The sequence below is a fragment of the Pseudonaja textilis genome, chromosome 9 (genome assembly GCF_049901715.1).
Source record: "Pseudonaja textilis isolate UNSWEBS1 chromosome 9, rPseTex1.2, whole genome shotgun sequence".
Taxonomy (NCBI): Eukaryota; Metazoa; Chordata; class Lepidosauria; order Squamata; family Elapidae; genus Pseudonaja; species Pseudonaja textilis.
Genome location: NC_141998.1, coordinates 24,444,541 through 24,732,898, shown reverse-complemented (window position 1 = coordinate 24,732,898; position 288,358 = coordinate 24,444,541). Strand labels below are relative to the sequence as shown.

General features: G+C 44.4%; 1 protein-coding gene across 2 annotated transcripts; it reads right to left on the bottom strand.

Moving 5' to 3' along the window:
• Positions 1–49,036: 49,036 nt before the first annotated feature.
• NECTIN1 (nectin cell adhesion molecule 1) lies at positions 49,037–228,467 on the bottom strand. Of its 2 annotated transcripts, XM_087939170.1 has the most exons (10): positions 227,172–228,217; positions 120,395–120,742; positions 116,910–117,212; positions 115,695–115,812; positions 107,947–108,098; positions 69,326–69,473; positions 67,446–67,536; positions 66,078–66,191; positions 61,552–61,743; positions 49,037–50,482 (listed from the first exon to the last, which is right to left on the bottom strand). In XM_087939170.1, the coding sequence occupies exons 1-9, from the start codon at positions 227,251–227,253 to the stop codon at positions 61,597–61,599; spliced, it is 1,503 nt and encodes a 500-aa protein (XP_087795296.1). In that variant the 5' UTR covers positions 227,254–228,217; the 3' UTR covers positions 49,037–50,482; positions 61,552–61,596. The 2 variants fall into 2 exon arrangements, with proteins under 2 accessions (XP_087795296.1, XP_026564981.1); XM_026709196.2 differs by lacking the exons at positions 49,037–50,482; positions 61,552–61,743; positions 66,078–66,191; positions 67,446–67,536; positions 69,326–69,473 and adding an exon at positions 96,560–98,637 and having other exon boundaries at positions 227,172–228,467.
• Between the last annotated feature and the right edge of the window lie 59,891 nt (positions 228,468–288,358).

The following is a 288,358-nucleotide window of genomic DNA, read 5'->3' as shown; positions in this document are numbered from 1 at the left end:
CGTTGCTCTCTGAGCTTAGTTGTTTTCTTGCAAATGTTTCATTACCCAACTAGCTAGCCACATCAGTGTTAGTAGGGAGCGGTGTTTGTTTATACGCAAGTGGCTTGCCCTGCCAGGTTGATGGGAATGTTCTTGGTGGTCCCTTGATTAGGCTGTTGTTCACTGTTTGTTTGACTGTTTGTCTGAATTGATAGTCCTTGATTAAGATATTCAGACAAACAATGCTTAGGAATTCTGGGAAATGAAGTCCATGCTGGCTCGGGAATTCTGGGAGATGAAGTCCATGCTGGGTTGGGAATTCTGGGAGGTGAACTCCATGCTGGCTCGGGAATTCTGGGAGATGAAGTCCATGCTGGCTCAGGAATTCTGGGAGCTGGAGTCCATGTTGGCTCAGGAATTCTGGGAGATGAAGTCCACAGGTTACACAGGGGGCATAAGTGCCCAGCCCTGCTCTAGAATAAGAATCTGAGCCAAGGAGGCTGGGCAAAGGGGCATGTAGACTTTTTCTGGGTTGCAAATCCTGCCTGCTCTAAGAAAGAGAAGAGAGGATAAAGAGGAGAAGGAGCTAAAGAGAATCCTTGGTTCCTTTTACAGCTGTCTCGGAAGGAGTTAAGACTGAAGACCTCCAAGTACAAGCCCAGTTAATAAACAAGAAATGAGGCCCTCTTCTAATCCTGCAAATCCCTGGCTTTTTTTTTTCTTCTTCTTCTTCAAAAACCATGTTGTTTTTGTTTTAAACCATGTTGTTTTAGTTCAGGTTTTTCCACTAAGAAGACCATTGAATGGGTCCCTGTTGGCAACGTTTCTCCATTCAAAAGCAAAAAAAAAAAAAAACCTCCATAAAAAAGGAAGGAACACATACATATGCATGCATATACATGCTCAAAATCTTTTCCGTCAAGCTGGTCTTTTCATAGTTTGGAAAATCTTCTGCAAGAAAGCCGGGTGAAGCCAGGGAATTGATAGGTGAAGGGCTTACAGCAAATGCCATGAAACAGATTTCCTGGGAGGCAGGGAATTTAACTCTGGAAGGGATGTATTGTTTGCAAAGGATGTTGGATCGGTTGTTTTGCAAGCTCGGCAGCCTTAAGAGGAGCGGACTTCAACTCCCAGAATTCCCCAGGCAGTCATGGGAAAATCAATTGTTTTCCTGATGCAGAAGCAGCTCATAGAACAAAAGAATAATAGAGTTGGAAGGGATCTAAAAGGTCTTGTAGTCCAACCCTCTGCTGGAGCAGAGGACCCTATACCAGGGGTGTCAAACTCAAGGTCTGTAGGCTGAATCTGGCCCACGGGGTGCTTAGAACTGGCCCACGGTGCCATCCTAGAAACAGCAACGCACCGGCCATGGTTCTTCTTCCAGTGAAAACAAGCTCAGGAGCCTTTCATTGGCAGAGCACTTGGGCCATCACAGGTGCCCCTGACATGAGTGATGTCGAGCTGGCCACACCCACCCTGGCCAGGTCCCCCACACCCCTGAGGAAAAACCCAACCATAATGAGGCCCTCAATGAAATTGAGTTTGACACCCTGCTCTACACCATTTCAGATAAATGGCAGTCCAGTCTCTTCTTGGAAGTCTCAAGTGATGGCGCTCCTACAACTTCTGAAGGCAACTTCTGTTCCATGGGTTGATTGTTCTCACGGTTAGGAAATTTATCCTTATTTCCAGGTTGAATCTCTCCTTGTTCAGTTTCCACCCATTATTCCTTGTCTGGCCTTTGGGTGGTTTGGAAAATAAGTTTGACCCCTTGTCTTTGTAGGAGCCCCTCAAATATTGGCACAGTGCCATTGTGCAGTGGTGGGATTCAAAATTTTTTTACTACCAGTTCCGTGGGCATGTCTTGGTGGGTGTGGCAGTGGAAGTTTACTGTAAAATCTCCATTCCCTCCCCACTCCTGGGGGAAGGATACTGCAAAATCCTCCTTCCCTCCTCACCCCACTGACCTGCTTTCCAGCTCCGTTCTCCTGTGCAGGGCAACCAAAGGAGATTCAGCTGGTCAGCTGGGACTTGGGAGGCAGAGAATAGAAGGGGGAGGGACCAGTCAGAGGTGGGAATTGCCGGTTCTCTGAATGACTCAACATGTCCACTACCGGTTCTCCAGAACTGGTCCGAACTGGCTGAATACCACCATTTTTATTGTATCTCTGCTAGTCCTTCTTTTCATTAGAGCTGACAGGTGATGTTCTTGATGTTTAGCCAGGTGGGGTGACTGAAACATCCATGTAATGAAGAGGAGAGGAGTAAACACAGCACATTCCCTTCATCGAAGCCAGCCAGGAAGTGAGATGGTTTATCACCAAGCTTCGGACTTTGGCAATTATCCCAAACTGTATCTGAAAGGCGATTGTAAGAATGTACTTTCGATTATCACCTCAGCTCCTGCAATCAAAGCTTCAGACAGAGGAAATTTGGAAAGCTGCTTGAGGTGGCTAAGAATAAGGCAGGTCAAACAGAAGGAGTAAATGAGAAAAAGAGCCGAGGAACCGGAAAGGATCGTGCCTGATACTTGGCAAATGGTGAAGTCTTAACGGGAGCAGCATCATGTTCCTCCCCCACACGAGCATTTCTGTAGAGCTGAGGAATTGGGCCTAGATGGTATTAAAAGTAATAAAATCTCCAAGAACATTTTGCTCTTGCAATGTTCAGCCTTTATTAACCCGGTGGTGGGAGATCCTGGATATAATTCATCCTTGGCTCCACCAGCCCACTCCCAACCCAGAATTTCTGAAGAAAGCAGCTGTTTAAAGATGGTATTTAGAGAGAAGGAATATTTCAAATTCCACCAAAGATCTCGGCTTGGTCTCCTCAGCTTGGCAAGTCCAAAGTTATGGACTCCTCTATGTATTTATTTAAATAACAAGCAGGGTCCCCATCTTACATATGGATTTTGAGTGTCCAAACCATGAAAAAGGAAAAAATAAAAGTTTGAGACTCAAACGAAAAACACAGAATTGTCATTGTGTAAATCGTTCGGGCACCATAAAACTCACACACCAGACTTTTGCTGGGCTCATCCAAAATGTTGGCCCAGAACTTGGGTTCAACCGATGGATTCCTGGCCATCATCTTCCACAAAAGGGATGTTTGGATCCTCTGCAAAATTAGACTCAATAACAGATGGGAGATGGGAGAAAGTCCAAACCTCAGTTTGGAGATGCTTCTTCATCTCAGATGAAGAAGCTCTTCTTTCTTGACCTCCAGTAGAGGTTTACCTTGACTTATCTTGATGAATGAAAGTGGAACACAACTTAGATGAGGGGTGGCTGAACTCAGAGTGGTGTTGACGGTGATGGTATGCAGTTTAGCCAGATGGCACATCCAGTAGGGGGTATTCTACCGGTTCGGCCTGGTTCTCCCGAACTGGTAGCGACGATGAGCAGTGGAGACCAAACCGGCTCTCTCTTCCACTCTGCTGTTGGGCCCACTCATCTGCCCGGGCTCCCATAATCACCTTTATCCTCTGAATTTGAAGCTCAGCTGCTTTGTGCAGCACAGTGACCAGGATCTTGCAGATTGGCAGGAGGTGAATTAGAATGCCTCTATACCTGCGCAAACGCCACTGTGCCTGTGGAAAATGCATTTTGGGTGCGCGCACACACACAAAGTGTGTGCACGCATGCAAACCACACCCACCAAGCCACGCCCACTGAACCGGTGATAAAAAGTATTTGAATCCCACCACTGGGCACGTCGGATGACGAGATCTTGATCTGAACCTTCTCCTTTCTTCCATGTCTTCTATTGTCATCCCAAAGGTCCATGGTCTAATCAGCAGGAAAGAGACTTAGAAGAACAGAGTTGGAAGGGACCATGGAGGTCTTCTAGTCCAATCCTTGCTCAAGCCAGAGACCCTATGTGGTATTCCAGACAAGTAGATTTCCAGTCTCTTCCTAAAAACCTGCAGTGATGGAGCACCTAAAATTTCTAGTCAATAATCGTTCTCACTGTCAGAAAATTCCTCCTTAGTTCTAGATCGCTTCTCTCCTTGATTAGTTTCCATCCATTGTTTCTTGTCCTCCTCTCAGGTGCTCTGGAGAATAGGTTTGTTCTCCTCTTCGTTGTGGCAGCTCCTCAGATATTGGAACACTGCTACGATGTCACCCCTTAGTCCTTCTTTTCATGAAACTAGACATATCCAATTCCTGCAACCATTCTTCGTATGTTTTAGCCCCCAGCCCCATAATCATCTTTGTTGCTCTTTTCTGCAGTCTTTCGAGAATCTCAGCATCTTTTTTGTAGAACTTGCTATTGTCCACGGCTCTTTGAAAATCATGACTCCCACCTCTCTCTCTCCTCGGGTGGTGTGTCTATGAGGAGATTGAAGTTGAGGAAATATTTTTGGTGGTAGGAAAAAGTTCGCTTCTCTGCAGGTGAGTCACCCCTTGCTTTCTGCTCTGCCCGTCCCACGGTGTGGATTTCAACCAGATACATTTTGAACAGAGCTGCGTTTGGGCTCTACCTGTCCTCGAAATAAAGAGAACATCTTTATTGTAGGGATTATAATGGTAAGTAGTTTAAACCAATTCAAACAATGCAGCTACCCATGAGCCATGATGGCCTCGCCCCCCCCACACCCCAAATTACCCAATACTTCTTTGGCTTAAGTCTCCTCTCTGTTAATAGGAAATCCATGGCTCTGAGGTTATTGTTTCCCCATTGGCTTATTCAACAAAAGTTCCCTTCTCCTCTTTTATTTATACAACTATAAATAACTGTTAATTGTTCAGGAACATCTCTTTCTGTATTTGTTGCTCTCTAGCACGGCAGGAATGTTGGATTCCTTAAACCCCTCTGGCTTCTGCAATGAGTCAATCCTTTGGGTACTTGTTTTTTTATTTTATTTTAAAGGAGTGGGTGCCACAAATAGTTCTGTGCCCTGATGATGCTAGCCTGCTGTTTGAGAAAAATGGAAATTGTTTCTATTGTTTGATCAATGTTAATCATAATCCCAAAGCCAGTTGGTTGGGTTTGAACATTGTTAAGTGTGCTTATAGTTCTTTTTGCAATGGTTTACTGAGTTGACTTGTTTCTTTGAGGCAAAGTTAAATGTTTTTTTAAACAGTGTTAAAAAAAAATTTCTTTCCCTTCCCTTTCTTGGTAATTTTTTTCCAGAAGTTGCTTGCCGTTGCCTCCTTCCTATTGCTGAGAGAAAGGGACTGGCTCAAGGTTGCTTCTCTGGCTCTATGTCTAAGGTGGGATTAGAATTCAAGGTCCCTGGTTTCTACTTAGTACTTCAGCCACCGCACCAAACTAGGTTTCACAGAGTCAACTATAATAAATTTATAGACAGCATTATGGCAAGTCATGGTTTAAAACCAACACGACTGGGATCCCATCTACGTTAGGCCAAAACAGTTAGAACAATTAATCAGTGGAACAACTTGCCTCCAGAAGTTGTAAATGCTCTATCACTGGAGGTTTTTAAGAAGAGACTGGACAGCCATTTGTCTGAAATGGTATAGGCTTTCCTGCCTAAGCAGGGGGTTGGACTAGAAGACCTCCAAGGTCCCTTCCAAATCTGTTATTCTAGGTGTACTTGAGTTCTAAAAGCAAACTAACCAAGCACAGTTTTGATTTAGTGTGATGTTGTGAATGTGGCAATTGTATATAGCCAGAAAACTTATTAATTGCATTGTCAACTTGTGATAGAAATCTTCATTGATGAATGCCAGCATTTTAGACGCCCTATAAATTTAAATAGGCATCAGGCTGCAGATTGCCAGGTTATGGCTGGAAAAGTGCTTTGCAGATGCTTTTATCAATTAAAGCAATAGGTTTGAAATAAAAAATGTAATAGTAATTCGCCTTGCATTCATGTTGCAATAGGCAATATATCAATTTGAAGCCCATATAAAAGACATCCCCTAAACCCTGCTGAAGATGTTACCTACCTTGGTAATTGGACATTAGGAAACCAATCCACAAACTTGGAGAATAAAGCTTCACCTTCCTCCTACACCCAAGCTAAAGATATTCACAGCTATTGCAAATATATTAGAAGATGTGCATGAAAAGGGGGAACACTTCTTTTGAGCTGGCATGTGCCATTTGCAGTTTGAATGTACCATTCCTGACAGATGGCAGTCCAATCTCTTCTTTTTTTTTTAAACAAGTTTTATTGATTTTACAAACAAACAAACAAAACAAAACATCATTAAACATTAAAAACATAAAACCTCTTTCCATTGTAGATCTTTACAAGGCAGGTAACATATTGTTTTATATCACGTACTTATAATTTATCCCATTTCCATATAAACACGTAAATTCCCTTTACCAAATTCCACATTGTTTCTCTTTAATCATTATTCAATCATATTTCCTTTCTATTTTATCTGCTATTCAATCATCACATTTATATTTTCCTCTGGCTTGTTTATAATTATTCTCATCTAGTCTTCCTCCAAGATTTTATTATTTAATTCTTAATTAAACACACACATATAAGACATAAACATAAAAACATAAAACTTTCTTCTAGAAAGTAACTTGGCCCCAGATTACCTCTTTTTGTATGGACTTCAATTGAATTCATGCTCTTCTTATATACCATTACCTGTCTTATTTACCATTCTATAGCTATTATATAACTCCTCTCCACTTTTGCCTCATCTTAATTCTGTTTTATATATTTAATCTTGCTTTAAAGAAAAATATTTTTATATCTTTTGTCCAATCTCTTCTTGAAAGCTTCCAGTGATGAAGCTCCCAGAACTTCCGAAGGCAACTTTTGTTCCATGGGTTGATTGTTCTCACGGTCAGGAAATTCCTCCTTATTTCCAGGTTGAATCTCTCCTTGTTCCGTTTCCATCCATCATTCCTTGTCTGGCCTTGGAAAAATAGCTTGACCCCCTCGTCTTTGTAGGAGCCCCTCAAACATTGGAACACAGCTCTCATGTATCCCCTGGTCCTTCTCTTCACTAGCAAGGCCCAGTTCCTGCAACCGTTCTTCGTAATGTTTTAGCCTCCAGTCCCCTAATCATCTTGGTTGCTCTTCTCTGCACTCTTTATAATGCAGTATAATATAAGGCAGGGTATAATGCAGTCGTAATCAATCCAAGGTGCCTTTACAGTCAGTTGAAAAAGAAAAACAGATTCATTTGGTCAATTAATATGCAGCAAAGGAAATAACTATTTTCTCCCCATGTGCTGAATTACCAACTAGCCTCTTTTAGCTTAGTCTGCACGTTGTCCGGCTCATCAACCATTTCGCTTGCTCTCCTAGCTTTGATTTATCCGATTTCATGGATCAAAGATGGATAGCCATTGGATCAGCACATGGGGCTAAAGCATGATTTGTTGACTGCCACGCTAAACCATAAGCCATGCTTTAGTAAGCACACTTTTCGAGTTCCCTCTAAGATGTTAAGGCCGAGCCTGGTGATTGGATAGGAGAAGAATAGCAATAGCATTTAGACTTATACACTGCTTCACAGTGCTTTACAGCCCTCTCTAAGTGATTTACAGAGTCAGCCTCTTGCCCCCAACAATCTGGGTCCTCATTTTATGACCTCGGAAGGATGGAAGGCTGAGTCAACCTTGAGCCGGTGAGGATCGAACTGCTGGCAGAATTAGCTTGCAATACTGCATTCTAGCCACTGCACCAACACAGAAGGGAGGGAGGGAGGAAGAAAGGAAGGAAGGACGGACTAGCAATAGCCCTTAAAATTATTACTGCTTCACAGTGCTTTGCAGCCCTCTCTAAGTGGTTTACAGTGTCAGTGCCCCCACCCCTCTCCCAATCTGGGTCCTTATTTTTCCCACCTTGGAAGGATGGAAGGCTGAGCCAACCTTGAGCCAGTCGGGATTGAACTGCTGTCAGGCAGCAGTGTCAATCTACAATACTACGTTCTAACCATTGTGCCACCATGGTCCTTCCTTCCTTCCTTCCTTCCTTCCTTCCTTCCTTCCTTCCTTCCTTCCTTCCTTCCTTCTCCCTCCCTCCCTCCCTCCCTCCCTTCTCTTTCCTTCCTATCTCTCCTTCCTTCCTTCATCTATGGAGATTCTCAGTAATCCAGCTCATGGTTGAAAAAACACCTTTGGGACTTCCTTCCTTCCTTCCTTCCTTCCTTCCTTCCTTCCTCCCTCCCTCCCTCCCTCCCTTCCTTCCTTCTTCCTTCCCACTTAGCAATAGCACTTAGTCTTAGATACCACTTCATAGTATTTTTACAGACCTCTCTAAGTGGTTTACAGAGTCAGCCTCTTGCCCCCAACAATCTGGGTCCTTGTTTTACCCACCTCAGAAGGATGGAAGGCTGAGTCAACCTTGAGCCTGGTGAGATTCGAACTGCCAAATTGCAGGCAGCTGGCAGTCAACGGAAGTAGCCTGCACTCCTGCACTCTAACCACTGTGCCACCATGGAATAAACCCCAAGTCTATTTCCCTTGAGGAAGCTATAGTAGGATGATGTTCTCGACCAACAATGTTGGTTGCTAAGGTTGCTTCGGCGGGGAGGGGGGTTGGACTAGATAACCTACAAGGTCCCTTCCAACTCTGATTATCTGTTATCTGTTAAATCTTGATCCGTGGTTTGGTCGAAGCAGCCTGGGGCAACAGCCTAATCTCTTTTGGCAAGCAGTTGAAGATGACCATTTGGGAAAAAACTGTTCTTTTGTCTAGCTGTTCTGATGTGAAGTGCTCATTTTGAGGGTAGGAGCTGGAACAGTTTATGTCTGGGGTGTGAAGGGTCTGTAAATATTTTCACAGACCTCTTTTTGACTCGTGCAGGATACAGGTCCTCCATGGAAGGCAGGTTGGTAGTAATTGTTTTTTTTTCTGCAGTCCTAATTCTCCTCTGAAGTCCGTGTCTGTCCTGTTGGGTTGCAGAACCGAACCAGACAATTATAGAGGTGCCGATGACAGACTCAATCATTCCCCTGTAGAACTATATCTGGATACCGACAGAAGGAAGAGGAGAAGATTTCTAACTCTCTCAATCGAAACTTTCCTAGATTTCTCTGCTGAGTGGTGAAAAAGGAGAACATCCCTCACCCTTCTTCTTAAACAGAAATCTGAGAGTGAGCGGACTCTTTTAAAATACCCCTGAAGGGGGACCAAAAACGGAGCTGATGAAATGAGGGATTTACTAAAGTTTTTACAGAAAGAATCCACAAATTGCAGGTGTGTTTACTGGCTGCTGCCTTGGCCTGTTATTGGGGGGGGTCTGGAAATATATTCCTTGCAAATTCCCTTCTATGCCTCCTACATTGTCCATCACAGACTCTCTCCTAATCCTGTCTTCCCATACAGCTGGAATAAAATCTGTCTTTAGCATCTTTGCTTGATATTCTGCTACAAAGCTGAACCTGTCCTTTGACCGATATCAGCTTTCTATCTGGAGGCAACAGCTCAGCTGTTTTATGGACTGGGGCTATTTAATGCATTATTAAGCCCTGCGAGTCCTTTCCATGTTCTCTAAGCTGCATCTGTTTGGCTCTCTGGTTCTAGTCCTGCAAGGTAATCCAGGCTTCTCTGCTTCCTTAAGCTTCCGAATTAAATGATTCAATGGGAGATAATTTTTTTTAATTCTTTCTGCAAGAGATGTTGCTCCTTAAAAGCATGTGTCCAACCTTCAGTCATGTTCTATTACCATGATGGTGGCGTGCAGAGCCATTTGTGCGGGCAGCGAAGCCAGAGCCAAACTTACCTGCACTGCGCATGCACATGCCTCCCAGCTGATTTTCGACCCGTTTGAGGCCATTTTCGCCCTCCTGGAGGCTTGAGGGCAGCCTCTCAGCCTCAGGAGGCTGAAAAACAGGCCTTCTGGAAATACCAGAAGTGCCGAAACCGGCCCATTTTCAGCATCCAGAAGCTTTCCTCAAGCCTCCAGGAGGGATAAACAGCCTCCCTGAGCTCCAGAGGCCCTCTGGAGGATGAAAAGAGGCACTTCCGGTATTTCCTGTATTTTACATCACCGCTAGTCTTTCTTTTCAATAAATTGTTCTGAGTTGTCATTGTTTGCAGCGGATAGAACATTGAATCTATCTTTGTGTTCTGAACAAACCTTCTCAAGGGAGATTGTTTTGTTTTATGTCAAACATGTTGACCAGTGCAGGGGTCCCCAACTCCCCCCTGTCCGTGGAATGGCGCCGGATCGTGGCCTGCCAGAAACCAGTCCTTGCAAAGAAGCAGAATGCAGGCAGCATGCAAAATCGTGGCCTCTCCAGTCCATGGAAAAACCTATCTTCGTCGATCCCTGGTGGTGCCCAAAAGGTTGGGGAGGCTCACAGGGCTAGCTGATATAGACCATTAAAACGGGCAACAAAATGTCTACAATCTTGGGGAACAACTTTCTCTTTTCTGGTCCGGGAGTTGGCATACTCAAGCGACAGTATGTCACGACAATTAAAGATGTCAATATTGTCGTCTCTTAGGGGTTAGATCCAAGCTATTGTCTAGACATGGTAAATGCAATTTAAAGAACATTATAAAGCCCTACAGCGTATTCTTATCAGTGGCTATTAGCTGTTTGCTAAGGAGTTACGTTGGAAGAGGCCTCTTACTTTGTGGGTTCTGAGAACAGACTTTTTAAAGCAGAACCTCTGATCAGATCCCAGGAACTACCATGTTTCCCCCAAAATAAGACCCTGTCTTATATATTTCTTTTTCCATCAAAGGCACCAGGCCTTATTTGGGGTCACTTGATGTCATCCACTGACTAACTTCACTTGCGTGCATCACCCCTGGCCTCCTTTTCACTGTCAGAGGCCTCCAGGAACTTCTGCGACAGTCAAGGCTTTCCTGAAGGCCTCTGCAGCTGATAACAGAGCTCCGGATCAATCAAGAAATGGGCTGGCAAGGCAGGTGTTGGGGTGTGCGAGGCCTGACTATAACTGTCCAAAGGTCCAATAGGGCAGATTCACCCTCTCCATCCCCACCCTAGCTTAATTTTTACTCGTCCACTCTGGAGTGGGCGGGATCTTAATTAGGGCTTATTTGGGGGTAGGGCTTATATCGAGTACATGTATAAAAATCAAGCTAGGACTTACTTTTGAGGTAGGTTGTATTTTCAGGGAAGCTCAGGCACCTTTACATTCCTGCAAAGCACATAAGCAGGCTACCTACTTTTATGTTATGGTATTTTTTTTTTAAATTCTCTGCACTGCCTTCGGTCTGTATCTGTGAACCTCTGGCAAATTCATGATCCATCTTCAGAAATTCTGGATTTGTGGCCCCATTTTTTAGCTGTCGTATGGCACTAGTTTTTCAGATTAGGAGCAAAATAAAATAAATTATAAACAGGACCCTGGCTTTTGTGATTTCTCTCTGAAGAATGTGTGTTTATAAGGGTAATATTTTCTCCCATTCAGACAATTTCTGAAAAGGGACACAAAGTTTAATTCAGGAGAGGAGGAAGCTAAAGAAATGACCAGAGATTATTATTTCTGTAGTTTTCATGACAAACTGTTGAGAGCACACAAAAATGTTTCAGACAATTTAACAGGTAGGGACCTCAGGAATATATATATATATATGAAAACACAGACACACACACACACACACACGTATGCATGTATGTATGTATGTATGTATGTATGTATGTATGTATGTATGGTATTCAGCTTTGTTCAGATATTTTCCCACGTCATTATCGTTGTGCTTTTAAAGTTGTAGCAACGTTTCGGCAGAATCTCATCTGCCATCATCAGGCTTCTGTATTGTGTTTGTCTGTGAGTCAGACTTTCACAGCCGTTTCAGTTTTAAATTTGGGGCTAGCCTTCTGCTGTGCCAGAATGGCTTTTTCTTCATCCTGATTGGTTGGGAGTCTTGGTCTGTGTTTATTGGTCTTGGAGTTTGCTGTGTTCTGCTTGATTGGTGCTTCTAATATCTTCTGTCTGTTTTGTAGCTTTTTTTGTCTTGATTAGCTGGCAACATTGTGTTTCCTGTATTGGAGGCTTTTAGTGCGGCTTGGCTCTGAGTAAATGGACGGCTATCATTTATTAGGAAGCTAGGTTTCATCTGGGTGTCTGGTTGGGGTGTGTTTGAGCTGGAGGTATCAGGGGGGATCTGTTTGTGCCCAGGTGTTTGCCTGGCTTGTGGTGTGGAGAATTTTTGTTTGAGAGTGCAGGCTTCCAGATAATTGACAGTCTGGTGGAGTCATCTCTTCTATTCATGCTTTCAGGTCTTTTTTCAATCTCTATGGCTCCTCTGATAATTCTGTAGCTCGGGTTTTCTGTAGTGGCTAGGGTTTTGGTGCCATTGAAGTCGATGCTATGACCTGTGGCTTTCATGTGTTGGACTAGTGAGGAAGTGTGTTCCAGCTTTTTTTACTGCATTTTTGTGTTCATCTAGGTGGGTACTTATTCTTCTATTGGTCTGTCCAATGTATGTGGCAGGGCATGATGCACGACTTCAGGGCAGGGCATGATGTGGCAGGGCATGATGCATGACTTCATATATGCCTTGGTTTTCCAGGTCAGTTTTATCTTTGGGGTTTCTTAGGATGGCTGCTATTTTTCTGTCTGTTTTGAAGGCAGTCTTGATGTGATGCCTGTGTAGTATCTTACTGATTTTGTCTGTAGTACCTCTTAAGTAGGGCAGGACAGCTGTTCCATAGGTATGTTCATCTTCTAGGTCTCCATTATGTCTCAATGTGTTTTTGTGGCTCAAGCCAGTAATTTTGCTTTTGTGGAAGCCGTTGGCTGTCAGTCCTTTAGTCAGGGTGCATAGTTCAGTCTTTATGTGTGTCCTGTCTGCCAGGTGTTTGGTTCTGGCAATTAGCGTTTTGGCCACGGAGTTTATCTGTGCTGGGTGGTGGTGGGATTGGGCATTGAGGTAGCAGTTGGTGTGTGTTTTCTTCTGGTATCAGGTGTGTCCTAGTGTGCCATCTGTTTTTTTGTATATTAGTACATCTAGGAATGATAGTTGTTTGTTTCCGTTTCCATGGTGAATTTGATTTTGGGGTGTGTGCTGTTTAGGTGTGTTAGGAAATTGTTTAGGTTTTCTTTTCCGTGGGGCCAAATAACAAATGTGTCATTGATGTATCTTAACCATAGTTTGGGTTTGTGGGTAGCATTGGCTAGGGCTCTGGATTTGAATTCTTCCATGAACAGGTTTGCAATGACGGGTGACAGTGGTGATCCCATAGGGGCTCCTTTAATTTGCTTGTATCTTTGTCCTTTGTATATGAAATATGTGTTGGTTAAGCAGTGTTCTGTTAGTTCCATGAGGTGTTTGGGTAGTTGGTATTTATTTTTGATGATTTGTAGGGTTTCTTTTATCGGGACTTGAGTGAATAGTGAAACTTACAAGCAGATCCTCTTGTAGGATCCTCCTCCACGTGTAGATCTTTGATCATTTCCGAGAGGTGGTATGAGTTTTGTACATGTGAAGCTGCTGCTTCAGCATGGGGCTGTAGCTGCTTTGCTAGGTGTTTGGCTAGGTTTTGTAGCGGTGCTCCTCTGGAGCTGACTATGGGTCTGAGAGGTATGCCTTCTTTGTGTATTTTTGGGAGGCCATATAGTTTGGGGCATCTGGAAGATTTTTCTCCTGGAATGACCATCTGTTGGATCTCTTTGCTCATGTGGCTGGTTATAATTTTCTTCTTGGTTATTTTTTCCAGATATGTGGTTGGGTATGTGGGTATATGTGGTATGCATATATACTGATTTACACCCATTGCTGCAGAGATAATTACATTTCACCCTGATAAATTTAAATGAGCCAGGAAAGACCTTGAAAAATTAGTGTTTTTTCCTGGGACACTCATGAAATTCCTAGTAGCTAGCTTATTGATTATTCTGCTAAAATCAAAGAGACGCTGAGAATGAGAGAGCTTTGTGAAGGACCATCGCAGATAGCTCAATAGGGATAAAAAGTTCAAAAGAGGACAACCAAAGACTCACAACTTAGCTGGGAAGACTCTTTGAAAGTTTAGCATGCTAAATGGTTGCAGAAGTTGATGGAGCTGGCTGAAATGGCAAAATCGACTATTTTGAATAAAGAAAAGAATATAAGTTTTGTTTCCACATGAAGAACACTCCTGAAGTTGGTGCTTGAAGGGGAAAACAATGAAAATTTTGAGTTTTACTGAGTAGATTGATAGATCTTTATAGAAATGACTTGTTCACGTTATCGTGAAAAAGCAAAAAGTTGTGATTTGATGCCAATGCCTTATTTTACTGCAACAGAGAGAGTTGGAAGACAATTTCCCTTTTTCCTTTTCCCCTTTATCCTCCCTCACTTCTCTTCCCAGTCATCCTCCCCACTGTTTTCCTATGGTGCCATTGATGGATTTCTCTTTCTACAGTCTCGACCTGATACCAGCATCATTTTGGCACAAAGCAAAAAACCTTTCTATCAGCCCAGACTTTTAAATTGAGTTTTAAATCTATTTCAATGGTGTTTAACTCCTACAGTTTTGAGTTTTTTGAACGACAGCCTGAAGCGGCCTCGTTTCTTGCGTGGTTTTATTTTGCATTTTTATGGTGACGTTTCCATTCAAGTGGTATTTTTAGCATGCTTGATTGTAAACGGTCTGGAGAGCTTTGGCTATGGGGCAGTTTTAATTTTGTTAAAAATGAAATAAAAAGAAATCAATATATCCACTGCTGAATCCGTTTGCGCTTGGAAAGAACTGAAAATATTTAATTGGAGAAGAAATTCAGGGAGCCCTCAACTTACAAACACAATTGGGACTCTGATTTTCGCTCCCAAGGAGGCAGTTAAGGGAATTGTGGCCAATTTCACAACCTTGTCCCTCACAGTTGTTAAGTGAAATACTGCAGTTGTTGAATTGTGCAGTCGTTAAGCAAATCTGGCTTTCCCCTTGACGGGAGCCAGCTGGGAAGTTGCAAATGGCGATCTCATAATTGGGGCGTGCATAAGTGCACAATCGTGCCTACCATCCCTGTCCTATTGTCCCCAATTATTAGTTCTTATTTCTTATATTTAAACTTATGTTTATTCTTATTTCTATTGTATTGTAAGCTTTTGACAAAATAAATAAATAAATAAAAATAAACAAACAAATAAATAAATAAAATAATTGCGGGATACTGCAACCGTTGTAATCATAGGTCAGCTGCCAAGCACCCGAATTTTGATTATCTGATATTCCACATGACAATTAAAAAAAACAGAAGAGAGGCCCAAGCTATTCTCCAAAGCACCTGAAAGCAGGACAAGAAGCAATGGATGGAAACTAATCAAGGAGAGAAGCAACCTAGAACTAAGGAGGAATTTCCTGACAGTGAGAACAATTACTCAGTGGAACAACTTGCCTCCAGAAGTTGTAGATGCTCCCACACTGGAGGCTTTCAAGAAGAGGCTGGACAACCATTCGTCTAGAATGGTATATAGAGTCTCCTGCTTGAGCTGGAGGTTGGACTAGAAGACCTCCAAGGTCCCTTCCACCTCGATTCTGATTTTGAAGGCAGGAGAAGAAGCAACGGATAGAAACTAATCCAGGAGAGAACCAATCTAGAACCAAGGAGGACTTTTCTGTAAGTCAGAACAATTAATCAATGGAACGACTCGTCTCAAGAAGTTGTAGGTGCTCCAACAATGGAGGTTTTTAAGAAGAGATTGGACAAATATTTATCTGGAAGGGTGTAGGGTTTCCTGCTTGGCACAGGGGTTTGGACTAGAAGTTTTTCAAGGACTCTTTTAGCTCTGTTATTCTGCTATTCTGCTGTTCTGCTATTAATTAGTGTGTTTGGGAAGCCTGTGGGAAGTAGGTTTCCACCCAAAACTTTGGGAAAAAGACTGCTACATGCAACCCTTTCTTTGTCCAGGAGTTTCCTGCCTTCATCTCAAAAGAAAGGAGGTGACAAGGGGGAGGAGGGGGAGGTCAGAAGCGACCTCAACCAATTGTCCCATTATTATTTATTAAAATAAAGGTGGCCATCTGCCTGTCTTCCATCAAAAATAGAAAGTGCCTGATATTGCTTCTGGAATTGGCAGCTGCCCAGCCACCGCAAGGGAAGGAAGCGAATTGCTAATCCATCAAAGTCACTTGGCAAAGAAGACCAGGTGAGTCAGAAATCCCAGGTTTCCAGAAGAAATGAGAGATGGATGATTTCATAAAACTCTCTATCCATCAGGAAATAGAGTTACGTGAACCTCAAAACAAGAAAAGAAAAGAAAGGAAGCTTGGTGGAATCAGACCAACAGCCCATCTCAGCTGCATTCATTAATTTTGACCCTAGTTTGTTGAACAAGCCACATGGGACTGATTAACCCACCACACTGAACACTTACCGTGAATTCCACTCTGATAGCTAAATGCCTTCGCTGGGTTAAAATGCAAACATCAAATAAACCACCTCACGTCCCCGTAGAAGTATGAACTCATTCTTTGCTCTGAAAAAGTTCAAAGGGCCAGAATCTTTTGGATTTGGTAATTTTATTTCTACATGGGCAGGTCACCCAAGTTTTACTCTCTACTTACCATGATCTTGGGTGTACAAACCCATCCATGGCTCAGTTGCCAAGGGACTGAATTTTGAACCCGTGTCCATGGGGATGATAAAATGGTTATATGAAACATGGTCATAAGTCACTTCTTTGAGTGCCATCCTAACTTTGAATGGTCACTAAACGAACTCTTGTAAGTTGAGGACTGTCTGTATCTTCTTCCAACTTCCAGCACTGCTTGCTTTTATTGGACCTGGACTTTTCCACATAGAGGACCAACCTTGGCTGGAGATTTGACCTCCAAACTGAGAGATCTTCAAATAACCACGAGAAAGGGTTAAACCTCATCCTGCAATCGGCAACTTGCTGTCAAGACTTCACAAATCCAATATGATAGGAGGACACATTTGTCACTTAAAAGTTAATAAAATAATCATGATAAAAAGACAACTCAGCTACCCAAGACAAAATGTGGTGGAGCCTTGTCCATGAAATCATCTATTCATCACAGTTAAGGCTTCTTCGGCCCCAAACCAATTCCAGAATGTAATGAAGAGAAAACTTGGCTCTACCTTGAAACCGGATCTCCTTGTCATTTCAAGTTCATGCTCCTTCTTCTAAATGGGTGGCCAAGATATTGCCTAAGGTGCAGGATTTAGTAGGAACCTACTGTATATTTGCAATAGTGGTGAATATCTGTAGCTCAAGGGTAGGTTGAGGGTGAAGGTTCATCCTCTGAGCTTGTGGGTTGATTTCTGAGTACTTCATTATCAGGCTAGGTAACATCTTTATCTGATGTTATCTGATAGCCTACTAACTTCACCTGATAGCTTACTAATAAAACTTTCAGAAAACAAACCTACAAGCTTGGAGAACGACCCTTCGTCCTCAACCTACTGTATATCTCTCAATCAGCAGCCAATTTTATTTTGAGGACCACTTTGTCCAAGGTAAAAGGCGAGAGTTCATCTTTTGCTTTTTAAAAGGGTGGGTTGATAGCCAATCTTCTTTTCCAAGAGTAGCGAATTCAGCTCAGTGTTGAAGTCAGAGAGGTCCTTGATGCTCCCTGAGGCTGGTTGTTTCCTTGGAGATGTTTCATTACCCAAGAAGCCGTGGTGGGATTCAAAAATTTTCAATACCGGTTCTGTGGGCATGGCTTGGTGGGCGTGGCTTGGTGAGCGTGGCAGGGGAAGGATATACTGCAAAATCCCCATTCCCTCCCCAACCCACTAACCTGCTTTCCAGCTCCGTTCTCCTGGGCAGGGCAACCAAAGGAGACCCAGGCAATCAGCTGGGACTCAATGGGAGGCAGAGAAGAGATGGTGTTGGCAGGGCCAGTCAGAGGTGGGATTGGCCGGTTCTCCGAACTATTCAAAACTTCCGCTACCAGTGGTTCTCCAGAACTGGTCAGAACCTGCTGAATGCCACCTCTGGGTTGGGCCCATCCACTTGCTGGGCAAAGTTTTCATTTCAAGAAGACTTGGTAGAAGGAGAAATAAGAATGAAAATATCCAAGCTAATTTTTATCCAAGCTAATTTTTTTTGATCACTGGGATTCAGGAGGCAGAGAATAGATGGGGTTGGCAGGGCCAGTCAGAGGTGGGATTGGCCGGTTCTCCGAACTACTCAAAATTTCCGCTACCAGTAGTTCTCCAGAACTGGTCAGAACTGGCTGAATGCCCCCCTCTGGTTTCAACTCTTCTCTTGAGTGACAGTAAAAGCGGGACTGACTTCATTTCACTCAAGGCATTCATTTAAAGAATCCTTTTCAACATGTAAAATCCATTGCTGGCTCCTCATTAATCCTACCAAACGCATAATACTTGCTCAAGGTCTAATCCTGTCCTATTGTATCTCCATTGCTAATTCTCTTCATCTGCTTAATAATTTGTTCCTTTTTAAATAGATTTTCTGAAGTTGAGCATGTCCCTACAGTCTTCTCTGGTGGCTTTATTGCTTTCATTTTTCCCCCACTCCCACCCGGATTCAATGGAAATGTTTAAAGAAAGTAAAAAAGACACATTATTTCTCATTCCTTCCCCCCCCACCCCAATTATTAAGGGGGGGGGTGGGAGAATTAGACACCTTTGTGCACCTTTATGGGATTCAAAAATTTTTACTACCTGTTCTGTGAGCGTGGCTTGGTGGGCGTGGTATGGCTTGGTGGGCGTGGCAGGGGAAGGATACTGCAAAATCTCCATTCCCTCCCCACCCCACTAACCTGCTTTCCAGCTCCGTTCTCCTGTGCAGGGCAACCAAAGAAGACCCAACCGATCAGCTGGGACTCAATGGGAGGCAGAGAAGAAGAGATGGGGTTGGCAGGGCCAGTCAGAGGTGGGATTGGCCGGTTCTCTGAACTACTCAAAATTTCCGCTACCGGTTCTCCAGAACTGATCAGAACCTGCTGAAGACCTATTTCCGCCAAGGAGGTTACCTCATCAGCGCCATTCGTGATGTAAAAGAACAAAAAGAATTGCTTTGTGGCAATTTCACCCTCCTTGCTAAATTATGCTTCATTTAGTTGCTACACTGAGGCATAAACTAGGCAAGGACGCCCCCCCCGCCCCCCCCCCCAATGGGTTAATTCAAATTTGTTAAGCCAAAAGCAAGCAGAACTTTATTAGTAAGTTCATCCTTACTCTTCTTTTCAGCCAATTTAGGGAGGTTTCTCCCGCTTCTGATATACGACTGGCAATCGATTCAATTCAGGAAAACCCAAATCAATTTTCAGAGACGGTTCCAATCAGAAAATCAGTTGGGTTCTATGTTGCAAAGCGAATCAATCATTTAAAGCTTATTTTGGCAAATGGGGTGAGATCAGCGGGGAACATTTATCTGCATGTACCACTGCTCTCTCAAGTGAATTGACCCTGAAGTGTGCATGAAAAGAACTGTTGGGACAAACAAAATATGCAACTAATAAAGGAGAATATTTGTAGCTCAGACTGAACAGCGGAGTCCTTGGCTGCTCTCTGAATTTGGTAGGGTTTTGGGGTTTTTTTGTGCAGACGTTTCACTATCCAACAAGGTAACATCATCAGTGTTAGAGGGGAGTGAGGTTTATTCTTATTCAGAGCAAGGCTCTGCCAAGCTCAGACAGGAGCAAAGACCCCACAGAATGTGGAACTTCTGATCTCTGAAGATGCTTTCTCTCATCCCCTGAAGAAGTTTTGTTTCAGAATTCTTCTAGGCTCCGAAAATTTTGGCAACCAGTTCTCTGGCCGGTTTCTGGGTGGGTGTGGCTATGGAGGGGAAGGTCTATTTGGCTTCGTGTACCACAGCAGGGGGACCATTTTCGCCCTCCCCGAGCCTCTGCACAGACCCTGCACTTACCTGGGATCCAAATTGGGAGCGGAGGTAATGAGTAGGGTCAGCCAAGGGTGGGATTTACTGGTTCACCAAACTGGCTGTAAAATTAGCAATCAGTTCACCTGAATCGGCGAGAACCGATAGCAGCCCACTCCTGCTTCCACATGACCTCTATTTAACCTTCTATTTTGACTGACCATAGATACCTCGCTGATGAATCTTGCATCCTTCTTGGTTTCCAAACACAGCCTTTCTTGATCTGGTTGGTCAAGCAAGGACTTTGCGGGTAGCCAACATGGAGAAGTTCCTTCAGAAGTAGGAAATGTGGGTGGAAGAATAAGCAAACTTTATCTCCCATTGAAATCGCTGATGTCACGCTAGCCCATGATGTGTTCACTAGGCGCAGGGAAGGTCTCATGAATATTGACCATACAAATTGTTCCCCAGGTTCTTGGTGACATTAAAGGATGGCTTCCGAGAGAATTCATGTCAGGCAAGACAAAATGCAATCACCTCACTGAACAAATTAAAATTGATCTCAACTTGCTTGCTTTATCTGCCGCGAACTATGTCTCAGATGTGGAATCAGGGTGACCATAAGGACACGGAATCTAATTAAGAAGCTTAGCAAAGGGATTTGTTTTGTGGCCTCAGCCTGTTCTCCTGAAGAGGTCCCATCTATCATCTTAGATCAGATAGAACCCAGCAAGTTGGAGGGAACTCGAGAGCTTGCTTGCTTCTCTTTCCAACATCTTGACTCTCTTTTCAGTATAATTAGAATAATGACTTCACTCTGGAGCGGTGGATAAAAGTTGTTCAAGGACTTTGGGGAAAGTTGTCTTTTTGGAAGCACCTATATAGTATTAAAGCTCTTGTGTAGGATTGTTTGTAATCCTCAGCTGCCTCTGAAACATGACTATCAATCAATTCAATTCAAAAACCAAAAGCAATGCGTCACAGGGCAATGATGTTTGAATCAAGGTATGGCCAACTTACACAATGCATTCAAAATTTGGGAAAATTAGGAAAGATGTGGCTGTTTTAGTGCTGCAATATTGCTGTACTGCCACAGCAAGCTGCAATCATGTGATCATTATTTCCAAGGCTCCCTGCCAGTTTCCTACAAGGAAAGTCAATGGGGAAGCCATCCGGAAATCAGAAATCACTCTTGATTCCATTGCTTGTTAGCCTTCTGTTTAGGTAAGAACGATCTCTGAAACAATGACCCAATGAGTTATGCTTTGCCTAGTTATTACTATTTCTCTCTTATTTTTCTAAATTGCAGTTAGATAACTTTCTGATGGCTGGTGGTTATGAGGCTTTGTTGAGTGGAATGAGGGTGCATAATCAGTATACCTCTATCACATTCATGAACAGAACTTAGGTTTCCTTCCTTCCTTCCTTCCTTCCTTCCTTCCTTCCTTCCTTCCTTCCTTCCTTCCTTCCTTCCTTCCTTCCTTCCTTCCTTCCTTCCTTCCTTCGTAGTGCAGTGCTTAGAGTGCAGTACTGCAGGCTACTTCTGCTGACTCTTGGCTGCCTGCAATTTGGCAGTTCAATCCTGACTGGTTCAAGGTTGACTCAGCCTTCCATCCTTCCAAGGTGGGTAAAATGAGGACCCAGATTGTTGGGGGCAATAAGCTGACTCTGTAAACCACTTAGAAAGGGCTGTAAAGCACTGTGAAGTGGTATATAAGCCTAAGTGCTATTGCTATTTTCCTCCCTCCCTCCCTCCCTTCCTTCCTTCCTTCCTTCCTTCCTTCCTTCCTTCCTTCCTTCCTTCCTTCCTTCCTTCCTTCCTTCCTTCCTTCCTTCCTCTTCAGCAGCTGCATCATGTCCACAACAGCTCCTCGACACCAAGTCCTCGTCCAGTTTCCAATTCGGTACTGGCTAACTTTGCAATTCCCATGATCTTCAACATGTATGACCACAAGGAAGAGACTTTTTCTCACCATGGATGCTTAACTGGTTACCTGTAGATTTCCCCTTCAGCTTTTTCATTCTCACTTTCGCTTGTCAATCTCCAACATCCCTGACCATTGGGGAGGAAAAAGAAAAGACGTTTTTTTCAGTAACTAGACATTGGCAGGTCATTTTATTAACTCTGAATAAATAACCAGCCATTACAGGAAAATGTGTTTTATCAGCCTTCTCTTCTGTGTTTGATGTCTCGTCCTCTTCCCGCCCCTGCCTGATCTTGACAGGCACTTTTCATTCTGAAAGTAAACTTTCTGTCAGAAAGGTTTCATTTGCTCCTTACATTTGCTTTGATCTCCTTGCTTAATGTTTAATTCCTTCTTGTCACATTGTAGGTTTTCTAATCCTGTTTTACATCCAGCTATCTAGCTCCAAATTTTTGTATAAATTTGCCGTGTGACATGATATTTACACAGCATTAAGTCCACGCTCGAATATATTTACCAGAGATAGAGGGAGGGAGGAGAAAAATCGAACCCACAGATTTTTTAAAAATTGAAATAAATTACTGTTTTGAGGGATGAAGGCTGGTAACGTTTTACAGGAACATCCGTGGGGCGTGGGGGAGAGCAGACCAACAATATGGTGGCTTTGACCTCCTGACTTCATTTTTTTTTTTTACACTTAAGTCTTAAAATACCCTTTACTACAAGCACATCAACGAAAAGGAGTATTTTATTATCTCCTTCGTGAGCAATCAGGAGAAGGTCTAAAAGACTGCAGGTATATTTGTATGACAGCATTGTAAAAAGACTAAGAGGACATTATTATCAAGCAGCTTGTGTGGACAAGAAATTTGAGTGTGCTACTTCAAATAAAAGTGACCCACAATTCGGTGGTCTGCACACTGAACATTATAGATTATATCGTGGAATGTTGTTAGGAATAACAAGGTTACCTAACGTAGTTTGGGTAAAATAATATATATAAACTATGATAGTAAGTTTAAGCGTGTGTCACTTTAAACTGCAAAGCATGTAATTTTGGGTGCGGTGTTGAACCGCCATAAGAGGGAGCAAGAGAACCTGTTGGATTGCTGACGATTCCTGACGATTCCTGGTTTGATGGATTGATGGTTTGCTAACTGCGTGTTTTCCCTACTGCTGAGTTGCTGAATGTTGAAGGAAGAAAGGAGGTGTGACTTCTTCATATCTCTACTGCGAGGAGATATATTACTGGACTGATATTTGTAAGTTTATTGACCTCTCTTTTTCGACACTGGAATTTGCAACTGAATAATCCCTGGACGGACTGAACTAGTGAATGATATACGGACTGTTTGACTATGCTAAAACTCTTGCTGGAATAAACTATTTAACTAGCACGGTGTATCTGTTTTACTGAGTGTAAGCTACAAAAATGTTTATCTCACATATTTTGCCTGCCTGACTGACTGCTGTGCAGATTCTGCTAGGGTGTATCCCTAACAAATGTTCGTGAAGGGATTTATGGGAGCAGATAGTTGCAGAGCTCAGAGATCTGCCAATTATTGATAGATATCATTAATAGATAATCTCTATGGGCCTACTACCCTTCCAGTCTCTGGGTGGATTGAACCCTAGAATTAGCATGCTAATGAGATGATGATGATGATGAAGAAACCCAGTTAGACACAAATAGAAGAATCATCAAACTCTCTTCTTAAAAGGGGAGAAAATGAGAGATTACATGAGCTCCCGATGCAATTTAATTCGTATTTGTGGTTTTGATTTAGGTCAAACAAACTTGCCACCTACATATTGTGTCACATTTAGCCCCAATGTTGCAAATCTCGGTCTGCTGAACAAGCAATAATCACTGAATTCAAAACACGCTAGAGGTTAATGAAGCCAGCCAACATGAGCCTCAAATATTAATCTAACAGCTCTCTGTCCTACAATAGAAGGCTAAAGTATTTATAGCTGTGTCCTGTAGAGCACTTAGAAACAATGTGGGACTTCTTGGTTGGCTTCCTTAATTCTAATGTCTATGAAACAATAAATTGAATGTTGCCTCCAGATGAATTTTAGGAAGACTTTGTCCTTCTACAAGTATCAGGAAGAATTGACACCAATTGTCCTTGGTGCTCCCTGAGATTGGTGGTCTTCTTGCAGATGTTTCATGACCTAGCTAGGTAACATCATTAGTGCTAGAAGGAAATGGGGTTTGATCTGGTGATATTACCTAATTGGGTCATGAAATGCCTACAAGAAAACCACCAGTCTCAGGGAGCACCAAGGACTCTGCACTCCTGTACAATTGGTGTCCGTTCTTCTTGATACTTCTAGACTAGAGGCATCTGCAAGAAAACAACCAAGTTTGGAGAGCACAAAGGACCCCACAGTCATCCTCTTCCTCCCCTCTCCTAAATAATAAACCCCTTTCTCTTCTAGCACTGATGGTGTTACCTAGTTGGGTAATGAAATGTCTGCAAGAAAACCACCGAGCTCAGAGACCACCAAGGACCCCACAGTCCTTTTCCTCCTCCTCTTCCTCCTCTTCCCTTAAAAAACTTCTTTCCCATCTAGCACTGATGGTGTCACCAAGTTGTGTAATGAAATATCTGCAGGAAAACCAACCAGTTCAAAGAGCACTAAGGACCCCGTAGTTCAACTCTGAGCTATATATTTTTCTCCTCTATTGGGAGTGCAGGAAAGTTTCTGAGATAAGGTAACTCCTTCACAGGAGGACAGGGGGAGGTTTGTAAGATCTAGCTATGAAGCCTTTCTTGGATCTGCTCATCATGTGGAAATGGCCACAATGGAAAGCTTTAGGGCTTGAACCTGACATGATTCTACTCAGAACCTAGTCTACTAAGCCACCTTGATTTTAAGAGCTGTCTTCAGGATTTTAAGAGCTCTCTTTCCAGGGTTACAGGAGAAGATGTCAACAGTTTTTGAAGGCAGAAGGGGGCTTTATGTCCCAATGGCAGATAAAATGGTAGAATCATCTTCCAGGAGAAGGGAAACTCTCTGATTTCAAACCTCCATTGCCCTGTAGCTATATCTATTCTTGGAAAAGGCTTCAGGAGTCAACCTCAAGGCAAAATCCGGAGCTGGAGTCCCGGAAGCAGTTCGTGACTGTGTACAATCACGTCCTAGTAACTCCTGCGACACAGCTGGAACTAATCATATCGGCTCTGCCGTTCCATTAGACTATTTCACTGATGTTGTGATGATCCAGGGTGGGATACAAAATAAACACAGTCACAAAAAAACAGGTGAAGCCCCTTCACTTTGCTTCCAAGCTCCAAATATCCTTGACTGGAGACAAAAAACTCCCACACAAACAGTTACAAGAAGGAGGAAATGCTGTTTAAAATATAAAGAGTAAAAAACAACACAAACCAGGCAAGGTAAGGGCTGGAGGACGTCCACAGATAACACACACTGGGAAGGACGCCAAACTCAGAGAGGAACCATCAACTAGAGATATTTCCATGCTTTGTTTCCAGCACTGGCCCGTACACATGTCTATCCTCTTATCCAATTGTCACAGCTGCAGCCCATGAAGAGAATCAAGGCCCTTTCCTCTCTAGTAGCCCATGTCTCTCCCTTATCATCTCCTCCCTGTGTGCCCTAGGATGGAGAGGGGATGGGCCTGGGTCCTCCTCTGACTGCCCGACTGGCCTCTGCCCTTCCCCAGCCTCCTCCACAACCTCCGGAGCCACATTTCCACTCCCTGTTGGCTGTTCCTCCTCCTCTCCCTCGGAGTCAGACTCCACCAGGGGCATGACAGATGTGGAGTGGGAGGATCTGCTGCTTGGGTAACAGTTTATCCTCCATATAAAATTACCCAGGCCTCATACTCTGAAGAAGGCACTCCAGCATTAAAACAACACGGGAAGTGGCAGTTACCAGTTTCATAGCATGATACCATCATCTCTTGAGACTGAAGGATGCCAATTCAATTCAATTCTTCAGGAAGAGGAATGCATGATGGGACAATATCAGTTCTGAAGACCCCATGGCAGGCTAGGGTGGTGCAGGATCAATCTAATTATCTTCACCATCAGTAAGTTATTCTTAGGCTCCTTCTGGGTATACATTATCCACGTTAGCTGTCCATTGGACTTAAAGAGACAAGATGAATCACGAATGAAGGCTAATCTACGTGTCCCAGGATAACGGTGCAGGAACCAATCTGGGTTGGTCAACCTGGGTGTCTGTTTTGGTCTATTGTAGCGTGTGGTATTTATATAGCACCTGTTGTATGTGGCTTTTACATTTCCAATTAGGTGTCAGGCTAAGACCAAGAACCACATAGACAAATTCATTCAGACTTCAGTTCTTTATTTGCTTACACTCAGAAGACCTTTGTATGAAGTAGCATAATACTGATGAAACATTTTTCATGTATTTTCCTTATCTGTTATTACAATATTTCCTTCTTGTAACTTTAATATCACTTTCTTTTTTTCCGTTTTCACAGCTTGTATGCCAACCGCTTCCCTGGTTTATTTGCAAATTCGTAATTTCTTTGTTTGGCACATAGTTCATCTTTATTTCCATCTCTCTCGTAGTTCAGAAAAATATTTTCCTCTCTAAAAGCTTCATTTGGTGGACAATAGTTATCATCCCTAGACATTTTTTAAAAAAAATTCTTCCATTTTGTTTATCTCATCCCAAATCATTTATCTTGCCTTTTTCTTTTTAAATTCACTATTATGTTGTAGAAATATCCTTTCCCAAAAGCTTCACTTGTATGCTAAATCATCCTTACTTCTGTGCCTTTATTAAGATTATTCTTTTCTTTAAAAAAATCCTTTAACTTATTTTTACAATTCTTCACTATGGTTTCTTTTCAAAACAGCACCTTACTCAATCTTTGTCTAAAAGGTCCATGTTTTTCCTCTTAAAAGTTAAAACCACTGGATTGTAATCTGAAAAAGTTATTGGTACTATCTCCATTTTATAAACTGATAGAAAAAGCTTTAGATGTCCAAATCATATCTGTTCTTGAAAAAGATCTGTATTCTTCAGAAAAATAAACATATTCTTTTGAATCACCATTTTTATATCTCCCTGTATCAACATACTCCAAATTATCCATTAAAATTTTTAAAAATGGTGTTTAATCTGTGTGTTTTTAATATTTTTCTCAGATATTTTGTCTTTTTGGGGAGGAAATTACTCCATTCCAAATCCCTGGGAAACACCAATTTTCATATGAAAAATTCAATAATTAACTCCTGAATCCTTTATAAAATGCTATGTTATCTTCATTTGGGAGATACATTTGCAATATCAAAGCCTTCTATAGAGTAACTTCTACCCAAACATAGTTCCATGATCATTGGTCAATATAAGTTTTGGATGCTGAACATTCATATTTTTTTTAAAAAAAAAAAACCCTCATTTTTTCATGCTTACTGAAATAAATTCTTCGCCCAGATTTTTGCGACTCAAATATTTTATATATTTTTCCTTAATATGTGTTGCTTGTAAGCAAATCACATGTCATTTTAATTTTTTTTTCAAATTATGGTTTTAACTCCTCTTTGCTCTACTTGTAATCCACCTTAAACATTTGTAATCCATAGTTAAGCCAAGATTTTTTTTGAAAAGTCAATAACTAGTAAACTTTCTCCTGGGATAAGTCAGTTTGAATTAACTCCAGTCAACAGTCCCTGTAATATGGCTGAGTGGGTGAGTTTAGGCTGGAATGGACTGCATTTGATTAAGCTAAATCTAACCTCCTTAAGGTTGATTTCATTAATTAACCTTTAGTTGGAATTCCCACCGTCTACTAATCTACTGAAAGTCATGTGTTCAGAGGACTGGTGGTTTATTTTGTCACTGTACTTGGAAGAAAATGTTCTTCCAATGTTCAAAGTTTATGGCATTACTGGTTTCTTTTACAGGCTTGCCCAATGACAACATAAAACAAATTGCTCTCAACTTTAGCTTTTCCAGGCCCGGCTAAGCAGGTAAATGCATTCAGATGGCAGCATAATAGCGAGAAAACACGACCCTTAATGAATGGATGGTGAAAGTTCATAGAGATGAGTTATCCCATCTTCCCCCTTGAAACCTCTTTTAAGCTTTAAAACTCTCTCTTCCTCTAAGAAAAAGGAGTGAGGGAGGAGAGAAGGAGTTATATATAGATTTCATGGGGCAGACTATGATATGTGCCCACTACGACTGTCAAGCTGAAATTACTTCATATATCACCAGCCAACACCGAGCAGATAATGCGAAGTAAGGTTTGATCGAGGAACGATTATGGTTGGTGAACTGGAATTGTGACAGGGAGAGAAGATTCTCTGCAGTTTGTTCTCTTCCAACTGGGTTGACTTCACACAGGAGAGGCTAATGACATGTTGGTATTGACCGGCTCGAATGAGGTGTCATCTGGATGGAGGAAAGTCGATCCCTTTCCTTTCTCAGTCCCTTTCAGAATAGGTGGTTTCCCCGTCTCCTTTTTACTTTGGGCGGAAAGGATGTGCAGACATGGACAGTAAGAATAAATTAATACATGAAATCTTTGCCTTTGCTGTCAGGAAGAACACGAATGGCTTAGAAAAGAACTACTCCCTGTATAAGGGAATCTGTCATCGGATGAGCTCCCATTGCAAGTTGTTAGTAAAAAGAAAAAGAAAAAGGCAGACCGAGAGAGAGAGTTAGAAGAAATGACAATTGGGTCTTGTTTAATGTTTGATGTGAGCTTCAACTAAAGGGGCGGTTTTTCTCTGTAGAGATGACTTTAAAAAAAAAAATCTTTAAATTGACACACCTGTTTCATATTGCACGAGAAAAATAAAAAATAAAATTCGCCGCACACCTTTCAAAAACAACCCAGTATGAACAGCTTGAGTTGGGAAGAAAGTCATCAGGCTTAGCCTCTGAAGATTGAGGAAGCCTGGCTGGTGGCTATGACAACACCAAATGTTCCTTCATGGGATATGTATAATATTTCATCTCTGAGGCAGGATGCTTTAGGCTGAATGGAAAGCAAAATAGGACATCGGGAGGAGGAGGGGACGAGGAGGAAGAGGGGAAAGAGGAGGAGGGGAGGAGAAGGAGGAGCAGAGGAAGAGCAGGAGGAGGAGGAAGAGGGGGAGAGGAGGAGGGGAGGGGAAAAGGAGGGGAAGGGAGGAGGAGGGCATAAGGAGGAGGAGGAGGGGAGAGGAGAAGGAAGAGGAAGAGGAGGGGAGGAGGAGCAGGAGGAGGGGGAAGAGGAGGAGGGGTGAAAAAGGGAGAGGGAAGGAGGAGGAGGAGGAGAAGGGGAGAAGGAGGTGAGGAAGGAGGGAAGGAGGAGGAGGAGGAGCAGAGGAGGAGCAGGAGGAAGAACAAAGAGGGAGAGGAGGACAGGAGGATGAGGAGGAAGGGAGGATGAGGAGGGTAGAGGAAGAGAAGGAGGAGCATGAGGAATGGAGGGGAAGGTGAGGGAAGGGAGGAGGAGAGAAAGAGGAAAGGTTTGGGGGTAAGATCAAATAAGAATAAGAAAATCAATGTTGACCCCCAAAGTTGCCTATATGATTAAAATCCTCTCTGTAGAAATAAGGGATAATAACCAGTTTTGCCATTTTTTTTAAAAAAAATCAGCTTTTCAGGAGCGTGACATATTCAGGCTTTGTGCACATGAAGTTCAGTGCCCAGTGCTCTCAGCTCTGGTGGCTTTTGGAAGGTGAACATGATGGAATGAGTCTGTCATCTGCACCTCTGTAACTGTCTGGTTCGGTTCTGCAACCCAACAAGACAAGCACAGACTCCAGAGGATAATTAGGACTGCAGAAAAAACAATGACTACCAACCTGCCTTCCGATGAGGACTGAATACTGAATCAAAAAGAGGGCTGTGAAAATATCTATAGACCCCTCACATCCCAGACATAAACTGGTTCAACTCCTATCCTCAAAACAACGCTATAGAGCACTGCACACCAGAACAACTAGACACAAGGACAGTTTTTTCCCAAATGCCATCACTCTGCTAAACAAATAATTCCCTCAACACTGTCCAACTATTTACAAAGTCTGCACTACTATTACTATTAACCTTCTCATCACTCCTTATTACCCACCCACTCCCACTTGTATGACTCTATGACTGTAACTTTGTCACTTGTATCCTTACGATCTATATTGACTGTTTCCTAGTATGATTGATTGCTTATTGTACCCTATGTCTATCATTAAGTGTCGTATCTTATGATTCTCGACTCTCGAATCTTTTCTTTTATGTATACTGAGAGTATTTACACCAAGACAAATTCCCTGGGTGTCCAATCACACTTGGCCAATAAAGTATAAAGTAAAGTAAAAGTAAATATGGTTATACAATATACCTGGATACACAGGAAGGTAGGATCTCCAATTGCTCTACAAAGATGGTCTTTGGGATTTTGGAAATTTCCACTTGTTAAACCTTGTTGAATGTTACAGTCTTTCGCAGTGTTTTGAGAACTCTATTCCAAAGTACTATCAGAAGACTTTCTGATTTTCTTGGCAGGAGTTTGCGGTCTTTCATCCATCCTTATTTGTATAGGTGAGAATCTTTCAAAAATGTATTTAGGTCAGCCTTTTATCACTGAATATGGATTTGTGGTTGCTAATTTAGACGCATGTTTCCATCCGGTCTAGTTTGTCTCGATTTTATTACTGCTGCTATCTTTTTGAAGGTCATGAGAAAGGATGGGACAAACATCTAAAGAAGAAACATCTAAGGTGGACAAAGCAAAAAAGATATGACTTCTTAAAGGTCTGCGGGAGAACTTAGAGAACCCAAAATTATCTGTATAATCCCTCTTCTCTTTATAGTTTCTCTCGATTTCAACATGAATTGCAAGGATAAAAGCCCCAGGACCAACTGTTGGTGTTGATGGATGATTTCCTTCCCAATTTATTGTGAAGTCAAGAAGCTACAATACTGATAGGTTCATCACCCATTGCTGCCAAAGTGGAAATAGATGGAAAAATATAAATTGATAAATCTCTTTCTCTGATAAAGTGTTAGAATCTATATGAAACTTGGATCTGGAGATTTGATTTGAAGGCCCTTGATCTAATCTCTGAACTGAGAGCTGACTTCCCAAATCAAATCTGACCATCCGATTGAATGGGGGCCATCTCCGAATCAGTGCAACCATTCAAAAGGCCATGGCATAAAATCCCTCTCCCCCCCATTTTTTCCCCTAAATTGATTTAAATAATAATAATCAAATCCACTCATCTTGATTCACTGAACTGAGATAGAGAAATGGAGGGAATCAGCTAGACAGACCAAGGGAAAATAGCAAAGAGAAATATATATTTTTTCATCTCGTAGAAAAGGCAGAAAGAGGTAGCTTAGTTTGGAAATTGTAGGCCTGCTGGCAGAATTAGAATTCAGGACATAAGAGTACAGAGCATTAAGAAGATCTTTGAGTAAACAGAAGGAAGATAAGAAGACCACAGGGTGCCTTATCAGAGTATTATTTGCCTGGGAACCAAACAGGGGCGGCATCTGAAATTTTGCTTTCATCAAGTCTCTTGTTCTTTTCTACTATCATTGCTTTAGAAATAATTCTCCTCCCACCATTTTCTTTTCTTTTTTTTGAAAATTTTATTTGGGTTTTCACAAAAACAAAATACAAATAAAACATCTTTTTTGAAAATCGCATGGTCCCAGGCTATCGCTTCTTCATACAGACACAAAACTCAATTTCATGCTCATTTTTATATTCTGTTCCATATCTTATTACCATTTTATATTTTCTACATAATTTTTCCCCTCTTTTAATTTTCTCAACTTTGTTTTAATTATCTCAATTCAAATCGTTATATTTATACTTTTGTCTGTCCTGTTACAATTTCACATTATCTTTTCTTATTAAGCAGATTTTTCCCTGTAGTTACCAATTAGAGTATGACACCTTTATATCCTTTAATTTTATCCATTCAAGCTCTTATTTAAGCTTCAATGTATAGCTTTAAGATTATAGCATTCAGTATAATACATAACTTCCAATCAAATTCTGCTTGGTACATTCTTAAAATAGACACTATATTCTTAAAAAGAAATATATATATATATATCTATATATATATGTGTGTGTGTGTGTGTGTGTAAATAAAACACATTCCATTCCAATTCAATTCTATCATTAATATGCGTTAAAATCTTAACATCTTTAACATTTCTTTTCAATTGAATATCATACTTCCTTGGGAACACTTATAAACTTTCCATAGTTAATTCTTTTTTTCCCATATTTCTCACTTATATTTTTATAAATCATTACTAATAATTAAAAATGTTCCCTTTTAATTCTCTCAATCATTTTAATTCATTTATTTATTAACAAACATCCCACTGCATTACAATAAATATTTTATCCATCATCATATTTTCTAAACTTATTTCTATTTGTAATATTACAAAGCTATCTTATGTACCTTTGCAGAATCCCTTTTACAATTAAATTTTCACCCATTATCTCTAAGAGGGGTAATGGCCAGCTGGGGAGGAGAGATGTGGCTATCCTCAACCCTGAAGGCAGTCTCCCCCCTCTTCACCACCTCTACGGGGTGGCTTAGCCCCAAAACCAGCCGGCTCGGGGCGCTCCAGCGGCGAGCACGGATCGAAGCCTCGGAAAAACGAGGTTTCGGTCTATCACTGAAGAAGCTCAAACCGGAAGTCCCATTTTCTTTTTCTTTAAAGAGCTGTGGTGGCGCAGGGGTTATAGTGCAGTACTGCAGGCTACTTCTGCTGACTGAATCAGCAGTTCAGCAGTTCAAGTCCCACCGGTTCAAGGTTGACTCAGCCTTTCATCCTTCCCAGGTGGGTAAAATGAGGACCCAGATTGTTGGGGGCAAGAGGCTGACTTTGTAAACATGCTTAGAGAGGGCTGTAAAAGCACTGTGAAGCAATATATAAGTCTATTGCTGTTGCTAAATTGACTCAGAAATGACTGCCAGCAGTTAAAGCTTACAAAATTCTCAAGGCTAAGAAGACCTTGGTGTTCTCTGAGTTTGGTGGTTTTTCTTGCAGGTGTTTCAGCACTCAACTAGGAAGCATAATCAGTGTTAGAAGGGGATTTGGTTTGTGGAGAGAAGGGGGAGGGAAGAGGAGGAGGGGCTGTGGGATCCTCGGTGCTCTCTGATCTAGGTTGCTTTCTTGTAGGTGTTTCATGAACCAACTAGGTAGCATCATCAGTACTAGTAGGGAATGGGGTTTAGGAGGAGGAGGAGGAGGAGGAGGAGGAGGAGGAGGAGGAGGAGGAGGAGGAAGATGACGATGGCTGTGGGGTCCTTGGTGCTATCTCAACTTGGTTGTTTTCTTACAGATGTTTCATTACCCACTAGGTAGCATCATCAGGTTTTACAGGGAAGAGGAGGAATAGGAAGAGGAGGAGGAGGAGGAGGAGGAGGAGGACAATGTCTGTAGGGTCCTTGGTACTCTCTGAGTTTGGTTGTTTTCTTGAAGACATTTCATTGCCAAACTAGGTAACATCATCAGTGCTAGAAGGGAGTGGGGTATTTCACCATGGCTTTCATTATGTTCAGCCTTTGCATGTTCAATCAAGCACTGACCACGTCCTCATGGCTACTAATCTGGCCTTTAATAACCAACAGTCAACACCTAGTAGTACATTCTGGAATATGAGCCAAGAGGGAGTGTGGGAAATGGGCTTGAAGCACCCTCGGTTGTTGGAGAACACAATAACACACAAGTGAAAATGCTGCCTTTGGAACACCTTGACTCTAAATCTAGTCAAGTAACACACCCAGAGAAACACTTCCAGCTGTTATTCCCCTTGGTTTGGCACTCTTGATCCATCTCAGACACTCACAACCTGCGGACTGACCATTTTGCATTAAGCCAGTGAAGTGAAGGAACCCTAACCCTAATTCTCTGCGGAAAGATAGAAACTTTCCTCCTTTTGTGGAGCAGTGAGGAAAACAGATCGTAAACCGGGGGTGCTGCTGGGGGCTCGCAGGAGTTCAGGAGAGCCCCTAGCTAAGATTCTGTGCAGTTCAGAGAACCCCAAAATCTCCCTCCTGGCTGGCCACACCCACCCCAACCTGCCGCTCCCAGGAGTCCCCATGTGGTCCATTTTGGATGCAGGTAAGTGCAGGAGTGTGCGGAGGCTCAGGAAGAGTGAAAAACGAGTGAACTTCCTCCTGGAAGTTCAGGAAGCCAAGAAATGGGCCCATTTCCAGATTCCAGAGAGCCTCCGGAGCCCAGGAGGCTGTTTTCACCCTCCCAGAGGCTCAAGGAAAGCCTCCGGAGTCCGGGAGACCAAAGCCGCCCCCTCACTGTGATGCAGGAGACTGACTAGGCCACACCCACCACAGCCACAACCAACAACCGGGCAGAGAACCCGTTGCTAAAAATTTTGAAGCCCACCCCTGTCGTAAACCAGTGAGCAACCTTGTGGTAGCAACCACAACCAACCAGGGAACAGCTCCTTCTGCCAACAGACGCTTTGCAGCAAAGGCAAACAAGTCAAATGTTATCCTTCTTTGTCGCTCCACGGACAAATTAAAACTAATTGAATGATCCCCAGCATTGATGAAAGGTCTGCATTTGTTCTTGCAAATGCCGGCTCCCACAAAGGCACTTTTGTGTCATTAATACAAAAACCGCACTGCATTATGTTTTCCCATGTAAAGATAAAGAGGGACTGTGAAAAAGAGAGAGAGAGAGAGAGAGAGAGACAGAGGAAGAGAGAAGATCCAATTTGTTGTCAGCTTTGCAAGATACAATTGCAGCCATGATTATAATATCATCAACTGCGTTTCAGCTGTCCCAGCTTATTCAGACAGGCAGACAGAAATATGAAGTGACAAGGGAGCCCGTTGTTGTTTGCACACAACTCCGCCATAACTAGCAATTTGGTGGAAAATAGAAGGGGAAATAAATGGGAAACGAGGGAAGAAGCGACGTTCGGATCGAGAGGAAGCTGAACAATAGCCCCGTGGCTCTGCAAGCAGGGGAAAATAAAATAAAATAAAATAAACCACAGCAAATTTTAGGATTTGCAGGCCAAAAGGGGTCCAGGCTGACTCTTTCTCTATTTTTTTTGCTGTTTTATAGCAGATTCGGAGGGCATTTGTATTCATCGAACCTCTCCCGCTTAATACAGCCGCAACATTGCATTAATTCATCTAATGCATGCAAGGCCATACCTGGCTCTGCCCTCACCCCCCTCACTCTTTTTTAATTACCGGGATCAAAAAAAATGGCTTCCAAGGGAAAGCAGCTGCATTTATTTCCGATGGATGTCATAATTGCCACTGTAAATTGGAAAATGGAACATTTGTTGGTGCTGATGTAAGTAATGGCCTCAGCGTTGTTATGGATGGGGAGGAAGGAGGGGGTGAAAAATTAAATCGGGGCAGGTTTTATAACACTAACCCAATGCAAGTTAAAAGGATAATGACTGGAGCAAAACAGGAGCGAGGCCAATGTGGGGCAAGGACACATTTTAATGCCCAGACAAAATGTTTATCCATTGTTTTCGCGCCGATAAGAGGGTGAGGCGGGGAATGGAGGACGTGTATGTCCAGACAAAATATAAATGGAGAATTAATGGGAGAACCTGGTTTATCGGTGGTGCCTGCTGAATTTTCATAACAACTCCCCTCCCTTCCTCTTTCCACATCAGGAATACAGGTTTTTGTAAAGAAAGAATACTGGCTAACTGCTTACAGTGTGGAGTCCTTGATGATATTATCTAGTTGGGTAATGAAACACCTGCAAGAAAACAACCAAGTTCAGAGCACCAAGGACCCCACAGATGTTCCCTTCCTCCTTCCCCTTCCAAGAATCCCCACTCCCTTCTAACACTGATGATGTTGCCTAGTTGGGTAATGAAACATCTGCAAGAAAACGATCAAGCTGAGAGAGCAGCGAGGACCCCACAGATGTTGTCGTTCCTCCTCTTCCTCTTCCTCCTTCCACCTTCTCCTCCACTCTGCAAACTCCATTCCCTTCTAGCACTGATGATGTTGCTCAGTTGGGTAATGAAACATCTGCAAGAACATATCCAAGCCATCAAGGGCTCCACAGTTCAACCCTGAGCTATAATTTCTTCTTCTTCCTTTGGTGCTTACCTTGTCCCTGAAGATCCTGAATGTCACTAGTCAACCATCAAAGGTGACAATGGATGTACCGATAAGGAAAGGAGAAATAGCAGGTAGAAGTCTGAACTCAAGAGTTGGCATGGAATTCCTACATCACTCCCAAGGAGTAAATGAGCGTGATTTAGAAGCTTAGATAAATACCAGATGGTGTCACCTGACCTACCATGGTTCATAACTAACCAGAGATGGATTTCTCGGCTGGACTGGATTCCTACAGGTCTTTCCTTTGGAACCTGGAAAGTTGATGCAATAATGGAATTACTTACTTTGTAGAAACTTCCCATTTGTATAGTCTGATTTAACCCGGTACAAATCTTGTAAAACTGTCCTTTAAGCACCTTTCATATATCATCCTCTTTTGCACGAGTTTTCTAGTTCTCTTCACATCCATAAGGATTAGATATTTGTGTTTGATTTTTTTTAAAGGCAGCCAGAATATAAGGCAAGTACCATTCTATCTATCTATCTATCTATCTATCTATCTATCTATCTATCTATCTATCTATCTAATCTATCTATAGTGTGTCTTTGCAATGCTATTTCTCACCCCAACTTAATCTTGTTCTTGATGATTAAGCTTTTCCAAACACGATTCTAGAAAGAACAAAATAAAATAACATGATTTGGGTTGAGCGGGTGGGATTTACTTGAAGTGGAGTCAAAGGTACTCTGCACGTGGTCATAACACCTTATCTTTTCCACTGTCTGCCAAATGAGTATCTTAACTGTAGAAAATGAAGCCAGGTCCTCTGGCAAGCAAACATGCCCCCTTCTTAACCATTTGTAATATTTTTGCAGTATCAAAAAGTTGAGTGAAGGGGACTGAAAATTCAGGCAGGGACGATGGATAGCAAAGCTCGGAAATGACATCACAGCTTCTCTCTCCCTCTCTCCCTTCCTCTCCCCTTCCTTCCTTCCTCTCTCTCCCTCCCTCTCTCCCCCCTCTTGCCTCTCCTTCCTTCCTCTCTCCCTCTCCGTGTGTGTGTGCGTGTGCATGTTTTCCTTGGTTCAATTCCCAGAACTGGAAAATAGCCAGAGTAGCAACATGGGATATCAGTGGGCTTAGAAAGATAATGCAAATTAGAGAGCAATCAGTTTGGAATCCATGTTGACAGGATGGCATGGCAAGCAGGAATTAATTGAGAGGTGGAAAAAAAAAAGAGAGAAGCAAATACCTTGGACTTAACCAGGATGGGGAATTTCAGAGGTCCAGACGTGAAATCCAAAAAAGGACGTTTGTGGATGGGAAGGGAAAGAAAACGATAGAGACACCTCCTAGTCCTTCAGCAGAAAAGCCTCTCCAAATATCTGTTGGCTCATTTTGATAGCTGGGACTCCCTGCTAGGCCCACCAGCGTGGCCTTTTTTCCCCATCTCCTCTCTTAATGTTGCCTCAAGGCTGCCAAGGCTGATTTTCAAAGCATGATACGTTCAGGATGGAAGTTTCGGGAGATGTGGATAAGGATACAAGACAGCATGAAAAGATGGCATCGTGGCTCCCTGCCTTGCATACCATGTTTGGAGTGGTGTGTGCGAGTCACCTTGGGAGACAGGACGAAGAGCTGTAGCCAAGACAACAGTCTGATAAGAGACATCTGAGTCTGAAAGAGGGTGGAGGGTGGAAATGGAGAAAGCATGTCAGGAGGGACTCTCCCTTTTGGGGAGGGTAAAAGTAAGGGAGGAAAGAGGTGCTTTCATGCAAGATTGACATCAGCTCTTTGAGGTAGTGCGGACAAGAACCATCAACCATGAGTACTAACACTAGTTTTATTCCAAGGTTTAAAAGAGTAAACGTTTCCCCTGGCATAAATAAGCTTTTTAAAATAGCCCTTGAACTTTGATCTTTTTTTTTTCCCACTTCTGTTTTCTATTCCTATTCTATCAGCATTTATCGTTTCTTTGATTTTTCTGTTTTCTTGTTCCTGGCTGGACGTCTTGATTCTTGTCTCTTCCAAATCTTTGCTTTGGAAGATTTGGAAGATTTTGCAGGAATTCGGTATTGTCTAGGCTAGTGAAAAGAAGAACTAGGGGAGACATGATAGCGGTGTTTCAATATTTGATGGGTTGCCACAAAGAAGAGGGAGTCAAGCTATTTTTCAAAGCATCAGAAGGGAAGATGAGAAGCAATGGGTGGAAACTAAACAAGAAGAGAAGCAACCTGAAACCAAGGAGAAATTTCCTAACGGTGAGAACAATGAACCAAGGAATGGCTTGCCTTTAGAAGTTTTGGGTGCTCCATCACTGGAAACTTTTAAAAAGAGACAGGACAGCCATTTGTCTGGAATGGTATCGGATCTCCTATACCATTAGAACTAGAAGAAGATTGAACTAGGAGATTTAACAGTATCCTTCCCCTGCCACCCCCACAGAACCAGTAGTAAAAAAATTTGAATCCTACAACCGAATGAGGTGCTAATACCACTCTATAAAACCTTAAGACCGTCCCTAGAGTACTGCATCCAGTTTGGGTCAACAGGCTATAAAAAAAGATGCTGAGACTCTAGAAAGAGTGCAGAGAAGAGCAACCAAGATGATTAGGGGACTGGAGACTAAAACATACAATGAACGGTTGCAGGAACTGGGCTTGGCTAGTCTAGGGAAGAGAAGGACCAGGGGAGACAGGATAGCAGTCTTCCAATATTTGAGGGGCTGCTACAGAGAACGGCGGAGTCAACTTATTTTCTAAAGCACCTTAAGGACGAACAAGGAATAATGGATGGAAACTGAACAAGGAGAGATTCAAATAAGGAGAAATTTTCTGATAGTGAAAACAATCAACAAATGGAACAGAAGTTGCCTTCATAAGTTGTAGGAGCTACATCACTGGAAGCTTTCAAAAAGAAACTGGATTGCCATCTGTCAGAAATGGTGCAGGGTCTCCTACTTGGGGGGGAAGTTGGGTTAGATGACATACAAGGTCCCTTCCAACTCTGTTAATCTGTTAACCTGGGCGAGGACAGGAGCTCACCCTGTCACATGGCGCTGGATCTCGAACCCAGGCTGAGGGCTTCCCAGTTGACAAGCCCAGCATCTTAACCATTGAGCCACCTGCTCAACCCTGTGGCCTAGAAACATCAAATGTACCTTATGATTCTTGACTCTTGATGAATGTACCTTTCTTTTATGTACACTAAGAGCATAGGTACCAAGACAAATTCCTTGTGTGTCCAATCACACTTGGTCAATAAAGAATTCTACTCTATTCTGCTCTGCTCTGCTTTATTCCATTCCATTCCATTCCATTCCATTCCATTCCATTCCATTCCATTTCATTCCATTCCATTCCATTCCATTCCATTCCATTCCATTCCATTCTATTCTATTCTATTCTATTCTATTCTATCTCAATCAATAACATAAATAATAAATAAAATTCAGCATCCCCTTGGCACCTCTCCAGTCTGTAGAATCAGCTAGTAAGGCTCTCTTTGCAGAGTAATAATTATTCTGGCTCAGAAAAACTTTGTTGTGACCATTCCTTGAAGTTTCAATGTTTCAGTGTATCAGGTTGAATGGGCACAAATTCCAATTCCTGGTGGGAGACCTTTTGATTCAAATTAAAATTGATTTTTTTGGTGGGGGGGGGGGAGGATGAAATTAACCCAATAGAATTGATGATTGAAATCAAATTCATTTGGAACATTGAAGTCAGTTCCATCAGAGGGGTCCGATAGGTGCAATTTATCAAGCTTGACTTGATGGATCAGGTCAGGCTTAATAATGAAGTCTTGGAGGCTACTCCGCACCGAAGCTCATTCTGAATATCTCCAACCTACGCAGAGATGAATTGGGCCTCTCCTTCTTGTTAGATGTGAACTTTAAACAAATAGTTATCTTATGTGGCATTTACATTTTGATCATGTCCTTCATGGTTCACAATGATGGTCTATGATGAGAGAGATGTTTTCCATCATATGTTTTTAATGATTTCTTTTACATCTGCTTAGATTGTTATTCTCTAGACCATGTATGAAAGCTTCAAAGAACCTTCTCCTCTCCTAAGTTTATTTTTATTTTATTTGTTTGTTTATCAAATATGTACAAGATAACAAGTAGCAGTATGAACACAAACAAGAACAAAGGAAGTAAACATAGATAAATGGGGACAGTAAGACAGGGACAGTAAGCACACTGGTGCACTTATGCATGCCCGCTTTAAGGACCTCTTAGGAATGGGGTGAGGTCCATGGTAGATAGTTTGAGGTTAAAGCTGTGAGGGGCTGAGGCTGTAACAATAGAGTCAGGTAGGGCATTCCAGGCGTTGACCACTCTATTGTTGAAGTCATATTTTTTGCAATTGAGTTTGGAGCGGATTACCTTGAGTTTGTATCAGTTGTTTGCCCGTGTATATTATTGTGGTTGAAGCTGAAGAAGTCGTTGACAGGCAAGTTGTTATAGCAGACAATTTTGAAAACTATGCTTAAATTGGACCACAGACGGCGCAAGTTGCTGAAACAAACAAACAAAAATAGTGAAGTGACCATAACAAAGATATGATGTTATTCATCTACTGTGTATATTGCATGAGGTCATCTTGAAATAGAACCAACACATAAATGACACTGTTAGATAGACCAGCTGAAAATTGCAAGATATCCACAGATAACAGAACTTCAGAAAGGAAGTTCTCCCTTGACTTTTGGTCTTCATCTCCCTTGTAGCAAATCTTGAAAGCAAGGAAGGCTATTAATTAGACTTTAGCCCTCCTCTTCTCTTTCTTCTGGTTTTTGTTCCAATCTGGTTTGGAAAGACAATCAGCCTCCCTGAGATAAAGAGGTCAAGGGGTCTTTAGAAACGGGCTGGGAGCTTGTCCATTTTCAGACTAGCCAACATCTCAGACGTATCTGTGTGACAAGGTCCAGGCACCCATGCCCCACGAGGTGATTGCATGCCAGACTGAAGAGCCTTTGGAAATGGAGGTCTCTGCTGTTTTGAGTCGGAGATGGTGGATCTGCCAATGTTGGCATCTGTTTAGCTTTAGATGGTGTTTGAGTGGCTTTCACACACACATACAAACCACTTCCCGTCATTCAGCTTGATTCCTTAATTACTGTAATTAGGAACACTGTCAAAATCTGGGTGGTACCAAGATGACGTTGCGAGTGGCAAATGGATGCAACCCACTCATCTAACACATTAGGAGGTCACTGTCATTGTCACCAAGGCATCTGATACGCGCAAAGTGGGTCTCTTGTTTAATTTGGTTTGAAGCTGGGAACCGGGAGACCTCAACAAGCAAAAGAGGCTTGTCTGGAAAGTTCAGATGGGAATTCAGACTTGAGTTTTATTCCTGTTAAGATGGAAATTTAGCCTTACTGTCTTCACTTGGTCCCAAACAGGGGTGGGATTCTACCAGTTCGCACCTATTCGCTAGAACTGATTGTTAACATTCTAAGCAGTTTAGAGAGCCGGTTGTTAGAAAAAATTATTGGCCTAATCCTGTAAGGAAGGCAGGAAGGAAACATTCTGGGGTTGCTTACAGAAACTGCCTCTCTGTTGACTCTTATTACATTCTTCGCAAGACTAGACTTCCTGTCTCAGGAACTTCTCTGGAGTTGTTTTTTTTTTTCCCCTCCTTTGCTGGTACTTTGCTTGTGTGGAGTGACCATTCAAAGTTACAATGGCACTGAAAAAAGTGACATGACCTTTTTTCACACTTATGACTGTTGCAGAATCCCCACAGTCATGAGAGGCCAGGAGAGGAGATGAGTGCCTTGATGTGAATGATATTAAGTTGGCCACACCCAGCCAATAACATGACCACCAAGCCATATCCTCCAACTAAGCCATGCCCACAGAACTGGTTGTTAAAAAATTTGAATCCCATCCCTGGTCCCAATGTTTAGGAACATTCAGATTTCTGCATCCTTAATCACAATAGTGAAGTTAATTTGCTCTTCTGCTGCTCTACCAAAAGACCAAGGAGTATCTAACCAAACATATGGGTGGAATAAGCTTCTTAATTAACAAGGATCTGTAAACAATGTTGTCTAAATTCAGAATGAAATGGAAAGGTATATTTGAAATATTTTAAGGTTTTGACCTGTTGGCTGGAAATTCTTGAATGGATACCTTTTGGAGGGTATCAAGTCAAGATGTTTCTTTCCAGATTGGACAGATGGTAAGAAAACAAATAGAAGAAAAAGACTGGGTCAAAAAATGATTTAGACCTGGAGATTTTAAGAACAGATTTCCACGTTCCTTTCACAAACTGCTCTAAAGTATTTATTAGCATTTTCTCCTAGAGATCCTTCTTTCTTCCACCATGGATATCTTTGCATCATCCCTATGCGATAAGTTTTGCTGAGAGCTGGAAACAAAACCAAAGTTTTCTAAAAAGTGTTCAGAATTTTGACTCAGGTCACCATTGCACCACGTTGCTCTTCTTGTTACTTGGAATATTTTCACGCAAAGCTCTAACTATACTTTCAAAGTTTTGGGATATTGGCTGTTAAATCCATTGAGGTCTGATGCACACAAACATATGCCTATGCACCCATGCACAAAACATGGAGATTTTTCCTTCCCTGGGTTAACAGCATGAGCTCAAATGGTCCTATCGATTGAGAAAGTTCCATGGCACATCTGTGATCTGAAAATGGCCGTTTTCTTCCTCCTCCGGATACACAAAGTCACCAAGGAAGGACTCATCTATCCCCAAATGTGGACTCTTCATTTTCCATAATGTTTCTGTGAATCATCATCCTCTTTTAACGAGCCCATAATCCCTTACAGGGTGGAGTCAAGGCAACTGAATGGAGCTGGGTGTTTGCTAGCCGGATGCCCTTCCTGTCACCAATGCATAATATTTCTGCTTTTTTTTTTTCAAAGTAAATTTTTATTAGTCCTATTTCCACCACATTTCCACTCATTACAGTGTTCCGGTATCGCTATTAGTTCATATTAACATAGTTTCTAATTATAAAGGTTATTATTCTATATATTATATAATTATTTGTACATTTAACTTGTAACAGTATTTATATATATATGTATATATATATTTTCTTAAGTTTTCGCGAGTACTTACGTGTATGGCATTCAGCTTCATTCGGGTATTTTCCCACATCATTGTAGTTGTGCTTTTAAAGTTGTAGCGACGTTTCAGCAGAATCTCATCTGCCATCTACAGAATGATGGCAAATGAGATTCTGCCGAAACGTCGCTACAACTTTAAAAGCACAACTACAATGATGTGGGAAAATACCCGAACGAAGCTGAATATATATATGCTATATATAGCTCCTACATACTCTTCATGTAACAACTTTATGCTTGTTTTCTAACTAATTATACCATATATTCCAGATCTTATAGTATTCTGTTTCTTCTCTGTCTTTTAATTCCATAGTCAACCTGTCCATTTCTGCACACTCAAGATTCATAGGGACTTCTAGGAAGCCTGGACAGCTGATATGCCAAAAGGGAGCATTTATGAATGTAAAAATAATACGTTCCTTCATTTCCTTCCCTTCTTCTTCCTTGTGTCTGAAGAATTGAAATCTTTAGCTGAACTGACCCCACCATTTCCCTGAGGAGATTTCTGGGAGAACTTTCTCCCCCATCTTAGAGAAGGGAGGTTGGGAAAGAGGTTGGGAATCAGTTGATACCCGAGGGCAGTTTATTTGCTTTTGGCTCACATGTTCAGCGAACCCAATCAATTGTCGTTTACTCGATACGCAAAGGTTCAACAAATAATTCCTTAGTGCAAACAAAATCAATAGCATACTCGAATCTTTGAACGTGGTCCAATTTTCAGCTGGCTACCCGATTTGTCCTCCTAATTTTTTCCGTGCTGCTCAGTTCTTTGTTATAGTTTCTTTTTTTCCCGTCATTCTTTCTCTTTCTCTTATGTGGAAAAGTGAAAAAAACCAAATCCATATTTGGAGAAAGGGACACAGATCCTACGTTTTACATCAAAATATAAAGCTGGAAGTAGAACCTCCTATAATGGGGAGATCAGTGGTGGGATTCAAATAATTTCACAGTCGGTTCTCTGCCCTAATGATTTCTTCCAACAACCAGTTCACCAAATTGCTCAGAAAGTTAACAACCGGTTTCTCCCAAACTGGTGCGAACTGGCTGAATCCCACCACTGGGGGAGACCCAACCCCAACAGAAGGCAAATATCTCCCATTTCTCCTTCTCTTTTGTCTCCTGGCCTCCAATCCCATCATCCCCCATCATCATAGCAGTTGGTTTGAGGAAACCACCTAATCCCATAAGTGATTTGCATTGTGCACTATCTGGGGTGTGTGTGAACTTGTGAGGATCCGTACACTTTTAGTACAATGGCACAGAGCCTGTCTGCTTTGCTTCCTTGAATGCCGTAAGACTCAGAATGGCTGAGAGGAATTTTGAGCAGAATGACAGAAAGGGGAAATCATTGTGTTCAAGGACTAATCATATGGAGTGGTCTTTAAGTGGTTTAATTGCTATTCTCCTGATCTCATCACTTCTCTATCTTAGGCTCATCTACATGGAGGAGTGGAGATCGAAGCTCTAGGTGATGGCATTTGGGTAACTCTTTAGAAATGTTCCTAGTGTTTAGAGTGAAGTTGTTGAGATAGAGACTGGGGCTTCTCCAGTTAGAGAGAGACGTTATGTCAACAGAGCTGAGCTGCGGCTGCCTGTGTGATCTTGAAGAGCATCCATTGACTCAGAAGGGTGGGAGGGAAAAGACTGGAGATTTAAATCCCGGACTGCATGCACACGCATAGAGAGACACATAGACACATAAACACACACACTTTGATGGCAATGAATAGCAACAGGCTTTGGGATTGCATATGGCCTCATTCTAGTATGCAACAAAGCATCTATTCCATCTGTATGATTTATGTCATTGTATATAAACAGAGAGCAAACCTCACTCTCTTCTAGCACTGAGGAGGTTACCTGGTTGAGGAACGAAACACCAAACAACCAAGTTCAGAGAGCACCAGGGACCCCAAGTCCTCCTCCTCCATCTCTCCTCTTCCTCCTCTTCCTCTTTGCATACCCCATTCCCTTCTAGCACTGATAAGGTTATCTAGTTGGATAATGAAACAAACAACAGATTCATGTCTGTGAGTCTTCTGTCTTCTCCATGGCATTCAGAATCTGGAAGAACTCAGCTGTCCTTGTTTCCTTCATCTACTTCCCATTTTCTTTCCTCCTCAACAACCCAAACATTGCTATGCTATCCTCTTGCCTCTCCATAGGAGATGCCACGGGCATCGTGAATCCTTCTGACGCCGTTCTTCAAACCTTGACCCACCAAGAAACGCTCTGCATAAGCTAACTTTGGCCACAGATCAGAGCCATGCCAGGAGATGTTTGATCATTGCCGGTGCCACCGGTGAGAAATTAGTGCTGGGCCACAGTGATTCATGGGTATTAGCGGAGCATGTAATTAAATGGGAGCTGTCTCCTTTCCCAGCCCTGTTGATGGAGGATGCTGCAGCGTTCACAGCTCAACCTTATCCTTCCTTGATGTTTTCCATGTGGCATGTCAGCACCAGACAAGGCCTGTCAAACATCACCTTGAAGCTAAGACATGTGCTACGTGCTCATCAATCCAAGTATCTAACATGTCAGGAAACTGTCTCTCTCCGCCTCTCTGTGGTTGTCATTCATGTTGGTACATTAACTCTTTGCAGGATTCTACAGATGCCAGCTAGGAAGAACCTGCATGCTGAATTTGCTCCTCATCCCTGGAAATCATTTGATGGTATGATTATATACCTGGGTCTGATTTATACTTTGCTTGATGCCTTACGTGGTGTAAATGGCTCATGGGAGAAATAACAGCCCAGGAGGAAAGAAATAATGTCAGCCCTCTCCCCTGATGCCATGTATTAAGAGAAACAACTTTAGGGCCCCTTATTTTGTGTATGAACATGGGAAAGCTATCAAAGCTACCCAGGTGAATTGTTCCTTGTCAACTGTCACTTGTCACTTGTCTTTGGGGTTCCTCAATGAAACATCACAGCTGAAGATAATCAAGGTAATAAATAAGGTATCTGATCGATACGTCCTGTCTCTAAATTATGCCTTGTTCATAAAGACATATTGGTGCACACGTGTGAACACCTGTTGTCATGGATTAGTAAAGACCCAAGTGAAGTGGATCTGAGTTAAATTACTATCTGATATTCTGGCTGTGCTTTGATCTTGTTGCACTAATCATGGATCAGTATAGCTGATTTAAATCTGATACACGCTCTGAGCATCTTTGGAATGCTTCCAATCTGAATGTGCCTTGAACTCAGGAGTAAGGGCAACTTTCAATGTGTGCTACCAAATTTGGATTTGATGTTTCCCTTGAAGTGAACCACACTTGTGTCTTGAAGGTTTGTAGTGGCTTCCCCCAGGGTTGAACTTTTAGAATCCCAAGAATCCCAACAATAGTTTATCTGGATCATAATCAAGATCTTAGAGGGAAACCCTGACTAGTTTAGAAGTTTTAACGTATAGAAGAAGTTCTTTATGATGTTCTGAAGAAGTTTTTACTCGTCTTTGATTCCAAACTCAGTGTTTTCTGAATGTATTGAACTCATCTCTCCTGGATATCCTTCCCACCATATTACTATTCTGGCCAAGATTTCTGAGAATTATGTACACACTTTAGAGGGATACCAACTTGAAAATGATGACTTGAGTTGTGGATTGCTCAGTGTGGACCTAATTCAACCTTTCAGAGTGTGAAGGACTCCTGGTCGCAGGTAGAAGAACAAGCAATGAAATGTGGCATTGCAACTTATTATTGAACAGACAAAGAGCTGCAATCATAGAATCCTAGGGCTGGAAAGGATCTTGGAGATGTTTTAGTCTGACCCTCAGTCCAGGCAGGAGTCTTATACCATCCTAGACAAATGGTTGTCCAATCTTCTCTTGAAAAACCTCCAGCGATGGAGTACTCTCAAATCTAGGAGGAAAGTGTTCCATTGATTAATTGTTCTCACTGTCAGGAAATTCCTCCTTATTTCAGGTTGGCTCTCCTTTTGATGAGTTTCCACTCATTCCTTGTTGTCCTACTCTTGTGTGCTTTGGAAAGTCAATCAACCCCTCTTCCCCATGATAGACCTTCTGGAGAACTGGTAGAGGAAATTTTGAGTAGTTGGGAGGACCAGCAAATACCACCTCTGACTGGCCCCGCCCCATCTATTCTCTGCCTCCCATCGAGTCCCAGCTGATTGGCTGGGTCTTCTTTGGTTGCCCTGCACAGGAGAATGGAGCTGGAAAGCAGGTTAGTGGGGTGGGGAGGGAATGGAGATTTTACAGCATTCTTCTCCTGCCACTCCCACCAAGCCATGCCACTCCCACCAAGCCACTCCCACAGAAGTGGTCATAATTTTTTTTGAATCCCACCACTGTCTCCCCCTAAATTTTCTATCAGAGGACAAAAAAGAGAGAGACCAAGGCAAACAGAGACCAAACAACACATCTGGAATGACTTACTTCAACTGGGTTTAATTTTGGACCATATATTTAAAGTGCTAACATGTTATCATAACCCTCTTCCCCCTCCCCATATAACATTCCATGCCCTGGCCAACATAGATCTCAGTATCAATAATAAGTGTGTTAACCAGGCTTAGACATTGTTCCCTTTGCTTTGGAGAAAACAGCTGGACCTGTTGAAGTGGGAACGGAGAAACCAACAGCACCATTTATTGTGATATCAGCATTTTCTTCTGGCAGCTCTTTCAGGCAAGAGGTGACATCATGTTTGAGGCAACCATGTTCTAAATTTGACGTTGGCAAGAGTGGTAGTAGCTATGGGTTGTGAGGGAGGGCTGCCATCTTGCTTTCGGGGGTACTTTGTCATCAGGGCTCTGCAGACGGTTGTTTTGTTCAGCTTCTAGGAAATGGCTTGAGGTAGTGTGAAGACAGCTTAGTATTTGTGAGCAAATGCTGAAATGGTAACGTTAAGCTTTAAGAGGGCATGGGGGGAGGGGTTGGGAGAGGGGAAACCCATGTTGAGTTGACATCCAAAGTGCATGGAAATCCACTGGGATCCAGAGTGCATCAAACAATATTTAGCCTTCTCCAACACAAGGTACAAAAATAAATATTAAACTTAGCTTCCACCGTAGGGTTCCTCCAGTGGATCTTCTCCGTATTGTTAGTAACTCAATCGCTAGATTCCTGAATCATGGCTCGTAATGGCAGGTTAAAGGACTGTGTTTTCTCCCAGGGTCTCCGTGGGTCATTGGCAGAAGGCTGTAGACTAGTGCTTCTCAACCTTGACAACTTGAAGAGGGGTGGACTTCAACTTTCAACCAGAATTCCCCCAGCCAACGAAGAAGCGGACACTTCTTCTAGTCGCCAAGGTTGGGAAACACTGATCGATAGACAGCTCCCCTTATCAACAGCAAGGATAGCTTTATCTTTAGCATATAACATCTGCTTACATAGCCCTACCAATTCCTTGTTCCTTCTGTATTGCCTCATATTAATCATATTTTGTGTTTTTCAGGAATTCTATCTCCTTTCCCATTTTATCTACAATCCAGTTTTTCCCCTTCCTTTTCAATCATGTCTGATTCTCAGAGACTATCTGGAAAAAATATCTGACCTTTCCTAGACAAGATTTTTCAGGAATGGTTCGCCATTGTCTCTTTCCTAGGGCTGAGAGAAAGGGACTGGCTCAAGGGCTTCACGACTAGAATTCATGGTCTCCCAGTTTCTAGGCTGGTGCCTTCACCACTATACCAAATGGTTGCTGTTATACATAGGTAAAACGGGGAGGGAAGATAGAAACTCCCATAACGACAACTTTTTGAGGTTATGCATGATCATAATCCATTCACATGGCAACTCTCTTAAATGTGCAAAACACTATGGACATTCTTTAAAGAAGCAATCAAAACAATTGTTTTCAAAGGCCTGATCTAGGTTGGCTTTCATCCTTTGTTAAGAGCAAGGGGCATCTGAAAGTACTCTTCAATGCAGGACATGCATAGCAAAATTTAGTTGATCAACTTTTTTTTTAGCCTGAACAATAAAATCCCCCCTTTTTCTTTTTCTTTCCTTCCTTCCTTCCTTCCTTCCTTCCTTCCTTCCTTCCTTCCTTCCTTCCTTCCTTCCTTCCTTCCTTCCTTCCTTCCTTCCTGCCTCCTCCTCTTTTTCTTCTTGTCTTCTTATATCCTCCCTCCCTCCTCCTCCTCTTTTTCTTCTTCTTTTCTTTCCTTCCTTCCTTCCTTCCTTCCTTCCTTCCTTCCTTCCTTCCTTCCTTCCTTCCTTCCTTCCTTCCTGCCTCCTCTTTTTCTTCTTGTCTTCTTCTATCCTCCCTCTCTCCTCCTCCTCTTTTTCTTCTTTTTCTTCTTCTTTTCTTTCTTTCTTTCTTTCCTTCCTTCTTTCCTTCCTTCCTTCCTTTCTTCCTTCCTGCCTCCTCCTCTTTTTCTTCTTGTCTTCTTCTATCCTCCCTCCCTCCTCCTCCTCTTTTTCTTCTTTCTTTCTTTCTTTCTTTCTTTCTTTCTTTCTTTCTTTCTTTCTTTCTTTCTTTCCTTCCTTCCTTCCTTCCTTCCTTCCTTCCTTCCTTCCTTCCTTCCTTCCTTCCTTCCTTCCTGGTTGTCTGAATGCACCCACACTTCTATTCCATGTTCCCATTGCACAATCTCTGGCTTGAATGACTTGTAAGCAGAAAGAGCAATGATCAGGGGATATAGACAAGGGAAACGGAGCACGTTTTTGAGCCTGGGTATTCACCGGAGTTTTCTTTGAAAACATCCTTGTCTCCATCCCCATCCCAGAGAAAGTGCCTTGTTCTTCCAAATGGAACAAACAACAAGGAAAATGGAACAAGGATCTGATTTCCAGAGATGATGAATGAGACGGTTGAAACCTCCAGTCCAGGCCCCTGTGCTCAAAAAATAAACAAATAAAAACAAAAACAAAACCATCTTCACAGATCGGTCAAGGTTGCATTTGGAAGGAACGACAAGATTCAGAGTCTCATGTGGGGTGGGAGCAAACGCTGTGCTAAACTTGAAATTTCACCATAGTGCAAATCGCGTAAGCAGAGCATGAACACGTGGGGCCGGGGGTAAGAAAAAAGAAACCTGGCATTTTCCACTAGGGAAGTGCGGTGGCACAGATACCGAGATGCACAACATCAGTTGGGAAGCAACGACTTACTGTGTGGGGGTGGGGTCAACTATTAGAAAGGACAGGAATTAAAAAGGGGGTGAAAATTAAGGACGGCTTCGTTAAAAAAAAGATTACAAAAAAGGGAAAGAAGGCAGTGACATGCTGAGTGGCCCCAGATCCTTTGCTTGCAAATATTCCCATTGGGTTCCATGGGATGCGTGGCCTAGCAGATAGGTTCAGGATCGCAGCCTTAATCTAACGATGCAAAAATACTGACGCACCAATACTTTTCAACAACAACAAAAGTGGGGAAGGGGAAAAAAAAAAGAGACAGAAAGGAAGTTGGCAGTCACGATGGTTCACTCATACTCAACAGACACACAGACACACCCGGATCAAGTCCCTACTGGCTGTGGAGGGTTAGGGAAGGGACCCAGGTTTTGATGGACGCATGAATGTTGAAGACACGTCAAGGTTTCCCTCCCCTTCTTCTCTTCCGCTTGGTTGTGTCTGTTCGCACGTAGGGTTCTTGGGGGCACCCGGAACCTGGCATTGGATGGCAGAAGGACGTGGGACAAGTAGAGATCTTCTGGGAAGTAAGACAAGGGACTAAAGACGGAAGATACTTTTTGGCAGGCGCTGGTTGTGGTGAGAAGAATGAGGGGTTAGATCACCACCTGCATCTGGTATCTCTAAGTGACACTTGTTGAAGTTCTGCAGGGAAGAAGAAGAAGCAGAGGATTTAATTGGATTTAAAGATTTAACAGGATCGCTGCAAACTTGCTTCAGACAATGGAAGAGGCCACCATACGAGAGTAGACTTACTATTATGTGAAATCTATGTGACAGAAGTCCCTTCTCCAAAAACTGTACAGCAGGAGTATCCAACCTTGGAAACTTGGAGACTTCTGGACTTTGAATCCCAGAATTCCCAAGCTAGTATGCTTGAAGCTGAAGTCTACTCATCTTAAAATTATTAAGGTTGGGAAATACTGATTTAAACAGACTAAGTAGACCTGGGGAGAACAACATGAATGTCCATGCTTCACTGGGGAATTCTGGGAGTTGAAGTCCACTCATCTTCAATTTGCCAGGGTTGGGAAACTCCAGTTTAAGCAAGACCCTCCACAATTCTGCCAAATGAAAGGAGAACAAATGAGGACTGGAGAACAAGAAGCACAGTGAAAGGAAGAGAAAAATATTTTCTACAAATGCTTTGTTGCAAATCAAGCGGAAGTCGAAAGATTCTCTTTATCCCCGAAGAAGTCAAAATATGTCTATCAAGCCTTACATTTTCAGGTTTCTAGCCTCCTTCTAAAATTTACTTGGAGTTTGTTGAATATAATCCATTCAACAAATGCTACAATCTCTACATTGATTCCCATTAGTGTCTAGCTAGCAGAATGATGTTTATCCTGTTCACACAATATGCTCATTGACATAAACCCTCAATTAGGCTGTTATGGAAATACAAACAGGGGTTATAGAGCTATTCTACTAATTTCCACCCGCGGGGGGTGGGTGGGTGGGTAGCTTTTAGCCAAGAACAGATATTAAACCAGTCATAGTGTGGGGAATCGAGTCTATCCATTGTTCAATTGTGCAACAGGCAAATTTGTTGAGATTAAAAAGTGGCACCATTCATAGAGGAATGGTACTAGAAAGTTCCTGGAAAAACAGAGGGGGACTTGGTGTTCCAAAATGGGGACTTTTTGACCTAGTTTATGGGACTGATTGATGTTGGAACCATATCAGGGTTAATGTCTTTGGGGTGAGTTAAACAGGTTGTGAGAATACTGCCGTATACTGAATTGTAATTCAACAAAGAGGACTGGATTCACACACCACACTAAACAACAAAGAAACCCAATCAAATGATGACATTCAACAATTTTAGCATATTGGCTGCTTAACCCAAACTGGTTAACCTTGTTGACTGAATATTACACCTATTCTGAACACTTTAGAAGTTTCTCCCAAGGCTTTGCCTGCCATTAAAATCTTCAATTCCCTTTTCTTTTGTGGGGAAAACCCAGAGGAGCAGCGAAAAGAATGGAAAATCCTTGGAGAACTGCCTACATGTATAGCCCAGTTCCAAACTAAATGTTCTGTGATGATTTTCTTTGAGGAGGGTGATTAAAAAAAAAAAGCAAAGTCCACCTTCTGAGCAACAAAATGTCATTCTTGATTTATTGATGGTCATGCTAAGTCAAGCGAATGCAGGAACTCGTTGGGGCTTTTGAGAGAGTGTGAGAGAGGGGGGAGGGAGGGAGGGAGGGAGGGGGAGAGGAAGAGGGAGAGGGAGGGAGGGAAGGAGGGAGGGAGGAAGGAAGGAAGGGTGAGAGAGGAAGGAAGAGGGAAAGCAAGAGAGAGAGGGAGGGAGGAGGAGAGAGAGAGGGAAGGAGGGAGAGAAAGAGAGAGAAGGAGGGAGAGAAAGAGAGAGAGAGAGAGGCCTATTTTGGGATAAAATATGGTAAAAATAATACAGGTTGGGGGGGTCAAGTTGGGGGAGGGGTGCAAGTTGGATCCTTAAATAGCTTATCAGGAGATCAATTTTGGAAGAAATCAAAAGTGGGGAGGTTGCTCTGTATAATGAGTGTGAATTGATATTCCTTTCCCTGCACCGGCAGTAGATACAGGAAAAATTAAATAAACTTGTATGCATTCCAGATTACAGATAATCCTCAATTAGCAACTGTAATTCAACCCAGAATTACAGCCGTAAGTCATTGCAGTTATAAGTCGAGGCACCACGTGACCAGATTCAAAGTTTTGATCATTTTTTAAACATAGCTAAAAGATAAAGGTTTCCCTCACACATACACCCTAGTCATTTCTGGCTCTAGGGGGCGCTGCTCATCTCTGTTACAAAGCTGAAGAGCCAGCGCTGTCCGAAGACGTCTCCATGGTCATGTGGCCGGCATGATTAAATGCCAAAGGCGCATGGAATGCTGTTCCCTTCCCACCAAAATGGTCCCTATTTTCCTACTTGCATTTTTACATGCTTTCGAACTGCTAGGTTGGCAGAAGCTGGGACAAGTAACAGGAGCTCACTCCGTTATGCAACGCTAGGGATTTGAACTGCTGAACTGCCGACCTTTCTGATCGACAAGCTCAGCGTCTTAGCTGCTGAGCCACCGTGTCCTTTTTAAAAAAAAAACCATAGCCATTGCAAATAGCACATAGACTTATATACCACTTATATGCTGCACACCAGTCCACTGTCTTCTCGGTCCATGGATCAGCACCAGTCCACATCATGCCAGAAACCGGGCTGTGCAAGCAAGTGAAGCCCCATCCGTGTACATGCAGGATGCAGGTGGCGTGTGAAACCACACTCCTATTGGTCCACAGAAAGGCCTCTCTCCATGGAATCAGTCCCTGGCCCCCAAAATGTCTTTACAGCACTCTTTACAGCACTCTCTAAGCAGTTTCTAGAGTCAGCCTATTGCCCCCAACAATTTTACCAACCAGGGAAGGAGGGAAGGCTGAGTCAGCCTCGAGCCCCATCAAGATCGAAGTCCAGACTGTGGGCAGAATTAGCCTGCAATACTGGCATTCTAACCACGGTGCCTCCAGGGCTCTAACATGGTTGTTAAGTGAATATGGCAGTCATTAAGTTAATCCATTTTTCCCAGTGAGCATGGTTGTTATTGTTTTGGCCAGAAACCAGCAATTAAATGACAGAAAGTGGCAAACCTCATCGCCAGTCGCAGTCATGCGAAATATTGGTTGGTAAGTTGTTTTGTCACACAGAGGATTAATTTTTCATGCTGAGTTTGTTATCTGCAGATGTCTTCCACCGGGTTTTGGTGCATTTGAGAACCCAACTGCTGTCATACATACAGACAGGATTTGCTATTCAATGTCCTTAGAAGAATGAAGTCGATAGACCATGTTGAACATCAATCATGGAGGTTCCAGGTGATTAGAAATCAGGATGATTCTCTCCTTCAGCATGGTCTTAAAACTTGCATTTAAAACTTGCAAGCTTGGAGGCTGAAAATTCAACCTATGAATGCTGTGAAGCCACCTTCTCCTAGGTAGCAAAATAGCACTTAAGAGTCTTAGCTGTAAGTCTTACATTTGGAAGGGGGCAAATTAATTGGGTCTGAACACCTCCTAACATTAACCAAGAAATGTTATTTTAGAAAGAAAGAAAGAAAAATAACCTAGCAAGAACTGTCTGAGTAGCAGAATGCCCAACATTATGCCATGTTTTGTATTGATTTTACCCCAAAAGGTAATCATGGCTACAAATAACCTGACACCATTTTATCTCTTCTACAATCTGCTGCATTGGTTATTTATGCTGAAATAAGACAGGAGTGCATCTAATGGGGTGTGCAAAGCCGTTTCTATTCAGCACTCATGTTTTAAAAACTTTAAATCAGATTTTGGGAGCTTCTGAAAGAAGTCTACAGAAATAACAGAGGGGGAGAGTTGTCTTGACTGTCCAAAGTCCAAACAAGTCCAAACCCATCACATGCTCATAAATATCTCCTCCAACAGAAACTATGTTGGCTTCCAGGTCACTATTTCAAAGATTCCTCCAAGCAGGTGATATTCAGAAGAGCTGAGCATCAACCAACCTATTATTTTGTGGACCCACCAATTGAAGTGAAAAAAAAAAACCTCCTCTAGAGGAATTCAAGAGACATTCCAATTTAGAATCCTTTCTGGAGAGTGTGAACCCGAGGCCAAACCCTTAAGCCTATATCTGCCATTTGCTAAGGGAACAGTCTGGCAAGATTCTTGTAATACAGGTGATTGACAATAAAATACAATCATACCTCACTACTCGACTGCTTTAAAACTTGTGGAATTTGGTTCTTGACCCAATCTGATGCAAACATTTTGTCCTGGTACTCATCGTTTGTTTGATACTCAACACATAAGCTAGAATCTGTCAGTGTTGGCTACCCCGTGACTGGCTACCCTTTCCAGCTGGGTCATGTTACAGGTCATATGGTTTGTTTGGTACTCATCATCCCTCCCAGAACCAATTAACAACAAGTACGGAGGCACCACTGTATCTACCTGGGCTTATTCCCAAGTGGTTCTGGTTGCTTGTGCATGATGCGGCTTCAACTGATAATCTACACTGGCTGGAGTTGAAATACAGGAGTTGGAATCAAATACTGCACTCCTGCAGAGTCTCAAGGGACGTGGTGGCTCAGTGGCTAAGATACTGAGCTTGTCGATCAGAAAGGTTGGCAGTTTGGTGGTTCGAATCCCCTAGCGCCACCTAACGGAGTGAGCTCCCATTCCTTGTCCCAGCTTCTGCCAACCTAGCAGTTCGAAAGCAGGTAAAAATGCAAGTAGAAAAATAGGGACCCCTTTGGTGGGAAGGGAACAACATTCTGTGCACCTTCGGTGTTTAGTCATGCCGGCCACGTGACCATGGAAACGTCTTCGGACAGCGCTGGCTCTTCGGCTTGGTACCAGAGATAAACACCGCCCTCTAGAGCCAGAAATGACTAGCACAGATGTGCTAGGGGAACCTTTACCTTACAGAGTCTCAAGTTGAGGAAATAAGCACCAAGGAGGTAAAACAGAGGAAGAAGGGGAGGAGATATTTCTTTGGAAGTGCAAGAGACCTGACCTTCTCTTTAACTGTGTTGACCATAACTAATTGGCCATCAAAGACAAGTGCAAAAACGAGTGTCTCTGATCATTTAAGTTCTCTGCTCCAAGCTGTAACCACTGGACTGGGAGTGCTTAGAATTAGTCTCAGTCTCTTGCCATCTGGTTTTTTTTTTTTCCATTTTCCCAATCCAGCCTGCTTGCTGAAGGGGACGCCAGTTCATGTCCAAGAAGTAGAGACAAGAAAGAAAAAAAGAGATGATTCTACATTTATTAATAATAACTGCCAACTGAAGTTCCAGTGGTCTCATTCACCAGCCAACAAAATTTGAACTTAACTTACAGGTAATGGGATAATTAAATTTAATGGGCACCAATCTCTCTTTTTCCCCTCATTTTCTTCCCTTATGATCTTTATTTCATATAAAGACCCAATTATCTCTTCTATTACTGTTTCAAATGGGATGTCAAAAGTTGTAGGTGTGTTCTTAGTGGATTGGTGGCTTTCATTTTAAAAGACCTTCTTATGTTAGGTCAGGGGTGTCAAACTCAAAGCCTGCAGGCTGTATCCAGCCCGTGGGGTGCTGAGATCTGGTCTGTGTGGCCGCCCTGGTAACAGCGAAGGACTGACCGGAGGTGCCAGCAAAAATGGAGCTCATATATTATAACCTCCTGCAGCCCTCTGCCAGCAAAAACGGAGCTCGGGCCACCATAGGCACCCCCAACACAAGTGACGCTGAGCTGGCCATGCCCACCCAGCCCCCCAAGATCAAACACAACCCTGATGTGGCCCTCAATGAAATCGAGTTTGACACCCCTGTGTCAATGAAATTGAGTTTGATGCATACCCTTTGCTCTCAAATAAGTACAAGAGAACCCCAAAATTCTTTGCAGAATTCTCTTCCCCCTTTCAAGGATAGAATTAGGACAGGGGTGGGCAATTATGGCCCCTTTGTGACCTGTGAACTTCAACTCCCAGAATTCCTGAGCTAACCATGCCGGCTGAGGAATTTGGGGAGTTGAAGTCCACAGTTGTCAAGGGGCTGCAGTTGCCCCTCCTTAACTTAAAAGCAAAATAAAAACTCTCAGAAAGAGAGTTAACAACCAGAGGATTGCAAATCCTTCCATTCTCCACCACTCAGCCAGGACAGAAGAAGCTTCTCGGATGAGAAGCAAAAGATCTTCTAGCAAGACAAGAAAGTCCAGTTGCCTTTTGAAAGAAAGCACCTTTGGGATAGAAGCAGCAAGAAAGAGAAAGAACACTTGTCAAATTTATTTGACTAAGAAATTTCAACATCAACAAAAACGCCAAGCATTAAAGCTAATTAAGGCTTAATAATACTTAATACTATTAACACTGTGAAACTAGTCTCTCCTTTTCACTGCCAGCAACAGCTGATAAGTCTGGATCAATTTGGAGCTTTGTTATCAGCTACAGAGGCCTTCCGGAAAGCCTTGCCAGCTGCAGAAGAAATGGGCTGCTAAGGCAGGTGTCGGGGCGTGTGAGGCCTGGCTACAACTGTCCAAAGGTAAGAAGTAGGGCAGGTCCACCCCTCCTCCATCCCCACAGTAGCTTAATTTTTACCGATGCACTCTGGAGTGAGTAGGGTCTTAATTGGGGCTTATATTGAGGGTAGAGCTTATATTGGGAGCATGTGTAAAACTCAAGCTAGGACTTGCTTTCAGGGTAGGTCATATTTTTGGGGAAACAGGATAAGAAACTAGTAATGCTGATGGCAAACCACAACAGGCAACTGGCATACACTTATGATGGTTGCAGTATCCCGGCATCTTGTGATCGCCATTTTGGAACCTTCCCAGCCAACATCCAACAAACACAATCAATGGGGGAAGCCTGATTCACCTAACAACCACAGGATTCATGTAGCAATTCCAATGATTCACTTAACAAACATGGCCCCCCAAAAAACACCTCATAAAATTGAGTTCAGCTCCCTGAACAGCCGGTTTGCTTACCAATGTCTGAATTGTGATTGTAAGTCAAGGATTACCTGTATAGCAAGGAGCTGTATGTGATTGGTTACCAGAGCAGGTCACCTGGTTTCTAGCCCAAGAGAATTTTGGGTTGTGGAGTTTTCTTTCTGGATCGATTTATCCAATGTCATCCATCGCTGAAGAGCAGGCTAGCATTGGATCCTACCCTTCCATAATCCCTTAACAAAAGCTTATTTTAACTAAAGTCACACTAAGGAAGTGATCAGCAAAGTACAGGTAATCCTCAACTTGCAGCAGTTCATTTAGCGGCTGTTCAAATTGACAATGGCACTGAGAAATGTGTCTTATGGGCATTTTTCACAGTTACGACCTTTGCAGAGTCCTCATGTTCACATGATCCAAAATTCAGACACTGGGCCACTGGTTCATATTTATGACTATTGCTGTGTCCCAAGTGTCAGCTTTGGAAGCCATATTTTACTTAGAAGCTTCGAGGCTGCCACATTTTAGTGCCTGGGAATTTGGGACCACATAGAGGTGGAAGTTTAGACTCAACAACATTCTTTCTTAGAAGTCAAGGACATGTTGCCCTGCACCTGGAGAGAAGTGTCTAGAGCAGGGGTCAGCAACCTTAAACACTCAAAGAGCCATTTGGACCTGTTTCCCACAGAAAAGAAAACACCAGGAGCCACAAAAACCCTTCCCGTGCCTGACTATTTCTTAAGCGGTCACAAAACTCGCATGTGTAGCTGAATTAAAGATTCTGTTTCCTTCTGAAACTTTTCTTTTCTTGGATTTATCCATGGTTAGCCTACTGGGGGTCAAAAAGCTCAATAAATCCCATGCTGGCAGGTGTCACACATTGGCAGTTGTGATGCATATTTTGAGAGACAGGCAGCCACAGCAGAGGGATGAAAGAGGCACATGTGGCTCCAGAGCCATGGGTTGCTGACTCCTGGTGTAGAGGAATGTCTCCAGTTGGGATGAATTTTGATTGGACCATGTGATGGACTGGTGGGTGCAGGGGAGCGATCTTTGAATTTCTATTGGGAAGAGAAAATCCAGAACTCTCAGATTCGGGTTTTTCCAAATGTGCCAATATGACAGCTCTAATAAAATGGAACGCTGAAAAAATGCTTGCCTCGGAGTTTATTGGGTTGGAGTTTGTTAGTTGGAACACTGACACCGAGGTCACAATGTGAAGTTAGAGGGGAATCCAGATTCATTTAATGACTGGGTTATTAACTGATCGACTGTGGTGGTTCACTTCACAGCCGAGGCAAGAAAAGTTGTACAACTTAACAAATGTCTCCCTGAACCACAGAATTTGGGGGCTCGATTGGGTTGTAAGTCGGGGACTTCCTGTATGCCTTCTCCAGCCATTCTCATCTTCTCCGAACATCTATCATGCTCTCCGCCACTCCTTCGGGTGTCTAAAATCTCTACAATTCACAAGGCTGAAAAACCCTCCAGGGAAAGGCAGGCAGGAGGAATAAATAAAAAGAAGAAGTAAAATCAAGTTTCTGCAAAATCGTGCCTCCGTTCAGAAATCTTGCTGCAACTAGATTACATTTTCAAAGTGTCATCTGACAGGCTTTATTTTCAGAGAAGCTGGGAGATTTTCTGGAATGAGGATTTGGCAGGATTAGCATCCTTTCGTGGATAATCATCATAATAAATCATCCCTCTCTGATGATGAAGAAGATGATAAACAACCGCAATCATTTTAAAAAAATAAAATAAGACCTCCCAAGATAGATTAAGAAGATCTTATCAACTTCATGAAGGACAAATTCCCAACGGAAGGGAAAAAAAATGCAGTGAGGATGGAGAAAGGATTAGGGCAGAGGTGGTATTCAGCAGGTTCTGACTGGTTTTGGAGAACCAGTAGCGGAAATTTTGAGTAGTTTAGAGAACCGGCCAATACAACCTTTGACTGGCCCCGCCAACCCCATCTCTTCCCTGCCTCCCATTGAGTCCCAGTTGATTGGCTGGGTCTTCTTTGGTTGTCCTGAACAGGTGAACAGAGCTGGAAAGCAGGTTAGTGGGGTGGGGAGGGAAGGGGGCTTTTGCAGTATCCTTCCCCTGCCACGCCCACCAAGCCATGCTCATAGAACCGGTAGTAAAAATTTTTGAATCCCACCACTGGATTGGAGGGGTACCAGGAAAGGAAGGCTCCCCTCCCCATTTGTAGAGAGTGTTCACTTCACTTAGGGAGGTGGGGACAATGCTAGTTGACAGAAGAAAGAAAGGCTGCATTGGGGCGTGGAGAATCCCAAAAGGGTATCTTCCGATGGGTGAACTCACCTCCAATGTTGGCCTTCTCAAAGTCCCCAGGGCCATTTGCTGGCTGGGGATTTCTGGGAGTTGGAGTCCATCTGTCTGAAAGCAGCCAATGCTGGGTTAGCCAAAGCCCTTTGTGGGAAGCACAAGAGAATTTGGGGTTCACCTAAGATCCACCAACCAGCTTGGCTTGGCACCTTCCAGATGTTTTAATTTATGTATTCATTCGTTAGGGTCGAGCATTTATCTCTTTGTCTTACTTAGTTTGCATTGTGGGTAGATTCTGTTAAAAACCTGTCTTTTTAATATTGTAAATCATTCAGGGTGATCTTGCAATAAGATGGGAGGTCAGTAAATTTAATAATACATCTTTAAAAAGTTGGGACAGCACATTTATTTGCTGCTACCTCTGGGAATTGTGCCCCCATTTCTCTTCCAAACCAGAATGTTTCTTTGAAGATAGTGCCCTATTAACCACCACACATTCTTCTCTGTGTGTGAAAATGTGTGTACGTGTGCCTGATTAATCTGCTTGATTAATCACGAGCACCTTTTCAATCACTCAAAAGGTCTTTTATAATTACCCGAGAAAATCAACCAAATTCTCCAGCTCGATTTGCAATGAACACAATACATTCCTTTGTCTTCCTTCGGACATTCTCCCGTTTCCCTGCTGTGGACTGACGGAGTGCCATCCATCTTGCTCATCTGAGTGAAAGGACATACATTCAAGATCTGGCTAAGTACCCCAGGTTTAAAGTGAGCTATGCAACCTCACTGCTCAGGAGAACATCAAAGCCCCTATAAGTTCCTGAGATGTCCTCATTCAGAGCTTGATGTCCTGCTAAGTGCAAGAAAAACCAAATATCTAGGTCTCCAAGTCATGTCGAAGCAGAATCTTGTGATGAGCTGGCACAAAGGCAACCCAGCCAGATAATAAGTATGGGTCCCTTTATTAGCTCCAACTTTGCCCTCAATGAGCTGATTACCTTCCGGTCTGGAGAAAAACTTTCCCAGAAACCTGCAACAGCCTTTGTCTGCAGATATCCCAATCCAAAATGGTGTAAACAAAAACCTTAAACTATAAATCCAACAAAGCAAGATAAGGTAATAAATTCCTCTGAATCCCTTCTCCCTTGTTCTACCTCTTCCCTGCTCTGCCTAGCCTGACTCTGCCCTTCCCCAGTTTCCTTTGCAGCCAACGGAGCCACTGTTCCCTTCCCACCAAAGTGGTCTCTATTTTTCTACTTGCATTTTTTACATGCTTTCGAACTGCCAGCTTGGCAGAAGCTGGGACAAGTCAAGGGAACTCACTCCATTACGTGGTGCTAGGGATTTGAACCGCCGAACTGCCAACCTTTCAGATCGACAAGTTCAACATCTTAGCCACTGAGCCACTTGCTGTTCTCCTTGTTTTTCCTCTTCTCCATTGTACAAATGAAGGCAAATTAGGTAAAGGTAATGGTTCCCCTCACACACACTTGCTAGTCATTTCTGGCTCCTCAGGCGCACGGAACGCTGTTACCTTCCCACCAAAGGGGTCCCTATTTTTCTACTTGCATTTTTTACATGCTTTTGAACTGCTAGGTTGGCAGAAGCTGGGACAAGTAACGGGAGCTCACTCCGTGTCATGGCGCTAGGGATTCGAACCGCCGAACTGCTGACCTTTCTGATCGACAAGCTTAGTGTCTTAGCCACTGAGCCACTTGCTGTCCTCTTCTTCTCCATTGTACAAATGAAAGCAAGTTACTACCTGCGTAAAGCAGAAAATAAATCTATGGTCTGCTCTTGCTTGCTTTGTGCTGACAATTCAAAGGTAATTTGAAACTATCAAATTACTAGGATCCTCCACATCCCTGGCAGGAAAAAGAAGGGATGGAGGAAGGGGACACCTCAAGAGACAAGAAGAACATCACCCAACATTGTGCTGTAGGGAAGGGAGGAGTTGTTGTACATACCTTGAGGACCGCATCCAAAGGGAGAAAGGCTGACAGTGTGATGTGCTAGCATACATTAGCCTGGATGGTTGCGTATTCAACCAGATCTCCACCAGCAGGAACGGAGGTTGTGTGACTCGCTGATGATGTTGTCAGAACGGAAGTGTCCAGCTCTGCGTATTGGATGTTGGAATCCTTGTTGTTGCCTGTGGTCTGAAGAACATGATGGATGGACAGGATGGAAGGAAGGAAGGAAGGAAGGAAGGAAGGAAGGAAGGAAGGAAGGAAGGAAGGAAGGAAGGAAGGAAGGAAGTGGAGAGAAGTGTGGTGTGAAGAGATGTGGAGGTGGAAGGACGTAGCCACACAAGACACCAGGGGATCATGCCAAGAGAAGGAGGAAAGGAAGACAGGAAAAGAAGACAGTCAATTGGGAGAATTAAGACAGAAAGGGAAGTGAAGAACGACAGTGAGAAAAAGATCAAAACAAAAGAAACATTGCTCCAAAGATTTGAACCTCCGAGAAGCACAATTAATGAGTCAGAATCTTTCTCATGTACAAGTGGCTTTGCAATCTTTTGGAAGTTGTTTTTGTCTGCTTTTCTGACTACCTGGAAACATTCATATGGGTGTTTGGCAGTCAAATCTTTTCTCAGCTGGCTTGCTTATTCCCAAGTCATCCAAGAGGGAAACACTAAAGCTCGATCGATCCATACCTGTGACAAAATCAAGGAGGAAACCGTAGCAAGAGAGCATGAAAGAAAGAACTCGGGAGATTTCAAACCCAGGCTATCCAGAAAACACCCATTTAGGAAAGAGAAAGGTAAAGGTGTCCCTGTCCAGTCATGTCTGACTTTAGGCCATGGGGCTCATCTCCGTTTCTAGATCAAAGGGAGTCAGCGTTGCCTGAGGACACTTCCGTGGTCATGTGGCCAGCATGGTTATATGCCAAAGGCACAGAGACTGATACCAAAGTGGTACCTATTTAACTACTCACATCTGCATGCTTTCGAACTGCTAGCTGGAGCTAGGAACGGGAGCTTATCCCATCATGTGGTGCTCAGTCTCAAACCTGGGCTGCCAGCTTAACATTGGACAAGCTCAGTGTCTTTAACTGCTGAGCCATCATGGCCCCCAAATTAGGGAAGAGCATAATGCTGAAAATACAGCATTTTCTGAGATCACTATGAAGAAAATAAGAAACTTTCCATGGCTGTCTTTCGCCAAACCAGATATTTCATACGGACCAGGAAAAGGAACTTTAGTCTGCATGCACCAACCACCACCCTCCAAAAAAAAAAACCCTTCATTTTTCTCCAACTTTCCCATGAAAAAACAGGTCTGGGTGATGTCAGCGTAGCTGCACGCTCTAAAAAAAAAAAAAACCTACCTTCTTATTTTGATTAAACCTTCTGCCTGCATCCTTTTTAACCCCTGGGTCCTTCCAAATCTTTCGGCTAGCAGAGATTATTTTGAAGGCACTTCGGCACAGAAGCCTCCCTCCCTTTCCAATGATTTGCAGCAACTGCCCAGCTGTGGGGAAGCCATTCAAAGAGATTTTGTGGCTTCACTTTGAAGCCTGTTGTGAGGTGGACTGATTTGGCCAGTAATTGCCTGCCTCCAAGTCCCCTATCCGAGCCCTGATTCCTTGTTACATGCCAAGGCTGAATGCTTTTCCTCCATGGCTTGATGAGCAAAGGAATGGTGTGAGATTTAGCTGAACGGTGTCACCATATATAAAAATTTTTGTCCTAATTCGTGACTGGCAGAAAAGTAATGAGGATTTCTTTTCCCCCTCCCACCTTGAGTTCCAGCACTGCTTCCAAATGATACAGGTGGCCCCAGTTTGGCCATATGCTTTGCTAGATCAAAGGCAAGGTAGAAATTCATCAGGTCGAGGTCTCGGTAACTGAGAAGAGCAGAGAAGTCAAGCTGTCTGGAGCAACAAGTAAAGGAAACAGAGGCTGAAGCCACAGAATCATAGAATCATAGAGCTGGAAGGGACCTTGGAGGTCTTCTAGTCCAGCCCCCTGCCCAGCGCATGAGTCCTTATTCCATCTTGGACAATTGGTTGGCCAATCTTTTCTTGAAAGCCACCAGTGATGGAGCATCTCTACAATTCTGGTAGAATAAATTAAACTAATTAAACAATGGAATAACTTGCCTTCAGAAGTTGTGGATGCTCCATCACTGAAGACTTCCAAAGAGAGACTGGAGAACTATTTGTCTGAAATGATATAGGGCCTCCTTCTTGAGCATGGGGTTGGACTAGAAGACCTTGAAGGTCCCTTCCAACTCTAGTATTATATGTTTTAAATCAACCCCCTCTTCCTTGTGATGGCCCTTCAAGTATTGGAAGATGCCACCAGGTCACCCTTTGTAAGGCTAAAGGCCATAATAAATAAATATCCTTCATATTTCCCATTAGTGATTTATTATCTCTGAATATACAGACTTTGCTTCAATATCGTGGCTAATGGTTATTAATAAACTCATTTGTCTCCAAAGCAAGCTTTAAGCCATCCAACTACTGGACATCACAACCCATACTCAGTTGAGGAGGGGAAGAATAAATGCATGAAGAAAGAGACAAAAAAAAAAACATAGAAAAGTCCACGCTGAATGTCCACCCTGAATTCCCTCTATTTTTTTTTTCAATCCAAGGGAGGAAAATGAGTTATGATTTTGCCAAGAAAGTCATTTAGAACATTTTCTTCCCCCTTTCTCTTTTATTGCAAGAATGTGCATCTTTCTGGAGCTTGTCTGCAATTCTTTTTTTTTAATTCTTTTTTTTTTTTGAAACCCTACATTGCTATCCTATCTTGCAGTGCAGTTGATTTAAATCATATACCTCCCGAGTTATCTGCATTACACTTTCAAGACTGAAAATGCTAGCAGATAAATGGAAATGTCCCCACTGGGGGGAATGAGGACTGAGTTGGTGGGCGGGTGGCTGTTTGAATTACACTGGAAGAGAGGGGAGGGGGTGTGGGAAAGGAAAGAGCCACAGGCAGGGATGGGCTGCTGTGGGTTCACAGGGGTTCAGGAGAGCCCCTAGCTAAGACTCTATGCAGTTCTGAGTACCCCCAAATCTTGGCTGGCCACGCCCACCCCTCCCCTCTCCTGTCCCCATGTGGCCCATTTTGGATCCCAGGTATGCACACGGTGTGCATGGAGGCTCAGGGAGGGCAAAAATGGGGTCTAGAAGACACCTTGTTGTTGGGGAAAGACTAATTAAGAATTGTGGCTACCTCTTCTTTTCCAGAATGACCTGGGAAATATGACCAAGGCAATATCTGGTTTGGAATGGACAAAGTTGATGTCGTAGTGTATCCCACCACGCTAGTCTTGGGGTAAGAATCCCTCTTTTCTCCACCTGCTGTTCTGACCCACACTTCCTGAGACCGTAATTAAGCACATGTTTAGTTAAAACAACTCTTATTTTATTTCAATGTTGGGAATTATGTTCATTCCTAGCCTGTAATGAGACCCAAACAGTCCCTCGAGATAAGCACCCACCTTTCTCTCCTTTGAATTGCTGCCAACAACTAAAGTGCTAAATGAACTATAAAAAAAACCCCAACGGAAGTACAAAATCTACACGGAGCTTCAAGGATTAATCCGAGCAGAGCAAACGACTTTGCTTCCTGCAAAGGTTTCATAATCTTGGACTGACTTTTATACCTTATGTGAGGGGCAGTCATCTCCCAGCCTTACTCCCGAGTTACCCCTTTTGTCTCAGTTGCTCTCACCTTCTAGCAGCTCTGTGCATATGTGCAATGGGAACAGGCTCCCCTGAGTCCTCTGCCTCGCTGATGCCAGACTCCAAAGGCTCCAAAGGCAGCACCCCACTCCCAGACGGTCCTGACCCCATCTCTGCATCAGACACAGGACCTTCATCCAAGTGCTCTCCAGACTCCCAGACTTGTCCCCTTTCTTCCCCACTGTCTGATTCCTCTGCCGTCTGCACAGGCTGCCGGTGAACCACAACACCTGCATCTTCTACATTCATCCTTATCTTCAGGAAAGATCTCACATCTCGGCCCCTAGACTCAACACAGCTTCTGCTGACTTACATGCTGAGCCTCCTCCTGCTTTTCCTGCCTCAATGTCACCATCTTGCCTGGGGCACAGATGCGTGCCAATCAAAACCTTCGGTCTCAACCCAACTGAGAGCCCAGGATCACTTTGGAAGATCATCAAAAGAGCTCAGCCGAAGTTCCTAAAGTTCTTTGATTATCTGCAAAGCCCTTATGCATGTGGCATTTTCCCTCAAATCCACAAAGGGTTGATCAGACATTCAGATGCACTGAGGGATTCTGGATGGAATATAAAGTATTTTAGAGGAACAGACCCATCTCATTTTAGAGGCTCAGAGCCGAACCACACCCATCTCGGTTCTGATTTGTTCTTACTTGAAGTTACCAACATTTTATTCACCTTGCCTTGTGGTGGTTGCTTACCTGGATCTGGATTCCTGCCTAGTTTTAAGCGAATGGCCTAGAAGGAAGACTGACATGGAGGGACATCAAGACTAAACTTGTCCTTACCAACTTGTCAGTGTTGGGAATGGACTCAGTAGCTGCCATGTCATAATAGGGTGGCTGGGATGATGTCTTCTGGACCTCTTCCTCTTGTTCCTTCATGTTATCCAGGTGCACAACCTGCAGTTGAGGCAGTAGGGAAGGTTCAAGAAGATCAGTCCTAGCCCAAGTGAAAAACCATTCTCCAAGATGGATTTGATGGAGAGACCATCACACTATATTTCTCAAAGGGAATTAAGTTGTTGCATTAACTGGTCGATGAGAATATTTAGAGCTTAGGGTTGAACTTGGTGCTGTCCTTGGTGCTGTCCGAGCCTGGATGTTTTCTTGCAGATGTTACATTCCCAAACTAGGTAACATCATCAATGCTAGAAGGGAGTAGGGTTTGCAGAGAGGAGGATGAGGATGGAGGGGGAGGGCAATGACTATGGGGTCCTGGTGCTTTCTGAGCTTTGTTGTTTTCTTACAGACATTTAATTACCAAACTAGGTAACGCCATCAGTCATTCCCTTTAGGAATCTCAATAGACATTTTGCTACCACCTTAGCGACCACCTATTCTTAACAGGAAAGTCTAAGAACTTTAGGGACCCTAGATGAACAGTGCGAGATAAGAAAGCTAAGTCTGAACTCATCTTTATGGAAGATGAGAAAATTGTTCCAGGTATTAGGATCAGATAAAATTCCATGCTTGAACCCATGCCTTTGCCTGCGGGAGTCCCCAGTTCAATTCTTCACAATTAAAAAGAGGAGAACTGTGGCTAACCAGGGAAGTTATTATTGATTTAAAGAGACAAATAGCCCAACTTGGTATCAGGAAACCTTCCCATAAATCTATTAAGTCACAGAAATAATAGTGAGGCTGAGGAGTAAATAATGGGGAAAATGGAGACTTGTTCATAATGAGAAAAGCATTTCACTCTTGTAATTCCTTTATTCGGAGTGGCCTCTGAAACTAGATTGATATCCAGATTTTTGCATTTGTGTCAGAAGCACCGAAGCACCGAAATGCTTCTGGGTTGAAAGGATTAGCTGGTGACATTGCCGTTGCCCTAGGGGTGCCCAGTTGGGGGCTACTTTCACGTCCCCAGCAGGAGTTGAGTCAGGGACAGGAGCTCAACCCATCCCCAGGCCAACAGTTGGGTTTCGAACGCAGGCTTGCTAACCTCCAAACCAGCGTCTTAACCATGTGATCAACCACATGGTTGATATCCAGATGTGGAGACTCATTGCTAGAAATGGCTACGGTACTGAGTTCAAGAGGCAATGCTGGGAAATAAATGCTGGGTTACCCAATCCAAATATTCCTTATATACCGTGGGTGGGATAGAACCAATAAATTGGTGGGAAGTCCTACGCATGGCTGAAGATATACCTGAATATTCTCTGCAGTCAGTTGGCTTTTCATGTCTTGATTCTGGTTGAGGGGCAGAGAAGCAGGTTTCTGGGAAGAGGGGAGGTCTATTCTGTAGGAAGGAAAATGACCAGTTGGAGGAGACAGTACTTTATTTTTATTTATTCTCTTATTTATTAAATTTACATGCAGCTCCTCTCACTGTGAAGAGGCCCTGAGTGACTGGTAACAACATAAAAACATTGTAAAAATGATAAGAACATCAAAACATTCAGTTTTAAGAATTATAACAATATTAAGCAAAAACTAGATAAGGGATCAACGCATACAATATACGGGTGAGATCTTTTCCTAATCTACTTCCTACTTCCAAAATGGGATGCCCCCATAGGAATCCTAGGCCATTTGGCATAGCCAGATTTTGAAGGCCTCCCAGAAGGCCAAGAGGGTGAGGGGAAGATCTCACTTTGGGGGGGGGGGGGCATAGCAGAAGAGGCTCTTCCCCTGGACTGCAGGAGAAGTTCTGAAGTTCTTTGGCCAACAGGGTTCTCAGCATACCCTTTCTGCTGGAGCAAGTGGGGCAGACCAGTCCCATTGGGGTTCCTCAGATAGCCTGGACCCATGCCACAAAAGGCTTTAGAAGTCATAATCAACATCTTGAATTTGCCAGTTGATAGGGACTCGAACCATTCCAATCAGCTAACTTTGATGTCCAAGAGAGGCTCTGGCCAACTCCACATTCAATACAGTTTCAATCTTATCTTACAAGACTATAAAATCTGGTGACATTTAAATTTGAAATTACTTCAAGTTGTCCATATATTGCCAAAATCTCACGGGTTCTTGCATAAGAAGGTTGAGGTCCCACTTCACCCCCTCCATTCCTTGAACTGCGACAGCGGGTGGAATTCTGGCTTCAAGCCAAAATATCTTTTGCCCAAGTTAATTTTGAACAAAAGCGTACTCACCCAGCGCACAAATCACTGTTTGAACCATTACGTATGGCCAACAGGAAATGAACCACTGCCAGGAAATGGAATTTCAGTTTGATTGCTTGACTTTTCATTCCTAACCTAGTAATTTTTTTTTTTTCAAAATGGGGGAAAAAAATCTCCCGTTTTTTTTTCTTTTTATGAATGGTTATTTCTGAAGACATTATAGTGAAAATGGCTCAGAAGGAGCTATGCAATTGTGGTCGAAATGGACATAAACTGGCAGAGTAATGCACAAAACAAGAGATGGAGCGACAGAGAGAGACACAGAGAGAGACATACAGAGACAGAAATACATTTCAGGAACAAGGATGTTCAGCTCTTCAGTTTGCTAACAAGTCTCTGAAGAGCCAAGACAAGTAGACATGTAAGCTGAAATGCATCTCCCTAGCAAGACATATTATTATCAGTTTCCATCCTCGTGTATGAAGAAGCACTGTGGACCTTGGGCAGCAAGTTGGATCTTCAGCACCTTGGACAACTCCCTCCCATTCAGCATAACTGCGACCTTCTGGATTCATTCCCTCCAAAGTGGGTCAGAGCCTACAGGATTTTGAATATAGTCCCTGTATGCAACTTTTTAAAATAGCCGCATCTTTTTCCCAGGAACACATTGACATTTCAGAGGACAGCTGCATGCAATCTGGAAAATAAAACCTCGAAGCAGCTGCTTTAAAGAGTACTCAGAGGTGATGCTGGCACTCGTTTATGTTCCGGGGTATCTCATTCAAATCATTCCTGAATTGCTGCAGTTCCTGAATTGTTCCTGTTCAGTACATCTTGAATGCCAAACTAAGTCCTCAATCCCATCAATTCCCATACAAAAGTATGTAGAATTACTGTTACTTATCATATAATCTTAAAGAATGATCACTAAAATAGATATCACATGGAGGTGGTGGTACTCACAGGTCATTTTCAGTGTCTGACCGATTCTTCTTCTGTCTTTTGTAGATGATGCAGACGGTAACAGCCCCACCAATAATGAAAAGAGCAGCAATCACCACACCCAGGATTCCCAAAATGCCCCCGAGACCCCCCTGGGGCAATGGCTTATCTATAACAACAATGAGGAAGAGGAAGAGGAAGATGAGGAGGAGGAGGAGGAGAAGGAGGAGGAAGAAGAAGAAGAAGAAGAAGAAGAAGAAGAAGAAGAAGAAGAAGAAGAAGAAGAAGAAGAAGAAGAAGAAGAAGAAGAAGAAGAAGAAATAATGAATTATTACGGTGAGTAAAAATAATTATGCTTCTTTTAATCACACATTTGTAATTTCATTGTTTATCTTCTCCTTTTAAATATTCTACAGATGATAAGAAGAGTAGAACAATCAAGCTTTAATTTTCACTTATGTAAGTGTTGCAGTCTACTAAGGGAAGGAAGGAAGGAAGGAAGGGAGGGAGGGAGGGAGGGAGGGAGGAAGGAAGGAAGGAAGGAAGGAAGGAAGGAAGGAAGGAAGGAAGGAAGGAAGGAAGGAAGGAAGAGGGTCTTCTTATTTTTCTTGCCTGGTGATGTCCAAGTATTGTCCAAGGACCATCAGTTGGGTCAGAAACCCTCCTTCTTTGATTGTCCCTTTTCCAAAAAGCTTGTTGTTGTTTTCCCTTGAAAAAGTTTCACTTCTCATCCAAGAAGCTTCTTTAGTTCTGAGGAACAGAAGGAGCTTCTTGGATGAGAAGTAAAACATCTTCATGCAAAAAGAAGAAGAAGAAAGTCCAGATGCTTTTGAAAAACACCTTTGGGACAACCATGACTTGGACAACTGAGAATCTCCATAGATAATCCTTCTTTGGTTGTTTGTGTGGCTGTTCAAGCTGTTGACATTTCCCTCCGGGATCTCAAGATTTTTGCACACCAGTCACACACTTCTACTCAATCCTTTCCTCTCTAATCCTGCCACCTGTACATCTTCATCTCGCCAGACTGTCATCCTTGCTGTATTTGCAGACTTGTTTTATATTTCTGGCCCTGCAAGACTCTTTTGTCTTTCCAACAAAATAGAGCTGCCTGCCCAGTGATGGATGGGGCCATCCAGGTCTCCATCATGGAATGACACAGCTTTCTTGGCTGCAGTAGATGGGAGGGGGGGTGAGGTTGGAGGAGAAAAGGGGGCTGAGAGTTGCATCAATCGTTCTCCTACCAGCCAGAGGGAGGTCTGGTGTGGTGCTGGTGGACCCCAAAAACCAGGTTCAGGGAAGACTTGTAATATTCAAAATTCAGTGGGATCCTGCAAGATTCCTAGGGACCTGATTGATCAGCTGTTGGAGTGATAGGCAACCCATTTCGCTTTTACTGAATAGAATTGGCTCACAATGTCCTCCTTAGATTATCTCACCATTTTGCTACCAAAATAAACATGGAACATCCCTTCCTTTCAAGATACCAAGAAAGGCACACATAAAAGAATAACAGAGTTGGAAGGGAACTTAAGAGGTCTTCTAGTCCAACTCCCCTGCTCAAGGAGGATATCCTAGACCATTTCAGACAAATGGTTGCCCAATCTCTTCTCAAAAACTTGCAGTGTTGGAGCATTCACAACTTCTGGAGGCAAGTTGTTCCACTGATTAGTTGTTCTCAATGTCAGGAAATTCCTCCTTAGTTCTAAGTTGCTTCTCTCCTTGATTAGTTTCCATCCGTTGCTTCTTGTCCTGCCTTCAGGTGCTTTGGAGAATAGCTTGACTCCCTCTTCTTTGGGGCAGCCCCTCAAATATTGGAAGACACGCTTCTCCCATTTCATGTGTAATTATCCCCCAAAACTCCCCGAGGAAGGCAAGCTTGGGAAAAATCTCAATCACCCAAGAAGTCTGATGCCTCAATCAAATTTTAAACCCAAGTTCCAAAGCAAATAATTTGACGCCGTAATCATGGCACCACCACCATCATCATCACCATCAAACCAGAGTTTCATTTTGCAGAGATGATGGTTTGTTTTCTGCTGCCTCTGCTTTCCTTACATTCGGCGGCTGTGTTATTGTATCTTTTTTTTATTTTATCGGATGCAATTGTTTTAATCATTTCATATTCCAGGGAGCCCTCTTGAGAAGCCGGGACAGAAAGACAGGCTATTATATTTCTTCCTAAGTGGAGCTGATCAATAAATATAGCTCCAGAATCAAAACCTTAAGCTTTGGAGCTGAAATTTAGCCCTTGCTTTATTCTGGGAACTTCTTTCTTTAGGGGGAAGAAACCTTATTCTGCTTTCGGTTGCTGTTGAGATTTAAATAAGTAAAGGGGGATGCAGCCAGAAAGCGTTGCAGAGAGTAGCTTTCTGCCTCTCTCTTAACCTTCTCAGACCTTAAGGTTTTATATAGTATTAGCACTCGAAAAAGCTAATCGGTTCCCTCTCGGTAATAGAAGCAGCGCAAATATCGAAAAGGAAGGAGGGGTGTGTAGAATCTCAGGGCTCTTTGCTCTTTGCTATCCGTGGGGCTGATTACGGGCAGCTTCCCAGCTTGGTCATGGAAAATGGGTACCATTGGCTCAAGGTTGCCAAACTTCTCCTCCCCCCCATTTCCACCCTCCCCTGGAAAGTCAGGTGATGCTGGGGGCCAAGACGGAGTTTGCTGGAAAAGGATTTGAAACACATGATAAAAGGATTTAATTTGCGCTACCTTCCAAGCTAATTAAAGTTGAAAACCAGCTAATTGGTACTTTGTACTTCTAGCTCCAGTGGTGATGAAAGAGAAAGATAATTAGGAGGGGAAGGGGGGGAGGGGAAGGGAGGGGCCAGTGGAAAGGCAGAAGACAGGGGCGGGAGAAAGAAAGAAGGGGAAACGATCGGAACACCTGCAAATGGAGCGGAATGGGCTCGGTGGGAAGGAGAAGGGGAGAAGGGGAAGGAGGGAAGCGACCCAACGGATATGCAGGATGGTCTGAAGAGGAGGGTGGAGGAAGGATGAAGAAGAAAGACGTTGGTCTTTATCTAACGTTGGATAATATTAAAAAAAAAAAAGCAAAAAGGCAGAAAATGGCTTCCTTGAGTGAAACCCAAATTCTCGCAGCTTGCTGACATGGAAGAACAACCTTAAACAAGCACGGACAGTTCTCGACTTACAATAGTTGGTTAGTGACTGTTCAAAGATACAATGGCACTGAAAAAAGTGACTTATGGCTGCTTTTCGCAGTTATGACCTTTGCCGCGTCGCCATGGTCTTGTGATCAAAATTCGGACACTTGGCAACTGGTTCTTATTTTGATGGTCACAGTGTCCTGGGGATCAAAGTCAACGGGGAAGCCAGAATTGCTTAATGACTGTGTGACTCATTTAACAACTTCAGCAATGTGCTTAACAAATGTGGCAAGGAGATGATACTAAGCTGGCAGGAATAGCTGACACCCAAGAAGATAGGCTCAAGATCCAGATGGACAGACTAGAACACTGGGCCCTGTCTAACAAAATGAAATTCAATGTAGTGGAAAAAGTAAAGTTTTGCATTTAGGCAAGAAAAACCAAAGCTACACATATAGACTGGGTGAAACCAGGCTCAATAGCAGTAACTGTGAGAGGGATCTTGGAGTCTTAGTGGACAACCAGCTAAATATGAGCCAGTAGTGTGCAGCCGCCACCAAAAAGGCTAATGCAATCTTAAATTGTATTAACAGAGGGATACAATCAAGATCAAATGAGGTACTAATACCACTCTATAAAGGCTTAGTAAGATGACACCTAGAGTACTGCGTCCAGTTTTGGTCAACACACTCTAAAAATGATGTTGAGACACTGGAAAGAATGCAGAGAAGAGCAACAAGGATGATGAGGGGACTGGAGGCTAAAACATATGAGGAATGGTTGCAAGAACTGGGCCTGGCTAGTCTAGTAAAGAGACGGACCAGGGAAGACATGATAGCAGTCTTCCAATATTTGAGGGGCTGCCACAGAGAGGAGGAAGGGGTCAAGCTATTTTCTAAAGTGCCTGTAGGCCAGACAAGGAATAATGGATGGAAACTGAACAAGGAGAGATTTAACCTGGAAATAAGGAGAAACTTTCTGACAGGGAGAACAATCGATCAATGGAACAGCTTGTGCTCAGAAGTTATGGGAGCGTCATCACTTGAGACTTTCAAGAAGAGATTGGACTCCCATTTGTCAGAAATGGTGTAGGGTCTCCTGCTTGGGTGGGGGGTTGGATTAGATGACCGACAATGTCCCTTCCAACTCCGATTATCTGTTATCTGTAATCTGCTGGATTCTGGTTCCAATCCCGACATTTTACGCTGCCTTTCAATGAGAGCCAGGGTGACATTTCCTGCAGGGTTGAAAGAACGAGTTTTCCGCAACCTTCAAATGTTCATGCTTGAAGATATACGGCACCTGATGATTCTGGCCCCAGATTAGGGAGAGCTAATGCCTTCCAGATGTTTGGGGCGATAGCTCCCCTAGTCCTCTGTAGCTGGTCATGCTAATCAGCATTCAAGGTCTGATGCCTTGAACTGAAGGAGGCAATTTTGGCAACCCTGTCAGTTTTTTTTCCTGGACTGTAAATACCACTCTATTTATAATTAGCCCATAACACTGGGATTTGTCCAGCTTTCCCAGTAATCTGATTTAGCAGCTTGGTTTTGATGGATGCTTAGGACCCGAAACACCACCCTGTCTGATCCGTCTGTACTCTGGCTGTGAGGAGGGACCAAAATGGCCTTCCCTGGCAGCTTTGCTTGGGGTTCAAGGTGCAGTGCCTCTCTGCGTGAAGGCTCCTTCCTGTTAGCATGGCTAATAGGTGCAAGATAGCCTACCTTCCCTTCTTCGAACACTTAATGTATCCAAAACCCAAGAGAGACCCACTGAGTTTCATCTAAGCACTTTCCTTTTTTGTTTCTTGCCTAGAGACAGAATCTTGCCAAACTAAAGCAAACACCTTGCACGATTAGGAGCCCTGATGGCGCCGTGGTTAGAATGCAGTTACTGCAGGCAAACCCTTCCCACAACCCGGAGTTCGATCCTGACCGGCTTAAGGTTAGCTCAGCCTTCCAATCCTTCTGAGGTCGGTAAAATAAGGACCCAGATTGTTGGGGGCAATATGTCGACTCTGTAAACTGCTGTAAAGTCGTATATAAGCCTAAGACCTAGTGCTACTGCTATCATTAAGAACACACTCTGAAGATTGTTAGGGAAGGGCTGTCTTCACTCTCTCCCTCCAACCAACCAACCAAACAAACTAAACTTCACTGTCTCTTGATCCTCCAGAAGGCAGACCATCCCTTCTGGGAATCCAGACTACGTTCTACCACAAAACGCAGGACATAACAACGTTTTTCCACGATCAGACATTTTTTGGCTCCCACCCCCGAGGGTCCGTTCCATCTTTTGCTTCTTTCTCACAAAGTCATTCTGAACTACCCTCCCCCCATCCCCCCCGCAAGCCTGTGTCCTGCACCCATCACTGCAAGCCCTCCCTTAACCCGGCAGGAGCGCGTGTCATCAAGATGAATGGAAGAAGCCCACAGATATCAGCACGCTAGACTGATCTTCAGCTCTTTCTTGCCTGCTTCCCCCTTCCCGGTCTGGGCCCACTCTTTCTCTCCCTAAGTGACATTATCCTGCAAATAAAATATTTCTGTTCTGCGACAGCTCGCTTAACAGTCAGGCCTAAGCGAATAGCTGGGGTGATTTGATCAGATCTTTTTGACTGCATTAAAAATTGTGGTGGGAGATTACTCTGGCTGTGAAGCAGAGGGGTCTTCTCCGGGATGGATTGGCCTTTACTGGGCATCTTGGGAGCAAAGGAGGGGCAGGATGGCACCCCCCTCCCCTTTGCAGGAAAGTGCATAAATCTAAGAAGTCAAGGAAAGCAGAGTAGCCCCAAGTGGAAATCAAGCTGAACATCTGCTGTAAATTGGGGGTGAAGGCGCCAAAGCAAAAGACTAGCCAGGAGTTGTATGGTTGCTCCATCACTGGAGGTTTTTAAGAAGAGGCTGGACAGCCATTCATTTGAAATGGTATGGGGTCTCCTGCTTGAGCAGGGGCTGGACTAGAAGACCTCCAAGGACCCTGCCAACGCTGCTATTCTGAGTTCATCAGTGGTTTTTTTTGCAGAAACTGTTTCCTGATCTGGCCTACACAGAAGGGCTGACAGATATCTCCAGGGAATTTCTTAGCGGAGAGATGAGAGAGAATGAGGGTCCATCCCTTGTCTTTATAATTCAGGGCACCTTAAAAGGCCTACCTGCAAACCCTGCCAAACAAGTCTTTCTGATCTTAGCTACTGTTCTTGAAAGACTTCTCAAGGCTTGGGACCAGGGGCGGGATTCAAATTTTTTAACTACTGGTTCTGTGGGCGTGGCTTGGTGGGTGTGGCAGGGGAAGGTTACTGCAAAATCCCCATTCCCTCCCCACCCCACTAACCTGCTTTCCAGCTCCGTTCTCCTGTGCAGGGCAACCAAAGGAGACCCAGCCGATCAGCTGGGACTCAATGGGAGTCAGAGAAGAGATGGGGTTGGCGGGGCCAGTCAGAGGTGGGATTGGCCGCTTCTCCAAACTACTCACAATTTCCACTACCGGTTCTCCAGAACTGGTCAGAACCTGCTGAGTAGCACCTTTGCTTGGGACCAACAGCAGCTGCAAAACCAGGCTGCAGTTTCAGGAAAGGAACAAACTACTGGGACTGCGTGAAAACCACCAGAGAGACAATTCCATTTTCTCTTCCATAATTCTAATTGTTCCAATTAATTTGAGCAGGAAGGATGCTTCCCTGGAGCCCTATCGGCTGAGATGGACTCAGGTGTCTTTTCCACCCCCAGAAGCCTGCTTCTCTCTGCCAAATTTTTCACACGTAAACTCAGATGTGTATTTACTCCTTTCAGCCCTCCTCAGTCTGTGGACATCTCTTCCTTCTCCAATAGGAGCCCAGGGATCAAGTCCATGTGTCTTAATCACTAAAATTGGAAGATTGCACTTCCGCAACACAACTACAACAGAATGTTGGCCAGCTAGCGTGATGCAAGAGGTGTTACTTATACCTGTTACTCTTCCGATAGTAGCTATTTAGGGGATAAAGTGACATTGGATCTATAGCATAATGTGCTTTACTGCCACTTCTCTTCCAACTTCTGGGTCAATCCTCCACACACCCCTCATGATCTTCTGCTTACATAGCATTTTGTGGTTACTGCAAACATTTAATCTTCAGTGAATTGTTTGGGAGCTCTAGTCTAACAAATTGTGTGAAAAGGGTGTTTTCTTTGCTCTGTTCTGAATCTCCTACAAGTCTAACCATTGGTGTTAGAAAGGAGGGTTCGATGCACCAGGCAAAGTTCAACTTGTCCGTTAGTTGCCAGCCTTTTGCTCCAATGAGAAAACGTCACCACACCACCACCTTGAATTGGTCCTTTTGCAAGTTCCTGTGCAGCCACGATGTCCAAGCCTTATGGCTCTCCTTTTGGCAATTCCTGAGTTGCACATCCTTTCTGCAACCCAACTGCTTGCTGGATCTTTGACCCACCCTGCAGCCATTTCACAGAAAACATCCACATGGATAGATTGTCCCAGCTGGATGGAACGTTTCCTTCTGACACTGCAGCCTGCCAATGCTGATATTCTTTCTTCTGGAAAGCAGCTGCAGGGTTGACGTTCCCATTTCCAGAGACACAAATCTGGATCAGATTTACCGTGCCCGTCCAATCAAGCACAGTGGAAGTCCCATTGTGGTGCTCAGGATACCCACCGAGCCATTCAAGTCAGGAAAATCATTGGGGAACTAGAAGAGCTCTTCAGGTCTAAAACGAAAGCTGATGGCAAGATTTGAAGATGGCCCACAAAGAAAGAAGGTGCCCCATTGAACCTGTGTGTGTGTGTTGTGCTTTTTTTCCCAAAGTTGTAATGGCTTCAACAAGCATAGCAGATGCTGTTGGATGGTTCCTTTCTATGGAGAATGGCAGTGTGTTTGAAATTACCTGAAATTTCACGCACATTCCTGCAGTGGAATGAATACTTTTCTTTTTTTTTTTTCAGAGGGAGGATGGAAAACTAGCATAAGGTCACCTACAGATGAACCTTGAGGTCCACAAATCAGAGGTGGGTATTCAGCAGGTTCTGACCAGTTCTGGAAAACCGTTAGCGGAAATTTTGAGTAGTTCAGAGAACCGGCCAATCCCACCTCTGAGTGGCCCTGCCAATCCCATCTCTTCTCTGCCTCCTGAGTCCCAGCTGATCGGCTGGGTCTTCTTTAGTTGCCCTGCACAGGAGAACGGAGCTGGAAAGCAGGTTAGTGGGGTGGGGAGGGAATGGGGAGTTTGCAGTATCCTTCTCTTGACATGCCCACAAAGCCAGCCCACCAAGCCACACCCACAGAACCGGTAATAAAAAAAATTTGAATCCCACCATTGCCACAAATGCTGGATGTGATCTGGTTCAAGGCAAGTGGATGCCTTACAGATGTTTGGGGTTGTGTTCTCCCACAATTCCTTCTCAATGCCCAAAGAAACACATCTGGGACCAATGCCTAGTCTTGGTTAGATTTGCAGGAGACTCCAAGGCCTTTTGGAGTCTCTGCATCTATGGTTGGCTAAATGATGGTTAAATCACTGAAACGCAACGGGAAGGAATCATACATGACCCCAGGGTGCCTGGAGGGTGTGGTCAAAAAGTCAAGGTAATGGCCGTGATGGATTGATTGAAACTTTGCCTAGTTTCTATGTGATTGTTTGACCACCCCAGAACTTTGCTGGAAGGAGCCATATCAAACGCCAAATATTCAACACAATAAGAGGATCATGGAAAGAAGGATTAAAAAAATGAGTCATGCAAACCGAGAGCATTTACACATGACTTGATTTTGGCAGACCTTTTAAAGGGGATTGGATTTTTGATGAGCAAATTAAAAGAATTTTAATTCTTAATCCTAGCCAGTTTCAAGATCAATAAACAGAGGAAAGACAGGTTAACAAAAATAAAATAAGAAAATAAAATAAGAAAAGATCAAATAGAACGGAGGAATCAAGCAGGTTTTAAGATTGAGAAGAAGGTAAAATATTTGGGCATAAACTATGACAATTAAGAATTGTAGGTTATTTCAAAATAGTAACTGTGTTAAGATGTGGAATGAAAGACATGTCAAAATGGGATAAATTACAGTTGTCATTCTTTGGTAGAACTTCTGTAATTAGGTTGAATGGTTTACTCAGAATGTTTGTTTGTTTTTGTACTTTCAGACAATACCTGTTTTGACAACTGACTTAAACAATGGGAGAAGGATATAGCTAGCTACATTTCTATAGCAAGAGAGAGAGAGAGAAAAAAATCATGCGTTAAATATAAATATTACAATAAGCCAAAGTAAGCGAAGGATTGAGCTGATCAGATTTGAAACACTATTTTGCTGCCAGCTGTTTGATTTGGGTGTTGTTAAGAAATAGAAGGTTATTAGATCCGGAAGGTCACCATTTGAGATTAAAAAAGCATGGATTTATGGTACGATAAACCTTGGCTAAGTGTAGATTTTAAAAATCATTATGTCAATTGGGCTATTCTTAGAATACGGAATAAATATAAATTGAGATTCTGCTTGCAAACACCTTTGAGACTTTCAGCCCAATAAGATGAGAAATGTTACGTCGACATTAATGGTTAACTTATAGTGATGTATTCAAATCCTCTCAAGGAGATTGTAAAATGAAGTCAAGGGAAGAGCTGACAACACAAGGATACACTTGGCAATGGTTTTCTTATGCAAAATGTATAGAAAAGTTTAAACTGGATAAAAAATACGATTTTGAGCAAAGTTAAGTGAGTTTGAAAGGAATGATGCACTAACAATGAATGTGTTATTGGAAAACAGTAAAAACATTTGCTGAGATATGAACAGAAGGACAAATGAAAAATGTACAATCAAATGGGCTAAAAAAAATCAGCTATAATATACAGATGGACTGAGGGGAAAATATGCGGATTGAAAGGATTGAAATTCAACTTATTTTTCCAGCCTTAAAGGGAATTTCTCTAAAATGTTGTATCATTAGTAATTATCAGCAGAGAAATTGTCTAGAATGTATCAAAGCTTTCTGAATCTTTGCTGGAAATGCCAACAATACAAAGAGTCATTTTTATCATGCCTGGTGGACACGTAAAATAAAATAAAAAATTTGAATACAAAAACATACATTAATTCAGAAGATTTGGAAGGTTAAAATACAATTGAAAAGAGAGATTTTTCTTTTGGGATTAATGAACAAGCAACTAGAAAACCATCACGGGAAATTGTTTTTAGATATGGCAACTGTTATTATATGTTCAAAAGTGGAAAGTTTTGACAATATCCACAAAGGAACAATGCCAGTGAAAATGATGGAACTTCAACGTGATGGATAAATTAAGTTCTTTGATTAGAGGGGAAAAAACAACAGCCACATTTATCGCTGATTGAAAGCCTCTTACCGTATAGACTTTTTGCAGAAAATGGACAAAATGCACTTGTCACTTGTGGGTTTGATTAGAAAAAAAATGGATAATAGAAAATAATGTGCTTTCTGCTGTAATCATTGAGTAAGAGAAAACTTGCTGCACAGGAAATTGGCAACGTTTTTATTTCTTTTATTCTTTTTTTCTGTACATCTTTCTGTTCTTCTCTCTCTCTCTCTCTCTCTCTCTCTCTCTCTCTCTCTCTCTCTCTCTCTCTCTCTCTTTCTTTCCTTTTCTGCTTTTACTTTATTAATTTGTATTAGCTTTGTAAAACTTTCAATAAAAAATATATATGTGAAAAAAAAACCAGACGTATGGACTTCAACACCCAGAATTCCCCAGTCGGCGTGCTAGTTAGGGAATTCTGGGAATTGAAGTTCACATGTCTTAAAATCATGAAGTTTGAGAAACACTGTTTCTTCTCTTTCTCCTGCATGGTGCCCAAATTATGGGATGCTTTCCCCAGGGAGATCCATTTCGTCCTGATATTTATTTTTTTAAAAAAATAGCAACATTGCTTCCCTTTGGTTAAATTTATTTAATTGCCTTTCATTGCTTCATTTTAAAGATCATGTTTTATATTTCTGCTTCAAGCAACCTTGCATGCTTCTCTGGAAAAAAAAATCCACAAACAACATCAATACCCATCGATACCCATTTATTATATAAATCTTAATTGGCTGGGGGCTCAGTCAACTCCAGTCACAGCTCAACTGTATTCAGGCTTTGTGTGTATTGTGTGAACACAAACCAGAACTGGATAATCCAGCTTCTTTAATGCTCTATTCTGCTGGGGAATCATCAAACTCTGACCTGAATTCCTTATCCAGATTTCTGCAGCTGATCCAAGAAGAGATTTGGAGAAGAGATTTGGAGCGGGACATGGTTGGCTCTCTTTCGATCCCGTCTTTCTGGAGGCGAGGTAGCAATTCTAGTAGCAGTTCAGCGGGCAGTGAATATTGGGAGGGGGAATTATTTTTGATGGAATGGAGTTTGACCCTCTTTGCCCCTTTCAAAGCTATTTTCTTCCTGACAGAGGCAGCATCAGGAGGCAGAGGGAAAAAAAATAACAATTTTGTAATAGTGTTATCGCCGGACCAAAGTCCTGGCTTTGCTTAAACAGGTTTCAGATTGCAAGTGGCCTTAAGGGCCTTAAGGAGAAATTCTTCCTGATTTATAGGTCTCTTTATCAGGCCTTGTCTGAGGGCTGGGAATTGAACTGATGGCAAATCATGGACCAGTTCTGTCTGCCATATTTAATTTGGGGCTCTGCACCTCGGTTATTCACTTTGGGGGAGGCTCTGCACCGCATCCAAAGAAGACGAGCCAAAGAGGTGCAGTGGATTTATCTTATGGTAGTTCCTGGTTTGCAATCAAGAGACAGTTTGGTGTAGTGGGGAAGGCATCAGCTTAGAAACTGGGAGATGGTGAGTTCTAGTCCCGTTTTAAGCATGAAAGCCAGATGGCTGACTGTGACCTAATCACCAGCAAATGGTGAGTTCTAGTCTCACCTTAGGCATGAAAGCTGGGTGGGTGACATTGGGCTAATCACTGGGAGATGTTGAGTTCCAGTGCCACCTTAAAGCATGAAAACTGGTTGGGTGACTGTGGACTAATCACCAGGAGATGGTGAGTTCTAGTCTCGCCTTAGGTTTGAAAGCTAGCTGGGTGCCAATCATCAGGTGACAAGGAGTTCTAGTCCCACCTTGGACCCAAAGCCAGCTGGGTGACCTTGGGCCAGTCCTTTCCTCCGAGCCCTAAGAAAGAGGCCATGGCAAACCACTTCCAAAACCATGTTATGAGAACTCCAGGGTCTTCTCCAGGCAAAAGTCAACCCCGACTTGAAAGCACCGAAAGAAAAAAAAAAAAGTGCAATTATGATGGACATTTTTAACACTCAATTCCAGCAACAGCTGAATTGAACAGCCCAGAACACCCACAGGTTCCCAAGGTATTCGCTCCCACATCGCCGGGTGAATCTAAAATGCCTTTGAATTTCTCTGGTCCCCTTGGGAAAATGCCAAGGAAACCAGGCCAAAAAATCTCCAGAAATGGAAGTTTACATTCCGGGGATTCAATGCCAGAGACTTGGAGATGAAAGATTATTCAAACTAAAACAGTGGGGCAGAGAAACGAGAGGCAGGCCTGTTTTCTCATTCAGGTCATGTTTCCGCGGAGTTCCTTGGCAAACATTTTAGGTCAGAAATAATTGGCAGCCTGTCACCGAATTCTAGAAAACTTTCATTACTGGGTAAGAAGAAACTATCCAGTTAAATGACTTTTTAAAAATAAAAAAATAAAAAGAACACTTCCAGGTTGCCACGTATTAATAACACTATTAAACAGGCATTGCATAGCACACTTCCTTTTTTTTAATAAAAACACGTACTTAATTGGATGACAATGTAACCCTAGGAAATGGCTGTTTAGCAAACTAATGCCTATTTAATTAGCGTCCCACTTCTCAATAATAATTTTTAAATATGCCAATCTTTTTTTTTTCCTCCCCCGCTTCGCTCTTTGTTCACCGAACTGAGTTACAATAGGAGATTGCAAAAACTCCCAGGCTTGGCATCTATTTAAGCTTCTGGACAGCTGAGGAGCAAAACTTAAATTGCCTGGATAATGGCTGGCACGCCTCTGCTTTCTGGCTGAAATTCAGCCAAGATGTCTTCTTCCCGTCATGGAAGCTTTCTCTGGCTTTTCTATCTGGGTGTGCTCCAGCAGGAGACGCAAGGAGGTGGGTCAAAAAATTTAAAATGGTGCCCGCAAGCTGCCTGTTCTGACCTACAGTAAGCTTCCCAAGATCATGAAGCTGACTCCTCGTACAGATAAAACCCCTTTTGTTTAGGTTAAAGGGAATTCCTCTTCAGCAAAGTCCTGGCAAACAGTCTTTCCAGAGATCTCACAACTACAGGCCTTTATCAGGCTTGGAGAGCTGCCAGGCTGATAGTGTCCAAACGCCACGCTGTAACAGCAATTACTTGGCCAGGAGTCAGGAACAGATCTTCGCCCTAATGAATTGAACTAATTGTCTCCTGCAAACCCCACTCCCCTTTCGCTCCTGTTTATTCCCTATGGGAGGGGCCATTCACTGTCCACCTGTGCCTTTACTCCTGAGTCGACCCTTGTTCCTTAACTGTTCCCTTCTCCTGGCAGCTCTGTGCATGCACACACTGGGAACAGGCTCCAGCTGTTCTTCTTCCCCACTGATCTCCAACTCCGAAGGCAGCTGATAACTGTCGGACGGCCCTGGTCCCCTCTCTGCCTCAGATGCAGAGCCCTCATCCGAGCCTTCCCCAGACTCCAGGACTGGCCCATGTTCCTCCCCAACCTCCTCACTGTCCGAGTCTACGTTAGCTCCACTGGCCATTGGTGGGCCACAACACTGCCATCAACAGCTCTGAAAAAAATGACTGATGACCATTTTTCACACTTACAACTGTTGTGGCATCCCCAGGGTTGTGTGTTCAAAATGTAGACGCTTGGCAACGGGTTCCTACTTATGACGGTTGACGATCTTCTGGCCAGAAAAGTCCAGGGGAAACCATGTTACTAACTTCACACAGTTCAGGGATTCACATAACAATGGTGGCTAGAAAGGTCGTTAAATGAGGCAAAACTCGGTTAACCGTTGTCTCACTTGTCCCAAAGATATATATGCAATTTTTCCATTGCTGCATATTCTCTACTTTTGCTCTCCTGATTTTATATCATCGGAAATGATGTTCTTTTCCAATATTGTGCCAAATTAATTCCTACTGCCATCATCAAACATCTCAAGAAAATTGTGATTCTCTTCATTTATACTCTCTGGAGTAATCCCTTAAAAAAGACTGTTGCTCTTTATATCTCTTCTGCTACTAGAGGACTGACGTCTAATCTGGTGTAGGGTTTGAACTTCTCTAATTGTAGGATGCTGGCTTTCCATTGCAACAGATACCAATAGAATGCAAGGAGAAGTCCACTGGAACAAGCCAAGCTTGTTTTAAGCCAGGATTTGGTTTCTCACAGGGGTCAAACTGATGCTACTAGGAGGCTGATAGTCACAGGCACAGAGCATGCTCATCTCTGGCTCCAGTTTCTCTGCAGTTGGTAAAGGTAAATGTTCCCTTCGCACATATGCGCTAGTTGTTTCTGGCTCTAGGGGGCAGTGCTCATCTCCATTACAAAGCCGAAGAACCAGCACTGTCCGAAGACGTCTCCATGGTCATGTGGCTGGCATGATTAAATGCCAAAGGCGCACGGAACGCTGTTACCTTCCCACCAAGGGGGTCCCTATTTTTCTACTTGCACTTTTTACATGCTTTCAAACTGCTAGGTTGGCAGAAGCTGGGACAAGTAATGGGAGCTCACTCCGTTATGTGACGCTAGGGATTCGAACGGACGAATTGCAACCTTTCTGATTGACAAGCTCCGCATCTTAGCCACTGAGCCACCGCATCCCTGAACTGCAGTTGGTACATGGCACCATGTTTTTCCTAACTTTAATGTCATGTGAGGTCTTCAAGACTAGGAATGTATCTAATCCACTTCGAAAGTCACCTTTGTTGATAGCCATCACCTATAATTCCCCAACTAAATTACATGTTGGGTGAAAAATGTATTTTCTTTTGAGTATTCTCAGTGGCCTTCAAGTTTTGTTAGATGATTCCTGGCCTGAAAATTAAGACAAGGAAGGGAGGGAGGGAGGAGGGAAGGAAGCAGAAGGAGGAGAAGGAGGTGGAATGGAGGGAAAGAAGGAGAAGAAGAGGAGGAATAGAGGGAAGGAAGGAAAGAAGGAGATGAGGAAGAGGAATAGAGGGAAGGAAATAAGGGAGGAAGGAAGGAAGGATGGAAGGAAGGAAGGAAGGAAAGAAGGAAGGAAGGAAGGAAGGAAGGAAGGAAGGAAGGAAGGAAGGAAGGAAGGAAGGAAGGAAGGAAGGAAGGAAGGAAGGAAAAACTCTTCTCTATTTTCTCCAAACAAAGCATGATTTTATCTCTCTGGATCCTTCTTGGGCATTTTTTTGTTTTTCTAAGGTAAGGAGTGCCAGACATTCTTGCCTTTTTTCAAAATAAAGAAAGCGTTTGGACTCCCTGATAATTTTGGTTGCTGTCTTCGGCACTGTTTCCGACCCTACTATTAAGCTACGTGTGCAGACGTATAATCACAGTAGAGATCTCTAGGTCTATTCTACTCCATGTGTAGGCTCAGGTTTCTGTCCTTCATCAACATTCCTCTTCTGTACACCAACAGGAACACACGCAACATTAAACGCTAAAATTAGGGTTAGGTTCATAATCTTTTACTTCCTAAATTCCTGGAAGAATAAGGCAGGCTGGGGTATTATTAACAAAAGTTGATGAACACAAAACCAAGCACCCTCACACACACACACCAACACACGCTGTATACATGATTATATTCATTATTGAAACCGTTTGAAACGTGTCATTTGCTGTGGGTTGGAATCTATTGACATATGTGCCCTGCCTAGTTTGAAATGCTGAAATAGCAGCTCAGGTGCCTTCACGTTATGTTCTGTCAGGACCATCGGACTACCTGCACCAACTTTTCCTCCCAGCTGGCTGAGGAATTCTGGGAGTTGAAGTCCACAAGTCTAAAAAGTTGCCATGTTTGGAGATACCCCCTCCTCACTCTAGGAGGTGGGACTGAAAACCCGAACGTTCAGATTCGAGAACCTCTCTAGGTGGTCATTTCTGACTGATAGGTGCCAAGTCAGCAAGCTAATGTGGAAAAATAGTCGAAAGAGGCTGGTGAAAGAGAGAAGATAAGTAGGTGGATGGAATTAGAAAAAAGAAAGATAGCTGGAGACAATCATTCAGCCATATCAACCACAAGATGGGGGCATGGAACTTATTTGGACTACTAGAGGAGAAGGAAGGGATGCCACTTAGGGATATCTCACCTAGGGCATAAAGTGGTACAGTCCATGCAATCTTGGCTGGGCTCTGCCTCCTCTCCTCCTCCTCCTCCTCCTCCTCCTGAGTTGGTCAAAGGCTGCCTTTCTCTTCCACACCTTCAGATTGCCAAGAAAGACAAGTGATGGGTATTCCCAGAACTCCATGAACATAAATAGAAGTTCAAAGGCGACATCTCAGCCGTGGCCCAGATCTATAACTTTGGACCTGTGATCAAACCCAGAAGCTTGAACCCACAGCCAAAGGTATCCCCCACTTTCCAGGCCTTAGGGATCTCCAGAACAGATCCTTTTCCCTGGTAACATTTAAAGAGACAGGAGGGGGAAATGTCGAAAGATGGGACTTCTCGGGGCTAGATCAAACTCTCCTGAAGTTTAACCAACTGCAAGTGAAACGAATTTTAGTTTTTAGCCTAGCTCTGGCCCCTTTGGGAGAAGAATGTGCCCGCCCCCCACAACTTGTCTTCTTCCTTTGCCCTGGGGAAATCTGTGGGGGGGTGGGGATACGTAAAAGCCTCCTCCTAAAGTGCCAGCATCACCTGAGAAGGCTTTCAACAACTGGTTCTCCTCTGGCGTTGATAGATTTGCACCTGTTCCTTGTTAGTTCTGGGGTGGGGTGAAAAATTTGGAGCCGCAGCTTCCTGCATTTCCCCCCCCCCCCCAAAAAAAATAGAATAGAAATGAAAAACCCGTCAGCTCTGATCTCTTCTTTTGGCTTTAGCCATCCTGGAGAGCGCGAAAGAGAACCCTGGGAACACAAAGACACACATTCCCCTGGGCTGTGACAGCCATGCCAGGCCCTCTGCAGCTGTGGCTTCCTTCCCTCCCTCTCCTCCTCCCCAGCTCTGTGCGTCTTTGTTCTCTGAGCTGAGTTGAACTCGCCAGACTGAGCCAGCTGCGAAGAATTTAGATTTACACGATCCGGGGATTTGAGGCTCCTTTTTTTCCGCCTTTCCCTGCTGCCCTCGTTTCTGACCATTCCGCATTTTCCTGCCTCGTGTGTTTTCCTATTGTCCATCGCCTTGCGTGGCAGCCTTTGCAATGGGAGGGAATTTGATGCGCGGGGAACGATCTGTTTATTGGCTGAGCCACCTTGGCGGCAACTCTGGGGCTGAAAGAGGGGAGCAGGGGAAGGGGATCGAAACAGGGAAGACAGAAATAGACGGGCAGCAGCCCAGGTGAAGCCAAGATGGCTGGTCTGAGAGGACGTTTCAGCTTTCTGGAGCTCATCTTAGAACAATAGTGGTTTATGGGAAAGGCCTTGGGAGTCAGGGGGAAGAGAGGGTGCCTAGGAAAGGGTGAGATAAAAGACCACCTAGCCCTCAGCTGCACAGTGGGTTCTAGGATCAATAGATGGGTTCCTAGAACTATAATGGTTTATGAGAAAAGTCTTAGGAGAAGAGGGAAGAGATGAGAGCTAGGGAGTGGTCAGATAAGAGACTGAATAGCCTTCAGCTGTATAATGGGTTCTAGGATCCATAGATTGGATCCTAGAACTATAATGACATGTGGGAAAGGCCTTGGAAGACAGAGGGAAGAGATGGTGGCTATGGTATACTCAGATAAAGACTGTATAGCCCAAAGTTGCACAATGGGTAAGGTAGAAGACTCAAAAGGAACCCTCTCTAGTTGTTCAGTCCATAAAGGTGATGGGAGAATTGTACTTTCAGGCTTGCAAGACTTGTAGTTTCACAATAAAACAGAATTCACTTATGCGGTCATGGTAAGACTGATATTAACATACCTTGGATATTAAAGCTATCTGGTTGAATAGTTCTCCTTCCTCTAAATGCAATTCTAGAAAGAGCCCGAATGCTCCAGTAGGCATCTGGAAGGCTTGCCTTCTGCTGTTCAGAGAAGTGTCCTCGTGAGAACTTTTTTCTCCATTGATCATTCCTGAATCAGCTTGGATTAAGGTAAAGGTAAAGGTCCCCCTTGCACATACGTGCTGGTCATTTCTGGCTCTTGGGGGCGGTGCTCATCTCCATTACAAAGCCAAAGAACCAGCGCTGTCCGAAGACGTCTCTGTGGTCACGTGGCCGGTATGACTAAATGCCGAAGGCGCACGGAACACTGTGACCTTCCCACCAACACGGTCCCTATTTTTCTACTTGCATTTTTTTTTTTTACATGCTTTCAAACTGCTAGGTTGGCAGAAGCTGGGACAAGGAACCGGAGCTCACTCCGTTACGCGACGCTAGGGATTCGAACCATCGAATTGCCGACGTTTCTGATCGACAAGCTCAGCGTCTTAGCCACTGAGCCACCGTGTCTCTTTAGATTGGCTGGATTAGTTCGCCACATATTCCACTGTGTTGACTTTAGACCATGTTGGCTCTTAGGCCTTCCTTTAAAAAAAAAACCCCAAACCATAAGAAAACCCCTAATTTGACCAATTTGTGGAATTTCACTTAGGTCACCACCATCCTAAGAGGATCCACTGAAAAAAATTTCTGGTAGATCTCAGAAGCCGTAGGAGGATCCATTTAAGTTACAGGGGTTTCCTAATTTGCAATGGCTTTTCAGGAGAGAATGGGTTGAAATAGCGGGGAAATGTGTTTTTTAATGCTTTTCCCTAATACACGGACTCAGGCCGCTGGTGAATACAGACATTTCTCACAGAAGTGAATGGCATTTTAATAAGATGAACGGTCTCTCAGTGATTGTTTGCATTGGGGCCGAGCCAAAAAAATCCTGTATTTTCTCTCCTCTCCACCTGCGTTTGTTCAATCTGATGAAAGAAAATTTGCTTGGGAAAGTTCTTTCGATTGAAAGGTAATTATTTCAGGTGAAGGTGGGCAGGAGTCCTTGCACTCACTGAATGCTGGACTTGGCCAAGGGGCACGCACACACACACAAAGTCAATTCTGCATCATTTTTCACCTTGAATCTACATACATTCCTTCAGATCCCAGCTGAGAGAGGGTTTCAGCCTTTGAATTCTAATTCATTGAATCCAATGAATTAGATATTGCAGAGCCTGCCTCTTTATAACCTAGAATCCAGAATTTTTTTCCCCACCTCATAATGTGTTTCCCCTTGTATTACAACTGGCTTGGGGGGTGGGGGAAGTTGTCTGAGGTCTCAACCTTGACCCGACAGCTGGTTTTAACAAACTACTGTGGAAGACTGGGTGTATTTTCCCTAGTACTTGAGGGAGGCTGAGTTGGACTGTTACTGGATTAATCACTTTCGCTAGGGGGAAAAGCCCTAAAAACGGTGGTCCTAATTTTGTACTAGGGAACTTTAACCTAAGGAATTGAGTTGACAAGTTAACTCCGTCTCCCACCCAGAAGCGGGGCTGAAGGGACCTATCTTTATTAGACTTTATTGGTTAGTTGGAACGTTGCCAGTTGGGAAATTTAAATCGTAATGATAGCAATCCAGAAGGAATGCCTCTTATCTGGGAGGCAAAGTCCATCTTCTGCCACTTCCAACCATGAAGCTTGGAAACCCCCAAACCTTTCGAAGAAGTTCTCAACCCCACAGAGTATTTCCAAAACCTAGACTGAATTTAAACTGGCAAACAAACAAACAAACCTGAAGAATTGCAGATGTGGTCCCCTTCTTAAACATATCTTGAGAAACAACAGACCAGGGAAGGGTTCTGGAGAGTAAGCCACGGGAGGTATTCAGCCGGTTCAAACCGGTTCAGGTGAACCAGTAGGGGATTTTTTTTAAGTGTTTTGTAGAACTGGCAAATACCACCTCTGGCTGGCCCCGTAATGCTACTCAAGAAAATGATGGCTGGGCCATGAGCCATTGAGAACCGGGCTGTGGAAGTGATGGGCAAGCTCGTGTATGCGTGAGCAATGGGCGAGTATGTGGAGCCGCATTTGTACGCTTGTGAGCTGCTCACGTGGAACCATACCCTGCGCCCCCCACCCCAAGTCCACAAAGCCAGAAATGTTGGGAAACTTTGCTTTATAGCAAGAGTCTCTAACCTTGGCAACTTTAAGACTTGTGGACTTCAATTCCCAAAATTCCTCAGCCAGGCTGAAGAATTCTGGGAGTTGAAGTCCACAAGTCTTAAAATTGCCATGGTCAACTTGCCAAAGTCTTAAAAGTTGCCAGGGTTGGAGACCTCTGCTGCATAGGATGCTTCGCCTTTGTACAAGGACTGATTATAAGTCAACTTTTTTAAGCGCCATGGTAACTTCACACGGTTGCTCACTGAATGGTTATACATCAAGGATTACCTACACAGGCTTGGTTTGGTTTACTACAATCTAACTCAGTGGTTGCCAACCAGTGGGCCAGGGACCACTGGTGGTCCACGAGAAAATTTTGGTGGTCTGCAGAGAAATGTCACCCCCAAAGCACTCCCCCCAAAGCACTTAATCCAGGCTGTGCAGGAACACAAGGCTGCGCCGCCCACATGGCCCGTGGGAACACAAGGCTTGCATCACATTGCAAACAACACGAGGTAGTGAGGGGAGGGGGGAAAGGACAGAGGGGGGAACTTTCCCCACTCGACCCACGTGCCTGGCCTGGCCACCAGGCTGCTTCTTTCTGCTTCTTTCTTCTTCTGCTTTTGGCTGCACACAAGGAAAAGCAACAAAAGTCTTTCTTTCTCTCCCCCAAACTCCGCCAGAAATGACTCTTTGGGACCCTGCAAGGCTTCCTGCTCCAAGAGGCTGCGCCGGCATGACAAGTCTCACAAGGACTCATTACTGGCAGAGTTTGTGGGAGAAAAAGAAAGACTTCTGCTGCTTCTGCTGTTTTCCTTGCATGAAGCCAAAAGTCTCTCTCTCTTTCTCTCCCCTAAGAACGGAGCTGGAGATGGTATCCTGCGATCCCAAATAAAGAACGATCGATCGGTAGGAAAACGGGGTGGGGAATTTTCCTGCAGACTTTTTGGGGGATTTTCCCAGGGTTTCTGGTCCGTGGGTTTTAAAATTATGAGTTTGGTGGTCCCGGAGATCCAAAAGGTTGGCGACCCCTGATCTAACTGACAAGAGAAATGATTGCAATGCGATTTCTTTCTTGGTTCGTATTCTTTGGTTCGTATACCACCCAGAACGTACTTTCTCCAACGTACAAAATCTGGCAACGAGCAACTTCTAAATTCGCTTCGAAATTAAAACAAAAAACAAAAAGAGAAGGCCGCTATACAGCTTCCTTGTTTTAAAATTCTTTATTTATAAAAAAGTACACTTCTTTCAATGGTCGAACCACAGTTCTTCTCTTTCTTTTTTTAAAATTTTTCATTTTGTACAAGTAAAAGACGATGAATGCTGCTCCCCACGAATATTCCCTCCGTTTCCCCCCGAAACAAATCGACAAAATGAAACCAAACCAAATTTAAAAAAAAAAAAAATTAAACAAAGGAACCAAAGATATTATTACAAAGAATGGGGGGAAAAATTAAAAATAAAACCGAGAATGAAAGCAAAGTTCAGTTTATTACACTATCTATAATATTTGTCTTCTTCTCCACATATTTTTTTTATTTTTTTATTTTACAAAAAAAGCACTTACAACACAGGAAAACACATCCCTCCCAAACGGACATTTTTATTTCTCTTATGCCACAAGGTTGATTATAGCAGGAATGTGATGAATGGGAACAAGGAGGTTAAAATGATAGAGACTTGTTTCGCAACCTGGGCAATTCGAAGATACGTGGACTTCAATTCCCAGAATTCTCCAGCCATCCTGGAGAATCCTGGGAGTTGAAGTCCACACGTCTTGAGGTGATCCAGGTTGAGAAAAAATGCTATAGAGCGACGCTTTTGAATGAAGGGAATGCATTGGAATGTAGAAAAGAAATCAAAATAAAAATGCCATTTATTTCTGTGGGCATTTATTGGTACTGCCTGAATATCTCATCGTAGAAAAGCGCTATATACACATTTCCTTGCAAGAGAAGGCCATCCAGCTAGTCCTCAACTTATGACCATCCAGCTAGGCCTCAACTTACCATCCATTGCTAAGCAAGGCACTTGTTAAATGAGTCACTGCGATGGTTAAGTGACTAACATGGTTATTAAGCGAATCCCCCATTGACTTTGCTTGCCAGAAGGTCGCAAATGGGGACCATGTGAGTCTCTGGGACGTTGCAACCATTGTAAATACGAGTCGGTTGCCAAGAGTCCGAATTCTGATCCCGGGCCATGGGGATGCTCACACAGTCGAAAATGTGGGGGAAAAAGGTCATAAGTCACTTTTTAGAGTCTCATCGTAACTTTGAATGATCGCTAAACGAACAGCTGTTAAAGAGTTGAGGATTACCTGTATGGAGGCTTTGCTTGCATTTGTGACCTTGAATTTTTGGTTCGATAATCCAGAATGAGGATCAAACCTTAGTCTATTTTTCCAGACAAATTACAGTCTTTTTCTTCCTGGGCGTGGACCCCAAAATATATTGTTTTTCAGTGGCCTTATCCTTCTGTCTCTGTTGATTCGGACCAATTAGCAGCCCATATCTCTTCAGTCCTGAGAATGAATACAAAACCCATATCTAAGTGTCCCTTCCAACAAGGCTCTTGACCGAAAGCCAACCTCAACTTTTATGGTGGGTTTCATTTTCTCCTAAGGAGAACTCTAGCTAACTTCTCATGTTAAGTTTTTTTTAAAACAAACAAACAAACAAACTGTTGGAATAAAACAAAGAAACAATTCCCCCCTCCCAAAAAAAGTATCAGGACAGGCATCACGAAATACAGTAACGGAAATCAAATGGTAAAGCCCAGATGTACATTCTTCCTCCAAACATCTGCCAGATGTGGCCTGCAATATAGACCCTGAGAACCATTGGAAACATCAGCACTGTTGGGTCCGGATTAAAATCCAGAAATAAACCAGAGGTTGCATTTTAATCCATTCCAAGGTCGGGATTGCACTGTCCACCTTCCTCAATGAGACCGGGATCTCTCCGTGTTCAATAAATGTAGATTATAATCTTTATCCTTAAATAGAACCTCCATATCAAGATGCCATATACCCTGAATCTTCTTCCACTGAGGACCATCCAGAGGGAAGATAGTGACCTTCAGTGAACCAATGTATACTTTGGGGGCAGTGCCCATCAATGGAAACAACGTGCAACATCGGATAGCACTACGAACCAAACAAGTTGGCATTTTCTTACATTCTCACCCAGCAGCAATTTTTTTCATGAAAACAGTACTACATTTCTTACAGCTACAGACCAAGGATGGCCTAAAACCAAAATAGTAAGGGTGATATTTGGCCTCTTCTTGATACACATATTTCTTGTCTCATTTGGCAGCTGTTTTTCCAAAGCCTGCACTGGTTCCACCCATCAAAGAGTCTGGGTCATGTACAAGGATTAAGGCTGAAATGGTCACGCATCATGATCACAGCAAAAATATGGTCACTTTGATATCTAAAAATATTTGCATGGAGGGTCTCCAAGGATTAGATGTGGTTCCCCAAGGCGGACAAGAAAGTCCAAGGTCAAGAAAAACCTAAAAATTCAAGAGCTTGGTAAGTAGCTAGAGAGAGCGACCAGCAAGGATGTTTGAACCATCTTGTTAGCAGGAAAGGATGGAAGCCCATCAAAACGAGGATAATTCCTATTTATTTATTTATTCAGCATTTTTCTATCCTGGCCATCTCACCTAAGTTACCCTTCTGAGAGGCTAAGTTATTCTTCTCGCTGAGGGAAAGAGAAATGACTCCTAGTCCAGAGAGAATGGAATTCATCTAGGTCATTCCTCAGAAGGTCCAAACATACTTGTGGTGGTATCTCCAGCTAGACTGGAAGGAGGCCTTAAGAGGCGGCTGAGCTTGGAGTCTTTGCAGTGGAGAAAGTGGCCAAGGATTGACCTCTTCCAGAATCCCCGAAGCCCTATCTGACCATTTCCTATCTGAGGGACTGCCCCAAAGAAGAGGAGGTCAAATTATTCTCCAAAGCACCTGAAGGCAGGACAAGAAGCAACAGAGAGAAGCTAATCAAGGAGACAAGCAACTTGGAACTAAGAAAGTTCTTGATCGCTAGAACAATGAATCAGTGGAACTGTTTGCCTTCAATGGTTGTGGAAGCTCCATAACTGGAGGCTTTCAAAAAGAGATTGGAAATCCATTTGTCCAGAATGGGATAGGATTGAGCAGGGGGTTGGACTAGATTAGAAGACATCTAAAGTCCTTTCCAGCGGTAGGATCCTATGATTCTATTCTCCCAAACGCTTGAGGGCAGGACAAGAAGTGGTGGAAGAGCATTAATGAGAGAAGCAATCTAAGGAGAAATTCCTGACAGTTAGAACAATTAATCAGTGGAACGATTTGCCTCCAGAAGTCGTGAATGCTCCAACACTGGAGGGTTTTCAGAAGAGATTGGACAACCATTTTGTCTGGAATGTTACAGTGTTTCCTGCTTGAGCAGGGGTTTGGGTTAGAAGACCTCTAAGGCCCCTTCCAACTCTTGTTATTCCTGTCATATAAGTGACTAACAATAAAGCTACTGTTTGGGACTATTCGTGTGTAGCTCTGACTGCTTACGCTCTATAGTTTTTCAGGGAGGAAAGTCAGCATTGTGAGCTGAAAGAGAATGGCTACCTCAATGGGGCTATCTCAGGACCCATCCACCTTTGCTGCCTTTCAAAATCTTGGACTATATAATTCCTGGCTGCCAAAAATAGCTACCGCCATCTGAGGCTACAGCAACTGTTAACTATCCTCCAGCAGTTGGTTTTCCAATCAACTCATCCTTCAAGCTTTGAAAACAGGGGTCCTATCACACCGATCAGAAGTCTCCAAAAAATATACCTTAAATACGTTACCGTACCAAATCTTCAAGGGGGATAGGATTAGCTACGCTCAGGGGAAGCTACATGAATCTCTTCTCCGACAGAATCGGAGGAAATGAGAAGGACCAGATGCTGGCAACCTGTGGAGATTTAAGAGGTCTAGACATCTAGGCAGAAGCTCTTCCAGAGCAAGTAGGAACGATGTGTTTTTACTCAATGAGCAGAGACTTCTGCCAGGCTACAACCTAGAGCTTTGGTATACTATAAGAGTCTTGACTTGCAAGGGGATCCAACCGGTCAGTCCTAGAGGAGATGACTGGTCTTTAGAAGGCCAGATCCTGAAGATGAAACTCCAAGACTTTGGCCACCTCATGAGAAGGAAGGACTCCCTGGAGAAGAGCCTAATGCTGGGAACGATGGAGGGCCAAAGAAGAAGGAGGGGGCTGGATGGAGTCACTGAAGCGGTCGGTGTGAGCTTAAATGGACTCTGGAGAATGGTAGAGGAAAGCCTGGAGGAACGTTGTCCATGGGGTTGCAATGGGTCAGACATGACTTCGCAACTAACAACAAGGGGTCTTGGAAATGCAGATTGAACCTAGAGTAGCCACGTGTTTCGATCCCATTTGATCCTGAGCAGATCAAAACTTTGATCCAGATTCTTTCATTGTTATTATTATTTCTTAATGGCAGGCATTTTATTTCAGGCTAGTGATGCAAACAGTCTTGCTCGAGGAGCCAGGCATGAAGATTTCAGAGTGGACGATTGACAAGGGACTACGGAAGGGTTGAAAAGAAAGAAAGGATTAAAGAGAGAAGGCGCTTGCTTAACGCTGCAGAAATGCCAGCCCAGACCTGGCTAAGGTCACCATGCATTTAGTTTTAAGTAAGCCTTGCAGTGGGAAAGTTGGCACCATACAGATGGGAGAATGGGGAGACTGCTCTGAAGGCCATGCTGTGCTTTATTTTGCAGGCAGGTAGTAGAAGTCCCTGTGTACCTGTGTGCAGGTACACTGGCTTGCTTGACACCAAGGGATGCTGAGTCTACAAATTTAAAAACTAGAATAAAAAAGAACATTTGCAGCTCAGAGTTGATCAGCGTGGTCCTTAATGTTGTCTGTGCTTGTTTTCTTGCAGATGTTTCATTACCCAACTAGGTAACATCATCAGTACTATAAAGGGGAGAGGTTGCTCTCCCCCCCCTCCCTTCTAGCACTGATGATAATACTTAGTTGGGTAATGAAACGTCTGCAAGGAAACAACCAAGTTTAAAGAGCACAAAAGGACCCCATAAATATGACTGTACCGGTGTTTAAGGTTGGCTTGGTGGAATGTCTGGATTTTGGTGCATTGGTGCGCTCCGTCATGCTTTCTTGCGCTATTCATGCAATTGTGAAGCCCAACGGGTCTCCCTGCATTTGTCTTTTACAATGGCAGCTACTCCTACACACAAGCAGAAACATCAGGACAGGTGACGTTTTGTTAAAGAGTTGCATTGCACATAGCTGGCAGATTGAAAGGAACCAAAACAAAACAGTGCCAACATAAAATTAGACACCGTAATTATTTCTTTAAAAAACAACAACAAAAAACCTCCATCAGCATTAAATGTTTTTAATGTTTCAAAATATTAAGAACGCCTCGTACTGAGGATGTACTGATTGAGAGGAATCTGAAAGAACAGGGTTGCTCCGTTTCTCCTGCAATCTGTTGGCTGAGCAATGCAAAAGTTTTATTTAAAGGAAGTCATCCTATGTTTTCTTTCTTTCTTTCTTTCTTTCTTTCTTTCTTTCTTTCTTTCTTTCTTTCTTTCTTTCTTTCTTTCTTTCTTTCTTTCTTTCTTTCTTTCTTCCTTCCTTCCTTCCTTCCTTTCTTCCTTCCTCCATTCTTTGATAACAGATGCTAATCCAAACAGTTGTTTCATTTGGTCAAAGTAAAGCTTTCTTTCCGTTTATTTCCCCCCTATGGAACTTGAACGCTTTTCAAAGAAGCTTTAAAAATCATGCCCCTAGCCAATTTCCCTACAACTGGGGGAGCAGATAGCACTCTGCATTTGGGCCTCTCTCGCTCACTTATTTTTGTGGTCCTGGAATGAAAAACAAAATAGGAGGAGCAGCGGTGGCTTGCTTCTGACGGTCAACTCTATAAAATAGCTCACGTTTTGCTCCAACAGAACATTCTTTTTTTCCCCCAAAAAAAGTTTAGTTGTGATGGAACATTCAAGCCAATTTCAAGTTTGCTTCCAAAACAAGCACAACCCCCAAACAAAACATACAGGCCAACTCAAAGTGTCCCAACAGAGCGGTTAAGATTTCAGCCCCAAACAAAAACAATTTTTTTCTAAATTCACCCATCTCTCTATTTGCTTGCCACTTGAGGCTATTTAATGGGAAGGGTCAGTGACAGGAATTGGAGCCTCTGGGATGCACACAAAGCTGTTAAGTTTCACCAGGTTTCCAACATTAAGCACTGAGACTTGACGAAGAGCCAAGCGACTACTTTGGTTGTCTGTCCACTCACTGACAGTTCCAAAAAGTGAGAAACTGACAGGAATGGACTCAAGCAAGTGAATCTAAGAAGAAGCTCATGGACAAAAGATGTTGGGTCCAGGAGCAAACGAGGGTGGGAAAAAAAAAAAGAAAGAGAGATAATGTGGCATGCAAATCTTGACAGACTCCGAACCTCTCTCTTAAAATCATAACTGAGAACGAAATAACAACCACAACAAGAGAAATAAGAGACCCACACTTATTACACTTCTCCTCCCTGGATATCATGCACTCTCATTTGTTCCTTGCTTTCCCCAAAGGTTCTTCTGAAGGTGAAGTTGAGTCTGGGGTTTTTTGTTTTTGGCGGCCATGGATAAAGGCGGGTGCTTATTCTCTTCCCACCACAGGTGCATTGTGGGAAATGGCCACAGTGGAGATGCTGAAAAGGAAGATCCAGATGTGCAGGAGCAAAGTCTCGGGCCCCGATTCTGTGCTTTTGTGCTTTCGGTGTCTGCAGCCCGCAAGCCCCCACTTTGCCTTCCAGAGTCCATGGAAGGGAGTGGCGGTCCTGGCCCCCCTCCCCACCCCAAAGTTAAGACAATAAACAAATTCCAATGTTTTTGAAGGGAGGTGGGAGGGTGAAAGAGGAGCCCCCCCCCCCCAGGCTGACCAAGAGACACTTTTAAGATGCAACCAGGAGGTGCAGATGGCGGGTGGGATCGGTATACTATACAAAGACAGGCAATAATAATTAAAAGTATTTTAACATCAAAGCCACCACTGATCAGTACAAACGACACGGTAAGGGACCAATCTCTGTCGGAGAAAATTAAGCAGGGGGAAAAGAAAGATTGCTCTCCTCTCCCCGAGAAGGAAATAAATTCATTAAGCCAAGCAACGTCCCTCCCGTTCCCCACCCCCTCTCGACTCCCCTGCTTTGCCTCCTCTGGGTTGCCCACAAAGTGGTGGAAGTTCTCGTTGGCTTCCCAAGTGTCCCTGTACTGCGTCCCACTCCCCAGCGGATGGAGGTCTCTGGGGATGCGTGTGTTGGGTGGGCGGGGAGGCCTCTGGATGTCTGACAAGGCCCACGGTCTCTGTGGAGCAGCCACCAGTCCCAGGGAGGCAGGACGTGGCCTGTGAAGAGAGGGCAAGAGAGGGGAGGAGGTGGACCAAGCTACACATACCACTCTTTTTTGGAAATAAAAGACCCGTCATTCTGAGAGACCATGTTATCGGCTATGTCCAGTTGCTCGGGGTCATACTGGAATCCAAGTGTCCGTTCGTTGTAGGATTCAGAGTGGGCTTCGCCCTCGTCCACCGTGAAGTAAGGCCGCTTGGAGTCCTCCTCGTACTTGGTGGGACAGGACCGGTGTTTCCTTTCGGCCCCAGCGCCATCGTCGTCTTCGTCCTCGTAGTTGTTGCTACCCAGCGGGCCAGGCTTTTTCTCGTCGTCCGAATCGTCAGGATACTGAAGGTTCTGGGCCATGGGCGGGTGATGCTGAGGGATGCCCGCCTTGCTGTACCCGTTGCCGTAGACGTGCTTCTTGGTGCTGTAGTCGCCCTTGAAAGTGTGGCGCCGGTGACGGAGCACCATAAGGACGACCACGGCCACCACTACGACCAACGAGGCTCCGCCCACCACGCCCCCAATCACGGCTGTGGGGATGGTCGGATGTGCCACGGATGTGACCGGTGGAGACGGGGTGTAGGGGAATTCTGGGTAGGAAAAGACAGATGGAAGGGGGAACAAGCATCAGTCTGTGAGGAATGGCAAACACATGCTTTCAGACTTAAAAAAAATAATAAGAATAATTTCAAAAAATCAGGGGAGATGAGGAGAAGGAAAAGGGGAGGGAAAGTCGGGGAAGGGGACAGGAAGTGCCTACCTACCTAGACAGAGAGACACAGAGATCAGTCCCAAGCCTTTTCCTCTGCCTTTTCCCGTTAGCAGAGCCCTGGTCTTTCTTTTCCCAGCCCTAAGGGTCAGATTGACAATAACAATCCTGCCTGGCTGGGGAAATTATGCATTCCTGCTTTGTCTACTGGAACTTTTTCCACCATGATGTGGAGAAGAAAAAGGTTTTCGGCCTATCTCTCTGCCTTTGACCTGAGCCTGTCTTACGAAAAGTGAGGCTGAGTTGCTGGGAAGCCAAGACTGGTCACCGTGTCTGACGTGACACCATGTCCATCCTCTCCCAAACCACTAAATCTTTGCAACATTTATCACACAAATCGCATGCAGAGAAAGCACTGACTTGTCTTCCGATAATAATAATAATAATAATAATAATAATAATAATAATAATAATAATAATAATAATAATAATAATAATAATAATAAACAACCAGTGACCCACTTCGTGCAAAGAGAATGGGCGCTCTGAGAGCTGCCACAAAGTGTTCACCCTTTCTGCGAATTATTCCAAGCAAAATATAGAAGTGAGAAAAGATGGCGTAGAACGTGTGCATGCAAAGGCACCAGCTCTGTTCCGACTCACATGCATTAAATCAACCCCTTTGCACAAGGAAAGGAATAAACGGCAGCCGTTGTGTTGGGGAAAGGGTACAGCCAACGCATCGAGGTCAGACACGACTAAGTTGGATCCCATTTGATTTACAATTTAAATCAAATCAAAAGTAAATAGTTTTAGACATGCTCTGTTTAACAGATGCTGATTTAGCGGACTTTGGAGTTAGTGGACATTTTTTTTTTTTGCTTCTGATTCTGTACACTACATTATGGATCTGTCCTTTAAATCAAGGTTTTATTATGGATTTAACAGACACACTTTTTCCCATAAAGGTTTATTACATGAAAGTTTCACTGTACAGTCAATATGATTGTCCTCCAGTTCCAGATCTGGTGATTTTCCTCCTACTATAATTTTATGCTCGTAATTACTTGCCCTTTTTGACATTCTGGATAACACCAAATGTTGAGCAAAGCCACTGACAATCATTTCTATCTGATACACACCGTGTTCTCCAATTCCCCCACATGTGGATCTGAAAACGGCAAGGTTGAGGGTTCGGTTCCTGTATGGGCCACCACGCTGCTCCCCTTTTCATGATTCTCTTCCCGGGGTAGAGTCGGGGCTGATGGAGCTGAGCGTTTACTGGCCAGATGCCCTTCCCGATACCACATGGCTTTCGCAGGAGACATTTTTTTTATTTGCGCCCAAGGAAGAGAGAAACATCTGCCGCTACCTAGGATTGAACTCTCAACTTTCCCCATGCAAGGTGATTAGCTTCACCGCTAGGCCACCATACCGCTAGAAGTTTTTCCAGCCCCTGGTAGTGGCTAGGATTCGGCGCTCTCACCGCCGCGGCCCAGGTTCAATTCCCGGTCAGGAGAAGCCAAAGGCCCTCTTCCTTCCCATCCTTTGAGGTTTCACTCTGACACACAGGACAAGACAATGGCTCTGCATGAACAGGGAGTGGCTGGATTTTTTCCATAAAGGTACATGCTACACAAAAAAAGGGAAAGTGATTTCCCCCTGCGACCCAGTTTGTGCTCCCAGTTAAGGGTGATACGTAGGAGGCAAAGCTCTGATAAGGCAAGGAAATTTCAGCCCAACTTCCTGAGCAAAGACATGTGTGAAGTGTGCTAGACTCAGGTTTTTTCAGGTCAGGATGTTCTTGGGGGGAGGAGGAAATCCCATGGTCCTAATTCTCTTCCTCTTTCACCCTTCCCCTGATTCTCAATTCCGTAGCAATAAGGATTCTTTTCACACAACCCTGGTGAGACTTGGTTGCCATGACATTTGAAGACAGCCTTCTACCCCCTGGGGCTGCCAGAGAGAATTCAAACCTTCGCATTGATTGTCTCTCTTAGTTAGAAAGGCTATACTTTCCACCAGCCCATCCTTTCCATGCTTTGACCAGCCTTGGGGCTTCCAAAGCCCACTTAGAACCCAATTCTGGACACTGCCAAGAATGCTACTCTCAACACAGATGACGGAGAATACGGGCAACTGATTTCACAGATGCCAGGAAAATCCAGGTGCTAATACATGCTAAGAATATCTTCTGGTTCATCTAGAAAAAGAGAAAAAGGAGGGGAAGAAAGGAGAGAGGGCTTTCTAGGGAAAGTAACCCAGAAGCAAAGCAGATGAGTGGAACCATCAAAAGGACCTTCTCAACACAGCCACTTGGGGGTGGTAGAGACCGAGGATTTCAGTTGTGTGGTTACCCTTCACAATACAATGGGAGTGAAGGATCCTTGGTGTTCTCTGAGCTTGGTGGTTTTCTTGGAGATGTTTCTTGCAGACAATGCTACACACGGATGATATGATCTTGTATGGCTAATGAAACATCTGCAAGAAAACCACCAAGCTCAGAGAACACCAAGGACCCCTCATTTCAACCCTGAGCTACAAATATTCTCCAGTACAATGGAAGTTTTAGCCTAAGGTTGCTTCTCCTGACCAGGATCCTCTTAAAAATTAGCAGATAATACAGGTAGTCTTTGACTTGGGGCAAATTCACTTAACTGTCTCACTGAACAACAGAAATTCAGGGTTCAATTGTGATTGTAAGCCGAGGACAACCTGTACTGAAATGCAAAAGGGATTCCTGCCTTCCTTCTTGTAGATTTGGCCTGTCCTCCAAAAGATGTTTTGGCTTAGTTTTGCTTTCTCCTTCAAACCCAAAGTAATCCTCCCCATCTTGGTGTCCTGGTGTCCCCCTGATGTTCTGAACCCCAACTCCTCAATTTTTCCCAGCTAGGACAAGCCATCTTTTAGTCATACACTAGGCTCAGCAAGCATGGTTGGTTGGCTCTCGGCTCTTACTTTTGCTAGGTGAGTTTTCACACCGGTAAGATGGCTACTGATGGTTGACCAAACCTTTTGCAGGTGTGAGTTGCCCTCTTCTGCCCTAGAAGAGGCTACCCACTTCTCCTCCCTTGCATGGAAAGACAGCCGGCCAGAGAGATTACAACTATTTGAATTATGTATATCCAGATTCTTATTTGAAAGTATAAATTCCTTATCCGAATTCTGTCTTGTTTTTTTTTTTTTTAAGAATAGAATAGAATACTTTATTGGCCAAGTGTGATTGGACACACAAGGAATTTGTTTTGACCTTCTTGCCTAATATATATTTAATCTGAGAAAAGAGAGACTTCTTCCTCTGGTTGTTTGTTTCCAGAACAGAAGAGGCACCTGGTAGATATGGAAGGGTGCCTTCTTGACACAATGGAGGACACCAAATGTGGAATTCTTTCAGTGGTTCTCTCCAACGTGGGTACGTTCAATGGTGATGGACGCAGTGGTCTTCAAAAAATCTCTCTTCAAGGACGGTGGTGGGTCAGAGATGTCCATTCAGCACCCTCTCCTTCCCCCAAGTCAGGTTTTCTCATGTGGTCCTTTTTTTCAAGGATGAATCTTCTAAGAGAACCATTAGTTTGATCCTGGACATCCTACTATCCAAGCTTGCCTGAAATGCTAGAGTTCCTGGCGTCTGGATGAAATTGGAAGGGGAAAGAAGACCAAATGGAAGCAGAGCAGAGGGAAGGAGAGAGGTGGGATTGACTTAAGAGAGAACCATGGTCCTTCTTCCCATCTAGACAGCTCTTCAATCCTACTGCCGTTAAAAAGAGCTACTATGGGTCTTTCCATCCTCTTCTTTGCCCCCAACAGCTGCTGCAAGTCAAACATCCTGTTCCCATGCCAACAGTTCAGTCTCCTGGGGCAGCAGCTGGACCAGAAGAAAATCGGATGGTTCTGGGTTTTTGTCTGGTGAAGAGTCAAGTGTGCAGCGTTCCTTTTATTCCACCAGAGAAGGACAATGGTAGATTTATTTAATAAGGAGTCCATGAGCTTTGGGCCAGCGGGAAACCTAAAAATCTCCTCTCCTAGACAAGGAAGTCTTCTGAGATCCATTTGGAGTTGAATTCAATAGGTTCCACCTGTTGTTGATGGACAACTGGAGAAAGTCCACTGGCCAAGTCTGGGTATGTCTTCTCGCACAGCTAGACATGAAAAGGGCCATGTTCAGTTCTCTGCTGACTCCGTGGTCTCTGACTTACAACTCGAGGAAAGGTTCCATCAAGTTTCTAGGCCTCAGGGAAGTCGAATCCCTCTCTGCAATCTGGCACTGCTTCTCGTATGAGAATTCCATGCAGAAGTTCCACATTGGTGGAAATGCTTCCATGGGTCTCTCTAGTGCAGTGTTTCTCAACTTTGGCCACTTGAAGGTGTGTGGACTTCAACTCCCAGAATTCCCCAGCCAGCAGAATTCTGGGAGTTGAAGTCCACATCCCTTCGAGTGCCCAAGGTTGAGAAACATGGCCCTAGCACGTCAAATCCATGTTGGTCAAGGAGAAACAGCATACTTCATGGACCTTCCATACACGCAAACATGTTTTCTGATCAAGGAGAAGGAAAAAAACATACTAGTTTTCCGAAATGTGTGGATTTCCATGAAAACAACTAATCTTAGCGGAAAGAGATGCTTTCTTCCTTAATATAAGCAATTTTCTAGTCATCAGTTTTTTCTGGTAAACAAGTAAACTAGCGTCTCTTAAAATGTGTTTTTTTTTTTTACAAAAAACAGGGAGGGAGATGGAAAGGACCTGCTTTAAATCTGAACCCCTACGGAGAACACTTAAGGTTGCATTTTTATGATTTAATTCAGCTTATGATCCCTAATTCTGAACTCCTAGTGCATTCATTTCCTAAAAAAACCCCCCACCCGGTTGCATTTATACCACCGTGATCTCTGCAATTTGGATTTATACATTACCTATACTTGAACAACCTCCTTCCATTTTTAAATCAATAATACAATAATACACGAAGCCAATGGGACGAAATATTGTAAATTCTAGCCTAACGAATGCGCTCTACTTTAATTCTAAAGCTTGTACATTCCCAATTCGTTTACTGTTTCTGTTCATTTCTCCCCTTTTCTTTTTTTTGTCTTCCTGTTTTTCCTTCCTTACAAACCTTTTCGAAAACACAGTAGAAGCAACCCCCAAAAGATCTCTCTTACGTTTTGCAGGTTGCCAAGCCTAAACATTGTCAAGACACTTTGCACATGCTCAGGCCAACTCATGAACAGCTTGCTAAGGCTACCGCTTAGTGTTTTGAAACAGATTCTCTGGGTTTGCCTACAAGATAAGATTATTCTTTTAAGGTGGTGCTATAGATTCAAGGGAAGCCACCCCCTTTTCGAGGACATGCTAAATCTCCTCTGGCTTCAAAACTGACAAAGAATCCTAGTTTCTGGCGCAAATGAACCTCGGCAAATTGAGAAGCGTCTCCTCCCCCTCCCCACCTCCCCCAAAAAAACCTGGCCTGGATTTGGGGCTGGAAAGAAGCTTGCAACCACCCCCATCCTTAGAAAGGCAGCCTGTCTAATGGGGAGAGCGGGGGGGGGGGTTTAACAGGGTGGGCTTAAGTCAGGCTGCAGGGTGGACTCCTTGAAAGTCTATCCAGCAGTTTTGCAGCTGCTGCTGCTGTTTCAAGGCCTGACAATTTTTGGAGACGGGAGCCAGCTGGCTCCTAATCTCACCTACTGCCTGCCAATCAAGATCTTTTTGGCGGGGTAGAGGCCCCAGTCCCGTCTCCAGTTCTGCAAACTGGGGAGAATGGTCGGCGAGGTTCCCGAAGGTTGTCCCCAAACCAGCGTCCATTCTGGCCACTGGCTCTTAAACGACATCTGCATGGGTGCCTAAGCCCTAGATGAAGGATGTTGGGCTTAAATGTCCTGCTTTCCTTCCGATGGACCCCACCCCAACAGATTCTGGAAAAGAACCTCTCTTGTGGGGTGCCCCAGCCTCGCTCCCTCCCTCTATCCCCAGCTGTTGCTGCTGGATCAAGGTACTGACAGCGCTGGGACTAAAAGAATCTTGCTTTTTTTTTGTCTGGTTTAATTAGTCACCGAGAAGTTTGCCTTCTGCTTATGACTGCCAAGTGATAGAAGACACCTTTGGCTGGGGGATCGCTTGCTTTTTTGAACCAAGAATCCATACCATCCATTCCTTCTCTTGAGGAGAGAGGAGGAGGAGGAGGGTGTGTGGGTGAGGAAGGAGATTATCCCTGAAACTTCAGACTGAGAGACAATGAAGAAAAGTTACGCGTTGACTTGGCCGAATCTGGCTGATGTCTTAAGGACATCTGTTACTGTCTGATTTGCTCCTTCCCCCTTCGTCTGGATCTCCTTCATTGGGAGTGTCTCCATCCAAGCTCAAGTGGTCAGGCCAAAGCTGGATGTGTCATTTAACACGGTTAAAAATTGGCATCCCTTTGTTGGAAAAGTGAACACAAGTTAGGATTAGGTTAAGTTGTGACAAAGGTCACAACGAAGGGCCATCACAGGGCCAACCTTGATTTTATAACTTTGCTTGTAAAGAGAACCGTTGGGTCCCAATTATGCAGGGTGTACGTGTCAACCCTCGGAGAAAACCCTCGGAGTTCATTTGGGCATTCTCCTAACAACCCATTGTTCTAACCCAGCTCCTAAATACGACAAACCCTCTGTAGTTAAATAAATGGTCCCTTTATTAGGAGCGCCGGCAGCCCCGGCCAAAAGTCTCACTCTCTCTCTCACCACAGGCTAACAAGTCTGTCTGACAGGGAGGTAAATAGTTGTCTGACACACCTATTCATCTCCCCACTCCCTGCCTTTTAACTCCAGAGCTAGGATGGGGTTTCGCTAGCAGCAGTGGCTCTTCCGTCCCAAGGACCAGCCCATAGATTTCCACTGCTCTCCTCTCCTCTGCCTTCTGCGCATCCGTGCATCAGGCACTGGACCCAGCTGTTCCTCCTCTTCCTCATCAGCCACCTCCAGACCTGGGGGCTCTTGACTCTCCATCTGAGGGCTGACGGATGGCCTAGCCTCCATCTCTCTCTCCCTCCCTCCCTCCCCCCTCCCCCCCCCCCCCCCTCTCTGCCAGATCCATTCTCTTTTCCCCCTCAGAGCTCCCGACTCCCACGCTTCCACCTCCTCCTCTGATTCAGCTGCTGGAGGGGCTGGTGGCCGACAGGCGGCAACATCCATCCACAAAGTTTGCAGAGAGGACCACAAGCAGCAGGGGGGTGGGTGCCAATCATGTCTTTAAAAAGCCAGGATTGGCTGGCAAAGAACCCTTAAGCCCAGATCTGTCTACTTTTTGAACGAGGAGCTCTGGCTGGCTCCAAACGGGAGCAACCATGTATGAAACTCTCCTCTCTATGCATGCCCAGATGTGCATGGTTGGCAAAGCGTGTTCCCTTCAATCCCAAACTTCCTCTCTCCCCTCTCCTGATTAACTTCACGCAAGCCAACTGTGGTAAACTTCCCCATCTCGCTGGCTGGATGTTCATTCAGCTAACAAATGTCCTGCAACACCCAGCTCTTCCGCGAACAGATTGCGAGAAGAAAACATTAAATTTCCACGGAGCTTTTGCTTTATCGGGCTGTAACTGCCAACCTTCGGCTTGCAGCAAGCGGTGGCCATCGCGGTCAGCTCAGCCTGTTCCTCCCTGGGGGCTGAGGGATGACTCTGGGCGTGCAAGAACCCAGTTATCAGGAGGCCCCTTGGGTGGGCGTGCTGAATTCGGGCCCTTTTGCCTTTTCCACCTCTCTGGGATGCAGAGCAGGCCTTAAAAAGAACATCACGAGCTGTAGTGGCACAGTGAGGCAATACTGCTGAGCACTGGCTGCCAGCAGATTGGCAGTTCGAATCCCACCAAGCTCAAAGTTGACTCAGCCTCTTATCCTTCCGAGGTGGGTAAAATGAGGACCCAGATTGTTGGGGGCGAGAGGCTGACTCTGTAAACCACTTAGAGAGGTTTGGAAAGCACTGTGAAGTGGTATATAAGTGCTATTGCTATTCCTTCCTTCCTTCTGCCCTCCTTCTTCACAATTCCTTCCTCCCTCCCATTTAGAATGCAATAGTGCAGGAAAACTCTGCCGCCTACCATTCCCATTTAAAACAGGCTGTTTAAAAAGCTTTTTTGAGGTGGTGGTGGTGAGGTGGGGTGTCCCTGCACAGGGAAAGCAACAGCGGAAGATGCTGACAGTAATACGAAGAGTTGATCCCCTTTTCCCCAATTACACCAGGCGGCCTTCTTAGTTTACAGCAAGGGTTCTCTCTCTTGCTACTTTAAGATGTGTTGACTTCAACTCTCAGAATTCCCCAGCCGGCATAGCACGGCAAGCACTTCCTCCCCTTGAACCTTCCAACTTGGTTGGCTTGGCATCAAGAGGATGGGAGCTATGGAGTTACACTTGGGAGAATCCCAGTTGAAGGACTTCAACTGTCATCTCTTGCTATCTTCTGAGGATAGGACCGTCCTCCTTCTGCCCACCAATTCTGCTAACATCACATCTCATCTCTTACTCAACCCTTTCTTCTGGGGCTTAGACTACCCATAAGCCTTTAAACAACCCTGGAGGGAAACTGTACACACACACACACATACACACCCACACAATCTCTACATGCTTGGAGTTAAGAATGACATCTGAAAAACCAACAGGAACTCAACTACAGCCATTCTGACCAAGTGACTTTATTCCTAAAGCCTTTGAAAAAAAAACCAAACAAACATCCCTTTTGGAAACAAACAAAGGAACAAAACACCAGCCCCTGTTTCATCCTCTTTCAGATATGTCCTCGTAGCATGTCTTTTAACATCCCACCCTCTCATTTCCCCCTCCCCACCCTTTTCTTCTGATTCTCACGGCCTTTCATCCTTCTGGCTTTGAACCAGATGTGGAATGGGCACCAAAGGAAAAGCGAGAGAAATGGAGATATTGCCAGCCAAAGGAGAGGAAAAAAAAGCAGGAAGAACAACGGGAATTCCAGAAAAACCAGCACTCCGAATGAAAAAAAACAAACAAACACCCTTTTAAATAAACGGAAAGGCCAGAAAATCCCACCGGATTCCATAGTTTCCCCCGCCCCCAGAGGAGCAGAGAAGATGTGAGAAGTCAAAGCAAGCTTGTAAAAATACAGAGATGGCTTAAACTAGGTTTATCTTTGGCAACCTGCACCCTCCCAGCAGATAGTCCACCATGGTTTTCAGCGCCTACCTGTGACATTCACTTCCACCTGCCCAGATCGGGTGCCGATGGTGTTGGTGGCTTCACAGATATATGTTGCCGATAGGCTGTACGTGACTGGTCCTTTGAAGAACAGAGTGCTGTTTTGAATTTCGGCACTGTCGGGCAACGAACCATTCAGCCTGTCGAAAAAAAGGAAGACAAAACCCCTGGGCCATTAGTAGAAAGCTTTCATCCGGCTACTGAATCTACAAACGGTGGCTGGTGAGTCCAACTTCGTCATTGGGCACCTTGCAACTTCTGTATGTGTTCAATTATTAAACCTGCCTGTAGGGCGATTCCTGATCGGTGGTGTAGTTAGGATCTTGGGCTTAACTACCTTCTCCTCCATGGAACTGGGCAAAAAGACAGAAGATCTGTGGGGTCCTAGGTGCTTGTGTGAGCTGGGTTGTTTTCTTGCAGATGTTTTATGACTCAACTAGACCACATCTCCAGCTCACAAGTCAGACACATTCCTTGTGTGATGACCCAAAGGGGCGTGGCACAAAGGCAACACAGTCAGATAAGCAATAAGAGTCCCTTTATTATCTCCAGCTTTGCCCCCAATGTCCAGGTTACTTTCTGGCTGGAGACAAACTCTCTCGGGAACAGCCTTTGGCTGCAGAGAATCAAGTCCAAAACATGGTCAACACAAACTGCAACTTAAAGTCCAAACATGCAATTAGTTTGGCAGGGCAGCAGCAAGAATTTCAGACTTGAAGGCATGGCAAAATTCACATGGTTGGGAAGACGCCAGGAACACAGATAAGCCACAGGATAAAGTCATGTTTGCTCCCAGAAGCCTGCTGCACTCAGCCTGCCTTTCTTATCAACTGTCTTCCCAGCGGTGGCTAATGAAGGGAATCAGGGCCATTTCCTCCCTGTAAGCCATGCAACCAACGTTGCTCCCTTTTTCATTCCTCCCTGCGTGCCCTAGGATGAAGAGAGCGTGGGCCTGGGTCTTCCTCTGAACTCCCTCTCCCTTGTTCTATCTCTCCCCAGCTGGACTTTGCCATTCTCCTCCATAGCCAACAGAGTAACCCTCCCATTCCACGTCAGCTATCTGGCTTCCTCCACTTTGTTAACTAAAAGAAGAGCATATTTGTAGTTCAGGGGTGAATGATGGAGTCTTTGGCGCTCTCTAAGCTGGGTTGTTTTCTTGCAGATGTGTTGATTCAGATAGACAACATCTCCAGCTCACAACCCAGACACATCCCTTGGAAGCTATCGAAGTCTCTCCTTTGAAGTCCTACTCCTTTTTGTTAACCAACCAGAAAAGCGTATTTGTAGCTCAGGGATGAACTGTTGAGTCCTTTTGTGCTCTCTGAGCTTGGTTGTTTTCTTGCAGACATTTCATGACCCAGCTAGGTAACATCATCAGTGCTAGAAGGAAGTAGGGTTTGCTCTCTGTTTATATGTCGTGGCTTTCCCTATTAGTGTTGGTGGGAGTATTGGTTTCTTGTGGGATCCTTGAAGCTCTCTCAGCTTGGCTGTTTCCCTGCAAGCTGCAAATGTTCCATTGGTATGACACAGAGGTTATTTTGCACCAACAGTGAGCAAAACACACCTGGTTGCAAAGGAAATGCCTTCAGTTTTGCACAGGAATGATCATTTCTTATGACCTCTTGAAAACACCAATTGTTGATTGAGATGGCTATCATCCTATTTCAGTGTTCGAAAAGATTTTAAATTATTAATTTAAGTTTTAAGAGAGAGGACTTTTAGGATCTACAGCTGCCACGTTGCTAACTTCTGATATACAACTGCTTGATTTCTTTAAAAAAAGGGATAAGATGAAAAGGCAAAAAAAAAAAAAAATGAAATTAGCTCTCTGGCTCTAAAGAAGGGATAACTTCAACCTAGGGTATTTTATTCACCTATCTTCTCAAAAATAGATTTGCTAATTATCTCATCCTGGGCACCCCTTTTTTTTGAACTATTACCATCTGGCAGACAGTACAGGATAATAAAAACAAGGATGAATAGGCTGAAAAACAGCTTCTATCCCAGAGCAGTAACTAACTATATTGAATTCTACTGTATAGTGCAACGCTAATGCAATATCAGAGGTTTTCAATTCAATTGTATAGAATGCGAAGGAAGTGTGCTTGTGTTTTATTTTTATAGTCATAATGTACACTGAAAATGGCATTTAATTTCGTTGTATGAGGTGCAATGACAACAAAATAAACTAAGTAACTAACGCTATCTGTTCTATGGGAATGGTTCTTTCCAGAGGCGGTTCTGACCGGTTCTGGAGAACCGGTAGAGGAAATTTTGAATAGTTTGGAGAACCGGCAAATCCCACCTCTGACTGGCACCTCCCCCATCTATTCTCTGCCTCCCATGATGTCCCAGGTGATCGGCTGGGTCTTCTTTGGTTTCCCTGCACAGGAGAACTGTTCTGACCCAAACCTGGTTCCAAGAGAGCAAACACAAGACAAAGGTAACACAACCTTTTGCTGTGTCATTTAAGAATCCTGTTTCTTCACAGATAAAAGGCTACTTCCAACTAATTAGCTCCGATAAGAAAGAGCCTTGCCAAGTTTTTGCAAGGCTGACAAGAGCAACAGATAAAGTTCCTCAACAATAAATCAAAGAGCCTCCAAACACCAACTCAGATATTCCTAGCGCCCATCAGGCTTGAGTATCGAACTTCTTTGCCTTCTGCAAAGAACTGCAGTTTCTCAGCTGGCTTTTGTCTTCTTAGGGAGGGGCTGTTACCTTGCAGCCTTCCTCCTGAGTCGCCTGTGCTGCTGCAGTTGCTCTTTCCTTCGAGCAGCCCTGCACATACGCTCACTGGGCACAGGCTCCCTGGGATCCTCTTCCTCACTGCTGCCAGCCTCCACAATCTCCAAAGGCAGCATTCCACTCCCCGATGGTCCTGGCCCCATCACTGCATCGCACACACAGGCCCCTCATTGCTCTCCGAGAGCTCAGCAGCACCTGCTGCTGGCGAACCACAACAAGAACAGAGCTGGAAAGCAGGTTACTGGGGTGGGGAGGGCCCACCAAGCCACACCCACAGAATCAGTAGTAAAAAAAAAAAAATCTGAATCCCACCACTGGTTCTTTCCCCCAAAAATACTACAGGAACGGCAGCCTCGTCTTGTTAGCCCTGATAGAAACCGAGAGAAGCTCAACAAACAAATAAATACATTTAAAAATCAATCAATTCCTAAGTGTTTTGCAAAAAAATATCACAGAACAAACATAAACAACGCTGCGCACAGAGGAAAATTATGCAGTTTGCTCATTTTTAATCAATCTGAGGGAAAGCAATTAAGTTCAGCAAAAGCAATCGACAGGCACCCAACCCAGGGGTGACAGGCCCAATTTGCATTCAGACGATGCTCCAATTAGAAGCAGTGGGTGGTGGGGAAAGCCCCTCCCTCCCCTTGGGAGCAATTAATGAATAGAAAAAAATCAGCCCCCACGCACACATGCCAATCACCAGGGTCCTCTAAAACAGCTTCACCTTCTATTTCCTTAAAATACACCATCGCCACCATCATTAACCATCAGCTATTTGGCCCAAAGAGATAGAAACAATCAGAAGAGCTTTGATTTTTCTCCATGTTAACATGCCCCAAACAAGTAGCTACGCTGGCAAGGACTTTGAAGAGAAGCAATCAATATTTTATAATTTAAGGCAAGCTATAGTGTTCCCAGCCAGAAAACGAATGCGTTGTTTTGAAAAAGGAAGAGAGTATGAGATGTGAAGGTCTTAGAATCATAGAAACCTGGACTAGAAAACCTCCAAGCAAAAGATTTTGGAGATCTCGTAGTCCAGTCCTCAAGACAAGAGTCCATAGACCATCCTGGACAAATTATGGTCCTATTTTTCTTTTTTGAAAACCTCTAGTGATGGAGTCTCCATAACTTCTGAAGGCAAGCTATTCCATTGATTAATGATAGGGTTCTTGAGGCTCTTCAAGCTTGGTTGTTTTCTGGCAGATGTGTCATGATCAAACTGAGGGACATCATCAATTGCTAGGACTATGGGATGTGTCTGGGTTGTTAGCTGCAGATGTTGGTCAGAAAAGTCTACAAGAAAACCACCAAGCTCAAGAGAGTACCAAAGACCCCATAGTTCAACCCAGAAATACCGTCTTCTATTTATTAATTGTTCTTTTTATCAGGAAGCGTCTTCTTAGCTCCAGGCTGGATCACCTTCTCATTAGGTTCCACCTATTGCTTCTTGGCCTGCCCTCAGATGCTATGGAGAACAAATTGACCTCCTCTTTCCTATAGAAGCCCTTCAAATATTGGAAGGTGCTATCGTGTTCCCCTTAGTCCTTCTCTTCATTAGGATACGCATAATATTTTAGTTCTCTTAGCTGTTCATCATATGGTTTAGCTTCCAGCCCCATAGTCATCTTTGGTGCACTTCTCTGCACTCTTTCTGATGCCTCAGGATCTTTTTTTCATCATATACAAATGCTTTCACTGCCTTATTCCTTCCTATTCCTGCCTTATTCCTTCCAGAGGATATCCAAGCTGGATATGCGACACAGAATGGGATCATTCTCTTCAAGACTGTAGGGGTTGAGAGCCCTCCGACTGTTATTCAGGGCCTTATGTCTATGCTGAATTTCTACATGAGTAGGTTCCTGGCTGTAATGGCATACGAGAATGGCCTTGGGATACCAGTCAAAGAGATGCTGCTTAGGGAATTATAGGATAAGAGGGCGCGTAGCCCACAGCTGCGTAACGGATGGAGTAAGAAGTTCAGAAAAAGGACCCTTCTTAATTATTGGGATGTAAAAGAGACAATGGGAAAATTGTATTTTCAGACTTTCAAGATGGATGTCAGCCTTCCCAGGTAGAGTGGATAAGAACATGGCCGGATGAGTTAATTCTACTTTATTGTAGAATTTAATTGCATTTGGGGGCTTGAAGACAAGGGAGTGCTCAGATCCAAAAGCAATACATTAACAGAGAAACTCACAGTGCAAAGAGAAACCCATGGTGATGATTAGATTGGCTCTCTGTTTAGATAAGTCAGCTTCTTCCTCCTTGGTCATCTGGAAAATGTTATTCTGCTGGCCTTCTTCCAACCACAGAAGACATATTTGAGCGTTGTGAGGATCGTACCACATCCAGGTTAAATGCCAGGGCGCCGGGACTGATGGTTTCTCCATACCAATCCATTAAATCTCTGCCCACAGAAGAGAAAGGGAAGGAAAGCTTCCCTCCTGACATGCTTGCTTTCTAGAGGCGATGCATTTGTGAGATTGCCCAGCAGAAAGCAGCCAATGTCAATCCTAGCTGGGCATCTTCCCACCTCTTCCTGGGCTGTTTGTGAGAAAGGGACTGTCCGCTCACTCGCCTGAGCGATTCTATCCAGGTCACTGCAGGTAATGTAGCCAGTGACTCACCAGCTGCTGATCTAAATGTGTCTGCTTGGAAATAACAACACACACACACACACACACACACACACACACACACACACACACAAACACACATGCTCCTTCCTAAGCTGATAGCCAGAGATGCACACGTGGGTGGAAATTGATAACCTCAATAACATCTTGGTTGCCAAGAAGGAGAAAGGAACATTTTTGAAAGAAAGAAAGAAAGAAAGAAGAAAGAAAGAAAGAAAGAAAGAAAGAAAGAAAGAAAGAAGAAGGAAGGAAGGAAGGAAGGAAGGAAGGAAGGAAGGAAGGAAGGAAGGAAGGAAGGAAGGAAGGAAGGAAGGAAGGAAGGAAGGAAGGAAGGAAGGAAGGAAGGAAGGAAGGAAGGAAGGAAGGAAGAAAGAAAGAAAGAAAGAAAGAAGAAAGAAAGGAAGGAAGGAAGGAAGGAAGGAAGGAAGGAAGGAAGGAAGGAAGAAAGAAAGAAAGAAAGAAAGAAAGAAAGAAAGAAAGAAAGAAAGAAAGAAAGAAAGAAAGAAAGAAAGAAAGAAAGAAAGAAAGAAAGAAAGAAAGAAAAGGTAGAGAAATATCTGAGGACAACCAGGCCAGGTGTGCGTTCTATTTGGAATCTTTTCCAAGGAAACCAACCGGAATCCAGCGCCAGAGACCTACTTCTGAGCTCTAAAGAAGTCCTGAGAACCACGAAAGGTGAGAATGAATTGACACCTGGGAGATGCAACAGGTTGGATCTTCTCGCCTGCTAATAATAGAGGCTCTTGATTGCTGTGTGTGGGAGGATGGTGGAGTTTCCTTTTTTTGTTTTTTGTTTTGGTGAAACACCTGCAAAGCCACACGTTGCATCCCAATAGGTTTGAAATTGATCACGGTTTGCAGATAGTTTGACGTGAACCCTGATCAATTTCCCTTGGAGGAGAGATCCGGGGTTTGTTATGGAAGCAGGCGTCCTCCACTTACAACCTGTTGCTTAATGATTTTTTCAAAGTTACGACAGGGCCTCCCCACAAAGGTACTTACAACTCAGTTCTGGAGTTCTGAAGGTTTCCCCCCTTCACCCCACCCCCAAATTCATATTACTGCTTTTTATTCTTTTGGCAAACGACTTCTATCGGCAGCCATTTGCAGCATCTATCCATCACATATGGTGCTTTATGATATTTTTGTCAGAAACAGACATTTACTTCTTGTTTCTAGCAAAAAAAAGAACCCCAACCCAGTCATAATCAAAAATGGCTTCACTTAACGATAGTCTTCCCTTAATGATCACTGAACAAAGATCGTTAAAAACAGGTACGGTTGTGATAACCGGCTTAACAACCAGCATGACTTAATGACCGTAATTGGAGACTCGAATACAGTCATTAGTTAAGGACTACTAAAAAGCAGAGACATCACCCTGCCAACAAAAGTGTGTAGAGTCAAGGCTGTGGTTTTCCCAGTTGCAATGTGTGGCTGAGAAAGTTGGACCATAAGGAAGGCTGAGCGCCAAAGAATGGAGGCCTTTGAACTCTGGCGCTGGAGAAGAAGATTCCTGCGAGTCCCTTGGACTGCAAGGCCATCCAACCGGTCAGTCCCAGAGGAGATCCACCCTGACTGCTCTTTAGAAGGCCAGATCCTGAAACTCCAAGACTTTGGCCACCTCATGAGAAGGAAGAAGGACTCCCTGGAGAAGAGCCTAATGCTGGGGAAGATTGAGGGCCAAAGAAGAAGGAGGGGATGTCAGAGAAGGAGGGGGATGGATGGAGTCACTGAAGCAGTTGGCGTGAGCTTAAATGGACTCCAGAAGATGGTAGAGGACAGGAAGGCCTGGAGGAACGTTGTCCATGGGGTTGTAAGGTGTCAGACACGACTTTGCAACTAACAACAACTTGTATTTGTTAGCATTTGGAGGAGGGACATGGAACAGATTGTAGTTCATCGTTTAAGTCCTAAAACATCTCTTCTTCTTCTCTACAGTGGCTGCCTCTACCAGATAGAAGGGAACTCAAGAGATAGCACTGGTTTCTATCATCAGCACTGCTCGTTGTGATCATTTTCCTAATGCAAAACCCACCATGTAACAAATATTGCAGAAATGATTAGAATTAGAATAAATAAAAGGGTTATATAAACGACTTGCACAGAGAACAGGAGCTCAAATGGGACAGCTAAGCTGGGGCCTTGCTTAAGGGGCTACAGCTTACGTAAAATAATGGAGGAAAAGAGGTATCAATCATTCTTCCTTCACCTGCACAATCTGACCAAGTAATTCTTGAAGGAACTTTACGGCCCCGGGCACAAAAGTGTTCCCATTGGGCTCCTTACTCATTCAGTGCTGCAAAGAACTCATAACAGTTCATCCATGTGCCGTGGGTCAATACTTACAGCTTCCATTGGTACTCCGTAGCAGGAGGATTGGCATCAGATGTACAAGTCAACTTCACATCCTTCCGGTTGAGGTACCAGTTGCTGTCAAAACCATCGATTCTAACCTCGGGTTCATCTGTGGAGCAGGGAAGACAGAATGGAGGAACATGGTGGAGGAGAGAGATGAAGGAAGAAAGGAGGAGGATAAGAGAAGAGAGATACAGAGATGGAGAGAAGAAAGAGTCAAGAGAGCCAAGAAAGATAGACATGGGGTTGAGAAGATTAGGAATGAGGTCAACATTGAGGAAGAGAAGGATGGGAAGAACAGGGTTGGAGAACAGAAGGATGGAGAGAAACAAGGGTGAAAGGATGAGCCAAGGAGAAGAAAGGAAAAATTGGGCAGATAAGGGCAAAAGCGGAATTGGAAAGGCAAGGAGAAAAAGAGGAAGGATGGAGGGAAACCAGAGAAGTCAGGAGGAGACAGGAGAGTAGGAAAAACAGCAAAAGGAGGTAGGGCGAGAGAAGAGGCAGACATTAATGGATGTCCTGGAGACCACTTTAATTTCCTAACAATGGCTCCTGCAGCAAACCACAATGATGTCAAAATGACACAGGCATGGCAACCGTCATGCCAACGATGATGGTTGCAGATGTCCATGTGCCCAGACCTCATCACTCATGTTTTGCTACTTGCCCCTCCTCACTCAGGGAAACCCATGCCTAGTGCAACTCCCCAACAAGACAAATAATCGAATCTTCACTGAGGTGGTTGTGATAAGCCATGGTAAGATCTGCCTGTCAACCCTGAAGCTGGCCTGGCTGAAGCCATTTTGGAGCTTCAGTGTTGCCACTCTGGAGCTGAGGGATGGATAGGGAGGAGGGGATTAGGGATAGCTGGAGTTTTGTAGTCAAAATAAAAAATACTTTCCCCTGGGAACCAAGGATGTTCTCACAGGTGGCCTGAGGAGTAATGTCACCAGACCACCGGACAGTGCCTCGATTGGACCATGTGGCTGATAGTTTGGGATTGGGGGGAAAAATTTCATTTTTAATTAGGCGAAAACTGTGGGAATCTTCAGAGTTGGTTTTCACTAGACTTGTGCTGTTCTTTGAGGAATTTATCAGCCTTTTGCTCAGTAGGGGTCTATTTCTTGGAACCCTGACACTCCCATTTTTAAGTCCTGTCTCTTTGAAGTCCTAACTCTAAGCATCACTCCCGCTTCTCCAACTTACACAGCACGTTGAGGGTCATGCTCTCCGTAAAACGCTCCAACTGGTAGTTGACCACACACTTCAGCTGCTGCTGATGGGCCTCCCGGCTTGGTAGAAGACGGTAGCGGCTGATCACAGTGATGGTGCCATTCTCATTGCGGATCTCCTGGAATTCCGCCTCGCCTTTCAGCTTAGTGTCCCAGGTCACAGTGCTGGGAGGCTTCCCATTGGAGGATATGCAGGTGGCCACCAGGATTTTTTCTGTCATGCCGGCCCGGGCAATCAGTGGCCTGGTGGTACCTTCCATCCGGTTTACTGGTTTGGCTGAAGAAAAGGCAAGGGATCAGCAAGTGGAAGCAAAGGAGTCATGATCAAATAAACAACAAGGACCACGAGTTGTCGTTTGAGCCACAGTGGCGCAGTGGTTAGAGTGCAGTACTGCAGGCTGCTCCTGCTGACTACCGGTTGCCTGCAATTTGGCAGTTCAAATGTCACCAGGCTCAAAGTTGATGCAGCCTTCTGTCCTTCCCAGGTGGGTAAAATGAGAACGCAAAATTGTTGGGGGCAAGAGACTGATTTTGTAAACTGCTTAGGGAGGGACTGTAAAGCACTGTGAAGTGGTATGTAAGTCTAAGTGCTATTGCTATCTTCCTTCCTTCCTTCCTTCCTTCCTTCCTTCCTTCCTTCCTTCCTTCCTTCCTTCCTTCCTTCCTTCCTTCCTTCCTTCCTTCCTTCCTTCTAGGTTAGAATGCAGTATTGCAGGCTAATTCTGCCAATTGCCATCAGTTCAATCCTGACCAACTCGAGGTTGACTCAGCCCTCCATCCTTCCAAGGTTGGTAAAATGATGACCCAGATTGTTGGGGCATTAGACCGACTCTGTAAACCGCTTGAAGAGGGCTGGAAAGTGCTGCGAGGTGGTATATAAGTCTAAGTGTTATTGCTGTTGATGAATATTAACACGATGTCCTCCTCATTAGTTTGCCCAAGACCTGAACATCAGTGAAGATCTCGGTAGACTTGTTGACATGGGCTTCTCTCTGCATCCCAATGTCAGATGAAACCAGCCTACAGCTTGTTTTCCTTCTTTGTCTTTCTATTATTGTTGTGAGCCATCCAAAGTTGTGTTTTACAAGACAGGAGGAAATAGGAATCTTATAAATACATACCTACGTGGAGTAACACATGCAATTTGGCAAATGAGTTCCCATTGCTGAAACTGATTCATTGGAATGTCACATTTCCATGAAAAATGGGGCAGGTTTCGCATCGTTCTTCACCTGGACGTGATCGCAAATATGCTACGAAAATCTGGTATGCTAGAAAAGGAGAAGCTGAGGGCTCTTTTGTAGCCTCTGATGACCATCTCACCTTCCTTTCACACTTCTAGTTCTCCAAAAAAAAGGAGAACTGAAAGGGAGAAAGAGCAGGTGCTCTCATATATCTGAGTTTCTAGGCTAGCATGTTGATTTCTACCTATATTCCAAGCATCCAAAGGCCAGACAAGGAATAATGGATAGAAACCGAACAAGGAGAGATTCCACCTGGAAATAAGGAATTTTCTTGTCCTTCGTGAAGACAATCAACCGATGGAACAGAAGTTGCCTTCAGAAGTTGTGGGAGCTACATCCCTGGAGGCTTTCAAGAAGAGACTGGACTGCCATCGGTCAGAAACGGTGCAGGGTCTCCTGCTTGGGCAGGGGGGTTGGACTAGATGACCTACAAGGTCCCTTCCAACTCTGTTATTCTGTTATTTGCAAACAGTTCTCTGCTCTGTGTGAACCAAGTCACTCTGGTTATTCTACAGACTAGTGTTAAAATAGGCCATGGTTTAGTGAAATGTGTGGATAGTAAGGCCTGGATTCAGAAATAAGTCTTCCCTAATGTAAAAGCAAAGAGCCAGTTTGATGTTAGTATTTACAGAATGAGACCATAAACCAGGAGAGTCTGAGTTCTACTTTGGTTTTGAGCTTTTACGGATGACCTTCCCCAGCCATAAACTCCCACTAATGTTGATGTTTTTCACGGATCATTTTTTTAAGGAGTTTTGTTTTTATATTATTGCTGTAAACTTGCCAGAGGGTTTACATTAAATGGCCTGCATCAATATTTTCAAAACAAAGAGCCCGGAATGAGAGGTTGGGCAATAATTTGGATAACAAGCTTCACCCTGTTACACAGACATTTGCATTTGTCCAGAGTCCATTCCTTTTCCTTCATCTCAACAACAATGCTCTCAAAGTAAGATTGCGACAGAGTCACCAACTCTTAACGTGGTGAATGGAGCCAGCCTGAGGCCACTGCAGACAATCTATCTAAGACCATCTGATGACACCGGTCATCACCTGAGGACAAGTCAAAACCTGTGCAGAATGAAGGCAAATATTTCCTGCTCTCATTCTAACTCGCAGCTGAATTTTCTCATGAAAAAGAGATGTGTGTGTGTATTTCTATATAAGGGAAAAATATGTCTATCAAATCCAGGTACCATGTTCCCCTGAAAATAAGACCTTGTCTTAAATTTTTTTGTTACCAAAAAAGGCACCAGGTCTTATTTTCAGGGGATGTCATCCACGGACTAATCTCACTTGCGCAAGTCACGCCTGGCCTCCTTTTCGCTGTCAGAGGCCTTCAGGAACTTCTTCTGTGGCCAACAAGGTTTTCCTTAAGCCCTCTGCAGCTGATAACAGAGCTCTGGATCGATCCAAAGCTTTGTTATAGCTCCAGAGGCCTTCAGGTAAGCTTGCCCAGCCTTGCTGGCTGCAGAAGAAATGGGCCGGCGAGGCAGGTGTTGGGTGTGCGAGGCCTGGCTACAACTGTCCAAAGGTAAGTAGTAGGGAAGCTCCACCCCCACATCCCCATCCTAGTTTAATTTTTACCTGTGCAATAACATTATTGTTGAGATGAAGGAAACATGAAGCTAGGACTTACTTTCAGGGTAGGTTGTATTTTCAGGGAAACAGGGTAAGAAACTAGTAAAGCCACATGACCATCAAACAGCCATCAAATAGGGGAAGACTGATGGATCACTCACATGCACACTTTGTCTTTGCTGTAGCCCCAATGGGTAGGCATGCTGCACTCATTCTGACAGAAGGGGCATGCTCTGGACCCCATTGGTCAAGGAATTGCCTCTGGCAGCGTCCAGGAAAAGGGTCTTTTCTCTGGGTCTCCCACCCTCTGGAACATTGTGCCCCTCAAGATCTGCCTCTCCACTCTCTTGGCCTTCCAAAATGACCCCAAAACCTGGCTCTGCCAACCCGCACGGGACCCCAATGGGGCGTTCCAGGTCGGTGCTAGTTAGTGATCTAGGAAAAAGATCCCATCTCCACCTCTCGTTGAATTCTGGTTCCTAATTTATCAAATTTCTTTCAATGGTAACGTTTAACATTTTGCATTTTTTGCTTTTACCGTGTTGTAAGCCACCCAGCACCTCTTGAACAATGAGAGGGCAGCATATCATTTTAATACTTGTAAATAAGGAATAAAATGATATCGGCAACTTACCCAATACGGTGAGATTGAGTTGGTTTTCCCGGTTGCCGGTAGGGAAGGTGGCAAACTCACAGATGTAGATCCCTTCGTCGTCCAACTGCAGGTTGGACAGCTTGATGGTCCCGTCGGTGATGGATGGGCTCTGGAAGACCACTCTCTCCTCGTAGGGGGGAAGGATGGAGAGACCCATGACAGGGTTGTAGATGGCCACATTTTGCTTGGAGCCATTACTGGCCTTCTGCCAGGTGACTTGAGTGATCCTTGTGTGGTTGATCTTGACCAAGTTGCAATGAAGGACTACATCAGTCCCGATGAAGCCGGAGACCGTCTCATTGACAAGCACCTTCTGAGCCCAGAGGCCTACAAGAGAAGAGAGACGGAAGGATTAGGATGTGTTGTGTTCTTAAGGAGTTCTTCCAAGCTAAGATTTGAGGGTTACAATTGTTTTACTTTCAAGCAAGGTAACCTAATCAATGAAGATTAGGATGTGACACTGGAAATGATCCTTGTTGCTGGGCTTCCAAGGTTGTCTTTGTGAATCTGCAAGGGTTGTCATTTCGGAACCACAAATTCCCCTGTGAGCTCTTTCAAAGCTCAGAAGATTAAGGGGAGACAATCTGGCAACAGGCTTCATCTTGTTGCACAGTTCTTCCATTTCCTGGCTTTGCACAACACAATGAATCATTAAGTCAGCCAGTGGCCTGGGTTCACACAACATACTTAAGGCGTCCGCGCGCACACACAAAAACACGCACCAAGGAAATAATCAAGGTTAAAGTGAACTCAACTTAGTACTGTGTGCAAAAATAGCCCAAATGACCATTGTAGAAGCTGTCTCTTTTCCTGAAAGAGGCTTAATCATGTACTTCAACTTTGGTTCCTGCACAGATAATGAAACAACCTGCAAAACTCTATTGCAAATCAACATGCCGAAATACATGTTTGGGGCAGGGAAGAGAGGAGAGGAGAGGAGAAGGGAAGGGAAGCAAAGGGGGAGAGGAGGGGAGGGGAAAGCAAAGGAGAAGGGAGGGGAGGAGGGGAGAGAAGAGAGGAGAGGAGGGGAGAGGAGAATAGAAGCAAAGGGAGAAGAGGAGAAGGAGAGGGAGAAGAGGAGAGGAAAGAAGAAGGGAGGGGAGGAGAAGGGAAGCAAAGGGGGAGAGAGGAGGGGAGGGGGGAAGGGAAAGGAGAAGGGAGGGGAGGGAAGGAGGGGAGAGAAGGGAGGAGGGGAGAAGAGAATAGAAGCAAAGGGAGAAGAAGAGAGAAGAGGGGAGGAGAGGAGAGGAGAGGAGAAAGGAGGGAAGGAGAGGAAAGAAGAAGGGAGGAGAGGAGAGGAGGAGAGAGGAAAATAGAAGCAAAGGGAGAAGAGAGGAGAGGAGGGGAGGGGAGGAGGAGGGGAGAGGAGAGAAAAGGAGAAAGGAGGAGAGGAGAAGGGACGCAAAGGGAGAAGAGGAGAGGAGGAGAGGAGAAGGGGGGAGAGGAGAGGAGAAGAGAGGCAAAGGGAAGCAAAGGAAGGAGAGGAGGGGAGGAGGGGAGGGGAAGGGAGGAGGGAAGAGAAGTTTGCACAAAATCCCCACGGGCTGCCATATGTTGAGCCAGTTGAAGCATACAGGGTGCCTAGAAGGAGAGACGGGCAGAATTGAACCAAACTCCCCTGGTAAAAGGCTGGCCAGCTTTCGGAAGTGAGAGGATTGCAACAGAGCGAACTCAAATTAGGAAGATCTGGACCCTTTGTGGGTGGGTGGGTGAGTGTGAGTTGGAAATTTATTTATTTTTGTTCATTTATTTATTGATTTTTGTCAACTGCTTACAAGATAACAGGTATAAGTAAAAACATAGTTATGAATACATGGAGACGTATAAGAAAAAGAAAAGAAAAGAAATCTATTTATCCATGCTCCCATGCATGGTAGAATGGGTGCACGCTACATTTCCATCTATTTCCTCCCTCCCACACACACAGGGAGACAAAAGCAGGCAGCCAACAGAAAGAAAATAAACATTAGAATGCAACTCAAGGAGCGCTGACTCAGGAGGAAGTGCCATTGCTTTTCATGGGGCTCCTCGCTTTGATGCAAGGGAGCCTCTGTCTTTGGCCCCGGGGACTTTCAAAGGTGCTGAGCTGGCAGCTCCCATCGGCCTCGGCCGGCTTGGCTGCAGGCGACGGTGTTTGGAGAGGCCCAGCCTGGGAGAGGCCCCGATGCTGCTGCTTTGGGACTGCGCCATGCATGAGCCAGCGAGGTGACATTATCAGTGTTAGGAGGCAGCGGGGTTTGCTCTCTGAGAACGGATGAGGTTACCTAGTTGGGGCGTGAAAGGTCTGCAAGAAGACAGTCAAGCTCAGACAGCATCAAAGCCCCCAAAGGCGTCTTTCCTCCTCCTCCTGCCTCCTCCTCCTCCTGCCTCCTCCTCCCTCTGCAAACCCCACTCCCTTCTACACTGATGAGGTTACCTAGTTGGGGCATGAAAGGTCTGCAAGAAAACCACCAAGCTCAGACAGCATCAAAGACCTCAAAACCCACCTCCTCCTCCTCCTCTCCCTTCTTGCAAACCCCCGCTCCCTTCTACACTGATGAGGTTACCTAGTTGGGGCATGAAAGGTCTGCAAGAAAACCACCAAGCTCAGACAGCATCAAAGACCTCAAAACCCACCTCCTCCTCCTCCTCTCCCTTCTTGCAAACCCCCACTCCCTTCTACACTGATGAGGTTACCTAGTTGGGTCCTGAAATGTTTGCAAGGAAAAAAAAAAAAACATCACAGAGACCATCAACTCAGTTCAACCCTGAGCTACGAATAGCCTTTTTCTATCTGTATCAATAACCTTCCAGGAAAACAACGAAAACAACCAAAAAAACGCGAAGGATTTTGTGACCGAGCATTGAAAATGAACCTTCTCTCTTCTCGCATTGCAAAATGTGCCCTGGGCTCTTTCAGCAAAAGGGAGCTAAGTCTCCTCCCCCCGACAACTCTGCCCTTTTCAACCATCTCTCCTCCCTCTCCCCCCACCCTTTTTGCAAATTTCTGCTGCGGCTGCATATTCCCAATCTGTGTATTTAGAGATAACACGCCAGTAATTATACGGCTGGCATTTTTATTTTGTACGGAGAAAGGAGAGTGAAAAGAAAGAAAAGAAAAGGGAAGGTTAACAACGCGCAGCCGAGAACTGGAAAAGCGAGATCGTCCCAACCCCATCTGCCCATCCCAAAGAAACAGAAACCCCGGGGAAAGGCAAATGAGCGGGGAAAGAGAGAAAGAGACAGAGAGAGGGAGGGAGGGAGGGAGGGAGGGAGAGAGAGAGAGAGAAAGAGAGAGAGAGAGAGAGAGAGAGAGGGAGAGAGAATAAATAACTTTAAAAAGGAAGAGAGAACGAAGCACCTTGGGGAAAAAGCACTTTGAGAGGTTTGGACATCTCCTTTTTTCCACATCAGTGGACCAGCTGAGAAACTTCTGCACTCTGCATGTTATAAAACAGCGGTTTCCAACCTTGGCACCTTGAAGACTTGTGGACTTCAGGTCCCAGAATAATGCGCTTTAAGTTTGGTTCTTCCTCATTTGGGGTGGCAGGCAATCGAAGACATCTTCTCTCCTCAAATATCTGGGACGGGCTCCTTGCTGGAGAACTTGCTGAGCTCTCTGTTCACAACAGTCCAGCAAGCTTTGAAGCAGCCTTTAATATTCATCTTGCACCGGATTTTATTCCAGTTGTAAATCTGGCAACGGAGCCTGGCTTGATCTCCGTGGTCAACACTCACCCAGATGAAGGAGCATCAACCACAGCCGTGGAAGAGGACCAGGGATTCTCTTGAAGGACCTCAAGGCAGTCATTCCGATAGCAGCAAAAGAAACATCTGGGGTGACTTCCCCTTTTGCCCGCTAGGTCTTTCCTCTCCACAGGAGAAGCAAAAGAAGATTTCTCGCTCATTTCCTGTTGAGCTGGACCGATGTCTCAAGCTCAAGACTTTCTGCCTCAGTGAATGAGGTCAGAGAGAGAGAGAGAAAGGGGGATTCTGCTGCTTTCTCGGGAATATGATGTAGAAAGTCAGCACGCACTGAAACCTCCATCCTGCGGTGGACAGACCATGGCTAAAATGACCACAAGGATTCCTTAGGCTATGAACCACAACTGGGGCCAGAAATTCCAGTTGCTAAGCAACAAGGTGGTTACGTGAGGCATGCCCGATTTTGCACCCTCCTTTGACATGGTTGTTAAGCCAATTCTGGGAATTGAAGTCCACAGGTCTTCAATGGAATGGAATGGAATGGAATAGAATAGAATAGAATAGAATAGAATAGAATAGAATAGAATAGAATAGAATAGAATAGAACAGAATTCTTTATTGGCCAAGTGTGTTTGGACACACAAGGAATTTGTCTTTGGTGCAAATACTCTCAGTGTACATAAAAGAAAAGATACATTCATCAAGAGTCAAGAATCATCAGGTACAACATTTAATAATAGTGTTAGGGTACAATAAGCAATCAAATCATACTAGGAAACAGTCAATATAGAATGGAACGGAACAGAACAGAACAGAATAGAATAGAATTCTTTATTGGCCAAGTGTGATTGGACACACAAGGAATTTGCCTTGGTGCAAATGCTCTCAGTGTACATAAAAGAAAAGAGACATTTGTCAAGAGTCAAGAATCATCAGGTACAACACTTAATAATAGTCATAGGGTACAATAAGCAATTAATTCATACTAGGAAACAGTCCATATAAATCGTAAGGATACAAGTGACAAAGTTACAATCATACAGTCACAAGTGGGAGGGGATGGGCAATAAGGAATGGTGAGAAGATTAATAGTAATAGTAGTGCAGACTTTGTAACAGTTGAACAGTGTTGTGGGAATTAGTTGTTTAGCAAAGTGATGGTGTTCAGGAAAAAAACTCCCCTCGTGTCTAGTTCTTCTGGTGTACAGGGCTCTAGAGCATCATTTTGAGGGTAGGAGTTGAAACAGTTTATGTCCAGGATGTGAGGGGTCTGTAGATATTTTCACAGCCCTCTTTTTGACTCAGGCAGGATACAGGTCCTCCATGGAAGGCAGGCAGGTAGCCATTGTGTTTCTTTCCTGCGGTCCTAATTACTCTCTGGAGTCTGTGTCTGTCTTGTTGGGTTGCAGAACCAAAACAGACAGTGATACGAGTTGCCAAGGTTGGAGAGACCCCTGTTGTAAAAAGGATTCTGAAAAAACCTGCCTGTTGTAAAAGGGCTCTGGCAGGGCGGGTTCCAGGCATTTTCCAGGCACCTCCTGAATTCACCGACAGGCCCCAGGCAAGCCAGTTCGACGGGACTGACCCCACCCCATGCAAAATGTGATTACATCTCACGAAACACACCCATGGCTGAGCGAGCAGGCACACTGCTTTTGCTGGGAGAGAAAAACTGGTCCATCCTCCCTGAACCTCTTAAGGAGGCCTGGAGAAACTTTCTGAAGACCCTCAAGAAGTCCTAGGAGACTCCCTGTGCTTAGGAAGAACGCCGCAGGCTAACTCAGGAGGGGTCACAGACCTTACTCTAAAGAGACCGTCGACAGAAAAGAAAGAGATATTCAAACCAGAAGTATTTTTTGCTAGGAATTATAACCGAGGGATATAGTAAGGGATCAATATAATTTAACATTACACATTCTGACAGCAGCGAATATGGTATATGCCCAGCAATGGAAAAGTGAAAATACACCATTAGAAAGGAGATAATAATAATAAACCAACATTGGTTTGCAGAAAATCAGATTCACGTTAGAACTAAAAAAATTAAAAGGAGACAGAATATTACGATATATGGAACACATTCTACTAATGGTTGAAATCTAAAGGTGGGAGTTGGAACATGAAATAACTAGGCCAAGTAGACCCAGAATGTGATACTGTATATATGCACTAAAACGAATATGTTGTACAAAACTAGCATCGTATAAATAGTACTAGATCAATACCCGTGCTTCGCTAAGAAACTATGTGGTCGGGCTTAGTTTTTGGGGGAGGAAAATAAGGAAAAAACAATTCTGCCTCTGCCTACCAGCATCCATCAGTATTCATTTGGCTACCGTCCTGTCAGTGTGTGAGAGAGTTGAGGGCTGTTTGGAAACTGAAGCAGTATTTGCTGTGTGAGCAAGAAGGAGACAGCAAGGAGCCTGGGCGTGGCTTAGCTCAACTGTTCTGTACTAAAAGCTGGTTGTTGCTGTGAAACGGAAACGGAAACTCCTCTCCTCTGCTTGTGTTTTGCCTTTGGAACAGATTTCTTTTCAGGTAGCGAGGGGGAGTAGAACTCCTTAGCATCAGAGCGTAATAATAATAATAATAATAATAATAATAATAATAATATAGGAAATATTCTAAATGCTCTGGTGGTCATTTCAAAAAATCCTTTCTTAGTGAGCACCTAGAAGCCGAGAGGAACATAAGTGCCAAATTTCAAGTTTGTAGGAAGCGGTGCCACTCCATAAAACCAGGGGCATCACCAATCCATTGGCCTTGGTTCAATGCTTGTTCCTGAGCCGCCAGGAGTCCTGCGTGACCCTCTGGTCCGTTAGGGTTAGGGTTCTTTGATCTGAGGTGGTTTGGGGGCTCTGTCTCGTCATGTGCTGCCAATTTAGCAGTCCAGAAGCATGCAAATGCTAGTAGATAAATAGGTATCACTTCGGCGGGAAGATAAGCGCATTCGAACAATAAGTCAGTGGAATGACTTGCCTGCAGAGGTTGTGGGTCCTCCAACAATGGATATATATTTTTTTTAACAACAGCCTTTTGTTTGAATAGACAAATGATACAGGGGTTTAGTGCTTTTGAGCAGGGGTGGTGGTGGACTAGGTCCCTTCCAATGCTGACCACAGGACTATGGAAAAGGTCTTTGGACAACGATGGCTAAGAAGTAGAGAGGAGCACACCGACACCCAGCTGGCGTCCAGAAAGCACAGCCAGTGGTTTCCAACAAGCAAGCCCCATGATTCACTTAACGACCACATGATTCACTTAACAACTGGCGTGATTTGCTTAACAGCCTCTGCAAAAGTGGTAAAGTGAGCCGTAACTCAACCACCGCCTTGCTTAGCAACAGAATTTCTGGCCCCAATTGCGGTCGTAAGACAAAACTTGCCCGCATCGCTCACCGATTTCTCTTTTCATCCTCCCAGACGCTTATTAGAAAATACAATGAGCGACGCTGGTTGCAAGGATTGGTGAGTCAGGTTTTTCTTGTACAGCACGGTGGAGCGGAGACTCCCAGGTGGCTTCTCTCGGCTTCCCTCACCAGCCAACCCAAGCGGCATTAGCTAGGCAAAAACACCAAGTCTTAAAATATTTGCCAGCCTGGGATTTGTCAATGAAGGGACATGAGACAAAGAGACATTCCTGGCTTTCTGTGCCCAGATTCAGCCTTTTCACAAGAAGAATGGGCAAACCAATCAATGCACCTGAGAAATAAGAATTTGCAAACCAACCAATATATCTAAGAATTTGCAAACCAACCAATGCACCTGAGAAAGAAGAATTTGCAAACCAACCAATATATCTAAGAATTGGCAAACCAACTAATGCACCTAAGAAATAAATCCCCTTTTCCTTTTCTCCTCTCTTTCCAGAGAGCAAAGCTCCTACACCTGCACATGTGAGCCAATGCTTGCCAGGCCCATCCTCTGCCTGTGAAGTATTTGTGGCTCATTCTGCAGGCTGGAACATGTCTGGGAGCACATGAACCATCATGCCGGAGAGGGCCTGGGAACAGCCTTCCAGCTCTGAGCACTTCCTCCCTCTCCCAGGCTTTGGGGTGATCGTCTTTGGCTGCGTTGCTTCCCCACCCAATCTCTTGAAAGCCAGCCAAGGAACACAAGTTGACTCAGCTACTTGGTTGAAATGCACCGTCAAGAGGCGCTCAGCCTGAATGGGAACCAGCTTGGAGAAGGCATCTCCGGAAGGCCCTATCCTGAAAGATCTTGAAGCCACCCATCCCCGCAAACCATGGCTTTGCTTCCCAGAACACCCCAGACCAACAGGCTGAACGAAGGCTTCTTCTGAGTTGGAATTGATCGGCTGTTGCTGCTTTAAACAGCTTAACACGACTCTGGCCAGCGGACATGTTGCAAAAAAAGTGACTTCAGACTGGTCCATGCCCTTATGACCCTCACAGCATCCCTGTACAGGTAGCCCTCGAGGGATGAACACAATTACGCCCAAAAATTGCTAAGTGGAACATTTGTTAAGCGAGTTGTACCCATTGCATGACTTTTCTTGCCCCAATTGTTAAGGGAACCACCGCATTTCTTAAACGAGTAGCAAGGTGTCAGCGTTCCAGAAAAACTTGACTCCAACAGAGAACTCCGAACCAGACATTTTTTTCAAAGTTTCCTTATATTCTGGCACATCTTGGAAAACCTGAATCGGAAAGTTCCGGGTTTTCCTCCAATAAGTAAACATTACAAATCCACCCTCCCTTCACCCATCATTCCATCACATGCTCCAATCACCATCCATTCCAACTTGAGACATCCCTTCAACTGCTCCTCACCCAGGTGCAGAGATAACATGACCTTGACTTAGAAGAAAAATGCTATTATGTCTAACCACATATGCTCCATGAAGTTCCCCCCTCCCAACTTCCCAAGCTCAAGAATGTGGCTGTGTAGAAGCTTCTGGTGCTAACATGGCTTCCAAATCTGATACACGGCTGTTAACTGAATCTGGAATTGTCCCCCCCACCCCGACTTTGCTTGTCAGAAGGACGCGAAGGGGGATTGCGTGACACACACAAACACACACACCAGGACACTGCAACCATCATAAATGTGAGTCAGTTGCGATGTATCCCAATTTTGATCACGTGACCCAGGGAATTCTGCAATGGTCATAAGTATGAAAAACGGTCCTATGTCTCTTCTTCTGGTGCAGTTGTAATTTTGAGCGGTCACTAAAAGAATTGCAAGTCAAGGACTAGTCACATGTTCATGCTTTGGGCATTTGTGTTTACAACCACTGAAGCATCCTGAGGACACATGATTGCCAATTACGATCTTCCCAGCCAGTTTCTGGCAAGCGAAGTCAATGGGGAACGCCAGATTTGCTCAACCATTGCAATGATAACTTGAACAACCACAGCAACAATAGATGTAAAATTGGCTGCAACTCACCGAACAACTGCATCTTAATTGTTGCACGTGTCTAGCAACGGAAGTTCAATTATGATCGTAAGTCGTGGAAGCCTACTTTGGGAAGATTCCATGTGGGCTGGAAATTCAAAGTGGTATAGAGGAAGGCTCTTCAAGCTTGGGAAGTTTAAGACTTGTGGACTTCAACTCCCAGAATTCCTGAGCTAACATGACTGGAGGAGGAATTCTGGGAGTTGAAGTCCACAAGTCTTAAAGCTGCCGAGTTTGAAGGCCCCTGGTATAGAGTAATTGCAATAGCACTCAGACTTATACACAGTGCCTTCCAGCCCTCTCTAAGTGGTTTACAGAGTCAGCCTATTGTCCCCAACAATTTGGGTCCTCATTTTACCCACCTCGGAAGTATGGAAGGCTGAGTCAACTTTGAGCCGGTCATGATTGAACTGCTGGCAATTGGCAGAATTAGCCTGCAATACTGCATTCTAACAGGAAGGAAGGAAGGAAGGAAGGAAGGAAGGAAGGAAGGAAGGAAGGAAGGAAGGAAGGAAGGAAGGAAAATAGCAATAGCCCTTAGACTTACGTACCGCTTCACAGCGCTTTCCAGCCCTCTCTAAGCAATTTACAGAGCAAGCCTCTTGCCCCAAACAATCTGGGTCCTCATTCTACTGACCTCGGAAGGATGGAAGGCTGAGTTAACCTTGAGCCTGATGAGATTCGAACTGCCAAATTGCAGTCAGCCAGCAGCCAGCAGAAGCAGAAGCAGCCTGCAATACTGCACTGCACCACCGTGGCTCACATATATAAAACCCAAATATATTTGGGAAGCACCAAGTTGGGTATTTTTTGAGCTGCAGGACTAAACACACCAACCAGGGCAGAGGGGGAGTTCCTTCCACGTATAGGCACAGTTTAAAAAACACACCCCTCTTTGTCATTGTGCTCTTCTCACTTGTTCTTGACAACTCTGACGGCATGAAGAACAGGGTTACCCACGCAGCCAAAAGAGAATGGAAGAAGCCAAGCAATTTATTCATAAATCAAAATGATTTGTGTCTTTGTTTTTAGAAGAAACCCCAATTCTCTGCCAGTTACTCCTTTGCCCTCGTGGACTGCAGGGGGAGTTGAGTTTTGGAGGACAGATTGGGCAGGCAGAAAACTGACTGGAAGCCCCCCTGTCTTCTCCTCCACCGCCTCAACCCAAAGAAGAAGAATTTTGGACAAGCAATATCTGAAAAGAGAGAGATAGAGATATGACAGATAGATAAGTAGATAGATATGAGAGAGAGAGAGAGAGAGGGAGGGAGAGATAGATAGATAGATAGATAGATAGATAGATAGATAGATAGATAGATAGATAGATAGATAGATGTGTGTGAGAGAGGATAGATATAGATGAGAAAGAGAGGAGGGAGGGAGAGATGAGAGAGGATAGATAGATAGATAGATAGAGAGAGAGAGAGAGAGAGAGAGAGATGATAGATGTGTGTGAGAGAGGATAGATAGATATAGATGAGAAAGAGAGGAGGGAGGAAGAGATGAGAGAGGATAGATAGATAGATAGATAGATAGATAGATAGATAGATAGATAGATAGATGATAGATGGATGGATGGATAGATCGATAGATCGATAGATAGATCGATAGATAGATCGATAGATCGATAGATCGATAGATCGATAGATCGATAGATCGATAGATAGATAGATAGATAGATAGATAGAAGAGAGAGTGGGAGGGAGAGAGGGAGGGAGAGAGAAAGACTTGGAGAACAAGCAGGAGATGAGCAGGTTGAGGAAGACATGGACTCCCTAATGGCTTCCCTTGGTCAAGTGAAAGCCAACTTACAAAAGAGAAAGACCCTTGCAGGACAGCTCTTGTCCGCTGGTTGAACTTGCAACCTATTCGATCAAGTCCTTGCATGTCCTGTCTCCAAAGCCCACGTTCCACATTTTTCCAGACAAGAATGCAACCCCCGCTTCCCCCACCACAACTCCGCCAGTCAAACTTTGCTCCTGGGCACCTCAACAACTCATTCTCTCTCCCCTCCCTCCCCCCAAAAAAGTAAGATAGCAGGACGTCTCCTGTCCCGCCGGAAGAATTGAGCGCGTGTCCCTAAATCACCAGCCCACTTCACAAATCCCCGCATATGCAGGCATTTCGGAGGCCAGAAAACATTGCAGCCACAGCAAAACTACAATGGTTGGCACTTGGCGAATGCAGAGACGCAAAAGCTTGGCTTGGCCCGAGATGCCCCGAAATGCAGAACGGGATGGCAGGGACACGGTTTGGGGTGATTGGGTTATATAATTTTGGGAGGGGGAGGGGGACAGAAGATGAACTCCTGCTGCCCACTTTTAAAGAACAAAAGGGTCTTTTAGGGCTCACATGGGTTTGCATGTGAGAAAGGCCCGTCGAGGTGCAGAGGATCTAATGCTCAGTTGGCGAGGAAATCTACTGGCTTGATTGGGTTCATCTGAAATTATTTTACAGGACTATTGGAAAGATAAAGATGTTTCCCTGAACAGTCTGGCTACCTGGGAACTCTACTGCAGGTGTTGCAGATGGGGAAGGTTGTTTCAGGTTAAAGTTCTACCTGAAGAAGCTCCCTCCCTCCTTTCCTTCCTTTCCTTATTTCTTCCCTCTATCACCCCTTCCTCATTCTCTATTCCTTCCTCCCTCCCCTCCTCCCTCCTTCATTCTCTATTCCTCCCTCCCTTCCCTTCCTCATTCTCTATTCCTTCCTTCCCTCCTTCCTTCCTCATTCTCTATTCCTTCCTTCCTCCCGCCCCTCCTCCCTCCTTCATTCTCTATTCCTCCCTCCCTTCCCTTCCTAATTCTCTATTCCTCCCTCCCTTCCCTTCCTCATTCTCTATTCCTTCCTTCCCTCCTCCCTTCCTCATTCTCTATTCCTTCCTTCCTTCCCTCCTTCCTTTCTTCTCTATTCCTTCCTCCCCTCCCTCCCTATTCCTTCCTTCCTTCCTCATTCTCTATTCCTTCCTTCCTTCCCTCCCTCCCTCCTACGGTGCTTCTCAACCTTGGCAAGATTAAGATGTGTGGACTTCAGCTCCCAGAATTCCTCAGCAATGGTTGACGCTGACTGGAGGATTCTGGAAGTTGAAGTCCACCCAGCCCTCCCCAGCAATGGGTATCTTCGAACTGTAGACCTCAACAAACTGATTTGGATTCATTCACCTATGCTGTGGACAGAATATATGTGTGATTGCACATCTGTTCACTTGGAAAGAGGCTGGACTACAATCTCCTCAGTAAGTGGACCAAACGTTTCAGCCTAGAAACATCAAGGCATAGAGTTCTCCTCCATCCATTTTGCCAACTTAGGGGTCAACAGGTGAGCAGCTTCCTCTGCAAAAAATGACCCAACACATGTTTGAGGATGATGGACTAAGTTCTCCCCCTCCACACATGCATTCAGGGCCATAAAGCATTCCGAGTGATGGAGACATGCTGGTGCCAGAACTTCATTAGTGGAAACCTCCTTCTTCCTTCCTCCGGCTTTGCATTTGAAGTGGTTGGCATAGCATGTCTCTGCCAGGGAGAGATTGGCTGAGTCTTGCAAATGTGGCTTTCTTAGTCGTTGGAAGACCGTGGTCCATTCAACTTTTGCCAGGGCACATATTTCCTGGCAGAAGAGGATGATGGGAGAGGTTGAGGCACTGACATACTGCTACATGTTCATGTTTCCAGTAAGGGCAACATTCTGAACCAGTTTGTGTCCTGAATCTTAGTTAGCACGTATGTTGGAACACCGGTCACATTCCAAGCTTTGGTTTGGCTGGCTAGAAGGTGGTAGCCCTATCATGGGGACTTTCATGGGCTGTGTTCTACTGCTTCCTCTACTGACACTTTCCCAGGCTCCAGGGTGACTCCACCTGCAGGCTGGTTGAAAACAAGATGGGGCTTTGCCTGAGCAAAGGCCAACGCAAAGCTTGTCTCTCCTGACTCAGTTGGATCCATACCTGGAGATTCAGCCCTTCCTGTTCCTCCAACTTACAAGTTCTCCTGGTCTCCAATAGTCCAGCCTCCCAACCAAATCTCAGCTCTTTGGTTACATCACTCTGGAACATTTGAACAGATGGTCCAAAACAATGAACAGATGGTCCAAAACAATGTAGGAGACTGTATAGTCCCAGCCCATAAATGTTCATTAGACCTAAATTTTGCATCTCTGAAAGTCACAGATGACCGAAGCATGGTGATCCCAAGATCCCAGGTCTGCATGAATGGCTAACTTTGAGTCAAGAAGATTCATAGATGGTCTAAGGATGATACCACCAGGATCCCAGTCTGCATGAATGACTAGTTTTGAGGTCAAGAAGAGTCATAGATGGATCTAAGTATGGTGCCCCAAGAATGGCTAATTTGGGGGTCAAGGAAAATCATAAATGGATCTAAGCATGGTGCCCCAAGATCCCAGGTCAGCATGAATGGCTAACTTTGAGTCAAGAAGATTCATAGATGGTCTAAGGATGATACCATCAAGATCCCCGTCTGCATGAATGAGTAGTTTTGAGTCAAGAAGAGTTATAAATGGGTCTAAGTATGGTACCCCAAGAGTCTCTAGTCTGTATGAATGGCTAGTTTTGGGTCAAGGAGAACCACAGATGATCTACCTATGATGTCCCCACATTCCCAGGACTGAAACCGAAGAATTATGAGCTTGGCTTTCCCAAAGATCTCTTCTTCCTTTCTCATCAATGCCACACCGATGGCTTTTCTCCACTCAAGAGCCTGAGACCTCAAGCTAGCCCAAGGCTCTACAACACAACGGAGGTGTAGCCAGCTCCAACAGCGTGTTGCAATCTCATGTATTTGATTTGGCTGGAGGGGAAAAAACAAAAAACAAAAGGCAAGGAGAGACCGAAAGAGGGGTCATGTCATTCATGTACATCCAGGTCTAGTCTTAATCGGAGAATCCGACCAGGATGCTCGCATTTCCCATTTGGAAATGGTGTGATCAGAAATCGCTACGATATCTCTTTCCCCAACTTTAAAAAAATAAAAAGAAGAAGAAGACCCACTTTCATGGCTCAGTCAGCTCAAGAGCTTTTCTGGCAAATTAGCTGATGACTGGATTTGTTATTTTGCAGTATAATTTGTGGAGATAAGCATGAAGACTTTCTTTTCTCGGTTCCTAAATGAGGGAATTATTTGTCAAATAGGACATCCTCCATGTTCACTCTCGAAAACAAAGCTGAGCCTGAAAACAGTATTTATGTACTCGTCTTCCTCTTCCACTGAATAGATGCCAGCTAATCTGGCATTCAGCCTCTACTCGAATCTTAAAGAAATGGACTTTCTACTTATGATATTATTATTATTTTTACTTATAAGTAAATGGGATGTTTCCTTATTATGCATCTGAGGATAGACAGATGGAGAGGACTCCAAATTCTTGCCTATGATTTGTAAAGATTGAGTAACAGCCATGGCCTCTGCAGACAAGTTTCCAAATCTGCACGAAGGCGAGTACCACGTTGGAACCAAAGCCTTGGTTATTTTGCCCGGGTGAACATGGATGTGCAAATATGACTGGAATGCTTTAGCTACCAGCATGTTGCACGATTCCTGTCTAGGAGTCTGACTGGAAAGCCAGGAATCATTTTAATAGATCACATTACTCAATCCGATATTGTCTCATCCTGACGAATTGGAAGTTCATTAGGCACACCTATCTGGGCTTGCCCTTCACCCTGTCCCACTGACCTATTCCCACAAGGGGTTGAGTTTGCGGACAATGCTCACATGCAGATCGCTGACATAGAATATCTAGAATATCTCTAGTTCAAGGTTGAATGTGGGATCGCTCAGTGCTCTCTGAGCTTGGTTGTTTTACTTGTAGATGTTTCATGACCCAACTAGATAACATAATCAGTGTTAGAAGGGAGGGGGGGTTGCAGAGAGGAGGAGGAGGTGGAGGTGGAGGTGGAGGTGGAGGTGGAGGTGGAGGTGGAGGAGGAGGAGGAGGAGGAGGAGGAGGAGGAGGAGGAGGAGAGCTGCGAGGTCCTTGGTACTCTGAGCTTGGTTGTTTTACTTGTAGATGTTTCATGACCCAACTAGATAACATAATCAGTGCTAGAAGGGAGGGGGTGTTGCCGAGAGGAGGAGGAGGAGGAGGAGGAGGAGGAGGAGGAGGAGGAGGAGGAGGAGGAGGAGGAGGAGGAGGAGGAGGAGGAGGAGGAGGAGAGCTGCGAGGTCCTTGGTACTCTGAACTTGGTTGTTTTCTTGCAGGTGTTTCATGACCCAACTAGGTAACATCATCAGTGCTGAAAGACAGCAAGGTTTGCTCTCTTTATATATCAGAAAACACCCAGGCTCAGAGAGCACCAAGGACTCCGCAGATCCCTCACATGGAAGCAACCAAATTTCCCCCAGATTCCGAGACTGAACAAGTTGGTCTCTCGGCACTTCACTATCAGCAAGGAAGCGCTGAAGGGATTTTTAGTCATCTCCAATCACTAGAAAGGAGCGAGTTGCGTTCTCAGCTGCCACAACGAAGCACTCAAATCAATGCCTCTTTGTTAGGGGGAAGCATCTTGACTTGGCAGAGTTTTGCACAACTTCCTACAGGCTCAGCCCATGCCAACCTCTCTCTCTCCCTCTCTCTTTCTCTCTCTGGCACTCCTGTTTCTCAGCTAGCACGTTGCCAGCCTGCCTATCCATATCCCGCAACCCCCATCTCGCAACCCTATAGCCTGGCTCTGGATCCTGCCACTTCCTTGGCATTGCCACCCCTACCTGAGATGTGGCAAGAGCACACCTGTGTCATGGGCTTTGGCTTTGGAGCCCTTAATGGGTGCCAATGCTTGTGATTCAACGCCCAGTGAAAAGAGCAAAGGGGTCACATTCACTCCCGCTTCCCCACCCTGGGGCCATATGATATCACCAACACTGGGATGTTTTTCTTCCTCTCCAGCAACACATCTGCTATGGAAGGAAGTCTTCTAATTCCCGATGCATAGAAACAAAAAAATAAAATAAAAATGGGATGTTTGTGTCATGCCCCTGGTGGAGATTGACTCTGAGGAAGAGGAGGAACAGCCAACAGGGAGTGGGAGTGTGGCTCCGGAGGTGGTGGAGGAGGCTGGGGAAGGGCAGAGGCCGGCTGGGCAGTCAGAGGAGGACCCAGGCCCATCCCCTATCCATCCTAGGGAACACAGGGAGGAGAGGACAAGGGTAAAACGTGGTCTACTCAGGAGGAGAGGGCCATGATCCTCTTCATGGGTTGTAGGTGTGAGATTTGTATAAGAGTTTGGACCTGCGTGCTAACAGACGCTGGAGACAAATTAGTGATTTATTCCTAAAGAAGGTTTATCTTGGTTGGCGTTCTTCCAACGGACTGTCCCTGGTTATCTTCCTGAAGTTGGCAATTATCTAACCTGGTCTGTCAAGGAACTTTATTCAAGGTGGTTTGTTTTCGTTATCAGCTCTTTGAATGTGAACTGTGTTTCTTGCCTTTGAAATGTTATTTTGAAAATAGTTTACTGTGAACAATTAAACAGTGAAGCCACATTGAAGGCATGAGAGGACTTTTATTTACGTTTTGGTTTTTGCTATATTTCTGATACTCTGGGCCATCACAGTTTGCTTCAGGGCGGAAGTTGTTTTGGGCTGCAGTGCAAGGTAAGCAGAGCCTGTCTCCAACGATGGGGAAATGTTACCCTAAGGTGAACCTTCCTGGGTTGGCATCCAGAGGCCTCTAAGTCCAGATTTCTGGTTCACACAGAAATGGTACCTTGTAGAGTTTCTCCATCAAGCAGGATGTCAGGATTCCAGCGACTGCCCCAATTAAATCAAGAGCCTCGAGCCAAGCTTCAAAAGAATCTAAAATATTTATTAGGAGCAACATGTCGGCATTAACCCATAGGTAGCCCACTCTGCCACACGTAATTTACGGTCACCTGTGACCCTGTTTCCCCTCTCCTGCTAATGGCAACTCAGAAACAGGCATAGGAATGCTTTACGAGTTGACACAGGAATTGTTCTCTTGATGGCAAAGAGGGGAGTTTCCACTTACCCCAACGGAACTATTCATCCTTGATAGACCTCTCAGATGCCACCACCAACCTGTGTACTAGGAGACCAGCAAGATATTTCAGCATTGTCCCAAAGGTGCTTCTTCAAGAGGCAACTGAACTTTTGTTGAATTTCTTTGAATTCAATTTCTTTGAATTCGAAGAAAAACCAGAAAGTCCAGTTACCTCTTGAAAAAGCACCTTTGGGACAACCATGACCTGAATGACTGAGAATCTCCACAGACTCTTAGTTGGCTCCCTAAAAGAATGCAAATGACCAACTGCCTGCAAGGAATATAAATCCTTCCATTTCCCACGATCCAGTCAGAGCTGAAGCGGTTTTTGGATGAGAAGTGAAATGCCTTCAGAGAAAAACCAGAAAGTCCAGATGCCTCTTGAAAAAGCACCTTTGGGACAACCATGATCTGGATGACTGAGAATCTCCACAGCCATTTCAGAATTGTAAGCTAGAGTAGAAGTGAATGAAGGCATGTCCTCAGGATATTGTTGTAGGATCTAATCTGGGTCGGTCATCAGGACCAGAGGTTTAGTCTTCTGAACTTTTGGACTTGTCCATTTCCATGGAACTTCTCTCTAGTCCAAAGCACAGAGAGACATTCCTGAAGATAGACTCCAGCATGAATCCGAAAGCTCAGGAGACTAACCCTGTGGTCCTGGTGATTGACCCAGATTGGACCTTGGAATAGAAGTCCATAAGACTTCTGGAAGAACCATGTTTCCCCCAAAATAAGACCACGTCTTAAATTTTATTGCCACCAAAAACGGCACCAGGTCTTATTTTTGGAGAATGTCATCTACTGACTAACTTCACTTGCATGTGTCGCCTCCGGCCTCCTTTTTGCTGTCAGAGGCCTTCAGGAAATTCTTTTTCTGAGGCCAGCAAGACTTCCCTGAAGGCCTCTGCATCCCATAACTGTGCTCTGGATCAATCCAGAGCTTTCTTATCATCCACAGAGACCTTCAGGAAAGCTTTGCCAGCCTTACTGGCTGCAGAAGAAATGGGCCGGTGAGGGAGGTGTTGGACTGTGCGAGGCCTGACTACAACTGTCCAAAGGTAAGTAGTAGGGCAGCTCCACCGCAACCCCATCCCCACTCTAGCTTAATTTTTACCCGTGCACTCTGTAGTGGGTGGGATCTTAACTAGGGCTTATTTTGTGGGTAGGGCTTATATTGGGCGCATGTGTAAAAATCAAGCTAGGACTTACTTTCGGGGTAGGTCATGTTTTCGGGGAAACAGGGTAATGGAAAGTCACTTCGTATTGTCACCAAGAAAACAACAAACAGGGTCAAGAGAAGTCAAGGCTGATTCAAAAAAGACTTGATCTTTGAAGCCCTATCAACCTGTGGACATCAGATCCGGTGATGGTGACTTTGACAGATTCATTGGGTGTCCTCAACTTTTCTTTAATCTCCTGCCCATCCAATTCCTGGAAAGATCCACAGGCCCAAGCCTCGATGGCAAATCCTGATTTTCTTCCCATCAACTGAATGGAGAACTCTGCAACACAGCATGGCTGAGATCTAGAGCTTTTATAAAGATGGAGGGCTAGCAGAATTCCCCTGGGTAGCACAGAAGATCCATCCTAAAGACAGATTTTTTTTTCCCAAGATCATAGCCTTTCCTGGTTCCATGGCACAGCATCCAGATGTGGGATGTAAGAAATGAATTTTTTGTTAAGTATGTTGACTTCCAGTACGGATAGAGTTGGATGATGCCAAAGCTCTTGTGAATACCCTCTCTTGGTTGGGAATTAAAAATGTCAGCACAAAGAGGAGAAAGGCAACCCTTTGGCCACAGCTGGAAAAGAAATCCAAGTCCCCCACCCTTGTTTTTCTCCATCTGCAGCTAGACCACACCTGGACTTAATCAGGGTTGGACTTCTGAGTCAATGGTGTTGGCCCTTGGAAACTTGATGCTGCTTGAATCCTGTTGAGTCAGCCCAATTTCAATCCCAGAGGGTGAGAGGCTGACACCCTTCAGGAGATAAAACAGAGAATGTTGATGGGGCAGCACCCTTGCTCCCACCCTTCGTATTCCAAATTTCTACTCCTCTCGATGTCTCCTTCAAACCTTCTGGACATCCAAATCTACCTTATTGAAAGCAGTATTGGAGAGAAAGGATATTGTAGAAAAGGGAGAAGGAAGGGATGAGAAAATTATGACGCCTCCGCAACACACACCCATGGGCATGGCCATCTCACCCTACTCCTCCAATAGGCCAGGTTGATGTTTTCCTACTCCAAAGCGTGGTACCCAGTAAGATGCCCTCTGCAAAACACCATTCAAAATGTTAGATGGGTCTTGAGAAGAGACCCCCAGATATTCCAGACTGCCAGTCGGCCTCAGGTGACAGGAAGCTGGCTGGCCATGTGGACGGGGGTTGGCGTGCTAGATGTAATCCGGTAAAGCCCAAAGCTCAGCACTAGCAGCCCAAGGTTCTCTTCTGAACCTGGAGTTCCCAGGGTTTGAGCTCCGCCCCTGAGCACAGATTCTGCTGCAGTGAGCACTTTCCCCAACAATCAGCCTCCTCTGCCTTTCCAAAAGGCGGGAAATACTTCCGCTTGCCCAATATAACAAGTCCTTGGATTGGGAGGGGGGTGGATTCACACAGGTGATCTCCATCCCTTTATCCCTGATGCTTGGATTGTGAATTGCCAGGGAGTGAGGTTCACCTGCCCCTTCCTTCCTTCCTTCCTTCCTTCCTTCCTTCCTTCCTTCCTTCCTTCCTTCCTTCCTTCCTTCCTTTTCTATTTTTCCTCCCACCCTCTTTATTTCCTTCTCTCCCTCCTTTTTCCCTCTCTCTATCCCTTCCCTATTTTTCCTCCTTCTTTATTTCCCTCTTTCTCTCTCTTTCCTTCCTTCTCTCTCTCCCTTTCCTTTCCCTTCCTTTCCTTTCCTTTTTCCTCCCTCTTCCTTATTTCCCTCTCTCCCTCCTCCCTCTCTTTCGTTCTCTTTTCCTCCCCTCCCTTCCTTATCCCTCTCTCCCTCCCCTTTCCTTTCCTTTGTCCCTTCTTCCATTCCTTTGTCCCTTCTCCCTTCTCCCTTTCCTTTCCTTTCCTTTCCTTTCCTTTCCTTTCCTTCCCTTCCCTTCCTTCCTTCCCTTCCCTTCCTTCCCTTCCTTTCCTTTCCTTTCCTTTCTCCTCTTTTGGTTTTCTCTCCTCCTCCTTCTCTATCTTTCTTTCTTTCTCTTTCCCTCTCCTCCCTCCCTCCCCACCAAACTACACATTCCTGACCCCAAATATCATCCCAACTTTTCACTTTCTGTCTTGCTCGCCTCTAAGCCTCCCAACACTTTCATTCCCACACAAGACGAGCAAAATGTCTGTTTTCCCACTCCCTCCCTCTAGAGCCCCTCCTCTGCCTTAGTGCCAAACCTACCACTATAATTTCTGAATCCCCATTCCCAGGCACACTCACTAGCCTAAACACTGGAAGTTTTCAGATCTCTCTCTTCGAGAGGGTCAGCGTTCTGACTCAAAGGGCTTTTCTTCTCGCTGCAGTCTGAAAGGGTCTACAATCCCATTCTGTTTACATAATAAATAGGAGCCCCTTCTTGGCATAGCTGCTCTTTGCCTTACTGACCTTACTTTAGCCAGCAACCCCCTCCCTCAAGTAAGTTAGCTTTGAGCCAGCAGCAGGGTGGAGAATTTTGAAAACTATCCCACAATTAGTTTGTGGAGGAAAAAAAAGGAAGATCTCTCTCTCTCTCTCCCTCTCTCTCTCTCTCTCTCTCTCTCTTTCTCTCCCTCCTTCTCATTCTCTCTCTGCAATGATTCATTTAACAACTGTGGCAAGATGTGTCAAATGGGATAAAACTCACTTAACACATTTGTCACTTAGCAACGTGCGTTTCTTGGCTCAATTACGGCCATAAATTGAGGGCTACCTCTATAATCTCCTGAATTGATAGCTGCCTTTTCCTTCACCTCTTACTCCTCGGACTGACTGCTTAAAATACAGACACAGGTACACAGAAATAAGGGGAAAACCCAACATTTCTGATAGCCCAATCCACCCGTTCCCCAATTGCAGTTAAGCCAACCTTTCAACCAGCCACAACTGTCTCTCTTTTCTCTTTCTTTCTCTTTTCTCTTTTTCTCTCTTTCTCTTTTCTTTCTTCCTCTCTCCCTTTCTCTCTCTTTTCTCTTTCTCTCTCTCTCCCCGTCTCTCTCTTTTCTCTTTTTCTCTTTCTTTCTCTCCTCTCTTTCTCCCACTCCCTGTCTCTCTTTTCTCTTTCTCTCTTCTCTCTCTCTCCCCGTCTCTCTTTTCTCTTTTTCTCTTTCTTCTCTTTCTCCTTCTCTCTCTCTCTCTCTCCCTCTCCCTCTCCCTCTCCCTCTCCCTCTCCCTCTCTCTGTGTATGCAATGTGTGTGTGCAGGAATTCCTGAGCTGGCAAATTAAGGGGAACTGGAACGAAAAGCTCGCAAATGTTTGGCCACTAGAGCTGTTGACTCATCTTGACACACAATAGGAGCCTGAGAAAAACTGAAAAAGCTGAGTCAACACCCCCCCTCCACTTTACAAAAAGGGTGATGGGATTTCCCCTGCCCCCTTCTTGAGACTCATTATCAATGCAGGTTTCACCCACTTTTGCTGACTTGGCTCAGAGAATCCTTTCTCCTTGCTTGTCCCTCAACCTGGGCATTTCTTGTTTTTAAAACCCACAAGCCTGGGCATTTGGTATCTTGGCTACAGATATGCTCCTGTTCCTCACTGTTTTAGGGTGTAATGAGAATGGTTAGGCCGGCTTTGTTTTCGGGAGGAAAGGATGAAATGCTGGAGGGAAAGGACGCTGAAGAAATTGAGTTTGCTTAGCTTCAAGCAATGTTTCTCCATCTTGGTGGCTTTAAGTTGGGTGGACTTCAAGCTCCCAGAATTCCCCATATCTTCAACTTGCAAAAGCTTGAGAGACACCGTCTTAGAGGAAAAATCATAATCTGATTTCTTTTTACTTGGAAGCTTTAACTTGCTTTTCACCCTATTTTTAAGCTGCGCTTTTATTTATGTACTTGTATTATGCTGTTGTAAGCCACCCAGAGACACCTAGATGAGATGGGGCAGTACAGAAATTTAATAAATAAGTTAATTAAAGTGGCAGAAGGAACAACAGCACCAGAGATGCCTTTTGAAGCCAGCTCTAATCTTGTTGACAACACAGACATCACTACCTTTTTATGTTGGCAACCAGAAGTTTTGACTTTCTCTAGGAGTTTTGGATTCCCACCCAACAGCCCCCCAGGCTCCTTGGATATCTCCCATCCAAATCCTAATCAGACCTCAACCTGCTTAGCTTCCAAGTTCTGACAGTAGCCTTCAAATCCTCCTGAATGCGGGCAGGCAACAGTCTACCCAAGACGTGATGATGACACAAGAAACTACTACACAAAGCACAAGGTCTGATGAAGAATCCTAAATCTGGGTTAGGCCAAGGACTCATCTCTCTCTTCCCAACCTTCTGTGCTCCACAGAGGTCTCTCAGATGCATCAAGAAGTTTGCAAGCAAAGACATGGGGACCAAAATCAGTTCTACTCGGGTTCCTAGTAGCTTGCATTTAAGGTATGTCCACTTTGACCCGCTGTTATTACGTCTTCCAGCCCTCAATAGCTCTATCTTTCATGAGTTGGTCCAGTCCCTTTCAAAATCATCGAAACAGAATAATACTGTTGGAAAGGACCTTGGAGGCCTTTTAGTCCAATCCCCAGCTCAGGCAGGCAACCCTATATCATTTCAGACAAGCAGCTGTCCAGTCTCTTCTTAAAAACCTCCACTGACCACTAACCCTAACCCACAACTTCCGAAGGCAAGCCATTCCACTGGTTAATTGTCCTCACTGTTAAGAAGTTTCTCCTTAATTCCAAGTTGCTTCTCTCCTTGATGAGTTTCCATCCTTTGCTCCTTTTTCTGCCTTCAAGTGCTCTGGAGAATAGGTTGACCCGCCTCTTTCCTGTGTTGGGCACACTGAGCATCTACAATCTATACCAGTGGCCCCCAGCCTTTTTTGAACCAGGGACCGGTTTCACGGTTATTTATTCTTCCACTGACCGGTACCTGAGTAACGCGAGACTCCACCGCCATCGGGACGGCTCTTCGTTTGAAGCAGCGCCCCCCTCTTCGACGGAACTAAGGTACGAGCACCCAAACGCCACTTTCCAACTGAAAACCTGGAAGTGCTGTCAAACAAGATGGCGGTGCCCAAGCTTTGCGGCCTAGTAAAAAAATGACCCACGGACCGGTACCAGTCCGGGGACCAGTGGTTGGGGACCCCTGATCTATACCATTTAACTAGGCAATTCTGAAAATGCACAGGGCACCAGCACCAATGAGAGCAGGACCAGGCTAAAACAAGCCAGGTTCCCCCTTCATCCAAGGCAAAGCAAGCAGAGGTAACCTTTCTTTCCTTTCTCCGAGTGAGTGGAATTGATTCATGTTGCAACCAAGCAATTTTGGATGTGGTGTAACACTCTTCCTCCCGACCGTGTCAACTACTGAGCAAGAGGAAAGGTTTGGCTGAAAAGGTTGATCAACCTCCTTTCCATGAACCGGTTCCCTTGTAAGGTTTCACAACTGGGATTTAGGGTGAATAATCCTGAGAGCAAGTCAATTCTTCTCAAAGCACACTCTACAAGGGGCCGAATGCTTCCTGGTCCTAAGCCAAGCGCTGAGATGCTTAATTCATTTCAAAGAGTGGAGCCTAAAATTGACCCTTCTTAATTGATCTGCTTTTTAATGGCTTTTTTAGAAAGACCGTTGATATGAAAGTCGATAGTCTACTTGTAGACCATTGCGGCTCTACGTGGGTTAGTGCAATGGACTCATGGATGAAAAAAATGGATCAAGCTGAACTTCCATGAAAGGGAAGATTTGCAGCTTTTGTTGTTGAAATATGACACCTTGGCTGCTGAGATCAAAGGCCAGGCTGGGGAGGGGACTGAGTGACTGCTTACTTTGGGAGACATAACCCACGTAGATGTTCAAAGACACCACCATGTGGTAGATGGGAACTATGGAGACACACTGTTCTTATGCTACACCCCCTCTCCCAGTTTTCATGCATCGGAGCTTCTCAAGAATTACAGGACCATGTGCACAGCCTGTAGGAAATTATGACACAAAACCACCATAGGCACCTCTTCTGGACTTTGTACGTGGAAATCAAGTTATGTATTCTCCAAATGTGCTGTTTCTGTCTTGCCCAGCCAAGTTCCCCAACACGACGTCGGTATTATCTGCCAAGCAAGTGGGTTGCAGTCCTATAATTCTCCCAAGCCATTGTTTAGTTTAAAGGAAAAAGACTTCACACAGCGGATGGAGAAAGAATTGGCTTTTTTCTTTAGAGAAAACAAAAAAGAAGATACATCAATTCAGAATGTATGGGATACAATGAAGGCATATGTTAGAGGCTTGATAATAGACTATACAAGGAAAAGGAATACTATGAAAAGATTAGCCTCTAAGGCCTTAGAGGATGAGTATAAAAGACTTGAAAAAGAGCTACAGAAAATGCCACAGAAAAAGGACATCAAGCTAAAAATGGATATAGTTAAACATAAAATGGGTCAAATAGAAAAAGAAGAATTAGCACAGAAAATTAGAGGTGCTAAACAGAACTACTTTGAAGATGCAAACAAACCAGGTAGATGGCTCACATACAAACTGAGAAAGGAGAAAGAATCAAGGAAAATATTGCAATTAACAGATGACCAAGGCCAAGTTTGCTATGGTAGTAAAGAGAAGAAGGAAATTATTTGAGATTATTATGGGAAACTATACACACAAGAGAATATTGATGAGGAAAGAGTTAAACAGTATTTACAGAATGCTAATTTACCCCAGATACCTAAAGAGATTGAAACAATGTTAGAAAGCAATATAACGATGATGGAGTTAACTGAAGCACTCAAGAAGCAAAATAATGCAAAGGCACCAGGCCCAGATGGACTTCCGGCAGAATTTTACAAAACATTACAAGAATCATTGAATCTTCCATTGCTAGAAGTTATGAATGAAGTTATGTTAAAGAAGAAGATACCTAAATCATGATCAGAAGCCTATATTACACTTATTCCAAAAGAGGATCCATTACAAATTAAGAACTATAGACCTATTTCTCTACGAAATGCAGATTATAAAATCTTTGCTTCAATATCGGCAGAAAGACTTAAAAAATATCTAAATAATTTTATTCATCCTGATCAAAATGGATTTCTGCCAAAGAGACAAATTAAAGATAATATGAGAGTCATCTTGGACACCTTGGAATACTACGAGGCACATCCTGAAAAACAAATGGCTCTGATATTTCTAGATGATAATGTGAATTGACATTCTGTTCTTTCTTGATGGTCTACATCAGGGGTCTCCAACCAGGGGTGGGAATCTACCAGTTTGCACCTATTCCCTAGAACCGGTTGTTAACATTCTAAGCAGTTCGGAGAACCGGTTGTTAGAAGAAATTACTGGCCTAATCCTGTAAGGAAGCCAGGAAGGAAACATTCTGGTATTGCTTACAGAAACTGCTTCTCCGTTAACCCTTATTCCATTCTTGGCAGGACTAAACTTCCTGTCTCTGGAACTTCTCTGGAGTTTTTTTCCCCCTCCTTTGCTGGTACTTTGCTTGTGTGGAGTGACCATTCAAAGTTACACTGGCACTGAAAAAAGTGACGTATGACCATTTTTCACACTTACGACTTTTGCAACATCCCCACAGTCATGAGAGGCCAGGCGAGGAGATGCGTACCTCGATGTGAGTGATATTGAGTTGGCCACGCCCAGCCAATAACATGACCGCCAAGCCACATCCACCTAGTCACATGATCACCAAACCACACCCACCACCTAAGCCACACCCACAGAACTGGTTGTTAAAAAATTTGAATCTTACCCCTGTCTCCAACCTTAGCAACTTTAAGACTTGTGGACTTTAAAGCTGGCGGAGGAATTCTGGGAGTTGAAGTCCACAAATCTTAAAGTTGCCAAGGTTGGCCACCCCTGGTCTAACATCTCCCATTAATCCTAATTTTTCACAACTAGAATAACACTCAACCCATCTGAAGGATTATTTAAAGGATAATCACCAACTTTCCCTGTTGGAAGCTAATAAATCTTAACGCAATATTATTCCGATAGTAATCTTCTCTTATTCCAGCTTATCCTTTCTCTTGTTCTACTTTCCTTCTAACTAGGCCCGAATGAACCCTAATTTAGATACTTTTTCCCCTTTCAACTTTCCTTCAAATGATCTTGGGCAAAACTGGATTTTTAGGACAGCATTACTTTCTTCCTCTGTTTTCTTGCTGTCTGCTGCCTCTTCTCTTATTTCAGCCCCACCCCAAAGAACAACACACTAAATTATCAGAGGGCTTTGTGCCTCCAGAGAATCTCCCCCTTTGCCCAAACATGAATTAATTCTTCTAGCCAGAGTTGGGGGAGGAAAGAAAAATCCAATTATCTTGATTTAATCTGAGTGCTCAGAGGGGTGAAACCCAAAATGCCAAAGTTTCCCAGAGGGGAGACACAACCGATTTCTCATGTCCTATGCAGCAGATCTTAGGCAACGGCAGAATCAGGCCTTGAGAAGTCACCTGGAGGATGAAGTCAACAGAGACATAAGCAGAAACCTTGCTCAAACATTGCCCAATCCACGAGGACTGGAAGCTTCATTTGTTTTTGTTGCGAGCTGGGCAGCCAGGTCTACAAATTCCATCCGTCCATCCACCCACCCATCCATCCACAGCTACCAACCTTGCAATCTTTAAGATATGTGGACTTCATTTCCCAAAATTCTGGGACGTTGACGTCTACAGGTATCGTATCTTAACATTGTTAAGGTTGAGAAACACCCCTCTCTCTCCTTTTTTTTTTTAAAAAAAAATGACCCTGTAGTCCCTTCATTTAGGGTGGAGTTGGGGTGACTCGATGGAACTGAGCATTTACTGGCCGGATGCTTGCTATCATCTATCTATCTATCTATCTATCTATCTATCTATCTATCTATCTATCTATCTATCTATCTATCTATCTATCTATCTACCTACCTACCTACCTATCTATCTTATCTATCTTATCTATCTATCTATCTATCTATCTATCTATCTATCTATCTATCTATCTATCTATCTATCATCTATATCATCCATCATCTTAAAGATTTCTGTCTGTCTGTCTCTCTCTCTCTCTGTCCCTCTTCCCCTCTCTATCGTTTATCTGTATATCTGTCTATCACCCACCATCTATCTATCATCTTAAAAGATGTCTGCCTGTTTGTCTATAAACTATTTAAATTTCCCCGGGAATTTATATCAATGCTCTACTTCACTGAATCTCTCTCTCTCTCTCTCTCTCTCTTTTAAATTTTATGTGATTATCTTTCTGCCCACATCCAAAAAGTATAGCATCTTACATGGTTTGTTCTAGCCAGCTGTAGCTCAAGGTTGCTTCCCAATCCCTAATAAAATGTTTTTTTTTTTTTAAAGAAACACCCTTGTGTGTGTGACTTTAGGCCTTGTTCTGCTGACGCACTGCACTCCTGCTATCTTAAGTTTAGAACAAACAAAGGCATAGCTTAACGTGTCAGGACAAAGCAGCTTTTCCTGCCCTAAAGATCTCCATCGAAAGAAAATTCACTGGAATGAAGAGGTTTTCCCCCACCTCCCTTTTCTTCTTCTATTCTTTCCACTATCTGCAAGGAAGATCTGCATTTCTAAAGGATTCGCCCACCCAGCTGGGGTGCCTTCCTCCCCGCCTACTCCTCTCTTCCTATGCTGAAAATTAGCCTGGCCGCAAAATTCTTACGGAAGTTGCTCAATTGGGCAAGGGTGAATTTCATCGTGGAGATGTCCAAGAGAGAGTGGTTTCCCCAAAACAAGGACCTACCCGAGATCACCAGCTTTCAAGTTATGCTAGATATTTAGTGGGGCGTCAAATGACTCCACTACGATTAGGAGACTGGAGGCTAAATCATATACAGAATGGTTGCAAGGAGTAGGGGTGTCTAGTCCAGGGGTCTCCAACCTTGGCCATTTTAAGACTTGTGGACTTCAACTCCCAGAGAATTCTGGGAAAGCTGGCTGAAGAATTCTGGGAGTTGAAGTCCACAAGTCTTAAAATGGCCAAGGTTGGAGACCCATGTTCTAGTCTAATGAAAAGAAGGGCCGGGGGTGACATGATAGCAATGTCCCAATATCTCAGGGGCTGGCCCAAAGAAGAGGAAGTCAAGCTATTCTCCAAAACCCCAGAAGGCAGGACAAGAAGCAACGGATGGAAACTAATCAAGAACAGAACCAACCTAGAGCTAAGCAGAAATTTCCCGACAGTCAGGACAATTAACCAGTGGAACATCTTAATTCCAGAAGTTGTGGGTGCTCCATCACTGGAGGCTTTTAAGAAGAGACTGGAAAGCCACTTGTCTGAACTGGTATAGGGCCTCCTGTTTTAGCAGTGGTTGGACTAGAAGGCCTCCAAGGTCTTCCAAATCTGTTATTCTGTGATTGTGTGCTGAACTCCAAGCAGCTGCTTTGACCTGACACAAAGCATCTAAGCTTCAAAATGGTTCACTCTCTCCGCCAACATTTCCTAAAACAGAGATTCTTTTGAAGGACATGGTTGTCCTTTGACAAACAGAGGTGGCAAGGCAACCCATCCTTGTCCTAAAGATATGCAGCTGCACACTGTTGACCTTGCAACCAAGACACAACAACTGGGTTTATCCTAAGCCTCCTTTGCGGTCTGTTCAGTTTTGGCTTTATCTGTTGTGTTAACGCGGCTACTGTGGTTTGCAAACCCTGCTTCTCAGAAATATAACACAAAGACAGGGCGATCCGAAATCATTTCTGCCAAGCCGATGAAGGTTTTTGAAGAATGCAAGCCCCGCCCCAAATTAAATAAATCAAATTCTTGGTCCTAGTTTCAAATTCACTCTGACTTTGGAAACATCCTGCAGACTTTATATCCTACAGTGATGGAATGCCTCCTCCGAAGGTTCCCCTGGATCCCAACAAGAACGACATTATCTCAAGGGTCCCGCGGTCCAATGGCGAAAGAGTCAAGATTGCCAGCCATGGGCGTAGCCATTCGAGTAACTGCTCATACACCGTTTCATTGTATTCCTCAAACTCAACCCAATGCTTGTGGTGCCCTGCAGACTGGACAAAGCGGTGGGCGAAATGCAAAACTGCAGACCCCACAATATTTGGGGTGAGGAGGAGGAGGAGGGGAAGAGGTGGAGGGGGAAGGGGGCAGGAAGGAAGAGGGGAAGAAGAAGAGCAGAAGGAAGAGGGGGGAGAGGAGGGGAAGGGGGGAGGAAGAAGAGGAGGAGGAGGAAGAGCAAGAAGAGGGGAGGAAGAGGGGGAGGAAGAGGGGAAAGAGGGGAGGAAGAAGAGCAGGAGGAAGAGGGGGAAGAGGAGGGGGAAGAAGGGGACAACGAGGAGGAGGAGGCCATGACTACCTCAGGGGACTGACTTAGCCTTGAGCCCCTCGTTGCTGAGAAGGGCGCCCGCGAAACTTTCTTCTCCTCCTCCATCCACGAGCATTGATCTGTGTGCAACCTTCCCAGGCTCTCAGCTCAGCCAGCTAATTGCTGCTGATCCCCTTGCAAGACTCCTGCCGGGGCACATCCGTCATTTGGAAGAGAGGAAAATTGGTAAATAGGGGTAATTTGTGTTTTTGCCTAATGGGATTCTGCCCGCCCGGGGCCTGAGCCTGCCAGCGGCAGCAAGTAACGGGAAACGCAGCCAAATGCAGAAGGGCGATGGGTGGGATGCAGCCTCTTCCTACAGCATTGGAAGGGCCCCCTGATCTCCCTTCCCCCCTTCCCCCCTTCCCCCCCACCTCTTCCCCTGGAGTCAGCTGTCTTTGCTCTCCCAGGCAGACTGGAGCCCTAAGAGATCAGTGGTGAGCAAAGCGAGCTCAAGTGAGACCAGGCGGAGCTGGAATTACAGGTTGCAGCCAAGTGACTCAACGGGAGGCTTCTCCCTCGCTCTGCATCGGGGCCTCCGTCCCCCTCCCCCCCCCCAAGCGGTGTGGCGTGTGCGAGAATCCACCAGATGGGATTGGCTTGCCAAGGGCATGCTGGGGAGCCTTGCGACAGCCTGTTGCCAGCCGTGGTTCTAGGAAAGATCCCTGATCGTTCCACCAGGGATCAAGCGCAGCCCTGGGATCGAGGGCCAAAGGCTAGAGACTGTCCCCATGGCTGTAAGAACTGGTTGCTTCCTTAGGTGGCTATGAAAGGAGGAGGATACAGGCTGGAAGTCTTCTCTATCCATCTCCTCCTCCTTCTTCTCTAACTACCTTCTTCTCCTTGTATCTCCTCCTTCTCCTTCTCCATCTATCTCCTCCTCCTTCTCCCCTTTTCCTTCTCCTTGTATCTCCGCCTTCTCCCCTTCTCCTTTTACCTCTTCCTCCTCCTTCTCCATCTATCTCCTTCCTATTCAATCTCCTCCTTCTCCTTCTTCCCCTTTCCTTCTCCATCTATTTCCTTTTCCTTTTATCTCCGCCTTCTCCTCTTCTCCTTCTACCTCCTCCTCCTCCTTCTCCATCTATCTCCTTCTCCTCTTCTCCTTCTACCCCCTCCTTCTCCTTCTCCATCTATCTCCTTCTTCCTATTCTCTTTCTCCATCTATCTTCTCCTTCTCCTCCTTTCCTTCTCTTTCTCCCTGCTCCTTCTCCATCTACCTCCTCCTTCTCCTCCCATTTTATCTTTGGGCATTTCATATCACTTGATTTTTGCCTGGCATGGCTTCTCCTGGCCCTTTAATTGGGTTCCTGGCAGGAGCCACTCAAGGGTTCAGAACAATTAGTTGCCAGAGCCTGGGAAACAAGGGCAGGATGAAACTCTCCACTTTAATAAACTACTAAACTGGCTGCTATGTCTACTGGTGTCATGTCAAGCTATTGTATAGAAACAGAGAGCAAATCCCTTCTAGCACTGATGATGTTACCTAATCAGGTCATGAAACGTCTCCAAGAAAACAACCTAGTGCAAAGTGAAGAGAGCAACAAGGATCTACAAATATAATTTTTTATTGTTAGCAGGAAATATCAGATGCCAAGAGAGCCACATAGCCATTCCTTGATTCTCCAGGAATCAAGTCCAGTTTACAAGAGGCTTATTCATCCTCCCCAGATGTGTCGCTAACATGAGAAGCCAAAGACTTTCACCCTATGCTCATTATATTCCCGGCCATGGGACGGTTTTTAGCTAACCACACTTTTCCTCTTCTCCTTTTGCCATGAAGCTTTCACAGCCATCAGTTGATCCCTGCATCCTCCTGTAACTGAAGCTACACAGGTATCATTCAAATAAGTACACAGATGTTATCTGCTTCCTCCTCTCTTTGTTCGCCACTCCTTCTACCACAACTCCTTACAAGTCCTCCAGTCTGGTTCGCTAACAAGCCAACTCATCTTCGAGAGTTTTGAATTTGACATTTGAAATCAGAGAACAAGATGATAAACAATTTCATACAATTTGGGATCTATTCTATCAATGGTTAGACAATAAAACATAGTAATGAATTATGTAGATACTTAGAAAACAATAAATATATAAAGATGTATTCTTTTCTTATTATATCTACAAAATGATACTCGGATAGATTTGAGATGATAATATGAACTGTCATAAAACAAATTAAGTAAAATATGATTATTTTGTAAAACATGTATGAATAAAAGTATAGTCAAATGATTAATAATGATATTAATGTATTTAATATTTGATTGAAAGTACGAGAGTATATACAATGTAATTGTAATTGAAGACTACGAAATGGAAGCACAAAACAAATTGTAAACCAACCGGCACACTATGTATGTATGTATGTATGTATGTATGTATGTGTATGTGTATGTGTATGTATGTATGTGTGTATGTGTGTGTGTGTGTGTGTGTGTATGTATGTATGTATGTATGTGTATATATATATATATATATATATATTTGTTTTCTGAGGTTCTCGCGGGTATTTATATGTAGATCTTTGGTTGTTCGGTTTTCCCGCGTAAGATTTGAAGTATCTAGGCAACGTTTCGATGAAGTCTCATTCATCATCTTCAGGCTTCTGTCTCCAGCTCTGTGCTTCTCAGAGTAATGGAGATTGCAGCTGCTTCCTCCTTTAACTGCCAGTGGGGTGGAACTTGATTGGGTGGGGGCTTGGCTGTGTTCTGATTGGGTGGGGGTGTGTTCTCATTGGTAGGGGGTTTGGCTGTGTTCTGATTGGTTGGGGGTTAGCCGTGTTCTGATTGGTTGGAGGCATGTTCTGTTCAGGAGGGGGCTTGGTTGTGCTCAGGTTAGTTTTAGTTGCTGGGGATTTGAGCTGGAGAGTTGTGATCTTGCTGTTTGGCTTCTAGTTCGTGGTCCTGCTGCATCTTCATAGTGGGTGTTGGTTTGCTTCATGTATGGCTCAGAGGGGTTTGAAGTGGGTAGTGATGCAGCTGCAGTGCAGCTTCTGGTCCATGGTCGTTTCTCATTTTCTGAATGGGTGGGAGTCTGTTTTCTACATGGAAGTGTGGTGGTGGCATCTTGTGTGGCTCTCATGGGTGTGGGTCCAGTGTCCTTCTTCATGTTAGGTACTCGTCTGTTCATGAGGGCGGGTTTCCAAATGGCTGGAAGGCGGGAGGTGTCATCTCGTTTGTTCATGCTGTGTGGGCGTTTTTCTATCTCTATGGCTTCTCTGATTATTCTGCTGTTGAAGTGTTCGGTTTTGGCGATAGTTCTGGTATTTTTAAAATCAATTTCATGTCCTGTGGCTTTGAGGTGTTGGACCAGGGAAGAGGTCGTTTCTTCTTTTTTGATTGAGTTCTTATGTTCTTCAATGCGTGCGCTTATTCTTCTGTTAGTTTGTCCAATGTATGTGTTAGGGCAGGCTGTGCAGGGGATTTCGTATACTCCTTGGTTTTCTAATTCGATTTTGTCTTTGGGGTTTCTTAGGATGGTGGATATTTTTTTGTTTGTGCAGAAACTCATTCCAGTTCATCGAGATCATAAAGAAACAAAACTTACAACCTAGCGACCTACTAGTAAGCTTCGATGTCACATCCCTCTTCACCCAAGTGCCAATAAAAGAAGCCTTGACAGCCATCCAAAACAAATACAACCCCCCCAAGCACATCCTAGATCTAACCAACCACTGCCTATCCAATACTTACTTCACCTACAATGGACAAAAATACAAACAAATAGAAGGAGCACCTATGGGATCACCCCTCTCACCTGTCATCGCAAACCTCTACATGGAACACTTTGAAACACAAGCTCTAGAAAAATACGACCACAAACCCAAACTCTGGCTCAGATACGTGATGACACCTTCATAATCTGGCCACACGGGAAAGAAAAACTGAACAACTTCCTCACATACCTCAACAGTCTACACCCCAAAATACAATTCACCATGGAAACAGAAGCCAACAATCAACTTCCCTTCCTAGATGTCTTGGTATACAAAAGATCCGATGGCTCCCTAGGACACACCATCTACCAGAAGAAAACACATACTAACCGCTATCTACATGCACTCTCACACCACCACCCAGCACAGATCAATTCCGTAGCCAAGACACTCATCTCCAGAACAAAATGCTTAGCCGATGAACAACACCAAAAACCGAACTACACACTCTCACCAACGTACTCACAGCCAATGGATTCCAAAGAAAGAAGATTACCCACCTAATCCAAAAAGAAGCCCCAACCAAAATCCAAGACAGAGAACAAGAAAACGGAAAAGCCCTCCTCCCATATATAAAAGGCACTACAGACAAAATTAGCAAGATCCTCCAAAACACAACATCAAAACAGCATTCTGCACAAACAAAAAAATATCCACCATCCTAAGAAACCCCAAAGACAAAATCGAATTAGAAAACCAAGGAGTATACGAAATCCCTGCACAGCCTGCCCTAACACATACATTGGACAAACTAACAGAAGAATAAGCGCACGCATTGAAGAACATAAGAACTCAATCAAAAAGAAGAAACGACCTCTTCCCTGGTCCAACACCTCAAAGCCACAGGACATGAAATTGATTTTAAAAATACCAGAACTATCGCCAAAACCGAACACTTCAACAGCAGAATAATCAGAGAAGCCATAGAGATAGAAAAACGCCCACACAGCATGAACAAACGAGATGACACCTCCCGCCTTCCAGCCATTTGGAAACCCGCCCTCATGAACAGACGAGTACCTAACATGAAGAAGGACACTGGACCCACACCCATGAGAGCCACACAAGATGCCACCACCACACTTCCATGTAGAAAACAGACTCCCACCCATTCAGAAAATGAGAAACGACCATGGACCAGAAGCTGCACTGCAGCTGCATCACTACCCACTTCAAACCCCTCTGAGCCATACATGAAGCAAACCAACACCCACTATGAAGATGCAGCAGGACCACGAACTAGAAGCCAAACAGCAAGATCACAACTCTCCAGCTCAAATCCCCCAGCAACTAAAACTAACCTGAGCACAACCAAGCCCCTCCTGAACAGAACATGCCTCCAACCAATCAGAACACGGCTAACCCCCAACCAATCAGAACACAGCCAAACCCCTACCAATGAGAACACACCCCACCCAATCAGAACACAGCCAAGCCCCACCCAATCAAGTTCCACCCCCACTGGCAGTTAAAAGGAGGAAGCAGCTGCAATCTCCATTACTCTGAGAAGCACAGAGCTGGAGACAGAAGCCTGAAGATGATGAATGAGACTTCATCGAAACGTTGCCTAGATACTTCAAATCTTACGCGGAGAAAACCCGAACAACAAAGATCTATATATATATATATATATATATATATATATATATATATATATATATATATATATATATATATATGGAAGATGGCCTGATGTTTTTATGTTTTGTTTGTTTATGTTTATTTTAAAACCAATAAAAATTTAACCAAAAAAAAAAAAGTTTGAAGACCAGTTGGATTGTATATTTTAGGACTTACATGACACTTTACTATATTTGTTCCTCACCATCTGGGGAGGCAGCATGAGGAAAGTACAGGATGTAGTTAAGAGCAGGGGGTCTCCAATCTTGGCAACTTTAAGACTTGTGGACTTCAACTCCCAGAAACCAGCGTTGCTGGCTGAGGAATTCTAAGAGTTTAAGTCCACAAGTCTTAAAGTTGCTGAGGTTGGAAACCCCTGGTTAGAAGCACCCTCAGCCATGGATGTTTCTGGGGAGATTTTGGGACAGTCCCTATTGTCCAACCCCAGGATATAAAAGAACAGGAAATCTCCATAGCAGAAGTCAACCTGGGCTTCTAGAGAAAGGGCAGGATTGAATGCAACTCAATAAATAATAACAATGAAGTGTAGCCAACGTTGGTTGTGAAACTCAGGAGGATTATTAGACACTCTATCTAATTATTAAATATTAGAAGCATTAGATAGCCTTAGGTACTGGAATACTGCGACCAGTTCCAATATCTAAGAGGCTGCCACAAAGAAAAGGTAGTCAAGCTATTCTCCAAAGCACCTGAGGGCAGGACGAGAATGGATGGAAACTAACCAAGGAGAGAAGCAACCTAGAACTAAGAAGAAATTTTCTGATAGCGAGAACAATTCATCAATGGAATGACTTTCCTCTAGAACTTGTTGGTGCTACATCACTAGAAAAATTTAAGAAGAGATTGGGCAACTACTTGTCTCTAATAGTATAGGGTCTCCTGTTCAAGCATGGCATTGGATAGAAGACTTCCAAGGTCCCTTCCAACTCTATGACTGAATTCAAGAGAAGTTCTCCAAGGTCTACAGAGATTCTCAGCCATCCGGGTCATGGTTGTCCCAAAGGTGCTTTTTCAAGAGGCAACTGGACTTCCTGGTTTATTTGTTATTCTTTGAAGACGTTTCGCTTCTCATCCAAGAAGAAGCTTCTTCTCTGAAGAAGCTTCTTGGATGAAAAGCAAAATGTCTTCAAAGAAAACAAACGAACAAGAAAGTCCAGTTGCCTCTTGAAAAAGCACCTTGGGGACAAGCTCTCCAAGAGTTTCCAAAAGAGAACTTGGTGGATAGATTGCTGATCCTTGTAGTAAGTCAACTTCTTTCTTTCTCCTATTGTCTGATCGCTATATATTCTCTCAATCAAAAGAGAGGCCTCAGGTTTCAGCTTATCTTCATGACAAGGGAGGTTTTTGTTTTTTGTTCTTTTTAATCCTGAGAAAGATTCAAGCGGTTGCAATCAGCTCAATATCCAAAATACCAGAAGGATGTTACAGACTAGGTGTTCTGGTTCTCAATAAACCTGAGCAATTCCCTTCTCCTCTGGCAACTTGGTCCCTCACCAGCAGATGCTCCTTTGCTTTAAAATAGACCTGAACTTTATTTTATATGTTTCTTAGAACAAACAAACACAACGGAGAGGGAACAGGAATTCTTTTACCTGGGAAAATATCCTTCTCTTGTTTGCAAACTATTTGATCTTTCATCTCCTGCTTCCTATATAGATTTTGTTCCCACCACCCATCTGGCTACACCAAGACCAGCTGTTGTTTGTATTGTTTGGGTGGATACATATGGAGGACAATTTAAAAGAACTGGAGTGTGTGTGTGTTTCAAAAGGATGGAAATCAAACTGTTTCCTTTTTAAGTAGATGTGACACCTCGAAGATCATTCTTTTTAGGAAAATTGGCATTTTTTTAAACAACTAACTTTATCTCCTTCCAATGTCAAACGGCTTCTTGGGCAAACCAGGAATGAGGAAAACTTTTTGTAGGCATACAAGGATGTCTACCTCTGTTCTCTTCTCTCCTATTTTTAAGAAGCATCGGCAGAGAGAAAGATGGGGAGAGAAAGTAAAACTTGGATAAAAATAACTTTTGAAAATGAGACTCAACTGAGACTCAATAAGAAGGACAAAAATGGTTGGCTAAATTTTTTGGTCTCCCACCTAACACCCAAAAGTTGAAACTCTGCTTCTGGGTAGAAACATCTATGATCTATGACCAAAGGTTTCCTCAATCAACCATATAGCTAAATTCCCACCCAACGTTCCTTGAATCATATACATAAGGCTGCCCAATTATGACCAAATAAAAGTCCACCAAGGATGAAGTGCTTTCTAATATTTATCTATCTCTCTCTCTCTCTCCCTCCCTCCCTCCTCTCTCTCTCTCTCTCTCTCCCTCCCTCCCTCCCTCCCTCCCTCCCTCTGTATCAGGCCTCAATTAGAAGGATTTCTCTGTCAATATTTATTCTTCTGCTTGGGATTCAGAGCAGCTCCTGAAAGAGTTTTAGTGAGTATCTCTAAAACCTTCATTTAGAGTTGGCGCGTTAGGCTGACTGCAAAGAGGATTTAGAGCAGACAAAAATAAATAAATAAAAGAGTATATTGTTACCCAATGAATTCATTACCCCGAGATGCTATTTGAACAGCTTTTAGTTGGATAGATTTTAAACTGAATTCAGATCAGACGTGCTCACGAAGGAAGAGGGCTGCTCATCCCAAAGGCTCAGTGTTAACTCCAGATGGAGGATGTGACACTTCCAAAATATCTTTTACCCAGGAGGAGCAGCAGGAGATGAGTTGGTCTCCATTTCCGACTTGCAAGCAACCTGGAGACGTCAGAAAAGTGAAACGCTGGACTCAAAGGGCCCTTGCCTTGATCCAGCACAGATCTTAGGTTTCTATGGCCACATTAACTTTTCAATTAGATGCTTGCTGAAAGACAGGTAAGGAATAGGCATCCCTGTGACAGCCAATCTTAGATTGCATTAGTAGAGGGAAAGAATCAAGATCGTGTGAAGTTCTGGTACCAGTTACAAAGCCTTAGTAGGACCACACTTGGAATCCTGCACCCTTCTAATCAAGGAGAGAGCCAACCTAGAAGTTAGGAGAAATTTCCTGACAGTGAGAACAATTAATCAGTGGAACAACTTGCCTCCAGAAGTTGTGGGTACTGCATCACTGGAGGCTTTCAAAAAGAGACTGGACAACTATTTGTCTGAAATGGTATAGGGTTTCATGCTCAGACCAGAAGACTTCTATTATTCTATGATAACAGCTGTCTCACATCCTGCAGTTGCATTAACTTAAGGCAACAATTTTCAAAGGGTGATATACTCCCAGAAGCCTCGGACACTCCAAATTGGGTTGGTTCCCAAAATGGGAGTTTTCTTGAGAAAGATTAAAGAGATATTGGGTGCTTGACAGGAAGAAGAACCATGAGTTATGAGCCTGACAACCAACTGGCCAGATGAGATTAAACACAAGGGGAAAACAGCAGGGCCTGTTCTGATTTTTTTTCCTGGTTACAACATTCTCAGAGATATTCTGTTGATTATTTTAGGAAAAAAGGATTCTGTTCTGAGCTGGAGTTTAATCTGATCTGTTCAGAGGCATCTGGAGAACGGAGACAAAAGGCCCAATGGCAATATGGGCATCAAAGCATCACAAGACCAGCCTGTGACTTCCATCCTTGTGTCTCACGAAGTTCTAAGCTTTGTGTTGTGATACAGGCCGTGCCAGTTTCTTATCATTGTGGTTTGTACTAGATGCCAAAGGGTCCCTTCCATCCTCAGACTGTCAGGTTCACACAAGCTGTGTCTCCTGACTCTAGAAAGAGTGCAGAGAAGAGCAACAAAGAGGATTAGGGGGCTGGAGGCTAAACTAAAACATATAAAGAACAGTAACTGAATGTGTCTAGTCTAAATAACAGGTTGACTAGGGGGGACATGATAGCAGTCTTCCAATATCTCAGGGGCTGCCCCAAAGAAGAGGGAGTCAAGCTATTCTCCAAAGCACCAGAAGGCAGGAAAAAGAAGCAATGGATGGAAACTAATCCAGGAGAGAAGCAACTTAGAACTAAGGATAAATTTCCTGAAAATGAGAACAATTAAGCTTGCCTCCAGAAGTTGTGAATGCTCCAACACTGGAAGTTTTAAAGAAGAGACTGGACAACCATTTGTCTGAAGTGGTGTAGGATTTCCTGCCCAAGCAAGGGTTGGACTAGAAGACCTTCGAGGTCCTTTCCAACTCTGTTACTCTATTCCATTCCAATTCCAATTCCAATTCCAATTCCAATTCCATTCTATTCTATTCTATTCTATTCTATTCTATTCCACTCCACTCCACTCCACTCCACTCCACTCCACTCCACTCTACTCCACTCCACTCTCCACTCCACTCCATTCCATTCCATTGCTATTCTATTCCATTGCTATTCTATTCTATTCTATTCTATTCTATTCTATTCTATTATTCTATTCTATTCTATTCCTGTCTTGGTTCCATCATCAACTTGCTATTTTGATCAACTTCTAACACTGACCTTCAGCAAAGGCAACCCCATTAAATGGGTCCATGCTAAAACACTTTTTAGGAGCGTTTTCATCTGTTGAGAGGGCCATTTTGGGACGCCAGAGCTGAGAACAAGATCGCAAAAATGCAGACAGGTGCAAAATCTGAAGGGTAACTGCGTTCCAATCCAGATGATTAGTCAGGGAGATGTGAATCAGTTCAAAACGTGGGTGGACGTAATTCTCAAGCACCCTGCCAAGCACCACATTCTTACAAAAGTGCCAAGATTCTTGCCAGTTTGTCTGTCAAGGAGATTTCTGGCTGAGCACTTTAGGGAAGTGGCATGCATTTGAAAAGGGAAATGGGTAAAAGGAAGCTTCCTTATTGTAATATCTTGCAACACAGTGGGTGTCAAGGAGCTACTGATGAGCAGAAACCCACTCAACCTTCTCTTCGAGCACCCTCCAACTCATCTGCATCCGGGAGGGCCTCAGCCTTCCCCTGACTCCTCAGGACTTTCCTTCTTGTCTTCCAGTGGGAAAGGCGACGCAGGATGAAGCTGCTCCTGCATGGTGCTTTCTAATCAAGGAAGCCACAACTAGCTTAATTAGAAGGACTGCAAAGGGCACAATCCTGTTTAGAGTTCTATGATCTAGCCATGATCATCAGCTAGGTCTAGAAGATACGTAAGGTAGCCATGTTTCAAGGGCAGTCGCCGGGGGAAAGGAGCAGGCCTAGATATTGCGTTCCTCTCATCTCTGTGGACTTGGACATTGGAATGGAATAGAGTGGAGTGGGAGAAGAGGTGGAGTGGAAGAAAAGAGAAGAAAGGGGAAGAAGGAGAAGGAAAAAGAGAAGGATAGAGAAGAGACAAGAAGGGAAAGAGAAGGAGAAGGAAAAGGAGAGGAAGGGAAAAGGGAAGAAAAGGAAAGAAGGGAAAGAGAAGGAGGAGAGCGCAGATGGGGGAAGGGAAGAGAAGGGTGAGGAGAGGAGAGGAGAGGAGAGGAGAGGAGAGGAGAGAAGAGAAGAGAAGAGAAGAGAAGAGAAGAGAAGAGAAGAGAAGAGAAGAGAGAGAAGAGAAGAGAAGAGAAGGATTAGAGATGTCCTTAGGAAGGCCTGGTGAAGATCGGGTCCCATCCTAAGCCAAGTCATTAGGAAAAGATGTTGGGTTATTGATAGCTGGCAGGAGTGGGGAGAAGTTAGCAGCACTTCCAGATGTTATGGGCATCAAAGCTACCAAAACTTCATTTCTAGTGTGTTTCTCAAATAACTTTATCTATAGGACTATTCTATACCTTCAGAGGGGTTTGGAGACGAAAAGGCTCTTTTAAAGTCAGAGAAAATAAATATAGGGTTGCTGAAGGGAAAGAAGAAATGTCTGGGTGAGATTATGAAGCCACCTGATGCGTGCTGCAAAATAATAATAATAATAATCATCATCATCATCACAACCCTGGGAAATTGGGAGCGATGTTGGGCCACACCATGTTTGTGGGATGAGGTGGGGGCTGAAACCCGGTTCTACTCCAGCCTGAAAAAAGTCCTTCTTCTTCTGTCAACTCTCAGTCCTCCACAACCAGACACAGCAATCCAGAAAAGTTTGTTTCTCAGCCTTTACCTGCAAGCCCGCTTTCCACCCTGCAAAACCAGCCTCTTTCGGCAGCCAGGGACACCCACCTAGGGATTCTCCCCGATCTCAGGGATCCCTGTTCAGACAAAGCCAACTCTCCAAGGCAAAAGGGGCTGGTCTCCCCAAACGAGTTTTCAGCCTTGGAATCATGATGAGATCAAGGTGGGTTTCGCCCTGGTGCTTTCCAAAGAACCAGAGGAAGCGACGAGGGGCCTTGCGGTGGAGACATCCAAAGCGCTAGGATTTTCACTTCCTCCTGGCACCCAGAGAACATGGCATGATTCATCAAGCACGTAAATCAAAGGGCTGGCCTACATCCTTGGGAGACGTTTGTAATTGATGTGGGTTTGGGGGCTAGGATAGAGAGAAGCGTGGAAAGAGAAGGGAAGAGTTGGGAAGGGCTTCCCAATACGAGGGGTCAGCTCAGTTGGAAAGAGGGGTAAATAAGACCCAGGGCGACCTAACGTAGAGTAGAGTAGAGTGAGTAGAATAGAATAGAATAGAATAGAATAGAATAGAATAGAACAGAATTCTTTATTGGCCAAGTGTGATTGGACACACAAGGAATTTGTCTTGGTGCAAATGTTCTCAGTGTACATTAAAGAAAAGATACATTCGTCAAGAGTCAAGAATCATAAGATACAACAATGATAGTCATGGGGTATAAATAAGTAATCAAATACTAGGAAGTCAATATAAATCATAAGGATACAAGGGACAATGTTATAATCATACAGTCATAAATGGGAAGAGATGGGTGAAAGGAAGGATGGGAGGATTAGTAGTAATAGTGATGCAGACTTAGTAAATAGTGAGACAGTGTTGAGGGAATGAGTTGTTTAGCAGTGATGGCATTTGGGGAAAATCTGTCCTTGTGTCTAGTTGTTCTGGTGTGCAGTGCTCTATAGCGTCATTCTGAGGGTAGGAGTTGAAACAGTTTATGTCTAGGATGTGAGGGGTTAGGGTTGGGAGGTTGACCTAAGGAGTGTCATAAAATAAGACCAATAAAACATGGAGACAGCAATACAAACAAAACCATTCTTACTTTAAGGATCAGAGCGATTTATTTCATGAGCAATTTGGAACATGAATAACCATCAAAGTAAGTCAATACATGACTTACATCAATAACCCCTTGCAATGAGGTCCAAGGATAGCAGCCAGGTCTAGCAACGAATAGCTACTATCAGTGGCCATGATTTGAGTTACATCCTCTTCTTTTATACCAAGGGTCCTCAAACTTGACAGCTGTAAGACTTGTGGACTTCAACAACTCCCAGAATTCCTCCTCCAGTCATGTTAGCTGAGAAATTCTGGGAGTTGAAGTCCACAAGTCTTAAACTTGCCACGTTTGAAGATCCTTGTTTTATACCTTCAACTCCCAGGATTCCACAGCCAGCATAGCCATTGTTTGGAGTTGAAGTCCACACTCACGTTCAAATTGGACAAGGTTGGGAAACACTGCTCAAAAAGGTAGAACAAGACACTGGACAATTGCAGATGTTAGCAGAGGTGGCTTAACTCACTGCTTGCAATGGAGACAGCTCTAAACTACTGTTATTTCTATCCAGAAACATACTAAAAGGAAGGACCAGGGGTGACAGTGTTCCAATATGTGAGGGTTCAAGCTATTTTCCAAAGCACCTTTAAAGGCCAGACAAGGAATAATGGATGGAAACAAGGAGAGGAAATAAGGAGAAATTTTCTGACAGCGAGAACAATCAACCCATGGAACAGAAGTTGCCTTCAGAAGTTGTGGGAGCTTCATCCCTGGAGGCTTTCAAGAAGAGACTAGACTGCCATTGGTCAGAAATGGTGTAGGGTCTCCTATTTGGGTTGGGGTGTGTGTGTTGGACTGCATGACCTCTCAGGTCCCTTCCAACTCTAATCTGTCTAAAAGCGGAGGTATGTCGCAGTCCTAGAGTTGTTTTTGAGGTTTCAGTGCTGATCAGAGCCAACTGGTCTCAGAGATGACCATTTCTGCTGGTTGGGTTGCATCAGATTTCTACCTGGTCCTGCGATGTGCATGGGTTCTCCTGCAAAGCATCTCTGCTCCAGAGAATTGAAGACCACCATAAAAGAAGCAACTATATATTTCTTTTTTAAAAAAGGCCTGTGACCCAATCTTTTGAGTTTTCTCTCCATGGAAGAAGCCACTTTGCCTTCAAAAGCAAAAATTTCTTGCTCTCCTTCTGTTCTTCCCCATCAGTGCAATTTTCAGTGCCGTTCCCTCACTTTCCATAGGGTGTTTTATTGGGGCATCCCTTCCTCTGGGACCAAGCTGGATGAAAAGCTGAGGAAAAGCCGAGCAAAACGTGCTTCCATGCCTTACATTTCTTGCACACAAAGGAATTCCAACAGCCACGGTGAGCCCGTTCCCATTGGGCGGTGGGTTACCGTCCTTAAAACCATTTTCCCCCTGGAATCCTCCGTCCTCCTCTTTTATCTCGGCCTCGGATTTTCCACCCATTCTCTTTGAAACCAAAGCCTTTTAATCTTCTTTCCTCTCCCTCCTGCATCCCAAATTCCTGGCCATTTATGGCAAATAGTTGCTTGTTGCCCTCCACTGTTTTGGTCAGATCTGTTGAATTTAGACCTCTTTCTCTTCTCTCTCCTCTATTTCTCTCTCTCCCTCCATTTTTCTCTCTCCCCCTCTATTTCTCTCTCTCTCTCTCTCTCTTCCTCTATTTCTCTCTTTCTTTCTCTTTCTTCCTCTCCTTCCCCTCTATTTTTCTCTCTTCTCTCTCTCTCTCTCCTCTCCCTCTACTTCTCTCTCTCCCTCCATTTTTCTCTCTCCCCCTCTATTTCTCTCCTCTCTCTCTCTCTCTTCCTCTATTTCTCTCTTTCTTTCTCTTTCTTCCTCTCCTTCCCCTCTATTTTCTCTCTCTTCCTCTCTCTCTCTCTCTCTCCCCTTTTCTCTTCTCTCCTCCATTTCTTTTCTCTCCCCTCTATTTCTCTCTTCTCCTCTCTGTCTCTTCCTCCATTTCTCTCTTTCTTTCTCTTTCTTCCTCTCCTTCCCCTCTATTTTTCTCTCTTCCTCTCTCTCTCTCTCTCTCCCTCTATTTCTCTCTCTCCCTCCATTTTTCTCTCTCCCCTCTATTTCTCTCCTCCTCTCTGTCTCTTCCTCCATTTCTCTCTTTCTTTCTCTTTCTTCCTCTCCTTCCCCTCTATTTTTCTCTCTCTTCCTCTCTCTCTCTCCCCCTATTTCTTTCTCCTTTCTCTCTCTTCTTCTCCTTTTTCTTTTGTCTGTCTGTCTCTTCCTCTCCTTCCTCTCTCTCTCTTCCTCTCTCTCTCCCTCTCCCTCTATTTATCTCTCTCCCTCCCTCCCTCTTTCCCCTTTGCATGAACCAAAGCTCTCTTGTCTAGGGAGGGAAGCTGCCCAAAGACAGCTGTTGGCTTATTCAGCTGCTAAGCCATTTTAATTACCTGGGATCAGTGGAAAAACAGGCCACGGATAAAGCAAAAGGCCCATTTCCCTCCCCACAAAGGGCCGGACTATCTCCTGAAGAGCGGCTTGTCTCTTTGATTAAATTTTGACATGAGAGCTAAAGACACTCCAGCTTGAGGGTGGGAGACCTCATCTAAAAAAATCTTTGACAGAAAATCTGAGTCTAGAGCAAGCCAAAACCTGTTTGTCAGAGAAGCAGTTGAAGAAGGAAGGAAGGGAAAAGGAAAAAAAAAAACAGAAAAAAAGAAGCACAGAATTTTCAGGCCAGCTTTGAAAATCCTCCCCCCTTTATTTCCAAACAAAAGTCTGAGCTGATTTTTGGAAAATTTGAGGAATTCAACGGAGACCGCCAGCCAGCCAATATCCCAAGGATATTGTCTACTGCAGGCGGAAGAGGGAAATAAATGCAAATTAACATCATAAAATAATTGAAATTCTGGTCGAACTTGTGGTCATAAGTTGAGGATTAGCGCCTGCAAGAATGCTTATACTTTCAATGAAGTTTGGGGGGGAAAGTTGGGGGCTCAGAATGGAACAAAAGAGGGTGTTTTATGCTCAGATAAAATGGCTATGGAGATTCTCAATAATCCAGATCATGGTTGATTTTCCCTAAAGGCAACTGAACTTTCTTGGTAAAGAAAATGACCTGGTTATGCTCAGGTAATCCAAAATCCATATTTTTTAGCAATTCCCCCCACTAGTGACTGATGGAAACAAATGATGGGTGAATTAGCCTAAAAATCTGGAGGCGTCTAACGGTCTTCCCTTGGCCTACCCAAGAAACACGCAACGTGGAAGTCAGGATTGGCCCTTTAACCCTATAACCCTGCACATCATAACAGCAACGAGAATGGTCTATGCCCAAAATTGGAAAAAAACAGAGACACCCCCTTAGAAGGAGAGATAATAGAGAAAATACTAGTTTGTGCAGAAATAGAACTTTAAAATAAAGGCGAGACAGAATATCAGCATGTACGAAACACCAATTTTATCAAGGGTTGGAATTGAGAAGGAGTCAAAACAGCAAATAACAAGGATCTGTAGAACTGAAATTTGATGTAATCTAGGTAAACAAAATGAAGCATAGTGGATAAAGTGGTTATATAAAATTAGCAATGTATGAGGTTTTATGCTGTAAATATAAATGTACATACCAGATAGAATAATGGTATAAAATTTGCAATGTGTGATGAGTATAATGTTACTTGTTTTATATTTTAGCGTGTACGGCAGAGACAATGCCAGGACAGTCACACTGTGTCCAATATTTTAATATGTAAATAAAATTTTTTAATATATATATATATATTAAAGGATATATATATAAAGGATTGGTCCTTTAAATCAACAGAAGACATTTTAAAATGCTTCTCGGCTTTTTGGGCTAAAATCTCATCTGTGTAGCATTTTTCATGCTGGCTCTGCAAATTAGTTCAGCCTCATTATTCCCACATCACTGAGTACAACCCATTGTCCACAACCCAGTGACATGAGGTTTGAATTCCAGTGGGAAAGGTTGGTCGTATTCTTAACCACTTACCCCCTCGTGGCCTGGAAAAGAAAAGCTTGCTTCTTAATTAAGATTTGGTAATTGCAGCTCCACTGTAGATACCTCTCTTTCTTTCTTTTTTTCCCCCCTTATTTTCTTTTTACAAAGCTCCTTAATTGAACAAATATTGAGAGGATAAAAATAATTGTGAGCTTGTCAGTTGTCAAAGATAACGGCCTCAAAAGATGAAGGGGAGATTTAGCAGCCATCTGACTGATAAAGAAAACCCCTTGATGAGGGCTAGCTATAATTCTAATGTAATTAAACAATCCGGCACTTTAGCCAGCAATTTAACAAATTAAGGGACTTCATCAATCCAATCAATTATGGCTTCTGGAGCTAAAGAACAAGGCCCTGGTTATCTAGCTTTGAGCATAAGTCTGGGCTGACACAACACAAGGGAAATATTGCTCCAACTGTCCTAAGCTTTCCCTTGAGGAAGTATGGATAAATAAAGCTGTAAATCAGGGCTGTCCAACCTTGGCAACTTTAAGACTTCTGGAGTTGAAGACTTGTGGACTTCAACTCCCAGAATGCTAAGGCTCTAGGACTTGTGGACTTCGATTCCCAGAATCCCCCAGCCCGGGGAATTCTGGGAGTTGTAAGTCCACGGTCTTAAAATTGCCAAGGTTGGACACGCCCTGCTGTAAAGGGTGTTTGCCAGCTACCTTTAAAACCCTCCAAAGGTTGATGGACATCACCTCATGGTCTGCTCTTTCTTGCCATCCTGAGTTTGCAAGTTTCCATCCCAGTGGCAAGATGTCCAGCAAAGATCTCAGCCAAGTGCCGTCTTCTTGTTAGAAGACCCGCCTACGTCCCTTGCAACACCCACATGTGATATCCACCCACCTAGACAAATCCACCGGGATCTTCTTTAATCAACCCTGCTTTCTAGGGCAAAAGAGAAAAGAGGATGGTGCTCACAGGAAGAGAACTTTGGCTTTTGGAACCCAAAATGTCACATTAAAAAGCTAGGAGATATCAATCCCAAGAAGAACCCTCTGAGTTGGGTTGGACTGAGAGCGTGTGTGTACCTGGTTCAAGGTCACCCAGCCAGCTTTCATGCCTACGATGGGACTAGAACCCCCAGTCTCCTGGTGATTGGTCCAAAGTCACCCAACCAGCTTTCATGATGAAGGCAGGACTAGAACTCCCAGTCTCCTGGTCATTGGCTCAAAACCACCCAGCCAGCTTTCACACTGAAGGCAGAACTAGAACCCCCAGTTTCCTGGTATTGGGTCCAAAGTCAGCCAACTGGCTTTTTGTGCCTAAGGCGGGACTAGAACTTACACTCTCCTGGTCATTGGTCCAAAGTCACCCAACCATTTTCAGGCCTAAGCTGGAACTAGAACTCCCAGTCTCCTGGTATTGGGTCCAAAGTCAGCCAACTGACTTTTGTGCTGCAGGCGGGACTAGAACTTACACTCTCCTGGTCGTTGGTCCAAAGCCACCCAACCACTTTCAGGCCTAAGGCAGAACTAAAAATCCCAGTCTCCTACTCATGGGCTCAAAGTCAACCAGCTGGCTTTGCTGCCACGGGACGAGATCTCCCAACTTTTTAGTTGGATGCACAGTCTGATCGAGCAATCTTTTCCAAACCTGTGTTGGATTAAAATTGAACTTGGACCACTGGAGGTCTTGAGGCTACAGGTTGCTGACCTCTTGGATACGACCTCCTCTGAAAGCACAAACTGGACCCATTGCCTTTCTCCTCCCTGTTCCAGCCCCAGTGCAGCTCTTCCTTGTTTAGCTTGGGGGGGGGGAAGTTTCCTCTTTCCTCACTCTTCTTTTTGGCCTCCATGCCTTCCCCCCACTCCATCCCTACCCTACCACTCAGTTTCTCCAGGTATCCGGAGAGGTGTAGTTTCTCTCTCCGAGGACTTGGGGTTGCCAATGTTCTCCTCCTCTCCCCAAGCTGAGATACCTGTTCTGGGAAGCCACGCCCTGATCGTTTCCAGCCTTAACTTGCAAGCTTTCAAGTCCTAGCTGATCTCTTGCCATACCTGTTGGGACCTGTAGCTGCCACTGCTGCTGCCCCTCCCCCTCCCCCCAATTCTCTTTGAAGAGGCCTTTAATTTGGTAAGGTTCACCAAAAGCAGCAGCAAAAACCACACCGTCAACCAGGACTCGGGCACCCTGGTCAATCCACTTCCTCTCACCGAGGACATTCTACATTTCCAGGCACAGCCTTCACCTTAGAGTGACCTTAATGCAGAACAACAGAAGAGCTGGAAGGGACCTTGGAGGTTTTCTAGTCCAACCCCTGCTTAAGCAGGAAACCCTATACTCATTTCAGACAAACGTTTTCCAATCTTTTCTTAAAAACCTCCAGTGTTGGAGCATTCACAACTTCTGGAGGCAAGTTGTCCTACTGATTAACTGTTCTCACTGTCAGGAAATGTCTCCCTAGTTCTAGGTTGCTTCTCTCCTGGATTAATTTCCACCCATTGCTTCTTGTCCTGCCTTCAGGTGCTTTGGAGACTAGCTGGGCTCCCTCTTCTTTGGGGCTACCTCTGAGATACTTGAAGACTGCTATCATATCACCCCCTAGTCCTTCTAAATCAGATACACCGAACCTTCATGTGTTGATCTGGTCTTTTACACCTAACAAGCACTCAGTTTTGCAACGCCAAAAGTTTTCATTTTTTGCAACCCCTCTCATGTTGTGGACAGAGATTCCTGACAGGGGCAAGATTTTAATTAAGAGTTAAATTCAAGGATAGATTTCCCTTTCGTGAACGTTGGCTCAACCCAGACTCCTACTCGTACTGATGGAGCAGATTCAGTAAGGTCATCCGACCATCCATCCATCCATCCATTCTCCTCAATGAACAATCATGGAATTTATCAAGGTTGGCAGATTGAACTTTTCCAAATCCGCGTTGCAATTCACCGAATGAGAAAAGCAGAGCAGCCATGACAAAAATAAACCACCACCACCACAACAAAATAAAACCCTTCTTCGCGGAGATTTTTTTTTTAAAGTATCTTTAAAAAAAAAAAAGTATCTTCGCTGAGATTTTCAATCAGTTTCAAACCTATTTACCTGTTACAGCTCTCAGGTGGAAAAGAAGCATTCGTCTGGGGCGGGAAGTGGCAGGCAAGCGCTAAGGTTCTTTAACCAAGGAATTAGCACGACAAAACCTATTGAAGGAATCTCTTTTCTGGATGAGATCAATACCTCCCAAATGTGCGGTTAATTCGGGGCCTGCCAGATAGAAGAATGTGGTTGGGCTAAAGTGCCGAGCAATGAATGACATTGCTGAATAATTGATAGAAGCAAAAGGAAAGAAAGGAGAGAGAAAGGAGGAGGAATTGGCTCCCAATTGGCTTCTACTGGCCCTTCCAATTGAAAGAACAGGACTTTACAAAAGCTCAAAAAGGAAATAATCCTTCCTTCCTTTCTTCTGTTCCATTGGTTGACTGTTCTCAACTGTCAGAAAATGTCTCCTTATTTCCAGGTTGAATCTCTCCTTGTTCAGTTTCCATCCATTGTTCCTTGTCTGGTCTTTGGATGCTTTGGAAAATAGCTTGCTATGCACCTGTCTTTCTTTCACTTGTGAAATTCTAAATGTTGGTCTCCCGCTCTCTCTCTCTCTCTCTCTTCCTTTCTTGCCAGCTAGTATATCATCTATCTATCTATATCCATCTCTCTTGTTCTCTCTCACCTATCTTTCTTTTCCTTCCTTCCTTCCTTCCTTCCTTCCTTCCTTCCTTCCTTCCTTCCTTTTCCTTTCTTGCTAGCTACATCAATATATATCATCTATCTATATCTATCTCCATCTCTCTCGTTCTCTATCATCTATCTATCTCTTCTTCCTTTCCTTTCTTTCTTTTCCTTTCTTGCTAGCTACATCAATATATATCATCTATCTATATCTATCTCCATCTCTCTCATTCTCTATCTATCTATCTCTTCTTCCTTTCCTTTCTTTCTTTTCCTTTCTTGCTAGCTACATCAATATATATCATCTATCTATATCATTTACCTCCATCCCTCTCCCTCTCCTTTCCCTCTTAACTGCCTATCTTCCTTGTAGGGCTATCATTTATGTGACAATGAATACTAAAAGAAAAATGAAAAACATGTTTGACAGACTTTTTTTGTAAAAAAAAAACCAGTAACAAAACCTATGTTACATTAGCTTTTCTCTACACAAAGATAACTATCTTTATGAGCAACCTGCCAGGAATTACTTGCAGTACCTAGGACAACGGTCATGCCTGAAAAAATATGAGAAACCTTTGCAATGCTTAGTAAATTAATATTTCCTGTTAGATCCATAAATCGTTATCAGTTTCTAAATCCTGCCCCTTCCCTTACTCTCTTTGTTTTAAACATCAACTGCAGACATCTTACACTAACTCCATCTAATTGCAAAGTCGAGTACGAGAGCCAGTGGGATTATAATCAAAGCAAATAATGAAAAAAACAAGGAGGCGTTGATTTCTTTAAAAAAAAAGACCCCTCAGATGTCAAAGAATTGATAAAACAAGGGAATGAAGATTAAATTTGATTCGTGGCTATGAAAACTTTATTATTAATTTAGGGAAAGGGAATAGAAAAGACAAGAAGGATGAAAGGAGAGATTGCTAGACGGTATCTCAGGAGGATACCTGCAGCATTCACATTATTAGGGGTGGAAATCCGGAAAAAGAACATTCAACCCGAGAGATTCACTTGTTGTTCTCTCCTTTTATTTTTTTAATGAGTTCTCAACTTCATATGTACGTAGCTTTCATTTTGAGAAGAGAAACGAAAACAATCATTTTGGGTGATACAAGACAACATTTGCTCAAACTTTTCATGAACACCATTTCGGAAGATTACCTCCTAGCAGTGGGCAAAACGACTACCAACAACCACCCCCGGGCTGCCACAATTCGGATTATTCTGGAGGTCAAACTCGAAATGATGTGGTTTTGTGACTGGAGTGGGAGGGGAATTTTACTGAAAACTGGTGTGTGGGGTTAGGGGGAAGGAACAACACAGCCGAGGAGCTCAAAACAGATTTACAGGGACACTAATGCTGTAGGAAGGAATGGAATATCAGACAGTCAAATCAAATCAAGATGAGACACCAAGACTGACACGGTAGGTTTGCTAGACAGTCTTCATCCTGCACTTCATCTAAATGATTGTTCTTAGGATATCTTCAAAACTCTATTACTGGGAAGAAAAAAAAGGGAGCTTTGAGCAAGAGCTAGGAAGAGAAAAACCCATCAGAGAACAGGATGGGAGAACGGAGATTTAATCCAATGGGGCTGTTTTATAGCTATTCAAGGATGATCCACAGAAGGAGATCCAAAGATTTGGAAGCTGGCTGGTTGTTTAGCAATTCAAGGAAACCTCTGACTGGGAACACCAAAAGTGCTTTTTTTTCCTCAAGAGGCAACCTGAAGTGTCTTCTTTGAAGACATTTCACTTTTCATCCAAGAAACTTCTTCAGCTCTGCTTCTTCTTGGATGAGAAGCGAAACGTCTTCAAAGAATAACAAACAAACCAGAAATTCCAGTTGCCTCTTGATAAAAGCACCTTTGGGACAACCATAACCTGGATGATGGAGCATCTCCATAGATATCTGGTTGGGAATGTGGTCATCTTCCCATCCCGATATACTGTATCTGCTTTTTACTTCTCTGAAAAAAATTTCTGCTGGACTTTCACCTTACCAACTTTCAGCGAAGTCTGAGGATTGAAGGGAAGAAGAATCTCTTCACGGACTTCTGCCCCCTTTATCCACAACCCTATGCATGGATTGTGGGTGGTCTTTCCCAAGAACAGCTTAATTGACCACAGAAGAGGACAGGAGAAGCTGAGCTGTCAGCAGACACAAAAGCTAATAGGGAGCGGAGAGGAAGGACTACTGTATCTCCAAGAGTTTCGTCTTTCAACAGGATAAAGCAAAGGGCAAAAGGCCCAAACTTCGATTCTAAAATCACTACCGTTCTCACAGTCATTCGGCAATTGTCACCGTGCCCCACTGCCCTGGCTTCCCCATCCCACCAGCTCCAGCTGAGTCTCAAAAGCAAGTTGGCTTTTGGTGTGTGGCAGATAGCCTCCAAGGAGAACCATGGCAGAGAAGTGAATCCTGAATACATAGCAATATCATGTAGACTTATATACTGCTTCATGGTGCTTTTACAGCCCTCTCTAAGTGGTTTACAGAGTCAGCCTGTTGCCCCCAACAATCTGGGTCCTCATTTTACCCACCTCAGAAGGACGGAAGGCTGAGTCTACCTTGAGCCAGTCAAGATCAAACCCATGGCTGTGGACAGAGCTGGCCTACAATACTGCATTCTAACAGGAAAGGAAGGAAGGAAGGAAGGAAGGAAAGAAGGAAGGAAGGAAGGAAAGGAGGAAGGAACGGAAGGAACGGAAGGACTAGCAATAGCACTTAGACTTATATACCGCTTCACAGTGCTTTACAGCCCTCTCTAAGCAGTTTACAGAGTCAGCTTATTGACCCCAACAATCTGGGTCCTCATTTACCAACCTCAGAAAGATGGAAGGCTGAGTCAACCTTGAGTCTGGAGAAATTAAAGCCACCAAATTGCAGGCAGCCGGCAGGCAGCCGAAGTAGCCTGCAGTACTGCATTCTAACCACTGTGCCACCGAGGCTCTGAAAAGCCTCTCCAATGTAACTCAGGATGTTCACAACTCCCAGCAAGGCAGGGTTTGTTTCAGCTTGTTTCTGGTTTAATTAGCCACAACCGGCTGGATGTACACAACTTATGAAGTCACCCACTGCAGTTGACTAAGCACGGGTTCCCACCTAGCGTTGAACCTTCTCACTTAGTCTTTGCCAGCCAGGAGTCGTAGGAGTGAAACACAGCATCGCAACGCATCTGATTTAAGGACTCCCTCTGAATTTAGCCTCTGTACCACTCACAGCTGAAGTCTCCCTGCACCCAACAACCCCTGACTTGGAATTCAGGGTAGGGTTCATTGCTGGCATTGCAGAGAGGACAATCCTCGACTTCTGACCACAAGTGAGTCCAACATTTCTAAGGCTAAGCAATATCGTTGTTAAGTTGGTAGATCCTTTAGATTTTTCACGTAAGGTTTTGGGAGACCAGAGATCTCCCTGTCTACAGGAATGCGAGACAGATAGCCCTTTGACTTACGACCACAATGGAGCCCAAAATTTATGCCGCAGAGTGAGACATTTCTTAAGGGAGCTTTGACCCCATTTTATGGCCTTTCTGGCTGCAGTTGTTAAGTGGAATCATGGCAGCCGTTATGTCAGTAACATGGCTGTTTAGAGGATCGGGCTTCCCCGTTGATGGCGCTCATCAGAAGGTCACAAAAAGAGGAAATCACATGATCCAGAGACACCGCGACTGTCATAAATAGGAAACCAGTTGCCAAGCATCCGAATTTTGATCATGTGACCATGGGGATGCTCCGATGGCCGTAAGTGTGAAAAAAGGATTTGTAAGTCACTTTTTCCAATGCTGCAATCGCTTCGAATGCTCATTAAACAAACGATTGTAAGTCAAGAACTACCTGTGGTAGATTTTGCACATGTTCAAAGGAGAGTTTTCTTTTATTTTCAGGAAGAATCTCCTAATTCAGGAAATTCCTCAATAGCCCCTCGCCTTGGCTTCAAAAGTACATCCTTATCTCTCCCCTATATATATCTATATATAAAAGCCAAAGACCCCTCATGCATCATCACAAAACCTCCATAACCGTAAAGCCTACGAACTTGAAATTGGGCACGTAGGTTCCTCTTGGCTTCTAGGTGCTCATTAAGAAAGGATTTTTCGAAATGTCCAACAGAGCATTCAGTATTTCCTATATTATTACTATTAACATGCTCTGATGCTAAGGAGTTCTACTCCCCCTCCCCACCTGAAGAGAAATCTCTTCCAAATGCAAAACACAAGCAGAGGAGAGGAGTGTCAGTTTCAGTTTTAGTTTCACAGCACCAAGCAGCTTTAGTACAGAACAGTTGAGCTAAGCCACGCCCAGGCTCCTTGCTGTCTCCTTGCTCACACAGCAAATACCCTTTCAGCTTCCAAACAACCCTCAACTCTCTCACACACTGGCAGGATGCTAGCCAGATGAATACTGATGGATGCTGGTAGGCAGAGGCAGAATTTTCTCCACTTATTTTCCTCCCCCAAAACTAAGCCCAACCACATAGTTTCCTAACGAAGCATGGGTATTAAGCTGGTATATATAAGAAAACAAATACTGTATATTCCTATCTAGGTAGAGTTTCCAGAAATTTGACTTTAAGTCAGGAAAGACAGTGAGAGCAGGTTTCAACACATCCCACCATTTCCAGGCCTGATGAGTCACCTCCTTTCCCCTTCTCCCTTGTCAAGACCGACAGCCAAATCACAACACCTACACAATCTACAAAAAAAAAAAAAAAAAAAACCAACAAACCACCACCTCTTTCTCTCTTGCTCTCCCCCCACCAGAAGGAAGAAATCTTACCCAACCTGAACATGAGGTGTCCTGCTCCGACTTGCTTAGCCTCGAAGGCAGCCATCAACGCAAAGGGGGGGGAAAGAGCCCAGGAATGCAACCCTTCTCTTGGGGTAGAGGATTGGGCCTTCTCCTGGGTAAACAAGGAAGGGTTGGGTGTGCGAGGGGCACAGAGGTGGGAGTGTGCCTCAGCTTTCAAAGGAATGTGCCAGTTATGCATTGCCCTGAAAATTAAAGATATGATCCAGTCGTTGCCATGTAGGGATGAGAACCAAAGCAGACTTCTGATCAAACTTCCTAAGGAAGGATGGTGTGCTGGAACATTGCCTAATCATATCAGGTTCCTTCAGAATTCCTCAAGGCTCTACATCATTGGCAATCATCTCCATTTGAGAAGGGTTTGGTGACCATGGAGGAAAACATATGAAGTTGCTTCACCCTTGACGTGACCTGGCAGAAATGCTTGTGGATTCCTTGGAAATCCTCCAGTGCTTCTTTTGAGATTTGAGCCTTGCCCAAATATGGTGGACATGCTTTAATCTGATTAGAGAGCAAGATTAAGGTAAAGATTCCCTTCACATATAGTCATTTTCCAGCTTTAGGGGGTGGTGCTCATCTCCGTTACAAAGCCAAAGAACCAGCGCTGTCCGAAGACGTCTCCATGGTCATGTGGCCGGCATGACTAAACGTCTTTGAAGCCGCACGGAACACTGTTACCTTCCCACCAAATTGGTCCCTATTTTTCTACTTGCATTTATTTTTACATGCTTTCAAACTGCTAGGTTGGCAGAAGCTGGGACCAGGAACCGGGAGCTCACTCCGTTACGCGGCGCTAGGGATCCGAACCGCCGAATGGCTGACCTTTCTGATCAACAAGCTCAGAGTTTTAGCCGCTGAGCTACCACATCCCATGAGAGCAAGATTAGAAGGCTCATATTAGAGCCATCACCTAGCTGATGAGTAGAGTAGAGAGAGTAGAGACTACCTCAAGTGGTAGCGTCTCTCCTTGAGATCCACAATAAGAGAAAAACACCAGTAGGAATTTTAGCAAATTGCACAGAGCTTCTTACTGATGAATATGGGACAACATTCTGAATCTGAACATTTTTATAATATTAATTTGTTCTATGTTTCTGAAGAAAGTTTAGCAAATAGTAATTCAGGTCCAAGCTTTATCCCAAAGGTAAAAAATTATCCAATAATAATAATAATAATATACAGCATTACCATGGATGCTTTGATAGTATTATTGCTGTTTATTACAAAATATAGGTATTTTAATCATTGGTTTATTACCCTATACCACTGAGAGTCCTTTTAATTACAAGCAAATTCAATCAATCAACATAGGGAAGATATAGGCACTTTCTGCATTTATTAAAAACATATTAACACATCCAAAAAGTGTAAGCATAGCCAAATCCACTCACTACTTTTAGAATAAAAAGAATGATGGATGAGTTTAATCTTCCGCTTCTTTCACCCTAATTTCTCTCTTCCCCTTCCCCTTCTAAAGTAAATTCCTAGTGTAGACTCTTGCAGAATCTCTTAAGAAGTTGGATAGAGTCGTCAAGGAGGATATCCGATGGCTGGAAATCCATGCTGTGGAAAGCTGTCATGGAAGGAAGGAGGAAAGTTGGGTGACTTTTTGGTGGGCATGTCCACAAAGTGAGTGGGCCACTGGACACATCTAACCAGGCTTTTCACAGGCGTGCAAGTCAGGGAATCAAAACCCATACAGGTTCACCGGTCTTAACATTGAAGGTGAAATCTCTCGGGCACAAAGAAGGATGCTGTAATCGATAGAAGATAATATCTGTAGCTCAGAGTTGAATGACGGGGTCCTTGGTGCTCTCTGAGCTTGGTTGTTTTTCTTGTAGACATTTCACTACCCAACTATGTAACGTCATCAAGTGTTTAGAAGGGTTCACTCTCTGTTTATATACAAGTGGCTTGCCCTGTCAATGTCCCTTGGCAGTATTCTTGAGGAACGACAACAAGTCCCACCAGCAATGATAGGGCAAGACAATAATATATACTAAGAAAGCAAAACCTACTCCCTCCTGATCATATTCCTTAGTTGGGTAATGAAATGTCTACAAAAAAGTAACCAAGCTCAGAAAGCACTAAGGACCCCAGTCCTCCTTCTCCTTTTCCTCCTCCTCCTTCTCCTTTTCCTCCTCCTCCTTCTCCTTTTCATCCTCCTCCTCCTCCTCCCCCTTCTTCTCCTCCCCTTCTCCTCCTCCACCTCCTCCTCTCCCCTCTTTCTCCTCCTCTTCCTTCCCTCCTTCTCTCCTCCTCTTCCTCCTTCCTGCAAACCCCACTCCCTTCTAGCACTGACGATGATACCTAGTCTGGTAATGAAATGTCTGCAAGAAAACAACCAAGCTCAGAGATAATCAAGGATCCTGCCAAGGTAGGATGGAGATTTTGGGCATCTCCACCACCTACCTGGAGAAGTTTCTAAGACAACAGTAGATCGGACCACTTCCAATTCTTGACTGCCCAGGAATTTCATCCTCTTTTGTTCAGAGCACCTTCCGAAAGTTTGGCTGACAAGCCTCACCTTGCTTCGCCTTTTGGGAGAAAAGCTTTAATTGCTCAGCCCACACCCTCTTGGGGTGCTCCCACCCTCTTTTCCCCCCCTGCTCATTCTCTGCCTGGCTTAAGGCTATAATTCCTCTCTGACTACTCAAGCAAAATTTTGCCCTTTTCCCTTCATGGAAGGAAGGAAGGAAGGAAACTCCAGCATTAGTTCTCACCCACTTTTAAGTCATTTGTTGGAAAAGAACTGGGGAATTAAATCACATTTCCAGCTCGGGGGTGAGTAATAAGAGCCAGGGGGAGTGGATGCACAGAGACGTATCTGTACACACACACACACATGTTAGAGGGGCATTTTCTCTATAAAGGAATTGCAACGGGGGCAGGGGTCTCTTAACCAAATCTAAGTGGGTCAGAGATCCCTGGAGCCAAAGTCAATAGTTTTAAGAGCAAGAAATGAACACCCAAAGTCAGGAAGGAACAGAAAGCTCAAATCAGAACAAAATAACAGAGTTGGAAGGGACCTTGGAGGTCTTCTAGTCCACCCCCTGCTCAGTCAGGAGACCCTATACTATTTCAGACAAGTGGTTGTCCAATCTCTTCAATCTGTGTTGGGGTAGCCACAACTTCTGAAGGCAGGCCTCTCGACTAACTACTTCTGAGTGTAATGGATTTGGAATAACAACATGGAGCAACGCAATTGTCCTCTGGTTGAGCATTTCTTAATCTCAGCAACACAACGATGTGTGGACTTGAACTCCCAGAATTCCCCAGCCAGCATGGGTCAAATTGAGTTTTTCCTTGAAGACGTTTTGCTTCTCATCCAAAGCTTCTTCGGTTCTGACATCAGAACTGAAGAGGTTTCTTGGACGAGAAGTGAAACGCCTTCGAGAAAAAAACAAGGAAATGTTTTTGCAAAAGCGTTTTTGGCACATGGATGACTGAGAGTCTCCACAGACAGAAGACGTAGAAGGTAATTATTCTAGAAGGTTCTGCCCATTTGTGGCCACCATCTTGCAAATGGCCAAGCCAAGCATCATTTGCAAGAAGGCTCAAGGGACGTTCTCAGATTTGCAAACACGCCAAGCGTATCCAATGGAAAAAAAAAGGAGACGGAAGAGACTGGGCGGAGGATTCAACATTAAGTAGCAAATCCATAATTAATTCCCCATGTTGGCCTGGGAAAACAGCAACCCCACCCAGCTTTCCTATTCCCCCCCCACCGCCAACCCTTTACAAGAAAACAGAGGGCGATCCAAATGAATTTCAGGACTCTCCAAAGGGGGAAAGGCTGACTAACTGAATGAAGTTGCCCAATCAATATTGTGGATCCAAACAAAACATTTTGACATTTCTAAAGAGGCCTTTTGTTTCCCTCAACTGTTGATCTGGCCGCTTTGTCAAATGTTTGCATTCCGGGAGCCTCGACTGGCAGAGGACATTTGAAGGCTGATGGGGCTCATTTCCTCCTTCCCACATCAGATCCAGGAAGCATCAGAATGTCAATTGCAATGGACAAAAACAGAGGCAGTCCACCTGCCTTTCAGCTCAGTTTGGGTGCACACATGAACAAGGCTTGCCTTGAACTCAAGTAGACCTTTTCATCATCCCATTCGGGCCCATTTACATTTTCCCTTCCCCTAGTCTAGCATCTTCCAGTTAGGTCAAGTGGAGACTCCGTGAACCTACAGGCCCCAGTGGTTTTACAAGCATTGAAGTTACTTCAGGCAGTCCTCGACTTTACAAGAGTCACTCCGTGACGTCTTGAAGTTAGAATTTAGAATGGCTTCATTGTCACTTTCAAATGGACACTAATCGCCATACATTGAAATAATAAATAATAAGGTAGGGTTAAGATACAGAAGGATCTTGACAGACTTGAACATTGGCCGTTATCCAACAAAATGAAATTCAATGGTGAAAAAAAGAAGGCTCTACATTTAGGCAAGAAAAACACAATGCACAGGTACAGTATGTGTGGTACCTTGATCAATAGTAGTAACTGTGAGAGGGATCTTGGAGTCCTACTGGACAATCGCTTAAATAGGAGCCAGCAGTGTGCAGCAGTGGCCAAAAAAGTCAACGGAGTCCTAGGTTGCATTAACAGAGGGATAGAATCATGATCACATGAAGTCTTAATACCACTTTATAAGGCCTTGGTAAGGCCACACTTGGAATCCCGCATCCAGTTTTGGTCGCCACGATGTAAACAAGATGTTGAAATTCTAGAAAGAGTGCAGAGAAGAGCAACAAAGAGGACTAGGGGACTGAAGGCTAAAACTTATAAAGAGTGGTTGCTGGAATTGGGTATGTCTAGTTTGATGAAAAGAAGAACCAAGGGGTGACATGACAGCAGTCTTCCGATATCTCAGGGGCTGCCCCAAAGAAGAGGGAGTCAAGCTATTCTCCAAAGCACCTGAGGGCAGGACAAGAAGTGACAGATGGAAACTAATCAAGGAAAGAAGCAACCTAGAATAAGGAGGAATTTCCTGACAGAGAGAACAATTAATAAGGGGAACAATTTGCCTCTAGAAGTTGTGAATACTCCAACACTGGAAGTTTTTAAAAAGGTGTTGGTTGAATAACCCTTTGTCTGAAGTGGTGTAGGGTTTCCTGTCTAAGCAGGGGGTTGGACTAGAAGACCTCGACCCGCCCCTGCTCTTTCCTGTGGTTTGTTTCGATTTTTTAGAGCGCAGCTGATTCTGTTTTATTCACAGGGGCTGCAGTAGAAGCATTACTGCTGAAAATGAGCTTTTTTTAAACATGGAGCGCACGTTTGCACGCACATCCTCACTGAACCGGTTGTTACACTGGTTGAATCACACCACTGGTTTAATCCCTGGTGCAGTGGTGATCTCCAGGGTGCTCAAAAGAAGCACCAGGACCATTACACAAAAGATTCCTAAGTCCAGAAGAGAGGAGAAGAGATAAACAAGAGAATAACTCCATCTCAATTACGCTAAGTGTAAGTTGGTCTGGAGAATTGCTTTGGCAGCAGGTCAAGGCTCATGCCAAGTCCTTCAAAGCTGGCCAACTCAAGAAACGAGAACCACTTCCATTTCTGGAACAAGCTTTATTGCTATTAGACTAATGCAGTGTTGTTTCTCAACCTTGACAGCTCGGAGATGGGTGGACTTCAACTCCCAGAATTCCCCAGCCAGCGAGGTTGAAGAAACCCTGGTCCAAGGTAAGACAATCTTGAAATCCTACAAAGCCAATCTCTGGATCAAGGTATAGGTAAAGGTAAAGGTTCCCCTCGCACATCCGTGCTAATCATTTTCAGCTCTAGGGGGCGGTGCGCATCTCCATTACAAAGCTGAAGAGCCCCATTGTCCGAAGACGTCTCCATGGTCATGTGGCCGGCAGGACTAAACCGCGATGGTGCACAGAACACAGTTCCCTTCCCACCAAAGGAGTCCCTATTTTCCTACTTGCATTTTTACCTGCTTTCGAACTGCTAGGTTGGCAGAAGCTGGGACAAGTAACGGGAGCTCACTCTGTTACGCGGCGCTAGGGATTCGAACCGCTGAACTGCCGACCTTTCTGATCGACAAGCTCAGCGTCTTAGCCACTGAGCCACCACATCCCTGGATCAAGGTATACCCAGCCTAATTAATGTGGCATTACTCTGGGTCTTTTTTTTCATGTTTCCTTCTCTCTCCTGGATTCAAGAATCTTTTTTTATTAACGGTTCTGTTTCCTTCTCTGCATTCCCAGGATCTGCTGACCATCCACTGCGGCCATAGACAACCCTGAGTTAGGAAGAACGTTCTAGCAGATGTTCAGTCACACCTAGTTTTCCAGTATTTCAACCAACCACCTCAATGGCAAAACCTGGCAAGAACAGGTAAACCCAAGTCATCTCCATACCCTGGGAAAGGTGGCTACACATCCTCCACCTGCTCCCGATAACATCAGAATATAGTTATTTTGGGATGGTAGGGAATGAGTAACCTTGTCTGAATCTTGATCTGACTCATGGCATGCTTTGTCTGTCCATCTCTGTGCAGAGAGGAAGAACGGCTTTGTGTGGGAAATTTAAGGTTTCATTCCAGGATGATCTGCCTCAGTACACAATGTTAAAAAGTAAACTCTGATGGATTGGGAGAAAAACAACCAGGAAATCCACAGATGGGAAATCGTTCCACCAGATTTCTGTTGCTGCTGAAGCAAGCAATGCAAACACCTTCTTTTTGGCTAATCTAGATTTTCACCTGTGTCACCTCTTTTCTGGAAGCTGCCTTGGCTTCCAATTTGTCTGCTTTAGCCTTTAATATGTGCGTGAAGGGCGTATTTGCTTGCTTTATTACTTTTAGATCCAAATCGTTTCCAGATCCAATTCAAGATGCTGGTTGTCACCTTTAAAGCCCTCTATGGCCTTGGACCAGGTTATTTGAAAGACCGTTGTTTGAAGAAACATCTTTTCCCAGATGTATCTACCCAACCCACCAGAACAGGAAGGCAAGGGATGCTATGAGACCCCTCTTTTAAGGAGGTCCATCTGGTGAGACCAAGAAGAAGGACCTTCTCTGTGGTGGCTTCCTCCCTCTAGAATATCATCCCTCCAAAAGTAAGATTTGGCCTTCACACTTCGAGGAAGGTCCTGAAGTTGTGGTTTTGTCAGCAGACCTGGGGATCTCAGGATGATACAGGGACCATCAATTGGTTATTTGACTACTGTCACCAGTGGGGAGAAGGTTGTTCTGTAAGCCACCTGGAGTCACTAAAATACCGTGTTCCCTGGAAAATAAGACCCTGTCTTATCATTTTTTTGCTACCAAAAAAGGCACCAGGTCTTATTTTGGGGGGAGATCATCCACTGACTAACCTCACTTGCGTGCGTCACCCCCAACCGCCTTTTCGCTGTCAGAGGCCTTCAGGAACTTCTTCTTCTGCATCTGGCAAAGCTTTCCTGAAGGCCTCTGCAGCTGATAACAGAGCTCTGGATTGATCCAGAGCTTTGTTATCAACTCCAGAGGCCTTCAGGAAAGCTTAGCCAGCCTTGCTGACTCTGGAAGAAATGGGCCGGCAAGGCAGGTGTCAGGATATGCAAGACCTGGCTACAACTATCTGAAGGTAAGTAGTAGGGCAGCTCCACCCCGCCATCCTCACCCTAGCTTAATTTTTAGCCATGCACTCTGGAGTGGGCAGGATCTTAATCAGGGCTTCTTTTGGAGGCATATTGGATGCGCATGTACAAATCAAGCTGGGTAGGTTACATTTTTGGGGGAAACAGGGTATATAAATTTTCTTAATGAATAAATAAATTTCAGAGGTGCCCCCAAATCCCATTTACCTCTGGGCCCAATCTTGCAGCAAATCTCAACAAGAGACAGACTTCATCCATCCAGGAAGGCGGGACATTTTCCTCCACTCACCTCTCAGAAGAGGTCAATAAAATAAGTGATGCGCAGGGTTATTTTGGTTTCCAAAAAAAAAATATTCATTTTCATCATTTCGCATGCAGTAAAGGAGAAGGAAAGGAGAGGAAATGAAACCATGGGTGATTTATTACCCAAGGTGGCAGGAGGTACTTGGCCTTGGGTAGAACTTGGCATGGGATTCTCTGCAGGCCTTGAGAAAAAGATCTACTCCATCAATGCCACCCCAGAAGGTGAAGCAAGTGCTGGACACTCAAGACTTTGGGGTGGGTGTGGGGATGATGCCAAACTATCTTGATGACTTCACCATGAGGAGGACGTCAAACACTTGAACCAAATCCAGATGCTCAAGGAGCCAACAACCCAACTCCATCAGCCTTTCACAAGATAGAGAAGACCTGACTGTTCTTCCAGGCATTTGGTCAGAGTGGAGAACACCTACGATGGATGGTTAGTTAACAGTTTATCCTTAGCCACTGCATGGTGGTTATGGTCAGGATGTTTGTTTTTAATCTTGTAATCATCCAGGACCAGTTGTGAAAGAAGGATGGCTAAATAATATCTATCTATCTACAGTATCTACAGTATCTATCTATCTATCTATCTATCTATCTATCTATCTATCTATCTATCTATCTATCTATCCATCCATCCATCCATCCATCCATCCATCCATCTATCTCAATACATATCAATACCAGCAGCTTTTCAAATGTGGGAGGAAAAAGCAGAATATGGCAGAATTCTCCCTTAATGAAACAGGAGGACTTCATCCCTTACGAAAATTATAGATTTGGACAAATGGTTTCATAGAAGGCAAGTTCCTACACAAAATCTGTCAGGGGAAAGTATTTTATTTACAGACTTTTGGTTTTACGCTTCATGCATGCATGAGAGGCTGCCGTTCCCTTCTAATGCGGAATGTTAATATTTTATTTCTCTTTTGTTTTTCTTAACAGCCATATTTCGCTTTTGCCAGCTCGGTCTAGGAAGCAGCGAATAAACAAGCCTGGGTCTCTTCAGGCCGAATGGCCAGGATGGATTTGATTTTTTTTATTATCAAAGCCATTTTCTGTATTGTTTCGATCTGCCTTTCCAGATCAGCTTCTCGCACGAAGTCCAAATGATTCGGGGAAATCATTCAGCTTGCATGGGTGGGAGCGGGCACCTTTTCCGCAGGTGTTCAAATGCCAGAGGCACCTGGCAAATCTGGCCATTCTGCAATTTTGTTATTAATTCAACATATTTATACGGCCATCTGACTCACACATCATTGCAACAACAGCAAAACCATAACATTCCCCACCCACCCCTATTATGGCAGCAACCCCATAATCAGTTCAATTACCCAATCCTTTCCATTTGAGATCTCTAGACCTCCTGACGAAACCTAGAGTTCAGGACCCTTCAACAAAGCAACAGGGTGAAAGCCATTTGTATCCCAGGTGAAAATGATGTTCCACAGAGAAGGAGCCACCACCGAGAAGGCCCTCAAGAGAGAAGAGTTCCTTCCTCAAGGCCCAACCTCTGGTCAAAAACTTGAACAGAGGCAGTCCATTCAACCTGATTTGAAAATTAAATTTCATGAACCTAACTTGGAATTTGAATTACTCCTGTCTTCGAAATGGCTTGCAAACTCTAGAAACAGGCAGCGGAAGGAAAGTCAATTTTATTTGGAGAGTTACTACAACCCTCCAAACATCAAGGCATCCATGGAGCACCCTTTGAACACCGTTGGCATTGACAAAATTGCCATCAGTCAATTGCAAAAGGCAGCTTGGCTTGGAATAGCTGACATCCTGCAACAATATCTTTAACAACGCCAAACAAAAACACTTGCCTATCCCAGATCCTTAGAAAAGACTCACAGGTGGATAAAAATCCCACGTAAACATTGGCTGACTGTGCAACCAACCTTAATAATAATCTTTCCATTCACTGTTACCTTCCCTTGAGGAAACATGCCCAGAGATGAACTACCAAGGGTAATTTTTGAACCTATGGATTGATACCGTTGAATGAGCTTCAAACTGAACAAGGAGCTTCTTCAACAACCAGGTTTATCACTGCCTATTATCTCTCCAAGATGGGTGAGATAAAGATCTACCTAGATCAAGATCTATCTACATAGAAGTTGATCTACCTGTGCTTTATTAAAGGAGAAATTATTGGCAGTCCCCAAATCTGATGGGAGTTCCCCAGATCCGGCGAAGAGAAGCTCATGACTCTTGTTTACTCTTTCCAGAACGTCTTTCCACATATCCTGTTCATGTATCAACAAGCTGATGGAGAACGTGCCTGGAAGAAGCCAAGGGAATCAACAAGGAGGGCGAGATGCCGTTGTGTCAATCCCAGTTCTTGAAGGAAAAAAAACAAAACAAAATTCCAGCCGAGGTTGACCGACACCCAACATCACAAGATCCACATGACAGACAAGAAGAAGGCGAGGGAAGAATTACAATCAGGTGGACAAAGTCACAAGAGACTGTTGCAATGTGTGAGAAGGACGGTGTGCAGTAAATTTCAAAAAAATATTGCTGCAGAGTCAAGGCACCCAAAACCTCCCAAGGAGAGAAGAAAAGTCCACATCCAGAGAAATCCTTGTGTTGATATTTTTCTTGTTCTACTATCTGAGAAGATCCTTCCTTCTCGTTGTCCCAAAGGTGTTTTGTTTTTGTTTTTTGAAAAGGCCACTGGACTTTCTTGTTCTTTCTTCTTTGAAAACGTTTCACTTCTCATCCCAGAAGCTTCTCCAGAAGAACTTTAGAAAACTGAAGGAGCTTCTTGGATGAGGTGAAATGTTTTCAAAAGGAAAAAAAAAATGAAGAAAGTCCAGTTGACTTTTGGGGTGAAAAAGCACCTTTGGGACAACCATGAGTTGGATGATGGAGAACTTCAACAGATACTTCCTTCTCCTTCTACCTTTGACCCAATGCTATACAAGTACTCCTCAACTTACAACAGTTCGTTTAGTAACCATTCAAAGTTACCCACTCCCAGTTAAGCCAACCTTTCAACTAGCCACAACTGTATCTCTCTTTCCTCTTTCTCTCTTTCTCTCTCTCTCTCTCTCTCTCTCGCTGTCTCTCTTTCTCTCATTTCTCTTTCTTTCCCTTTTCTCTCTTTCTCTCTCTCTTTCTCTCTCTTCTCTCTTCCTGTCTGTGTCTCTCTTCTCTCTCTCTCCCTATCTATCTCTCTGTTGTCTGTTTCTTTCTCTCTTCTCTCTCCCTGTCTCTCTGGTGTCTCTTTTCTCTCTTTCTCTTTTCTCTCTCCCTATCTCTCTCTGTATCTCTCTTCTCTTTCTCTCCCTATCTATGTCTCTCTTTTCTCTCTCTTCTCTCTCTCCCTCTCTCTCTCTCTGTTGTCTCTTTTCTCTCTCTTTCTTTTCTCTCTCCCTCTTCTCCCTCTCTCCCTCTTTTCTCTCTCTCTCTTTTTTCTCCTTCTCTCTCTCTTCTCTTTTTCTCTGTCTCTCTCTCTCTTTCTCTTCATTCTCCGTATTTCCTAGAGACCAAACACAGCATCTATTAATTCATACTTTCCCCTTTCAAAGCTATTAGGCCTCAGGTTACATAAGACCTGACTTCTATAAATTGGGGGTTTTGAAAAATTGTCGACACGCTGCTTTTATAGTTGTGTGCACAACAGAAATGTTTACATTGCACGTAGAAAGCTGTGTGTTTATGTTAACTGCCTTGAAACCTGCCTTAATGCAAAAAAAAAAGAAAAAAAAATCAGGTCACACATGGCTTTCCAGAAGGGAGCAGTTACGTAAGTCACCCTGCTGGATTCTGAATGAAATATACAATTTAATTTTAGATGCAGGCAAGAATGGATCCTCGGCTTAAAAATATACACATCTGGAACTTAAGCAAAGGAAGGCTTAGTAAAATCCAATGGTTTCTGCCAATAATTACTGCTGGTTATCCTCTCTCTCTCTCTCTCTCTCTCTCTCTCTCTCTCTCGCTCTCTCTCTCTCTAAGTGCTATTGTTACGTGTTAAAGAAGGGAGGGAGGGAGGGAGGGAGGGAGGGAGGAAGGAAGGAAGGAAGGAAGGAAGGAAGGAAGGAAGGAAGGAAGGAATCGTCATGATGGACTGTGATGATACAGTGGTTAGAATGCAGTATTGCAGGCTAACTCTGTCCACAGCCAGGAATTCGATTCTCAGCAGCTCAAGGTTGACTCAGCCTTCCATCCTTCTGAGGTCGGTAAAATAATGACCCAGATTGATGGGGGCAACAGGCTGACTCTGTAAACCACTTAGAGAGGGCTGTAAAGCACCATGAAGCAGAATATCAGTCTAAGGGCTATTGCTATCTCCAAATGCCAACGAGTGAGACCCTTCCAGCTGTCAAGCTGCACAACTCAACAACATGATTCAATCTGTTCTGCAACAACAGGACCCTGAGCTGTATTGGCAGGCTCAGTTTCAGGGTCCTAGCCCCCACATTTCTAAGCTATTCCTAAAGCCCATGGTGCTTATCCTCTAATCCAGGGATCCCCAAACTTGGCAATTTTAAGACTTGTAGACTTCAACTCCCAGAATATGCTGGCTGAGGAATTCTGGGAGTTGAAGTCCACAAGCCTTAAAATTGCCAAGTTTGGAGACCTCTGCTCTAATCCAGCAGGGATAGCAAGAAGTAGGGAGCCTCTATTTGTACTAAGAAGCACATCAGGCACAGCTCAGCCGCAGACCCATGTGCCACAGCCTCAGAAAGCCCACTTCTTCAGAAAACCACCCCAAAGGACACTTGAGATGAAGAACCATCTACACCACCAGGAAAACCAACCACTTTGGGGGCAGACTCAAAACCACACGGGACATTTATTCACTCATCGATTAAAGACAGAGCTGGCTACTGTGAGTCCATCTTTCTTTTCAGGCTGGCAAAAAAGAAAAAAGAAATTCACTTTGGTTTTTGCTGACCCTTAGCTGCTTATAATGTGAAAAAAAAAAAATCCCTTTTGCTCAGCGTGAGCTCCCTAACAGGGTTAGCAAACTCCACCAAACTCGTACCGGAACAATTTCCACAGGGTCTGAAATTCTGCAGAAGTGCATATAACGTTGGAAGGCAGCATCGGCATAGTTTCTGAGAAATAAGCTTCATGGTGGAATTAAAGCCCACTTATCCAGGATTAAAGGCTGCTGAACCCGGGGAGGATTACTTCCAAGGGAACAGTGCATGAGAGGTGTCTTGATTTTGGATTAATTTGCAGCACAATCTTCCTCTTACCAACCTCTGACAAAGACGCCATTGAACTTAATGGAACCCTCTTCTAAGGAAGAGATGAGTTGGATTTTGCCTGAATACAACACCCGGCAGTCCTTTGATCTGGAGCAGGTTTCCTATTGTCATTTCTGTCCTAATTATTCCCCTTTGCTGGCTATGGACAAAACCAACATTCCTCGCATTATTTTACTGTCTGCTTTCAAGTAGTCCCCCAATTTACAATCCTTGGCCATCCTTTGAAGTTACAATGGCACTGAAAAAGTGACTTAGGAGCACGTGGACAAGTGTTTGTTGATCCAATATGATCAGTGGTGGGATTCAAATCATTTAACAACCGGTTCTCTCTCCTAATGACCGGCTGGGTAGGTGTGGCTGGGTGGCCATGTGACTGGGTAGGTGTGGCCAACTCAACATCACTCGTGTCGAGGGGCGCCAGAGATGGTATTCAGCCAGTTCAGAACGGTTCTGGTGTACCAGTAATGCGCTCTCATAAAAGTGGTAGGAAAAAAAAATGTGGAATCCCACCATTGAGGGGCACCACATCTCACCTGGCCATGCCTTGACCCTTCCTCACCCCACCACATCTTGTCAGCCACTACTCAGTGAGTAGTTTTCAAATAAAAAGAATGCCCGCCTTGTGCAAATAAATAACACACATCTTGGCTTCAGGTCTGATGCCTCTTGTGAAGTATTACTTGCTCATTCTATTCTCCCTCCCTACTAACAGGTCCATCTCAAACTAACCTCTATTGACCTCAACCCATTCCTAAGAGGTCTGTAAGGGGTGTGCATAAGCACACAATCATACCTACTGTCCCTGTCCTATTATCCCCAGTTATTAGTTCCTATTTCTTGTATTTAAACTTAAGTTTATGCTTGTTTCTGTTATATTGTAAGTTTTTGACAAATAAATAAAACAAATAAAACAAACAAATAAATAAAAATCTCAGATTGTAATTTGCTAGCACCTCTCTTGTCTTTGGCATCATTCTATGGCAGATTATTTGGAACTGTTATCCATGGTGTTGGCAGCTTTACAAGTTCATGTCCTGTTTTTGCATGCAATTCTTACAAGTTATTTTGACATTCCTTCCTCCTCTTTAAACCAACTACGGGTTAAGTTGCTAGTCTAGAAATCAAAAGACTCTGAGTTTTAGACAGTCATCCAACAGGACATTCTCGGTGCAGGAGGAGAAGAACGACAAGGGATAAAAGAACTGACACTCGGACAGGTGTGTCTTGCTAATTTTTCATTGTGTCAGCCCACGTCCTTATTAACGGCGGCACATAGACTTGCTCCAAGGAATTATTAAGGCCTCTCAAGACTGTATTTTGGGGAGGACGAAAACTGGCAGGCTTTGGGTTCAAGGGCAAAGTGAAAGCAATTGGGAAGTAGATTGCAAGGAAGCGCTTACTACAGCGAGGATGGTTTCTAGGCCTTGAAGGTTCAGCCCTGTTTTTCTTCTCGAACTTGCAGCAAGTCAATGTGTTTATGAAAAGGAACAGACTATTGGGTCTACTCCACTGCAGCCCAAATCTGGCTTCTTCAACAAGCCAAGAAATATCCTTTTCTTGAGAGGGTCATAGAATCATAAGTGGAAGGGAACTTGGAAGTCTAGTCCAACTGCCCAAGTCTAGTCCCTACTGCTCAAGATCGAATCCTTAAGACCATTCTAGGCCAATAGCTGTCGAATCTTTTCTTGAAGACCTCCAGTGATAGAGCACCAACAACTCTAAAAGGTAAGCTGTTCCATTGATTAATTGTTCTCATTGTCAGGAATTGCCTCCTTATTTCCAGGTTGGATTTCCCATTGACCAGCTTCCACTTATTGTCTGTCCTTCCTTCCTTCCTTCCTTCCTTCCTTCCTTCCTTCCTTCCTTCCTTCCTTCCTTCCTTCCTTCCTTCCTTCCTTCCTTCCTTCCTTCCTTCCTTCCTTCCTTCCTTCCCTCCCTCCCTCCTTCTTGCTTAGAGAAGGCTATGGAGCTGTATATAAGTCTATTGCCATCTTCCTTCTTTCCTTCCTTCCTGCTTAGGGAGGGCTGTGAAGCAGTATATAAGTCTAAGTGCTATTGCCCTTCTTTCCTTCCTTCCTTCCTTCCTTCCTTCCTTCCTTCCTTCCTTCCTTCCTTCCTTCCTTCCTTCCTTCCTCATAGGGCTGGTAGGGAGCTTGGAAGTCTTCTGGCCCAAACACCTGCCCAAAAAAAGGAGACCTTATTCATCCTGGACTAATGATTGCCCTATTATTTTTTTCTTGAAAACCTTCAGTGATGGAGCACTTTCAACTCCAGGCAGAAAGCTGTCCCATTGATTCACTGTTCTCACTGTCAATAAACCCCTCCTGATTTCCGGGTGGGCTTCTCCCTCGGACTAGCTTCCCACCCATTGAGTCTTGCCCAAAGATCTTCCTTCTGCACTTCAGGATGACTCCCCGGGAAAGGCAGAGTGAAGCCAAGGAAGTCCAGAAGAGCAGTAGAGTCACCTCCCACCTCCAATCAGGTTTGAAACTGAATTCTGAAAGTTAACCGAGTGGCTTTAAAATCCACTGGATTCTGGGATGGTTTCCAAGGTCATCCAGATCCCAGCACCTTCTCTTTGCTGGCGGGACTAAATGATCACGACGACGTGGCTGAAACCCTCCATCACCAACCAAAAACGAAGTGTGGAGGAACCCAGCAGGAAGTTTCTTCCAATGGTTGCTTCAGACTTGACGGAGCCTTTAATTATTGTGATAATTTACCTCTCGCTGCGCATGAGGTTCCTTTTTTATGATTATGATGCGTTAGTGGGCCTGAGCACAACGCTTGGGGAATTATCCTTGGACACACAAATTGGCCCCTGTGTCGCTTTTCCCCCAACCCAAGCAGATCGCACCACAACCCAGCCAGATGGACGCCCAGCTCAGCGGCATAACTCAGATCGGAATTCAAAAGCACCACGTTTTAATCGTTGCCAAATGGTGATGGCTACATTTGCTCCTGGGAATTGTGTTTATTAATCTCCTTGCTCTTTTCTTTCTATTCCCTTTTTCTGCAGCAGTGAGATGCATCTGACAGTCACCTCTTTGGGGAGAGAAAGGACGGGGCGGAAGAACCGAACAGCTGTCAAGATGTGGAAGGAGCATAATAAAATGTGAAAGTGAAAATTTTTTGCAATGCTAATTCCTTAATGTTCCAGTTTGCAACATCGTCAGGGATGGGGAGAACCAAGGAGCTTTTGGCAAAGATTCTCAAGAGGGGAAGGAGGAAGAGGAGGCACAGCCAAGGCCTACTCAGGTTTCCCAAAACCTCCGCTGATTCTTTTAAAACTTTATTACTTCGCATTAGCAGGAACCGGGTTCAAATCCCCTACAGCTCAGTCTGATTTTCCTAGCCTCCATAAGTGGCAACAACTGGCAGTTCTGGATTTGGAAGCTAAGCAGGGTTGGAACTGGGCCGGATTTGGATGGGAGCCTGCCAACAAGATGCATCTAGGCTGGGAAGTAAAACAAAACAAACAAACCACCACCAAAGAAGACTTCTCAAACTTTTTTCCTTAATTACCCCCAAATCGTTTCTCAGAAAGTCCTACTTACCTAATGTAGGCAAAACACAATTTGACTCAGTTGAAATGTCCCTGTGGTGGTTGGGTAATGGGTTTGTGTGTCGTTACACAAAAAAGAAAGAAAACTTTGACCCAGTTTGGGAAGCACTGATCTACTGGGAAAAACCACCACTGTGCCACTATTGTATAATTCTTTCCTTGCAGCAGAATGATTGAGAGTCAGGCGGCACACATGTTTCAATAATAATTATGATGATGACAAATAGGCGTCACACAACATCCCATGTTGGTGGGAAAAACAACAAAGTTTGCACAGGGGAGACTCAAAATATCTGCACCAAGACAAATTCCTTGTGTGTCCAATCACACTTGGCCAATAAAGAATTCTACTCTATTCTAATACAGAAGAAGAGAAGAGAAAGACCAGGAGAAAATCACTAACTGCAGAAACTTATAAAGAGAAGTAGAACGACTGTGGCAAATGAAAACAAGGACAGTATCGATACAGGAGATCCTCGGCCTTCAACAGTTTGTTTAGTGACTGTTCAAAGTTACAACGGCACTGAAAAAAAGTGACTTATGAACGTTCTTCACACTTTCGACCCCGGCAGCATCCCCTTGGCCACGTTATGAAAATTCAGACCTGGGCAACTGACTCGCATTTATGACGGTGGCAGTGTCTAGGGGTCACGTGAATGGTGGCAGTGTCTAGGGGTCACGTGAATCCTTTTGGCAACCTTCGAACAAGCAAAGTCAACGGGGAAATCAGATTCACTTAACAACCGTGTTACCAACTGAATTGCAATGATTCGCTTAACAACTGTCTTAGTAACCTAATTGCAGGGATTCGCTTAACAACGGTGGCAAGAAAGGCCCTAACAGGGAGGAAAAGTCGCTTAACAACTGTCTCACTTAGCAACAGAAATGTTGGGCTCAATTGTGGTTATAAGTCAAGGACTACCTGTATGGAGAACTACACATTGAAGGAGAACAATGGCGGTGAAAGAAAGCAAAGATAGTATCCATGGTACAGGTAATATTTTTTGTGGTTCACTGGCAGACAGTGCAGATGGTAGCGGAATCGGACAGTGGAGGAGAACGGGGACCAGTCAGGGAGTCTGAAGAGGACTTGGATGAGGGTCCTGCATCCGATGCAGAGATGGGGCCGGGACCATCTGGGAGTTGTGTGCTGACTCCGGAGCCTTTGGAATCTGGCAGCAGCGAGGCAGAGGAACCGGTGCACGTGTACACAGAACTGCTAGAAGGCAAGCGCAGCTGAGACAAAAGGGGCAACTCAGGAGAAAGGCTGGGAGATGAGTGCCCCTCCCATAAGGCATAAAGAACAGGCAAAGGTGAAGAAACCTTTGCAGGAAGCAAAGTCATTCATTCTGTTTGGATTAATCCTTGAAGCTCTGTGTGGACTTTGACTTTGGTTTGTTTTTTATAGTTCATTTGGCACTTTAGTTGTTGGCAGAAATTCAAAGGAGAGAAAGGTGGGTGCTTATCTCGAGGAACTATTTGGGACTCATTATGGGCTGGGAATGAACATAATTCTCAGCGCTGGAATAAAACAAGAGTTGTTTTAACTAAGCGTGTGCTTAATTATGGCCTCAGAAGCCTTAGTCAGAAGCCTTAGTCATTCGACTTGCAACAGTTTGCAACTGCTCGAAGTTACAATGGCACTGAAAAAAGTGAGTATTGACCATTTTTCATACTTATGACCATTGTAGTATTCCCAGGGGTACAGGGTTTACATTCAGATGCTTGACAACATAGCACTTAGCAACATAACCTCTGGGCTCAATTGTGGTCGCAAGTCGAGCACTATCTATAATCAGCGCTTTGGGTGCAATCCCAAAATACCTGGAGCGCCACTTGAACACCGTCGGCATTGACCAAAAAAACCCCCCATCAGTCAACTGCAAGAAGGCAGCTGACATCCTGAGAAAATATACTTTAATTACCAGCAAAACGACAATGTATCTCCCTGTCTCAGGTCCTTGGGAAGGGCTCAGTGCAGGATGGATTAAAAATGCCAAATCCAGCCTGGACATCTGGCTGATCGCGTGACGGACACGATCATAATAATTCCCCGATTTAGTTTGCTTATATAAAAAAAAGGGGGCCTGGGTTTTGCAAAACGCTGACCCACCAAGAGGCTGGAAAGGTCAAGCCGAGATAGACGGCTTTGGACCGGATTCTGTGAAGGGATTCGGCTTTTCCAAGCCTGCAGCATGACAAAGCGGATAATTATGGTAAATGGAAAAGGATTAATCCTCTCCGTTTGGAGGAATGGATCCAGGATATGAATGGATGATCTATTTTTGAATTTTATTTTATTTTTTTAAAACAAAACCCTCCGTGTTTCAGAAAGGAACGGATGGAGCAAAATGCTTCTATATAATCTAGATTTAATGATAAGCTTAAGGGCGGAATTAATTTTATATCTCTATCAATAGTTATTATATGAATCTTCTCACTCTTTTTTTCCCCCGGTTAATTTGCTTTTTCTTCCTTTTTTTCTTCTTCTCACGTTAAAGTTATCATAATCGTCATTATATATCTGGATGGTTTTTTTTTTTCTTCACTGTGTATGCTTGGTTTCTTTTCATTTTTCTTTTCCTGAAGAGATTACTATCGTTTCAGCACAATGGATAGATACCATAAACAGATGCATTACATAGATAGAGAGATAGACAGGGAGGGAGGCAGGGGGAGAGATATATGATGGAGAGACCAACATTTAGAATTTCACAAGTGAAAGAAAGACAGATGCATAGCAAGCTATTTTCTAAAGCGCCTGTAGGCCAGACAAGGAATAATGGATGGAAACTGAACAAGGAGAGATTCAACCTGGAAATAAGGAGGAATTTTCTGACCGTGAGAACAATCAACCAATGGAACAAACTCGCCTTCAGAAGTTGTGGGAGCTTCATCACTGGAAGCTTTCAAGAAGAGATTGGACTGCCGTCTGTTAGAAATGGTGTAGGGTCTCCTGCTTGGGTGGGGGGTTGGACTAGATAACCTTCCAACTCTGAAAACCTGCTGTTGGGAAGATGCATTACAGATGGACCGACAGACAGAGGTAATTCTGCACCACTGAAATAAAATGGGGTCAGGTCTCCTTTCAAATTTCACTCAGTCCTGTGCTTTTAGTCCGTGGACCAACGCCGTGGACCAAAATTGAGGATTTCACAATTGAAAGAAAGACAGATGCATTGCAGGCATGGACAGAGAGACGGACAGAGGCAATTCTACACCCCTGTAATAAAATGTGGCCTGGGCTCTTCTCCCAAATTTCACCCCGCCCTGGGCTTTCAATCAATTACAATGCTGAGGACCAAACGTTAGGGCTGGGCATCCTCTTTTCCTAAAGTTATCTCTTCCTCAGTTATCTCTTTCGGTAACATGGAACACATCTGGTCTTTCTGGCATCCAGAAAGAGAAGAGGAGAAGGTTATGATTGACGGTCACAGATGAAGTCTCCCAGTTCCGGCTCCGTCCGTGACAAGGCCAGACAGGGAAGGTGGAACATGGGTGGCCAGATGGCCAAGGAATTCTAGAGCAAATCAGGAAACATCACCTCTGGGAAATGTCAGCACGGAAGTCAACCTGGACTAGGGGGTCCCGTGGAGTAAAAGATTTTGGCCAGAATCAGGTATAGGACCAGAAAAGGTCCTATATCTTTTCTATCCTGCTACACCAGTTGTTTAGGGCTAACATCTGATTATTTCCTCTTGGTGGATTTGATGGTACTTTAGATACCTTCATGAGGCCTTCAGTTGACATTCAGAGCTACAGAAGGCCCACCAACTGGGATACTAGACCTCTACTCACCCCAAACTGTTAAGTCCCTCTTTTAGCCATTCCAATGGATTGATATCATCTCTCCTTCTCTTTCTTACTCTCCTCTCTCTCTCCTTTCTCTTTCCCTCTCTCTGTCTCTCTCCTTCTCTTTCCTTCTCTCTCTCTCTCTGTCTCTCTCCCCCTCTGTCTCTCCTTCTCTCCCTCTCCTTCTTTCACTCTCTCCTCTCTCTCTCCTCTCCTCTCTCTCTCCTTCTCCCTCTCCCTCTCCCTCCTTCTCCTTCTCTCCCTATCTCTCCTTTTCTGACTCCTTCTCTTTCCTGCTCACTCCTCTGTCTGTCTCTCCTTCTCTCTTTGGCTCTCTCTTCTTCTCTCTCTTTCTCCCCCCCCCCTCTCTCTTCCCAAACACGAAGCCACTTGACAAGCATTGTTGCCCTTGCAATGGAAGGTTTTAAAAATAACCGGCTGTCTTTTGACCGGTCCAGTGGACAATCTGGATTCTGATTGTCCTGCAGGCTTCTAGTGTCCCAGTTCCGTTTAAGAGATGGCCCAGCACTAGAAGACTTCCTTTGTCTTCACATCTACACAGCACTGGAACAACGCAGGCACGTGCAGGCAAGGGGAAATGCTTTGAAGGCAGGGGATGCAGTTGGGAGAGGAGAAAGGGCAAAAGAAATGAGTTGGGGAGGAAGGGGAAGAGGAGGAGGCGTTCCAGCCACAGAGCCCAGCCAGTTTCAGGAATCTTATCAAAGATTCACCGGTCATCAAGGACCAGAAGGAGGGGGGGGAAAGTCAATTTTCATTGATGCAAGTGTGGTTCATCACTGGAGATGCATCTCACATGTGTCTCTCTTTATAGAATTGGCACCCTGTTGCAAGACTCTGAGGCAGGTGAAGGGTTAACCATGTATGCATTTTGTACATGGAAAATAAAGGATGAACGTTGGGACCAGCCAGATTAATTTTATTATCCTATTTTGGTTGCAAACTTGGGAGCAATGGAAGATTGGGTGTGTGTGTGTGTCCGGAAAACAATCAACAGACTAACTTCTCTTCAACCAGAATAGAGCTGGAAGGGGCCTTGGAGGTCTTCTAGTCCATCCCCCTGCTCAAACCCTACACCATTTGAGACGAATGGCTATCCAATTATTTATTTAAAACCTCCAGTGATGCAGCATCAACAACTTCGGAAAGCAAGCCGTTCCATGATTGGTTGTTTCCACTGTCAGGAAATCTCTCCTTAGTCCTTGGTTGCTTCTCTCCTCGAATAGTTTCCTTCCACTGCTTCTTGTCCTGCCTTCGGAACAGGGGGTTGGAGTTGGAAGGGACCTTGGAGGTCTTCTAGTCTAACCCCCCTGCTCAAGTGAGTCCAGTCTCACTTCAAGATGTTCCACTGATTAATTTCTCCTTAATTTCTCCTTTTTCTGTGTGGTTCCTGATTCTGACTGAGAGTCATAATAAGGAGAAAAAGAATTCAGAAGGTTTGGCACCAACCACAACAGAGGCCTGGTTGGGTGAAGATGTGGGAATTTGCAGAGAGGGCTAAATAACTTCCCTCTTCGGGGAAAAAGACAATATCGACATGAATGGTTGACTAGAAAGACCTGATGGACTGTTTACATAAAAATAGAAAAAGGACGTGGTTTTGACCATTAGGGGAAAAAATATGGATAACAACAAAAAGCTTTTTGTAATCACAGAAGAAGAAATAAGATATAATATTTCCTGCAGAGGAAATTAGAAGCCTTTTCTTTCGTTTTTCTTTTTATTCTTTCTCGCTGCACTTCTGTTTTTTCCCTTTTGTCTTTTCTTTCTTTTTCTTTCTTTCTTTTTTTCTCATCTCGTTTTCTCACCTTTCTATCTCTCCTTCCTTCCATTCCTTTTTCCTTCCTTCTTTCCTTCCTATCTTGCACCCCCTCCTCCCTCTATTCCTTCCTCCTCCCTTCCTTCCTTCCCTCTATTCCTTTTTCTGTCTTTCCTTTCCTTTCCTCTATTCCTTTTTCTGTCTTTCCTTCCTTCCTATGTTGCCTCCCTCCCTCTATTCCTTCCTTCTCCCTCCCTCCTTTCCCTCTATTCCTTTTTCTGTCCTTCTTTCCTTCCTATCTTGCTTGCTTTCCTTCCTATCTTGCGTCCCCTCTCCCTCTATTCCTTCCTTCACCCTTCCTTCCTTCCCTCTATTCCCTTTTCCTTCCTTCCTTCTTTCCTTCCTATCTTGCTTCTCTCCCTCTATTCCTTCTCCCTTCCTTCCTTCCCTTCCCTTTCTTTCTCTTTCCTTCCCTTTCTCTTTCCCCCTTGTATTTTATATTAGTTTGGTAGATTAGTCTCCGTCTTTCCTTGGAAACTTGTAACAATATTTATTTTTCCAAGGAAGAAAAAGACCACGAAGGGAGGGAAGGAGGAGGAAAAAAAAAACAATTTGCAGACAAACAGCTGCTTTCTTTTCCTCGCTTTGGGCTCCCTTCCAGCTCCCAGCCCCTCTCCACCTGAATTGTGAACACAGATGGCAAGTTTCTTGCCACGCAGAGATCAAATAACTCATCACTCAAAGACAAGATATTATCCCCTATTACTATTCAACACAGGCTCCAAACAAATGCTCAGCTTCTCAGATTAAAAGCCAATTAACAAACTTTGCTTTTTGAGAGATGGACAACCTGAGGCCGTCTTCCTCCCTCCCTCCTTCCCTCTCTCTCTCTCTCTCTCTCTTTCTCTCTCTCTCTCTCTCTCTCTTATTTTCTCTAGTCTTAGCCATGAATGGATTGGCTTCATTTAAGAGAACAGAAATCAATTCTGTTATTAAAAGAAAACGGGTGGAGGAGGAGTGAGGAACCAAATCCTCCTGGGTGTTACGATTTTGCACAAAGGAGTTGAGTTGGGGAAGGCGGAAAACAAAGGCCTTGAGAATTACTGAAAGGCCAGGTTGATCTCTGGGTTTAATTTCTGCAATTCTGTATTTGCGCAAACAGGGAGAAAATTGGGATTTACGGAGAAAATTGGAATTTCCAAAGACACCGATTCCAGCCGGCCGTGCCTTTTGTACAACAACACGGCTGGAATCAAAATGATCAAAGTTTTTGATTATTTTTTTCTCTTATCAAACCTAGATTGCAACATTGAGATTGAGTTCACACCATTTGTCCCCACTGGGTTGAAATGAAGTCGGGTAGTTGCTGGCAGCTGCACCCCAGGAACTGTCCGAGCGTGGTGCGAAACCTGGCCATCCTATTAAGAGTTTCTGTTGTTTGGGGAGGATACTTTGTGTGAGTGCAACTGCGCTTTGTTCCCCTGGGAGGAAGGCTAAGATGGAGCCAGGTTCAGAAGAGAGAATAAACAAGGCTTCCACCGTCCTTTGCTACTTGGTTAAAAATCTGGAAAGGTCAAAGTGCGATAACCAGGACTCTGATCCCCAGATCTATGCCCTCCTCACCACCCCCAAAAAAACCCATTTTTAAACCGTCTTCCCTTCCACCATGTGATAAATGGTGCCAGCTGGAGGGTCTACTATCCAAAGCCCAGCTGGTATTGCATTTGGTTTCCCCACCAAGGATGAGGGGAAAGCAAATCTGTTCCCAGTATGGCCAGTGGGAATTGGAGATGTATTATCATATGTCTTCCTCTGACCCTGGAAGCATACAAGGGCCCAGGCTAACAAGAGGCAAGTTCAATGGAAATCCAGAGAATTGCAAAGGATTTTTGTCCCATTTGGCTAGACAAAGCCCCCACCCCTTAAAAAAAAAAGAGAGAGATTCACCCATCCATTGGGAGTTGCTATGGAATATGACAGGTTACCCAAACTGGGAAAGTGCGTTGCATCTTAATAACATCCGCTGTTCCCCAAGTAAAGAACCAGTAAGAAAATTTAGAAGGAAGAAAGGAGATAGAAAGGGAGGAAGGCAAAGATAAAGAAAGAAGGAAGTTGAGAGGGAGGGAAAGATAAAGAAGGAAGTTGAAAGAGAAGGAGGGAGAGAGGGAGGGAGGGAGGGAAGGAAATGATAAACAAGGAAGTTCAGAAGGAGGGAGGGAGGAAAGGAGAAAGGAGAAAGTTGAAAGAGAAAGAGGGAAGGTGGGAGGGAAGGAAGGAAATGATAAAGAAGGAAGTTGAAAAAGAGGGAAGGAGGGAGGGAAGGAAGGATAAGATACAGAAGGAAGTCAAGAGGGAGGTAGGAGATCCAAAAGTAAATAGTTTAGCTGGCCTTAAGTGAATGGTCCAAAATGAAGACTCTCTCTCTCTCTCTCTCTCTCTCTCTCATAAATACATAAATACCAGCGGAATAACTGGGCCAATCAGCAGGAGACAGTGAGTTCTAGTCCTACCTTAGACATAAAAATGAATCACTGGGTGATTTCTAGTCCCTCTTTATGCATGAAAGTTGGCTGGGTGACACTGGACCAGTCAGTCACTCGGTTGTTAGCCCAGCCCACCTCACAGGGTAGTTTTTTGTGGGGAAAATAGAAGGAGGACAGAGTATTAGATAAGTTTGCCACCTTGAGTTACTTAGAAAGTGATAAAGATGGGATAAAAATTGGATGGATGGATGGATGGAAGGAAGGAAGGAAGGAAGGAAGGAAGGAAGGAAGGAAGGAAGGAAGGAAGGAAGGAAGGAAGGAAGGAAGGATGGATGGATGGATGGATGGATGGATGGATACACGTATGTTTCCTGGGCTGCAGCAGTGGCCATATCTAGCTAACCATGGCTATCTGGGAAAATCGCAACCGATTCAGACCTGGTTAGGATTTGCATGGGAAACTCACAAAAGATCCCAGGGTTTTGGATGGGGGGGCACCATCTCCATATTTCTACCCAGAAAATTCAGAATCTTCTATTTTCAAACGGGAAGAGAGGCAATGTTTAAAAACATGCACTTCTGGTGTGTGGGGGGAAAGGAAATATGTTAAAAAAAATCTCCCTTACTTGCAAGTAATCTGGAAGCCGCGCTGTTTAGGTTTTCTGGCACGGGAGCTGAATTTAAAAAATAAAAAAAACGGCCATGCATTGTTTCTTGTTTATTGACACAGCAACGGCTTTCGGGAAGGTGTGCTGAGCTGGCAGGTGTTACCTGGCGAGAGGGAAAAGCTTCTGCGGCTTATCTTATACTTGTCTATGAGGAAGCAACACACACACACACACACACAAACACACGCATCGCGCTCCTATCTGCAAAAGCAACACACACAGGTGCCCCTGTCCATATTTCTACACCCCAAACAAGGGTTTTATGGCCAGGTTCCCGTGCGAAAAAGCGCCTGTGTGTTAAGGCTGTACTATTTACACAATCCTTCCTGCATAATCACGAGATGAGCCCTCGGTGGCTTTAGCTCAGTTTGAACTCTTTAAAACAACAAAAGGCTTTGCTGGCCTTCCAAAGAAAGCTGGCAAAACCAGCCTGGCAAAGGCCTTTTGTCAAAAGGCTGCGAACAAAAGAGCCGAGAAAAAAGGAGGTTCTTGTCGGTGGAGAAGAAGCTGCTGGTTTAAGATTCTTCTCGGATGACTTTTGGAGATCGGAGATGGCCTGTTCTAGGAATGAGAGGCTGGTAGGTCCTCGACATATAACCACATTGGAGCCCAAAACTGACGATGCCGAGCAAGACATTTGTTAAGAGAGTTTGGTCCTGTTTGACTATATTTCTTTAACCGCTGCGGCGGTTAAATTATTGACCTGGTTGCGAAGTTGACTTTGTTTGTCAGAAAATCATCGCTGGAATCTTTCAAGAAGAGATCGGGCTGCCATCTTATCAGAAACAGTGTAGGGTCTCCAGCTTGGCGGCGGAGGGGTGGGGTGGGGTGGTTGGACTAGATGACCTTCAAGGTCCCTTCCAACTCTGTTCTTCTCTTCTTCTCTTCTAATTCTCTTCCAAACAAACAACCAAGCAGGGGGAAAAAAACCCACAGAGCTCATGCTTCCTTTGCGATGCTCCTATTCACTAGTGAAGGTATCTGCAGCTGCCCCGCTGCGCAGCCGGCAGTGCGCAAATCTCACCAGAAACGCTGGCAAAGAGAACAGGAAATATTTATAACCGCCGGTGCTGCAGACTTTGAGCTTCTTATCAAGTCACAGAGACGATGCTGGGGCTGTTTGCGTCCCACATTTGATCTGATCGTCCACAGCCGTGTAGCTTTAAAACAGCCGTGTAATTCTGCAGCGACCCATCGCCACAAACGGGCACCTCCCAACATGGACAGCGTGGGTTGCAATTAAGAATCGGTTCATTGTCACTACACAACACTCCGGGATCTATATGGAAGGGGGTTAGGTGATCAGTTTAGCCTCTGGGATAAGACCCAGGGTTGAAAGAAAGCCTCCCCTCTTAGAGGCAGTCTACCACCGAACGCCAACAGCTGAACAGTGGAATCGAAAATGAAATAATTCGGTCAACGACCAGCAACATGTGAAAGTATACAATGCAAAAGTAGAATCAAAGGTGTGAGATGAGATAATAGGACAGCAAGGACTCTCTCTGAAGAAAATGTAGCGCATGTATAATGGTATGTTAATTACCTGCCAAAAATATTACAGTTTGTGGGTAGAAATATGTATTTACCCCCAAACCAAGTAGCTAACAGGTGATAACTCTGAAATGATCTGGTTATTCCTGTGTTGGAAGAGACCTTATTTTCACTGCAGCAATGCGCAATTTGGCCACGGCGCAAGTGATAAAATATTTCAAATCTTCTAGAAGATGTTTACCTAAAATTGTCAAGTCTTCCTAGGAATTTACAAGCGAGCAGCGGAACGTATGCAGGGCAGGACAAGAAACAATGGATGGAAACTAATCAAGGACGGAAGCAACCTGGAGTTGAGAAGAAACTTTCTAACAGGGAGGACAATTAACCAGTGGAACAGAAGTTGCCTTCAGGTGCTGTGGGTGCTTCATCGATGGAGAGTTTTAAAGAAGAGACTGGACAGTCACTTGTTTGAAATGGTATAAGTTCTCCTGCTTGAGCAGGAGGCTGGACTAGAAGACCTCCAAGGTCCCTTGGGGTAACCTAGCCTTCCAGTTGTCCTCCCAGGAAGCTGGAGAAGTTTTGGGAAAAGATGGCAGGCCAGCCACAATCTCTGCCTGAGGTTCCTTGGAGAAGTTTTGAGAGGATACTTCCTGGAACTCCACTCTGATTCTGATGGACTATATTACTCAACACTACATCAGACCTTCTTCCTTGCATGTCCTTCTGGACATGGTACCTACCTTGTCATCTCCACTAATTAAGTTCCAGGTAACCCTGGCTAGTCATGGGACACTTACAATTTCTTATCCCGCCAGGAGCTGGGTTGGAAACTAATGGTCCAGGAAAAAAACTTGCTGATAGACTAGTCAAGGGTCAATCCATCACAGCCCAGCCTCTCTCTCCCACCCCATCATGAAACCGGTTCTTCTGTTGTTCCCCCATCTCTCTCCGAGTGGCTTTTGGGGGGCAGATCCTGCCATTTTCTCCCCCAACTCTTCCCCACCCCGTAGGAACTTCAAGCAGTCAAAAAAGGCAATCAAGCAAGCAGCCAAAACTGATGGCTTTCATCTCCATCTCAGCAGCTCCTTAAAAACATTAATAAAAAGAGTGACAGCCAGATGGTTGGCACGCTTTCTGAATGCTTGAAGCTCCTTCCGTCTTCAGCCAAGGCAGTTTTGCTTACGAACGTAGCTCTGGAGTTAATGCACTTAGCACAAATGCTTTTTTAGATCAAGAACAGATTTTGTTTACTGAATACTTGGAAAGTCCATGTCTCATTTTCTACCGTCGTCAGCATGCCATCGTGACAGACCAAGACACCAGCAGAAAGTTGGGGAAGGCTTTTAGACCATGAAGGAGCTTCCATACTGTTGCCAAAAAAACTGCAGAACATGGAATCACCAGGAACTGGCCTTGATTCGAGATCAATGGAGGTTCTCCATCCTCCAGGTCCTGGTTGTCCCAAAGGTGCTTTTTCAAGAGGCAACTGGACTCCCTAGTTTTTCTTTGAAGACGTTTCGCTTCTCAAGGCTCCTCACCCATTTGCGTTACTCAGGTGATCCTGAGGACACAGATAAACCTTCAAGTGGCCTCAAGGACCCTCTAAAAGGATGCAAATGACCAGCTGCCTGGAAAGAATATAATTCCTTCCATTCCCCATCATCCAAGTCAGAACTGAAGAAGCTTTTCAGATGAGAAGCAAAACATTTCCAAAGAAAAACCAGAAAGTCCAGTTGCCTCTTGAAAAAGTATCGTTGGGTTTAAGTCTGTAGAGATTCTCAGCCATCCAGGTCATGGTTGTCTCAAAGGTACTTTTCCAGTTGGCAACTGGACTTTCTGTTTTTGCTTTGAAGATGCTTTGCTTCTCATCCAAGAAGCTTCTTCAGGTCTGACTGGAGAGTGGGGAAGGGAAAGATTTATATTCCTGGATACCTGAGAATCTCTACAGACCTTTAGCTATACAATTTGGGACGAACACCCTTTGAGTGGTGTGGGAGTAGGAATGGAATTACAGGCTACAGGAACCAGCAGCACCACTCAGGTGATCCTGTAGACACAGATAAACCTCCCAGTGGCCTCAAGGACTTTCTAAAAGGATGCAAACGACCAGCTGCCTGGAAAGAACATAAATCCTTCCATTCCCCTCCATCCAGTCAGAGGTGAAGAAGCTTTTTGGATGAAGGAAAAACAAGAAAGTCCAGTTTCCTCCTGAAAAAAAGCACCTTTGGGACAACCATGACCTGGAAGATGGAGAATCTCCACAGACTTCTAGTAACACGGCCGTTAAGTGAATCTGGCTTCCCCATTAATTTCACTTGTCAGAAGTCCCCAAAGTCCAGTTGTTTCTTGTGACCACCCAAAAAATGGAAACGTGCCATTCACTGCCTTGGTCACCTTAGAGGAAAGGTGGACTGTGAAAGCAAGAAATAGGGGACATGCTGTTCTCCCAGTGTATGAATGCTCAAAGATGAAGTCAACATTGTCAAGTCTACACTTGAAGTTCCAATTAAACTGATTTATTGCTACTCAGGCCTCCTCATAGGAATCTGGTCAAGTAATGGCACTTGCTTGAAGTTAGGGCCAATGGCACTCAAGGGAGATTGGACTTAAGTTGGCTTGTGTCTGTGTAGGGATTCTAAGCTGATTCCTCTTTTAACGCCACCTCCAGTTTCTTCCTCTTTCTCCTGCAACATTCTCTTGTTGTTTTGCTCTTTATGTCTTACTTAGGCTGTATCTTAGCAGCTCTTCTTGCCCATCCCTCCTTCTCGGCTACCTTTCTTCACACCTTCAGGTAGTCCTCAATTTATGACCATTCATTTACTGACTACTCAAAGTAACCACGGCCCTGGGAAAAAAGTGACTTATGATCAGTCCTTGCAGTTACAATCATTACGGCACCCCCTCACAGTGACGTGATCACAATCTGGGCACTTGGCAACTGGCACGTAACTTATGACGGTTGCAGGATTCTGTGTCCAGGTCACGTGAACACCATTTGCGACCTTCTGTTGTGGTGCACCAGCAGCCTGTGGAGATGGCAGCAGAGTCGGACAGTGGGGAGGAACATGGGCCAGTCCGGGAGTCTGGAGAGGACTAGGACGAGGGTCCTGCGTCCGATGCAGAGATGGGGCCAAACCATCTGGGAGTGGGGTGCTGACTCTAGAGCCTCCAGAGTCTGGCAGAAGTGAGATGGAGGAACAAGGAGAGCCTGTTCCCAGTGCACGTGTGCACAGAGCTGCTAGAAGGCGAAAGCAGCTAAGACAAAAGGGGAAACTTGGGAGTAAGGCTGGAAGGTAATTGCCCCTCCCATAAGATGTAAAGGAAGTGCAAAGGGACAGGAACCTTTGCAGGAAGCAACTTTGTTTGCTCTGTTCAGATTAATCCTTGAAGCTCTGTGTGGACTTTGTACTCCGTTTGTTTTTTCACAGGTCATTTTCCACTTTTATTGTTGGCAGCAATTCAAAGGAGAGAAAGGTGGGTGCTTATCTCGAGGGACTGTTTGGGTCTCATTACAGGTTGGGAATGAGCATAATTCCCAGCGTTGAAATAAAAAGAGGGTTGTTTGGACTAAGCGTGTGCTTAATTACGGTCTCAGGAAACCTTGGTCAGAACACCTTCCCACATGGCTTCCAACAGGGAAAGCTGGTTTCACTTAATGGCCATGTGATTTCCTTAACCGCTGTAATGGTTTCTTTCAAAACCCCAAAGGGTAGAAAATCGGGAACAGCTCACTGAACAACATTGCTTGCTTAGCCACAGGAATTCTGCTCCCAATTGTGGTCATAAGTCAAGAACTTCTTCTACTCAATTTTACTCCAGAAAGGTCACACCTATATTTTGCTTTCAATTCCCTTCAAAAGAGGCCTCTACGATGCCACCTCTCAAAGCCCCTGCAGTGGGCCGTTTATCAAAGAAGAAGATGAAAAACACAGAAGTGCAATTTTGTACGTGCAATGAATGAAACCCAGTTTAATTCTTAGATAAAAGAAGAAAGAGAAAAATCCCATTGGTGACCTTAGACCCCTTAGGAACCCTCTCGTCGCTTCCCAAGAGGTTCTGCAGTTTGGAGAAAGGGCCAAGTCTCCTCCACAAAGACGTTCCACCAGAGGTTAATGGGCAGCAAGAAAGAACCAATTCTAATCAGATACTAAAAGCATTTCCTTTCTGCTTTGTTCCACGCCATAGAGATGTAGTTTCCAATAATGACTCAGAATAACAGAGTCGGAAGCGACCTCGGAGGTCTTCTAGTCCACCCCTCTGCTCAAGCAGAAGACCTATACCTTTTCCAACAAGTGACTATCCAATCTCTTCTTAAAAACCTCCAGTGTTGGAGCACCCACGACAAGACAAGTTGTCCCACTGGTTAATTGTTCTAACTCAGGGGTCTTCAAACTTGGCAAGTTTAAGACTTGTGGACTTCAACTCCCAGAATCCTTCCTCCAGTCATGGTAGCTCAGGAATTCTGGGAGTTGAAGTCCACAAATCTTAAACTTGCCAAGTTTGAAGAGCCTTGTTCTAACTGTTGGGGAGTTTCCTTCTCTCCTTGATTAGTTTCCATCCATTGTTTCTTATCCTGCCTTCTGGTGCTTTGGAGAATAGCTTGACTCCCTCTTCTATGGGGCAGCCCCTCAAATATGGAATACTGCTATCATGTCACTCCTAATCCTTCTTTTAATTAAATTAGACATACCCAATTCCAGCAACCATTCATCGTATGTTTCAGCCTCCAGTCCCCTAATCCTTTTGGTTGCTCTTCTCTGCACTCTTTCCAAAGTCTCAATATCTTTTTTTTAGCAAAACTGGATAAAATATTCCAAGTGTGGCCTTACCAAGGCCTTATAAAGTGATATGAACACTTTTACATGACCTTGATTCGATCCCTCTCTTAATGCGGCCTAGGACTGTGTTGGCTTTTTTGGCTGCTGCTTCACACTGCTGGCTCTGTAAGATGTCAGGACTGACTTTACAGGTGAAAAGGAATTTGGCATTTGGGCTAATCATAACCGCGTCTTAGTGGAAAACACCCAGCCACAAAGCCTGGGAATTGATTATGTCTCCTTGCAAAGAGGCTCCGAATTTGCCACCCAGCGTCTGGCTGTCTGTTGCAATCCCACAAATTCATGACAATGCAAACTCGTGTTACCTCGAACCGCCGGAGCCATCCTAATTCCCTGGTTTCCACACTTGGCTCCCAGTTGTGCCAAAATCAGAAGGTTATCGCCGGGGTGTAATCCATTCTATAAATGGAGTAGCCCTGGATTAGCCAAGAGACCCGAGTTGAGCAACTTTTCTTAAATCGGTCCAGGAATCTTTGTCTTTGACACAACGCTGGTGATAATCAACCAAAACCCAGAGGAGAAGTCCTGCCTGCAAAGTGCCAGCCGACTTTCTCAATTACCTTTTTCTCTTTTTCTTCTTCTTTTTTTAAATCCTTCTAATCCTTACATTTTGCTTCACGGATCTGAGCTCCACTTTGCTTTTCTTTCGCCTATTAGTCCTGGAGAAAAGCGAAGTGTAATAATAATTTTAAAAATCTCTGAATTGTTCCTTTTATCTTGGCCCTTTCTGGCAAAGGGGCATAATCAAGGATGGCATTATTGAAAAGAGAGGGAGAAGTAAAATAAAATAAAAATCAAAGTCACATCTTATAATAATCGTGCGCCTGGCATAAATTCTCTGCCTGGAAGAGCAGCGATAAGTGTAGCCTCCCTTTACTGAAAGATAATCCCCCAGACATTGCAGGCATTGTATTGCATTACTGGATTGCATCTGGATCTGCCTTAATTTAAATCCTTGTTCACCCATCACTGTGCTGGGCAGATGCTGCTAATGGCATATCCCCTAGTCTTTTCCAATCCACTTTAAAGCTGAATGTTCACCGAGGATCAATGAAGTGCATCTACGAAGAGAATTGGCTAAGACTTAGAAACACCACCTCAACCCTTCACTCCATCTCTTCCCAGCTTCAGGGCATCTCGTTCAGCGATACGAGGGCAACTTTGGGCGACAACCTAGCTGAGTTGGTCTAATACAAGGGGATCCAACTCGGTTTCACTGAGGGCCACATCAGGGCTGTGTTTGACTTTGGGGCATCTGGGGTGAGTATGGCCAGGTGAGCATAGCCAGCTCGTTGGTCATTTGTATAGGGGGCACCTGTGGTGGCCCGGGGAGGGCCGGTAGGTTTAGTTTACTTCATTGTCACTGCACCTCATAGAACAAAATTAAATGCCGTCTTCAGTGTGCATCATACATCAGAAAACGATAAAAACTGAACAAAAACACACATCCTTCCCATTCTATGCAACTGACTTGAAAACCCCTGATATGACTGCATTATTGCAACTGATATTATTACATTATTACAATTGATATTATTACATTATTGCAATTGATATTATTACATTATTGCAATTGGTATTATTACATTATTGCAATTGATATTATTACATTATTGCAATTGATATTATTGCATTATTGCAATTGATATTATTGCATTAATATTGCCCTAGAGCTCAATATAGTTACTGCTCTGGGATAGAAGCTGTTTTTACTATTGTCCTTGTTTTTATTAGGTTCCACTTTTGCTAGGAGTTTGGTTTGCCAGCAAAAATGGAGCTCAGGGGGATGACGCGCAGTCCTCCCCAGACTCTGTTTTTGGCTGTGATGGCCTCCTGCAGCCCTCTGCCAGTGAAAACAGAACTTGGGGAGCTGCACGTGGCCCTCCCAGGCTCCGTTTTCACTGGCAGAGGGCTTCAGGAGGCCGTCGCGGGTGAAAATGGAGCTTGGGAGGGCTGAGCATGGCCTCCTAAGCTCCGTTTTTGCTGGCAGAGGCACCGTGGACCAGTCCTTCGCTATTTCCAGGCTGGGCCCTTGGGCCAGAGCCAGCCCGTGTGCCTTGAGTTTGACGCCCCTGGTCTAGCACTTGCCCAAACAATACACAGCTACTCTTGGACTTACGAACACAAGTGATGCCCAAATTGATGCCGCTAAGTCGGCTCAGCTCTTTGTGAAGTGAGGTTTGCACCATTGTACACCCTTCCTTGCCGCGGCTGTGGTTGTTATATTAGTAACACAGTCATTAAGTGAAACAGGATTCCCCAATGACTTTGCATGTTGGAAGGTCACAAAAGGGAAATCATGGGACATGGCAACATCCTTAGTAGGAGTCGGTTGCCAAGCGCCTGAATGTTGATCGTTTGATTTCAGCATCCAAATTTTGGACAGTAGCTCTACGGAAGGCATTTTAATAAGGTCTCAATTCCTAGGATTATAATTCTATTCTGTCATTTCGAGCATTTTTACTCAACAGCTTAAGATATCTGCATTGGGAATTAAAAAAAAAAATCTCCCAAATTGTCTTTATGTAAGAAAAAGTAGGAAAACACCTGTTTCTAGGAGTATGGTCTAAGACGGGTGTCAGCCACCTGTGGCTCTGGAGCCACATGCGGGTCTTTGGGCCCTCTGCTGTGGCTCCCTGTTGGGTGATCCCACCACTGTCTGGCTCTGCCCCTTGCCCTGCCTTCCCAGTCACTCCTCACCTATCCTGAGAAAGTAAAAACAGAAATGAGAGGGAGGGAGACCCATTTCCCACAGAAAACACTGGGAGCCACAAAACCTGGGTAGGTGTGGCAGGGGTGGGTGGGTCATGTGACTAGGTGGGAGGGATGTTGAGTTGGCCACACCCACCCAGGTTTTGAGGCTCCCAGTGTTTTCTTTTCTATGGGAAACGGGTCCAAAAAGCTCTCTGAGTGTTGAAGGTTGCAGACCCCTTGTCTAAGAGGTCAGCTAACTCCTGCCTTGATACATCTGGATGGCCAAATGCTGCCAAGAAGCTCCGCCCCCTTTCCAACAAGCCTTACCCCTTGATTCTGGGTTGCAGCTGGGCACAAAAAAATGCCATTTGGCCTGATCTGTCCTGCCCGCTGGGGTTAAAAGTTGGACGGCATTAGGCTACACTTGAGCCAAGACAAATATCCCTATTGTCAACCAAGAAGGCATCCATTATGCTGGAAAACACAGGACTAAGTTCATTAAAACAAGGAGTTCTGCATGCTCTTGGATTTGGAGAAGATAAAATTAAATTAATTGGCCTGCCAAAAGGGTCAGTGAACGTTTTATGTGGCCAGCAAGCGAAATGAGAAAGAACAAGGGAGGGAGACGATCGCTCTCTAGTTCCTCAATATGATGCCATCAAAGTTCTTGAGAACCTATCTCCAACTTCTGGGAACGGAAGTCCCACACCTCTGAAGGGTTCCAAGCTGGGGAAGGCTGGGACGGCCTATATAGCTGCTGGGTCTTTACACAGAGTTCCTGGTAGCGTTCTGCTGCCAACCAGTTGGAAATTTGGATTTAAGGACCATATTTCCCCATGTTCAAAGACTCCAATCAGCTTTTCATCAATTCTGTAACAGAATAACAGGCTTGGGAGGGACCTTGAGGTCTTCTAAACCAATCCCCAAGCAGGAAACCCTCTACTATTTCAGACAAATGGTTGTCCAATCTCTTTTTTAAAATCTCCAGTGATGGAGCACCCACAACCTCTGAAGGCAAGTTATTCCAATGATTAATTGTTCTAACGATCAAACAATTTCCTTAGTTCTAGCTTGGTTCTCTCCTTGATTAGTTTCCATCCATTGCTTCTTGTCCTGATTTCAGGTGCTTGTCTTCCATTCCTTTGCTTGGCTGAGTAGCTAGTGGAAAACAACGTCCTACACAGTGTCAGGAATAGTTTTTTTTATAGAAAAAGAGACTTTTCCACTCCAACTGCTATTGTTCCAGACATCTCTGTTCAGGATCTCACTTGGTGTGGCTGTGCATGGGCTGAACATTTCCCTGGCATACGTGGGCTGAAGAACCCCAACGACAGATCCCAATCTCCAGAATATACAACCCCTTAGGGACCCTTCATTGCTGAGATCCAGAAGAAGACAGAAACCCAGTTGCCTGCTGACTCAGGTCTTCATCTCTGGAAGCAACCTCATTAGTCAGCCACCGCTCCAAAAGCCAATCTCTAAGCCTCAGAGATGACTTCAGGATTTTCTCTCCCCGCTTCTCCTATCTCTAGACCAAGCTTCACAGCAGAATGCTTTTCGGTGCTGAAAGCATGTACCATCCCAATGTTCACTGACCTTATCCACAGCCCTTCACGCCTCTGTCACGAGGGAAAGCAATGCGCCTGGCACAAGGGATTAACACAAGAAGATATAAAGATGTCAAAAAATGAGCTGATTTCAATTCGGGCTATAAATAAGCGACAGCAGGATAGAGCTGTTTCAACCCAGACTGAGAAAGGCACATCAGCACGAACATTTGTTTTGAGGCAAGCAAGACCAACCTGATTTGGGAGGAGAAAAGAAGGTTGAAAGAGTGGAAGAGCAGGAGACAACCCCAAATGGAAGAATAAGAGAGCAGATTGGACCCGGTGAATGAAAGCTTTAGAAGAAACGTGGCTGGAAAAAGTCAAGTCGTCCCAGCGCGTTACCAAGAAAATTCTCCGGATCAATTTGGCTCAAAGGTAAACTCCAAAGGTATCCTTCTGTCAACTTGATCTGCTTGAATGGGTGTGTGAGAGGCCACAATCCTTATCAACTTGGTGCAGTGAAGGCACTGAACTGTAGAGAATCAAGTTCTCCCCACTGGGTTTTCTTCCACCAAGGAAATTCACCGGGTGACCGAAACAATCAGTCGCTTAGCTAAACACATTTCCCAAGGCTGACATGGGGCAATTACGAAGGGAGATTTCCCCATGTAAGGAATGCTTGAACTTCTGGGGGGGGGGAAGGGGGAAAAGTGGGATGCTATCAGAATTGCAAGGTTGTCCACACAAGGCATAAGCCCAGATGAAACAATTCTGCTGTCAGGGTTCCAACGATTGCCCTCATTAAATCATGAGCCTCGAGCCAAGCTTCAAAAGAATTCAAAAGATTTATTAGGAACAACATGTCGGCATTAACCTAAATTAAAGGCAACTCTAACATTCCTATGCCTGTTTTCGAGTTGCCATCTACTTTATGGTAAGGTGACATCCACAAGAGTCTTGCAAGTCCGAAGGCGCATTTCTCCCCTGTTGCTTTTACAGCCTAAGAAACTAGGGAGGCTCCCATCTAGGATGGTGGCCATGATTGTCCCTTCTGAGACGTTTCTGGGCTAAGCTGCCTCTTATCTAACCACTCCCCTGTGGATCTTCCTCCCATCCCCAAAGGAATTCTCACATACCATTACAAGTACAAATCATTCAAACGCAGTCAAAACATCTGCAAGGGGTCAGTTCCAAAAAGCTAAGCAATGCATCTATGGTGAGGTGCACCGGTTAACGTATCACCATTTAATTAATTAAATTAATTTGGAGTTTGTCTTCTCTTCTCTCCCAAATACGTTGTATGTGCCCAAAAGATATAGAGCGATGGTTGTATAGGGCAACAACACGGTGAACCTCCAAGTCTTGGTGAATGTTCCTGGGTATGTGCAAAACACTGGCCATCCCAGGGAAATGTTATGCAAGTTTAAAAAGGTGAAACGCCATAGATCTGTGGCACAGGACGTGCTTGGCATGCATAAGGGGTACGTTGAATCACAGCCTCTCCAGCATAAAGATTTTAAGAGGAAAATCTGGATGAGCGACGCTCATAACAATTTACACCTTGCGTTCATTCATAATGGTCTGTTTGATTTTGGCTTAGTATGCGGTAGAAGCCCCGGCACTGGGAGTTTTCAGGGCATCATTTATGGTTCAGCATGATGTGGAACCCAGTCAATAAAGCACAATTAAGCACCTCGGGCTAAAACCGTTCAATAACATACGGAGAAACTGGACATCTGCTAAGATATTATTTATGCAAACTTGACTTCACCCATATGTCAATTCTCACCTAGGAGCTTTGTGGTTGCCCATCTCCTATCCTGTCAATCACAGGCCAGCGTGCTTAGGTTCTTTGTACACTCATTCATTTCAGAAGAACATCCTGGTCATCCATTCTGGTCATCCAGGTTCCTTTGATTTGACAATATGCAATCAATCCCTTGATTGACGCTTGCCAAGCCCACACCACCAGTAAAAACAAACTGGGTTTCCTCTCTCAATATTTTGATGACAAAGCTCCTGGCCATCCCCCATAGCCATAGTTAGAGTCTGTGGCACTTGTGGTCTAAACATCTGGAGGGCAACCAGACAGAAGATGTCCATGCAATTGTGGCTGCTAACTGACATGGAAAGGCAGAGAGGCAATCCTTTGAAACAACCCTAATCAATCTCCTGCATCCGTCACACATTGTCCTCTCTTGACCTGCTTCTGGATCCTCTCCTAATCACTTCTACTCTACCAAACAGAAATCCAGCTCCCGAATAGTCTTGCAAAGAGGAGAAGACCTTTTTGATGTCCACCACTTCAGCAAGAACTTTGAAAATCCAGAGTTCTGTTTTAGCTTTCATTGTGGGAAGGGGAGAAGGGGTTGGCCATGTATGCATCACTTCATCCTCTCAAGGAAAGATTGAAGGCAAATGAGGTCCAGGCAGAAGAAGAACACTGTGGCTTCAAAATCTAAGGTACTGGTTTGGACAAAACTCAGCAGCCCTTTTTCGTCTGGTTTTCATCTGGTTGCCCTCCAGATGTTTAGACCACAAGTGCCAGAGACTCTAACTATGGCTATGGGGGATGGCCAGGAGCTTTGTCATCAAAATATTGAGAGAGGAATATTGAGAGAGGCCAGCTGGTGATCAAAATAGGATCGCCAACATGATCACCAACGTCTGGTGAGGGATAGGGAAGAAGAAAGAGGAAGAGGAGGAGGGGAGGAGGAAGAAGAAGAGGAACATTCCTTCTCTTGCTTTGGTTCAGGGCTGAGATTATATTGCTACGAACTGAAGACTAGGGGAAAGTTGAAGAGGCAAGGAAGGATGGGGTGGCGTGGGAAAAGAAGGAAGTTCTGTCTGTATCTATTTACAATATCTCCTTCTGACTGCTGGAAAAAGTGGAAGACCTAGACAGGTTCTTCCCACTGAGAGCTGATTTCATCTGCTTCAGCCCGAAGCTCCACTCCACTCCTCCAATACAATGGTTTTAAAAATTAATTTCAAGAAGAGAATGTTCTAAAATGGAGCATCTCTGCAAGATCCTCGCAGGCTCTTTCCTCCCCGTCTCTCTGTCTGTTTTCAACAACGGATGGAGCTCTCTTTGGCAATGCTTGTCACTATTTTCTCCACACGCACAAACTGAAGGCCATCCTGAACACTGAATTTTCCCTGCCGTTTCGGCCAGCCAAAGTATTCTCCAGAACACTCTGTTCCAAAAAGCATCTGCCCCTCGCTGACCCTTTGAAAGCTCTTTCGTCAAGCACAAAAGATCAGGACCGTCCGTTACGTTGCGGTATCGAAGATTTATTCAAGCCTATAGATGAGATTCTAGTCCAGCACTAAACTGGCACCAGATAAGGATCAATGGGAATTTGGGAGGGATTGGATCTGGACCATTTGTGGGAATGTAAGGATTCTAAGCTAATGACTCACTTAACTCCTCCACCAGCTCTGTGTGCTCTTTACCTACATCTTCATGGGGATTGCAGAAAGATGACAACCCTGCCTGAGAAGAAGGTTCAGGGACCCTTGTAGCTAGTCAACAGGAGTTGCAGGGGAGTTTTACCAAATCTGAGTTTCTCCATTCTTGAGGCCACATCTCCATTAGCTCAGCCAACAATCAGGAACTCTGGGAGTTGAAGTCCACAAGTCTTAAAATTGCCAAGGTTGGAGACCCCTGATCTAGAGGACATCGTGTGCCTCCTCCCCAGTTCGATCCTTGCTAAAGCCCAGTAGAAGGCATTGCATAGCCAACATTTAATGCAGATGGAGTAAGAAGACCTAGCCAGTCTCAAACCCTTTGACACACACACACAATTGTGATGCTTTTCAGCACTTCTCTGACCTATTTCCATATTTTAGGCATGCATAATTCCACCTGGCTTGGGGGTGGGGGGGAACAAGCACAACTTGTACACAAGACCTTTGACAACTGGTTGTGGACTTAGACCCTCAAATGCAAATCCTAAACTGGCCACATGGCTTGGATGGCAACACCGAACAGAGCAATTTCCAAGCTCTGCAAATCTCAGCTAATGCGGCCGTGTAAGCGAACCGTTTTCCCTCCCTTGTTATTTAATTAGCAAGTAGCACATCTCTTGCTGAGCCTTCCTCTGTTTCTCCTCCACTCTTAATGGGCCTTGTTTTCCTCCGTGCGGAATGGCAAACAGATGTAAGCAAATCCACGTACGCGCACAGACACCAAAGCAACATCGCTGGATGCTGACCCGGCAAAGAGGAGACAGCAGATGCTGGACCCCAAAAGGAACTGAACCCCAAACCTTTGACGTTCAGATGGAAAGCCTACTCCAGAGAAATTAAGGTTTATTCTGCTGGCGGAGAGCCATCTCTTTTGGGTGGTACGGTGGCTTAGAGGTGGAGCTCTCGCCTCACAATCAGGAGGCTGTAAATTCAATCCCAGGTAGAGGCAGATATTTCTCTCTCTGGCCACCATGAGAATATATCTGCTGAACAAAACTCCAGACTGGCTACAGGAAGGGCAACAGGCCATGAAAATACTCAGCTGCATTCAATTTCCCAGACTCCACCCTGTCATGGATTATGGGGTCATTAAAAGAGGATGGAAGAGCCATCTCTTTTGATGGGGATCCAATGGCTACGCCAAGGTCTTTCTTAAAGTCCAAAGCAAGTTCTGGGACCACAGAATTGATACTAATAAAGGAGAACATTTGTAGCTCGGGGTTGACAAGAGGGATCCTTGGTGCTCTTGAAGATGTTTCATCACCCAACTAGGTAACATCATCAGTGCCCAGCATTGATGCGGTTACCCTAGTTTGGGTCACAAAACATCTGCAAGAAAACGAGCAAGCTCAGAGTGCACCAAGGAAGGACGCCAAATACAATTTAAGCCGAGTCCTTCACTGCTATTTCCTGCCTTTTCTGCTGAAAATTCACCTTCTTCATTCCTGGGTAAGCTTTGTTCTGCAGGCAAGATTCCCAACAAGGCAAGTACAAAAAAATAAATAAATCATCAAACAAAAAGGTAGCCAAGAGGCTGATATTTTTTTTCCTGCAAAAATCCACCACGTAGAGAAGCGGATAACTTCAATGGAAGCCGTGTGATTATAACAAGGGTTGGTGACCAGCTCCGCGGAAGAGAGAGGGACAATTTCTTTTCTCCATGCGATGCCTCCAAGTACCTGCGGTTGCAGCCACCCCGCTTTTAAATTAGATCAGTTCAAACCATATTACATTGTTATTGATTAACCGTAGACTTCTCCTACCGAACAAATAAGATACCCAGCGCTGTAGCCGACTGGTTGGTTCTCAATCACAGGCTGTTTTGAGGTCCGTCAAGGCGGAAGAGCCATGCATAAATTGAAATGCAAATGGAGAGAGGATCCTGCTCTCGAGAAATAGGCCCCGTTTGGTGGGTCTGGACCTCTCAGCCCCCTTCATTCTTGGGGGCAGATTCCACTTCATGACTTGAGCAGGAATCTCAACCAGATCATCATCAAACTAGGGCAGGTGTCAGCAACCGGCAGCTCTAGAGCCTCATGCGGCTCTTTGGGCCCTCTGCTGTGGCTCCCTTTGTTGGGTGATCCCACCACTGGCGGGCCCTGCCCATCCTCCTCCCCTCCCAGTCACTCCTCGCCTGGCCTGAGAAGGTAAAACTCAAAAAAACAGAAATGAGAGGGAGCGAGGGAGGGACAGCCAATTCCCATAGAAAACATGGGGAACCACAAAACCTGGGTAGGCGTGGCAGGGGGGGTCATGCGAATGACATTGAGTTGGCCATGCCCACCCAGGTTTTGAGGCTTCCGGTGTTTTATTTTCTATAGGAAACAGGTCCAAATGGTTCTTGGAGTGTTTAAGGTTGCAGACCCATGAACTAGGGGGACAACAATTCCCTAATTCTTGAGCAACCATACTTGGAAGGAGGAAGGGAAGATGGGGTTTGACATCCTTTCCTCCAGCTCTGAAAATAAATCTCTACCAGGAAGTAGAGACCAGCCTGTCCCCTTCCAGATGTGCTGGGCTATTCTCTCCATCATCCCTAGTCAGCAGGAGGAGATGTTCTCCCAGTTGCGGTCCAACTCTTGAATGTGCCCAGTTTGGGAAAAATTAAGGCATTTGATGCAAGACCAAAAACGTCCTAGACGCCTTAAAATTAGGAGGTACGGAGAAGGGTTTGTAGGGATGGGTCTCCAACCTCCTGGAGAAATTCTGCAAGACACCTTGGAACAAAACCAGGCTCCCCTGAATGTCCCTCTTAACTTTTTGGTTGCTAGAGAAAGGAGACCTCTTGGATGGCGAGATGGGACAAAAACGGATCAAGAGTGTTTATGGATATTCTCTTTCCAAGTTTGGATTATATCCATCCTTCCTTCCTTCCTTCCTTCCTTCCTTCCTTCCTTCCTTCCTTCCTTCCTTCCTTCCTTTCCTTCCCTTCCTTCCTCCTTCCTTCCTTTACTGTCTTCTTCCTCCCGTTTCCTTCCTTCCTTCCTTCCTTCCTTCCTTCCTTCCTTCCTTCCTTCCTTCCTTCCTTCCTTCCTTCCTTCCTTCCTCTGTACTGCCTTCTTCCTCCCCTTACTGCCTTCTTCCTTCCTTTTTTCCTTTCTTCCCCTCCCTCCCTGCCTTCCTTCCTTTACTGCCTTCTTCCTTCCCTGTTTCCTTCCTGCCCGCCTTTCTTTCCTCCCCTTACCCCTCCTTCCTTCATTCCCTCCTTCCTTCACTGCCGTCTTCCTCCCCTTACTATTCCCTGCCTTCCTTCCCTTACTACCTTCTTCCTTCCCTTTTTTCCTTCCTTCCCCTCCCTCCCTGCCTTCCTCCTTCCCTTCCTCCTCCCTCCCTCCTTCTTTCTATCCCTTCCACGGTCTCCTCTTATCCACTTGCCCCCACTCCATTACCGCCCCTGACTCTCAGCAAGGTTTCCCTTGGCAGAACATCCTGATGAGGCAGCATCTTTCAAGCCTCTTCTTCCCCCACCGCCCCCCGCCAGGCTGCAGCTCTTCCAGTAAAGCTCAGCCTGCTGGTCTCCACCACCACTTCTCCTGGTTTATCTCTCCTTTCTATCACCACACCCCACCGGTTGCTATCTATCTCATTACCCGGGCTCGGTTAATCACCGCAGGTAGAAGAAAGAGGGAGGGAAGGAGGGAGACAGACAGGAGGCGAGGTACCACTGGCTAGAAGAAGCCTGGGAAATCAGGTCATTTGGAGCTGGCTTGACAGGTTTACCTTCTGACTCAGCTTGGAGACAAGAAGATGCCTGCAGGAATCTTCCAAGCCGATGAAAAGCTTGCATCGAAATAAAATAATGTAGCAAACGCCTGGATTAGCACGGAGGGACAAAGCCTTTTGGTTCAGTTTCCTGCCTCCGACAAGGTCAATGAAGTTCTTATCCAAGGCTTCCAGGCCAAGGCAAGATCTCCTAAGACACAACAAGGGAGTATTTGTTCTCCAGGCTGAGAACCCTGCAGGAGGCATAAAAGGAATATCCAGCTATAGAGGAGGAAGATGGAGAAATAGGGCTTAACCCTAAGCCTCTTCATCGTCCAACAGTTGAGCGGCCAAAATCGCAGAATTCCACAACCGGGAGAGCCAGTTGCTAAGAATTCCGGACACTGAAGTCCAGGCTGAATTCGGGCTGGGAAAATTTGTCCTAGGAAGAAGGGAGAAGTAATGAAGACTATGAGAAGGAAGTGTTTGAAGGGCTGGAAATCAGAGGCCGTCGCTTGGAGGCCGGGCTGAGTTAGTTCCACGACTCTCCATCTCTCAAGGGCCCTCTAAGATGCAAATGACCAGCTGTCTGCAAGGAATATAAATCCTTCCATTTCCCCCCCATCCAGTCAGAGCTGAAGAAGCTTCTTGGATGAGAAGCGAAACGTCTTCCAAAGTAAGGAAACCAGAAAGCCCAGTTGCTTCCTGCAAAAAACATCTTTGGGACAAACACGGTTACAAATGAACCAAGATCCGATTTTTTGTGTGTGTGTGATCCTGCCTTCATTCTAAAAACTTTGCATTCAAGTCAGGTAAATTTAACACACACACACACACACACACACACACACACACACACACGCACGCACGTTTATAGCCCAGGTGGTTGCTGGCTACGCCAGCAGCTTTGAGAAGGTTTGAGAAATTTACTGTAATTATGACTCGTGCTGACACTGAAGATCTGAAGACTTCTGCAAGCGAGGGAATGGAATAATTTCCTGCATCCAGCTAATGAAGCTTGAGTTGAGGGGGGAGGAGAACAGGGAAAGAAGTTAAACAGTGTGGAAAAAAGAAAAAAAGATTCTTCCCTAAACATAATCTATTATTTCCCTGTCAGCTTTTACATATCAAGTTGTTGCGCCTGTCAGCGATACAGTTCCCAAGGGGGAAGAAAGTTTAAAAAGAAACCCCTTACGAACGTGTGACGCTTATGATTTATTTAATAGACCAGCCAGGCTGAAGCTTGGATTTGCACCATCCAGATGCACTGGGTCACTGCTTATAATGTGCAAAGTATCTGCAAGCACCTGGGGAGGAGGGGAGGCTTTGGCAGGGTGCAAATCTGCCACTGTTTTCCTCCGTTCCTCCTATTTGGAAGCCAAGCTTCAGCGAAGAAGAACAGATCTGGGTTTGGCTAGTCTAGAGATAAGACGGACTGGCGAGGATATGGTACCAGTGGTCCGGTATTTGAGGGGCTGCCCCAAAGAAGAAGAGAGGGTCAAATTATTCCCCAAAGCATCGGAGGGCAGGACAAGAAACAAGGGGTGGAAATTAATCGAAGGGAGAAAAACAACCTGGAATTATGGCGAAACTGCCTAACAGGGAGGACAACGAACCGGTGGAACGGCAGGAATCGTGGGAGCTCCATCGCTGGAGGCTTTTAAGAAGAGACTGGAGAGCCATTTATCTGAAATGGTATAGGGTCTCCTGCTTGAGCAGGGGGCTGGACTAGAAGACCTCTAAGGTCCCATCGTATCCTACCCTATCCTTTCCCAATTTCATTCTGTTCTATTCTATTCTATTCTATTCTGTTCTGTTCTGTTCTGTTCTGTTCTGTTCTATTCTATCCTATCCTATCCTATTCCATTCCATTCCATTTCTATTCTATTCCTACTCTACTCTACTTATCCTACCCTACCCCATCCCATTCCGTCCCATATTCAATCCTATTCCCATTCCCTATTCTATTCTGTTCTGTTCCATTCCTATTCCACTGTACTCTACTCTACCTACTCTACTCTACCTATCCTATCCCATTCCGTCCCCTCCCATATTCTATTTATTCTACTCTATTCTTCTCTACTCAACTCTACTCTACTCTACATTCCAATATCTATTCTATTCTATTCTATTCTATTCTATTCTATTCTATTCTATTCTATTCTATTCTATTCTATTCTACTCTACTCTACTTTACTCTACTCTACATTCCAATATCTATTCTATTCTATTCTATTCTATTCTATTCTATTCTATTCTATTCTGTTCTGTTCTATTATATTCTATTCTATTCTATTCTATTCTATTCTATTCTATTCTATTCTATTCTATTCTATTCTATTCGACTCTACTCTACTTTACTCTACTCTACTCTACATTCCAATATCTATTCTATTCTATTCTATTCTATTCTATTCTATTCTATTCTATTCTATTCTATTCTGATTCAGGCATACTAGGTTTTAACTATCCCTGAAAGCCTGAAACTGCTGCTGGATTCTTTATTGTCCTTGCTCCGCTGAGCCCATTTCCCTGATAGGTAAATGCAGGTCGTCCTGAACTGACAACAGTTCATTTAGTGACCATTCTAAGTTACAGCATCATTGAAAAAAATGACTCGCGAACGTTTGTCACGCTGATGACTGTCATAGCATCCCGATGATCACATGATCAAAATTCAGACGCTTAACTCACACTTATGACGGTTGCCATGTTCCCGGAGTCACGTGATCCCCTTTGGCGACTTTCTGACAAGCAAAGTCCACGGGGCAGCCGGATTCCCTTAACAAACCACGTTAACTAAACTTAACCGCCACGATTCCCACTTAAGGATTGTGGCAAGACAGATCATAACGTGGGAATAAAAGTCCCCGAATGAATGTCTCGCTTAGCAACATGAATTTGGGGGCTCCGTTGCACCTGTAAACAGAGTCCTGATTTGAGAACAGGGCTCTGAGATCCCCCGGGGGGCTTTTTCCAACACCCCCACCCGACCCTTTTGTAATTTCAGGCCTTCCGGACCCCGCGACGACAACAAGAAAAACGGCCCTGTGGCATCGTACCCTGCAGGATAGGCGTCCGGGGTCCGCGGCTGGAGGCAAATTTGCTGAGCCTCCTCCTCCTCCTCCTCCTCCCACATGCGTGATCCTGATCCGTGCTCGCTTTTATAGCCCTGCTCTTTTATTTTATTTTATTTGTGCATTAAGGGAGAGCAAACACCGTACTCGGGAGTGGGTAGGGTGCAGCCGCCCCAGGGGAGCAGACGGTGCCATAAAATGGTATCCAACCTGCAGGGGGGGCGGGGAATGAGCGTTTCATGGGGAAACGCAGGGAAAACAGAACTCTGGAAAAAAAAAACTGGCCTGATGTATCTACTGCACAGAGATTCTGTTTTCCCATTGAAGGGATGGAGGGAGGGAGGGAGAGAGGGGGGAGAGAGAGAGAGTGAGAGAGAGAGAAAGAAAGAAAGAAAGAAAGAAAGAAAGAAAGAAAAGAGAGAGAGGGAGGGAGGGAGGGAGGGAGAAACAAAGAGAGAGAGAAGGAGAGAGAGGGAGGGAGGGCAAGACAGAGAGAGAGAAGGAGGGGAAGGAAGGAAAGGAGAAACAGAGAGGGAGAGAGGGAGGGAGGGAGAGAGAAAGGAAGAAACAAAGACAGAGAGGAAGGGAGGAAGAGGAGGGGGAGAGAGAGAGAGAGAGAGAGAAGAGAGAGAAAGAAAGAAAGAAAGAAAGAAAGAAAGAAAGAAAGAAAGAAAGAAAGAAAGAAAGAAAGAAAGAGAGAGGGAGGGAGGGAGGGAGAAACAAAGAGAGAGAGAAGGAGAGAGAGGAGGGAGGGCAAGACAGAGAGAGAGAAGGAGGGGAAGGAAGGAAAGGAGAAACAGAGAGGGAGAGAGGGAGGGAGGGAGAGAGAAAGGAAGAAACAAAGACAGAGAGGAAGGGAGGAAGAGGAGGGGCGGAGAGAGAGAGAGAGAAAGAAAGAAAGAAAGAAAGAAAGAAAGAAAGAAAGAAAGAAAGAAAGAAAGAAAGAAAGAAAGAAAGAGAGAGAGAGGGAGGGAGGGAGAAACAAAGAGAGAGAGAAGGAGAGAGAGGGAGGGAGGGCAAGACAGAGAGAGAGAAGGAGGGGAAGGAAGGAAAGGAGAAACAGAGAGGAGAGAGGGAGGGAGGGAGAGAGAAAGGAAGAAACAAAGACAGAGAGGAAGGGAGGAAGAGGAGGGGGCGGAGAGAGAGAGAGAAAGAAAGAAAGAAAGAAAGAAAGAAAGAAAGAAAGAAAGAAAGAAAGAAAGAAAGAAAGAAAGAGGGAGGGAGGGTGGGAGGGAGGGAGGGAGGGAGAAACAAAGAGAGAGAGAAGGAGAGAGAGGGAGGGAGGGCAAGACAGGGAGAGAGAAGGAGGGGAAGGAAGGAAAGGAGAAACAGAGAGAGGGAGGGAGGGAGAAAGGGAGAAAGGAAGAAACAAAGACAGAGAGGGAGGGAGGGAGAGGAGGGGGTGGGAGAGAGAAAGAGAGAGAGAGAGAGAGAAAGAAAAAGAAAGAAAGAAAGAAAGAAAGAAAGAAAGAAAGAAAGAAAGAAAGAAAGAAAGAAAGAAAGAAAGAAAGGAAGGAAGGAAGGGAGGGAAGAACAAAGAGAGAGAGAGAAGGAGAGAGAGGGAGGGAGGGCAAGACAGAGAGAGAAGGAGGGGAAGAAAGGAAAGGAGAAACAGAGATGGAGGGAGGGAGGAAGAGGAGGGGGCGGAGAGAGAGAGAAAGAAAGAGAGGGGGGAAAACAGGCAGAAGCATGTTTGACCGGTCTCTCTGAAAATGGGTTGGGCAATTGGTGGGAACTGTTATGCGAACCAGGTTGTTCAAGTTAAACCGGATTAGGATTTATTTTATGTTCATTTGGAGTACAGCACACCATGGACATCTCGTGCCTGGCTGGTTGGTTGGTTCATTGATTGATTTCCTCCTTGGATGGATGGAGGGATGGATGCAGGGAGAGGGATGGACGGGTGATGGATGGAGGGGGGAGGGATGATGGATGGGTGAGTGGGTGGGTGGATAAATAGATGGATGGAGGAGGGGCAAATTCTGCATCTCCACGTTTCTATTCCAACATCTCTCCCTGTTGGCTTTCTTATTTTTCGCCGAGGTTTAGTGACACTCTGTTTTCGTGTTTCACCTGGGAACGTAGGAATGCCAACATTTTCAGGTACGCAAAACCCCACTCCTTTCTAGCACGGATCGTGTGACCTAGTTGGGTACCGAGACGCCTGCAAGACAACATCCCAAGCTCAGAGAGCACCCTTCTTCTTCTTCTTCCACCTGCTGAGATGCCAAATCCACCCCCCCCGCCATTCTGAGAACCGGCAAGCATAACGAGAGACCATCCCATCCATCATGGCACCCTGTTCAGACAACCAGGGTGGGATTTCCCAGCTGCAAGGAGCTGCTGAAGCCCCCTCCCCCCAAAAAAGCCCTTTTAGTAAAGTTGCTAAGAACGGCCCCTTGGATTTCTGCGTGCATTTCGGGGGGATCCGGGCGTGCAAGAAATTCCACGCTCATGTTTGCAATGCAAACTTTGCCCTTCCCACGAAATACATTTCCGAATCGAGGAACGAGAAGAGGGAATTTCACTGTAAGCAAGGATATATACATCTTTACTTCCGAGCTGAGGAGGCTGCAAAACTCAAGCCAGGAGTTGCTACTCTGTAAATATCAACGCTTTGGAAACAGAAAGTACGTTCTGCTTGGTGTAGAGGAGAAAATGTCCCGTGGTTTGATCCTAAATCCTGATCCATAAAAACACTCCATTCCCTTAGCTTTCTCTCTTTCTGACTCCCGGCCACTTAGCCTCCAAGCCCCTTGGGGCAGGTACTTAAAAGGCTTAACACAGGTAGCCCTCGACTCATGACAACGACTGAGGCCCCACTGCTAAGCGAGACAGCTGCCCAGGGAGTTTCGTCCCCCTTTCACCACCTCTCTTGCCCGCTGTCGGTAAGCGAAATCAGTGCAGCCGTTAAAAGTTAGTGAGACGGAACTGGAAGTAGGTCGCAAAAGCGGATCACAAGAGCCTCCCAGGGACGCTGCAGCCGTCATTAAATGTGAAGCAGTGTCTGGATTTTTGAACCCTGCGGCCTCCAGGATGCCTCAACGGCCGTGTGAGGAAACTGGTCCCAAGTCTCTCTCTCTCTCTCTCTTTTCAGTGCCGTTGTTCACTTTTGAACGGCCACTAAAAGGAACGGTCATAAGTCAAGGACGGACGACCTATACAGGTTGTCCAAACGGGATGGGAGGAGGAGAAATGGCCATATTTTTTAAAAAAATAAATAAATAAATAAAAGGTATAAACAACTTGCAGGCTTGTGATTTGCAGCTTTTGTCCTGTCTAACTGTCCAAGGGTCCCCTTTGTAGGGCATTTTCATTGAAAACCAGGATTTTTATTTTTATTTTATTATTCCGAACGGTTCAAGGACTGGTCAGCCAGAGGCTAATTATCATCTTCGCTGTGCAGATTCTCAGCAACTGAAATGAAAGGGCTGGAGGGAGAGGGAAGAGCTTTGGGAACACGAAATTAACACGTTTTCCCTGCATCGGAAGGCACAATCTTTGGAAAACAAGGTTGCGTAAGACCGAACGGAGAGAAATATCCATGCAGAATAAGTGCTAAGCTACCGAGTCAAAGAAGAACAGGAAACCAATGTTTGTTTGTTTGCTTGCTTGCTTTGCAGGCGACTGGATTCTAAGGACATTCGGTCCCCACCTAGCAACCCGGCGGGAAAGGATGATGGAAAGTGGAGGTCAGCCCCCATCATCCCCGCTGCAGAGCCATGCAAACCAGCCATCTTGAGGATCTGCCCCCTTCCAAAGAAAGACTGATCCACTCAGGATCCTGGAGAACCACAGCACCGAGTCCTTTGGAGGGCTTCTGGGCTTCCCGCCTTGGTGCCTTCGGCAGGAGCTGTGGTTGAGCCAGCCACCTTCTCCTGGTCAGAGAGAGAGAGAGAGAGAGACAGAGGGAGGGAGGGAGAGAGGGAGAGAGAGGCAGAGGAGGGAGGGGGGAGAGAAAGAGAGACGGAGAGGGAATGGGGAAGGAGAGAGGGAGAGAGAGAGACAGAAAGACAGACAGAGAGAAAGAGATAGAGAGAGAGAGTGTATGAGGGAGAGAGTGAGTGAGAGAAAGAGACAGACAGAGAGGAGGGAAGGATAGAGGGAGGGAGATAGACCCAGAGAGAGAGGGAGAGAGAGGGAGAGAGAGAGGGAGGGAGGGAGGGAGAGAGGCACAAAGAGAGGGAGGGAGAGAGATAGAGAGAGAAAAATGGAGGGAGGGGACAGAAAGAGACAGAGGGAGGAAAGGAAGGAGAAAGGGAGGGAGAGAGAGGGGGGGAAAGGAAGAGAGAGAGAGAGAGACAGAAAGAGGGGGGAAGATCACCAAGAACTACCTTCCCATTTGGGGGTGCTTTCTCCCTCTTCTCCTCTTGTTTGCCACCACCTCTAACTCTGAACCCCCAACCCAGCTTTCCATGTTGATCCTCAGCCTTCTGAAGGCTTCATCCGCTGAGCCTCCCCGGCTTAGTCTGCCCTCTGCCGTACCAACAGCAGAAGCAACACCACTCCAAAAAACAAACCAAGCCTCAGGGTTTTTTAAAAAATATAATAAAGATATATACATAGAGAGAGAGAGAGAGAGACAAACACAATATAGAAGCCTGATGATGGCAGATGAGATTCTGCCGAAACGTTGCTACAACTTTAAAAGCACAACTATAATGACGTGGGAAAATACCCGAACAAAGCTGAATACCATACATATAGATACCCGCGAAAACTTAAGAAAACAAATATAGATAGATAGATAGATAGATAGATAGATAGATAGATAGATAGATAGATAGATAGATAGATATAGGGGCATCCCAAAAAGCAGACAAAGGCAAAGACCCCTACAAGTAACCTGGCCAGGTCAAAAGCCACCTTCTACTTCGGTCAAGAGAAAACCGACATGGTTGCGTCTGCCCAGGGACCCCCAAAGCTTGGCAGAGGCATCGCTCCTCGCAACTTGCAATCCTAAGCTGTTAAAACGTGGTTTTTTGCTGACTGCACAGTCTGTGCCGGAAAATTCCTCTTGCCCCATGCCTCAGTTTCCCCTCCACAACGGGTTAGCATGGACATCAAGGGGGTGGGTGAGTGGGAGCTACGCCACCAGCATGGATGCACCTTCCCAACGCGCCCAACGCACAGCTCCTACAACTGTTCGGTCCCGTCAAAACGCCCGCTTCCCATCCACTTCCTGGGAACGGTGCTCACACAATGCCAAGGTTTGCCAGATTCCTTGCCTCCCTTCCCCCACCCCCCGCCTCCTCCTGGGCACCCCCCCGGGGAGTCCTGTGAGCCCCCACCAACGGCGCTCTCCTCCCGCGCCCACCCACCCAAATGATCCCAAGGAACAGAGAGAGGGGAGGTTTTGCTTAGGAAGAGCTGGAAAACTGAATTCGTTCCTCCTTTCCACCATCCAGCGCAGGGAGGGAAACCTAGCCGGGGACCCCCTCGCTCTCACCCCAACTGTCTCAAAGGCACCCTTGGCCCCCCCCCTCGACCCGGGGAGGAAAGGAGAAGAGCCCAGGGTGGAAAGAAAGGGAGTTGGGATCCAATTCGGGGTTAGGAACCCCCTGGCCTACCCAGTGGGGGGGGGGGGTGGAAGAAGAAAAAAACATCCTTCAAGCTGGATGAGAGAGGCTGCCACTCAGCCCCAAAACGGTCTCTTGACACCCACCCCCCTTTTCAAGGGGGGGATACCTAGGATGGAGCAAGCCCCCTTCACTTCCTCCCTCCCCCACCACTGAGGGTGCCTCCCCCTCCCCTGGCAGAAGAGCGTGAACCCTGATGGGGGGGGGCAGCCTCGTCCCACCCTCCCAATTGGGTAGATGCCCCCAGCCCTCCAAAACCGACCCTCTTTAAGGAGAACCAGCAGTCACAGCAGCGGGGATGCCCTCCCCCCCCCCCATACACACACACACCCTCCCTCTCGGCTGCCCCCCTGCCGTTTATCTCCCTCCCCTCCCCTTCTGCGACCCCTCCCCCTTAAACCTTCCGACCAAATAAAAAGAAATAAAAAGAGAGGAAGGGGGTGGGATGGTCTTACCTGGGAAGGCCAGGCTCGCCAAGCACACGCCGGTAGTCCACCAGCCCCGGAGCCAGCCCAGCTGCCGCGTTGGCCCGGCCATCGGAACCTCTTTTCCCCCCCCCGGTCGGGGTCGGGGAGGAGGGCGAAGTTGAATTGGGGTCGAGGCGCCGATGGGGCATCAAAGGGGGATCCGCGCCAGGGACCCCCTCCCCTTCTTCGTCTCCTTGGCCCGAGGGGCAGAAGGGGGAGGGAAGGAGGGAGGGCGAGCAGAGCAGCCCTCGGGACTCGCCCGCAGACACGCGGCCCCCTCCTCGGGCAGGGGGCAGCGCCCGCCCGACCCTTTTTCCCGGCGGGGGTGGAGATCTGGGAAGGATCTGGAGGGTCGATCCTCGCCTTCCCCGCCTCTGCTTCTGCTCCGTCCGAGGGGAATTTGGGGGGAGAGGGGAGGGGAATCTGAATGGATCTGGAAGTCGATCCTCAGCCGGCTTGGCTTTGGCTGGTTCCCAGCGGGGTGGAGATCTGGAGGGATCTGGAGGGTCGATCCTCGGCTTCCCGGCTCTTGGCTGCTCCGTCCGATCCGGCAGGGGAGGGATCGGAGGGATCTGGGGCTGGGGGGGTTAGACCCTCGGCCGGCTTCGCTCCGGCTGCTCCCGGCGGGAGTGGATGGTGGAGGGATCCGAGGGTCAATCCATCAATCAATCAATCAGAAGAAGAGCTGGAAGGGACCTTGGAGGTCCTCTAGTCGACTCCTCGGCTTCCTCGCTCCGGCTGACTCCGTCCGATCGCTTCGTCCGTCTCAGCCCAGCCCAGCCCCGGCCGCTGGGAAGCGTCTCACCTCGGCTGGCGGCGCCCAAGCATCGCCCGCGGGGCGGTGGGGAAAGAGATGCGCGCCGGGCAGCCAGGCGGAGGGGAGGATCGCGGCGGGAGTCCCGGGGGAGGGCTGCTTCCTCCTCGGCTACAGTCCCCGGCCCTTTCGCCCTCTCCGGGAGGGGAGTCCGGCCGTCTAAGCGCTGCTGCGCTGCGGCTGCTCGGCGGGCCTCGGCGGGGCGCGCAGGGAGACCCCCATCCAGGGCGGGCGGCGGGCGGAGGACGAATCCCGGCGGTCGGAGCAGCAGCAGCGGCCGGGCGGCGCAAACCTCAGCCGCTTCCCGCAGCGGAGCTTCGAGTCCGGCCGGGCGGAGCAGAGAGCGGGAGCGCGCCTGGAGCCCCCGCCCGGGCACGCGCAACGCCAGCGGCAGCGGAGGCAACGGCAGCGGCAGCAGCGGCAGCGGCAGCAGCAGCGCGAAGCTCGCCCGGTCCCAGCTTCGGACCTCTGGCCCCGCCCCCCCCAGCCCCGCCCCTCCTGGCGGTGACGTCACGGCTTGTCAAGGCGCCGGGCGGGGCCTTCCGAGTTAACCCTCTCCTGGACGGAGGGGCGCGTGCGCGGTGCGAGGGGCGCGCGAGGCTCCCCAGTTGGGGAGGCGGGGGAGGGTTTGGATGAGTTGCGCCCTTCCCCGCAGTCCGGCTTGATTGACTGACGGGCTGGTTGCCTTCCCTTTTGTCCTTCCTTCCTTCAACTTCCTTCCTTCAACTTCCTTCCTTCTCTCTCTTTCCATTCCTTCCCTCCCTCTTTCATGCTCTAGTCCTTCTTTCCTGGAATGATGCGTCCCTCAACAAGACCACAGTCCCTGCTGCCTCGCTAGGGAGAGTCAAAAACGATTAGATCGCTCATTCGCCCAAGGTCAACAAATTGGCAAAGGGTAGGATAGGATAGGATAGCAAAGGATAGGGTAGGATAGGCGAGAAGAAGGGAAGAAAGGAAGAAGGAGGAAGGAAAGAGAAGGAAGGGGAGAGGGGAGGGAGGGGAAAAGAAGGAAGGGAAGAAGAGGAGAAGGAAAGGAGAGGAAGAGGAGAGGAGAGGGAGAAAGAAGGAAGAGAAGAGGGAAAAAGAAGAAGGGGAGGGAAAGAGAAGGAAGGGAAGAAGGGAAGGGAAGGAGAAGAAAGAGAAGAGGAGAAAAGGGGGAAGGGAAGGAGAGGGAAGAGGAGAGGAAAGAAGGGGAAAGGAAGGAGGGGAAAAGGAGAGAAGAGAAGAGGGAAAAAGAAGGAAGGGGAAAGGGAAGGAGAGGAAGAGAAGAGGAGAAAGGGGGAAGGGAAGGAGAGGAAAAAGGGAAGGAGAGGAAAAGAAGAAGAGAAAATTGGAGAGTCAAGGAGAGGAAGGAGAAGAGAAGAGGGAAAAGAAGGAAGGGGAGGGAAAGGGAAGGAAAGAGAGAGAGGAGAAAAGGGGGAAGGGAAGAGGAGAGGAAAGAAGAGGGGAAAGGAAGGAGGGGAAAGAGGAGAGAAGAGAAGAGGGAAAAAGAAGGAAGGGGAAAGGGAAGGAAGGAAAGAGAAGAGGAGAAAAGGGGGAAGGGAAGGAGAGGGAAAAGGGAAGAGGAGAGGAGAAAGGGAAAGGGAAGGAGAAGGAAGGGAAGCGGAGAGAAGAGAAGAGGAGAGAGAGAAGAGAGGAAAAAAGAAGGGAAGGCAAAAAGAGAAGAAGCTAGGCTAAACTAGGATAGGATAGACTACACAAATTTAGGCTGGATTAGGCTAATCCCAAAGAGAATGCAATGCTCTAGTTAGCAATCCATTAACAGTCTTCAGAGGAAATGAGTTGTCTATCGATGTTAAACCCAGTTTGTTTGCTCCTGTTGCTGCCACTCTCTGCTACGTGAGCTGATTTGGGCATCCCCAAGGTTATTGGGCCTTTGCTTCTCTTTGGGCCTTGCTGCTTGTCTTTGGGAAAAGCAGGAGCCTCCCTTTGGGTCTGGGGGAGGAATCCTTCCCCCTTCCTCCCTTCTTTTGCCAAGGCAACCAGTCAGTGTTTGCCTCTTTTATTTCCCAACCCACAACATCTCAAATCCTGATCTGTTCCATCTTGGGCCGTGACAGCGAGGCACAAAGCTTGGGAAAACTAGTGCATCCCACCGCCGAGAAGAGTGGTTGATCCGAAGCCCCAGTAGATGCCTCCTAGGAGGGAATCGATGGCTGGCAAGGAAGAAGAAAGAGAAGGGATCGCGAGGGGAGGATGTTTTACACAATGACGAAGGGCTGAAGGGGAGGGGGAAGGATGAGAAAACACCTATAAAAAGATGCCTTTTCGTGCCCTTGCAAACCTTTATAGCATCCGGGGTTCATTTGCACAGATGTGAAGGAAACCTGCGGTCGGAAATAATATGCCAGTTATTTTTATTCCGGCCACCGGAAAGTCATGAAATCCTCAGGTCATCTCAGGAGAAAGCATTTACGAAGTTTTGAATTCCCTTCCCAGGAGAAAGATCACCCAGGAGGGACTTCAGCCCAGCCTGCACCTTGCTGGGCTGCTGGTTTTCTAATTGCAAGGAAAGGATTTGTTTATAGGTTTAATGCCAAAGGGTTGGTGACATTTTTTTAAACCCTGCAGACCGAAGTATTCGATTCTTCTAGAAGTCGGTACAGATTCTTTGTCTTCCAGGTCCTGGTTGTCCCAAAGGTGCTTTTTTGTCAGGGGGCAACTGGACTTTCTTTGTTTTTTTTCTTTTGAAGATGTTTTGCTTTTCATCCAAGGAGCTTCTTCAGCTCTGACTGGATGTTGGGGGAATGGAAGGATTGATATTCCTTGCAGACAGTTGGTCATTTGCATCCTTTGAGAGGGTTGTTGAGGCCACTTGGAGGTTTATCTGTGTCCTCAGGGTCACCTGAGTGGTGCTCCTGGTTCCTGGAGTCTGCAATTTTTTCCTCTAGAAATCCATTCCTATTTCCACACCATTCCATGGGTGTCCATCCCAAATTGTATAGCTAAAAGTCTGTGGAGATTCTCAGTCATCCAGGTCATGGCTGTCCCAAATGTGCTTTTTCAGGAGGCAACTGGACTTTCTTGTTCTTCTTTGAAGACCTTTCACTTCTCATCCAAGAAGCTTCTTCAGCTCTGACAGGATGGCAGGGGATGGAAGGATTTGAAGATATTTCTTTGATTCTTCTAGCTAACCAAGAATTAACCCAGCCAAGGATAGAATTCTCTTTGGTAATGAGAAGATGGTTTGTTGTGTAAAGCCTTACGGATCTTAAATCTGATGCTAGATTGTTTATTTCCAAGAAGTAGAAGGAACGGGCCACAGCCTTACGTTCAGAGCTCTTGAAATGCTGTCTTAAGCAGAGAAAGGATGCAGAGTTAGGAATTTACACATTTAAGTAGGAGAATCGTATAATATAGTTATACAGGGCTCCTAGCAGTGCCTTATATTTCATGAAAAACTATCGGTGTAAAATCAAGGATCGTTCGGTGTCTCTTTTACCAGCTTATAGGAACACAAATGTTCAGCTCGAATAATCAAATCCACATATACAGACTTCATTGATCTACTTTATTGTTTGTGCCTATTTCACAGGAATCTTTCCAGATTGGCAGTTTGTACCTGGGCCAGACTAGATAAGCTTCAATAGCATTCAAACAGGGTTCAGACTTTGCCCTCTTGGTGTGTTTCCAAAAAAAAAAAAAATTCTTACTGGTTCGGAGAGCTTGCTTCGCGCACGCCAGTTGTGCTTCGTGCACACTTGCGCAGTGCTCAAACTCCGCCCTCTGGATCAAGGCTAGTGAGCTGTGCACGGGCGCCTATTGCGTGCACAAAACACGCAAATTGCGCACGCACACCATGAGCTCAGTGGTGAGCTGTGCTGTTTTTAGCTCAGCTGAGATGCAGCAATCTGCGTAAATCAGCTGAGCTAATAAACAGTTTAGTTTATTGTCATTGCACCTTATACAATGAAATTCAGTACCATCTTCAGTGTACATTATGACACTGAAAATAAACACAAACCCACATCCTTCACATTCTACACATTGAATGGAAAACCCCTGATATTGCATTAATGTTGCACTATACAGTAGAATTCAATAGAGTTACTGTCCTGGGTAGAAGCTGTTTTTCAGCCCATTTGTCCTTGTTTTTATTATTATCCTGTACCGTCTGCCAGATGGTAACGGTTCAAAAAAAAAAAGGGTGCCCAGGATGAGATGGATCTTTGAGGATTTTAACCCTCTCAAGCGCTTTCCTATCTGCTACTGTGCAATTTGCAAACCATACAGAGGTGCAGTAAGTTAAGATACTCTCTATGGTGCAGCAGTAGAAGGTCACCAACAGTTTTTCATTCAGTTGTTGTTTTCTGAGAAGTCTCAGGTAGTATAATCTCTGCTGGGCCCAGTATAGGAGAGGTGAGAGGTAAGAGCAGTGACAGGTGGGTGAGGCCAGTCAAAATTTCCCCTACTGGTTCTCTGAGCCAGTCAAAATTTTCCCCACCGGTCCGGTAGGACTGGTCAGAACCGGCTGAATACCACCACTGCTCTTGTGCCTCCCTAAGGATTCCAGACTAATGCATTGCTTGACTCCTCCCCTTCTCTCAGCCGGTCTCTCTCCTTCAATCTCCTTTATTATTATTGTTTGATTGATGACTGGGGCATTGACCATTGACAAGTATGAATCCAAATGCCAGGGTGCTTGTAGGGTTATGTCTGCTCACCTTCTGCTTCCTCCTGTTTGGTCTCCCAGATGGAAGATTAGTATTGTGCACCCTCAATAACTAAATAAACCAGGATCTGTTGGTGCTGACAGCCTCCCGTGTGCAAACAGCCCCTGTTTGACTGTTGCATCCTTTTTTTTAAGGAAGCAAAACTCTTTCCCGTCTTTCTCCTTCCGTCCCCCTCCCCTCCTTCCAATATTGCAGGCAAAACAATGCACCGCAAGAGGTTGATTGGCAACCACAGACAATGCCGAGATAGAGAAAGATGATATTCAACTCCGAAGCAGGGCTGGACAGGAAATTGTAGTCCACCATTAACTGACTGCAAAGGAAAGAGGCGAAAATGAAAAGACAACCTGCTGCACTGTGTGTGTGTATGTGTGTGTGTGTACATGCGCACAAAGGAAGAACATCAGAGTGGTCTGTCATAGATAGATAGATAGATAGATAGATGGATGGATGGATGGATGGATGGATAGATAGATAGATAGATAGATAGATAGATAGTGTGTGTGAGAGAGTGTATAAAATGTATCTATTTACTTTCTCATCTATCTGTCTATCCATCCATCCATCCGTCTGTCTATATGTCTGTCCGTCTTTCTGTTTGTCTATCTATATCTATATCTATATCTATATCTATCTATCTATCTATCTATCTATCTATCTATCTATCTATCTATCTATCTTTCTATATTTGTCTGTCTATCTCCATCCATCATCTATCTACCTAGCTAGCTATCTTTCTATGTCCATGTCTATCTATCTATCTATCTATCTATCTATCTATCTATCTATCTATCTATCTATCTATCTATCTATCTATCTATCTATCTATCTCTGTCTCTCTCCATCCATCCATCCATCCATCCATCCATCCATCTATCTATCTATCTATCTATCTATCTATCTATCTATCTATTTATCATCTCCTGCCTGAATGGGGAATTTGAAACGCTACCAATCCAGTTCAATAGTGTCTTTGTTGTCTTTGATATTTTGATTGATTTATTTAAATTTACTATCCACCCAACTCCAGAAGAATCTGGCCCCAAATACAAATCAAATTTGTATTGATTTGTATTTGGGACTTTAAAAACAGTATTGGTATCAATCAGGTTTAACATTGGCCCACGCTCAGAGTAGAGACGTTAGCAGGGGTCTCCAACCTTCTGGACCTCAGGGACCACCAAACTCATAATTTTAAATCCTGCAGACCAAGACCCTGGAAAATCCCCCAAAAGTCGCAGAACTCCCACATTTTCCACTGATCGATCCATCTTTTTGGGATCAATACCATCCTCCAGCTCCATCTCAGGGAAGAGAGAAAGAAGAGACTTGAAGAGAGCAGAAGTCCTTTCCTCCCCAACCACCAGAAGAGTCTTGGGCCGCCTCTTGAGCGGGAGGCAGGGTCCCAAAGACTCATTTCGGCGAGTTGGGGAGAAAGAAGCTTGCGCTTTCTGGGGATGCTGGTCACGTGGAGTGGCAAGTTCTCCTCTACCTATCTCTCCCTCACTACCTGTGTGTTCTATCTAGCATGCATCCTTGTCCTGCGCTGGATAGGTGGGGGGATATTTCCTTGGACCACAAATTTTTCATGGATCACAGGGCCTTGGGGCTTAGAGGAGTCACTCTTGATCTTTTACAAGAGGTTGCTAGAAATATTTAGAGGCTGACCATTCTGTATATCAGTTAAGATATGAAGTAGGCGGTCTCCAATCCTTCCCATTCCAGACCAACCAGGGATAAAAAAAAACAACCCATCTTAAATATTTCTATAAAATCCATTCCAGACTTGAATTCCAGCCATATGCTGTATACATGGCTTATATCCTAAGTAAATTGGCCAGCTCGAACAAGTGTGGTCATGCTTATACAGCTCTTGAAATTGCAATTAAAGCATGAAACAACATTCGGACTGCGGAGGAAATATTGCCAGCCCTTATAAATAGTACAGCTTTACCCGGGCAACAATGTGCAATGCTTTGGAACAGCATATCCTTCGGTCCTCGTGTCTCATGAGACTAGGAAAACCATCATAACAATCCCTTCCTTCTCTTCCTCCCTCTTTCCCTCCCCTCCTTCCCTCCCTCCTTCCTCCCTTCCTTTTCCCTTCCTTCCTTCATCCCTCCCTCTTTCCCTTCCCTCCTTCCTCCTTCCTCCCTTCCTTTTCCCTTCCTTCCTTCATCTCCTCCCTCTTTCCCTCCCCTCCTTCCCTCCCTCCTTCCTCCCTTCCTTTTCCCTTCCTTCCTTCCTTCCTCCCTCCCCCTTCTCTCTTTTCCTCCCTCCCTTCCTTTTCTCTCTCCCTCCGTTAATGTTGGCAGCTATGGGACGAATGCATTTCCCAGTGATTCTCAATTTTGTCTAGAGCTATCCGTATGGAACGGGGATCAAAGGAAAGAGAGAGAAGGGGGAGAACCTGGAAAAGAGAAAATGAGGTTTAGTCAGCACACACTGTGGGGTGGGGGGTGGGGGGAGGAATCAACCGGTAGAAATGATCTTCATTGGTGTTTTCGTTCCTTCCTGTTGTTGTTTGATTCAGGTATTCCATTATGGGGAGCATTTTGGAGCAATAAAAGACATTCCAAATATATGGATGATATTGCTTTCCTCCTCCTCCCCCTCCCCCTCCTCCTCCTCCTCCTCCTCCCCCCCCAGGAAAGTCATTTCGCCTGCAAGTTTTCCTTCCCTTCAGCCTGGCGGGGGGGTAGCGGCATTTTTTTTTCCTCCCAGGGCGACCCTGTCACTCAGCTGGGAGAAAATTGTTGACACTTGTCAACCGCAAAAATAAATAAATAAAATAAATGCCTGCCGTGTACTTCCTGCCGCACTTGATTATATTACCTTTTTGGTGTTTATAAACATTTGAAATTTGTGCAGAGCACAGTGTCAAGCAGCCTCCAAACGCCCGCGTTGGCATTATGCTTGCTCCATTGCCTGTAAATGCTTCTAATGCTTCCATGAATGAATGAATACGGAATGGGCACCGCTGCCTCTGACCCAGTTAAATTAAGGGGCTGGACCAAGGCAAGGGAAAGGAATACCACACACACACACACGCACACACACACACACACAAAACCTCTTCTGCTCACTTCGTCCTAATCTCCTGCACAGGGTTGTCATAAGGGATAAAAACACAGGGACACGTTGCATCTTGCTTAAAAGTCAGCAGAGAGAAAGCAGGGGTGGAAATGAACAATTAACAGTGGTGGGATTCAAAAATTTTTTTTACTATCGGTTCCATGGGTGCGGCATTGTGGGTGTGGCATGGCTTGGTGGGCGTGGCAGGGGAAGGTTCCTGCAAAATCCCCATTCCCTCCCCACCCCACTAACCTGCTTTCCAGCTCCGTTCTCCTGTGCAGGGCAATCAAAGAAGACCCAGCCAATTACCCGGGACTCCATGGGAGGCAGAGAATTTATGGGGTTGGCGGGACCAGTCAGAGGTGGGATTTGCCGGTTCTTCAAACTACTCAAAATTTCTGCTACCGGTTCTCCAGAACTGGTCCAAACCGGCTGTATACCCACCTCTGGAACAATAGATGTTTGAAAAGAACCACGTATGGATGACTGATGCGTGTTGGAACTATGGCAACTTTCGACACAATGATACTCTAGCTGTGAGGTCAAGGACTCCAAGAATGCTTCTCAGTCTTAGTAGCTTGAAAATGGGTGGACTTCATCTCCCAGAGTTCCTCCATCAGCATTCTGGCTTGGGGGGGAATTCTGGGAGTTGAAGTCCACCCACCCGAAAGTTGCCAAGGTGGTGAAACATTGCTTTGACCTAAAGAGGTTGTGGGCAGCATGCCAACTTGGCTCTCCCAGGAATGGTGGTCCTGAGCAGGGGGTTAGACTAGAAGACCTCCAAGGCTCCAACAATTCTGTTGTTCTGTTTTTCATCCTGCAGCTGTTGCTTTCTGTCATGGTGGAAGCTTCTGGACATCCTTCAAGAGAACCACACCCCTGTGGATGTTGCTGCAATTAAACTACAATACACCTGAGCTATGAATAACCCTTTTCAGATCTGAGGTTTGGGTTGTTTTCGAATACCTCTGCTATGGGTGGGGAAGAGAAGAGGAGAGGAGAAGAGAATGAGATTAGGAAAGAATGGAATGGAATGAAATGGAATAACAGAGTTGAAAGGGACCTTGGAGGTCTTCTAGTCCAACTCTCTGTTTAGGCAGGAAACCCTACACCACTTCAGACAAATGGTTGTCCAATCTCTTCTTAAAAACTTCCAGTGTTGGAGCATTTACAACTCCTGGAGGCAAGTTGTTCCACTGGTTAATAGTTCTCACTGTCAGGAAATTTCTCCCAACTTCTAGGTTGGGTCTCTCCTTGATAAGTTTCCACCCATTGCTTCTTGTCCTGAGCTCAGGTGCTTTGGAGAATAGCTTGACTCCCTCTTCTTTGGGGCAGCCCCTGAGATATTGGAAGACTGCTATCATGTCTCCCCTAATCCTTCTTTTCATCAGACCAGACATACCCAGTTCCAGCAACCGTTCTTTGTATGTTTTAGCTTCCAGTCCCCTAATCCTCTTGGTTGCTCTTCTCTGCACTCTTTCTAGAGTCTCAACACCCTTTTTACATCGTGGTGACCAACACTGGAGGCAGAATTCCAAGTGCCAAGGGTAAGAAGAGAACATCCTCCCAACCAACTCCTCCGGTTAGACCTTTGGCGACACCAAAATGTGGTCCCTCCATTTCATGGCTTCTTTTTCACCAAGGAGACGGGTATTATCGTCTCCAACAGCTACGCCTCTCCGTACAGTAGTTTGCAGAAGAATTCTAGTGCAACCCCATCATCCATCTAATGATAGCAATTGTTCCGGCCTCCCACCAGCATGCCACTTGACCTTCCCCTGCGTAAGTTTCTTGAAAACACTTATTGCCTATGAAAATTCAGGTTGCTTGGCTAAGCACACTTACCCAGAGGGCGGTAAGTCCCATAGAGCTAAGAGGTCTTATGCCGGAGGAAATGGGCTCTCACTTGTACAGCAATTAAGGGCGTATAATGGAACCGGCCATATTTCTTCCTTATTAGCTCCCCCAGCTCATTTCTCTGGCCTTCTGCTCTCAGTTTTCATGTCACTCAAAACTCAAATGTGAAACTCCCAAAGACCAAACAAACCCTCTTGTCTTTTGACTCTGCAAATCACCACGTGGTTTATTATTGGAGAACTATTTGGTGCTCTCTGAGCTTGGTGTCAACTCATACAGAATTTCTACGGTCTTTTTAGAGTTGCCAACAGAAAGTGGTGGGGGGGAAAGGGGTTTGAAAGAGCAGTGCGGCAGCTTGGAAATCGAAAGTGCATTCCATAGATAGTTTTTCGAAGATAGTAACTAGGTGACTGAAGTTTCTGTAGCACCAAGATCTAACTGGAGAGCATGATTGATGACTCTTGGCTAGGGAGGTGTCCCATTAGAGAATATGAATTATGATACACCTGGGGTGGGTGAGGGAAATGAGGGTCAAGGGTGACAATGAATTATGTGTCTCAGAGTCGGCTACACCCAGGCAGTGCCGGACATGTTAACTCCCAATAAATCCTTTTGCAATTTTGGAAGTTTGGATCGAGATTCATGATTTAATTGGGGTAACTGCCGGAATCCTGACACTTTTCTTGCAGACGTTTCATTACCCAAGCTCGTAACATCATAAATGTACCGATGTTGTTACCTTGTTGGGTAATGAAACATCTGCAAATAAATAAAAATAAATCAAGATTGGAGAACCTCAAGCATCCCAGAGCTACAATATTCTCTTTTATTGAGATCTGGACAATGAATAAAATTGATTTTCAGGCTGCAACCACGGATGATGGGAAACAACTGGCACCCTTTGCATGCCGACATCAGGGAATAAATATCATTTTATCCTCTAATAGAGAATCAAAGCCTTTTAAAAAAAAATACATGGATGGGTTGGATATTAATGAGACCAGAATTGGGGCCATTTTAGTGGGTTTTATGCATTATTTTTTTTTAAATTCCCCCTTTAATAAATCTCTTCGTGGTAGCTTTCATTTTAAGCTCTTATTTTCCTCTGTCTGCAGTGGTTGGGTTGACCCCTCATTTTAAACCATTGTTTCTTGTCCTATCTTTGGCTGAATAAACTACAGTTATATGGTCCCAACCTAGAACTAAAAGAAATCCAACCTTGAAGTAAGGACACATTTTCTGACAGTGAGAAGAATTAATCAGTGGAACGACTTGCCCCCAGAAGTTGTAGATGCCCCGACCCTGAAGGTTTTAAAGAAAATATTAGACAACAATATGTCTGAAATGATACAGGGTTTCCTGCCTGAGCAGGGGGTTGGACTAGAAGACCTCCAAGGTCCCTGATTCTGTTATGCAATATGTTCCACCATAAACCATGTTGGATAAATCAGGGCTAGATTATGAGGCCAATGGAACACGACAATCCTTGGTCTAGCTGCAAACACACTTGTGGCTGGCTGTGTGTTGCATATGCTCACACAGCAAGGAGTGGTCGGGAGGAGGCGGTGAGATTGTGACTGCGCATTCTAGACACCACAATTTTTCCTCCTATGGGGCACATTCCACGAAAAAGCCAACCACTTTCCTTTTCCTATGTACAAATCGGTTGGAGAATTGCAACCCCTTTCCAGCAACAGGTCCTGCCAGCCTGTCACCTGGGTGCCCAGGTGATAAATGTTCAGGCAAATCTTTCTAAAAGAGAGGCAAATTTTTTATGGAAATCGAAAGTTTGCATTCCTTTTCTGTCTGGTGTTGTAAGATAGAAGACCAGAGTTACATAATGCAACTTTCCAGTGCCATCTAGTGTTCGAAGAGCGAGGTCTAAAATCAACGTTTTTGCTCAACGTCGATGGCTGGCACTCTCCTGGACAGTATAAACTTATCCAAGTGGCACTGCCCTCCCTGAAGATATGAAATATACAAGAATATATCTGGAGAAAGATTTCTTTAATCCTGTGCTGGACTGCTTCACCTTGATTCACCTTCATTTCTTACAAATATGCAGCAAAATCTCTGTCGCCTTTCTCTCTCCTTCTGTCTCTCTTTCTCTTTTTCTCTCTCTCTCTCTCTCCTGTCTCTCTCTCTTCTTCTATCTCTCTCTCCTTTCCCTCTCTCACATTTGGTCTCTCCTTTGCCTCTCTTTCTCCTTCTCTCCTCTCTCTCTCTGCTTCTCTCCCTCTGCCCCTCTCTCTTTTTCCTTCTCTCTCTCTCTCCTTTCTGTCTTTCTCTCTCTCTCTCTCTCTCTCTTCTCTGCTTCTCTCGCTCTCCTTCCCTCCCTCCCTTTCACTCTTTCTCCTCTCTCCTTCTCTCCCTCTGCCTTTCTCTCTTTCTCCCTCTCTCTCTCTCTCCTTTCTGTCTCTCCTTCTCTGCTTCTCTATCTCTATCTCTTTCTCTCTCTTCTCTGCTTCTCTCTCTCCTTCTTTCCCTCTCTGTTGCTCTTTCTCCTTCTCTCTCTCTCCTCTCTCTTTCTCTCCATCTCTCTCCCTCCCTATCTGTTTATCTAGTTTTCCATTAGACTCCAACATTTCATTCGCTCCAAAAGGAGAAATTAAAAAAAGGCAGCCTAATTGTCACAGTCCCCCCAAAAGGATAAACAGGTGTGGGCGTTTTCATGCAGTCCTGAAAACAGCATATCTGCAATCTGATGCAGAAACTGATGGGTGGCGCATTTGGGGTTTGATTATAACTGGACGTGAGAGATAGATTTGAGCTGTCAGCGTCCCCTTAATCTGAATAAACTGTCTGGAACAGCGAGACAACCATCCTTCATTTCGCATCCTGCGTCTTAAAGGATAAGGCTTGGTCTTTGGTCTGGAATGGGAAAAAAAGAAAAGAAAAGAAAGTACCACTGGAGAAAAAAAGAAGAAAAGAAGGCAGAATCACTCAAAAAAGAAGGAGTTTTTACCAACACGCAAAGTATAGAATGGAATAACAGAGTTGGAAGGGACCTTGGAGGTCTTCTAGTCTGACCCTCTGCTTAGGCAGGAAACCCTGAGGGTTGGTTTGGAGGAGGGAAAAAATGCGCAGGCACAAAATGTTGTCACCAACAGCAGGTTTTGGAGAAGGCTCAGCCAGGCACAAAAACATCTTGGAGGTGGAATTCAACACAGGTAATCCTTGACTTACAACCATCCGAATTTGTGAAAATGACTTACAACCAATCCTCGCATTTATGATCATCTCTATGGTCCCATGATCAAAATTGGGGTGATTTGGTAATCAGCATGTGTGTACCATGGTTGCAGCACCCCAAGATCCTGGGACACTTCCCCTCCTTCCCAGCCAGCTTCCGACCAGCCAACTCGATGCGCAAATCTGGATTCTCTTAATGACCACATGATTCACTTAATGGCTGCAGTGATTCGCTGAACAATCACGACAACAACAATAAAAAGGTTGTAAAATTGAGCCCATCTGACTCAACTTGCTTAGGAACTTAAATTCTGGTTCCAGTTGCGGTTATATGTCAAGGACCGCCTGCAGTTGAATCTACAAAATGGGAAATGTAACAGTATCTATAATGATACTGAATGGGGGTGAGGCATGAGCGGGCTCAGACCACCCACAAACCTCTAGTGGGGTTTCATTCACTTTGGGTTTAAGGATATGGAAGCCCAGCCATCATGGCTTGTCGGTCATGGTTTATAGCTCTAGGCAATGTGGGAATCAAACTTATCTATTTAACAAAGCATTAAAATGGGAGAGAGAGAGAGAGACAGGCAGACAGAAAGAGAAGAGACAGAGATAGACAGAGAGAGAGGGAGGGAGGGAGAGACACACACACAAAGAGACAGAGAGAGAGAGAGAGGGAGACAGAGACAGAAAGAGAGAGAGAAATGGAGGAGGGAGAGAGACAGAGAGAGAGAGACAGAGAGGGAGACAGAGACAGAAAGAGAGAGAGAGATGGAGGAGGGAGAGAGACAGACAGAGATAGAAAGAGAGAGAGAAGGAGGGAGAGAGACAGACAGAGAGAGACAGAGACAGAAAGAGAGAGAGAGGGAGAGAGACAGAGACAGAAAGAGAGAGAGAGGGAGAGACACAGAGAAAAGCAAATGGTACAATAGAACAAGAAATTCTGTCTCTATATTTCCAAGATTACCAGACTCTGCGGAGGTTAATACGGAGCTGGAAAACTCCCTCCCCCAATGCCCACAACACCCCCTTTGGCAATAACATGAATCAAATCCCCTCCCCTCTCTTGCAAATCTGGAAGTGGAATATTCTTTAGGGATCTACAAATATTTGCTGGGCACATCCTTTAATCGTCGATCGATTGATTTGAACATCTGCCCGGTCCATTTCGGCTTCCCAGGGGCGCCGTTTTGCCTAAGTCTATAATTACCGTCCGTGTTGATTGAATGTTGATTGCAGAGATTGATTTTGGTATTTGATAGTTGGCACAGAGTGACATTGGGCGATGAATGGCACTTGAGGGACGCAGCCACCGAAACATCTCAAGGGTGGAATTTAAGAAGCGAAGCCTACATGACAGGGGAGGTCAGGTCATACAAGATCAGGCTGAACACGCAGATCGGCTGACGGCATGAGTAGGTTCAGATAACTTCAGATCTACTTTTGGGGTGAGCCGGTAGCTTCTATCGGCCAGTTCTACAGTTGCAGGCTCCTAGTCAAGGAAGAAGTCTTCTGAATCTGAAAATAAACCAATAGGCAGGGCGGGTTTTCTGGAATCTTTTCCAAAGTTTTAGGTTCATATGTGAAACGCAGAGTAGGTAGCCTACGAGCCAGTTTGATATAGGGCTTAAGCTGGCCTGCAAACCAGGAGACCAGTGAGTTCTAGTTCTGCATGTGCCCAGCCACCTCTCCCATAATGATACACTGGGGAAAATTTTTAGAATTATTTTTTTTCCGCGGAAGCCCTTCCCTTAATCTGGCACTTCGTTCTTTCTTTTGCTTCTTTCCTTCTTTCCTTCCTTCTTTCATTCCCTTCCCTTTCTTTCCTCCCTCCCTCCCTCCCTTCTTTCCATTTCCTTCCTTCCTTCCTTCCTTCTTCCATTCCCTTCCCTTTCTTTCCTCCCTCCCTTCTTTCCATTTCCTTCCTTCCTTCCTCCTTTCCTTCTTCCTCCTTTCCTTTCCCCTTTCTTTTTCTTTCCTTCTTTCCTTTCCCTTCCTTTCCTTTCCTTTCCCTTTCCTTTCCTTTCCTTTCCTTTCCTTTCCTTTCCTTTCCTTTCCTTTCCTTTCCTTTCCTTTCCCTTCCTTCCTTCCTTCCTTCCTTCCTTCCTTCCTTCCTTCCCTTCCTTCCTTCCTTCCTTCCTTCCTCCCAAATCTGAGCCTCTCCTTCTGTCCTGCTTTTGGACAGCTCTGCTGATGGATGGATGAGGAAACTCCATGACCCTCTTATTTAACCTTCTGCCGGGCTGCAAAGAAGAATGATGACTTTCCTGCCCGTGTTCATCGGCGCATCGTCTTAACAAAATCCATTTCATATCGTACCAACGATTGCGGCATCCAAACTCAGGTGAAAGAAGCTTTGCATTCTAGGAGAGAAGGGGGAGGAGAAAATTCCGATTGCAATATCTAAGGGGTTGCACAAAAGACGAGACGGATCAACTTATTTTTCTTTTTCCCAAAGCATCTGAAGACAGAACAAAAAGCCACGGATGGAAACTAATCAAGGAGAGAACCAACCTAGAACTAAGAAGAAATTTTGTGATGGTGAGAACAATTAACCAGTGGAATTACTTGCCTTCTGAAATTGTGGGTGCTCCGACACTGGAGGTTTTTAAGAAGAACGAGAAGATCTCCAGATCTGAAATGGTACTGGGCCTCCTGCTTGAGCAGGGGCTCGACTAGAAGACCTCTAAGGTTCCTTCCAGCTCTGTCATTCTGATCTTCCAGCCAAAGAGGAAGAAGAATCGTATTGCCTGAGTTACTTTTAAGACATTACATGAATCCCAGGAAGCAAGATAGTTAACTCTCATGTCACCCCAGAAAAAAACTACGCCATTATTCTAAAAAGTTATACAGGTAGTTTTCGGTAGACAGATTTTGCCATAAATCCATCCTTGCTGGCTGCATTTTCTTGGCGTTCTTCAGATGTTGGTCCCCCACCAAAGCCTCCAATTTCTACAATAACACATCGTGGTACGAATGCTGACAGTTTTAAATTAACAGCAATAATCCTCAGTCTACTAGCTTGTGTCCTCAGTAAATATCTCTATGGTGGTTTTTGATGGGTTCTCCCCCTTATTATGATGATTTCTTTGGCCTCTTTTGGTAATGCTTTATTAAACATTAGCATGATTTTTCTGGTTTTTTTCCCTATTTTCTCCATTCAGCCAGCACTGACAAGTCTATTTCCTGTCAGTGTCAGTTTTAAATGTATTCCATCATGTGTTCACCCTGTCTTGCTTTATTTATTTGCTCTTCGTAATTTGTTCTTTGTAATTTGCATCTAGAGAGAAACTGAGCCAAAACTTCAGAGAAATGAATCCAAATTTCCCCACCCGGGGCCTAAAGGACCAATGGCTCGCCTTCCCCAAGAAAGTAAGAAAAAATAGCAAACTAATTTAATGGTCAAAAAGGGACACGGTAGCTCAGTGGCTAAGACAATGAGCTTGTCAATCAGAAAGGTCGGCAGTTCGGTGGTTCGAATCCCTAGTGCCGCATAACAGAGTGAGCTCCTGTTACTTGTCCCAGCTTCTGCCAACCTAGCAGTTTGAACGCTTGTAAAAAATGCAAGTAGAAAAATAGGGACCATTTTGGTGGGAAGGGAACAGTGTTCTGTGTGCTTCGGCATTTAGTCCTGCCGGCCACGTGACCACGGAGACGTCTTCGGACAGCACTGGCTCTTCTTCGGCTTTGTAACGGAGATGAGCACCGCCCCCTAGAGCCAGAAACAACTAGCAAGTACGTGTGAGGGGAACCTTTACCTTTAAGTTAATGATCACTTGAAGTCCAATTTTGTCATTGGAAAATGAGGGTAGGTATTTCCATAGTGGAAAACCCGCTCAGCAGACTCGTAACAATGATAATTTTGGGGAGAGAGCATCAGATTTGCCTCTATCAGTGAACAGAATGCTGCATTTCAATAGCTTCCTAGTAATGTGTGATATCCGAACCCGTAAAGTCTTAGTAGCGTTCAGTTGTACATTCTGTCTCACAGGCAAGGAATCTCCAACGCACAACCAAGGCGCATCCCTTGGAAGCTCTGAAGCTTCCAATAGTCTTTCCTCTGAAGTCCTGCGCTAAAAGATCTCATCAGGCTAGAAACCGGGAGATTGTAATTTCTAGTCCTGTCTTTGCCGTGAAAGCCAGCTGGGTGACTTAAGGCCAATCACCAGGAGACTGGGAGTTCTAGTCCCATATTAGGCATGAAATTTTCTGGGTGAATTTAGGCCAATCACTAGAAACTTGGAATTTTACTCCTGCCTTAAGCTGGGTGACTTAAGGCCAATCACCAGGAGACTGGGAGTTCTAGTCCCACATTAGGCATGAAATCCAATTGGGTGTCTTTGGGCCAATGACCAGGAATCTATGAGTTCTAGTTCTGTCTTCTCCATGAAAGCTAGCTGGGTGACTTTGGGTCAATCATCAGGAGACAGCGAGTTCTAGTCCCACATTAGGCATGAAAGCCAACTGGGTGTCTTTGGGCCAATGACCAGGAGTCTATGAGTTCTAGTTCTGTCTTCTCCATGAAAGCCAGCTGGGTGATTTGGGGTCAAAACCAGGAGATTGTGAGTTCTAATCCTGCCTTAGACATAAAAGGCGATTGGGTGACTTTAGGCCAATCACTAGGAACTCTGAGTTCTAGTCCCTCCTTAGGCATGAGAGCCAGCTGGGTGACTTTGAGCCAGGCATACTCTCTCAGCTCAACCCACTTCAAAAGATGGTTGCCGTGGGGAAAATAGGAAGCAGAGGAAGTTGTGTTGGATACGGTCCCTACCTTGAGTTATTTGTAAAAATAGTAAAGGCGGGGTACAGATAAATAAACCAACAAAAAGCCACCCCAGTCAATTTAGGGGGGAAGAAAACACGACCCATGGAAGAATTTCCACAGCCTTCCTGAATTGTTCTGATCCATCCGAAATAGTTGCTTGTTTTGGAGATCAGAGGAAGTGAAGTGGCAACGGAAAGAAAGCAAGCAAAATACCGAAGATAAGCTGCTTAGGGAAGGAATGGGCTTCTCTGTTGGCTGCTGAAATTGATGGTCACTCTAAAGGGAACAAACATTTTCCTCCGGCATTCAATTCCATACTTGTCTAATCCGCCGATTGCAGAAGTTGCAGAGTTTCTGCTCGCTGTGGTGGATTTGTCAACGCCTAAACAAAGAGAGAAGTAAACCAAAAAATTCTTCTTTTTACCCCAAGGAATATACTGTATAATTCTAGGCTTCTTCACCTCCCAGAGAGACTTCCCCCCCCTCCAAAAGATGTCTCCAAATTGCAGTTATTAATATAACAGAATAAGAACATTACAAAATGGTACGGGAGACTTAATGGTTACTTAGTTAAATTTGGAGAACATTTCTCTGTAAATGGAAGGAAATTGAACATGGCCTCGCCCACTTTGGGGCATGTCAATTCCAAGACTGGGTTCAAAGACCAGGCTGAGACCGTGGGTTCAAAAAAATAAAAATAAAAATTGTGCAGCTTCCTCAGGCTGATCTTTCTCAAAAGGGATATTTTTCCTCATTCTTCAACTCATTTAATTTGAGCTGTGCATTTAATGACAATAGAAGGCTTGCAAACTGGAATCAAAACTGGCCAAAACATAAACGATGTTTCTAGCACCGTAAGTCACCATTTCTAGCAAGAATGTGCTTCTAGAGTTTAAATCAATGTCTTTGAACCTTGGCAATTTTAAGAGGAGGAGGAGGAGGAGGAGGTCCTTGGCTCTCTCTGAGCTTGGTGGTTTCCTTGCAGACATTTCATAATGTGACTAGGTAACATCATCAGTGCTGGAAGGGAGTGAAGGTGGAGGTGGAGGAGGAGGAAGAGAAGAAGAAGAAGAAGAAGAAGAAGAAGAAGAAGAAGAAGAAGAAGAAGAAGAAGAAGAAGAAGAAGAAGAAGAAGAAGAAGAAGAAGAAGAAGAAGAAGAAGAAGAAGAAGAAGAAGAAGAAGAGAGGAGGAGGAGGAGGAGGAGGAGGAGGAGGAGGAGGAGGAGGAGGAGGAGGAGGAGGAGGAGGAAGGAGGAGGAAGAGGAGGAGGAGGAGGAGGAGGAGGAGGAGGAGGAGGAGGAGAATGTGGGGTCCTTGGTGCTCTCTGAGCTGGGTTGTTTTCTTGCAGATATTTCATTACCCAACTAGGCAACATCATCAGTGTTAGAAAGGAGTGAGGTTTGGGGAAGGAGGAGGAGGAAGAGTCCTTCTTAGTACTGCGTGGTGCAGAAATGGCACAAAAGAGGGCAATACATCCCAGTGAAAACATGCTCCGATCATTATGGCAATCGTACATTGAGAGCTACTCAGTAGAAGCTCCTATATTCTTCTATATCAACTTTCCCGCCACTCCCCCCACTTTTCCTGTTTTCTGTTCTGTGCATACAAATGAGATAAATCGGCTGCCCACTTAATTGAGAATAATCCCAAGAGAATATAATGGAACATACTTCGAAGTGGGCGCACCAGGTGTGGAATCGCAACATGTAAGGCATTTGCAAAGGAGCTTTTGAAACGCTTCCTTTACCGAGATCCGGCTCTACAGTGTATATCTTAAAATGTGCCATTTTATAATTGCATCTCTCTCTCTGCCTCTTCTTACCATCTGCTCCTGGACCCCTACCCAGAGTTTCTTCTTTAACTTAGTGCTTTCTAAATTGCTTTTATTTTTACTTACCATTTGTTTGAAATGGTATAGGGTTTCCTGCCTGAGCCGGGGGCTGGACTAGATGACCTCCAAGATCCCTTCCAACTCTGTTATTCTACTATATTGTAGAAATTCTCTCCAAAGTCCATATGTAGATTCCTTCATATGTGTGTGTGTGTGTGTGTTGCATATGCACGCTGTGGCCAACCATTCTTGCACCAAGCAGAAAACTGGGAAGTAACCCAGTTCATCACTTGATAGTTGATGAATAACTTAAGGGATGTCACCTGAGAACAGGTGAGTTCCCCTGTAGGGCAATTTGGAAGAAGATAGCTATCCATGTTTAGAGAAAGTGTAGTTGTCAATCCCTAAGGAAAAGGGAACAATATGAGTGTCAGGTGGATACTTTGTATATGTGATCTGCGCGCCTGATTTCTCAGATTCAGAATAATGTCAGGTGGAGCTCCATTCAAAATTCAAGAAAAATATACTTAGACTCTTTAGATGAGAGAAAAGGTATCTTTTACTGAAATTGAAGTGGTAGCAACCATAGAATTTCTAAATCTGAGAAATTAGGCGCGCAGATCACATATACAAAGTGACGGAAATGTTCCCACCCCCAATAGCTCAAATGATTCTTCCAATTAAAAGTTGTGAATATGATCATGTGGACATCTTCGGGTGATGATGAGGCCTCTGTCCGTTGACCTTGGCATATTTTGATAAAAGTTTGCAGTTGCGCAGAGAAAAGAAAGCTAAGCAAGAAATAGAAACCTAAGCAAGAATTTATACTCCCCCACTCCTCATTTTGCACAACTCTAGAATATAACACCTCCAGCTCGCTTCCCAGACTTTACCCCCTCCTCCCCCCGTTACTTATAGCAGCCAAAACATGCAAAGCAATAGTAGAAGATGTTGAAGGCTGACAATGAGAGGGGTCCATGGGTGTGAGGGACAATATGAAAAATTATATTTTGGCTTGCCAAATAGAAGCAGACATTGCTAATTTAGTTAATTGCTAAAAGTGGAGGTCTTCAAAACAGAGAGTAAGATGGTTCATGGTTAGGTCCAGCCTCTTATAGGTGGAGTATCACTTCAGGAAGTCCGCCAAATTGAATGTGGAGGCTTAAATCCGAGAACCAAATTGATTGACTCAGTCCAGATTCTTAAATCAATCAGGAGAAAGGCCATTCTTCTGGTGGGCAAACATCACCCAAGCTGACCTGGATTCAACAATTCGAATCAATTTCATCTAAAAAAGGTCATTTATTCTGGGAAAGCAATAAAGGTGAAGGGTTTGGGAAACGAAAGAGAGATTGCAAAAAGCTGCTAATGCATTGGATGGCAGACATCGGTAGACGACGCGACATTGTTTATTATTGTGGCGCTTGAAATTTAGCGAGGAGGCTGAAGGAGGCTTGTCAGGGAGAAATGTACGAAAGCCAGAGATGCAAACGTTTGAGTACATTCAGTGGATCCCAAGAGATCATTTAGCTTGAACTCATGAAACTAGATCATTTGCTTCTTGGTCTTCTCAGACAACCGTGGGAAGAACTTGTATATAGCAATAACAACAGCACCTAGACTTATATACCACTTCACTGTGTTTTACAGCTTTCTCTAAGTGGTTTACAAAGTCACCTTCTTGCCCCCAACAATCTGGGTCCTCATTTTACTGAACTCGAATGGATGGAAGGCGGTGTTAACCTTGAGCTGATCGGAATCGAACTCCTGGCGATGAGGAGTGAATTAGGCTGCAGTACTGCATTCTGACCACTCCGCCACCACCTACCTGATGAGGTTGTCTAACTTGGTCATGAAACTTCTGCAAGAAAATAGCCAAGCACAGAGTGCACCAAGGACCAATCTATGAGGGGAAGAAGTAAGTGTGACAAATGACCGGAGCCTTTTGGGGGGGAAACGTCAGATAAATAGAGGAAGTTATTTTTTTTTCCAAAGAAAGCAAAGAAAAACAAGTTCAGCTAAGAAAAATTGCTGCAGCCTCCATGTTTTTCCGTTGCTTTACACTTCCCTCTCACCCATGGATGATGTAGAGGAGAATGGAGATAGCCTTGAAGAACACATAGATCAGTCATTAAGAAACATGAACTTAGCCCGGGAAAACAGAAAAGGGTGAGGAAGACACTCAAGAATGCTTCACCTTGACTCTTTTTTGGTACATCTTAAAAAAACTTGAAAACACTATCAGGTTTTCAAGATTCTATTATTCGAACTTACATCAGAGTTTTTCAAACATAGCAACTTTAAGATGTGTGGCCTTCTCATTCCCAGAATTCACCCACATTGGCTGGGGAATTCTGGGAGCTGCTTCTTAAAAATTGCTATCAAAGTCAGAAAAACACCGATTTATGTCAATAAAAGAAAGCTCTAGTTTTCCTTGTAGTGTCTATTTCCTGGCTTGGTCTACTTAGAAGAGCTGACTGATAGTTTTCCAGATAACCACTTAGACATTGTTTGACCAGTACTTTTTTTTTTCAAATCTCAGTGTGACTATGTGTATGATTTATGATGAAGTCTATTAGCCACAGCATCTTCAAAGAGAATCCGTGTCCCAGGAGCTCTCTACATTTCACCACTCCTGCTATGGATGAAAATATCCCTTATGGCAACTCCATGTTTCCATCTTGGCTTGTTCTTCCAAGCCTTCATTACTGAAGGACCGATTTTGCTTGTTCTCTTCTCTCTAACTTCAGTCGCTCAGAATCGGTGTCAGCAGTGTCATGCTGAGACTCTCACTGGATCTTGAGTCCCATCAAGAAAGAGTCAGTTGAAAGCTGGGGAGATGAAGGATTTATCGTCTGTGAACAAGGGCTTCAATGGACTTAGGCAGCATTAAACATCTTCAGATAATTAGGAACAGATGCCCGTTTCAAAAGAGAATCAGACAAACACTGGGGGGAAAAAGAGACTTCTGTAAAGCAACCCAGATACTATGATATATACCAACATGGGATGGCATTCGAAGGTGACTTTCAAGAAACTTTCAGATCATCACCTCTCGGGGTTTCCAGCACCTGAGCCTATATCTACCCTCCCTTTCTCCCTTCTTTGCCTCTCACTGGTATTATTGATCTATATACTACTAAAATTCTCATGAACTGGGTAAAATGGGGCATCGTGAGCCCTGGTGGTGCAGCAGTTAGAATGTCCTATTGCCAGGCAAACTCTGCCCACAGCCAGGAGTTGGATCCTGACCGGCTCAAGGTTGACTCAGCCTTCCATCCAGTGGTGATATGCTACCAGTTCGGACTTGTGCAGCCGAACTGGTAGCAAAAAAACCCTGTAAAATCTCCATTCCCACCCTACTCCGGGGGAAGGTTACTCCAAAATCCCCATTCCCTCTCCACCCCACTAACCTGCTTGCCAGCTCCCTTCTCCTGTGCAGGGCAACCAAAGAAGACCCAGCCAATGAGCAGGGACTTGGGAGGCAGAGAAGAGATGGGGGCGGGGCTAGTCAGAGGTGGGATTTGCCGGTTCTCCAAACTACACAAAATTTCCACTACCGGTTCTCCAGAACTAGTCAGAACTGGCTGAATGCCACCTCTGCTCTCAATATGTGGTGTCACAACTTCCAGAGTTGATGTCCAAGTATTTCCTTAGTCCTGGCAGCTTCTTCAGCCTTTTGCTCTTACCCAACAATAGAATAGAATAGAATAGAATAGAATAGAATAGAATAGAATGGAATGGAATGGAATGGAATGGAATGGAATGGAATAGAATAGAATAGAATAGAATAGAATAGAATAGAATAGAATAGAATAGAATAGAATAGAATAGAATACTTTATTGGCCAAGTGTGACTGGACACACAAGGAATTTGTCTTGGTGTAAATACTCTCAGTATACATAAAGAAAAGGTACATTTGTTAAGAATCAAGAATCATAAGGTACAACACTTAATGATAGTCATAGGGTACCATCAGCAATCAAATCATACTAGGAAACAGTCAATATAAATAGCAAGGATACAAGCGACAAAGTTACAGTCCTACAATCACAAGTGGGAGGGGACGGGTGATAAGGAGTGATGAGAAGATTAACAGAAATAGTAACCTAACCCCCCCCCCCCCATCTTCCTTCTGAAAATTTCTGGATCCAGACATAGTGAGATTTATGAAGGCAAGACGCTGGCAGCCTGCAAGCAGATGATGCTCCTCTCAGCTCAGCCTTGCTCACCACAAAAGCCGTGTGGATCGAATTGAACTGCCAGTCAGGAGGGAAGCCCTGCTGCGGAGAATGCTGTTTAATTAACAGCTTTCCTGATGGCGAAGGAGGAATAATGTGAACTTTTGGGGAGTTGGTTTAAAAAAGAATACAAAAAGCGAGGCACCTTGGATACAGGAGGGATAAGATAGCTGAAGGGAAAGCGGGGCCAAGATTGTCTTGTTTTGATCCCAAACCAGTTTGAATCAGGAGCTCTGGTCTCACTCGCCAATCTGAAGGATGGTGAAGTACAACCGGTAGGAGATGCCTTCGGGGCAAAGGTGGTATTCAGCCAGTTCTGACCGATTCTGGAGGACCAGTAGCAAAAATTTTGAGTAGTTCAGAGAACCAGAAAATGCCACCTCTGACTGGCCCCACCCCCATCTATTCTCTGCCTCCTGAGTCCCAGCTGATTGGCTGGGTCTTCTTTGGTTACCCTGCACAGGAGAACGGAGCTGGAAAGCAGGTTAGTGGGTGGGATTCAAATTTTTTAACGGTAGTAGGGGACGTGCATAGGTGCACCAACGTGCCTACCGCCCCTGTCCTATTGTTTCTTTTATTTTTCTTATATGTATCCATTTCATGTATTCATAACTATGTATATACTTATACCTATTATCTTGTAAGCGATTGACAAATCAAAATAAATAAATAAATAAAATAAAACAGCCAGTTCTGTGGGTGTGCCTTAGTTGTGGCCGTGGCTTGGTGGTCATGTTATTGGCCGGGCGTGGCCAACTCAATGTCACTCCCATCAAGGCATGCATCTCCTCGCCTGGCCTCTCATGACTGTGAGGATGCTGCAATAGTTGTAAGTGTGAAAAATAGTCATAAGTCACTTTTTTCAGTGCCACTGTAACTTTGAATGGTCCCTCCACACAAGCAAAGCACCAGCAAAGGAGAGGGAAAAAAACTCCAGAGTAGTTCCTGAGACAGGAAGTCTAGTCCTTCCAAGAATGTAATAAAGGTTAACGGAGGGACAGTTTCTGTAAGCAACACCAGAATGTTTCCTTCCTGCCTTCCTTACGGGATTAGTCCAGTAATTTCTTCTAACAACCGGTTCTCCAAACTGCTTATCATGTTAACAACCGGTTCTAGTGAATGGTTGTGAACTGGCAGAATCCCACCCCTGGTGGGGAGGAAATAGGATTTTGCAGTAACCTTCCCCTGCTATGCCCACCAAGCCACGCCCACAGAACCGGTAGTAAAAAAAATGTGAACCCCACCTTCACCATCTTCACGGTAACTGTGATGAAAGCTTTGGATCAGTGTTCCTCAAACTTGGCCACCTTAGAATTCATGGCTTTAAAACGTGTGGACTTCAGAACATCCAGAATTTCATAGCCTGGAAGTTGAGGTCCACACTTTGTAAAGTGGCTCAGTTTGAGACATACAACTTTAGAACTTGAACGTTAGAAATCGATGAAGGAGATCTCCTTAGATAGCATGGTCTGGATTCATATTTTGCTAAGCCCGAACTGAAGGTTCACAAAACACACAAAACATGCCATGCCTGAACAAATAGACCCAGATGTCAGCTTCATGTAATGGCTTGGTCTGCACAGGTTGTTAATGAATTACTGGCTTCCTTCAACAGGCTAAACTGCCAACTGTTCAGTCCCAGCTTAGCCCAACCTGCCAGGTTTTGCTTCTGATGTCCCAGGTGTGTTAGAATACAACTGTCGTCATCCATAGGCAGTCTGATATAATGGAAGCTGTGATCTAAATGAGCTAGAAGATCCCAAATTGATAGAAATACTCTCTCAGATCAAATTTGAGGACCACCTGGACATTCAGAATGGGTAGGCCATTCTGTAGAATTTTGAAAAAAAAAATATTATAAACATCAACGTGACCAGTAGAATGTTCAGCTGATCCAAAGAGGAATTGATTATATACCATAGAAAAAGTATTGAAAACTCTTTCATCATTTCCACCTCTGGATTTGATTAGGGAACACTGTGACGTGGACATCTCTGTGGGATATTAGTATAGCAGAGTCTTCTATGCCAGAATCAATTAGTTCTCCTCCAGATTTCATACATGTGTGGCAGAAGATGGAAGAGTTAATGTCCACTCCTGGATTTTCAACTGCAAAAATTTCCCAGAGATCTCCCTCCCTCCCTCTTGTCCTCCCTCTGGTCCTCCCTCCCTCTGGTCCTCCCTCTGGTCCTCCCTCCCTCTTGTCCGTCCTTCCTTCTTTCCTTCCTTCCTTCCCTCCCTCCTCTCTTTCCTTCCTTCCCTCCCTTTCCTTCCTTCCTTCCTTCCATCCTTCCTTCCTCCTCCCTCCTCCCTCCCTCCCCTCTCTTTCCTCTGGTCCTCCTTCCTTTTCCTTCTTCCTTCCTCCCTCCTTCTTGTCCTCCCTCCTCCTTCCTCTTCCTTCCTTCCCTTCCTTCCCTCCTCTTCCCTCCCTCCCTCTTTCCCTTCCTTCCTTCCTTCCTTCCTTCCCTTCCTTCCTTCCTTCCTTCCTTCCTTCCTTCCTTCCTTCCTTCCTTCCTTCCTTCCTTCCTTCCTTCCTTCCTTCCTCTTCCTTCCTTCCTTCCTTCCATCACCATCCATGCATCCATCCATCCATGCATCCATCAAATGTATCTAGAAGACATCCCCACCCTCAATCTATATTCATAATGGATGCTTGCCTTGAACACGGGTTGCCATTGCCCTACAGAACCCACTTAATTGTTTTTAATTATAGTCTTTCAGCGAGGTACAAAACCGTTGCAGTAGCCAGAGCTGTGCTTTCCTCTTAAAGAAATAACGATACGGGGTTGGAACTGTAATAGAGAGACCTTGTTTTGGCTCCTTTTGAAAGAGTTTCCCACTCCAGATTTAAGTCCCATTAGTCCTGCGACGTGCCCAATTTTGTCCAACCAAGAAAAGAGCCAAGAACAGCATCGGGGATGGGCTGAATGAGCCTGAGATACTCTTAACAATTTTCTTCCTTCCTCCCTTTCCAGCTGGAACTCTCATTTCTATATTTATTTATAAAAGCTCTGTCTTTCGTTCACAGCAAATGTCTTCACAATTTGATGGAGGTGAAAGGATGAGGATGTTTTTCTCTTGCAGCAAATTCAGGCTTCTTTTGCTGGAAACTAGAATGACACTGGGCTTGGTGTGTGTTCCTTCCTTTTGTGTGCCTGTGTGCACTCATCTCTCTCTCTGTGTGTGTGTGTGTGTGTGCATGTGTGTATAGCCTCCCTCTGTCCCATTTTCTGTAGCTGGGGACTATAGAGCATCCATACCTTCTGCCAGAGGCTAAACAACAGGGGGTGAGCTTGTGATAAATGGCGAAAGAGCAATGGAGAACTCTTGTCACCGTGATTGATGTCACTCGGAATCATTAGCCAAGCGAGTCCTGATGCCTCCCTCTGGATGAGACCAGAAGAAGCAAGTGTTTATCAAGTAGGAAAAAGGGGTCAGAAGAAAAGAGGCTGGAAGGGAAGAGCGGAACCCATTGAATACCGATAGAAGAGAATATTGGTAGCTCAGGGTCGAACGGGAGGGTCCTTGGCGCTCTCTGAGCTTGGTTGGAACAAGCACCAAGGACCCGGCAGAAAGCATGACTGTCAGCTGAAAAAAACGAGGATCTAGAGGACAAACTGGAAGAAGATGTGACTTGTGGCACTGAGACATATCTCATTGCGAAGTCCTCCTTAAAAGGAAGACCTCCAAGGCAGGGACTCGGCATGATGTCTATCCAAGATGGTTGAGTCAGCAAGAAAAGGAGAATATTTTGGGGCTTCCAAGAAGATCTGGAGTCCTGGCTCTACTAAGTGGCCTATGGTGCCAATGGGAGCATGTCAAAATGGAGAAGGTCAATGGATGAAAATAAGACTCTCCTCCTTCTCCTCCTGCTCCTCCTGCTCCTCCTCCTCCTCCTCAGGACAGTTGACCTTCAAGTGGAATACATAAATATTCTTGATTGACCATCACCAACTTCTTTTCTGGGAAGAAAGAAGCAAGAGTGGAGGTCATTATTTGGGGGCTTCCTAGGAGTCTTCTCATCCAACCTTCCCATCTTAGGTAGGTCTTCATTTTGGCTGCTTCTGTTCTGCCAGGTTCAGAGCTTTGTCTGTCCCCATCCTCACAGCTTAGATAACAACAGATAATCAGTTGGAAGGGAGCTTGTAGGTCATCTAGTCCAACCCCCCCTCCCTCCTGGTCCAAGCAGTAGACCCTACACCATTCCTGACAGATGGAAGTCCAATCTCTTCTTGAAAGCCTCCAGTGGTTGATTGTTTTCACTGTCAGAAAATTTCTCCTTACTTCCAGGTTGAATCTCTCTTTGATCAGTTTCCATTCATTATTCCTTGTCTGACCTTTGGGTGCCTTGGAAAATAGCTTGACCCCTCCTTCCTCTTCTCTGTGGCAGCCCCTCCAGTACTGGAAGACTGCTCTCCTGTCTCCCCTGATCCTTCTCTTCACTAGACTAGCCAGGCCCAGTTCCTGCAACTGTTCTTCATATGTTTTAGCCTCCAGTCCCCTCATCATCCTGGTTGCTCTTCTCTGTACTTTTTCGAGAGTCTCAATATCTTTTTTTTATAATGTGGGGCCAAAACTGGATGCAGTACTCTAGATGTGGTCTCACTAAGGCTTTATAAAGTGGTATTAGTACCTCTCTTGGTCTTGATTGTATCCCTCTGTTAGTGCAACTTCGGATTGCTTCTTCTCTATGTTCATCGCTTATGTGCAATTCCCAAGAAGGGGAAGTTGGGTCAATCTTGAGTTGCACATACTTGGATCTTGAATCCAGAAAGCAGCAGTAGATGCCTCCAAGTGGGTGTCAGACACTGTTAGGCTGACATACAATATTTATAAAAGTGTTGGGGAAGGTGTCTGCTTGCATTAAGCTTATCTTTGCTCTGGTGCTGGAGATTCAAAAATCTATACAACAACAACGTAGTAGGGCAGGTCTGGGAATATACGGTACGCTGCATATATATTATATATAAGACTCACACACAAATACATATATAATCTTTCTCAGATCCACTCTACTTCGTTGCTGTTGTATAGCCTTTTGAATCTCCAGAAGTTTTAGGAAAGTTTCTGAACTCAACCACAGATTCCAAGTGATCAATTTATGCTTTAGTAAAAATTGAACTAGGGCGTTGGGACATACGGACAATTAAATATTTTTCCTACGAAATGGGCATTTGGGTCTGGGCACCCCTTTCAAAGATTTACGTCTTGTTTTTCTTCGGCTCAGAGAAATATTTTGCCAAATACTTTGCCTTCCTACTAAAGATTGGAAAACTAATGTTCTTGTGGCGTGCCCCATTTGTGATGGGTTTCCTACATGCTTGGATAAAGAAACGGGTCTTCTTTCTACCTACAGATGGAGCCAATCAAGAGATAGAGGTTTTGCTTGTACCCAGATTTTTAAGACCCAGCCATTTGAAAAAAAAAACCCTCTCTCTTCCCCACTATCTCATCCTTCATTTTCTTGCTTGGCAGCGCCAAGCAATGGGTTGGGTAGACTGTCAGGGAAGATGTACACCGTCTCCTCTTCCCAGCAGCGCAGGAAAGGTTGTTTTCCAAGATGATTGACAAACTGATATTCAAACGCAAGGAGACTTGCTGAGAATGAATAATGGACATTGTCGAGGAAAGCTGAGGAGGAAACAACTCTGCACGGAGCATGAACTTTGGATAGCCTGGCTTCATATGTGTGAGTGGGTTCAGCGAAGCAAGTCGGGTCAGCTGATCTCAAAGACCTAACAGCTGAGCCTCACTTTTCCAAAATAATAATAATGATAAAAAACACTAACCTTCTGAGCATGTAATCATTGGGAATGCCCATCTTCAAAGAAGGAAGGAAGCATTGCTTGAATCATGAACAGAAAGACATCGATATCTAGCATGAATAGAAGAGATCCATAAAGATTCAAGTGATGCTTCGGCCTGATTTTTGCATGAGATTCATGGGGTTCCTAATCCTGTGAACCCCTTTACAAGCTGCTTAAGATTTTGTTTCTCTTCTAGACCCTGGCTTGCGTAGTGACGGTTCTTGTTTTTTAAATTTATTTATCCCACCCTTATTATTTTTATGTCTAACTCAAGGCAATGAACACATCTAATACTCTTTCCTCTTCCCATTTTTTCCATAGCAACAAGACATGGTTTGGGCTGTGAGAAAGGGACTGGCCCAAAGTCGTCCAGCTGGATTTGAAGCCTAATGTGGGATTAGAACTCACTATCTCTTGGTGATTGGTTGAAAGTTACCCGGCTGGCTTTTGCCTCCCCAAGGAGGAACTAGAACTCACTGTCTCCTGTTGATTGGCCCCAACTCATCAAACTGACTTTTATGCCTAAGGAGGGACTAGAACTCCCTGTCTCCTTGTGATTGGCTCAGAGTCATGTAGTCAGCTTTCATGTCTAAAGTGGTACTAGAACTCCCAGTCTCCTGGCTTCTAGCCTGGTGCCTTCACCACTAGACTAAACTAGCTCTCTCTTTATCGGTTGGGGTTTAATTATTTTTGTTGTTGCTTGACTTTGGGGGGTTGGTTGTCTTCTTCTTTTTCCCTTGATATACCTTGTTTCTTGACCCAAAGAAGAGAGAGTCCTGCTATTCTCCAAAACACCAGAAGGCAGGACAAGAAGCAATGGGTGGAAACTAATTAAAGAGAGGAGCAACTTAGAACTAAGGAGAAATTTCCTGACCGTTAGAACAATTAAGCAGTGGAACAACTTGCCTCCATGTTGTAATGGCGAGGCAGTCGACTTGTTTGATCATGAACAACTGAATCATGAAGATCTTTATTGGAGTCTAGTCTTGCATTTATACACATTTTTAGTTATCCTCCATCATTGGTGAACTTTGGTTACTGCTTAACTTTCGTTACTGTTTAGCACAGTAATCCATACAATTAATTATCTCTAGTTAAAGTCTAACATATGTTTACTTCCTCTCTCTAATCCTCCTTTAGATTAGTGACTTTGTTTACCTGAGTTGTATTTGCTCGGAAGCATTCTTTATCTGAGGTTTGCCATCCGAGATTGGAAATTCCTGCAATTACAACTCTACACCTCCAGAACGTGTGGATGCTCCAACACTGGAGGCTTTTAAGAAGAGATTGGACAACCATTTGTAGGGTTTCCTGCCTAAGCAGGGGGTTGGACTGCAAGACCTCCAAGGTCCCTTCCAATTCTGTTATTCTATTTCTTTTAATGCTTATCTTCCTGGAGTCACGATGGAGCAGGACGGTCTCAGAACCGAAGTAATAATGAAGAATAAATAAATAACCAGAGAATGAATGGTGCAGGCCTATGTGGTGTACCACATTTTCTGATCATACTGATTTTGAGGAAGGCAAGGGGAATTAGTAGTAGTAACAGTAATTCAGGCAGAGACGAAGCAGAGAACCTCTTCAGGAATTAGTCCTTCTGCTGTCCTTCAGAATGGAACATGTCGCTCTCTCCTTCCTGGAGAATTAGAGCAGAATTAGCAAAGCCTGTTGAGGAGAAAGCCAGAGGCCTGCTGAAGCAACAGGAAACCTGCAATGAGAAGGGATCTTCACTCATTTAGCAGGAAGGCAATTCAACTCTAAGTCCCAGCTAGCACCAATTACTGCAGCCAAAGCCGTAGCTAGAACAGAGACTCACACGTAAATGGGCTATTCCCCATAAGATCAATGTTTTTGGGTATTTTTTTTTAAATGAGCCCTTCGTTAATTGCATTCTTGCTGCGTATCGCAGTACACAATTGAGTACCGATTGCAGTAGCCTATGCATGAGTGTTCAATCGCCTTTATGCTTTAAAGAGCAGTTATCTCGCTCTTCAGTTGTGAAGACTCCCAGTGTGGCTTACAAAATCCTACCTTTTCTTTCATCTTCACAACAGAACACGAAAGAAAAAGGACTGGGAAGGTAAAAGAAGGGTGTGGGGAAGCCACCCAGCCATCAATTCTTAGCCAAAGAGTCCTTTAGCAAGGGTGATTTCTGGTAAGAAGGAAAGCCATCTTCTGCGTGTCTCCTGTATTTAATTTTAGTTTATTTACTTAAAGCTTGTATGTAGCCAGGGATCTTCTGACCAATTCTGGTTAGCAGGCCTGGTGGGTCTCCTCTTTGCCAGGGTGTTTTTCTCTTAGGAAATGAGAGGTCCAGAGAGTCCCAGATGCCTTCTGACCAATGGAGAAGGTGTGCTGTCCTTCTGCTCTGCAACACTGCTTACTATAGGCTAATGTTAAGCACCAACAACTAGATCCACATGGAGAGTTGAAACTAGCTACTTTATTTTTATTTGCCTCTTATACAGGAATCTCCCCAGGCTAGCAGCTTTCACCTGGGAAACACTCAAAGTAGAGGTGATATTCAGCCGGTTCTGACCGGTTCTGGAGAACTGGTAGTAGAAATTTTGAGTAGTTCAAAGAACTGGCAAATCCCACTTCTGACTGGCACCACCCCCATCGATTCTCCGCCTCCCAAGTCCCAGCTGATTGGCTGGGTCTTCTTTGGTTGCCCTGCACAGGAGAACGGAGCTGGAAAGCAGGCTAGTGGGGTGGGGAAGGAATGGGGATTTTGCAGTAACCTTCCCCCTGGAGTGGGGAGGGAATGGAGAGTTTACAGTATCTTTCACCTGACAAGCCCAGCAAGCCACGCCCACAGAACCAGGAGTAAAAAATAATTTGAATCCCACCACTGACTCAAAGGCATTCGGAGGGAGTCAGAACTTGCCGTCTTGCATTTATGACATGAGTCCAGACGAATTCTTCGCTTGAGCCCTCATCTCCACTGGGACAATTGCTCTCTGACATCTGTTATCCTCAGTGGAGTTCAGTCTCTAGTAATCATTTCCATCAAGGCAGAGAAAATGGGTGAAATGCGATTGTTCAACGGTTGATCTTCAGAGTCAACGTGTCAGAACATTTGCAGCATGACTACGATTATGAGACAACCCAGTAGCAAAACATACTACACAGAGACTTAGATATTTAACCGTGGTTTATATACAACCATTATATACAGACATATATGTGGTAGGCAAAATACCTTACAAGCAATCTTTCTTCTTCTTAGCTCTACACACGGAGAACTCTGAAATGAATACTGAACACGAGGAGAGAGGACACGCCCTCTAATGGCTACCTTTATACAAACACCTCTTAAAGGGGTAGAACTCATCCCCAGTCTTAAAGGGGCAGTACTAATGCTGATTCTTCTTCATTGCATCAGCCTAATATTGCATCAGCTTCACTGCTGGTTGGCTCTTAAAACCCAAGTCCTTAACACAATGAGAGGTTGATTCAGACATGCACGTGCTTCGGTCCCACATATACATGGGTATGGTCTCTGCCCTCTTCATGATCTTTTGGTCTTATTGTCTTGCACTCTGCCATTGCTACTCAAGCCTTGCTTTCTCCACCCATTGCTACTGGCATTTCCCATGCAGGGTTATGCTTGGCGCATCAACGTGCCAGTGCAGTTTATTTGATAGAGGAATTTGTTTCACCCTTCACAATTAGATTTGTTTTTGAATCAGATGTGCGGGACAAATGAAAAGTGCAGGGGAAGTGACACGCAATTAACAGGCAGACATGTTAATCATGGGCTCCATCAGTTGTCACTGAGTGCAGGCGCACCTGCACTTCATGCTGGGCTCCCGTCTCTCACATACTTCGCCCAGGCTGATCAGTTGGAAGCTCAGAACAAATCTGCCAGAATGCTTGTTGAGACCCTGGGCTTAATTGCTTCACATCTGATGGAAGATATTTAGACATTATCGAGGATGTAAGCTCATCCCTAAGAATTTGTGATACCTGTTAAGATAGTCTTGCTGGTAGTAGGGATGTGTGTCTCTGTCTCCTTTCCTCCTCCTCTTCCTCCTCCTCCTCCTCCTCCTTCTTGCCATCTGCTTTCTCCTCCTCCTCCTTGCCATCCTCTTCCTCATCCTCTCCTCCTCCTCTTTCCCTCCTCCACCTCCTCCTCCTCCTCCTTCTCATCAACTAGGATAGGGGGAGAGAAATAGCTGCATGAAAAATGTAGCACTTCATTCCTCTAAAATTTGGCAAGATGTACCCCTGATGAGAGAACCATGACAGTGGCAAAAACAGAGCTTTGCTTTTTTCTAATTTGAAGAACTCATCTGAATCCTTCCTTTTTCATGTTTGGCAGGCCTCAAAAGATGGTTTTTATAAGCCTTACAGCGTGTTCCTCTTCGATATTATTATCTCTGCTTCTGAATTCTCAATTTGCCACATAATTGAAAGACCATGGCTATTGTTATTTGTAAAGACATGCATGATTATATTATTTCCTTCTCTGATTCGGCCTGCCTGGAACTGTTTTTATTTTTATTTTTCCTGGCCCAAATAGTAGAAAGAAGAGTTAAGAGGAAGAGAAAACAATTTAAGCTGCATCTGAGAACACGGAACTTTTTCTTCTGAGTTAAGCTTTTCAAATGTCACTTCGTTTTTTTGAACACTGTGATAGATTATCACTGCTTTCAGCTGCTCAAATGTTCATTCCATTCCTACTTTCATCTCTGTCCCTTTTGCTGGTAAAACTCAACCAAAAAAAGAACAAGGAGTTGAGTTTCTAACGACGTTTCCTCCAGCAACTTCCAATCTTTTAATCATCCTTTCACTAGCAATACATTTTGTGAGGATTTCTAGTATCCTACAAACAATTTCTTTCAGTTTCCACTAAACTAAGAAATGATGGGTAACCACAACAGTATTATTTTCCCATTGACTTGAACTTCATTCTAGGACTTTCAAGAACATATGCCCCAAATATATCATATATTCAGCTCATGCAGGAAGACTGCATAAACTGATTATAAACAATGGCATAATGTAGTCATCAAAATGATTCATGGGAACATCTCTATAAATGAACACGTATCAGGAATAAAACATTGGTGGGAAATTAAGAGTTGAAAAAAAATGGTCAAGAATGGGAAGGATAAAATATTGTGGGGTTTCCAAAGACGGACTGATAAAGCTTTGACTCATCACACACCAGACTTAACTGTGGTTGGTAAGAAGAAAGTGTGGATAATTGATGTGGAAGTACTGGACAAAGAACTGGAGAAGATCACGAAGTATCAAGATCTGAAAATTAAAATGGAAAGTTTATGGCATGAACCTGTTGTGGTGATCCTAATGGTTATCAGTACATTGGCTGCTGAGATGGTATTCAGCCGGTTCTGGCCAGTTCTGGAGAACTGGTATTGGAAATTTTGAGTAGTTCAGAGAACTGGCAAATCCCACCTCTGACTGGCCTCACCCCCATCTCTTCTCTGCCTTCCATTGAGTCCCAGTTGACTGGCTGGGTCTTCTTTGGTTGCCCTGCACAGGAGAACAGAGCTGGAAAGCAGGTTAGTGGGGTGGGGAGGGAAGGGGGATTTTGCACTATCCTTCCCCTGCCATGCCCGCCCAGCCACGCTCATAGAACCGCTAGTAAAAAAAAATTGACTCCCACCACTGATTGGCTGCCATACCCTAAAATCTTTGTGATTAATTGGAACTTGATGAGTTCTAGTGAGCCTAGCAGTAGAAATTCTAGCCCACAAGTATTTTAAGGTTCAGGTGCCATAAACCTGCATACAGATCATGTTCAGGGTATGTGTCAGGCCCCTTGGTGGAGACTGACTCTGAGCAGTTGGAGGAGGACCCAGGCCCATCCCCTATCCATCCTGGGGCTTGCAGGGAGGAGAGGATCAGGGTAAAACGTGGTCTACTCAGGAGGAGAGGTCCATGATCATCTTCATGGGTTGCAACTGTGAGATCTGCATAAGAGTTTGGACCTGCGTGCTAACAGATGCTGGAGACAAATTAGTGTTTTATTCCTAGAGGAGGTTTATCTTGTTTGGCGGTTCTTCTAATCGACTGTACCTGGTTACCTTTCCGAAGTTGGCAATTATCTATCCTGGTCTGTCATGGAACTTTATTCAGTGCGGTTTGTTTTTGGTTTTTGCTTCGTTATTGGCTCTTTGAATTTGAACTGCGTTTTCTTTCGTTTGGAATGTTATTTTAATCTTCACCTGTAAAAAATTAAACGGCGAAGCCAAGTTGAAGGCATTAAAGGACGCTCCAGGTTGTCACAGCACAGAAGAGGAAGGTAATTTATCTCCATATACACTCTACACCCAGGGTGTCAAACTCAAGCCCTGGGGTCCAGATCCAGCCCACAAGGCTGCTTTGGAAACAGCAAAGACCTGGCCGTGGTGCCTCTGCCAGTAAAAACGGAGCTCAGGAGAGCCTCTGCAGCTCTGTTTTTGATGGCCGAGGGTTGCATCTGAAAACAGAGCTCAGGAGCCTGTTTTACTGGCACAGCACTCAGGCCACCACAGGCACCCCCAACACAAGTGCCCGAGTTGGCCATGCCCACCCTGGGGCCCTGAGGTCAAACACAATCCGGATGTGGCCCTCAATGAAATTGAGTTTGATACCTCCGCGCTACACTCATACATCACAACATGTTTCTCAACCTTGGCCAACCTTCCCCAGACATGCATTCTGGGAGTTGAAGTCCACTCATCTTAAAATGGCCGACGTTGAGAAACATTGTATTACAACAGGCAAGATTCTTGGGAAGAACTCAATGGGAATGGATAACTGACAGTTGTGATTTCACATTGTTATATAATTCATCGTTATCATCATCATCATCACATGGGCGTAAACACCACGGATCTCTTCAATGCACACATTTTTTTTGAACTTGGATCTATTAGGGATTATTTTCCACGTTCTGTGGCTTAACAAATACCTTGACATATTTCTTTCCAGCTTATGAAAATGCTTGGGAACAAATATCAATACTTGCTTGCTAAGTTCACATATGTGTATATAGTCTGCACTCCTATCTAAATCCAACACAGTCCTTTGCCTTGACATGACCCCAAGAAGCCTGTGTGTTCCTTGCTGCCACTGAAAAAAGGAAAGTCCTGGATCTAACTCAGCGGAAGAAAAAAAAATGGCTAAAGAAAAACATGACATGAATGCCAAGGTACAAAGCTGAACTATGAAGCGCTCAACAGCCTCTTGGGGTAGATGAATAAATGTATCTATTTCTCTCTCTCGCCCAGTTCAATTTCAAACCTCAAATATTTTATGGGGAAAAATATCAAAACATGGAACAATATTCATCTCATTCCTGTTTTTACGAAGGTTATAGCAAAATCTGCCACAAAGACATTTGGCAGGGGATCTGAGCCTTCTGTTTCGACTGGTCTACTCAGGGATGTAAATGCTAGCATTAGACGAAATCTGCTAGCGATTATAAATATACATATACATTCCAAAAGCAACAACAAGTAGAAAGAAGATGCCCTACTGAAGGTTAACTATAAACAGGGTAGTTATATTTCTTTTTTTAAAAAAACAGCAACAACAGCTTACATTGTAGGAATTTGCATTTTAAAAACCGGTGTCAGGAAAATTTATGTGTTGAAGTAAGAAAGCAATATGATTTGCGTGGAGAAATGGTTCTCGGGCAATGTACATTAATAGTTATGCAAATGAGAAGATTTTACAATGCCATCATATATTAAAGCAAAATGTGAAAGCAAACTGTTTCTGAATTTTCCTTTTTTTTTTTTTTTTTGACAAAAAAAAATACATATAAAGAACTACTGGATTGTAACAATGCTCTACTGACACCAACATTGATGCAAACAGGGTTTTCTGGATTTGCACTTGTGTTGTTTAGGTCTACCAAGAGCTTTTACGAAGCTGGCATCAGACTAGATGGACAGATCTTTCTCCTTCTCCTCTCAATCATCATTTCCCTTAATCCTCCTCCTCCTCCTCCTCCTCTCCACCACCATCTTCCTTCCTGCCGCTTCTCCTTTCCTAACCTGCACAATCTGAATCTTTCTCCTTTTGATGGTTTTCTTTTTCTCTTCGCCTAATCTTAGGTGCCTAGGCAAGGAGACCGAGAGAACAAAATCCTTTCCAAGAGATGCACACACACACACACACATGCCTATACACAAAGCTAGACAATTAGTGCCAATTCTAGTCTGAGCCGGTCTCCACTGTACTGCGTGACCTACTCAGAGATGTCACATTGAGTTAACTTCCATCCAGATGAGGGAAGATGTGGCTGGCCCTGGCATGCTGCCAGTGGAAGGAAAGGGAAAGAAAGGAAGAGTGATCAGGAAGCAAGTGTAACTAATTCTCTAACCCAAGGAACACTCTGGGGCTGCCCGTCAGATTGTCTCGGACAATTGTGGTTTGTCTACAGGCTTGTTTACATGCAGTTAATGGATTGTTCAGTACAAAGGCTTGTGCCATTGTTGAGAAGTGGCAGGGGAGCTTGGATTTGAGCATCTGAGGGAAGCTCCTAGGAGGGTCTCCTACCTCCTAGTAGATGAGGACATGTAGAATTGGATGAGACAAGGGGCAGGAAAAGGAGACAGGAAGTGCGGCTAGCTTTATGTTCTGACCAAGGCTTATTGAGACACTAACAAACACACCTTACTCCCCAAACCCTTTTTTCTTTATTTCAATGGCTGTGAATTTTAGTCATTCACAGCCCGTAATGAGTGTCACACAATTTGTAATAGTCCCATGGAAGTCTGCCAAAGTCCTTCAGGATAAGCCTGATAAGCACCCACCTTTATATTCCTTGAAATGCTGCCAACGACTAAATTTCCAATTAGTTTTACAAGGCTAACTGGAGCACAAATTCAACACAGAGCTTCAGGTTTCAAACTGACCAGTACAAACAAAGTTGCTTCCTGCAAAGGTTCCTGTCCCTTTGCTCTTCCTTTACGCCTTATGGGAGGGCCAATCACCTCCAAGCCTTACTCCTGAGTTGCCCCTTTTGTCTTAACTGTTCTTGTCTTCTGGCAGCTCTGCGCACGTGCACACTTGGAACAGGCTCCCCTTGTTCCTCTGCCTTGCTGCTGCCAGATTCTGGAGGCTCCGGAGTCAGCACATAACTCCTAGATGGCCATGGCCCCACCTCTGTATCGGATGCAAAACCCTCATCCGAGTCCTCCCCAGACTCCCAGATTGGCCCATGGTCCTCCCCTCTGTCCGACTCTGCTGCTATCTCCACAGGTTGCTGGCAAACCACAATACTTTGGCTTGGTGGAATTGCATCCATATAGGGGGGATTTTTGCCACATATGTGATTATGATGTTCTGGTTTTCTGGAGGGATGACTATATTGGACTGTTGCAACAAAAGAGAGAGAGAGAGAGAGAGAGAGAGAGAGAGAGAGAGAGAGAGAGAGAGAGAGAGAGAGAGAGAGAGAATTGTTTTGCTTTCATCAGCAGCATTTTTAAAGATCCCCCAGGCTTTGGCACCTATTTGGGTAGAACGGCGAACCGTCTGTCTTTCTTTCTAGACAGAAATTTTCTGAACATTTGGATTCTTAAAGCTCCGTCTCAGCCAAAAGGAGATTCTGGGCATGAAGATAAATGTAGAAAAAACTCTAAGGGAACTTAACAGCAGAAACACCCATATATGCACTGCAAAAAAGATCACCATATGATACAAGAGATGGAAAATACTTAGCTGAAAAAGACGCAGTGTTCTGCAAATGACATCCATTATGTATTAAAGAAATATTTGCATGCTCACATAATTTATTCTGCCCATACTAATAATAATGAGAGGGAAGGAGGTGCTCAGGACTATATATATAGATTCGGCTTTCCAACCATTTCTGATTAATGGCTTCCGTTTTTTCTTTTCTTTTTTCAGATTTCACTGATCATTGCCTACGCTTACCTTCTCAACCACGATAACTAGAATCGGGCACCGGCCTCAGAGAGTTTTAGAAATATAGCTCCTTCACCAAGGTCTATGCAGGATCATACCTGGATGGCCAGGAGGTGAGTTCTTAGATTAATAGTAATGACGAAAGGAAGGAGAGGTGAGGAAGAAAAGTTCGAGTTAAAGGCAACTGCATTTGAAGTCCTGTAAATGAGCTGAACGGATATTGCATTCAAAAGAAGCTGACTGGGAATGAACTAGCTTTTTTTTATCAGATTTCCTTGAGTTTGTACCAGGGATTTTCAAATTCTTCTCCAGACTTTTCAGTTTTATAATCCAGTCTGCCATAGATTTTCAGGAGCTAGTGCTGATTATTCAGGAGAATCCTTGGGGAACTGAAGTCGATTCTGCATCCCAATGAAAAAGGAAAGGAAAAAAAATATATATATATAAAATACCTCGCTCTTTCTCTCTTTTCTTTTTCTCTCCCACTTTTTTGTCTCTTTCTCTCTCTCTTCTCTTTTCTCTCTCTTCTCTTTTTTTATTTCTTTCTTTCTTTCTCTCTCTCTTTCTCTCTTTTTCTTTCTCTCCTTTCTCTTTCCTCTATCTCTCCTCTCTGTCTCTGTCCCTGTCTCTGTCTCTCTCTGTCTCTGTCTCTGTCTCTGTCTCTGTCTGTCTGTCTCTCTCTCTCTCTCTCTCTGTCTCTGTCTGTCTCTGTCTCCTCTCTGTCTCCTCTCTCTGTCTCTGTCTCTGTCTCTGTCTCTGTCTCTGTCTCTCTGTCTCTGTCCTGTCTCTGTCTCTTCTCTGTCTCTGTCTCTGTCTGTCTCTCTCTCTCTGTCTCTCTCTCTCTCGCTCTCTCTCTCTGTGTCTCTGTCTCTCTCTGTCTCTCTCTCTCTGTGAGAGAGAGAGAGAGAGAGAGAGAGAGAGAGAGAAAGAAAGAAATGATGGGTCTCTGAAATCTATTTTTTTCAGAAGCAGAACTCCTTCTCTCAAGACTGCGCTGGTTAAGTTCCCTGTTTTTAGAACTGTTCACATTTTGCATTCCATGTGCATCCTGCCAGCCATGTTGCATAATGCCCATGTAAATCTATGCCTCACCACCATCCCCTGAGGGACCAGGCATCCTCCACATGTGTCTGAAGATCTTCCCTATAAAACAAGTCAATTCAGGGCCTGAAATTAATTAACGGCTTCACTTCGTTGCATTCCAGGATTAGTCACTCCACAGAATGCCACAGAGGCTGACATTTCTGCACTCTCCTAGCTATGTTGTTGCAGCTGTCATGAAAAGCATAGATTAGGAAGGGTTCATTGAGGACATCAAGCCCAACCTCACCCTTTAGTTCATGTCAAGGAATTGCACAGCAGCTGTCCAGATGAAGTTGGTGACATCCCATCTGGTTCAGTATCAAGATGGGAGAAAGACACTGGAAACACGAGGGCTGATTGGAAAGATGTTTTATTGTTGAAGCAGAACCACATGGCTTTGTGGTTCTGGGTAGCTGACAAAATGGAGTTGAGAGAGGGCAGTTTTTCGCCTTCTTTGCCCTTGAGCTTCCTGTTCCTGTGCAAGAACATGTACTCTATTGGATGCTGTCATATTCCTATGGGATCATGTAGGGGTCATGGCTGGCTCTAAAAGCAAAAGAGGAAATTCTAATCCTAGGTGCTTGTCTGAGCTAAGTTTGGTTGAAGTTTGGACTGTTCTGAGATGATGCAATGAAGGGGCTTGTGTTCTCAATTCCTGTTGTGGCTTAATGGCTTCCATCCTGTTTTGGATCTCAAGAGAGGGCTAATCCTACCATTCTGCCTTTGTTTCAAAATATCATGTCCAGGAATGGATTACCAAATCTGCATTTCTAAAAGGTGGCCGCCTCAGTTTGGTTTCTGAACAGGCTGGGCCAAATTTGTCTTAATGGTCACCAAAATATCTACTGAGGGCCATTAAGAAAGATTTGGGGGTTGCTTTCTGTCTCCAAGAGCATGTTTCTCCATTTCTCCTTCAGGGAAATATAATATTGCTCCTTTTTAATATTTCCCAAAATATTTCATTCTCCTAGGAGAGAGATGGGTGCTAACTTTCTACAGTCACCCTCCAGAAAGGGAAGAACATAAGATAGTCAGGAAGACAGGAACATAATTAGGTAAATATAAACAGTATACAGAACACACAGAAGAAAACGGCAGGAAAAAAGAGAAATTCCCGCTTTACACTTACAGCAACCAATCAGAGCATAGATTGCATCTTGCATGAGTCAGCACTCTCTAACTAATGAACTACAACTAGGCATCCTGGCCTATTATACACTTTACTGTTCCGGCTACTAAATTCAATATCTTAACAGTTCAAGAAACCACTTTGAAGCTCACCCTGAACCAACGGCTGTCCAGCTGCCAATTGAACCTATCTAGGGGGGAAAAAGCCACCCACCATACCTCTAAGAAATTCAAAATGATTGTGATGGATGGATAACACTGGAGAAGCCATGAGAAATAACTATGCGGGGTCCTTGGTGCTCTCCGAGATTGGTTGTTTTCCTGCACACATTTCATTACCCATCTAGGTAACATCATCAGTACTAGAAGAGAGTGGAGCTTGTGAGGAGCAGGAGGAGGAGGAGGAGGAGGAAGACTGTGGGGTCTTTGGTGCTCTCTGAGCTTGGTTGTTTTCTTGCAGACTTTTCATGACCCAACTAGGTAACATCATCAGTAATAGAAGAGAGTGGGGTTTGTTCTCAATTTATCAACATCAGTGGCTTGCCTTTTGGTGTTGGTGAGAGTGATTTTGGGGGCTCCTTGATTAGGATGTTGTGTGCTGTTTGATTGTTTGTCTGAGTTGGCAGTTCCTTGATTAGGGCGTTGTTTATTTCCTTGATAGTTGGTCTACTGTCAATCTTGGTGGTGCTAATTTTTACTTGTCTGGATGTTGATTGCTGGCGAGGCGGTGTTTTGCTCTTTTTCTTTCTTTTTAGCTGCAGGAAGAATGGGTTAACCCATTCAGTGACACTGCACAATGTCAATTTCCACCTTCTGAACACTTTGTTCCCTGATGACATTACCTAGTTGGGTCATGAGACGTCTACAAGAAAACCACCAACCTCAGAGAGCACCAAGGAATCCATGGTTCAACCCAGAGCTACAAATATTTTCTTGTATTGGCCCTTTGCTCTTTATACTGGCTTATTAGGTAAGTGATTCCTGGATAAAACATACCTAAATTAATCTCTTTACTGCAACAAGCAGTAAGCCGTAGACACACAAAAGATAACCCCAAGTTAAGAGTTTTATATCAGTCTGAGCAACAGGATTTAAATGCTAGGCCATTTTTCTTTCTGTTTTGAATTCAGGGGATACTTGGCTGTTCTTTTGATGGTTTCTGGAAGCACTTGTGTTGAAATCATGATTTTCCTTAGTTTTAGAGAAGCTCATTTCTGTCTTGCCAGTTTTGCACCTTCTGTCTTCAATCACATTGCAGTCCGAGAAAAGCTAGCTTAACTCTAAACTGCGTAAACCCAAGCTCATTTTGAATGACAACTAGCTTCCTCTAAGCCGACTGCTTATTGTGTGAAGCACAATATTGTCCTGACAGTCCTGACAGCCAGACAATACTAAAATACATCATTCATTTCCCCCTGGACCATGGTCTTCCCCCAAGTCCCTGGATGTATATTCTCCCATGGGACGCATCCATAGCCAAGAGTCATCCATCATGCTCTCCAGTAATAATCTTGCGTGCCAACAACTTTAGGCTGCCAGGTTGATTATCTAGGCACTTAAGGAATGCACTGTTTCCCTCCCCAAAGGGGTATCTTTTTAGCTGACACTGTTCACAGACAACCAACTTGGTTATGTCTGTTGCACATGATGCAGCTCGCTCGTTTCCTTTGTCTCCAAGGATCCGGTCCCATTATTAACATTCGATAATCGGATGCCAAAGTATATCACCATTTAACATCACATCCCAGAGGCCCACCAGGCTTTTTTTCTTACTAGACATCACTCCAATTTTCCCCCCGCCACCTCCTTACTGTACTTGAAAATGCCTTTTTGGCAATCACAGCAAACAAGATCGCAGAAGGAAAACCAAAAAGGGCCTTCAAACGCCAATGAACTTACTGACATTTTATTATGCTGCTCATACATACCCCAGAGAGCCCTCTAATAAAGTCTGAAAGACACGGAAGCCGTACGGTGCATTTCCAATGATGCTTTCTGTGCCCGAGCAGCTGCGTGAGTGCAAGGGATTCTTAACAACGGAAATAGAATTACCTTTGCCATCTCTCCCCTTCCTCACTGCTACATGCCCAGAATTATCAAGAGGGGTGTTGTGTGAATTGCTCTGATCCCAGGATAAACGTGGGAAGCTGGGACGGGAAGAGCTCTTTAACTGAAGTGAATCTCTTTCAAATGGATTTTCGCTCTCCAGAACCTTAGCAATTCAGCGGCCATAGTCCCAAAGGATGGCAGATGCCTGTGATTTAGCCTGAAGATCTCCTTCTTAAATGATCATAGTTGGATGAACAGGATCATCATCTCTCGCCAACTGCCAGAAATCAGATGGCTGAACCGTAGTGAAGAATAACGGAGTTGGGAGGGACATTAGAGGTCTTCTCCAGCAGTTCAACCCCCCACTCAAGAAAGAAACCCAATGACATTTGAGACAGATGGTTGTCCAGTCTCTTCTTAAAAGCCTCCAGTGTTGGAGCATCCACAACTTGCAGTTCCACTGAGTAATTGTTCTCACTGTTAGGAAGTTTCTCCTTAGTTCTAGATTGCTTCTCTCCTTGATAAGTTTCCATCCATTGCTTCTTGTCCTGACTTTCAGGTGCTTTGGATAATAGGTCGACCCCCTTTTCTTTGTGGCAACCCCTGAGATATTGGAAGACCCCTATCATATCACCCCTAGTCTTTCTTTTCATTCAACTAGACCTACCCAATCCCTCAAAAAAGAGAAAAGAACAAACAAGTCGCCTGCTTCTTTGGAGACTCACATATCTTTCGTGTGTCATTGGAAATTGTACTTCGGTCCTGCCATATTTGTCACATACAGGCAGTCCTTGATTTATGACCGGTCACTTTGCAACAGTTCAAAGTTATCACAGTCCTCTCAGGGCTACTTACCACCTGGATCTGAAGTTGCAATGGCTGCCCACAGTCACACGATAGCCCTTTGGGTGCTTGGCAACCTGCCCACATTTGCAGCTGTTTGGAGCATCCCACGATAACATGACCACGGTTTACAATGGCCAGAAACCAGCATTTACTTCCAGTTTCCTGCTTTAAAAAAAATCATCCATTGTGGATAATGGATCTGCTAATTAATTAACAAGGTGATTCACTTAACAAGCATCCCACAAAAGTTTGCGAAATTGTGCATGGTCACATGGCAAACTGCTTAAAAACTAGCACAACTTAGGACCATAATTCAGGGATCAACTACAGTCATAAGTTAAGGACGGTTTGTATTCTTCCATTATGTTTACTTTCTCAGGGTACCATTAAATAACAAACAATTAAAATAAGTCAGGTCTTGAACAAAATAACTGATAAGATGAAGACTTGCTGATTCCCTCTTTCAGGGGACTAGATATTCCCACAATACAGCTATAGGGAACTTTTTAACCCCATGAAAAACTAGGTTTATTGGGCTTAAATTTAGCTGCCTGTGTCAATGAACCCCTTTTTGATATTCCAGCATATCCCCCTTGTCCCAATTAAACATGTCAAGGGGCAGAATGAACCTTAATATAAGCCAGCAATAAGTCTTGGTTTTTCGAGGAAACTCTAAGAATGGTGAAGCTGATTTGAATAGATCCCTGCTCACACAATTGTTGTGGGCGATTGATTTTTCTTTTGTTTCAGCACCATGGATAGCTCTCTCTCTCTCTCTCTCTCTGTATCTATCTATCTATCTATCTATCTATCTCTCTATCTCTGTCTCTTTCTCTCTCTCTCTCTCTCTCTGTGTCTCTCTCTAGGTCTCTCCCTCTCTCTCTCTTTCTCTTTCCTCCCCCTTCTCTCTTTCCCCCACTCTCCAAAAAAGAATGAAACCACTGTGCTGTTGTATTTCTTGACTCGGTTCCACCTCCTTCTCAATCATTTCTGTAGTCTTCTTTGGGGCTTCATGCAATCACCCATACTTGAGAGATGAAAGTAGCCTGCATTTGTTTATTTTTAAGATGTGTGCATCTGCTCTCTCTCTCCGTATGCGTGTGCATACTTTTTCTACACTCACGAGTGCTGTGCCCCTATCAGAGTGACAATCAGCTTGCCAGCCTAGGTCTTCATTATGCAAGACGTGAACTGCAGTCTAGAGTTCTACATTACTCTGTATTTTTGGCATGTGGGATTCCCAATCGGCAATCATCTCATTAACTTAATGCCTCTGTTAAGTGAGAGAGGGAATGTGTGCGTGTGTGCGTGTGTGTGTGTGAATGCGTGTGTTTTAAGGGAGACAGTAGGATTTAGTCAACCTGCTGGAAGAAGAAAAGGCACAGAACATGGAAGATCAGTGAGAACAGGGGTGTCAAATTGGTGGCCCACGGTCCGGATGCATCGCATACAGGCCACGCCCGCCCCAACTCTGTGAAGGGGAAAAATATCATGATACATCATGTGATGGCAATGAGGCGTTACGAGTTTGACACCCAGATTGTGCGTTAAGATCTGAAGAAAGTAGCTAGAATACCTGTTGGTTATTTCTCTCTCTCTCTGTGTGCTCTCAATAAGTCTTGTCTCCTGACCACTATTGGAATTAACCAGACAAATTGCTCCACCAACTAAGAATGGCCATGCACCACACCCACAGAATCGAGAAAGAGCTATCGATCTGTCAATCCTTTCCGTCAATCCTTTCCGTGTCCGGGCCGGGTGCACCTGCAGAAGGATTTTTTGGCAAAACTTTGCCATTGCCTGATTCCCAGGACCAAGAGAGAGTGACTGGCTCAAGGTCATCCAACTAGTTTCATGTTTAAGGTGGGACTAGACTGTATTGTCTCTTGGTTCCTATTAGAGCTGCCTTTAACCTCTACATCAAGTGAACTTTTTCTTGCTTATCCAACATCTGTTGTTACGTTGTCTACAGCTTTTGAACGCAGAATTCCCACAACCTCACAATCTATTCTGTTATTAGAGTCATTCTTTAGTTGTGGATCCTTTTTCTATGAAAGTCACACGGTGGCCATGCCATGCTAGAAGATATTCTGAAAGACTTTCAAAAGCAATAAGTTAAAAAGTTTTTTTTTAGTTGAGTGAATCATGAAAGTAGCTCCGTGGGAGTTCTCAGTGGCTGTGAGATGTTTTCTTTTGGAAGAGGAGAATGGAATAATATGGAATGTTATGAAAAGAGCCATGGTTGGCTGGCTGGCAGGAACCTTCAATGGAATAGATTCTCAATGAAGAATATGCTTTCTGAGCAAACACATCAAACTGGATAACTCCACCTTCTTCTCCTTTGTTATGAGAAATAATCATTGAAGCCTCTTTGAGGCTGGCTTTTTGCTGAGGTGGTCATAGACATTTAAACTGGGAATTTATACAGAAGGTGAAGTTATACTTTTAACCCAACCTGAAAGAAAATAACTTCCGAAACACGTTGAGTTCAAGTTTTCAATGTTCCTGGCGGAACCATTCATACGCCAGACAACTGCAAACCCGAATTCAAGGGAATGCTTTGGCAATCAATCATACAATTTCCAATGAAAACCGTTTCTTCAAAGGCAAACATTTCATTTGAAAACAACACATTTCCAAAAATAGTACCCTCATCACAGAAACAGGTATAAACACTAGAGAGAGCAGCAAAGAGAACTGAATAAAACAAAGGAAGCATCTATCACTATGCTAAATGAATAACCAACCCTGGTCCTGACGTGACGGGCAAAATACATGTGCCTCGTTCTGTAGCAAATGCGTTTCAGTCAAAAGAAATATAATTTAAAGTTGGATAATGTTCTAAATTAAGGTTTGACTTATGTTCTCAAATCAGGAAGATGAAGAGATTTGGGTTCCCTGCATCGTTAATCTCTCCAGCTGTTGTGTGCCTCATTTAAAGTTTGAAGCAAAAGCTATTTTGGTAGTATTGAAAGTGTGGAAAGAAAAAAAAACAACTGAATTTCAAAATTAAGGGATGTTCGGAGAAGCAGTAGCAACAGAAGAGGGACCGAGCTATCCTCCCGTTTTATGATGCATCTGGCTTATGAGAGTGTTTTTACAGAAACGGAACCAGAGGAATTTATTCGAGCCATATGCTTCTTTATTTTTTATTGTTTTATTTATTTACATCCCACCTTTATTATTTTCATAAATAACTCAAGGCAATGAGCATATCGAATACTCTTTCCTTTTCCTACTTTCCCCACAGCAACAATGCTATGAGGTGACTGGGGCTGAGAGGTCACCCAGCTGGTATTTATGCCTAAGGCAGGACTAGAACTTACCAACTCCTGATGATCGGCCCAAAGTGACCCAGCTGGCTTTCATGGCTGAGCTGGGATTAGAATTCACCATGTCCTGGTGACTGGCCCAGAGTCAGCGAGTTTTCATGCCTAAAGCAGTATTAGAACTTAAAGCCGCCCCCCGCCCCCCGGTGATTGGCCCCAAGTGACCATCTGGCTTTCATTACTACCATGGGACTGGAATTCACCATCTCCTGGTGTCTTGACACCCAAATCACCCAGTTGGCAGACTCTTGCCAGACTAAAGCACATATCCTCATTAACTATAGATACGCTCTGGGAACTGCTAGAGAGAAACCCTTTTAACCCTATTCATCTCCACCAAGCTTTCCAAGATCACTTTTTGCCCTCTGGAGAGCAGCCCCTCTCTCCTGGGATTCCAGATTACATCCTACTACAGTTTCCTCTCTTTCTTTCAGGGTATCCCAGGCTGATTCACCCACCTGATAAATTTTCCTCTACACTAAATGATTGACAGCTGCATGTATGAAACAAATCCATTGGAAAATGCTTCCTGGGAGGCAATATGTAAGCTCCGTCTGTGCTGGTATATGCGTATTTATTCATTTATCTATTGGATTCCTATCTCAACAGCGTAATTCAGGAGGAACCCTAGGGGCACACCTCTCAGGAAAACACACATATCATAAACCAACAATTAAAAAAAAAAACAATTAAAGCACCGTGATTTTCTTTTCACTAATTGAAATCATCATCATTACCCTTTAAAACCAAAAAAATCCAAATGATTTGGAAACAGAACCTGGTGCTACGGATGAAATGCTTCCAACGTTGACGCAAGCCATCTTCTCTCCTTTAACAGCTTGCAGAAACAAACACCTGAAGAGCAGCTCGCCCTCAAGAGGTTTTCTGAAGTGAGAATTCCAGACATGAGATGCCAGTGCTGAAAATAACTCGAATTTTGCACCAATCAATCCGTCCTAAGGCTGCTAATTGAAATTGTCAGAACGACCTGCTTCCGTTCTGGTATAAGATCGCAAGACTTGAGCAATTGGAGATTGGTTGGATGAAAGCATCTTTGAATCAATAACTAATCTGAAAAGAATAATCTATCCATCTCCACCCACTATTCTTGACTCTGCCCTCAACTTATGAAAGCATGAGTCCAACTCCTAATCAGTCTATGCACACAACCTCAATTACCTTCTGTGCATCATACGCCTCCAACTTGGGTGTTTCTGTTGCATACTTATAAGTTCAACCACAATCTCACATCTTCCCCTATGCCTCTGATCATCTCTTCTCTTTCCTTGGAGAGCTCCACAAATCCAATTCAGCTTGATCTTGAGTCTTAATCATATCATTTGAAATCCTTCTGAGCTAATCTATTGAAACTTCTAACTCCTGAATCTTCTAAGGAAACATGTGATCCAGCTGTTTGATCCTCTTGGCTTGGATGACTCTGTTTGAAGTGCTTCGAGCATTCTGTTCTTCTGAGTATAATGATGCTGGATTTTGCGATAAACTATAAATATATTGGGGGAGAGAGAAAGAGGGGTGGGGGCTGGGCTTGAAAATGACTTTTTAAGAATGAGAATTCATTTGTAATAGTACCAAAGTCAGAATATCAAAGATAGAGATGTGGACTTTGACAGGTAGAGAGCTACAATTCTAGATCTGATGGAACGTCAGCTTTCAGTGCCTCCATTTTTCTAGACTCTTTGCTTTCACATTGGGAATGCAATCACCAGGAGGCTGTGAGTTCTAGTCCCACCTTAGGAATTTGAAAACTGGCTGAATGACTTTGGGCCAGCCACTCTCTCTCTCAGCCCACTTTACAGTGGTGGTGATATGGGGAAAATAGGAAGAGAAAGGAGTATTCCCTGCCTTGAGTTAGTTTACGAAAACAATAAAGAACTGCCTGTCCATCTGTCTATCTAGCTATCTACAGTATCTATCTCTCTATCTCTCTTTTAAAAATTTCCTTGTAGACACAAGGAACTGAATTCTGACTTTGGTCACAGCAGTTGGCAGGTCCAAGTCAACTTTGCCTGATCTCAAGACGCTAAGCACGATTACGAATAGTATTTCTCTCGGAGAACTGTCTGACCCCTTCTTAGTGAAGCCACCTCTCTTGACATGGGAGGAATTTCCTTGTAAGGGTGAGAACCTTCCAACTTTTAAGCAACCAATATTTTTGTACAACGTATGCAGCTTCCATTCCAATGAAGTTCAGTGGTGGTGTTAGAAAAATGTACATGCGTTGCAGCATCAACCTTCCACCTACCTCTTAAGGATGCAGCTGCTGCCATGCAGAGAAAATCACCCCCGGGGGATGATGGTAATTGTAGTCATAATCCACACCTGGTTTTCCCCTTTGAGAAAGAGGCAAGATTTCCAGGTTCCCAAAATCGGATTCCCAATTCTTTGGGAGTCGTGTTTCCTGGTTGAAAGAAACCTTGTTGGAGCTATTATACCTAGATCAAAGGATGCGATGCGACAAATGGTGAGGAAGGGGAAAAGAAGAATTCTCCCTCGGTTATGCTTCTAAAAATAAAGAGATGTGCCTGGTGGCACAAATGTTGTTCTCAAGGAAACATCTTCCTTCCAGCCCCCTCATTCACTAACAACATCTTAATTGCATCAGATACAAGTGCCAAAAGAAGAAAAAGGGAATGAAACGGAATGGAGGGAGGGAGGGAGGGAGGGAGAGAGAGAGAGAGAGAGAGAACGAATTGGTTGTTGACAACGGTTGTTCTTATTTGTTTTTAATCATGCTTTTATTATTTTTATCAGTGCCACAAGGCAGCAAACATATCCAACACACCTTCCTCCTCTTATTTACTTTTTACAACCACAACCCTGTGAGGTGAGTTGGAGATAGAGAAAGACAGGTCTAAAGTCGCCCAGCCGCTTTCACACCTAAGAAAGAGCTAGAACTCACCGTCACCTGGTGTTTGGCCCAAAGTCACCCAGCCAGCTTTCATGGCAAAGTGGGACTAGAACTCACCGTTTTTTGGTGATTGGCACAAGGTAACTACTACTAACTAGAGCATACGAAACTTTTGCTAGACCAATACTTGAATACAGCTCATCAGTCTGGAACCCACATTACATATCTGATATTAACACAGTTGAAAAAGTCCAGAAATATTTCACAAGAAGAGTTCTCCACTCCTCTACTCATTGTAGAATACTTTATGCCACCAGACTTGAAATTCTAGACCGAGAAAACCTAGAATTATGCCGCCTTCAGTCCGATCTAAATATAGTACATAAAATCATACATTGCAATGCCTTACCTGTCAGTGAATACTTCAGCTTCAGCCATAACAACACAAGAGCACACAATAGATACAAACTCAAGGTTAACCGCACCAAACTTGATTGCAGGAAATACGACTTCAGCAACAGAGTGGTCAATGTCTGGAATACTCTACTGACTCTGTGGTTTCTTCCCTAAACCCCGAAAACTTTAACCTTAGACTGTCTACTATTGACCTCACCCCTTTCCTAAGAGGTCTGAAGGGAGCGTGCATAAGTGTACCAACATGCCTACCGTCCCTGTCCTATTGTTTCTTTTTATTTTTCTTATATGTATCCATGTCATGTATTCAGAACTATGTTTATGCTTATACCTATTATCTTGTAAGCAATTGACAAATCAAATAAATAAATAAATAAATATCAGCTAGCTAGCTTTCATGCCTAAAATGGGACTAGAACTCACTGAGTTCTAGTGATTGGCCCAAAATCACCACCTGACTTTCAGCTCATGATTTGGGGCCAATGTCCAGGAGACTGAGAGTTCTAGTCCCTCCTTAGGCATGAAAGCTAGCTGGGTGACCTTATGCCAATCACCGGGAAATGGAGAGTTCTAGTTGCTTAATGCGGGATTAGAATTCATGACCTCCCAGTTTCTAGTCTGGGGCCTTGAGCACTAGACCAATCTAGTTCTCAGTTATATTGATGGGTTGGCTGTGGAATTCTTTCCTACTGTATTTGCTTTGGTTCCATATTTCTAATGCGCTGTAGAAGTTAAAAAGCCTTCCCATCGAGGAGGAGGACACGGGGTTCTGCTGATTAAATTTTCCATCTGTTTGGAGAAGCTCTCTTTTTTTCCAGCTTCCTGGGAATTTGATTCAAATGAGGCCAAGTGGCATCGCGGGGAAGCTGACAGCTTTATCCCGCTTTCCTCCCTTTCCCCAACGCTTGCTGTTTTCTGCCCGCGGATGACTTCCAAGCCTCCCCATGCCAATAACTGGGGATGGCTTGCTCCGCCCTACCACCCTGTGCCTTGCCAAAGGAACAGACTTGCCAAAGTCCATTACTCAGAGACAAAAACATATTCAGGGAAAATCTGTGGGCAGCTGAGTCGTGAAGTGCAGAATGGACAGAAAAGGACGCTCACGGGACCTGTACAAATGTTCTTCTATGCTGGGGGCAATTTGGTGTGTGTGCGTTGAATATTTGTTCAGTTTCTTTTCAGCCTCTCAGGGTTACATGCATGAGACATGTTGATGAGAGTAGAGCGGTAATGCCAGATTCTGAATACCAGTTAAGGCATTGGGCTGGAAAACAGGAGATGGTGATTTTAGTTCCTCATTAAGCATGCAAGCCAGCTGGTGACCTTGTGCTACTCACCAGGAGAGGGTGAGTTCTAGTCCTGCATTAAGCATGAAAGCCAGCTGAGTAATTTTGGGCTAATCCCCAGGAGATAGCAATAGCAATAGCCTGTAGACTTATATACTGCTTCACAGTGTTTTACAGCCCTCTCTAAGCAGTTTACAGAGTCAGCCTTTTGCCCCCAACAATCTCATTTTATCCTCATTTTATCAGAAGGACGGAAGGCTGAGTCAACCTTGAGTCTGGTGAGATTTGAACTGCCAAATTGCAGGCAGCCGGCAATCAGCAGAAGTAGCCTGCAGTACTGCACTCTAACCACTGTGCCACCATGGCTCTTGAGATGGTGAGTTCTAGTCTCAGCTTAGACATGAAAGCTGGCTGGGTGACTTTGGTTTAGGGTGTGTGTGCGTTGGATGATGCTACCTAACCTGGTAACAATTGTCATCCAGAAAACAGCCAGAGAACACCAAGAACAGCTCAGAACTACACAGATCTTCTACTACTGGCTTCCTCCTTTGGTGTTAGCAAACAGGTTGCAAATCTGAACTTCTAAGGTTTGAAATAAACAACCACACGTACCTAGACATAAATAATTGTAGTATGAGTTTGCAGGTAAGGGCTATTTCATCCAATGAGCTGCTGAGGTCCTCACAAAGCTTTGCCTTGGGCCAAAAGCAATGACATCTCGTTGGAAATTCCTCTTCCTATCTTTGGCTTTTCCTCACCTCCACCTTGCAAAGGAGGACAGGCTACTCTGGCCCTCCGGGAGTCGGTTAGAGAACGAATTGCATCTGGGGAAGTGCTGACAGGGACAACCTCTGCTGTTGCCAGGTGTAATTGCTATTGATCCCCGTGGCCTGCAGCCTGGAAGGGCTTAGAATTTGAACCCAGCTGGACATATTTCTTTTTCCTTGCCTGCTCCTTAACACTTGTTCACCTCAGCTTTTATACAGCCACATAAAACTCCTGGCAAAGTTCTTCCAAATTTGGGCCCGAGGCAGAAAGCAGAAGTGAGGATGTATTTGTAGCAGTGAAAATCTAGCAGGAGAAGAGAAAGCAAGTTGTTGACCAATAGTTTACAAGAGAGAGGTGCAATCAAGTTGAAAGGACACAGAACGTAGAGTAACAGGGTTGGAAGCAGTGGTGGTAGGCTACCGGTTTGGCCTGGTTTGGGAGAACCGGTAGTGAAAATCACTACCGGTTGGGCCTCCAATCAGCTGAGAGGATTAAAGACCATGGGAGGGGGAGGTGGGGTCACTACCAGCTTTTTGTTTCTTCATCCTTTCAGCTTGACTTGTTGGTGGTGGGGTGAGGATTAGGGGTGCGTGCACGATCACCGACCGAACTGGTAGCGTCCAAGGTAGGATCCCACTAACTGGTTGGAAGGAACCCTGGAGGTCTTCCAATCTATCCCTCTGCTGAAGCAAGAGACCCAACAGCATTCCAGACAAGTGGCTGTCCGGTCTCTTCTTGAAAATCTCCAGTGATGTAGAGCACCCATAACTTCTGGGGGCAAGTCGTCCCACTGATTAATTGTTCTAACTGTCAGGAAATTTCCCCTTAGTTCTAGTCTGGATATCTCTTTAATGACCTTCCACCCATTATTTCTTATCCTACCCTCAGGCCCTTTGGAGAATACATCAACCGCCTCTTCTCTATGACAATTCCTTCAGTACTGGAAGACAGCTTGCATATCACCTCAGTCTTTCTCTTCAATAGTCAAGGCTTACCTAATTCCCTCAACCATTCATCATACAATTTAGCCTCCAGATTCCTCATCATCTTTGTTGTTCTTCTCTGTAATCTTTCTACAATCTCAACCTCTTTATATCATGGTGACCAAAACCAATGCAGTATTCCAGGTGTGGCCTCACCAGCGCTGTGTGAAGGCATCTTCCTAATGGCTCTGTTATTTTGTATTCTGTATTCTTTTCTGTCTTTCCTGGCAGTGGAAGAGTTATGGAGGACGCGGCCTGGTGGCTGCATTTGAACAGCCCACTAAGACAACTTGGGATGTCAATTTAGGAATCAGGTTAAGTCTGTTATGGAACTCTGGGAGTTGAAGTCCACTCATCTTAAATGTTTAGGGAGATTCTCAGTCATCCAGGTCCTGGTTGTCCCAAAGGTACTTTTTCACTTGTTTTTGCTTGAAGATGTGAAGAGAAGAGCAACCAAGATGATTAGGGGACTGGAGACTAAGGCATATGAAGAACAGTTACAGGAATTGGGCTTGGCTAATCTAGGGAAGAGAAGGACCAGGGAAGACAGGAGAGTATCTTCCAATATTTGAGGGGCTGCCATTGAACAAGGAGAGATTTAACCTGGAAATAAGGAGAAACTTTCTGACAGGGAGAACAATCAACCCATGGAACAGAAGTTGCCTTCAGAGGTTGTGGGAGCTTCATCCCTGGAGGCTTTCAAGAAGAGACTGGACTGCCATTTGTCAGAAATGGTGTAGGGTCTCCTGATTGGGGTGGACAGGGGTTGGGCTAGATGACCTAGAAGGTCTCTTCCAACTCTGATGATCTGTTATCTGTTTTGCTTCTCATCTGAGAAGTTTTTTTCAGCTCTGAAAATAGCACTGTTGGGATACTTCTCTTACAATCACCAACTCTGAAAACCACTGATTAATAAGGACATGACATCAGATGTCCACATGGTTACTTTGTGTGGCCTCTATATTCTTTCTAGATGTCTCAACATCTTTGCATCATGGTGACCAAAAGCGATGCAATATTCCAGATGTGGTCTCACCAACACAGTGTAAAGCAGGAATATCTTCCTAATGGCAGTTTAAGAAGGAAGAACGTGCGAACAGTTGGGAAGGGAGAATGTGAATATCGCTACAGAAATGAGGTCAAAGAAAGTTAGCTTTGGCTGTCCTCTCCTAAATTAGGTTCCTGCCAGAGTGAAATTCAATCAAGCAGTTTTAATTCTGATTTCTAATCTATAATGGTCCCCCCAGAATGGCATTTTTTGGGGGGGCAATGTAGCATTTCTAGTCTCTGGCACGTGGATATCCACCTGTCTTTTTCTGGATTTTTCCTCTCAATTAAAACAAAATCTGAAGCTTGTATGAATTGCGTGTGGGGTTTTTTTTTTTTTAATCTGCTTTCCTACCATACTTTTATTTCATGGTTTTGCCCATGTTTGGAGTTTCCATTAATTGTTTCCCTAACTTCCCAATTTTGCAAGCTGTCCTGAGGATCTGTGGGTGGGTGGCTAGAAATCCTTCAAATCAATATGTGCATTAAATCTGTAGTTACAGCGAAAAGGAAATTGAAAAGGGGAATAATGGCCATCGGAAAAGGGTGTGTGGGAGGCTGTGTAAAATATATGTCAAGCAAAATGCATCAAATGTCTAGATAATGTAATTCTTTCATCAGCCTTTCTTGATATTATCATTCGAATTCATGCGATCCATCTTATTATTGGAGCTGCACAAGCTTCAAAATTCAGGAGGAATATTTGGAATTTTGTACAAGCACAGCATCTTTCGCCAATTGATTTACTCGAAGTACGTGAATTGACTCGCAAAGGTATCTGGACCATTTATTTGTTCCAGATTCACCTTAAAAAATTAGCAGCACATTTTTTTTCAGCATGAGGACTGAAACTTGCTCTGAATCCCAGAAATGCTTTTTTTCAGGAGGCAACTGGACTTTCTTGTTTTGTTTTTGTTTTTCTTTCGAAGATGTTTTGCTTCTCATCCAAGAAGCTTCTTCAGCTTCTGACTGGATGGTGGGGAATGGAAGGATTTATATTCCTTTCAGACAGCTGGTCATTTGCATCCTTTTTAGAGCAGGGGTGTTAAACTGAAGGCCCGTGGACTGGATCCAGCCTGCAGGATGCTTAAATGTGGCCTGGAAATAGCAAAGGACCAGCCCACGGTGCCTCTGCTGGCCAAAACGGAGCACAGGGGGTTGTGTGTGTACCCCCCACCTCATTTTGGCTGGTAGGGTGCTGCAAGAGGCTGTCTAGGCTGAAAACAGGACACAGGGGCACCGCACCTGGCATCCCACACCGCATTTTGGCCAGCAGAGTTGGATGGGATCTTGTAGATCATCTAGTCCAATCCCCCACCCAAGCAGACCCCACACCATTTTTGACAGGTGACAGTCCAGTCTCTCCTTGAAAGCCTCCAGGGATGAAGCTCCCACTACTTCCAAAGGCAACTTCTATTCCACAGGTTGGTTGTTCTCACTGTCAGAAAATTCCTCCTTATTTCCAGGTTGAAACTCTCCTTGTTCAGTTTCCACCCATTATTCCTTGTCTGGCCTTCAGGGGCTTTGGAGAATAGCTTGATCCCTTCCTCCTCTCTGTGGCAACCCCTCAAATATTGGAAGATGCTCTCCTGCCTCCCCTGGTCCTTCTCTTCCCTAGACTAGCTATGCCCAGTTCCTGCAACCGTTCATCGTATGCTTTAGTCTCCAGTCCCCTAATCATCCTGGTTGCTCTTCTCTGTACTCTATCTAGAGTCTCAACATCTTTTTTCTAGTGTGGTGACCAAAACTGGATGCAATACTTTAGGTGTGGTCTTACTAAGGCTTTACAGGGTGGTGTGAGGACCTCACTTGAGCTTGATTGTATCCCTCTGTATCCCAACTTAGGATTGCATTAGCTTTTTTGGCTGCTGCTGCACACTTCTGGCTCATATTTAGCTAGTTGTCCACTAAGACTCCAAGATCCCTTTCGCAGTTACTGCTATTAAGCCTGATTTCATCCAGTGTGAAGACTGGTTGTAAGTCACTTCTTTCAATGGTCATTGTGACTTCTAAATAGCTGCTAAATGAATGGCTATAAATCAAGGACTTCCTGTATACTGTCATACATCAAGAATGGGAAAATACGTGCTATTCCAATACTATATAAATAGATTCCAAATTCCTTCTGTTTCCCCCCCACCCCCACGGTAGATTTCATCATTGTAGTTTTTTTCTTCAATGCGGCTTCTTCATTCATCTTCTTAATTTTCTAAAATTGATTCAATCAGCATAGGAACTTCAGCTAATTTCCATTTCCTTGAAGTATAGAATATTAACATCACAGTTAGGTTTTCAACAAATCTGTTTAAATACTATTAACTGTTAATGTGACCTTTTAACAAATCTAACAAAAAAATGATAGATGAGAGAGAGAGAGGAAAATCACTCCTTATTATCACAGGCAGGTTGCTATTTATTTCCCAAACATGACTTTATTTTTATCTACCCCTCCCATCAGATGGCCCTGGTATCTACCCAATCATTAAAATAAATCTATGGTGTGTATTAAAAAGCCAATTTAGAATCCCATCGGAAAAGACGCTAAATATTCAGTTCGTGAATAATGCAGCCAATTAAACACCTCCTTTGATTGGTATGTTTCTGTTATGTCTGGTTCCAGGAAGAAACCTTCATGGCCTCCAACATGAGACGAGGTTTGTCGTCCAAAAAAGACAGCCAAACTTGGGCCCACTTCTCAGTTAGAACCATTAAGCAGTGGAACAGCTTGCTTCCAGAAGTTGTGAAGTTTTGAAGAAGAGATTGGACAACCATCTGTCTGAAATTTGAATAGAATAACAGAGTTGGAAGGGACCTTGGAGGTCTTCTAGCCCAACCTCCTGCTGAGGCAGGAAACCCTACACCATTTCAGACAAATGGCTGTCCAATCTCTTCCTAAACACTTCCATTGTTGGAGTAACCACAACCTCTGAAGGCAAGTTGTTCCACTGATTAATTGTTCTCACGGTCAGGAAGTTCTAAATTTCCTTGATTATTGTCCATCCATTGCTTCTTGCCTTGCCTTTAGGTGCTTTGGATAATAGGTTGACCTCCTTTTCGTTGTGGCAACCCCTGAGATATTGGAAGACCGTTATCATGTCACCCCTAGTCTTTCTTTTCATTCAACTAGACCTACCCAATCCCTCAAAAAAGAGAAAAGGACAACTAAGTCATGTGACTTAGAGACTCTTTGGAGACTCACATAGCTTGCATGCATCATTGGAAATTGCACTTCTGTCCTGCCATATGTCCTGTCCTTGATTTATGACCGGTCACTTTGCAACAGTTTAAAGTTATGACAATCCTCTCAGGGCTACTTACAACCTGGATCTGAAGTTGCTATTCTTTGGAGAATAGCTTGACTCCCGCTTCTTTGGGGCAGCCCCTGAAATATTGGGAGACTGCTATCATGTCACCCATGGTCCTTCTTTTCATCAGACTAGACATACTCAATTCCAGCAACTGTTCTTTATATGTTTTAGGTTTAGGGCTTTAGATAAATGGCATAGGGCTTCCTGCCTGAGCAGGAAGTCCTGCCTGAGTTGGACTAGAAGACCTCCAAGGTCCCTTTTATACTGTATTATTTTCTGTCTGGCAGTGGAAGAGTAATGGAGGACACGGTCTGGTGGCTGTGTTTGAACTTAATTTGGGATGTTAATTTAGGAACCAGGCTAAGTGTGTTACATGAATGCAACAGGTGCTTATAAGACCCTCCATGTAGATGCTCTTCCTGTCAAGGAGCATATCTTCAAATTACTTTTGGCACATGCCAAAGAAATCAATAAAGCAACACTTTCCCGTCCATGGGATGTGGAACTCCATCGACTTAACAAGTTAGTCTAGGAAACCCAAGAAAAGCAGCCAGGATAAATTTATGAAACCCCTTCCCAAAGTTTACTTTAAAATCTATGGCCATTTCTGATATAAACAAATCATAAATCCCGATGAGTGTAATGAACTCGGAACGAACCCAAGAACCAGTCTTAATAAATATGCCTGATTCAAAACACAATCTGCTAACCCGATCAAAGCAGGGGTCTTTTAATTAACCATTAATTATTAAATCCTCTAATTTGGATCCCTGGGGTCTAATTTGATAAAGAATCTGCAGTGGGGATAGCGCACATTGAGTTCTAGTTGTCAGTTCCAAAAACTACAGCTGGTAGAAAACCTACTCATCCTTTTATAAGCAGGAATATTTCAGCCAGTCAATGGCATAAATAAATCCATCCATCCATCCATCCATCCATCTTAGTTTTTATTTTCCTCTTCTCTGCTTTGTTCAATGTGATGAAAGAGGTCTGGTTTCAAAATTTATTTGAAAGGGGAAGACTGGAGACCTAGTAGCCCATCTATGAATATTCCAACTTTTCCTAGACTGTTTCCAAATATGAACTGATTGCTTATTGTACCCTATGACTATCATTAAGTGTTGTACCTGATGATTCTTGACGCATGTATCTTTTCTTTATGTAGACTGAGAGAATTTGCACCAAGACAAATTCCTTGTGTGTCCAATCACACTTGGCCAATAAAGAATTCTGTTCTATTCTATTCTATTCTATTCTATTCTATTCTATTCTATTCTATTCTATTCTATTCTATTCTATTCTTCATCCAATATCTATTCCATTCTGTTCTGTTCTGTTCTATTCTATTCTATTCTATTCTATTCTATTCTATTCTATTCTATTCTATTCTATTCTATTCTATTCTTCATCCAATATCTATTCCACTCTGTTCTATTCTATTCTATTCTATTCTATTCTATTCTATTCTATTCTATTCTATTCTATTATTCCATTCTATTCCAAATTCAATTCAATTCAATTCAATTCAATTCAATTATTCCATTCTATTCTAAATTCAATTCAATTCTATTATAATTTCTATTCTATTCTATTCCTATTGTACCTTGACAAACATATCTTTTTTTTTATGTACCCTGAGAGCATTTGCCCCAAGACAAATTCCTTGTGTGTCCACTTGGCCAATAAAGAATTGAATTCTATTCCATTCTATTCCATTCCATTCCATTCTATTGTATTCTATTCTATTCGCATCAAAACAAATTCCTTGTGTGTCCAACCACACTTGGCCAATAAAGAATTCTATTCTATTCTTTTACTCTACAACGTTATTCCACACAGTTTGCAACCTCTTGATCTTCCCACCCTCCCTTGAAATCTCAAGGGAGGACTCAAGAAGCAACTCCCTCAGGGAGTGTTT

Excerpts from the sequence above, each read along its gene's own strand:
- NECTIN1 (XM_026709196.2), bottom strand. The coding sequence starts at position 227,253 with ATGGCCGGGCCAACGCGGCAGCTGGGCTGGCTCCGGGGCTGGTGGACT. Across the intron at positions 120,743-227,171 it reads GGCGAGCCTGGCCTTCCCAG|GCCTCTGGGCTCAGAAGGTG; the intron begins GTAAGACCATCC and ends CTTCTCTTGTAG. Across the intron at positions 115,813-116,909 it reads CATGACCCTCAACGTGCTGT|ATGAACCCGAGGTTAGAATC; the intron begins GTAAGTTGGAGA and ends CCTGCTCCACAG.